This window comes from Tursiops truncatus, chromosome X, assembly GCF_011762595.2.
Source record: "Tursiops truncatus isolate mTurTru1 chromosome X, mTurTru1.mat.Y, whole genome shotgun sequence".
Lineage (NCBI taxonomy): Eukaryota > Metazoa > Chordata > Mammalia > Artiodactyla > Delphinidae > Tursiops > Tursiops truncatus.
Window position 1 is genome coordinate 110,429,811 of NC_047055.1, and position 262,013 is coordinate 110,691,823.

General features: G+C 41.0%; 2 protein-coding genes and 1 pseudogene across 2 annotated transcripts; 1 reads left to right on the plus strand and 2 right to left on the minus strand.

The window, feature by feature from the left end:
• Positions 1-17,627: 17,627 nt before the first annotated feature.
• Positions 17,628-35,660, minus strand: CBLL2 (Cbl proto-oncogene like 2). Its single transcript, XM_019927734.2, is given in 5 exon segments — positions 17,628-17,831; positions 17,833-17,880; positions 17,883-18,080; positions 18,083-18,163; positions 35,562-35,660. Coding segments are annotated over 5 exon segments (630 nt in total).
• Positions 35,661-36,373: 713 nt separating this feature from the next.
• PHEX (phosphate regulating endopeptidase X-linked) lies at positions 36,374-240,178 on the minus strand. The gene is made up of 23 exons (XM_019927702.3): positions 240,014-240,178; positions 238,713-238,937; positions 233,415-233,483; positions 225,955-226,116; positions 200,232-200,318; positions 196,615-196,841; positions 188,637-188,705; positions 185,776-185,892; positions 182,474-182,557; positions 181,084-181,229; positions 173,765-173,858; positions 171,481-171,609; positions 149,038-149,139; positions 109,056-109,133; positions 100,007-100,110; positions 90,245-90,303; positions 70,433-70,487; positions 57,403-57,470; positions 55,098-55,228; positions 47,992-48,057; positions 46,843-46,947; positions 42,710-42,786; positions 36,374-39,697 (listed from the first exon to the last, which is right to left on the minus strand). Exons 2-23 carry the CDS (start codon positions 238,828-238,830, stop codon positions 39,595-39,597), a joined length of 2,250 nt encoding a protein of 749 aa, XP_019783261.1. The 5' UTR covers positions 238,831-238,937; positions 240,014-240,178; the 3' UTR covers positions 36,374-39,594.
• LOC101319037 (small ribosomal subunit protein eS19 pseudogene) lies at positions 97,067-97,579 on the plus strand (annotated as a pseudogene).
• Positions 240,179-262,013: the final 21,835 nt, after the last annotated feature.

Here is a 262,013-nt window from a genome sequence, read left to right on the forward strand (position 1 = left end):
GAAAAAGACTCAGTCTTTGGAACATTAGCAAATCTATTTCTTAAAGAAAAAACAAAATAAAAAATAATGCAGGGCATAAAGTACAAGATATTCATATTTCAATAATTATAATCACAGACGAGCTAGTAAGAGCAGAGATTTTATCTTTTTCATCTTTGTATCTGTTGTGTATTATACTAGTGTCTTATCAGATATTTGTTGCGTCATTAATAAATAAATAAGTTCATCTGAAAGAGGAAGAAATGAAAGGAAGGAAAGAGGAACGGAGGGAGGAAGGAAGGAAGGTCTGTGTGAAAGCATCAGAGATGCTAAGGCAAGCAAAACTCTAAAAAAGGGAAAGCTGCAGAAAATTGAGCTGCTTTTTCCTGAGGGCAATTGGCAATTCTAGCCATAGGACAATAGGCTGAGAATACAGGCTCTTCCCAGAGAAACGACTTCTACTAAAAGGCAGAGAAACAGAGTTTTGATGGTCTAGGACCCCAGTGAGAAGGAAGGAACAGAGATCTGAGTTGTACACTTAACCAATTTTCCTCTCAAAATATCTGCTCAATTCTAAAGCTGCACAAGACAGGAGGCAAGAAGCTAAGCAGAAAGCCTCTAAAAAGCAAAGGCTTGCACTTAACAGTTTTTCTATGTGGAGGAGACTAAGAGCTTGGGATCAACAACAGTAGAAGCACCTCACAGAATACCTCAGGTTCTCAGTGAGAACCCCTGGGGGCTATACCTGAGGAGCATGAAGGAAACAACTGGTAGACACTTGAGAAAAAGCAACACAATCTTGAAGCCTCTTCTCTGATTAAATTAGGATAATCAGTCGCCGCCCCCACCCCCATCTGCATTGAAGAGAAAAAGATAAAACCTCTCTGGGGAAAAACAACATCATCCAGCCCCTCTAAAACTTTTCATACAGTATCTGACATTTAATCAAATACTATCAGAAGAGGCCCCAAATCAAGAGGAAAATGGATGATATTAATTGACACCCACAGATTATCCAGATTTACGAATTATCAAGCAAGAACTTTAAAATCCCTAAGATTAATAACTTCTAGAAAAATAGCAGAAAAGAGAGAGAATGGATGAAAAGATGGAAAATGTCATCAGAGAAATGGCATCTATAAAAAGGAATCAAATGAAAATCCTAAAACTTAAAAATACAGTATTTGAAACTAAGAACTAAACAATTGCATTTAGCAAGAGAAAAGACGGCAAAAAAGAGGATTCATAGATCAGAGGACAGGTCAATAGAAAACATACAGACTGAAGCACAGAGAGAAGAAAAGAATGGAAAACACTAAAAGGAATATAAGACACATATGGGAAAAGTAAAATACCTAACACACAGTTGCAGAGAAAAGGAAAGACAGAATGGGGCAGAAAAAATATTTGAAAAGGTAATGTCTGAGACTCTTCCCAACTGATGAAAAGCACCAACCCACAGATTCAAGAAGCTTCGTATACCCTAGACAAGATAAACACAAAGAAAACCAAAGCTAGGCACATAATAAAACTTGTAAAACTTGTAAAAATCAAAGATAAAGACAAAACTTTAAAATCAGAGGTTAAGGTAAAACATTAAGATCTATAGCTAGCTTCTCTAAAGAAGTGATGGAACCCAGAAGGCAATGGAAGTGACACTTTTAAAGTACTGAAAGAAAATAACTGCCAACCTAGAATTCTATATGCAGTAAAATATTCCTCAAAAAATGTAAGTGAAATAAAGATGTTCTTACAGCAAACACTGAGAGAATTCATCACCAGCAGGCCTGCAGTATAAGAAATACTAAAACCAGTTTTTCTGGAAGGAAGAAAATCATCTCAGAGAGAAACATGGAAATACAGAAAGGAGTGAAGAACAAAAACAAGGTAAACATGAAGGTAAATAAATGAGTACTAAATACGTAAAATAATCAAAAGATTTTCTTGTGGAGTTTAAAATATATGTATAATTATGTTGCATGACAATAATATCACAAAAGGCAGAAAGGGAAGAAATAAAGTTCAACTCGTCTAAGATCTAGCATTGTCAGGGAAGTGGAAAAAGTAAAAAGGTACATTAAACTAATAAATCAAAGCATGCCACAGTCTCTACAGAAACCATTAAATGAATAGCCAAAAGATATGTAACTAACAAGACAATCAAGGGGGGGAAATTGAGTAATAAAAAAATATTGATTACCCAAAGGAAGGTAAGAAAGGAGAGAAAAAGGATCACAAGAACAGGTAGATGAATTAGAAAACATATAGTAATATGGGAGAATATAAACTCAAATATATCAGTAATTGCATTAAATGTAATTGGTCTTAGTGGATTAAAAACTCAAATGCCAAGTATATGATGCCTATAAGAGAAACATTTTGAATATAAGGACACAAAGTTTAAAATTAAAATTATTTTTAAAAGATATACCATGCAAACGACAACCAAAAGAAAGTTAGTATTGCTATACTGATATCAGAAAAATAGATTTTAAGGCAAAAAGCAATATTTGAGATTAAGAAAGATATTTTCTAACAATAAAGGGTTTAATGACCAGGAAGATATCAAAAGTCTATAGCCATATGAACCCAATAACACAGCTTCAAAATATGGAAACTAAAAATTGACAGAACTAAAAGAAGTAGATAGATCCATAATCATATTAAGAGAATTAAATTTAATTGGCCATTTATGCAGTATAAAAATGAGACCTTCAAAAGTAATATTTTACTTAAAACATTTTCCCAGTCTGTTCTTTTTCTTTGACTCTATATATGTATTACTTATATTCTGTCCTTTTTAATAGCTGTATGCCAAATACTACTGCTTTAAACTGAAAAATTAAATAACAGAAATACATTTAAGTGTCATGATAAACACTAAGAAGTATGATGCAATCAACTCAAATCAAGTGGTAGAATGGGATGAGAAGGAAGTGTTCTAATTTTATCAATTCTCAAAATAAAAGATTAACAGATATTTTCTGAAAAAAGGGAGGGTTAAAAGCATTATGTGAAGTTATAATTATAAAGCTAGCCACCGAAACAAATATATAAACATTTCATTTCCAATTATCAGAATAGACTCACACACAAAAAAAACAAGAAATAAAACTGACCAAACAATAAAGGATTTTTTAAAGATATAAAAACAAGCAACTATGACCAAAAATAAGATGGATGGACTTCTGCTTCTGCTAATAACAGATCAGGTAATTTTTGGACACACTCTCCCACTAAGAACCACTAGAAAATTATAACAAAATATTTTTTTAATCTGCCCAAAGGCCTCACAATGTTAACAAGGTAGAGAAGTATTACCTGGACAGGATGCAGAGGAGAACGGATGCCCAGAGAAATGAACCCTGTGTGTAGAGTCTCTACTCCTGGGAATGTTTGATGGTCCTGGAGGGACAAGTGAGGGGCTGAGAGGTTAAGCAATAATTCAGTCAACCTGGTGGAGCTAAAGGAACAGACACTGGTGTCTGGGAGCCACCAAGAAAGTCTGGGGCAGGGGGAGGCATTGGTCATTCTTCCTTACTCTGGGTTGGATCTCCAAAGGTCTGTACCCTAAAATCAGTGTGACCAGAAAGTACATGGACTGCAACGGGAACTGCAGGTCATCTTCTAATCCCTGCAATCCCTGAAATTGGACAGAGGTGATCAAAATTGCTAGTGCCTCTGGGCATCTGGCAGAAACAAATGGGAATCCTCTCTGGAGGAAAATAGCATCATCTTGGGCTTCAAACTATTTCTACAAACAATTTTTCAAATACAATGTCTAAAATGCAAACAAAAGCAGACAGGCTGGAGACAAGACAACGTGAATTAAGAGCAGCAGGAAAAAAATACATAAAAATAGAATAACAAGGGAGGAGGTTAAGAGTTACGAGACAAACACTTTAAATAAACATGCTCACCAAATTCAAAGAGATGAAAAGCAACTGCAGCAGAGAAAAAGAAACTATACAAAAGAATCAAGGTCCTTCTCCCAGCATGAAAAATCTACATGTTAAATCCAAAAACGAGTGGACATTCTTTGTAGCACTGGTATATAAAATTTTTGATTCACTTATTTAACAGGCGTATATTGAGCTAGTTTTCTGTATAAGCCACCATTAGATGCTGAGGGAGATAGGAAGATAAATAAAACACTGGTACCCTGCTATCAAACGACTTTATAGCTCATGGCTGGATTTATTTATCATACATGTTATTCTATTCAAAATAGCACTGACTGGCAATGCCTTGAGGCTCTATTTTGTTTTTCTAAAGGCAAAGAAAAAGGAAAACGTTTTGATGCTTAAATGGTCTGGTCCTAAATATATTCTGTGGGGAAGTTTCTAAAGATGGATGGATGGGAGGCCATCATTACCGTGGTGTGTACGAGGGCTGATCACCTGAATCTGGAATGGCGAGAGATGTGCCACAATCATTCATTCCCCACAGCACAATGGCTTCCGTCTATGTATTATGATCACAAAGGACTTCATGTCAGCACCATCCTTCAGCCCATATAAGAAGCACAAGAAACTTGGTCCCATCTATATTTGAAACTGTATTGATTTGGGGGCTGCTGAAAGCAATATATTTCTTTTCAATTTCTTTAAAACAGGAAACTGCCCGGGCCTCCTGGAGAAAAAAACCTATTCTCAATGCCGAGAGGACACTTGAATTAAAGTGTAAGTTACTTAACTTCCATGATAAATATCCCTCATAGCAAATATGGCCTTGAAAAGTTTCCATTTGGAGCCTGGGAGGGAACAACGTCATTTCTTAAGTGTGAACTTCTCTAAGGCGGAGTCATGAACAAAGGGGATGAAAGCTGGTCTCTTAAAAGACGACACATCCTACAAATTCCCTTTATTAAAGGGCTAAGGAATGTTGAATATCCGTGTCCTCCTATACTGCTCTCCTGATCTATATTCCTGAATAACCGGGTGTCCCAAGGGTATAATTCAAGGTAACACCTCTTAGGTGGCCAGGTAGTTGTTGGGTGCGTTACTACAGACGCATTCCACTTCCAGGGTGAATCCATAACCATGGCTCCTAAATGTGTGCAATTATAATGATCTGGGTGATTGTGTGTGGTTCTAACGATACGTGCGAAGCCAAGCCAAAAGGTTATCCAAGATCATAACAAAACAACATAGTGTCCTAAAATAAAACACACATGAGCAAAAAATTGGTGGTTTTATACTTAGAATCACAATCCTTGCTACCGCCACCATACTTAAAACTGAGGGAAATATTGTTCTGGACGATTTCAATGGCTCAAGGTGCTGTTTCCCAGGTCTTTCCATTTTCATGTAAGGTGGTGACTAGAAATGTCAGGTGGGTCCTACCTAGTACACATTGTTCTCATAACAATATTGGGGGCAGTGGCTTTCAATTCAGGGTTTGTAAAGATTTTAAAAATTAAGTACTGAATTCACAATACAGGATAAACTCAGCTTGGTTAACAGTTAATCATATCCCATAAACAAGCAACTATAGCTATTGGGTGTGAATAGTCACAGAGAGGTTCAGAGGCATTCTGGTTTAACTACCAATCCTTTCTCACAAGGAAATGGATGAAAACACTTCCCATCTGCTTCTGCAATTCACTTCCTCTATCACCATGTTACTGGTGCATTGTCCACAAATACATTTCTGTACTGCCCAATGCTGGTCCACGTCAGACCGGTCCCACCCTTATGTCAGAGGTGATACATATTGCATTTGAAAACTATTCTCACTTTCCAAATAGTAACTTATCAAAGTTCAATATTTAAAATTCACAGCCTTCATCAAATACGTTTCTACTGCTTCGTTTCCATCGATATTTGCTAGTGCACAGATCTGTCCAAGTGAAAGACATGAAGGTTATAACTATTCTGCAGTATAAATGAGTTCTATAATACCCTCTGCCAAGTGCCTGCAAGACAAAGCATCCTACAGTTGTGTCTGCAGGGGTTCCGTAGACCTATCTTCAGGCGGGAAAAGAAAAAGACTTGGCAAGTTTGATCTAAAACCAGGTCTTGAGAAAAATTTTAAAAAGCATTTGTCAAACTAGGGCGCCTGCTGGCCGCTGGTGAGGAACTGTGACCCCCAAGGAGATGGGAGGAACCCCAGAGTGAACCGGTAGGACGTAGGGGGACCGAGGGGAGAGGAGAAGTGGAGGCCAGACAGGATCGGGGTCCCTGAGGCCGGGGAGATCAGGAGAGGCAGGTGGGAGGGGCCATGCAGGAGGAGCAGGAGAGGAGCAGAGGGTGATTGCCCCACCCACTCGGGCACAGGGAGCCTGCTGAGCTCCCAGGCTGGTCCCCTGCCCTCCAAGGGCCCCCCTTCCTCCCCCCCCACCGCCCGCAGTGGTCCTGGAGGCATGGGAGGGAGGCCCAGAAGATCAGGAGAGGCGGGCGGGAGCAGCCGACCCAGGCTCCAGACCGAGAGCAGGAGAGGAGAGGAGGGCAGTTGCCCCGCCCACTCGAGCCCAGGAAGCCTGCTAGGCTCCCAGGTGAGGTCCCCTGCCCTCTGAGACCAGGGCTGGGGGACACGCCTGGGCCCCATCTGTTCCTTGAGCCTAAGCCCCACCCACCCAAAGCCACAGGGCCTTTCCAGCCCTGTGGATCCTGAGCACTGTCCCCGCCCACCACCCAAACTTCGCCCTTGCTTAGGCCCCGCTCTCCACAGCCAAGGCCTCCCCTCCCCCATCACCCTTTTTTTATTTCTTTTCCCTCCTCTTTTTTACTATTGTGGTACTGATGTACCTTCCGGTTGTTGATTCAGCTATATTTTTATTTTTACATTCTTTCTAACATATCTGTTAGTTTCCTAGTCTAATTTTATTTTTTACTTTGTTATTGTCCTTTTTTTTTTTTTTTTTTTTTTTTTTTGCTGCCCGGGGTGAGGTGGAAGCTCCTGCAGTGGGAGCTCCGAAGTCCAAACCACTGGACTAACAGAGAACCTCAGACCCCAGGGAATATTCATCAGAGTGAAGTCTCACAGAGTTCCTCATCTCAGCACCAAGACCCAGCTTTACCCAAAAGCCTACAACAAACTCCAGTGTTGGAATCCTCAGGCCAAACGAGTAAAACAGGAACACAATGCCACTAATTAAAAGAAAAAATGAGACAGCAAAGAAATATGTCACAGATGAAGGAGCAAGGTAAAAACCTACAACACCAAATAAATGAAGAGGAAATAGGCAATCTACCTGAAAATGAATTCAGAGTAATGATAGTAAAGATGATCCAGACTCTCAAAATGGAAGCATGGATTGAGAAAATACAAGAAATGTTTAACAAACATCTAGAAGAACTAAAGAACAAACAGAGATGAACAACACAATAACTGAAATGAAAAATACACTAAAACCAATCAATAACAGAATAACGGAGGCAGAAGGACGAATAAGTGAGCTGGAAGACAAAGTGGTGGAAATAACTGCCGAGGAGCAGAATAAAGAGAAAAGAATGAAAAGAATTGAAGATCGTCTCAGAGACCTCTGGGAAAACACTAAATGCACCAACATTCGAATTATAGGGGTCCCAGAAGAAGAAGAGAAAAAGAAAGGGTCTGAGAAGATATTTGAAGAGATTATAGTGGAAAACTTCCCTAACATGGGAAAGGAAATAGTCACCCAAGTCCAGGAAGCACAGAGACTCCCATACAGTATAAACCGTAGGAAAAACACACCAAGACACATATTAATCAAACTAACAAAAAATAAATTCAAAGACAAATATTAAAAGCAGCAAGGGAAAAACAACAAATAACATACAAAGGAATCCACATAAGGTTATCAGCAGCTTTTTGAGTGTAAACTCTGCAGGCCAGAAGGGAGTGGTAGCATATACTTAAAATGATAAAAGAGAAAAACCTACAACCAAGATTACTCTACCCAGCAAGGATCTCATTCAGATTCGACAGAGAAACTAAAATCTTTACAGACAAGCAAAAGTTAAGAGAATTCAGCACCACCGAACCAGCTTTACAACAAATGCTAAAGGAGCTTCTCTAGGCAGGAAACACAAGAGAAGGAATAGAACTACAAAAACAAACCCAAAACAATTAAGAAAATGGTAATAGGAACATACATTTCGATAATAACCTTGAATATAAATGGATTAAATGCCCCAACCAAAAGACCCAGACTGGCTGAATGGATACAAAAACAAGACCCATATATATGCTGTCTACAAGAAACCCACTTCAGACCTAGCGACACATACAGACTGAAAGTGAAGGGATGGAAAAAGATATTCCATGCATATGGTAATCAAAAGAAAGCTGGAGTAGCAATACTCATATCAGATAAAATAGACTTTAGGGCTTCCCTGGTGGCGCAGTGGTTGAGAGTCTGCCTGCCGATGCAGGACACACGGGTTTGTGCCCCGGTCCGGGAAGATCCCACATGCCGCAGAGCGGCTGGGCCCGTGAGCCATGGCCGCTAAGCCCGGGCGTCCGGAGCCTGTGCTCCGCAACGGGAGAGGTCACAACAGTGAGAGGCCCATGTACCGGGAAAAAAAAAAAAAAAAAAAAGTAGAATCTACAGACCTTGGTAACCAATGAAATATGAGGAAGTGAGGGAGGAGTGTGGAGGACTAAAGGATGAGCGCTAGCGTTCTGGACTGGACGTTGAGTTGGCTAAGGGAACCATTCATCCAGAGAGGAAACACTCCACGAGGAGTCTGCTGGCTGGAGGTGATGATGTATTCGTGGGGATTGAGGTGCCTGGATTATATCCAAGGGAAGTCGGCCAGATAATAGTTGTGAACAGCTATGAGTTGCCAGTATATCAAAGCACAAAATGAAACAATGTTCAAATTAAATAAAGCTGTTTACTTTTAGACTTTTTAAAAATAACAAAAGTAGTTTTAGTTTATCACATTATCTGTGATAGGGACTTCCCTGGCGGTCCAGTAGTTAAGAATCCACCTTCCAATGCAGGGGACGCAGGTTCGATCCATGGTGGGGGAGCTAAGATCCCACGTGCTACAGGCTACAGAGCCCGCTCGCCACAACTAGAGAGCCCACAGGCTGCAACTACTGAGCCCATGTGCCACAACTAGAGAGAAGCCCGCGTACCGCAACTAAGACCCGATGCAGCCAAATAAATAAATAAATAAATAAATAAAATTATTTGTGTTAAAATACACCTAGTGATAATTATAGTGACTGAGGTAGGTGCTCTTTCTCAAAGCACCTGTTCTGGAGTTGGCTACTACTTTGCTCCTTCTTCTCTACAAATATACATGGACATGTGGAGATGTTCTATCTTTACCCTCAAGAGAGAACCAGGTTGGTGACTGCAGTGAAACATAGGCAAAGTGTGGAGTCAACTAGAGTTAATGTTTTCAATTTTAAGCAACCACACAGGTATATTACATTAAGAACCTAAGTAATTTATGTATATTGAGCCCTAACTAAAACATATCAAATGCTATTATATGTTAAAATGCAAATAAGTCATGTGGGTTTTAAAAGATAAAAACAAAGTTAACTCTAGCAAATTTAATTTAAATGATTAAGTAATAAAAGACAGAGATTATAGAAAAGGTGGAAACTTGAAAACTATTTTTTTTACAGAGTACCCTATAAATGCACATGCAATATACCAAAAAAAATCAGCTATAGAATTACAGATAATTTTTATTTTTATTTATCCTTTCCTATATTGTGTAACTATTAAATAATAAGCATGTATTGCTTTTTTAAACTAAAGCGTTAAAAATGTTAAGGCTATTTTCCCTAATAAAAAATAAAAGCATTTTAAAATACATTTTTAAGTATATTCTGAACTGAAAACCTAAGATCGTGCAGACATCTGTCCCTAAAACAGATGTTTGCCCAACTGCCTCCGTGCTGCCTAAAATGCAACCAAGTGGCATCCAAAGTGATGTCAGTCTTGGTGACAAACATCGGGCTTATGCAGAGCTGGGGGGCTAACAGCTTGCTCATATGTGACTGCAATATAACAGAGAGAGATGGGAAATTTGGCCTAAACAGGGAAAAGAAAGTTTTAGGACATCAATTTTAAAAAGCCATTTCAGATTGTTGGGAACCATGAAAGGATGGGGTTAAAAGGAGGAGTTTTCTCCAAGGTAGCCCATGCTAACTTGAGCCTCCTGAGATGCAAAGATAAAGAATATGCACCAGGGTGACTATGGCTCTGTATACTCCCTTAGGCTTTTTTTTTTTTTTTTTGTATACTCCCTGAATACAGATCTGTCGGCCATAGAGCAGAGAGAAATCATCAAAATAAGAGCAGGCCACCATAGCTCAGCTATTGCACAAATGGCTCCCATGACTTAGGAGATCCCAAGATACGAATTCAGAAGAGAAAATCTGGAATAAGGATTTATGCCGATAAGCACAAGACTTCACATATAGTCCTCAGTAATTTGATCACCAAGACTCTGGAAAACACCAGCTGCATATGTGATATCTGCTTAAGCTAAATCCTCCACAATGTGTCCAATGTTACTACACAGTTTATTGAAGGCTACTCATCCTTATAACTTGGATATTAATGAGAAAACTAGAAATGAATATGTGAAGATAAAACCTGAAATATTTAGTATATTAAATCCTTTCAAAGGTGAGCTCTCCCCATGTCTTAACATCAGATATTTGTAATTCATATTTTTTAAAATACCTTACATTAGAGCAAATTTTACTTGTAAAACTGGACAGTGTGGAATTCTCTGACCACAGGGGGAAAGTGAGGGCAAAAATGGCCAGTCTGAGTTAGCGATCACTGTGCAACAAAGCATCCCAAAACTCAGTGACTTAAAACAATAAGCATTTCTATTATCGCTCACAAAACTACAGGTAATCTGGGCAGTTCCTCTGGCCTCAGATGAGCCCCTGCATGGGTCTGCAGTCGGGTGTGGGTTGGGATGGTAGCTCCCACATGTTTTGAGGTTGGCTGACTTTAGGCTGGTCTAGTATGGCTTTGAATGGGAAATATGAGCTCTCCTCAGTGTGTTCTCTCATCTTCCAGCAAGGTTGGCCAAGTTTGTTCTCATGGTGACAGAGCTCTGAGAGAGAACAGAAGGACATAAGGTCTCTAGGCTCAGAAATGGCACATCGACACTTCTACCATATTCTATTGGCCAAAGTAAATACAAGCCCAGCCCATATTCAAGGGGGTGAGAAAATAGACCCCATCCCTTGGTAAGAGGAACTGTGAAGACTACAGGAAGGGGTGAAGAATTGATGCCAATTTTGCAATCAGTCTGACACGCATAAACCAAAAAGAAAATCCAAGTCAAATATTAGGGAAAAAGTTAAAACACAGCAAGTGATGGTCAATGAAGTAAGCAATCCATCTCTTTACTAATGCATGATGACCTGATGAAAAAAAAACACCACCAGTTTCATTCATCAGAGGAAAAAGGGTTCTGTATCTCTACTTTATCCCAGCCAAATAGGAACTCCATTTATATCACATTTTTACTAGGTCTGACCTTGAAAGATGCTTAAAATATAATTGAGTTCTTCCCATGGAAATGAAATATATCTATTGACTATTTTTTTAAAGAAAAAAATGTATTATTTTATTCAACATAACGTTGTTGGAATATGAGATGTGCCAAATACTGACACTTTGCAGAATGACTCAGATAAAACTTTGCCAGGAAAATTCCAATACCTGAGGCATTTTTTCCTAAATTATCCTATTAATTACCTACTTCTTCCCCTTCCTTAGTTTTAGAGACACAATCCAAGCAGGCTGTATTTTCCCATCTGTGGTTCCTGAGCCATTTGAAAATCAAGAATAGTTGGATCCAGAGTTAATAATAATAATAATAATAATCTAACAAACAGTATAGCCTGGGCACTGACCAATCAGAACACAGGCTGGCACAGGCTTCTGCTCTGCTGTGAGTCCTACCCCCTCCTCTCTGCTTGCAAGAAGGGATGAAAGATGCCTCCTACTTCACCTCCCAGGAGAGAGACACTTTAATGAGACCCTTGCAATGGCGACATATATGTTCTCTGGAGCATTAGGGACACTCTAGACTGTTGTCTGGGAAATCTAAGTTGCAGGAGACAAGCTGACTAACTTCTCTGACAGCCGAGGAAGAGGGAGCTGACAAGTTTGGGACTGGCCAGCACTGCCAAAGTTTATTAGGGAAAAGAATGTATTTCTCATGGGGCAGGCACTGCCCCTCGCTAGAGGGAGCTACTGCGGAGGTCCTCTTATGTCCTGTTCCAGAGGAGCACCTGGAGGGGTGAATACAACTCAGTGGAGGGAAGCTGTAGGAATTGCCAGATTCTCAGGGGCTGAAGAAGAAATAAGAAACTAACTGGAAAAGAGATGCATTCATCTTCATCAAGGGAACTACAGGGAGAGATCCAGAGCAATGAGAGCTATTCTTACCAACTACAAAAGTGCCTGTGAAAGAAAGAATCAATTCTTAAAACCTATAGTCAGGCCCAGAAAGCACTAACGCAGTTTCATATAGTACCAATCAAGTAAGATCCTTCCTACTACCCTCTCCTCCCCCAATCCCTTGCACTCCAACTCTGGAGGACCAAGACCTCTACTTAGTGAACTAGGGGAGAAGAAGTAAAAGCAAATGTGGATAAGAAGTTGACCACAACGTTCTCCCCCAACTGCTAGTTTTCCACCAGCCACAGCTGGGGAAGTGGGGAAAGGCCTCGTTCTTTAGTCAGTTCCAAAGTTTGACCATCACATTGGACTGGACATTTTAATTACTGACCACAGGGCTTTCTATCATCTAGGAGTATAGGCAAAAGTCATGAGAGGGCCCCAATTTTCACCTGGGACAAAATAAAATGTAAAAAGCAGGAGGGAATTCCCTGGTGGTCCATTAGTGAAGACTCCACACTTTCATTGCCAAGGGCATGGGTTCGAACCTCAGTGGGGGAACTAAGATCCCACGAGCCGTGCTGTGCGGCCAAAAAATAAAAAAGTGAAAATGAAAAAAAACAGCAGGAAACAAAAATTAAATTGTTTTACAATTACGTATCACTCTTTGTCTTCCTCTGATGGACCAGTACAAAAAGCCACCTCTCTTAAGTGACATCCTCATGGAGGAAACAAAAATAAGAAAGCAGTTCATTACATAATAATTAGTGACAGCACCATGAAGAAAAATAGAGCAGGGTGAGGAGATATGGAGAGATATTTGGGAGGCGGGGTGCTGCTGTCCACAGAGTAGCAAGGAAGGCATCTGAACAGAACATGAGTGAGAAAGCCAGCGTATGAAGATCTGCGGGAAGATGGTCTGGCAGAAAAAACAGTAAGTGCAAACTGCGGAAGCAGGAATGAGCCTGGTGGTCCGAGGATCAAAGAAAAGCCTGTGTGGCTAGAATAGAGGGAATGAGGCAAGAATGGTAAGTCATGAGTTTAGGAAATCCACCAGCAGTCTAATTGTATGCTGTCATGAAGAAGGAATTGGCCCTGAAGTGCAATGCGAAACTATCTGAGGGCCGAGTTCCGTCCTCCAATGGTTACCCTTGTTGCTGTGTGCAGAAAGGATGGTAGGCTGCCAAGAGAATGGAGACTAGTTGAGAGAACGGAGACTAGTGACCAGTGACTAAATTTGTCACGCAGCAACTTCCAAATCATCTAGCATATTTACTGAAAGGACATATTACTAAGCCCCATCCATTCCCCGAACCTACTGAACCAGAATCTTGGGGAAATAAGGTAAAGTCCGGTATTTTTAGCGGATTCTCCAAGAGATTCTCTCCTGCTGTCAGAATCAGGAATCGCTACCCTACATTACGCAGTGGCCATTTTATGAAAACCCACAAAAGAACTTTTGCTCAGTGTCTGGCTTAGGCTCTCTGAAATGTACATGTTTTGATCTTGCCTCTTTGCTTTAAACACATTTCATCCACCATTAACAACTGTGCAGCATTTTCCAGTTCAGTTTTTTTTTGGTTCCAACTTTAACTTGGGCTTGATTTTACTATTTATTCTACCTTCATTTCCCCTTTCCCTGATACTTATTTTTATTTTTTATAAATACTGTTTTTTGGTATTTATGCATCCATTTTATTGTTTTTAAGAATTAAACTGCCATTTCAGCAATCTTCAGAGTACTATAATGCACTGTACATACAGGTAATTTAGACTTGTGCCTATACCAGCTTCAAAGCCTTCTCTGATATACAGTGCAATTCACATCATTTTTTTCCTTAGAGAAAGAAACATTAATTTTGTTATCTTTCTACCCACCACAGTCACTCAAACAATAACTGATGAGTTCACACCTGATGCCACTTAAAATTTTTGTCTGCTACAACACATTCACCTGATCTGCTTTGCTGCATAACATATATTTCCTAAACCTAACTAAAAATAAATCATTTTTAAGTCTATCTCTTTTAACATGTGTGCATTTTATCATGATACTCATTTTTTTTGTCCAATATATTATTTAAGTGGTTTCATACTACATTCAACCGTAGTGAATTTCAATAAAAGCAGGAGAGCTCATCCAGCATAGACAGTTGAGAAGACTTTAGTGAATTTGACTATTTTCTTATTACAGGAAACAATCGTATTGTATCTTAAGAGAAATATTTTAACAGCTCCTAAAGTCGGGCAGAAAAGGGAATCAAGTTTGGACCCGTCCAAGTACCTACAATAATACGATAGAAGCATTCACCACCACCATCTCACACTACCTCAGTCTGTACTTCTAATAGCAAAGCTTTCTCACTAGAAGTATTAGCACTGGACTCTCAAATTGCCAGGTGTGAAAATCACTTACTTTTTTTTTTAAAGTGTTAATTATTTTAGGCTGGTCAAGGTTAAAATGGCCTCATATTATTTCTAATTTCAGCTCTAAGCTCAGAGAGAGATGTGTTTGCATCTGATCAACCAAAATGAGAATTTGTTTTGCTTATATCCAACAGAATAAAATGATAAATTAGCAATAAGTTTGTCCTTTTCCAAAAAGAAATATGTTCTAAATTTATATATTATAAACTATATAATAAATCATATCCACATAATACAAATTTCATATTTACATTATGCACCATTTAATGGAAGAAAAACTTCATGAGGGTTTATTCAAATGACGTATAATACACCAAGAATGTCAATTTATATGTATGAATTCTGTATAAAGTGTAAGCGGTCACCTTAGCAGAAACATAACAAGTCCCTATAATTCAAAAATTAATTCTAAAGACACCTTATAACGTGATGAAATTCATATAACTTAGTCATATTCATTCATATAATTTACTTTTCTCTTCTCTAATACAAAGTCATCTGGTAGTCTTCATTTAACTTCATGCTAAAACGTTCCAAGTTTAGAATCTTTACCAATAAAATAAACAGGCAAGAAATAATAGTTTTTTTAAATTTCAGGTTAGAGGGAAAACACGTATCACACAGTAATAAAACCCAAGCAAATGGCGAGCTGGTGACTATATGAATGCCTATCATTAAGATATTATTCAAATTCCTCCATGGCACTTAAACTGTAGTTTAAAACCCAATAAACAAGAAACCATAAGAACAGGACCAAACTCTACTATGAAATGAGGCATTATAATAAACTAAATATTTAGGGCTGAATAGACTTTAAGACAATGAACAGAGTAGCACACACTTCATCTAAATGACACCATTTAAACAGTGCTATAATATAATGTTACTTAAGACTAACCAGTGTGGTGCATTATGTGATTCCAAGCATTCTGAAAAAAAGTAGTAACAAGTAACAACATCCCCACCAGCTTGGAGCCTACAGAATCAATTACTTTGGCCATATCTTTCCAAATGATTTAGTAATGCCTTTTAACATTACAAACATAAATCTATCACAGTACTGGAATTCTGATGCATTTTGGTGCTTCTAGGGCTGCCTAAAAATGAGAAGGCATCCACGCGAAATTCATTATACAGTTATTAAACAATAGCACAAAATCTCAGTGCCTAAAAATGTGAAATAATTCTCTACCATTTAGCTGTCTGCCTTACACTATATTCTAGATTTTTACTTCCAGGATTTTTATTGCACTTTGGGAAATCAGAGGTAAAACATGGTTTTAAAAAAACAGTATGTCAAATCATTACACTGTACACCTTAAATTTATACAGTGCTATATGTCAATTATATCTCAATAAAACTGGAAGGAAAAAAACTGTGACTGTGCTTAAATTCAAATAAAAATAGCATTTTTACAACCATACTGAAATTTAATCCTTTTACACAGGTTAACAAAATATATCACAGAAAAAACCTAAACAAAAACAAAACTTTTGCAAGTGGAGCAATGCAAATTTATTTCAGGAACTCAAATTATAAAAGGTCACCTCTGAGTCAATTTACCACACTAAAGGAACAAAGTTGTTAAAATACAGATATGCTCCACTGAGCCATTTATCCACTCTATAGTATAAAACTTGAAATAAATCCTAAAGCCAAGGTTTAAAATCATTTTAAGAGTCAAGATCCTAAGTGTTTTGCTATCTCTGTAAGAGGTGCTCTTCCTTCCCAAAACACAGTTTAATTGAAAAGTTGACTATATTTAAGGTTTTTGTCCTCACCAGCTCTTCAGTTCAAAATACTATTATCAATGTGAATATGGTCTATATCTTGTCTGATCTGAGCAATGTGATCCAGAAAGTGGGGTTGGGGAAGGTGGACCCTGTGCTGGTGAAGGAGGTGAAAGTCCTTTCGACAGAGGTCACATACCAGGATTTGTTCCATCCCGTTGTATAAACGGAGGGCTCAGAATTTCTTGTTCTTCGGTGAACTGGGATAAAGAGTTAGGATTATGACGGTCAGAAGGGAATTCACTTACAGGTGGACCACCATTATGAGACAGAGGAGATTCCGGCAGAGAAGGATTTATATAGGGTGGCACCAGGGCAATAATACATCCAGGGGAAGAAGGTACTGGTGATGGATCAGAAGTCATGGGTGGAGGTGGCACTTGACTACAAACCAACTGAGGAGTACCTGAATCCTGGAGAGAATATGACATTGGATGGCTTACTGGTGGTGGAGTAGATGGGGGTAGTGAATGTGCCTCTGGAGGCATAATATAAGGGGGCAATACCACTGGCTGACTTTGATATTCAAGATGCTGGTGAGCCGGTGCTGGGGCAGGACGTGATAGTTCTTTGGCACCAGAATTTGAGTCACCCTGAATAGGGGTGATTACTAAATTGCTGTTTTCCCTTGTTGAAATACTAACGACTTCCTGATGGAGCAAAGGAGGTGGGGTGGCGACAATTCTGCTGGAAGAGCATAAAGATCCTTGCGTGGCTGGTTACTGCGCTTGTGTGATACACACTGCACAGGAGATGGTGACATAATGCTGCGCAACTCTGGTGGAATATGGCTCATATGGTCCTGGTCTAGCAGCATTTCAGGGATTTCAGTTGTTGGTGAAGCAATACGAGGGTGAACTTTTTTTTTTTTTTTTTTTTGTGGTACGCGGGCCTCTCACTGCCGCGGCCTCTCCCGCCGCGGAGCACAGGTGCCAGACGCGCAGGCTCAGCAGCCATGGCTCACAGGCCCAGCCGCCCCGCAGCACGCGGGATCCTCCCGGACCGGGGCACGAACCCGCGCCCCCTGAATCGGCAGGCGGACTCTCAACCACTGCGCCACCAGGGAAGCCCGAGGGTGAACTTTTTTAAGCGGAGCACAGTTAACAAGTTATTTAGCTCTCTTATGGTGGTAGTTGATACGAGCTTCTAACTCTCTTTGAGACAAATAAGTTTTCCTGCACTCTTGGCCAGCGCTACACATGAAGACAGAACCTCGTGTATGCTCCACAATTCGCAGCACAGGAATACTACAGCCTGGTCATATCTTACCTCCTTTTCTTTCATATAAATTAGCACAGTCATAGCAAAAAAGCATACTTGCACGGAATTATACGCCCATAGATTTTAAAAGGCAAATCACAAATTTGTCACAGAAATGAACTGGTAAATCAAACTTTTCACCTATGATGTTTATCTTAAAGTCCTCCCAAACGCATTTAGGAAATGTTTTCTTTCTTCCCAATAGCTCACTCCCTTTACAGTCATACCGCCCTCCTCCATTACGTTCAAATTCTTTTCCACCAGCAGGCGACCCATTCATAGTCCTTGGAATATGAGACACAGATTGCTTTTACTCACCTGCTTAGAAATGAGCTTTAAAGGAATTCGTCTTCGAACCTCAAGGCCACCGGATGATCCAGAGCTCTGAGCGCGTGGTGGCCCACAGTCAGCGTCAGCAGGATTCGTGTTTGGCTATTCGGCTAGGAGGGAACCCGGGCGCGGAAATCAGAGTCCGCATGCGCGGCACGAGCTTGCCCGAGCTTGCCCGAGCTTGCCCGAGATTCCCCGAGCCCAGGAGGCGAGAGTTAGGTCAGATTAGATCAGATCCCAACCCCGTCTCTGTAGCTTTGACTTCCGAGGGGTTTCTTCTCCTTTTCCCTACCCGACCTCACTACTCGGGTGAGGGAGTCAGACATAGTTTGGACAAGGGGGAAAGAGCTTCACTGTTGAGGTTGCTAAGGCTGCTCTTTATGTGCCATGAAAGTGGCCTTTAACTGTGGAAAAAGAGACTGATGGGAATGGGGAAGGGGAGCGCAGCAGCCGCCAAAAGAATACGTTCCCAGCTTATTAGAGCGCTGCCTTCTGGGGCAGCTTTATTTTTATCCCACTGCATTTTTGTAACCTGCCTTAAATTGCTCAGGTGCGTGTGTGTGTGTGTGTGTGTGTGTGTGTGTGTGTACATACATGTATGTAGTCAGGCATACACACACCTCTAAGATTTCGTCATGATATAATGAATGTAAAATCAACTTTGGAGGAAGGGAGCACTGTATGTATCTTATCAAGGAAAAATCATGTAAAAAGTAGTGAACATGGTAATCTGACAGTGCTAGACATTTGCTGTTCATGCTTAGAGAATGATTTTGGGTATTTAAGCCAAATTTCCCCAGGTCTCACCTTCCCGCAAGTAGAAACTGGACCAGAAAAATAGCAACAAACGGTATTTACTTGGCTCCACCCCACCCATAATTGTGGCTCCTCTGCACCTGACGGCGGGGGGAGGTCTCTCCCGAATGTGTACACATTCACCCTTTTGGCTATGTTGACCGTCAAGTCTCCCCAGAAAACACTAAACAAGAAACACTGATCAAAGTTTTTTAGACTTACTGCAACATAGGAGAATACTACCTTAACAGAGTCTAAATAGTGTCTCAGAAGAGGGATGGCAGGATATTAGGGGCTGGGCTGGGTGATTTTAGGGCAGGTCTTGCAAGGAGAATTACGCAGATTTTATAACATGACACCTAAAGACTGGCAGGCACAGGGAATTGAGAATATTGACATGAGTATTAATGGGAAATATGTTATTCTTGTTAAGTAAACTCTTTTTTTAACATCTTTATTGGAGTATAATTGCTTTACAATGGTGTGTTAGTTTCTGCTTTGTAAGAAAGTGAATCTGTTATACATATACATATGTTCCCATATCTCTTCCCTCTTGCATCTCCCTCCCTCCCACCCTCCCTATCCCACCCCTCTAGGTGGTCACAAAGCACCGAGCTGCTCTCCCTGTGCTATGCAGCTGCTTCCCACTAGCTATCTATTTTACGTTTGGTAGTGTATATATGTCCATGCCACACTCTCACTTTGTCCCAGCTTACCCTTCCCCCTCCCCATATCCTCAAGTCCATGCTCTAGTAGGTCTGTGTCTTTATTCCCATCTTACCCCTAGGTTCTTCATGACCTTTTTTTTTTTCCCTTAGATTCCATATATATGCGTTAGCATACGGTATTTGTTTTTCTCTTTCTGACTTACTTCACTCTGTATGACAGACTCTAGGTCCATCCACAGCCATAAAAAGAAACGAAAGTAAACTCTTTTGGTTGGCTCACAATGTTATCTTTCAGGAAAAAGTACTTCCTGCAACAAGTAGGTAAGTTTGCTTATTCCCAGAAGTTTTTAACATAACAGAAAACTATCCCCAGTTCAATTATCGTTTTACATGGTGACAGGGAACTATGTTGGTTTCCTTTTCCCTGGCTTGTTGGGGTGTTGCTTCTTGGCTACACCAATGGTGAAAATACAACAATGCCCAGATACCCACCAAAGGTACCAGTGCTCACTAATGCCCAAAGTTAGTGCTGCGCCAGCAAGGAAACAAGGAAACATTGAAGGTGCTGTGTAGTCTAAGAAGATAAATGGACTTCCTTGCCCTCTTTTCTTTCACTCTATTACATGGGCTACAAAGCACTTCAGATTAACACTTGCCAATGTGTTAAAGAGATTTTCCTGAAATTGCTGTTAGTTTTTACTTGCTCTTAATTATTACTCCCCTAGTAAGGACAGAGGCAGTGCTAGCTCATGGTAGCTAGTTTAAATTTGAATATACAATGCCACTCACCTCTGACACTCTCCCCTAGTTCTGGAAATGTTTCAGTATTCCAGCAATGCTGTCTTCTCTTAGGATTCATTCACTCCCAGGAGGCAACTTCATTCCTCATGCAAATAAATTTCTTATGGGCCCATCTCCTGGAGTCTCCTAACCTGCCTAAACTCTAAAGACAACACGCTTTATTCTCTCAAACTAAGCCTCCCATTACATGTTGATTTAAATTTTAGGTAATTTGAAATTTTGTTGGCTTTTAAAAAAAGCAGTACATTTTAATAAGTCAAAGTGGTTCTTATTTACTAAGCCATGGATGTTCTGCCCCTATTGTAAGCAATAAACCAAAATTCTAAGTAAAACCTAAAATTTAGAGCATGAAGGCATATGCAAATGTTCCTGTTTTACAATTACAATGACTTGTTTGCAGGCTCTTTAAGAAGGTTGTGTGTCGGGGTGTGGGTTAGTGGTATGCATATAATTCAAAAACAATAAATATAAAGGGGTAAAAGTCTGTCAAATAAAATATCCAAATCTTATTTTCCCTTCTTCCCTGGAACTAGTGTTCTTCTGTCTAAACTGTGACATTCTCATATGACAGAATGCTGTCCTTACACATAACCCTGGGTGAAAAAAAGCCAGCTCTCTTTCCTAGTTGGCTAAATTTACTTTTGTTGCTCATTAGGTCAACTTCAAAGTGATGAACGAAAGCAGCTCCTGGGTGGAGGTTGTCTAGAAGTTAACAGGACTCAAAAGCTGAGCTTAGAATTTATTTCTAAAATAATTTGAAGTTGACCTAATGAGCAACAACCCTCAGAAGTGGGTTCCGACAGCTCTGCTTGGAGTATTTGCTTGTTTATAGCTGAGAAGCCTGACCTGAATGCCCTTAATAAATATTTTTTGGTGAAATTGTTGATAAGATAAAGGGTATTGACCCTCCATTTATCCACATCAGATATGAGAAGCTAACTTTGCCACACTAGAAAAGCTGCCTTTACAAATTGATCCTTATTTAGTGCCCTTAAACAAAAAGTTAAATGGGCTTCCATTCAGCCACCTCCTTCAGGGCATAGAGACTCTGTCCTTCAATCTCACTGCTCTTAAAAGTTGCTAGACTTAAATTCGATTGACAAAAGAGAGATTCAGTGTCTGTCTGCCTGTAACAATGATTGGATATAAAAAGGTTTGAGTTTGGAGATTTAAGAGAAATTGGACCTTTTGAAATTGCTTGGATTCATGGAGTCTTGTTAGAATTCGGCTACCTCAAAAAAATCTAAATGAGGGTGACAACGAAGAATTATGGACTGCACAATGAAGAAGTATCAACGTGCACAATTAATGCTAGGAAACAGGTTGAGACATCTCCGCTTAAGCCACATGCCATCTGGCCCAGAAGCAGTCATTCTACCAGAATGACACCAAAGGTCAGCAGGGGCTCCTGGATTTCATTTCTCTTTTAAGGGAATCTGATCTGTCATTCCTCTGGCTCCTGTGGGCTTTAAATTCACATAATCAACATATCACTGCCAGAGACTTAGTAAGAGCTGAGGCAGTTTAAAGGTGAGTGGAGAATGATCATGTTCCCAAGCCAGATGCCTTCAGTTCTGCAAAGAAATAAAAAGTCCATCTCAGGTTCCAAAAAGTAAGGCAAACTGCCCTGTGTGAAAAAGACTTCAGCTCTTTTCCCATGTGTGCCGGTAGCTATATTTTACATCCTGGGAGGGCCAGCCATTTGCAAAAGTTTAGAGCAGTGTTTCTCAAAATGTGGTCCACAGACCCCTAGGGATTCCCAAGGCCCTTTCTGAGGGTCCTGGAGGTCAAAACTATTTCCATAATAATACTAAGATGTTATTTGCTTTTCCACTGTTTGACATTTGTCATGATGATGCAAAAGCAATGGGGGATAAAACTGCTGGCTTCTTAGCACGAAACAAGGCAGTGGTATCAAACTATCCTAGTAGTCACTGTATTTTTTACTGCCACACAGTAAAGAGAAAATGCTAGTTTCACTTAAGAATGTATGTGATGAAGCTCTAAAAAATATTAACTTTATTAAATCTCAACCCTTGAGTACACATCTTTTTCACATTTTGTGTGACAAAATGGAAAGAAAGTACACCGAAGTACTTTGGGGGCATACCAAAGTACAGTGGCTATCTCAAGGAAAAGATTTATGTCATCATCTGAGTTGGAAGGTAAACTATCGGCTTTTTTGTGTGGAACATTATTTTCATGTGAAAGAACAAGTGACAAACTATGACTATTCAAACTTGGGTATGTGGCGGACATTTTCTCAAAACTGAACAGACTTAGCCTGTCAATTCAAGAAAAACAACTGACAGTATTTGTTGCCAATTATAAAATTCAAGCTTTTGAATGAAAATTAGAATTTTGAAAATCTTGTATCTGCCACGATCCTGGCAGCTTCCCAGTACTAAAGACTTATCTGATGAGATCAGTGGTAATTAATAATGAATGTAATTTTTTGAAACTGTATAATGAAATGTGTCAACACTTGGAAGTTCTGCATAACTCAGTGAACCAATATTTTCCAAATGACCAATGGTTGATGTTACAAAATCATACATAATTAAAAGACCCATTTAAAATCAAGACAGGAGTAGATGTTAGTGTAACAGAGTATGAAAACTTCATGGCTGTTTCAGATTCCATATTGCAACTAACCTTTAAGAAACTACCATTTGTAGGGACTTCCCTGGTGGCACAGTAGTTAAGAATCCTCCTGCCAATGCAGGGGACACGGGTTCGAGCCCTGGTCCGGGAAGATCCCATATGCCGCAGAGCAACTACTACTGAGAGCCACAACTACTGAGTCTGCGCTCTAGAGCCTGCAAGCTACAACTACTGAAGCCCGCACACCTAGAGCCTGTGTTCCACAACAAGAGAAGCCACCGCAATGAGAAGCCCGCACACCACAATGAAGAGTAGCCCCCACTCGCCACAACTAGAGAAAGCCCGCGCACAGCAACGAAGACCCAATGCAACCAAGATAAATAAATAAATTTATAAAAAGAAAAGAAACTACCATTTGTTGAGTTTGGTTTCATTTCAAAGAATATTCACAATTATCTGAAAGGCTATTCTAATACTCCTCCCTTTTCCAACAATACATCTGTATGAACCTAGATTTTCTTCTTTAATTTCACCAAAACCAAATATCACAAAAATTGAACTCAGAAGCAGATGTAAGAATACAGCTGCCTTCTATTAAACTAGATATTAAAGAGATTTGTAAAAATTTAAAACAATGCCACTCTTCTCAGTGACTTTTTTTTCTTTTGGAAAATATATTTTTCATAAGAATGTATAATTTATATTAGTGTGTAATGGCTTATTATTATTTTTAAATAAAATAATAAATATTTTAAGTTTCTCGATATTCCACATAAACAAAGGCTCTTTGAGGTCCTCAATAATATTTAAGAGGGGAAGGGAGTCCTGAGAGTAAAATGTTTAAGAACTGCTTCTCTAGGTGATCTTTAATGCTCTTTCACCTTTCCTCTGAGAGACACTGCCTTCCCCACATTCACTCCCCCAAACTCAGTCCCATCCAAATCAAATTGCCCAGAAGGTCCCAGAACTTCCTCACCTTCAAAATTAACTGACGGTGACAAGGAGAAGGGAAAGAATGATCAGGATCACTTAAACTCGAGGCATTGTGCCATGCACCTAATATATGGTATCTCGTCTAATCCTCACAACAGCCCTGTGAGATAATAATGATGACGTAACCAAATAATGGGGCAGCAGGGCACAGGGGAGCCGATCTTACTGTTAGGGTCAGCAAAACCACATTTTCACTAAGAATCATCTATAGACCAAATAAATAAAAACATCTTACAAATACCACACTACTTATTTTCAAATACATGTGGGTGTTACTATACCCAAAATTCCATTGTAAAGCATCACCAAATGCACAAAAGCTTTGATCATTGTTTTTTTAAAAATTTCAATGAATCAGGACATCAATGTGGGAGATAAAAAATTTTTTGACAATGAAAAGGGAACAAAGTGATCCTCGCCTTTGAAAAATACTGAGAATCACTGCATTGTAGCACTATAACTACACTGAATCCACAGCAAAATCCCAACCTTCAGGACAATGCTAAGCTGTTTAGAGTGATATCCTTACCACTAAAAGCCCACTTTTGCCATCAAAGTATTTAAAACTCTAGACAGGGAAGTCAATACACACATATGAAAGGCCAGCTAACAGCCTGGTACCATACAGGGTTGGATGAGGGAAATGGACACGAAGTGCTATAAGAATTCTGGGGACGTAGAGAACTTCTGGCCAAGATGATCTTGGATGAACTAAGACTAGATCTGCATCCTTAAAGATAGAATTTAAATGGGCATAGAAGACAGTGACTAGGGAACCACATGGACAAAGACAGATGTGGAAAGCAGATGTGTTCAAGGGCAATATGCTTGACTCAATCGAGGGCTCACACACGGAAGAGATGGGAGATACAGTTGGGAAAGGGCGTTTAGGACCAAATGTTGAAGGGTCTGGATGGAATACTGAGGAGTATAAACTTATCCCTCGAGGCAATTCAAAATCATCAAATAAAGATATAAAAGAAAGGGAACAGAGCATAGTGTAGGTTGGCAAACTGGGACAGGAGTCAGACAGTCCTATGAGGAAGCAATTCACAGTTCAGGACTGAGGTTGTTCAGGTCTGAGTGGGAAATAGAGACCAAAAGAAACAAGTATGTGGGAGACGCCGAAAGGCCAGAGTTTGGCGACTAACTTAATGGGACTAACTGGCAATGGAGAGGAGGCAAAGGGAAATGACTCCAAGTTTTCAAGCCCAAAAGACTATCGCATGATCCAATTAGGAAGGAACCATTTGGCATGGACCACATCTGCTTCGTCAACATCCTCGTAAGTTTGGCCCTGGTCCACCAGAGGGTCTGAGGCCTATGTTTAGTGACATGGAGGAATTTTGTCTTGGTCTGAAAAGGTAATCAGAACAGTATCCTGAACTCACTACTGATCAATTCTTCAATCGTTTGGGAGATATCCTCCCCTCCCCACCCCATGACAGTTAAGACTTGAATTTTAAGGCTGCAGCTACCCATTCACTACCCCAGCCCACGTCCAGGCTGCTCCCCTCACTGAGCAATCCTGCTGGATTTTCCCTGGGTTTTTGGATCAGCAATACCTTTGGACTTGGCTTTGTTTTTTGAGGATGCTACCTCGGATTGGGGGCCTTGATTTTGTACTGACATCTGGGTTTTCTGATCCATGACTCAATTGTACTCCACAGCTGCGGGTAAGAGGCACCTGCCTTGACTTTCTCTGTTGCTCCCCCGGACTCTGTTTAACTCTACCTTTTCCCCATCGATTGGAGAGCAAGGTCAACTGGGCTTTTTGCATAGCAGGAGGTCCAGTTCTGAAAAGTGCTTGGCAATAGTGAAAAGGAAAGGGATCGAAGAAATAACAAGAAGGAGAAAGACAAGAAAAAGCTAAAGATGAACATTTTCAGTCTGGAGAAGGGGAAGGAGGTTGGCCTGATGATGAGCTAATTGTCTTCAGGTACAGAAAGGGCTCTCTCTGTTGGAGAAAGGAAGCCTGGCTGTCCTCCCATCCAGCCAAGGGCAGACCAAGGGCTTAGTTACAGCGCAGGGGATTTACAGAAGATAAAAACATTTCTTGGACAAATACAGAAATGGGTTTCAGAGGGGTTTTGTGTAATTACCTTTGCAGGAGATGGCTAAGAATAGCATAGCTCCTCTGGCAGCCGGAAGGTGAAGAGGTGTTATGTGGACAAGCAGAAGGTGAACTTGGGGCTTTTCTTGCCACCCCTTCCATAACTCTCCCTCTTCCTTTACTGCAGGAATAGAAATTTCTGCACTCTGTCAGGCACCCTTGGAAGAGCTCTGAACCTTTCTCCAGAGGAAAAGCACTTGGCCAATTCCTGATATTTTTAGAATAAAATCAGCAAGTAAAGCTGTTGTCCCAGTGGTCACCAGAGCACTGTAGTGGTGATGATTCCAAAAGCCATACAGGCAATTTCTGACGAAATGATATCAAAGGCAGACTAAAAATTGTTTCTTTAACCGAAGGGTTGCATGACTGGTTTTTAATTAGAATGGATTAATACAGTGTTCCCGTTTATAAAAACCAAAATTGAAAGGAAGGAATTGCAATGAGGTAATTAAAGTAAGGAAAATAGCCTCCAGATCCTCTCCCACCCAAATATTATGCTTAAAAAGACAGAGAAAATTAAATAAAACTTTGTTATTCTTTATATACCTAGATAATCTCTGTATCTAATATCTCAAGGGTATTACATAGTTGTATAAGTTCCTAGTGTGTATATATGTTTGTGTGTATATATACATGTGTACGTTTATTCATATGTGTATACATATTTTTGTACCTATATAATCATATAAACACATGCACAAATTGTTTTCTGTTTACAATAGTATATGACAATATATATAGATACCGCTTCTTTTCTATTTCCAGAAGGGCATTAACACAGGGCTTCTCAGATAAATTACCATTTCCCTTTCGACTGGCTTATTTGGCAAAATCAAGAAGTTTGTGTGCTAGTGCACAAGATGACCTACCTGATCCTCCACTGAAAAAATACGAAATGTTTCATTGAGCCTTCATTCTAAGAAGCAATGGTGAGTAGCTGGTAAGCTCTCTCTTCCTTGTCACGGCAACATCCTTTGACCTATGTAACTGTAGGAAGGTGTTAAAGGGGGAAAAAAGACAGGAAGAAGGCTGTATGTGTTTCACCATTTACTGAATGAAAGGTTTTACCTTTTTATGTATGTAGCACCACGCCTACATATCAACTCCAAACCCATCAATTTACCAAGTCCCGTCAGAACAATTCTGTCTCAAGAGCTCTCATATCTATCCCTACGTCTCCATCCCATGCCACCAGCATGTCATATCTCCCTTCGATTACTGCAGTGGCCTCGTAACTGGTCCCCCAGGCTTCAGTCTTATCCCTCTCCGAGTGTTCTCCACACCATCACCAGCTTACTCTTCATTAACCAGAAATCTATTTGTGTCAATGGTTTGATTTAAATTGTTCAGTGGCTCCCAGACGCCTACAGGATCAAGTCCAGACTCAGCAGCATAGTCCTTCAAGGCCTTTCTCCATCTGGCCTCTGCCAAACTATCTTGCCTAACACCAACCCCTCCTCAGCCACTCTTCAAGCTCCAGCTCTAATAAGCCATTTCCAGCCCCTCCCAACAGGTTTTTTCCCCCTCATCTTGTTTTCCAGAAGCCTGGCCTTTCTGCCTGGAACTCTCTGCTCTCTGTTAGCTCCCCTGGCTGTCTCCAATGGATGCTACAAAACTCAGGTCCAGCTTCATCTCTTCCAAGAGACCCCCACACCCAGTCTTGTCTCTTATGTATATTCCTATGACAACTGCAGGATTGCCCAAGAGTACCAGCAAAGCAAGAACTCAAAAAATGAGCAGAGAAAAGATTTTGGAAAGAATCTGATATTCATTATTTCCCTCAAAAAGCATCAAAGTAGTTATGGGGAAAAAAATCAGAACTTACATGGACTTCCTTGTATTTATTTTACTGTTATTTAAAACACTTTATAGTGAAATATACATATATAAAAGTGTACAAATGGTTAACGTAAATAGCTTCCAGATCAAGAAACCTAATATTACCAGTAGCTCAAGAGCCCCCTTGTGGGACCTTCCAGTCACTAACACTGAAAGGGCAACCATTCCCCTGACTTCTAATAGCACAGATTAGTTTTACATATTTTTGTTTCATATAAATAGAATCATAAAATTCAGCTTCTTTCATTCAATATCATGCTTGTGATAAACATATGTATGTAGCTGTAGTTTCACTGTTATTGTAGACTAATATTCAAGTATTTACTCTACTCTACTGTTGATGGGCATCTCAGTAGTTTCCAGTTTTGAACTACTACAAATTTTGGTGCTTCTATGAACATCTTCTACAATGTCTTCTGATTAACATATGTGTGAATTTCTGTTGGGTAAACATTAGGTTGAACAATATGAAATTGCCAATATTCAACCATTTTCGACCTACTAAGATGGCAACTTATTACTACCTAGAAGTGGAATTGCTGGGTCATCGGTTACACGCATATTTACCTTTAGAAGATTCTGGCCTAATAGTTTTCTACAGTGGCCATACCGATTTATAATCTCATCAGCATTATATGAGAGTTCTGTTTGTCTAAATCCATTTTTATTTTAGCCATTCTGCAGGGAGGGGTATACAAATGAGTCACATTATGGTTTCAATGATTAGTGAAGTTTAAGCACTTTTTCATATATTTGTTGGCAATTCAGATATCCTCTTCTGTGAACAAGTTCAAGTCATCTGACCAATTTCCTATTGAGTTGTCTGCCTTATTAATTTATTATTATTTAGATTTCACAGCTGAGGACATTGTAATTCTTTCATTGCTTAGCTCTAGAAATGTTTTTATCCAGTCCTATGCCCAAAGAACCCTGCATTCAACTCTGTTCTATGATATACTACACTGCTGAAATTGTTATTTACATATCTACTTTTCCTTATGAATTGTTAAGTAATTTTTAAATCACTAAATAATTAGCAGTTAGAGCTCTTATTCATCATTGTATTCCAAGCCCTAGAATAATATCTAGCAAGTGGTTCAATAAATATTTGTTCAGTTAACTGATATGCATTTAACATAGTATTCTTCCTAAATTTGTATTAACTATCTTTATACTCCTTTGTCTAAAGCTTATTCCAACAAGGCAAACCGTGTAAAGTAGAGCACTCTGCCCTTTCTCCACTACTTGACAAAAGAACACTATTGCTGTATGCCTGAAACACAACACTGTAAATCAACTATACTCCAATAAAAAATTTTTTAAATAAAATTTTTTAAAAGTTTCTAGCATTGAAAAAAAGAATACTAGTTGCAAAAGTACAAAACAATGATCAGAGCATAGAAATAGAACTTTTCTGTTTCAATTAATGACTAAAAATAATAAGCAATAAAAATCTCATATAATTGAAAAGAAAAAAACAAGATCTTAATAGCTTAAAGGGCAAAAGGCATTGATGTGCAAGTAATTTACATCAAGAGAAGTAAAAACCAAAAAGCTAATTACTAAAATTAAACAACCAGTCACACTTTTATATATTTAATAGATGAAAAGTATTAGTAAAGTTGAAATTAATAACATGTAGAACTTATCAGGTTTTACTAAATGTGGCACCTTCTTATACTGTTCTTCATTATGCTTGTTATTATAGTTTTTGGCTTACACATCTACTTCCTCCAGTATACCATAACTTTCTTATGGACAGGACCCTTTCCTGCTCCAGTTCCGTTGTAAAATGAAGTATGTACCCTCATATATACAACCGTGCTAAAAAGCAATTATGTCAGTATATTTCAAAAGCTTAAACATGCCCCCTTTGGTCAAGTAAATTCACTCTCAAGTATTTACTCTAAAGGAAACAATCAAGAGGAAAGAAAAAAACTCTACACATTAAGACACTTATCTCTGTATTGTTTACAATAGTTACAAATGAAATCAATAATAAACTTCTAACAATAAAGAAATGATTGAATAAAATGTCACAGAAACACTAAAGAATATTATGCTGCCATTAAAATGGAAGATTATTAAATACCATGGATGCATGCCAATACTATTAAATGAAAAAATATCATGCAAAATCATATAATGCTCTAAGATTATACCATATAATCGTGCATGGATCCAGGGAGCAACATAGAAAACGACAAATGAAAAAGAAATACTTGGAAAGTTTAAGGTTCCGGACCATAAAAGAGTTTCTTTTTTAAATGTCGTTACTGTGCATTCGTTCATTACCTCCCCAGCTACTCTCCTAGACACAGTCACTATGATCTCTCACCTGGATGAGTGCCACAGCCTCTGACTGGTCTTCCTACTTCTTCCCTTGTTCACCCACAGTCTACTCTCAACACAGCCAGAATCGTCCTGGAAATCAGGAGGCAGATCTTGTCACTTTTCCGCTCAAAAGTCTCCAATGTCTTCCCATCTCACAGAGTGAAAACAAGAATTCTTACAATGGTCTACATGACCGTCAACTATCGGAATGCCACTTTGCATTCTCACATGACCTTGTCCCACACTCTTCCTTGCCTCACTAGCCTCCTTGCTCTTCCTCAACATCCTAGGGACACTCCTACCTGAATACTGGAAAGTTTTATTTTATGCAGAAGCCAATCCTAGGTTTTTTTCCGTTATTTTAATAAAACAAGCATGCGTAAGCATTTGGTATTTCCCATTTCTCCTAAAGCCATATAACTTAGTCTTTGGACAATTCAGTTGGAAGGAATGTATCTCTGTCTACCTTCCAGAGTTGCCTGTGAATGCGTCTAGGAGAATGCTAGGGTGGATTTGTCATGAATGCTCCAGAAGAAATTTTTACTTATCAACAGGGGCCAAGAAAGATGAGGAGGGGAGGGAAAAGAACACTGGTAACTGTGGTTAGATCTAGGGAGGTGTAAGCTAGGTGAGGGGACGGACTCTAAAGTAAAGGGCCCGAACTTCAACAGGCTTATATGAAAGACACGCAAAACTATTTCAGGCAAAGCTGCAACGTCTCTGAGACTGAGAAGAGAGGAAAAAGCTTAGTAAATTGGAGAAACAAAAAGAAGACCTGTGTAACTAGGAAAAAATGCAACGGAGACATGGCAATGGAAAAGTGGAGAGCCAGGTTATGCAGGGCCTTTAGGTCAGGGTAAGTTGTTGGGATTTATTGTAACTGCAATGGAAAGATCACTGAAGGGTTTTAAAACATTGGAATGACAATTCTGTTATTATGATATTGCTTGTGAACTCTGGGGTTAAAGTCACCAAAGTCCTGGATTAATCAAAATCCAGTATGACAGCTAGCATTCTGCCTCATGTATTGTAGGCAGATCTTAAATGACAGTCGATTTTTCTTCTTATTCTATAGCAAATATTACTTCGTACATATCACCAACATACCTAGGTGAGGGAGTACCTTCGTTATTACTCGTGTTTGTAGTTTTAACATGCTGAATGCTTTAAGATGGTTTTTATTCAATGCTTACAATAAAATTGAGGCACTCAGCTTTCAGTTCCTAAAGAACCATTTATGCTTTAAAAGGCTTTTGATTGATTTCCTCCCAACAAGCTATGTGCACTAACTCAAACTCAATCTGCGCCGGAGCCTGTTGTGTGTGTGCAGATGAGAGTTGAAATGTGAATCTCCAAGGACTGTGCTTGGCCCTTGTTGATAAGTAAAAATTTCCTCTGGAGCTTTCGTAACAAATCCAACCTAGCATTCTCCTAGACACATTCCCAGGCAACTCTGGAAGGTGGACAGAGATACATTCCTTTCACCTCAAACGAATTCTCCGAAGACTAAGTTATATGGCTTTAGGAGAAATGGAAAATACCAAATGCTCATGCATGCTTGTTTTATTAAAATAACTAAGAAAAAATAGGATTGGCTTCTGCATAAAATGAAACCTCCAAATATTCAGCAGTTTAAAGGAAGCTTTAGACTCTTTAGTTACAGATATTGGTGGGTGAAGGCAATAATTCAGTAGAACTGTATCTATAGCAGCATTTCTTTTAAAAATAATAATTTTTTGGTACATTTTCCCTTTAGAAAACAAAACATAGACTTCCAGTTACTCAGATATGGATCTACTTTCCCTCTCACAAAAAGGATACTAAAAATATTAAAAAGGCCACATGGGCAAAAATAATAGACCCCCTACTAGAAGCAAGCTGAAGTGCCCTGCAGACTACCAGAAGGCCTCAGGCCTTGGAAGCTGTAGGTAACAGTGAATGTCAGTAGGCATGATGGGGTTACGAACAAGGTGATTGCTTTAAAGTCTTTAACTTTCACAGGCTCTCAACTACCCACAAGCAGAGTCACAAAGGTTTTCTCTGGAGAAAGTGACCTGGAGACAATCTGGTTTCAGAAGACCTGAACACAGAGGGCACAGGCAATCACAGGGCTGAACACAGGTAAACTGAGGGGGAGTCTACCAACTAAACTGAGACACCCCAGCCCAGAAATCTAGGACTTGGGGTCCCCACAGCTATATGTTTGCCTAAGGGAGCACACGGATAAAAATGGATTCAAATCTGGCCCTGTTGCTTGCTAGCTGAATAATCACGGGCAAGTTGTTCATCTCTCCAAGCCTTTGTTCCCTTACCTATAAGTGGGATAACTATAGGTGTCTGAATTATCCTAATGACTAAATTAGATAATATACATAAAACATCTAGTGGATGTCGGGCAGATGGTTCATGCTCACTAAATGGTAGCCAGCATTATCAGTGAAGAGCAGCTTCTGGAGAGCTTTCTGAAGGACTCAAGATGGAACTATCATCAGGTACAAACACCTGTAAACTGACTCCTTCACTTCTTTTCTAACAGATGACTACAGAACACAGCCTGAAATCTTCAATAATTCACAGGTCAAAAGCAGGTTTGGAACGTTGGTCCAACTGCCCAGTAGAGCATTAGAGAATGGGCTTTGAAATCAGACAAAAATGACTTTATTCCTGGCTCCTCCAATTACAAATGTGGTCTTGGCGAGTCACACAAGTATTCCACAGCTGTGAAGTGGAAACAGTAACAAGTATCTGCAAGGTTGTTGTGAGGACTAGCTACAAGGCATGCAAGACCCTAGTGGAGTGCCTACGACATGGTAGGTGTCAAGAAATGTTTGCTGTTTTCATCGTGATCATTTTTTAGGCAAAAAAACAATCATTTATAAATGCCTGGACAATCTTGGAATAAATTTTCTCTGGGTTATTTTCTTCATTCATCAAATGTCACTGGGGTTGGAGAGTCATGTGACCATTACCAGTATACAGATTCCACTGACTTCTATTCTAACTCAGTTTGGAAATAGATAGAGTTCAGTTCTAAATGGTAAACTGTACTGCTCTTTTCGCTTAGGACATATGCAGACATTTCAGCCTAACTGGCAGCATAAGTGATACCTAATATTTTAGGTAGCTTTTACATTGGGGATTTTAACTTAATCACTTAGTGCTTCTTCCTCTGTAAAGTGGCATCTCAAGCCAGCATTAATTCTAACAGTACTTTTGTGGCTTGTACATGGACACTCATCTTTGTTTCTTGGACTCTGAGCCTCGATTTTTCTTTTAAGTGGAGAAAGCATAAAACATGAATATAAAGAATAGCATTTCTCATCTCTAATCAATGGAGAAGTAAAAATAATTTTCTTTTTTTTTAAAGGTCTTTTTTTTTTCTTTTGGCTGCCCCACATGGCTTGTGGGACAGACTTTAGTTCCCCGACCAGGGATTGAAACCAGGCCCTCAGCACTGAGAGCGCAGAGTCCTAACCACTGGACTGCCAGGGAATTCCCATAATTTTCATATAAATCCTCTAAAAATCCTAGAAGACATAGCACATGTTATTTCATAAAAAATATTTTATTGGGCTTCCCTGGTGGTGCAGTCGTTGAGAGTCCGCCTACCAATGCAGGGGACGCGGGTTCGTGCCCCGGTCCGGGAAGATCCCACATGCCGCGGAGTGGCTGGGCCCGTGAGCCATGGCCGCTGAGGCTGCGTGTCCAGAGCCTGTGCTCCGCAACGGGAGAGGCCACAACAGTGAGGGGCCCGCGTACCGCAAAAAAAAAAAAAAAATTATTTCCCCTCTCAATGGGATATATTTTAAAAGCTTAGAACGTATTGTAAATCCATGGCATAGCCACATAATCTTATATTCAGTTACCTTCCTAATCGAGACAAGCAACAAAACAAAATATACATTCAAATGAAACATGCAGCTAAACCATTTATAAATAATTAAAGTTATAGATCAGGTTTTCTTTCACTGATCACAAATTATGGTAATGCTTTTGTGGTGCTCATTTCTGGGCTCACTTTGGTGTGTTTATTAAAGCACAGTATTGTCAGATCACAGGGAATATCTCATTTTCATTTTCATATTTCCAATTCTAAAGGGGATTAAATTATCCAATTAAACTGTTAATTAAAAAGACTCCTACAGAATAAACTCCAGGCTACCAGTGGCATTTAAAATTTTCATTGTGCTGTGCTCAAAAGCAATTTCCTAAATTCAGAAGAGCTCCAAGTTACTGGCCAGTATTTTACTTTAGAAGGTGTGGCTGGTATCGCTAGGTAATATCCAAACCCATTTCCTCTTCTTTCTGGGCACACAGCTGGACTATATATCCCAGCCTCCTCTGCAGTTAGGTTTGGCCATATGACTGAGTTCTAGCCAATGGAATATGAGCAGAAGTGACGCAGATAACTCCTTGGACTAGACCAAACCTTCCACTCAATATTTTCCATAACCTCTTCCCCTCCACCAGCTTCTTGTAGGTAAGCATGTATTCAATAGCATTGAAAATGGCAGAATCACAATATGGAAGGAACCTTGGTCCCTAAATCACCAACTGTAGGAGAGAAGCTCACTGATCATTAATACCCATTGTGTATGTAATGAAAACAATAAATTAACTTAAATTAGGTTAAACCATTGAGATGATCTGTTTCAACATCTAGTGCGATCTTAATTAACAAAGAAAGCAACTGAACTTGAGGGACATGCAAAAACCTTAAACCTAATTGGAAACATCAGACTCCTTCAAATATTGATCAGGTCCACTAAGATATATATCTAAAAACTGAGGCACACTGAATACCTCATAAAGTCTATCAAACAGACCATAGCAAGAGAGGTTCTAGACTTCTTGCCTCCATTACCCCAAAGCCTCTCCTTCCTGTCCATGCCTCAGAGATCACTCATAAACTCTGTCATTTCTATACATCCTTCCTTCTGCCACTACCCTACAGACAAAAATTCTTATTTCAAGGATCAGCTCAGAAACTGGAGTAGACTCTCTAAGAGGGGCACTAACAGGCCATACTCAAACACTTACTACTACCAGCTCCACAGTCTGTCTGATGTCTATCACCTGTACATGGACACCATGGCACACCTACTACAAACGAATACTTTTCCACATCTCAGAACATATCAGTGTCAGAAAGATGTTTAAAATAATCAACAGGGGACTCTACTTGCACTGCCAAACTAATCCCAAAATGCCCCCCAGAGAACTTAGTATGAATTCTATGATATGCCTCTGGATTTGTCTAGACCCAGGCAAAGCAGTCAGGCTTTCACTGTCCTGCACCACTCACTCGTTGTCCAAAGGTGGCCAGGAAATATAAACTCCAGGCACTTCCAGTTCTCTGGAAGTACATGGGGCACAGAGGCTCCAGTAGTATGAGGGCAGCCATCCTAGAGATCTACAGCCAATGAGGAAGAAAAGCACACAGAAGGTGAGGTTAGGTGCCTGGTAAAAGGGCTGGGATCTGGGCAGAGAGAACTCCGACAGCATCCACCGGAGGAGAATTGAATAATTCCTTCTCTGTGCACCAAACCACAACCTGATGTCCTTGCATTTCATCACACTTGTCATGAAATAGGGTGACTGTAGCAGTTTACGTATCTGTTTCCCATGTTAGACCAGACTGCATATGGTCTGCCTAAATACAGCTAGTTCAGTGATTTAAATATAATGGTGCTCAGTTACTGTGTACTGAATAAGTGACCATAAATCGACTTGATTGTTAAAGAAAGGTGATAGCACATAGAGATTCTTTGGTTCGACAGTAACTGTAATGTTCATTGTTACTTTTGCAAGACCAGCCGTACCATGGTTGATAATTTCCTCAGAAACCTCTCTTTTCCTCAATAGGAATATTATTGCACAAGCAATAAACCACATCTCTTATATTCTGGAAGAAAATACAATGACCACCTCGCAAATCTCTCATTGTCTACAGAGAAAGTTACTGCATTCAAATCCCACTTTCCTAAACCAAGAAACCTAGCCCTCTACAGTGCTTTGTGTACTTCTTAGGCAAATATTGTCTAAAACGGAACTGAGTATGTTAATCAATGTAACAGGTTTCAATATTATTTTTAAAAAGAGAGGAAACAATATCTTCAACTTTTTATTGTCCTTAAAATGATTGCTCACATTGTTTCACAAGTAGGGGAAGAAAATACAATGACCATTTAGATAAGAAATGCATAATCCAAGAACACCTTTCTTCAAACCAGTGGGGCACTGCCACTGGCAATGAGAATGTTGTTGCTTGAAATAATCATATATTCTTCCATAATTTAATATGCAACTGAGACATTATGTTAAAAATATCAAGGAAGAAGCCTATCAAATGCTAAGTGATTACAGAAATACTGATGGAATAAATGTATTCAGAAATAGGGTAATCTACGGGATGAAGGTTAACGCAAAGGTCAGCAGCCCAAAGAACAAAGGCTCTGCCTTTCCTGACTCTGGGATACTTGAGAAGCAATTTCAAACCTCTCCACTGCTCTGGCACAAGCACAACCTGTGTGGCAAGCCATAGTTCCTAGTTGCTTCTTACTGATGCTCCAAGGCTAAATGAGATAAAATTTATGTGCTGTGCTTTAAGCTCCACTGAGGAAAGGCACTGAATAAACTTAAGGATAATTTACGAATCCTGAGCTTGCAGTAATCACTTCCAAGTCCATCTCATAAAAGGAAAAAAAAAAATGGAAATAGGAGGCCAATGCTATGTGGTTGGTAAAAAGCTCAGGAAACTTTGCGCAATGATGATAAGCCCAAACAAGATCATTTTATATACATAAGACCCTTGACTAATCCAGGAGACTTTCCCAAAAAAACCTAATTCCTTCCATTGCCCAGACAATAGTTCACTGGCAGAGCATCTGGTATATGAATCAGAGAAGTTTGGTCTGGCAGTCCTAGTCTGAGATCCAATATCTAATTTCCTTTTAATTTAGCATAATTATTTTTGTAAAACTTTATGGCCCTACTCCAGTGGATGTGCTTGGCAAGGACTGCCAAAATCCTGTGTTCTCTTCAGAGTCACATTCTTAGGCCAGCTTCTCCCTACTTTTTCTCTCTCCCTTCCAGTTGCATTTTACCTTCCTCCCTCTACCACTTAATCAGTGTCTGATTCTTTTATGCTAATCTGTATTGAAGAGAAGGGACAATAAGAATGTACTCTGAAAATTTAAACATGAGCATGTATTTGGAAATTCAATCTACTAGAATATTGTTCCAGTTAGTAGTGATGATTTGGGCTTCTGTGAGTTTGTTGTAATAACAGCCATCCTATCTACAGCTTTCAGTATAGTTGAGTTACATCAGGTAAAGTTAGTCAGGACAAAGTAGCCACATCATTCAGAAACTGTGAGGGCCCCAACTGTTCACCAACCAGTTTTCCTAAACCATTAAGTGACTGAACGAGTCCCATTTCCAAACTCATAATTCTATGCTTTTATCAAACACTTTCTCTGACCTGCAGGAATGTGTTTATTTGGAATTTAAAAAGAGAACTCTAGAAGGAAAATGCTATTCATATAAGCCTTAAAAATCTCAGCTGATTTTAAATGTCCAGATACAGGAAAAAAACAAGGAGAATCTTCTAAGTCTAAACCAAATCAGAATGATTCCTCTGGAGAAAAGACACAGTAACTGCTTGTTTTCAAAATACAAAGTAAGGTCACATTAAGCCATGGTTAAGGAGGAAAAGGTAGCTGCTCTTCAGGAGTCTGTCTATTCAGAGAGCGGGAAGTCAAGGGGAAAATCACTCTCCTCTGACTAACGCAGTGGAATTGTTTTCCTCATGATGGTACCCCTGCATTTTTCTCCCTTCTTAAGTTCCCATGGTTACAAAAGGACATGGCACACACTTTTATATATATATATATATTTTTTTTTTTAAATGACAAATCCCAGGGATGTAAAGTGGCTTCCTCTGGTTAGCCTGAATTTGTCATTTTGCTTCCGAGATTTTCCTATTGGCCTACTTAACCTAGAACCACATGTACAAGGAATAATGTGAAGGGGGGATGGCTATTTTAAGAAACCGAAAATGCCAGGTAACCACTTTAAGGCCATTACAATTTTATCCTACACACACGCTGAACACACACTTGAAAAGTGTGAGAGCTTGAAAAGACAGAGCTCTGAGGATCAAAAACGTAATACTGCTCTTTCTTACAGACTCTTTAGAAGAAGACTTGAAGAGTAAAAATTATGTTTCTTTAGACTATGAAGGGAATTTTCAATTCAATCAACAGATTCTAAAATGTCTTTAATCAAGAAATTTTTCAAAAAGGTTCTTTAAAAGAGAGGTAACTTTAACTGAGCCACTTTGCGCCCTCCTCAGTGTGGGGTTTGTCCCTTTGCACTAAAGGAGAAGGAAAGCCATACATTCCTAAAGGGGAATCAGAAAATCATTTTCTCGATGCCTACTCATTTCAGAAACAGGAGAATGCACATATATGAGGATAACAAGACAATCAGGAACTGGACTGAAGAGAAGTATCCAGCAGATGACATAATCTCCAAGGTTTGGGCAGACTAGATCAAATTTTGGAGATGTCATTTCTTAGTGTCCCCACTGTTGCGTGACTAGGTGTTTTGGCTTCTTCTGGGACTTACAGATACAACCTTGTCTTTCTATTTGACGAACTCAAACCTTTACCAAGCAGCCTTTCTGCCAGCTTTGCTCATGCTGACTTGAACAGGGCAATAAGCTACACCAGATACAAGCTGTGAGGCACGTTTTCATGCCAACAGACTCCAAAGCTGAAGGCAAGAACTTCATCAAATATTTTAAAATGAGAATTCAACATATTTCTAATCTAACTACCTTAGAGTTAATCAACGCTATGTAATGACGATGTGTGAAATCTCACAGTGCGCTCCACAGTGCAGAAAGACCTCCCAGGTATCCTCGCACATGTCCACATCACTGAGGGTTGCAAGTGTAATAGGCTGAATTTTCTTCTGGATACGTTCTACTTAGGGCCCCTGCAAAGCTGTAGATTAATATGATATGGACCACTTAGCTGTGGCTTACACACTAAAATGGACAACAGCAACAATTCAGCAGACAGCATTTTAAAAAAAGCAGCCTAGGGACTTATTTTTGTTGGTTTGGTTTTCTATAGAAACATACTTGATTCGATTTTTTGCATTCCATTTTTTTAAGCCTTACAACTCTGAATAGATACTGTTTAGATCTAAGCAATACCCAAGTAATGAAGATGCATCAAAAATAAACAACCTCAGGGGAACATAGGCCTAAAGCAGTAGGTGATGAGCGCTGCACAACTCTCTCAGGATGGCATAAACCAACAGTCCAGCTACCAGAGTCGGCAGGAGTCCGTGCCTCTGTTCATCGTGGAATTGGATGGACAGTTAAAAGCCTTCTGGAATTCTTCAAAGTTGCTAACTGCACCATTGACCCTGAAAAAGATATGTCAAAGTCCATGTCATTTAATTCTTACAAATCAACAGGTTCTGGATAAAACTGTATCATTATATTGCTTGATATGATGTTGCATTCATTTAATCTGTTTACAGGGAGATAACTGAAGTCCAAAATGGTTAAGTAAATTTCCAAAGAAATTAACAGAGCCGAGACTAGAACCAGACAAATGCTATTAATCTTCCAAATATCTTCAAATTTCTATAAACTGTAGGATCTACAATTCCTATAAATTGTATATAGGGTCGTACATTCCTATAAATTCACAAATTCCTACAAACTAGAAGATTTACCAATACTTAGCTTTTCTAACTATTTTTTAATTTAGCTTTTTAAGGAAGATATAACTGATAGAGAGTATACGCATTTAAAATGTAAAGCTCATTTAGTTCACATGAATACACCCATGTTACTACCACCCAGATCAAGACATGGGATATTTCCAGCACCTAGAAGGCTCCCTTGTGTGCCCTAACAGTAGCACCTCCAAGCATAACTACTAGTCTGACCATAGATTAGTTCTGCCTGTTTTTTAACTTCACATGAGTGGACCACATAGTATGCACTCTTTTGCCTCTGACTTCTTTCATTCAGTATTATGTCTGTCAAGATTCATCCATGTTGTTGCTATCTTTAAATTACCTTTTTTTAAAAAAACATTTTATTTATTTGGCTGCTCAGGGTCTTAGTTACAGCACACGGGATCTTCACTGTTGCGTGCAGGATCTTTAGTTGTGGCATGCGGGATCTTTAGTTGTCGCACGCGAACTCTTAGCTGCAGCATGTGGGATCTAGTTCCCTGACCAGGGATCAAACCCGGGCCCCCTGCATTGGGAGCACAGAGTCTTAGCCACTGGACCACCAGGGAAGTCCCTAAATTATCTTTAAAGAACTGTTTCAATCTACAAAAACACTTTTTATAAACTCCTATTATGTTTGAAGGCTCATATTTACCTAGAATTTGGTTTATGCAACCGTAAACTAATGAACGGTGTCTAGCTGTTATTGATGAGTAATGCTTTACTGGAGTTAGCTCCAAAATCTGGTGTTCTTGCAAGTTCCCTGACTGCAGTAAAGACTGCGGATTCCTACTCAGCACTTTGATTCTAACTGCCTTTTGGAAGTGGTATTTCCATTGTGTGATTTCTGCTGCACTCAAAATCTACAGTTACCGCAGAGATCACTAACAAGCCAGGAAAAAACCTCCCCCCTCATCTATTTCTTACTCGACTGCATGTTCAAAAGGCTGACTAGAGACAGCATTCTCGGCCACTGACTGTTTCTTCCCTAATGACTTTGTTCCCTATGGGCATTTGAATGAATATAATGGCCTGTATCCCCGAATCCCCATAACCTCTTGTGTTTTAGCTGGGATGTATGGGGAGGGATGCAGGTTTCACAGTATGATTCACCCTGGGAAAGTGTTAAGGATAGAATTTAGCTGACAGTCAGTAAGTATACTCTGCAAATTATCAGCTAAAATCCAACATTACAGGCAACTAGTTAGTAAAAGGAAATTAGTTTTTAAAAACTTATCTGTTGAGTAATTAATCCACTGTGTGGTTTCATCTGCACCATTTGTCAGTGGAATCAAATTTTAGTCCATTAGAGACTGTCAGCATTCTTGACAGTTTAGCCCAGTGGGGGAGAATTTCTAACACAATGATTAGATTTTTATGCTATTGGGTAATTTATAGTCAATTTCTGAAGTATTTCTAAGGCAAGGCTTTGGGAATAAGACTTTAAAACAGGAGAAATTTTAGATGACTTTCCTGCAATATGCTAATGGATTCGTTTAAACTTTAAATATAAAGATATCCAGATGTAATATGTTCTAAGTAAAGAACAAATAAATACAAATTATTACGGTTTCTTGCATTTACTATTATAACTCTGTCCCCTACTATAGAAAATTTCCCTCAAACTATGCTAGAAACCTAGCATGGGTTAAGTAATATTAATCTTAATTTTATTTTTACTTAACATTTTATACATTCTGACAATTAAATAAGATTGTAATTCATAATTCTTTTCCCTTCATATATAAGCAATTGTTTCAAAATATGACTCAAACTAAAAGCCAAAATATAGAGCTTTTGCCTCCAGATATGAATTACAATAGCTAAATATCACTATATATCCTCCTTGGTGTTCAGAGCTATTCAGAAAGTGGGCACTTATTCATGTCTGTTGGTTGGCTGTATGAAAGAACAAGAGGCATTAAATAGGATATTCTACAACACAAATTAAACCAGAGCTCTAGGTGTTTTAAGCCACAGTGCATAAGATCTCATCCTTATCTAAGAAAAGAGACTTTTGGCCCATCTTTCTAAAAAGTAGGCAGTTGGATACATCAAACATGCCAGTTTACCGAGCACCTGTGGTGTGCTCAGGGCACCCATGGATTGCTGCCTTTCAAAAATTGGAAGATAATAAATGGGAATTAATACTAAAGCTATGATTTGGATTCTAAATTACCTTTGGAGTCTTATACAATCTCATAGATCTCTTGATACTAGAGGTGTGTACAAAAGCCTACTACTGAAATTTAGGTGAGAGAATGCTAACTAAACCAGCTTCCTACTAATTAAAGAAAAGATGCCTAGTTTCTGTTTGGCCAGATTTTTTTTGGGGGGCCGGGAAATGGAGCTATCACTGTTCACAATGCAGGCTTTGGTCAGATCACCTATTTTAGACCCCTGGGATGGCTGGGTAGGGGAGGAGATGGAGATGCGCAGTTAAAACCTAGTGTCACAAGGGCTTCCCTGGTGGTGCAGTGGTTGAGAGTCCGCCTGCCGATGCAGGGGACACGGGTTCGTGCCCCGGTCCGGGAAGATCCCACATGCCGCGGAGCGGCTGGGCCTGTGAGCCAAGGCCACTGAGCCTGTGCATCCAGAGCCTGTGCTCCGCAACAGGAGAGGCCACAACAATGAGAGGCCCATGTACCGCAAAAAAAAAAAAAAACTAGTGTCACCCATGTGCCTATTTACCTAAACTGAGGGGGGCTGTGAGCACCAACTTGGATTTGTTCTCGGGCAGCTTCTGGTCTGTAGGAATTGCACCTCACCTAGAAGAGAAAACATCCCGATAATTATGTTTCAATTACACATTTTCTACTGCCTTAACTGCTCCAAATTATACTGAAGAGTAATTTTAGACTCAACGGATGACAAGCAGTTTTAGTAGATCAGATAACACCTTCATCAGTAGTAACATCTATTATTCCAATTCCCAGAGTAGAAAGTTTTATCATTGTGAATACTTCCAGAATTTGAGTAAATTAAGAGAGGTTTCCAAACAAATGCTTTAAATCAAGAGAACAGCATATGTGTCCAGGAATCAACCAATGTGTTCATTCAGCTAACATGCTTGGAATAGCCCTTATCAAATTTAACCACATTCGTTTGAATCAATAAAGTGAATCAATCATCCATTATTGAATATGGTCATGAGAAGTAGGTATTTTGCACCCTGGGTGCTTTGTTTGCTTCATCCTAGTTCAGGCCTTGGATAGAAGGACACTGCTCCATCTCCTTTGAAGTTAGGCATGGCTATATGACTTGCTCTGACCAATGAAATGTGAGCAGAAGTGATATATGTCACTTCCTGGCAGAAGCTTTAAAAATCTGGCAGAAGTTTTAAGAGTATTAAGAACAATTTAAGATGCTACAATTAAGGGCCAGTGCACATTTCCTCGTATTTCTTCCCTACTCCTATGGTGACCACGGAAGCACATGTGGAGATAAAGTCTCCAAAACCCAGGTCCTTGAGTAGTAACTACGAGCAGAGCCCCAGTGCTGACCCATGCTGGACATGGAACATGGACAAGAAAAAAACCTTTCCTTGCACTGTCTGTTCATGTACCCTCACCTACTTAATCCTGATTTGAACTGTGTCTTGAAATATGATATAGCTTGACGTATGAATAGGACTAGGAAACATGAATATGATGGGGGGAATTCCAGGTGGAGGAGAAAATGGAAACAAAGACATATCTGAGAGAAGAAAAAGCAAGACAGTCAGCTTGGCTGGACTGTGTGGTGCATAGTGGGCAGCAATGGGAGACCAGGGGAGGGTGAGGATAGGGCCAGATTTCTGAAGTCCTGAGCAAGAGGCTACAGTGTTTAGACTATATTTAAACATTGGTTTTGAGCACAAAGGTGATAAAAAATATATATTTTTAAAAGATTTATCTGGCAGGGGTATTTTAAAAGATTTATCTGGCAGTAGTTTGAAGATTATTTATGGGCCCCAGGAAGGTTCCCAATGAATGTCTACTAAATAAGTAGCAATGAGAAGAGAGAGAAGAAGGATAAGAAGAATATCTGAGGAAAAACTGACGGGTCACAGAAACTACAGGGATATAGGAAGCAGCAAAGGTGATACAATGCTATTGCTTTATTGCTTTTGATGAAGATAAACCAACCGTCACTGTGGTTCTGAATTTGACTTTGAAGATGTTTTTGTAATGGGAGTACTTAACTTCCTCAGAAGCTAGCTAAGGTGAAGTTGTTTCTCACAATTTTACCTCACTTTTTCGTATGTTATTTCCTCTTACATTCTTACATTATTATGTAGTATTGTCTTTGCTTCATATATCATTTATGAGATTTCTAAAAACACATTTTTGTTCTTACTGTTTTCCTAGTATCTTCCCAGGAGAGAAAATAATTTTACTCCTTATAAGCAGACTTATTTCAATGTATAGAAGGTTGAAAATCTCCTCAATCCGCTAGTAGGAAAAGCTCCAAGATAAATTTCTCATTAGTAATATAAAATATCTTGTCATTTTTTTCTTAATCTCTTTAAAGTAAGTCATATATAGTTTGAAATTTTATTTGGAGACATTTCAAAACTATGACTGTAATGTTGACATCAGTTAATTTACTTCATCTACTAAGATGGACCTTAAGTTAGAAAGTAAGAACCTAAATAAGAACTGACAGACCTTGTACTTTGTCCTCTAGAGTAGAGGACAGCAAACATTTTCTGTAAAGGACAGATAATAAATATTTTAGGCTTTGCAGATCGTAAGTCTCTGTTTTAACTACTCAACTCTGCCACTGTAGCACAAAAACAGCCATAGACAATGTGTAAAGTATAGAGCATGGCTGTTTTCCAATAAAACATTATTTACAAAAATAGACAGCAGGCAACATATGGCTCACGGGTTCTAGTTTGCGAATCCCTGCTCTAGAAAGTTCTAACTATATCTGTGTTCTTATTTTAGATATCTGGCCCAGTACTGACCCAAAAGAAAGTCTCCTTAATTGAACTGTGTTAATCTCAGTGTTTTCAAGCAATTTAGCTAAAAATGTCAAGTGTCTTCAATATACCCAGCCTCTTTGCTGGATGCTATGGAGATAAATAAGAAGTGTATGAAGATGTACGAGCTATGAAGATAAAAGTAAAAGTCTTTTACATTTTGATAACAATTAAGTATTCAACTGCATGGTAATGAAGATAAATGCAAAGGAGTTGGAGATTTCTTTTTAACGAGAACTGGAGTCCTTGGGGAAGTTTGTGGAAGATGCGGAGGAGGTGGAACTTGACATGGATCCTGAAGGTAAAGATGGAACTGAATAATCTGAGGGGGAGAAGTACAAAGGGGGTCGTCACTTTGTAGAAGGAAAATCAAAAGCAAAACCACAGACACAATAATGAACAGAACATTGTGCGGTGGAAGTGAGGACACCTGCCGGCTAAGTGTGAGTCTGGTGGAGCTATGGGAATTTAGAGTTGGTTGGGTAGAGTTGGATAAGACTGAGGAGAACTTTGAAAGGTGTTCGGTCTCAATGTGGTGGGCACTTGGGAGCCACTGCAGTTCTTTCGGCAGGTCAGTAATGAAATAAAATGCTATTTCAGTGGCATGTAAGACAGACAGTGGTAGAAAGACGCCGAGGTCAGGAAAACATGCCATAAGGCTGTTGGGATAATCCAGAGTAGACGAGATCGAGGCTGACAGTCTATAGATGACGAAATAGGGTAATGGGGAGAAAGGGAGGCTGAATCTGAAGAGCAGTTAAAAGGATGAAACATCAGTTTTTGGGACACATGTCATAAAAATGAGGACAGGTAAATCAAATAAGACCTAAGAATCCAGGTTTCTTAACCAGGAAGACCCAAAGACTGAGGGTGAGGGTGTGTTGATAGAAGTGAGAAAACTAAAAAGGAAAGTCACTTTGTTGTTGACTCCACTTTTGCTGATGTCAGGTTGATAAATGATCATTTATTTAGTGTTGTCATGTCAGCTTTAAGAAATAAAGACCCCAGACAGATGAGAATTCTTTAGCCAGAGTCAACCGAAGAAGACGTGGAAATGAATGAGCTTACTGAGGAGTGAACGAAAAGAGGAACAGAAAGCTGTACTGATGAAAACTTTTGCCCAGTTTTGAGCATACAGATACAGATTTGCCCACTGTGAGGCCATGCATCAGAACCGTCATCAACCCACCCCAGACTTGTTTGAAAATGAGGCTACATATTGTGACATAAACCAGTGCAATAACCGAATAACAAAGAACAACTGGCACTTGGCTCACTGGCCAGATACTCGAACTCAGAATTGTACCTTATTTAGGGCACATCTTTCAATTTCTGCTCAGAGAGCCCATTAAACTCACAAAAGGGTGACATGACTCTCCTTGCCTTTGTTGTTGTTGTTTTCAGCTCTAGTTGTCTTCACATGTTCATCTGGCAGTTGGGAACATAGCCTTGAGGGTCCCCCACAGGTTGAGAGTGGTGGGGTATAGTCAGCAAATGAGGTGAAGGAGGAGAAATGCAGGAAACCACAGGGCCAAGAAAGCCAAAGAACAAGTCACTAGAAATGGTTACAAATAGTATCAAATACATTAAGAAGTCAGGATATACTAAAAATCAAGTGAGTTACCACAAGGCTGGTAACCCACTTGATAAAAAATACCAATAAACCTTGATTCAGTCAGTTAATTAATTATGTCCCATAGAACATAAAGGTGATATTTGTCCAGAAGATAAGCAGCAAGATAAGACTGCAGCTGAAATCAAAGTTATGCCATTAAACTTTAGTGCCAAACCTTTGATCTAGGGAGCAAACCAAAGCCCCGCATCTCATCTTTAATGCCCCTTCCTTGGTCTTACTCACTTGAGCATAACTCAGGAAGAAAAGCTGGCTGTTGGTGAATTCAATGCCGGGTAGGAGAGGCTCCTCAACCCCCTGCCTCTTGTCATTTATCCATTTCCTGTAAGCCTGGGGAGAGAAGTAGAAGAGATGATCTGCTGCAATAATGGCTTTTCTCTTTTCTCAGCCAGTGCAGAGATATTAAATATATCCTCCACCATGTGCAAAATGTAGCCTATCAAGTTTTCCTTTAAGAAAACAAACACCTGGAAATGCAAGTCAACGTTGTATTGCTTAACAGTGAAGCAGGTTCACCTGCAAAAAGACCTTTCACTCAATAGATACCAAAGCAGCTGGGCCAAAGTGGGCACATGTTAAATAATGCCCCCTTCCCCCAAAAAGCTTTTCTTTGTATTCCTACCAGGGAACAAACAAATCTAACACAATGGCAAGCCATATGGAAATAAATTTGGGGGCCAATCTATGGGCAATTTTTTTAAATTTTGCCAGGTAAGAGGGAAAACTATAATCTTCAATCATCATCATTTTATAAAATAAAGTATATTTTAACTAGAATAGAGGAAAGATATAACCTCAGAATAACAGCTTGGTCTTTACACTGAATGCATTTAGCTTTATGAATGTCTTTCTACATCATCCTCTTATCTTGCTGCTTATGTGTCTTGTTTAACCATGGACCAGTGGATGATGAAAACATTATTATGGACTCTTACCTGGCTCACTATATGAGAACCCCTAGCCTCTGACCGTAATTTAGAAGTTTGGTATTTTAAGCGAAAATTATAAGGAGGGCTACAGAGACTGTACTCAAGAAAACGCCTATGAACCTAGCCCTGAGATTTCTGTAGCATGTTTTAATATTACACTGAATGTACCTTCTGAAAACTATCCTTTAAATACATGATTCTTAATAACAAATATTACTTTTAGGGTGACTTTACTCCCCAAAAAGGAAAAAGAAAGAAATGCAGCCCTATTCATATAACAGAATGTAATAGAGTCAATGGGGAAATATAATTCAATTTACAGAAATTCACAGAATTTACAGAACTCTAACTCCTCAAGAAAATGTCTGTGGTGTAAATTGAGGTGCACCCGTATGGTATTTTATAGTTTAATTTTTAAAATCACAGCAAATGTTGCAGTGCGTACCCTAAAAGCTTGTCGCAGACCTCCATTATCGGCAATATTTTCTCCCAGGGTCCTCTTCCCCTTTACCTAACAAAAAGAAAAAAAGAGTGTTTGACAGCCAACTGTCATTCAGCAAGAGGCATAAATATGATAGCAAGAGAAAGTGCCATATTTTAAAGAGAAAATTGCATTCAATAAATCAGAGGTAGTCACAACATATTGTGAGATGGCAAACTGACCCCAGCAAGGCGCTCCTGAACGTAACTTCTGTTTTATCATGCTACACGTTTCTTTCTCACCCACCTCTCTATTCTCACCAATTTAGCCAGCTCCAATAAAATGTTAACATATTCTGAGTGACTCTGGTTAAGTGGGGAAAAAATATCAACGTACAGATTACTTTCTCTGATTAACTCACCTAATTTGAGTATTCTTTTCTGTGTGCTTTATGTTTCCAAATATCTACCATCCACACAGGAGCAAGGCTTTAAGACCAACCATTACCATTTTACCTTCAGCAAATTCCATGAAAAATTAAAAAGAGGATAGTTCTCATGGGGAACAAAAATCCAATAGAAGTAGTGCAGACCACAAGGTCAAGGTTTGCAATATGTATGACAACCGGCCAAGCACAGTGAAGAAATTCTACCAAACATTTGAAGATTGTTTCTAAAACCCTTAAATAGGCTAGGACAAAAAAATATTCTAAACCAAGATGGCCCACAAGCCAAAATCCAACCTCCTGCATGTTTTTCTACAGGCTGCAAGGTGAGCCTGGATTTAACATTTTTCAACAATTGGGGAGCAAATAGAAAGAAGGATAATATCTTGTTGCATGTGAAAATTATACAAAGTTCAAATTTCAGTGTCCATAATTCAAGTTTTATTGGAACACAGGCACATTCATTCAAATACGTATTGTCTGTGGCTGTTTCCTTCCTACAGTGGCAGAGTTGAGTAGGTGCAACAGAGACCTTACAACTCACAAAGCCTAAATTATTTACTACCTGGCCCTTTACGGAAAAAGTTTGCCAATCCCTGCATCAGAGACAAAATAATGCCCTATAATAATAAAGATGTCTATGTCATAAAAAAATTACTGTGAAAATATTACTTTATGTGGCAAAAGTGACATTTAAAATATGATTAAGGATCCTGAGCTGGAGACATTAGCCTACATTATCCAGTTGAGTTCAATGTAATTACAAGGGTCTGTACAAATAGAGGAAAAGGAAGTTAGGAGAGTGAGTGTGTCCGAGGGATGCAACGTGAGGAGACTTGACCAGTCACTGCTGGCCTTGAAGAGAAAGGGGCCAGGAGTCAAAGAATGTGGGCAGCCTCTAAAAGCTAGAAAAGGCAAGGAAAGAGATTCTCTCCTACAGCAGCTAGAAAGGAAAGCAGCCCTGGTGACACCTTGATGTTAGCTCACTGAGACCTCAGTCAGAAATACAGAACTGTAAAATAATAAATTTGTGTTGTTTCAAGTCACTAAGTTTGTGGTGATTTGTTATAGCAGCAACAGGAAACTAATACACATTGTTCTAAACTTTCAAGCCACAGATGCTACCAACTCTTTATTAAGCTAGCCCAATCCCCCAGGTATCAAACAATACCAATGAATAAAAACTAATCTTCAGAAAACATTAATGTCTGTAATCACCCAGGATCCTCCTAGCTTCAGTCCCCAAAAGTTAACACTCCTGCTTTACATACCTTCTTTCTTTTATTACACTCCTACGAGGTAAGTGCTATTATCACCATCCTTGCTTAACAAATGAGGAATCTAAAGCTGAGAGCGTGTCGCAGATGTCATTGGTGCTACACCAAATCCCCTTTTCTACCAGGACTGTGAACCCAGTCCTGTAACTGCTAGTGGCTCAGGAAGATTAAGCTTAGCTTAGGGGAATCCCCTCACCTTGAGCTTGCTGGGAGGTGATATCCCCACCTCTCAGTAACTGACTGATGTACAGTTAGAATAGCCCAGCCCCTTATCCTAGGTTGAACAATTCCTGTGATGCAATTCATGCTCCAGAATCCTCTATGGGATCAAACTGAGGCTAAACTTCTGAAACCAACAGGTCTTCCTTGCCACCTTACAGGTTTCTCCTGAAACTACTTCTGCAACGAACCTTTTTATCTAAGAAACCCCTATCTTGGGCTCTGCTTCTAATGGACCTGACCTAAGAGTGATTAACTGAACTGCCCATATTTCACAAGGATTCGAACCCAAGCAGTCTCTGTCCAGAGCCTTTGCTCCATAATGGTACCTTCTCAAGTCTTAACTCCTCTTGACTCTAGTGCTTCTGTTTATAAACACTCATGCTCAAATTTAATCTCCTTCCTTGTTCCCCTAAGCTTTTCTTTTAGAGGTTTGAGGACTAGCTTCACCCCTCAGGCCGCTCCCACTCTGGACCGCCTCAGTAGACCATATGGCCCTAGATTTTTTTTCAGTATTTTTTCTTTTTCATCATTTTTTTTTTTTTCGGTACACAGGCCTCTCACTGCCGTGGCCTCTCCCACCACGGAGCACAGGCTCCGGACGCGCAGGCCCAGCAGCCATGGCCCACGGGCCCAGCCGCTCCGCAGCACGCGGGATCCCCCCAGACCGGGGCACAAACCCGTGCCCCCTGCATCGGCAGGCGGACCCCCAACCACTGCGCCACCAGGGAAGCCCTCATCAGTATTTTTTTTAAAGTTGAGAATTATGTTTTTGTTTCTTTAATTTATTTTATCTTTGGCTGCATTGGGTCTTTGTAGCTGCATGCAGGCTTTTCTCTGGTTGCAGCGAGCGGGGGCTACTCTTCGTTGTGGTGCACGGGCTTCTCGTTGTGGTGGCTTCTCTTGTTGCAGAGCACGGGCTCTAGGCGCGCGGGCTTCAGTAGTTGTGGCACACAGGCTCAGTAGTTGTGGCTCGTGGGCTCTAGAGCGCAGGCTCGGTAGTTGTGGCACACGGGCTTAGTTGCTCCGCGGCATGTGGGATCTTCCTGGACCAGGGCTGGAATCCGTGTCCCCTGCATTGGCAGGCAGATTCTTAACCACTGTGCCACCAGGGAAGCCCCATGGCCCTAGGTTTGCCTCTCAGGACTCAACAGCTGCTAACAGCCCGTTTCTCTGATGCTCCATTGGAGCTCCCCCCAGTCCAACGCAAATAATGGTTCAGGTACAGAGGATTGGCCTCCACAAATGGAGCCAGAAAAATAAAGCATGGCCCTTTATATCCACAAAGGAAGCCACCCCCTCTCCTTGGGGAATGAGACTGAAGCTGTTTTCTGACGGTTGAATGGATTTATGCTGAGACAGGCATGCCCTTTCTATCGTCCTTGTTGCAAAGGTACACATTTGTCAGAATTCAGTTTCAGTATCTGACACTTTGGCCAAAATGGATGTTGTAGAATAGTCTCCACCCAATACATCACCCAGGTTTAAAATGAACTTCAAATAAGAGAACACGAGCATGATATGGGGGGAGCAGTAGTGATGTTGGAGTCATACAAATCTAAGCTCTAATGTAGATTCTACCATGGGTTTTAATCACTCTGAGCCTCAGTTTCCTCATATGTAAAACAGGCTAGTAATATGCACACCTCTCAGAACCAGTATGAGGATTAAATATGTTTCAATTAAGTGTAAAGTCTAACTCCCATGCCTGCATATAACAATCACCAGGAAATATGCATTCCCCTTCCTCCAAGAAAACTGCTCTTCTATTGTTTTTTGGTTTTTTAGCCCCTATTGTATTGTTCTCTCCTGGGATGGCATACCTATGAGTATGTCACAAAGTATTAGGAATATTAACTACAATTTATTGAGCACTTATTGCATAGCAGGCATCATGCCGGTGCTTTACATTATCTCAGTCATTTAATTCTTAAGACAAACTAACGAGTTCAAAAATAGCTGCCCATTTCACAGATGAAGACTCTGAGACACAGGAATGTTAAATAACTCGCCCAAGTTCAAAACAAACTTACAACGTGCAACTGGTTGAACCAAAATTTGGAGCTGTGTCTGACTCTAGAATCCCTCCCCTATGCTTTTTTTTTTTTTTAGAGGTACTTTGCTAGTTTCTGTAATCAAACCCATGCAGATAAGACCTTACAAACTTCATACAGTGTGTTACCCCTGTCCAAATGGAAAAATTATGTTTAATGTTTCTAGACCAATATGGCTGTTAATTTCTATACAATGCCAACCCAACACGGTACAACTGGGATACTTTCTCCAAAGTTGACAGCACAGATAAAGTTTCCAAATATTCAAATTATATATATGTCTGTATATACAGAGAGAGGTATAGATAGATAGATAGATTTATATAAAAGACCAATAGTAGTATATTATGCATCAGTAGCAGCAACAGCTTATCCAGGTTCTATGGTCATCTGAACAAAATTATAGAGACATCTAGCACATGCTATTAAAAACAAAAAGGCAAAAAACAAACCCCCAGAAAACAGCAATGTTCTGTTACTGTTGTGATACCTGGCACCATTTTTTTTATTAGCTTCTCAATCATCATCTGGGAAGAACCCTATGCTTTTCTTGAAGCAACATATATTCTAGATGGATTTTCACAATGTGATAACCCCTGAATTGAAAACAGATACACAGAAGCGCCCCTTTTAGGTCTTCCCATGACACAGTTGTAGATATTTTTAAAATATATGGGCAGAGAAATGGCTTTCCAGGACACTGATAAAGGAGCTAGAGATACTATTCAAGGATACAGAGTCTGCTTTCTCTTCCTGGATAAGGGATGGTCTTCCTGGTGCTGTATACGCTTTCAGAACCAGGAGAACCGGCTCAGTGTTCATAAACGTTCCCTTTAAAAGTGCACAGACTGTTATCTAAATTCTTCTGGAATGGTGAAATAAACCCCAGTATAATAGACTTGAGGCATAGTGAGGTTTCAGGTGCTTTCCCAGCCCAAGTTGTCAGGATGGAACACGTGCCTGACTAACAGACCAAGAGACTCTGGGGAAACTACGTGTAAATACACTGACCTACTCCAGTTCTGTGTGGTCCCCTGCTTCTCTTAGGTGTTGTGCCCTTGACTAGATGAATTAGGAGGACACAGTTTGCATGTGCGTTTTAGAGGAAGATCTTCATGCAGATCCATACCTATCAACAATTCTTCATTATTGGTCGCACTGTCAAACACAGTGAGAGAAATCTGTGTCTTGTAACTATGAAAGCAGGGACAGAAAATACAATGGAAAACTACAAGAAAAAATGAATAGTGGGGGAAGGGAATGAAAGATAACCTGATCAAACCAGCAAAATAAGAAAAGAAAAAAGAAGTAAAAACAATGTACAGGAGATAAACTATAAAATCGTATTTCAAAACCGAAAACAAATACCAAACAGATGGGAAGGCATACCACGTTCTTGAACAAGAAGACTATGACAAAAATGTCATTCCATACATTTAATGCGATTTAACTTAGAATCTCAATGGGATTCTCTTGGGGAGTGGGTGGAGAATGGGCAAAATGATCTTGGAGTGTATACAGAAGTATATTTGCCTGAGAATGGCCAAGTATATAAAAGAAGAACAGTGAGGCAGCGCTTGCATTGGCAGATACCAGAAAAATCCATAGAGCCATAGTAATAACACATTGGTATAGAAATCAACAAATAGATCAGTGGAATAGAATATAGAATCCAGAAATTTATCTCAGTATATATGAGATTCTAATATTTGACAAACATTCAATTAAGAAAAAAACGTCTTTTAGTCACTGATGCTGGATCAATTGACTATCCTCTTGGAAGAAGATAAAAGTGAACTCTCGTATTGAACTCCACAGCGAAATAAGTTTCACACGCTTCAATATTTAAATGTAAAATAACAAAACAGTAAAAACCTTCCCAGAAAAGCTAGGAGACTACACATATGATATAGAATGGAAATGCAGAAACAATTTTTTAAGAGAGATAGGTATCTTTGACTATATGGAAATATTTAAATTTCGTTTGTCAAAAGATACCATATACAAAGTACAATGCATGAGAAATATATTGAGGAGAAAATAGTATAATATGAATGACAAATAAAAATTTTAACATCTATAATATTTTGTAAGGTCTCATAAACTGACAAGTAAATAACTCAATACATAAATGCTCCTCCATCCATCACTGGTGGGAATATGAAATATTATAACTTCTTAATAACATTAGGAATCTATCCTCTACAGAAAAAAAGAATATATACCTAATAAGAGTATTTAGTGCAGCAGCATTTATTGTGGAGAAATAACTGGAGACACAGTGTAACCCTCAACAAGACATTAGTCATCTGTGTTAGAGTACATTCACACCGTGGACTTTCAGGCAGCCACTGAAAACAGTGAAGTAAAAGCACGTGCATGCACACACACGTGCGTGTGTATCTCTACATGAGCATGGGAAAAAGTATATCAGGATTATTGAGATGGATTACAGGTGGAGAAGATAAAAGTGATGAGAGGGAAAGGGGAAGGAGGTAGAGGTGAAGACAAAAAAGGAAAGGAACAACATTCCATACAGAAAAGCATGTATAAAATTACATTCGTGCCTTTATAGGAATGTATATATATATATAATAGAAAATCAGCATTTTAAAAGTCATTTCTTTTGTTCAAAATTCTTTATCTAAGAACTCTTAACCAATTCAGAGTCATTAATTCAAATGAGTGACGTTTTATCTCAGTGAATTAAACCTAAGCAGTAGTTTGGGAGGAAATCTTTTTAATGGTATACAGTGTAGATTTGTGAGAATTTTATTGTTTATCTTTGCTACAGCGTTTTCTGTACTAATCTGAATCTAGGAGAACAGACTAATGTTTAGGCCTGTGATTTTGAAACTTTAGCTTATATCAGAATCACCTGAGGGCTTATGAAAAGACAGACTGCCAGACCCCACGCTCCCACCCACCCCCCGCTCCCCACTCCCCACCCCCGAGATTCTCAGTCAGTAGGTCTGGATTAAGACTAAAGAATTTACATCCCTGACAAGTTCCCCAGGGAGGCTGATGTTGTTGGCCTGGGAACCGCACTTTGAGAACCGATGGTCTAAAGCAAGCTAGTGTCTTCGTGAGGAAGAAGGACTCACAAGATGCCCCCTTCGCCACAGCTGTACTCACGTGTAAGCCAGCTTTCTTCCAATAATAGTTGCTATACTGGCTAATCATGCACTTTGTTTTTTCCTTAAACTTTTCTTCTGAGTCAACAGACCACCAAGGGTCCAGGTTTCCATTTTTATCATATTTTCTACCTGGCAAAAAGCAAAGTTAAAAGATACTCGTATTATTTATGGAAACAAATTCATTTCTTCATCTTCCCTTTCCCTCACTTCAACAAGCCTTGAAAAGACAGTTCCAGCAGCAGGGAGCACTCCTGGAAGCAGTTCCTGCCTTCTCTCCAGTGTCACAGGTTAATTGTAAAAAGCAAGGAAAGGAGAAAGAGGTCTGAGGAAGTTCTTTCCTTCTAAGCAACAAAGAACACTTTAAGATTTATCAACTTATGGCATGTACCATTCTTGACCAATCTTAGATTCTTTGTTTTCACCTGCTCTGACCCAAAATATTCTCTAAATTATGAAATGAAATGGCTTTCAGAAAGCCCATGGAAGGAGTCAAAGCGCCACTACCAGTGAAATTCCAAACAAACAATCCATAGGAACAGCCTCGGTGAGTCACTCACACCCTGCGACCACAGCCCCTGACTCAGCTCTAAAGGATCGTGTTTCCTCCAAGTTGCCAGGAGCCAAGAGACACATAAAACCTCTGTTATGAATCATTCCACAGCCATCAGTGTAGATGGAAGGCCCATCTGTCCTGCTTTGACAAGGAAGGTTGCTGTAAAGAGAGAACTTGGAACAAGAATGGAAATCTCCAAAACATAACAGAAAAAAAGATTAGTTATACATGCTTTTTTGCTACAGGCTCACTCTTCATTTTCTCTACATCCCTCAAAAAAAAGTCTGGGTGTATCTGGACTATCTTCTACACTCAAGGTTACTATTGGTTTAAATTTAATTATGCAGAGAACTCTTCACTGGGCTTACAAGAAAGTCCCCTAAGCAAAGGTGTTAACTGAAACAATCCAAAGCTCTTCAGCAAGGCTGGATGCCACTACCACCAACCCCTGGTAGAGCACAGTGTCACTGTCCCCTACCCACTAACCAAGCGATCATTAAATAGTTACTGTGCAATGCACTGTTCTAAGTATTGGTTACAGAGTGAAATGCCATCTTTAGATTCCGTCCTTTGAGAGAGAATCCAAAAGGCTTCCAGAAGATTCTGAGGGAGAACTATACTTAAGTTTCCCAGGAAGAAAGGCCCAGAACCAAGAGACCACTACTGTCTTTTGTTTCTTAGCTAAGACTCTCCTCTCAGATAACCCAAACATGCAATTCAGAAAGTGTAGCTCTGGGGATTCAGATGACTACAAGGCAGCTACGTTTTAACAGGGAGGGGAGGCCAGGGGGCAAAAAACTTAGGTGATTAAGGAAAGGCTGGTGGGAGTACAAGAAGAATTATCCAGAAGCAGAGGAACCAAAAGGGTCTCTGGCCCTGGGGTAGGCATCCAGGAAAGGATGTTAGAGACATCACAGACATGGAAGAAAGAGGTCCCTCTATACAGTGTTGCCTTGGGCCAGGCAGTTCTTGAGTCTGCCCCGTAAACTGTGTGGATGTGGATGTGATCGCAATTTGCTGCTAATTCCTAAGTTTCGGAGATTTCATGTGGCTTTCCAATAAAACTCCAAAGTTAAAGGAGAAAGGAGTTCTGATTAAAAATGATGACTCCCAAAGGGCAATCATTTCTTTAGTTTATGCCATATTCTGCTCTTTCCTTTTGCTTAAATGTCATCAGGATACATAGCATACTCTATATTATTCATTATTAGGAAAGCATAGCCTTTCTAAAAAAATTCTGAATATATGACAGCATAGAGAAAAACAGAGATTAAGCATTGCATAATCCTTGAAATAGTATAAAGGAACTAGTCAGCCAAGCTCCAGAGTCCTAACTCGCTGAGGCCTAACTTGGCAGCACGTATAATCATCTTCAGAGCAGAGCTCACACCTCCAGGGAGAGCATCTCAAAATGGTGAATAAAGAAATAAAAGGAAGAGAAGCTACAAAATAATTCCTCTAACTACTGTGGCAGCTACAGCAACCCAGATCTGAATGCAAAGCTAATTTCCTTGAAATTACAAGGTCTTTTTTTTTTTCATTCTACCCCATCTCCAATGGGAACAATTATTTTTTTATTGCAAGCTATCACAGCAAGACATGGGGGAAAGTTTTCAATCAGCAATCATACTGCTTTGGATAATCTTCAATCTATGATGATACCACTATGCAAAGATAATAGCAACAATTAACATCCATATGGTCAACATGACCATAAAAGCATCAGCTTATACACTGAACCAGTACTTACCATTATTATCAAATCCATGTGTAAATTCATGTCCAACAATTACTCCTATAGCGCCATAACTCAGAGATCTACAGCATAAATGTATAATTGGGAGAAAATTATAAGCATGGACGTCAGAGCATAATCCTTCAATATTTTCTCAACAAAAAGCCAAGATAATCTGTTTACTAACCACACTCACAAAATTGTAAAAAAAAAAAAAAAAGTAAACACATCCTTCTCATTGAAATAGACAAAGAAAATATAATTTCTAACATTGTCATTATGAACATTTATGGGCCTTAGTTCCTACCCTGTGAAATTAGGGATGTGAAAGAGATGTTTTTTAAAGTCCCTTCCAGCCCTAAGGCTTCTATGGTTCTATATCTGCTCTAGCTGTAGTTTATATGTATAAACACCCAAAGCAGCAGCAGGGTTTGAAAAGATCCTGTCAGTAAACATACCGCTTATTTTTTATCTGAGAACCTGTTGAAAAATCACTATGGACTTAGAAGTTAAATTGTTTTCCAAACGGAGTCATGAAACAGGAAAAGAGCAGAGATTAAAAGGGATCACGCTGCTTTCAAAGGTAGTCATGTTCCTCTGCTTCTGTGACAGACAAATTCACAGCTGAACAGCAAAGACTGTGAAGCCTGAACCAGATCTGGAAAAGGCGTGATATTATTTCTCTTCACCCCTAAAGAACCACGTGGTAGGTCACCTACAAAGGTGACCGCCGACAATGCCACCCACCCTGAACGCATGTGCTCCTCCTCCCGCCAAGAGGAAATCTATTTCCTCCCCCCTTGAATCTGGATGAGCCTCGGGACCTGCTGTGGCCAACAGAATGCAGTGGAAGGGGCCGCGTGTGACTTCTGGGCTGAGGCCTTATAACTTCCATTTTTGTGCCTCCTTGGAAGTCAGCTGCAGTGTAAAGAAGTTGGGGTAATGAGCTGGAGAAAAAGAAGCCAAGCGAAGCAAGTGAGAGATGCCAAACGTCGAGAGACCTCTAAAGAAAGAGAGAGGCCCAGCCAGGCCCCAGCCGTTAGAGCCAGCCCAGCTGAGGCACCAGACACGTGAGCAAAATCATCTTAGATCCTATGGCCCCCATCGAGCTGTCTGTCCCAGCCAGTACTGCACAGAGCAGAAACAAGCTGTCTCGGCTGACTCCCGCCCAAATTGCAGAATCATGAGCGAACAGTGGTGGCGCTTTGTTACGGAGCAATAGGTAACTGAAAGAGAACATATAAATCATATATCAGGAAATCAATAGGGGGGCTTCCCTCTATGTGTGTCTGGGATCTTCTCTCTCAACTAAAAGTCCCCTGAAGGCCAAACCCTTATCTACTTGATTGCTGCTAAATTCTCTGTACCTAGTACACAGTAAGTAATAATGATTTAACTAATTGATTAATTAACTTTACCATTTCTTGCAAGTGACAGATCAATGTGTAACTTATTTTAGTCATTTAACGTGTGCATGAGGATTACAGACAACTTAAAATCCTTGTTATAAGGATTCTTCCTAAGATTTGTAATTATACTAAAAATATTTCACAGTTGGTTCCTGATGCAACATCAAAGTCACCCAGCAAATAGATAGGACCTATAAGTGGAAGGAACAAAAATTTTTGAAGCAACATGTTATTACAGGACATAATGATCCTTAACATGTTAATTGTTTGTCTCAACTATACCCAAGGAAGTGTTCTAAGATTTAATTTTTCCCTTTGGTGGCAGTTCCTTCCTTTGTTATTTCTCTCCTGCAAGGTAATTTGCATTTGAAAAAATGCTGTCCTACTATTTTTCCATCATTGCAAACCTTCATTAAAGAAGTAAGAGTAGGGCTTCCCTGGTGGTGCAGTGGTTGGGAGTCTGCCTGCCGATGCAGGGGACACGGGTTCGTGCCCTGGTCCAGGAGGGTCCCACATCCCACGTGCCACGGAGCGGCTGGGCCCGAGAGCCATGGCCGCTGGGCCTGCGCGTGCAGAGCCTTGCTCCGCAGGGGGAGAGGCCACAGCGGTGAGAGGCCCCCGTACCGCAAAATAAATAAATAAATAAAAGAGTAAAATTATGCATTTCAATCATAGATCTATCAGAGCAGTGTGGGGCAAACTTGTAATTTTACATAGTGCTAATTTTTGCAGCAGTAGCTATCACTATGCAGCCTGCAACATTTCATTTTTTCCAGGACTCTCAGCTGAGAATAGTACTCAGTCCTCTACAAGCCTCGGTCAATGCTGTTGACTGGACGAATTTAAGGGATGAACAATGGAAGCTTATAGCAACTGCTCTGCAATAAATGTCCCTTAAGAGGGACTGCTCCAACGAGCTTCCTATTTGCAAAGGGTAATAGAGAATTCAGAAAATGATTGAATCATTGCAAGTTCCAATTCTCAGTTACATAATCACAATCTTTTGGGCAAGAGCCAAAGAAAAAGTAATTTTAGATGACTAAGCCTGACAATGATAATGTTTCATAATACGAAATTCACATCTTCCGTTTTATCAATGGACGTTATTTAAATTAGCATGTGATAAAAATAAATAAATAAACTTGTATGCCTTTTAAAATGTGACTTGCTGGCCAGAAAAAAGAAGACTCCTGCAGAGAAAATCTAGCCTTCCAAAAATAAAATGCAGAAGATGACAATTTTTCCACCTACTCAGTTTCTCTTTTGTTCTTACTACCCGATGGGTTCAACATAAGCACAGGATTTGCTGTCAACAACAAAACCACCGTACTGCTGTCTGGAGCAACCATGAGCTCGTGCTGTCATCAAGTAGAGGCTACTCTATGCCTGAAGTGGAAATTCATAAAAATCTCAGAGTTACAAGCAGCTTTAAGGTCACTTAGTTCAATTCCTTAGCAAAGGTCTACAAAAACCCATTCAAATGGTCCTAAGACTTCTCCCCTTAGGCATGTCCAATGACCAGGAGCTCAACCCCTTCTGAGGTGGATCACTGACTCTTCGACTAGTTCCGAACAAAACAGTGCTCCTAATGTTGATCTGGAATCTCTCTTCTACCTATTGGTCTAGTGTAGTGGTCTAAGGTATTCTAAACACCCCTCTGGCCTCCCCAAATTTAGTAAATGATTCTGCTACCTTAACTTTCCTTAAAAAATGTGAAAACAGTTACGAGGTTACCCCTCAAGTGTTCTCTTCTCAAGTTCTTTCAACTCTTTTCTCTTCAGTCATGAATTCTTGACCAGCAGTTCCCAAAACACAGGAAAAAGGGGAGTTTAGGGACTTCTGGCAGGACTTCTTGGGAATTTCTATGCTGCTAAGTACTGCCATTCTCCAAAACAAAGGGAAGGGGAGGACAACTCACCTCTATTACTACTTCATGGAACACACACTTTGGGATATTTTGTCTTATGCCGTTTACAATCTTGATTCTTTCCTCTGGAAATAATTCAGCTTGTTTATGTCACCACAATTAGACCCAACACTCACCGGAGGGCTAAGCTGACCAGTGTGAGCAGAAAGAATAGCCACTCCTTGGTTCTGGAGGAAATCCATCTAGAACAGATGCATGTATGGGAACCCATCTCACTGGACTGTGATCTCCATCTCTCCAGCACCTCCACATTTCCAATGTTGAGTGCCCAAACGATGCTTAATAATTATTCATTGAATGGGCATGTTAATAGAGGATGAATGGCTTCAATGCAAACACAGAACACTTAGGAAAAAAATAAAAATCTCGGGAAGAGGGGAAGATGGCCGAAGAGTAAGACACGGAGATCACCTTCCTCCCCACAGATACACCAGAAATACATCTACACGTGGAACAACTCCTACAGAACACCTACTGAATGCTGGCAGAAGACCTCAGACCTCCCAAAAGGCAAGAAAGTCCCACGTACCTGGGTAGGGCAAAAGAAAAAAGACAAAACAGAGACAAAAGGATAGCGACAGGACCTGCACCAGCGGGAGAGAGCTGTGAAGGAGGAAAGGTTTCCACACACTAGTCTTCGCGGGCGGAGACTGCGGGGGGCAGAGGGGGTAAGATTCGGAGCCACGGAGGAGAGCACAGCAACAGGGGTGCGGAGGGCAAAGCGGAGAGATTCCCGCACAGAGGATCAGTGCCGACCGACACTCACCAGCCCGAGAGGCTTGTCTGCTCCCCCACCGGGGCAGGTGGGGCTGGGAGCTGAGGCTCGGGCTTCGGTCGGAGCACAGGGAGAGGACTGGGGTTGGCGGCGTGAACACAGCCTGCAAGGGGTTAGTGCGCCACGGCTAGCCGGGAGGGAGTCCGCGGAAAAGTCTGGACCTGCCAAAGAGGCAAGAGACTTTTTCTTCTCTCTTTGTTTCCTGGTGCGCGAGGAGAGGGGATTAAGAGCGCTGCTTAAAGGAGCTCCAGAGATGGGCGCGAGCCGCGGCTAAAAGCGCAGGCCCCAGAGACAGGCATGAGACACTAAGGCTGCTGCTGCCGCCACCAAGAAGCCTGTGTGCGAGCACAGGTCACTATCCACACCCCCCTTCTGGGGAGCCTGTGCAGCCCGCCACTGCCAGGGTCCCGGGATCCAGGGACAACTTCCCCAGGAGAACGCACGGCGCGCCTCAGGCTGGTGCAACGTCATGCCGGCCTCTGCCACCGCAGGCCCGCCCCACACTCCGTGCCCCTCCCTCCCCCCTGCCTGAGTGAGCCAGAGCCCCGGAATCACCGGCTCCTTTAACCCCATCCTGTCTGCCTGTCTGAGCGAAGAACAGACGCCCTCCTGCGACCTACACACAGAGGCGGGGCCAAATCCAAAGCTGAGCCCCTGGGAGCTGTTAGAACAAAGAAGAGAAAGGGAAATCTCTCCCAGCAGCCTCAGAAGCAGCGGATTAAAGCTCCACAATCAACTTGATGTACCTTGCATCTGTGGAATACGTGAATAGACAACGAATCATCCCAAATTAAGGAGGTGGACTTGGAGAGCAAGACTTATGATTTTTTTCCCCTTTTCCTCTTTTTGTGAGTGTGTATGTATACGCTTCTGTGTGAGATTTTGTCTGTATAGCTTTGCTTCCACCATTTGTCCAAGGGTTCTATCCGTCCTTTTTATAAAAAATTTTTTTTCTTAATAATTACTTTATATTTTAATAACTTTAGTTTATTTTACTTTATCTTCATTCTTCCCTTCCTTCCTTCCCTCCTTTAGACAACGAATCATCCCAAATTGAGGAGGTGGACTTTGAGAGCAAGATTTATGATTTTTTTTGTTTCTTTTAATTTTTTTAATAATTATTTTTTAACTTTAATAACTTTACTGTATTTTATCTTACTTTATTTTACTTTATCTTCTTTCTTTTTTTCCACTTTCACCAAGGGACAGATCATCCAAAATGAAAATAAATAAGGAAACACAAGCTTTAAAAGATACATTAAACAAGATGGACTTAATTGATATTTACAGGACATTCCATCGAAAAAGAACAGAATACACATTCTTCTTAAGTGCTCATGGAACATTATCCAGGATAGATCATATCTTGCATCACAAATCAAGCCTTGGTAAATTTAAGAAAACTGAAATCATATCAAGTATCTTTTCCGACCACAATGCTGTAGACTAGGTATCAATTACAGGAAAAAATCTGTTTAAAATACAAACATATGGAGGCTAAACAATACACTACTTAATAACCAAGAAATCACTGAAGAAATCAAAGAGGGAATCAAAAAATACCTAGGAACAAATGACAATGAAAACACAACAACCCAAAACCTATGGGATGCAGCAAAAGCAGTCCTAAGAGGGAAGTTTATAGCAATACAATCCTACCTTAAGAAACAGGAAACATCTCGAATAAAGAGCCTAACCTTACACCTAAAGCAATTAGAGAAAGAAGAACAAATATACCCCAAAGTTAGCAGAAGGAAAGAAATCATAAAAATCAGATCAGAAATAAATGAAAAAGAAATGAAGGAAATGATGGCAAAGATCAATAAAACTAAAAGATGGTTCTTTGAGAAGATAAACAAAATTGATAAACCATTAGCCAGACGCATCAAGAAAAAAAGGGAGAAGACTCAAATCAACAGAATTAGAAATGAAAAAGGAGAAGTAACAACTGACACTGCAGAAATACAAAAGATCATGAGAGATTACTACAAGCAACTCTATGCCAATAAAATGGACAACCTGGAAGAAATGGACAAATTCTTAGAAATGCACAACCTACCAAGACTGAGTCAGGAAGAAATAGAAAATATGAACAGACCAATCACAAGCACTGAAACTGAAACTGTGATTAAAATCTTCCAACAAACGGAAGCCCAGGACCAGATGGCTTCACAGGCGAATTCTATCAAACATTTAGAGAAGAGCTAACACCTGTCCTTCTCAAACTCTTCCAAAATATAGCAGAGGGAGGAACACTCCCAAACTCATTCTACGAGGCCACCATCACTCTGATACCAAAACCAGACAAGGATGTCACAAAGAAAGAAAACCACAGGCCAATATCACTGATGAACATAGATGCAAAAATCCTCAACAAAATACTAGCAAACAGAATCCAACAGCACATTAAAAGGATCATGCACCATAATCAAGTGGGGTTTTATTCCAGGAATGCAAGGATTCTTCAATATATGCAAATCAATCAACGTGATACACCATATTAACAAACTGAAGGAGAAAAACCATATGATCAGCTCAATAGATGCAGAGAAAGCTTTCGACAAAATTCAACACCCATTTATGATAAAAAGCCTCCAGAAAGTAGGCATAGAGGGAACTTTCCTCAACATAATAAAGGCCATATATGAGAAACCCACAGCCAACATTATCCTCAATGGTGAAAAACTGAAAGCATTTCCACTAAGATCATGAACAAGACAAGGTTGCCCACTCTCACCACTCTTATTCAACATAGTTTTGGAAGTTTTAGCCACAGTAATCAGAGAAGAAAAGGAAATAAAAGGAATCCAAATCGGAAAAGAAGAAATAAAGCTGTCACTGTTTGCAGATGACATGATACTATACATAGAGAATCCTAAAGATGCTACCAGAAAAGTACAAGAGCTAGTCAATGAATTTGGAAAAGTATGAGGATACAAAATTGATGCACAGAAATCTCTGGCATTCCTATACACTAATGATGAAAAATCTGAAAGTGAAATCAAGAAAACACTCCCATTTACCATCGCAACAAAAAGAATAAAACATCTAGGAATAAACCTACCTAAGGAGACAAAAGACCTGTATGCAGAAAATTATAAGACACTGATGAAAGAAATTAAAGATGACACAAATAGATGGAGAGATATACCATGTTCTTGGAATGGAAGAATCAACATTGTGAAAATGACTGTACTATCCTAAGCAATCTACAGATTCAGTGCAATCCCTATCAAACTACCACTGGCATTTTTCACAGAACTAGAACAAAAAATTTCACAGTTTGTATGGAAACACAAAAGACCCTGAATAGCCAAAGCAATCTTGAGAACGAAAAACGGAGCTGGAGGAATCAGGCTCCCTGACTTCAGACTATACAACAAAGCTACAGTATTCAAGACAGTATGGTACTGGCACAAAAACAGAAAGATAGATCAATGGAACAGGAAAGAAAGCCCAGAGATAAACCCACGCACATATGGTCACCTTATCTTTGATAAAGAAGGCAGGAATGTACAGTGGAGAAAGGACAGCCTCTTCAATAAGTGGTGCTGGGAAAACTGGACAGGTACATGTAAAAGTATGAGATTAGATCACTCCCTAACACCATACACGAAAATAAGCTCAAAATGGATTAAAGACCTAAATGTAAGGCCAGAAACTATCAAACTCTTAGAGGAAAACATAGGCAGAACACTCTATGACATAAATCACAGCAAGATCCTTTTTGACCCACCTCCTAGAGAATTGGAAATAAAAACAAAAAGAAACTAATGGGACCTAATGAAACTTCGAAGCTTTTGCACAGCAAACGAAACCATAAACAAGACCAAAAGACAACCCTCAGAATGGGAGAAAATATTTGCAAATGAAGCAACTGACAAAGGATTAATCTCCAAAATTTACAAGCAGCTCATGCAGCTCGATATCAAAAAACCAACAACCCAATCCAAAAATGGGCAGAAGACCTAAATAGACATTTCTCCAAAGAAGATATACAGACTGCCAACAAACACATGAAAGGATGCTCAACATCATTAATCATTAGAGAAATGCAAATCAAAACTACAATGAGATATCACCTCACACCAGTCAGAATGGCCATCATCAAAAATTCTAGAAACAATAAATGCTGGACAGGGTGTGGAGAAAAGGGAACACTCTTGCACTGCTGGTGGGAATGTGAATTGGTACAGCCACTATGGAGAACAGTATGGAGGTTCCTTAAAAAACTACAAATAGAACTACCACACAACCCAGCAATCCCACTACTGGGCATATACCCTGAGAAAACCATAATGCAAAAAGAGTCATGTACCAAAATGTTCATTGCAGCTCTATTTACAATAGCCCGGAGATGGAAACAACTTAAGTGTCCATCATCAGATGAATGGATAAAGAAGATGTGGCACAAATATACAATGGAATATTACTCAGCCATAAAAAGAAACAAAACTGAGCTATTTGTAATGAGGTGGATGGACCTAGAGTCTGTCATACAGAGTGAAGTCAGACAGAAAGAGAAAGACAAATACAGTATACTAACACATATATATGGAATTTATGAAAAAAAATGTCATGAAGAACCTAGGGGTAAGACAGGAATAAAGACACAGACCTACTAGAGAATGGACTTGAGGATATGGGGAGGGGGAAGGTTAAGCTGTGACGGAGCGAGAGAGTGGCATGGACATATATACACTACCAAATGTAAAACAGATAGCTGGTGGGAAGCGGCCGCATAGCACGGGGGGAACAGCTCCGTACTTTGTGACCGCCTGGAGGGGTGGGATGGGGAGGGTGGGAGGGAGGGGGATGCAGGAGGGAGGAGATATGGGAACGTGTGTGTGTGTGTGTGTGTGGCTGATTCACTTTGTTGTGGGGCAGAAACTGACACACCATTGTGTGGCAGTTATACTCCAATAAAGATGTAAAAAAAATAAAATAAAATAAAAATAAAAATCTCTCTCCCACTCAGCATAAGGTTGAACACTAACATTTCATAAGTCTCTATCATTTTGACTTTTGTATCAGAAAATTATCTCGTGGACCCAGTAAACAAATACATTGACCAATAAATTCAAAACCCAACCAGACTATGTCCAAGTGTTCAGGTATATAACCACAGAAGATCAGTTAAATTGCTAATGATAAGCAGGATCAAAGACTTCTAGGACTTTTTTAGTTTGAAGCAAGCTTAGCAAATATTTAGCCTAAACCCTTAATTTTATGGAAATATATATAAATTTCTAATCTTAACAACAGAAAAAATGGATTCCAAATACCTGAACACTGATGAAAACTATGCAGCTGAGACCTGGGATGATATTAATGGATTTGGTCAATACACACGGATAATTTTCATTTATGCTAATGATAGCGCTTCCCTATAGCAGGCTTTGTCGATGCCTGCTGCTGTCCCTGGGCACTCACCATTTTGAAGCACACCAATCTGACAGCTTCCAACTGCCAGCACCTGAAACTAGTCGCCCGAGGGCTTTCTCTGGCCACCAGAGCCCTCCAGGCCTATACTGGGCAATGCCAGGGAGTTAATACACCTGCTGGCAGTCCTCAATTAATGATGGAAAGTGAGTTGGATGACAAATACCCCAGCTCCTTTGCTCCTGAGATGGAATCATGCTGAAGCATATTCTACAGTTCCCCAGCAAAACTGAGCCCCAGTTGTCCACAGTAATAACTGGCTTAAAAAAAAAAAAAGTGGAGGAGAAGGCAGAAGAGGAGAGTCAGAAGGAGATGTGACTCAAGCAATGATATTGAAACTGTAATTAAAAATCTTCCAACAAACAAAAGTTCAGGGCCAGAGGGCTTCACAGGTGAACTCTATCAAACATTTAGAGAAGAGCTAACACTCATCCTTCTCAAACTCTCCAAAAAATTGCAAAGGAAGGAACACTCCCAAACTCACTCTATGAGGCCACCATCACCCTGATACCAAAACCAGACAAAGATACTACAAAAAAAGAAAATTACAGACCAATATCACTGATGAATATAGATGCAAAAATCCTCAACAGAATACTAGCAAACAGAATCCAACAACACATTAAAAGGATCATACACCATGATCAAGTGGGATTTATCACAGGGATGAAAGCATTCTTCAATACACACAAATCAGTGTGATACACCATATTAACAAATTGAAAAATAAAAACCATGTGATCATCTCAATAGATGCAGAAAAAGCTTTTGACGAAATTCAACACCCATTTATGATAAAAAAAAAAAAACTCTCCAGAAAGTGGGCATAGAGTGAACCTACCTCAACATAATAAAGTCCATATATGTCAAACCCACAGCAAACATCATTCTCAATGGTGAAAAACTGAAAGCATTTCCTCTAAGATCAGTAACAAGACAAGGATGTCCACTCTCGCCACTATTATTCAACATAGTTTTGGAAGTCCTCGCCACGGCAATCAGAGAAGAAAAAGGAATAAAAGGAATACAAATTGGAAAAGAAGTAAAACTGTCACTGTTTGCAAATGACATGATACTATACATAGAGAATCCTAAAGATGCCACCAGAAAACTACTAGAGCTAATCAATGAATTTGGTAAAGTTGCAGGATACAAAATTAATGCACAGAAATCTCTTGCATTCCTATACATTAATGATGAAAAGCCTAAAAGAGAAATTAAGGAAACACTCCCATTTACCATCGCAACAAAAAGAATAAAATACCTAGGAATAAACCTACCTAGGGAGACAAAAAACCTGTATGCAGAAAACTATAAGACACTGATGAAAGAAATTAAAGATGATACCAACAGATGGAGAGATATACCATGTTCTTGGATTGGAAGAATCAATATTGTGAAAATGACTATACTACCCAAAGCAATCTACAGATTCAATGCAATCCCTATCAAACTACCATTGGCATTTTTCACAGAACTAGAACAAAGAATTTCACAATTTGTATGGGAACACAAAAGACCCCGAATAGCCAAAGCAATCTTGAAATCTGGAGAAAGAAAAACGGAGCTGGAGGAATCAGGCTCCCTGACTTCAGACTATACTACAGAGCTACAGTAATGAAGACAGCATGATACTGGCACAGAAACAGAAATATAGATCAATGAAACAGGATAGAAAGCCCAGAGATAAACCCACACACCTATGGTTACCTAATCTATGACAAAGGAGGCAAGGATATATAATGGAGAAAAGACAGTCTCTTCAATAAGTGGTGCTGGGAAGACTGGACAGCTACATGTAAAAGAATGAAATTAGAACACTCCCTAACACCATACACAAAAATAAACTCAAAATGGGTTAAAGACCTAAATGTAAGATTGGACACTATAAAACTCTTAGAGGAAAACATAGGAAGAACACTCTTTGACATAAATCACAAAGATCTTTTTTGATCCACCTCCTAGAGTAATGGAAATAAAAACAAAAATCAACAAATGGGACCTAATGAAACTTAAAAGCTTTTGCAAAGCAAAGGAAACCATAAACAAGACCAAAAGACAACCCTCAGAATGGGAGAAAATATTTGCAAATGAAGCAACTGACAAAGGATTAATCTCCAAAATTTACAAGCAGCTCATGCAGCTCAGTATCAAAAAACAAACGACCCAATCCAAAAATGGGCAGAAGACCTAAATAGACATTTCTCCAAAGAAGATATACAGATTGCCAACAAACACATGAAAGAATGCTCAACATCATTAATCATTAGAGAAATGCAAATCAAAACTACAATGAGATATCATCTCATACCGATCAGAATGGCCATCATCAAAAAATCTACAAACAATAAATGCTGGAGAGGGTGTGGAGAAAAGGGAACCCTCTTGCACTGCTGGTGGGAATGTAAATTGATACAGCCACTACGGAGAACAGTACGGAGGTTCCTTAAAAAACTAAAAATAGAATTACCATATGACCCAGCAATCCCACTACTGGGCATATACCCGAGAAAACCATAATTCAAAAAGACACATGTACCCCAATGTTCAGTGCAGCACTATTTACAATAGCCATGTCATGGAAGCAACCTAAATGCCCGTCGACAGATGAACAGATAAAGAAGATGTGGTACATATATACAATGGAATATTACTCAGCCATAAAAAGGAACGAAATTCGGTCATTTGTAGAGACATGGATGGATCTAGAGACTGTCATACAGAGTGAAGTTAGTCAGAAAAGAGAAAAACAAATATCGTATATTAACACATATATGTGGAACCTAGAAAAATGGTACAGATGAACCGGTTTGCAGGGCAGAAATAGAGACACAGATGTAGAGAAGAAACGTATGGACACCAAGGGGGGAAAGTGGCCAGGGGGCAGTGGTGGTGTGATGAACTGGGAGATAGGGATTGACATATATACACTAATATATATAAAATGGATAACTAATAAGAACCTGCTGTATAAAAAAATAAATAAAATAAAATTCAAAAAAAAAAAAAGGAGGAGATGTGACTATGGATGAATGGTCAAAGAAATGCAACATTGCTCGTTTGGAAGATGGAGGAATCACACTTGGACCAGCCAAACCAGACTCTTTGCTATTCGAAAAGCAATTTTCTTTCCTTTTCTCACGTTGTTTCCTCCCTCTGGAATTGTATTGGACCCATCAACTCAAATCCTAAGAATCCTTCAAGGTCCACATTTTTCTAGTATGAGTCAATGTATAAGTGAACAAATGCATAAAAAATGAAAGCTACCTGTGTATAGGTTGGCTTTCCTACCTCGTCATACACCCTGGCAACAAGAATCAGAAAACAAATACCTAACATGGCAAGAGTGGGGCCGACCCATGCCAGGTTCTATGCCTTCTTTTTGCTCAACAACCACTAGCTTTGTTCCTTTGACTTTATATTCTATGCTCTGCCAAAACATCATATTCTTTGTTACTTGTCAGTAAGTGGTTTCTTTATTAGTTTACTTACCGAGGATATTCTGTTCCCCAAAAGAAAGGTTTCTGGAGCTCTCCTGCTGGAAATCCTGGGAGAAAGACAAACAAAATTGTAAGGGACATAGGGATTGATTTAATGATGAGTACCTGGTTCTAGCTTTGGCACTGAAGTTCCAAAGGCCCATCTTAAAGGTACTCCTCATGGAGCTGCGATCCCTCTAAGAGATCCAACTATCTCTAAGATGATATTAATTCAACTGAGTTTGAAATCAGTGCATTCCATCAGTTTCAAGGAAACTATTTCGCACGGATACACTATTGGCAGTGTCCAGGTTGCCGTGAACTGGGTTCCTTCATAAACAGCGCATGCAAGAGGCTTCCAGCTGTCTTGTGGCTTCCCCTGATACAGAAAGGGCCAGCTTCATGGGCACACAACCAATGCAGTCACACGGGGCCCCCGTGCAGAAGGACCCTGCAATGAAATTAATGCTCTGCTGTCACTGTATGAAATGCTTAATAAATTTATGTTTGAATGTGATTTTGGAAGTGGAGACCAAGGGGACAAGAAAGCATGCATGTGAGCAAAGCAGCCATGCAAAATATTCCTGTCCACGGTTCCTTTTATGCTCCATTTGCATGCAGCATCCAAGATGCTCCCTGGGAGCGCAGAACTCCAGTAGACCCACAGAATGTGTGAATTCAGCAAGACTCAAAACGAGTACAAGGCAAGCATATTACATCTAGGACTGAGTGTGTGGGAGCTCTGACAGCCCTCTTCGGGCTCTTTCTGTTGGAAGCAGAATTTTCTTTGATCACCAAAGGGCAGCAGTGGCATTCTAAGAAACATGAATGGCCAAGGAAGTCTGTCATACTCTTTCTTACTCCTGTATCAGTCAACCACCTATACCGAAATGATGACGTAGAAGGAAAGGGAAAGACAGGACAACCCATAGTTTCTTTTCCTTTCAGTCCTTTCTTACTCATCAGTAAGCCAAAGGTAGAGAGTGTTGGTAGAATGTACATGTATATAAGAAATGAAGTAAAACCAACTGAGTTAGTTTTATGCAGTGTTTCCACTGTTCTGGCAAGAAGAAAATACATACTCATGTACAAGCTAGAAAATATAAACTACAATTTCGTCAATTCTACATCTAAGTTAAAAGTTCTTTTATCTGGGGAGTTCCCTGGTGGCACAGTGGGTAAGACTCCATGCTCCCAATGCAGGGGGCCTGGATTCGATCCCTGGTCAGGGAACTAGATCCCACATGCATGCTGCAACTAAGAGTTCGCATGCCTCAACTAAGGAGGCTGCATGCCACAACTAAGGAGCCCACATGCTGCAACTAAGGAGCTGGCGAGCCACAACTAAGGAGCCCTCGAGCCGCAACTAAGGAGCCCACCTACCACAACTAAGACCCAGAGCAACCAAATAAATAAATAAATAAATATTGTTTAAAGAAAAGTTCTTATATCTGTATTTGTTTTGGCATTGCACAATATAAAGATGAATGGTAAAATTACGCTGATGATTTAAATTTTTAATTTTTCTTACAACTTACAATGGTATTAAATAGCAAATTAAAAATACTGTGACAAGTCTAGAGAAAGAAAGGCTGTAGAAGACAGGACAAAGCTATATATTTTAGCCCCTTTACAGCACTTTTTCCTGCTTTCTGAAAAAGAGGTCCCCATATTTTCATTTTGTACTAAGCCCCACAAATTATGTAGCTGGCCCTGGGTGCAGATGAGTGGGAGAAATGCCTTGTTTTGCTGTGCCATTGCAAGTCACCACTAAATTTTGTTCCCTGGGGTTGATCCTAGGAGCTGCACTTACAAGCCATCACAACTGGGAATGCAAAGAATAGTAACAAAGAAAATGACAGAGAGAGAGAGATACCTTCTGCAACATCCTTGCCTGCTCCAGAGCCACTGCTCAAAGCTGCTGGAGACTAAAAGCTCTTTTATAAGAGTTCAAATGTTTTATCTTCCCTCTCTCCTTCTCAACAATCTGTCTACCTCTCCTCCAAGACAGGACACTACGAGAAGTGAGGGTAGGAAAGCACATTCTTAATTTAGAAGTGAAATATTAATTCTATGTAATTCATATACATATATTATTTATATTTTTTTAATAATATCATAGTTTGAGATTTCAGCGTGCAAAAACCTAATTGTAAAACAGAGCTGGATCCAGCTAGTAGTCCTCTCTCTTCCTGCTGCTTTCACATAAAGGAAAATGCATCTGACTCTGGAGGGGCAATGTCATATTAATCTTCATAATTTCCACATTTTCTTAAATATCTTTGGCATCTTTATATCAATATTCCATCATCTTTTTGGTGATTACTTTTAGTAAGTCATTCTGACTTGGATATATATATGCAAATATATATTACATATATATGCAAATCACAGTTTTTATATGAAAATTCTGTCTCACATAATATATCATCAAAAAGCAATGATATTTCCCAATAAGAACAATGATCATAGACCAATGTGACTTAATTATTAAATCATTATGGCTTTCCTGCTTGGTAATGTGCCCAGTTGGAAGCATTTATGTTCATTGCCAACCCCTTTACAGGAAAACATCTGACACCTGCACGAGCCTCCTTTCTGCCGCTGTTGCTGTTAGAGGCCCCAGACTCGCAGACCGCAGCCATCACACTCCCCTGATCAGCTGTATCTTCGCAGCTTGTCAGGGCCATGGAACCCAACACTGATCAACAGAAGAATCTGATGCCCTTAGGACCATTTTGCTGAAGTGAATGGATTAACTGTTTAAGCTGCATTTTTGGAGATGTCAATTGGCAAGAGTGATAGATCAAATCCCAACAGGGCCAACTCAATATCTTATCTCATAAAGCGAATGAGCTCTATTTAGCAAAGGTAGAAGTGAAAAATAATTAAATAAATGGAAAGGGAATTCTTTTTCTTTTCCTCTCCCTTTTTAATAGGCTTTTCTTATCTTTTCTTGCATATCCATTTTATCTCCTCTTCTTCCCATTTCAGCACTGCCTCACCACCTATTTCACACTTTTCAAGCTCCTTTTTCTATCAGTATATTTATGGGAGACATTCCTCACCATGTAAGTGTGTGTGTGTATATATGTACGCATACATATGAACATGAGAGATAGGAGAGAGGGAAGGAGAGGGAGGAAAGAGAAATTTAACTATCGGACTGGCAAAAATTCATAAATTTAATAATACTGACCAGGGTGTAGGAAGCATGTTGGTGGGAATATAAATTCTTGCAAGCATTTTGGAAAGCAATTTAGTCATCTCTCAATGCTTTAAATGCCATTTAAAAAAATGAGTAACTGCAGGCTGATAAGGAAAAGGCTCTAACAGATATTATTAAGCAAAAAAATATTAAGTGTAAATACAGCATTCTGTCACGTATGAGTCCTTTTATGTGTACTACATGTGTAAATGTATGCATAGGTATATAGAGTCAGGTCTGCTATAACGCTTGTATTGAAAAGGTAAATTTGTTCCAACATGATTGAAGTAGCAGGGAAAAGACTGGAACGTAACTCCAATTTCACATTTTCTTATGTACAATTTTGTCCATGAGAAATGCTAGATGAAAGCAGAAAACTGCACCCAAATGAACTGAGCTGCTTAAGAGTACACAAAATGCACACATCCCAACATGGACCAGCTACCTCTGTCCCCCATGTGTTAGAAGCCCTACCCATCCACATCTGGTGTTAAAACTTTTCAGATAAACCTCCTTCCACCACTACACAGTAACTCACAAGCTGCAGGCCCTCCAATGCCAACTTCCCCAAGCAAACGTCAGGTCTTTTTTTTAAGGGAAAGCACCATATTTACTGTAGAGTTTATGTATTTACCCATTTAACACGTGTAAAACCGTGCTATAGTTTTTATTAGGCTCCTAGCTTTTGTTTTCACGTGTCACTGATAGTTTTTGATTGCTGTGCCCCAGCCCCATCTGTCCCATAAGCCTTGTGGCTTTTATTGCACAGTTTTGCATAGTGCAGTGATGTTTAGGACCACATGTCGCATTACAGCAGAACTGACTACGTATATACACATCTATGTGTATATGTACACATATATATTCCCACCAGCGGTTCTCAAATTTTGTCATGCATCAGAATCACCTGGAGGACTTACTGAAACACAGATTGCTGGGCCTCACCCTCAGAGCTTCTGAGTCAGTAGGTCCAGAGAGGTGGCTAGGAATTTGCATCACTAACAAGTTCCCCTGTGATGTGATGCTGATGGTTTGGGAACCACACTTCAAGAACCACGGCCCAGTCACTGGCTGTCATGCACTGTGGTGCTATGGCTAAATATGTTTATTGCTGCATTGCTGTAACTGAGGAAAGTGTGCAACAACCTAGATGTTCAACAGGAGGGGAATGAGTTAATGATGGTATAACCATATTATGGACTGCTGTGCGGCAAATGAAAAGAAAGAGGCAGGTCTCCATATTCTAGCGTGGGAAACTCTCGAACAAATGCTGTTAGAATAAAGCAAGGCATAGATATAGATATATAAATGCCATTTATATATTTAAGATAACTATCCTATCAGTTTGAGTATATGTATGAAAATTCACAGAAAAGGTCTGTAAAATACATACCAAAGTGGTCATAGTGGTTACTTACCTCTTGGAGCTAAATGGGATTTGGGGTGGTGGGTGGTTAAAGGGGCTTTGGACATAAATGTAATGTTTTAAATATTGATTAATCAAAGGTAATCAACTTGTATAATTAAAATGAACTCTTTTAGGGACTTCCCTAGTGGTCCAGTGGTTAAGAATCCGCCTTCCAATGCAGGGGACGCGGGTCTGATCCCTGGTCGGGAAACTAACATCCCACATGCCGCAGGACAACTAAGCCCGCGCGCCACAACTACCGAGCCCGTGCGCTCTGGAGGCCGTGAGCCGCAAGTAGAGAGAAGCCCGTGCGCCGCAACAAAGAAAGATCCCGCATGCCGCAACGAAGACCCAACACAGTCAAAAATAAATAAATAAATATTTAAGAAAATAAAATGAACTCTTTTAGAGATAACAGGTGTGTGTATTACAGAAATTTCTTCTAAAGGTTATTCCAAACAGTTTATAGTTAACTAAGCTTACATAGTAGTTTTTTGCTCATACATTTGTCAATACCAGCAAATTCCTATTTCAAGCAAAAATACAGACTGTGGTTAAATAATTCCAAACACTAACATTCTGACAAAAGAAAATATTGGTATCTATATGTTGTAACAACCTCACTCTTTGGTAGCAAAAAATTCTCTTTCTCAAATCTGTGTGTAGGAAAATCACAAGGCCTGCTTTAGGCTTTCTACTTGGGTCAGCCTTTTGTTTCTACTGGCATTTCTCATAACTCTATCAATGAATACTGACTAACCTAGTTGGAATCTTAGCAAAATGGTGACCATAGAGTGCTTTTGTTTAGGACACAACTGCCAAACAGCTGATCACATTCAGTGGGTCAGGTTCAACTAGTCGGTCTTTAAAGTCATAAAGTTATATCCTAACTGCAGCTGTATCTTTCCAGGAAAAGTTAAATGCCTCAGTGTGTCTGGGTTTCAGTGTCCATTTTACTAGTGTAAAATCACATTAATTAGGTTTTTTAGTAGAGGCGAATATAGAGGAAAAAAACAGAATTAGCCCATTGTCCCACAGCTCAGACCTAAGAAAACAAACATATAGCCTCAGGTATAGAGAGTTCAAACTGTATGGAGAGATGGGGAAAAAATTAATAATTTCCCTTTTTTCCCACCCCTCTCCCCCCAGCCCAGAACTTCCCACTACTATGTACAAAACTAGCTTCAGATATTTACTCAAATGTCACCTCCTTCTCATTAAGGCCTTCCCTAGTGCTTTTTAAAGGAGGAAAGTATTATTCTACCCCCCTTTCTTGCTTTATAGCTCATCATAGTACCACCATCTATGATACTCTAAATTTTACTTATCCTTTATAAAGTATTGTCTGTCTTTCCCCAACTGGAATGCAAGCTCCATAACAAAAGGACTTTTATTTTTACCATTCTCTCACTGCAATATCTCCAAAACAATGCCTGGCACGTGGTAATCACTCAATAAATATTTGTTGAGTGAATGGAATCTGCACTTTGTGAAACTCTAAACGGTGACTGGGGTTAAACATTACCTATAACTATGAGTGCGTGTTAGCCAAAGTCTAAAACATTACACGACACTATTAGTACTACCAATGTGCTACTCCTTGAAGTTGCCATATTCAATACCAGAAGGGGGCTATGTTCCATTATTCAAGTTCTGGTTTTCCTTTACCTTCTAGATTAGGTACTCTGTTGGTTCCATTCCCTTACAATCATGGCCGAGCTAGTGCGGTTTTGAAGTTTGCACATTTTTTTCAATAAACTCTTAATCAGAATGCAAATATTAACAAGATGAAAAGCTCTGTCTAGCTCCATGCAAATTCCATCACCCTATGTCCTCTTAGCCCTCCGTAACACCAAGGAATAAAAGTAGGATATTTTCCCTTTTATGGTTTTATGGCATATGCTACAAAGAGAAAATCACACAAAATACTGATTTAGATCAGAGTCCTTTGGTCCTAACAATACTGAATGAAGATAATCTCTTTTCCCTACACTCTTTGTATGCTTTCACATAACTGCCACATTAATTTTAAGTTCCATATCCATAAGTGTGTGGTTCAAGAAAGTTATCATGTGGCAAGTATTCTGAAAGCATTTTCTTCCAACGTTTTGTTACTTGTAAGTTTTGGGTTTTGTTTTTTATATATTGACACTTACAAATGGTGATTTGTAAGTGTCAACTGTAGTTGACAACTTTAAGACAACTGTAGTCAGACTGGAAACATGTTGTTTCCGTGTTTGGTCAGATTTAACAAGATGGGAGACCTCCAACTTTCAATACCAGTCTTCAAAACCCAGAGCACCTGCTTCTTCCCTTTCTCTCCATCAAACTTTTGAAAATTTACTAATATCCTCCATATCCAAGGGTGGAATTCAATCCTCAGTTGGTTGAACCTTCGGATGAAACCTTTAGATACGGAGGGCCAACTGTATGGTGCAAGGCAACTCAAATTCCATCTAAATTTGGGAGCAGTTCACTCAAATTCAGTCTCTCTTTTGACTCCTTTGAAGGAAGTAGCATTATTTGAATTTGTTCAGTTAGGATCTCTCCAGCGGCCTCAGGGGCAGAAGTGGCACAGCCAGGGGCCAATGACAAAGTAAATTCAGTCCAAAAGAAGTTGACAGCGGGGAGGTTCTAAAGGAGAATCCAATGGGCTTGAGAATGTGTAGGCCAATGTGCACACTCAACTGTTTAATTAAATCTGTTTCCATATTTGCTGTAGGTGCTTTCCCCAGAGAGGTACTTCGGTTTTCCATTGAGTGTGTATCACTATGGGTGTTTGTCATACTTTTATTGAGGGGCTGACTGTATCAATACATTGTATTATATTATTAGTCTTGTCAAATAACAGAATGTTTGGTCTTTTGCATGGATTTATTGGTGTATTAATGTGACTTTATTCTAGTACATGTCATGACAGTTATTTTCAAAAGCATTAAGTATATGCTTATATTACTGAACTAATCCATGTATCAATCTACATTCCAAGGCTTACTGCTGATGTACCATCTTAGCAACATTATTATACTTCCTGGTGAGATTCACCTGTAGTTAATTCTGCTGACTTGTTTATTTTATTTGTCCTGCCCAATAGCTCCAAGTTCTATAGTTCACTAAGTGAACATAGTTTATGACTCTAATTTTAGAGATGTTAATATATTTAAATACCATCATAAAAACTACTGGGAGGGCTTCCCTGTTGGCGCAGTGGTTAAGAATCCACCTGCCAATGCAGGGGACACGGGTTTGAGCCCTGGCCCGGGGAAGGTCCCATATGCCGCGGAGCAACTAAGCCCCTGCACCACAACTACTGAGCCTGAGCTCTAGAGCCCGCAAGCCACAGCTACTGAGCCCACGTGCCACAACTACTGAAGCCTGCTCACCCAGAGCCTGTGCTCTGCAACAAGAGAAGCCACTGCAATGAGAAGCCCGTGCACCACAACGAAGAGTAGCCCCCGCTCGCCGCAACTAGAGAAAGGCCGTGCACAGCAACGAAGACCCAACACAGCCAAAAATAAAATAAATAAATAAAATAAAATAAAATAAAAAATAAAAATAAAAAAAAAAACTACTGGGAGAAGTTTGGTTTGGTTATGATGATGCAACTTCCATAAATAACCAGTGACCACTAACATTTACTGAGCACCTATGATGTTCCAAGCCACTCAGGTAAGTTTTGAACATACAAATGTCCTCAAAGAACCTACAATCCAGTGAGGGGGAAAGGACATAACTAGAAAAAAAATTCCATTTTGCAAAATCTAAACAGGAAGGTGAACTGATACCAAAGCTCTCTAAAAGTGTATTTTTAATTGAAATGTCTTTTAAAGTCAGTAAAGAAATACTGGATACACGGGAGTAGACGCATAGGCGTGTTTTGGAAAAGGGGTTATCTGTACACGTGTGTATGCTAATGGGTAAAAAATTTGTAAGATCAGTAGGGACCAGAGCTTTCAACAGGCCCCCAGTTATTTCGGTGCATCTCCTAGTTGAGACCCACTGGCTTCAATCAGAATAAGGATTCTCAACCCCAACTGTACATTAGAATCCCTCGGGGAGGTTTTTAAAAATATACCCATGTCCAAGCCCCTGCCCCAGACCTATCAAGCCACAGTGTCTGGGATGGAGCCCTGAGCAGCAGTATGTTTTCAAAGTTCCCCAGATGATTCTAATATGCAAACAAGTTCAGAAACCTTGGTTTAGGAAAAATAACTGATGTATATAAATTAGCCCTCCTGTCTCATTCTCCTCTCTTCACTGCTCCTCAACACTGTGCTCATAACATATGACTAGATATTTTTATTATAATTTTGCAGACTATTCTTTCAAAACTGAAATTTTACACGGCTTATAAATTATGATTGTACAAAAGGACAAAAACAGTTTTAATTGCAACTGCTTTGGAAAATCCAGGATGAATGCTCACTCTAAGAGAGAATGAGTGTTACATCTTATTCAGGATTAGTTCTTATAATCAGATAAGCCAGATACCATTCTTCTAGAATCTAGGGGGCCATCAGTAGGGACATGGAAATTGCTGCAGTTACAAAGCACTTTTGGTTATGTTTTTTGCTGTAAAGGGATTTCATTGTCATCTCACTGCTAAGATTAATAGTGGCTTTTTTTTCAATTTGGCATCTTGCAGTAATTTGGTGAATGCCAACCCTCCCCTTTCCAGAAAATATCAAGTTCTAACAGCTGTGACTCATGTCAAGGGATCCAGCAAGATGCCCTAGCCATCTGCCGGCTTCCTGCAGGTAACCTCCTGCCACCAGATCTATCAGCCTAGAACTGACGAGCTGAAAGCAGCTTCTAAAATCTGCCCTCCGTCTTGAAATCTACTCTTCGGGCTCTTCTATTCTTTTCCTGCCAGAATTACCTCCAGGCTGCAACATAGAGAACCCCTTCTTCTTTACCAGCATAACCAACCATCCCTGTCTGCCCAGGCCTGAAGGGGCTCCTGGGATGTGGAGCTTTCAGTGCTAAAGTTGGGACAGTCCCAGGCAAACCAGGACAAGTTAGCCTCCTTACCTTTACCCAACCAAGTTTGACCTCTTTTGCATTTGAACTGCAATTTTATAGCTCAGCAGTTCTCGAATTTCAGCATCTAGTGGAGGTTTGATGGTTAAAATCTTCTTAAAACATAAATTGCTGGGCGCACCCCCAGAGTTTCTGATTTGGTAGGTCACGGATGGGACCAGGTAAAGCCCATTTATCACAGGTGATGCTGATCCAGGGGCCACACTTTGAGAACCACTATGCAGCTCAGTATCTCATACTCTACTCATGTACCAACAAGTCCTTTCACGCACACAATTGCTGTCCTAGGTATTCAAAACTGACACTAGAGGAAGTGATGTTCAGTCCAGGCCTGGGAAAACAGCAGATGCTCAACAAATGCCTGTGTGGGGTCACTGAGCCATATCTGGGGGTGAGATAATGGTCTCAAGAATGAAAATGTGACTAACATTTTCCCCTTATCAATTAGACCAAAAAAAGAAAAAGAAAAAGAAAAAAACTGAGTCTCTATTCATCTCCTCCAACAGTATCTTTACGATGCCTAACAGTATCTTTTACGATGGTAAAAGAAACCCATCTCATCTATTGTTAGTGAAAATATAAATTGGTACCACTTTTCTCAAGAGAAGTAGGATAATATATATTTTTAAATCCCTTAAATTGAGCATACCATTTGACTCAGCAATTCCTCCACATCTAGGAATCTACCCTAAAGAAGAGTCTCAGATTTGCACAAAGACTTAGCCGCAAAACTCATCACAGAGTTTTGGGGGTTTTTTTAACAATAGTGGAACAGCCTTAATGTCTTTCGGTAGGAAATTAAAGAAAGTAAGGTGCTTTTATATGGTGGAATACTCTGCATGGTAACTTAGAAGAATATGTGACAAATGAAAAAAATACTTGTTACAACTTTCAGTGGGAAAAAACAGTTTAACTGGACGAGTCCATAGTTAATTTCAATTTTTAAGTATGTAGATAAACATAAGTTTGAGAGAGATTCAACAAAATTATTAACTGTAGCTATTTTTAAATTATGATTAACTTTAAAAATATTTTTAGCTTATCTAAAATTTTCTAGATTTTCCACAGTAAATGTGAACTACTTTTGTATTAAGGGTCAAAGACAATTGATTTTTTTCAAGGGAGGACAAGTGAGACTGTGACCTTCAAGACCAATTAGTGAGACTGTTCCCTGACTCCCTGGCCATGGCTCCTTTCCAGCTTCCTGATGCTCTGCTCACTTGGGCTCACAGCCAGGTCGCTCCCAGTGTGTGTCCCACTCACCCCCCACCTCTTGAATCAAACTGACCCTGAAAGCCATTCTGTGCTTTCTGCTACCAGCCCTGCAGCGAACCTGCCCAGTCCTCTGCCTGGAAACAGCGTGCGTCCTGCCCCACGAGAGTGTTTTCACAAGTGCACAGCAGGTGGTAAATGCGTCCCTCCAGGCATCGGTCCTGGGACTCAACAGTTACAGGAATGCCATGAGACTGCAGGGCTTCCCACTGAAAGGCAGCTTGTCCCTCGGTGGCACTACCCAGAATGTCATTCTCAGCCGCCTCCTTGGTCGGGCCTTAGAGACATGGGGCTGTATTAGGGCATCCAGAGTCCTTGACTAGACCAGGACAAGAACATCTGAAAATAGTTGTAGCAGGTGTCCCACAACCTTGCCAAGTGCATCATGTGGCAATTCTGCAAACTATTTGAACTTTGCTCATGACTTAACTTCAACTCACTTAACAAATTTTTTTTAAATTTCAGAGTAAATTTTGTGAAGGACAACGTTTTGGGAGAGTAGCTCAAAATATTCTTGTTAAGGTAGCTTATGAAATCTCTCAAATAACGTCCCCACCCCATCGGAATCCAAGGATGGAAGGAGATCACGGGCATAGCCAAAGGGCTTGCAGAGAACAGCACTCTTAGAGACGGCAATAATCAACTGCTGCTTGATGCGACAGCCCTTTAAGACATGAAATCAGCATGACCTGGAGACCGCCTGACCTTCTGATCCTCATCCCCTGGCTGTCCCCACATCCCATAATATCTTGTTTCCATACCAAACAAACAATCCCCCACTACACGGGTGAGGGCAGAATATAATGATTACTCTAACATACAATTATACCATGCTTTCAACTTTTTCACAGTGTGTTCACATGTATCATTTCATGTAATTCTCACATTTCTTATCTGGCACTGAACAGTGTAGGCTGAAGACCTAGAGCACATAATCAGAGAAGCTGGGTTATACTCCCATCTCCGCAACTTACTAGTTGTGTGCTCTTTTGCACGTTACTTGGCCTCCCTGAGCTTCAGTTTCCTCTTCTGTAAAATGACCCATAGTATCAAGCTTATAGATAGACCTACTGAAGATTAGAGACAACATATGCTAAAGTATCCAGCACAATGCTTGGCACATTAATGGTTCTCAGTGAAGAATGGCTGCACAGCGCAATTATGCTCTCCATTTTATGGGAGTCCTTCAAAGCATCAGTGGAAAAGTTGGGAAACTACCTGTATTATCACTCCACAATTATTTGAGAACAATCTTTTGGGATTTAACTTACCCATTCCCTATTTCCCCTCACCGCTGCCACTGCCTAGGTTTAGACCCTCCCCATCCTTCTCTTGAACCACCTGCCAAACTCCTAGCTGGCATAGGGGGTCTCAATCTTTCCCGTCTCCAAGCCATGATCTTCCAAGCCATGATCTTTAAGACTAAGACCAAGGAACCAAAAATTAAGTTTCCTGCCTCTCAAAGAAAACTATACCAGTTCCCTATGGCCTGTTCCTCAGTATGGCTTACAAGGTCCTCATCTACTTCTGCTACATTTCACCTCGCGTCATGCCTTCTGCCCCATCCCCCGTCTACCACATGCAGTCTGTGCCCCAGCAACTGTGAGCATCTCACCACCCGTTCCTGCTCCATGCTCCGCGTGTGTTGCCTTTGCACCAGCCAGTACTTCTGCATGTCCCAACCTACCTACTTTGCCTACAGAATTTTTCTCCTTTCAAAGCCCACTCAAATGCCATTTTCACCGTGAAGCCAACCTTCACTCCCCTAGATAGTTAACACACTGCTCCGTGGCTCCCAGGATGCACTGCACAGCCTTCTGTTGCACACTCACCATGATGTCTTATAAATGACTGGTAACAAGTCTGTCTCTCCCTGCTTCTCAAAAGCAAGGAATCCTAACAGCTAAGATTTATTGACTACCTACTACAAACCAGTTTCTCTTCCAAGCATTTTGTATATATTATCACCTTGAATCTTCACGACAACCCTATAGGATAGTCACTACTATTATCTCCATTTTATAGATAATTAAACTGAGGCTTAAAGAAGTTAAGTAACGTGCCCAAGGTTGCAAGTTATCAGAGGCCAAGCCAGGGTTCAAAATCAAAGCCCACACTCTTAACCACTACACCATACCGTATTAAAAACCTAGCACTGAACTCAGTACCTGGAAAGTTGTAATGTCTGTATTACTTATCTCTTGCTATATAACAAAGGATCCCAAAACATAGTGGCTCAAAACAATAAACATTTACTATCTCACAGTTTCTCTGGGTCAAGAATTCGGAAGCAGCTTATTTGTGTGGTCTGTCTCAGGGTCTCTCAAGTGGTTGCTGTCAAGATGTCAGCGTGGGCTGCAATCACCTGAAGGCTTGGCTGGACTGGAGGATACGCCTCCAAGATGGCATGCGCACACAGTGCTGGTCATGGGCAGGAGGCCTCAGGTCCTTCACATGTGGCCCTCTCCACCAGCTCCCTGAGGGCCCTCACGACATGGTTGCTGGCTTCCCCCAGAGTGATCAATCCAAGACAGCAAGGCAGAAACCAGATGTCTTTTATGACCCAGCCTCAGAAGTCACACCCTGTCATTTCCACAGTATCCTATTACTTACAGAGGTCAGCCTTATCCAGTGTTGGAGAGACTACACAGGGGTGTGAACACACGGGAAGCGAGAATCACTGGGGGCTCTATAAATATTAAGTGAATAAGGCGAAAAAATTACTAAGAATTGCTCTGTCAGGATCTCTTCTAGATAATGAGAAGTCTGGATTAGGTGGCCACTTAAGTTTCCTTCCTTGTAGCTCCAAAACTATGGGAGATTATTTTCCAATTCTACTCAAATAGATTGTCAAGTGCATTCAGGGATTTAATTTCATTAAAGTCCAGTAGAGGCCACAGGTGAGTATTTGCTAACTTGGCTTCTACTTTATGGTTTTAGGCAGAGTCAGCAAAGTATGAGAAGTTCTACCAGTCTGAAACACAGTTATTTCCCTAACAGCAAAACAAATCTATGCTTGATTTCAGGATTAATTTTATAGTTAGATGCCAGCGTTAGCCCAGCCTCTGCACAAAGGCTTATCTTCCTTAGCAGAGTATCTGTGATTAAACTGAGGCAACTAAATCCCTTGTGTATAAGAGCAAAGATAATAAAAAATCATTGGTTTTAGCCCTTAGGCCTTGCTTGTTTTCAAGCCAAGGTTTTGTTTGCTTAAAATAATTCCTTGATATGATTTGAGACCTACGAAGATAAAAAACTAATATTGTTATAAGGCACTATGCAGATACACATTGATACTGAATACATGAAATGAATTTTATTCTAAAGACCAGTCTATATTAGCGGAAATGAAAACCAAATGTAAGCGGCTCTCCCCTCAGGCTCACCCTCCTGCCTCCCGTAAGACCACCTGATTAGATCCAAAGTACTTTGGAAGCTGGGTCAGAAACACGCTATGAGGGTCCCTAGATCCCATCCTCTCACAGTGCTCTACATCACAGATTGGCAAACTACAGCCATGTAAACAGTTTCACGGGAGCACAGCCGCACTCATTTGTTTATGAATTGTCTATGGCTGCAATGGCAAAGGTGAGAATTTGCAACAGAGACCATATGGCTTGCAAAGCCAAAAATATTTACTATCTGGCCCTTTATAGAGAACATTTGCCGATCCCTCGTCCACACCTCTGGCAGCTTGGCCTGAGGTGAACTGTCATAAGCCCAAATGTCTATGCATGCTACACGCTATTCTAAAAATCTTTAAGGGAGAATGGGGGTATTACTGTTTATGTTGAGGTGTTACATACATGCAGTAAAGGAACAAATTTTAATGGTAGAACACAGTGAGTGTTTTACACAAGTATCACCTGTGCAACCACCTCCCAGATCAAGGTAATGTTTCCTATGCCCCCTCTCAGTCAATACCCCCCAAAACAAAGGTAGCCATTATTTTAACTTTTATCACTTAGATCACAGATTTGTTTGCCTGTTCCTGAACTTCATACGAATGGAACCACGCAGTGTTTCACTCACCATTAAGTCAGCAGCATTCTTACACACTGCAGCATGGAGCACTTCGTTCTTTTCCCGTGCTGTGCAATATTCAATTGTATGAATACAGCACAATTTATTTGCCTACTCTTCTGTTGATGGAAATTAGGTTCTTTCCACACTTTTGCTGCTATGAACATTGTGTACATGTCTCCTGGTGGGCATCAGGATCCATCCATCTTATCAAGAGTGGAATTTCTGGGTGATAGGAGACATCAACAAACTGCCAAATACTTTTCCAAATGAGTCGTAATTGTTTAATGTACAAAAATATTGTTTTAATGTATAAAACCTTCTGAGAACAAAAGTTCAAAATACGCCCCTCCCACAATCTTCATATACACGCTGTGTATCCTGTGACAGACTGGCTATCCCAGGCATTAGTGGCGGGCGTGCCGGTCTTTGATATACAAAACGCTGACCTTGACAATATGCTGGCACTTTTCAAATTGATCTTGTTAAATCCTACCAAAAACTCTGTGGACTGGGTAACCTCAACATGTGACAGATGAGGACAAGAGGGGTCAGGAAGGAGAAACACCTTGACCAAGGTCATACAACTAAATCAGTGGCACTCAAGGTCTCCCATCGAGCTTATGTCTTCCTACTAAAAGCAGGAAGACCTGGGACTTCCCTGGAGGTCCAGCAGTTACGACTCCGCGCTTCCACTGCAAGGGGCACGGGTTCGATCCCTGGTCGGGGAACTAAGATCCTGCATGCCACGCAGCATGGCCAAATAAAATAAAATAAACGCAGGAGGACCAGCTTTGCATTTATCACAGGGTTAGGGAAGCACAAGCTTAGGCACCAATAACCTCAGCTCCTTGTTTTCCTGTTTAACCACCTTAGCAGGTCAAATATAATTAAATTCTGCAACAGCTCCTGAGTATAACTCCCCGTACAGCAGACTTAAATCATCATTATTTCACACTACACTCTGTGTCTGAAGACATTGCTACCCAGCTTGACAAGGGTAGAAAAATAAGAAGCTATAACCACCCTGCAAAAATCTAACATTGAAAGATCACCACAAATCTTAGGGTTTCACATATAGGCATGGATTTGCCAAAACAAACAAATAAACAAACAAAAACCCTACAGGTTTTTCTATTTTCTACTCAAGTCTCTACTGCATGCAGAAGCTGACTTAAATGGCATAAATCAGAAAATGATAATGTGAACTGAATGAAATTCTCATAAATCACGTTACTAAGTATAGTTACATCTTAGATGTGAAACCCAATTAAACAGATGGCCACATGCTGTCAGAATCAGCCCCTAATCAATAAAGATGTTCATTTTAGAAAATCACCTCCATTTTTCACTTCTTCAGTGAAGCAAAAAGGTGGTACTTGGGGGCTGGGGGGAGTCCCAGGAAACCCAGTGGGGAAATGTATAAGGAACTCCACCTGTCTTAATTTATAGTCCGGAAAATCAGAAAGGAGGGAGAAAAAAATGTCACCCACAGGATTCCTTGTCATCTTGCCTGGGAATGCAATTTACAATGAGAGCAAGCACTGGTCATTAGGAAAACAGAAACAGCTTGAATCTCTTAATTAAAATACTGCTTCAAATTGTTCATTCCAAACCCCCTCTGCTCATGAGCTTTAGAGAAACCACTGGGTTACCCTGAAATGGCTGCTCCCTCAGTAAACCTCTGATAAGATCAGCTCTCCCCAGAAAGAAACAGGCTGAGCAGGGGTGAATCCTGGAGGCAGGATTTAAACCCCCCAAGAGCAGTGAGTATTCACTGACATTGGATAGCCAGTGTGGAAGCACTGCTGAGGAGTCTACCTCAGTGCCTTGTTTAGCATAAGAACTGATCTATTACATTCACCAGATTGATGAAAATTTTGTCTACCAATGCCAAGAAGTGATGAAAATGAGAGCTGGTGAAAACACTTCTGTACTTTGGAACACTCACTCTGGAAAACATTTGGTGTCATCTGGTAAAGTTGAATATTTGCATACTCCACAAGCCAGTAATTCTACTCCTAGTATATGCCCCGAACACTTGTTTCAGGGGACATGTATGAGAATATTCAGAGCAACGTAGTTCATAACAGCAAAAACTGGGGGAAAGGGGAACGCTTAGGTCTGTGGAACAGATAAGTAATCTGGGGTACAGTCACACATGGAATGTTACAGAGCAGTGAAAATGAAAAACCTACTGCCACATGCTACCTGGATGAATCTTAAAAACATGTTGAATGAAAGCACAATTGCTTAAGATTGCATGCAATATAATACCATTTTTATTATGCTAAAAATAAGTAAAAATAAACAGTATATTGCTTAGGGATACATATGGTTTAAAATTTATTTTTCAAAATACAAGAAAATAATAAACACAAAAATCAGAATAGTGGTTACGTAACTGGTGAGGAGGAGGAAACTGAGGAGGAGCGCAGACAGAGGCACTGACATCAGGAACGTTCCAGTTCTTGGACAGGTGGTGGGTTCATAAACGTATATTTATTTTCTCATATGTTTTCTTATATACTTTGTAACTTTATGTGTTCTAGCATGTTATATATATAATCTTTTGCATGTACAAAGTAAACCATTTTCTTTGAAAATAGATAATTTAAATAATTTTCTATCACCCAGTAAGTTATTCCAATTGATATCGGTATAATTCGTGTTATATAAATATAACCTATATTATTATAAATAGTATTTATAAGTAATATCTAAAATATCATAATTTCCCATTAACGCAGATTACTTTTCAACTTAGAGCTATAGAAAAGCATCATGTTGTATATTTTAAATATATAAAATTTTTATTTGTCAATTATACCTCAATAAAGCTGGGGGGGTGGAGAAAGCAATGGTATTTTTATGATAATAATGCACTGCCAGCTAACTGTTTTCCTGTTCACTACTCTCCCAGACCAGTCCGGCAGAGGCTGCCGTTCTCCAAGGTGGCCACACGAGGGCGACTCTAAGAAGGTGTGCCTGCTGGGAGTGGGCTGTCCCCTCTGGCCAGGGAGTCCTGTCAGGATGAGGGCCAGCACAGAGGACCTACCACAAGTGGGTAGACAGGAAGCCTGACGAGAAGGTGTCATTCAAGCAAAGATTTGAAGGAAGTGGGAGCGCGAACCACTTGGATCACTTGGAGAAGTTTTCCAAGGCAAAGAGAACCCCGAGTACAAATGCCTGTAAGGAAGAGTGTCTCCTGCTCTAGGAACAGGAAGGAGGTGAGCATGGCTGGAACAGAGGGGAGATAAAGGCAGCATCATAAGAGGCCTCGGGGCCATTTCAAGTAATTTGGCTTTTATTCTGTGTGAGATGGGACGCTGATAACGGGTTCTGAGCAAAGGAGGGACATGAGATGACTGAAGGACATCTTAAAATGGCTGTGATATTATATTTAGAATAGACCAAAGGGGGATAAGTTCAGAAGCAGGGAGGCAAGCGAGGAGGCTATTACAGGGGTTCGGGGGGAGACGGTGAGGGCACAATCAAGGGGAGCAACTCCTTATAAATTCCATCTCCCGCGCTCAACAAACAGCTTAGAGACATGCTTAACACCATGAGATTAGAGGTGCTCACCACACGAGGGAGTGAAGGGGGGCACCGGAAGACGTGCAGCAGCAGCCCCCCTCCCACAGCAGGTCACTGGCAGCCTGCACTCGGGCTCTGTCATTCTCGTCAACGTCTTCAGGCTTTTACATGTGGATGTACCTCTAGACAATATATAGAACTGTTCTGCATGCTTTTGAACTCTATTTATATGATATCATACTCCACATATTTTTCCAAGTTTTTTTTTTCACACACACAACCTATTATTTGTGAACTTCATCCACGTTAATACATGTCGCTCTGGTCACTCATTGTTCGCCACTGTCTGGCATGCCCTTGTGTGAACATGACACATTTTGATTCATTCTCCTTTGGAGGGCCACATAGGTTATTCCCCTTTTGCTGCTATTATAAACAACACTGCTGTAACCATTCTCACATGGGCCTCCACATGTGCGACTTCTCTAGGGCACTGCTTCCCCAACTATGTTAGACTCACCTGGAGGGCTTAATAAAACAGTTTTCTGAGTCCCACGTCCAGGGTTTGTGAACAACAGGTCTAAGGTGAGGCCCAAGATTTTGCATTTCTAACAAGTTCCCCTGGGACTCTATTGCTAATAATCATGGGACCACACTTTGAGTAACAGCATTAGTGCACATGTCAAGAGCTCAAGTGACATTCACAGACACGCGTGCCCATAGTTGGCTTTTCTAGGTGTTGCCCAATTGTGCAGCAAAGTGGGTGGACCGATGTACATTTCCACCAGCAGTATGTGTCCCTGTCGCCAACATTTGGTGCTGTTAGATTTTTAATTTGTGCCAATCTGACCTTTAATAATTTTTAACTTATCATCTTAGTTATAATTATGTACCTAATACATGTAAATAAAAGAAACTCAAGACTTTACATCCTAGGATTAATTAGAGCACTTCAAAGCTTTTCTAACAGCCTCTAAATTCTCCCCAGCTACCTGACCGTTTTTCCCATCAATCCTAGTAATAAATAAAACAAAAATCAGTAAGACCACTATGAAAGAAAAGTGGAAGCTTGTTCCTTTTCATGGCCAACATCACTGCAGTTTTATTTACTGTAGCTGTTTTCTTTTTAACTTAATGGTTATATAAAGCTTTTTTAAAAAAACTTATAAGGTAATGAGGAAAATTGGACATATGGGTAGGGAAACAAACTTCCTTCACCAACATACCTGGTCACTGCTGGGAGGAAATAAAGAGTGCCCTACTCTTAAGTCACAGTCATGGAAAAGTTCCATCCATTTTGTAGCACATTAACAAGGAGACAAGGAACCAGTACTCACGGATCTGGTTGGTGGATGCGCTGTAGAAGGCATTGACAGTCGTTGGATTTGTAAACCACCTGTAGACAGAGAAACAACCACCACCAAGTGATCATCATTATCCAGGCAGGAGGGCAGTGAAACACATACAATGTGGCGGGATTTATTAGCAAATAACCAGGGAACAATGGGGAAGCTCGACACGCAGGGAAATTATCACCTCAGTTTAGGGTTATTGCTCTGCTCAATGAACAATCTCATCCTAAACTGAACATGCCTGGTTATTCACTGTTACTAACGTAATGTAAAAAAGCACCAGGGCTTCTGAAACAGCTTTAATGAAAAATTCTAGAATCTAAAGGGATCTCCCCACAGATGGAAACACAGCACCAAGCTGATGTTTGCCAGGCCCTGTTCAATGGGTCCATGGGACAGCTGAGTTTTCCATGCTGCATCACCTCTGACCTGTCCATTAAAGGTTTGAGATTGGTGACAACATAGAAGTCCATGTAAAGAGAGATAAAAAAGCACAACCATGGTACCTAGAGGGTCTGCCTGCTCCAGTAGAAAGTTTACTGATTTAAGCACCAAAAGATCTAATGGCTCATCCTGCCTCTATCACTAACTAGCCGGGTTGTGGTGGAAAAGTGGCCTATCTTCAGTTTCAGCTATAAAACTAAGCTATGGCATTAAGATATCTTGGGAGTACCTTCCAGCTATGAAGAGTCTACACTGCATTTTAAATGCACAGGAAGTGACTTAGATCAGACTCAGCAAATTTCTTCTGTAAACAGATGGTAAACATTTAGTCATTTCATGGACCAAGAGGAAAAATCAAGGACATTATATAGGTACTTCCATAGTGAGAGAAACTTTTCTATAAAATTTTATTGATGAAAGTCAAAATATAATAATCTAGTACAGGGCTTCCCTGGTGGCGCAGTGGTTAAGAATCCACCTGACGATGCAGGGGACACGGGTTCAAGCCCTGGTCCAGGAAGATCCCGCATGCCATGGAGCAAGTAAGCCCGTGCACCACAACTACTGAGCCTGCGCTCTAGAGCCTGCGAACCACAACTACTGAGCCCACGCGCCTAGAGCCCGTGCTCCGCAACAAGAGAAGCCACCGCAATGAGAAGCCCCAATACCACAACGAAGAGTAGCCCCTGCTTGCCACAACTAGAGAAAGCCTGCTCGCAGCAATGAAGACCCAACACAGCCAAAAATAAATAAATAAAATAAAGTTCCCTTTAAAAAAAAAAATCGAGTACAATTTTTGGTAATTCAGGCCTAGTAATGAGAAGAATGAAATTCCTTAGGGGCAGGAGAACGTTATGCTTTGAGGTTCAAAGTTAGTGCTTCCTACCATCAAATCAACCACAGACATTTATCTCTAAAGATCACTCTTAGCTCATGGGCTGTACAAAACCAGGCAGCAGGCAAGATTTAGCCCTCAAGCCATAGTTTGCTGACCCCTGACTTAGATGCCTGTGAGTTTCAGGCACTGCTGTTTATGATTAAAACCAAGCATTTGTCTTAAGCTAAACTGCTCAAAATAAACTTCTGTAAATCCTTTTCAGAACAATCATTTTACCAATTTATGTCTAATAGAATAATTGTGTCAGACTGATAATTTATGTCAGACTAACATGAAACTGGTAGGAAATCCAAGTGTGGATTCTAGTTGGTCCACCCATACCTTCTCCCCTTATAAAGAAGCCCATGACTGTCATCCTATTATTATCACTAGTAGTAGTAGCAGCAGCAGCTACCATTCACGGAGCACTTACCACGTCCTACGCACTTTCTAGTCATAGGTTTTCCCCATAGAAACTACAGGAATTATTAGCCTATCTCACAGGAGAGGACAATGAGACTTACAAGCATTATATGCTCGCACAAGGTCTAGTCTGTCTGACTTCAAACCAGTTCTCTTAAGCATTATATTATACTGGAGACATCACTGGAAATCAAAACAGAGTGCCTCCTCTTGTCAAAGCTGAAACCTGTACTCACTTCCATAAAATGTATATTCTTTTCCTTCAAATTTAGGATGAGTATTTCAATAAATCCTAATGTTTGACACACATTTACTGGCTGGCTTACTTTTCTGAGGAGAAAAGTACAGGGAAAGCACTTTTATTGCCCTAATGTCACTACCTGTAGTAGGTAATATTATGGCCCCCCCAAAAAACTGTCCATGACCTAATCCCTGGATCCTGTGAATATGTTACATTACATGGCAAAAAGGACTTTGCAGATGTAATTAAGGTCAAGAAGCTTAAAATAGAGCAATTATCCTAGATTATCCCAGGTTGGCCCAATCTAATCACATGAGTCCTTAAAAGTGGGGATCCTTCTCTGGCTGGAATCCTAGAGATGCAACAGGGGAGAAAGTCAGAAGAGATGCTGCAGAACGGGCAGTCAGAGAGATTCCAGGGGTGAGAAGGATTTGACATGCTGTGGCTGGCTGTGACATGCAGCTGCCACGTGCAAGGAGTGGGGAGAGAGTCCTCTAGGAGCTAAGAGTGGCTCCCAGCTGACAGCTAGCAAAGAAGTAGGAACCTCAGTTCTACGATGAGAATCGAAGAGGATTCTTCCCAGAGGCTCCTGCTAAGAGCCCAGCCAGCTGTCACCTTGACTTCAGCCTTCTGAAGACTGCAGCTGAGAGCCCAGCCAAGCCATCCCACATTTCTGACCTACAGAACGATGAGGGAATACATTCGTGTTGCTCTGAGCTGCCGATAAGGCTGTGGTGATTCATTACAGCAGCAACAGAAAACTAACACGCAAAGAACCCAGCATTTGTTATGTCTGCTCTCTGGGTCAAGAGGGGAGAATCCAGGTGCCTCTCAACATGGCTTCTAAATGACATTGGACTGAACCATAGTATGTACCAAAGATGATGTGTATTCCTAGAGCTCATCTCTTCTCTTCCCATCCCTCCCAACTCCCCTCCCTTTAGCAAAGAATAAACTTTCAAAACATTAGGCTAAGAGCCATATGTAGGAACAATGCTTCTAACTTCTGACGGACAAAGGCAGACAAAACAAAGAAATCAAACAACCAGATGGAGCCTGATGGGGCCTCTGAAGTTTCAGCGAGAATTCCTAAAACATCTTATACAAGATGCATGATCTCACCTTTCCTGACTTCTCAGAGCTCCTGCTGGCTCTAGGACATGTTTGGAGCCCTGATTATGCCCAGAGCTGATATTAAGTAGCTGCACTAACAGAGCCTACCAGTTGTGGATGCTATTATTTCTTCTAATTGGACAGTTCCCACACCAAGCCAGCCGTTAAATATCTTGTACATCTCCCTGATTATATCTGAGTTTATTATATATTTAGTTTTACTATTCTCTAACCTAAGCCTACCTGTGCTGGTTTTAATACGTGTTTGTAATTTTTTTTACACTCCTCCCATTAAGAAGTGGACTCTAAATTCCTCTCCCCTTGATTATGGGCTAGTCTTGGTGACTCACTTCTAAAGCATAAAATGCAGTGGAAATGACACCACGTGACTTCCAATGCTAGGCAATTAAAGGCAATACAAGTTCCCCCTGGTAAACTCATATTTACCCTCCCTCTTTCTTTTTCAGGAAACTTGCTCTTCAAAGTTTCTGGCTCAATCAGCATGCCACAAAGAAGCCCAGTACACATGGAGAGGCCTAGTGGGCCTTCCAGGCAGCAGCCAGCACCAACCACTAGACTAGGAGAGGAGGCCCCCCATGTGACTCCAGTCCCAGCCACGATCTGACTGAAACTACATGCAACGCCATGAGCAACAACCACCCAGCTGCGCCTAGTGACCACCAGAACCGCGAGAGAAAAATGAATAATTACTGTTGCTTTAATCCTCTAACTTTGGGGGTGGTTCATTATTACACAGCTCATTACAGCAAGAGATAACTGAAACACTGAAAAGCTGGCTGTCCACAGATTAAGTCCTACCCAACGGGTTGAATTTTCCCAGAAAAATGTTTTATTTGCCCAACACAATGGCTTTTAAAAGTACCGAACTGGAATTCCTTTAAATGAGGCATGCAATCACTAGAACTGGAATTCCTTTAAATAAGGCATGCAATCACTAGTTCTCTATGGTCTCCACCACTCCCTATCATTTACACTTGTCTAGGTCAACATCTGTTACCTGATTGGGCTGTGAAGGCATATGAGTTTGCGCAACTTACCTCCCAACAAGATTTTAAGTTCCTTATGGGCTAAGACTATTGTCCAAGTGGTATATGCTGAGCAAAAATTCATTAAATTGGGCTTCCCTGGCAGCGCAGTGGTTGAGAGTCCGCCTGCCGATGCAGGGGACACGGGTTCGTGCCCCGGTCCGGGAAGATCCCACATGCCGCAGAGCGGCTGGGCCCGTGAGCCGTGGCCGCTGAGCCTGCGCGCCCGGAGCCTGTGCTCCGCAACGGGAGAGGCCACAACAATGAGAGGCTGGCGTACCGCAAAAAAAAAAAAAAAAATTCATTAAATCTATTTAAATGAATGTATTGCTATGTATACATCTACTTAGATAAACAAAGAGTGTCATTCAAGTGCTTTAAATTCTTTTTATTATGTCTTTAGGGTGTTCCTGCAGTCTGTGTTTGGGAAAGGATTTAGTAGATAAGGTAGGAAGAGGTCTCATATAAATTTCAAAAACATATGGAGATGAAATTATACTGGACAATGGATACATAAAAAGAGTGTGATGATGAAATGCAATAATCTAAAGCAAAAGACACTGATACCCTGATTTCTTTGGACCATATAAAATAGATATACATCAGGCTAAAGTTTTACATTTTACCTATTAACTCTTAAAGATAGTCTAGGGGGTGGGCTTCCCTGGTGGTGCAGTGGTTGAGAGTCCGCCTGACGATGCAAGGGACACGGGAGAGGCCACAACAGTGAGAAGCCCGCGTACCGCAAAAAAAAAAAAAAAAAAGATAGTCTAGGGAATATGGAATGGAAAAACCGTAGAGTATTTATTGCTTTATTTCACACATCCTGTAGATTGTATCCATCCCATTCCATGCTGTAGATAATTCTGGGCAGGACCATAATTTGTATAGACATTTGATGTATTTTTACATATTTTTCAGAAGATAGAGAAAAAAATCCAGGCATGTTTGGTCACAGTAGAATGAGAGTGAGTTAATAGGGAGGCTGGCTTAAAATCATTTCTGTCAAAGAAAGAGGATCCTGAGGGAAAGAAATTACTTTTGACTCAAGCTGAGCAGTGAAGTAAATCCTCTATTTTTAAGCAAGCTGATGAAGTGACAATTCTGAGAACCAACCCCTAAATATGTACCTTCAGGGATGACTACCCAATTAATTTCATTCTTGCTGACATTTCCCATCGTGTTAGAAACTTCTTAATGCACATTAGTGCAGCTAAAATGGATTCCATGAGAATGAAACATAAAGGGTGTTTATCTCCTATACCCACAAAGAAGCAAAATGTTATTTCAGGGCTTTATGGAAATATAACCAGGATGTGCTGTTCAAAGTGAACTAGTGTAGTGGAGCTACTCCAGAATCATCCTCATTCGATTAACTCATGAATTTTCAGACCTAAAAGATGTCAATTAAAGTCGATGGGTATCATAAAGCTAAAATTCCCCACAGTGCCTGAAAAAGGACCCACCTGAAATTTCTTCTAAAAAAATGACTATCACATCACTTTACCATGCAAAAAGAATCTTAAATTTCCTAACATTGCTTTCCCTGATATAGACATATGGTCTGAGGAATTACTAGCATTGCACTGATTTTCATTCCAGGAGAACTCTTCCAGAAATATTAACCAATTTAATGTCCTTGTGAAAGAGGTATTTGTTTTCATTGACAGAGAAAAAAAAAAGACACAAGTCACACAGTTTGCTTAAGCCCACAGTCAGCCAGCACTTTTCCAAGGCATAAATATTAGAAATAGTCAAGGTCATTAGAATCTTACAGCCCATCAGTATTTTAGGATGATGTTAAAAATGACACATTTAGGAGCTTTTCAATTAGCAACCCAGGCCTTGCTACACACCCAAATGAATAATGACATTCTGAAATTAAAGAATTAACTTGGCAGCGTCTCCAAAATAGAAGAATCCCTGAGAAGACCCTGAAAGTTCACAAAAATACTGGTGCGAAGTTTGAATTTTTCACAAGTTGCAAAGAGAAGAGTTTGAACTTATCTGAAGTAGACCTGAAAGGGCAGGATGATTTACATACTACATGTAGATGCTCACTGAGATACTGGAAACTATCTGAAGTCATGAGATTTGAGAAGCTGGTTTTAGAACCCTAAATCTAAAATTTCTATTGAGTAATTTAGGCTTGGAATGAAACAGGCAAGATGGACTGAGAGATACTGTGACGAGAGGAGAACATCAAGGACAATGGGGCAGGTGGCTTCACATCAGCTCTCTGTCATTGCCAAAGAAGTTCTAAAGCCTTCTGCTTTCTTCCTTTGGGCTTTGGAGGGGAGTCACGGATAGGCCAGGGGAATGGCTCAGCTTTAGGCCTACTCCTTAAGGTCAAACACTTTTAACTTACTCCGTAGGCGCATATTGTAAGAAGATTTGAAGGGCAGAGGGCAGGATGGCTAGATGGGACCCATGGCTAAGAGGGAGAGGCGGTAATCACAGCTTAAGCCAAGGGAGGGTAAAGGGCCTAGAGTTTTTCTAGAGGCCAGAACAGAGGAGGGAGTTGGAAGAGGGAGTAACGAGAGACCCATAGGGCATAAAAAGAGCCAGCCAAAGATCTGGAGACCAGAATATCAGACAAGGTGAAAACGTGGGCCATGGAAAAAAAAAAGGGCCATGGAAGTCAGGCTTCCAGCTCTGACACTATGAAAAGGTCAACAAATCCTTTCCATAAAAGCCAAGTATACCTTTCCCCTGGCTGGCAGCTTGGAGGCCGCAGGACGCCTGGAGTTACTGTAAAAGACGGGAACCAGCGGGAGTTCGTCAGAGCTCTGGCAGCCTTCCTCAGAAAGTCCGGGAGCTGCAAGTTCCTGAATGGGTGACGCTGTCAAGCTGGCCAAGCACAAAGAGCTCGCTCCCTATGATGAGAACTGGTTCTACACACGAGCTGCCTGCACAGCACCTGTACCTCCAGGGCAGCGCTGGGGTTGGTTCCGTGACCAAGATCTATGCGGGGCGTCAGAGAAATGGTGTCATGCCCAGCCACTTCATCAGAGGCTCCAAGAGCGTGGCCCGTCGGGTCCTCCAAGCCCTGGAGGGGCTGAGAATGGTGGAAAAGGACCAAGATGGGGGCCACAAACTAACACCTCAGGGACAGAGAGATCTGGACAGAATCACTGGACAGGTGGCAGCTGCCAACAAGAAGCATTAGAACAAAAGATGTTGGGTTAATAAATTGCCTCATTTGAAAAAAAAAGTATAAAAATGGACAAAACTGTCAACAAACAACCATTTTAGGGCCCTGGGAATTGATCAAAGGCAAACAACACATTGAAAAATGTTTAATTTTGAAAAACTGCTACAACTTAAGAGGAAGTAGAACAGGAGTCTGTGGCCTTCTTGCCTGGGACTACTAGCCTCCCTCCCAGCTCAATCAGCAAGAACTTATTTTGTTAGGATAGGGCTGGCTGGAAAACCAGCAGCTTTGCTGCCGCAGGGAGTGGAGGTAAAAACTTGCAACTATGCCAGCCGGAAGTGATAAACCCGGTAGAAAACAAACGAGGACAACCCACAGCTTTGTGAGCCTGCAGTTACAGCTCCCATTGGGGAAAGTGACAGATCAGCCAGCAATTTAAAAGGGAGACAGTGGAACTGAAAGAGTCATAGAAGGATGAGATCAGCTCTCCACACATCCCTGGCTGACTGGGAAACTAGGCATGTGTACAGGGGAGACTCAAGAGAGCCCAGGAGAAAGTAAACTCCAACGGTGACTGGGAAGGGCTGGTGACTTTGATTGCACACCCAAGCCCCACGCAGATCAACTGGCAGAGGGCAGAAGCCCTACAGGTTCAAAGTGTCTGAGCACAAGCTCTGCCCTGATCCCTGGCTGAGGACTAAGCTATGCAGACTCAGGGACAACCTCCATGAAGTGAGGCTAAAAAATAAAAATGAGGATTTAAAAAATGAGTAGACATCTATGGCCACATACTGTAGCAGAGACAGATTCTACTGTGTTAGTCCAGGAAAGTTACTTTTTAAAAAGCCTCAGAAAAATAAATCAGAATCCACAGTTGCTACAATACATTATCCTAAATGTCATTTTCAACAATGACAAAAAATGATGCTGGAAGAAAAAGTGTAAAGAAAAGCGATCAATAAAAACTGACTCTGACTGAGCCCATATGTTGGATTTAACACACAAAGACTTGAAAGCAGCAACTGTAAATTAGTTCAAAGAATTAAAATAAACTGTATTCAAACAATTAATGGAAAATATGAGGACAATGACAACAAAGAGTCGTAACAAAGAAATAGAAACTATTTAAAAAAAAACAAATGGAACTTCAGGAGTTGAAAAGTGCAATAATCAAAATGAAAACTGTATTGATGAGTCGCCAGCAAATTTGAGAATACAGAAGAAAGAACTGGTGAATTTGAAGACGGATCAATAGAAATAATCCAATCCGGAGAAAAGAGAGAAAACAACCTTGGAGAATTGGGTCATATCAGAACAGAGTAATACCAGCAGGCAGAACAGAAAGTAATCTAAACCTGAGCTGAAGAATTTCTCAGTTGTAAGCCTCTTGTTCATTTTGTAAAATGGGGATAATAAATAGTACCTACACCTCACAGAATTGACTAGAGGATAAAATGAATTAAAATATGTAAGTCACTTCCTGGAACATTATAAACACATAATAATTTTTAGTTGCTATCATCATCATCATTCACACTTTGCTAGGGAAGAAAATCATGACTGGCCCTGACCCCAATAGTTCCTAGTGAAACTTCCCTACCTGTAGGAAAAGTTCCTACCGCTTGCTGAGAAGAGGGATATAAATCATAACTGCTACTGAAGGAAAATAATAGAGCTATCAGTTCTTTGACACGCATTACCTAACAAAGATCCTATAGTTACTTCATAATCACAGGCATACCTCAGAGATTGTAGGTTCAGTTCCTGACCACCATAATAAAGCAAATATCACAAATTTTTTGGCTTCCCAGGCATACAAAAGTTATGTTTATACTATATGGTAGTCTGTTAAGTGTGCAATGGCATTATATCTAAAAAAATGTATATACCTTAATTTTAAAATACTTTATCTCTAAAAAATTCTAACCATCATCTGACAACACAGTGTTGTCACAAACCTTCAATTTGTAAAAAACGCACTGTCTGCAAAGTTCAATACAGCCAAGTGCAATAAAATGAGGTATGCCTGTATACAATTACTTCTACATTTGTAATCATACTTTACTTTTTAAATATTTGGTTTTTAAGATATTCAAAAGTTTCTGCCTGAGTGTGAAATTCTAGAGAAATTTGCTTATATATATATTCATAACAAGATCTAGAAATGATTTGAACATTTGCATCTGAGTAAGCCTTCTTTTTATATGTGTTGATGCTAGGAGTAGGGCAGTCATAATTAGACTGAACAACTGATTCATGTAATATCAGAAATAAGAGTGCCAAAACGTAACACAAATTTTGCCAAACAAAAATAACTGGCAAGCCAGCTACTCTGACTTGAGGGGAATTACAAAGTTTGATCTAAAGAAACTCTACTTCCCACCAACATATTTATCTATTTCACTTTTTTTTTCTTTCTTTCTTTCTTTTTTTTATTTTTCTTACTCACTCTGTTTTTGGAACAGCTTTTCTCAGCCAGAAGAAATCAGTCTGTGCTAAATACTTGCGGGTTTGCAGGACGTTGCCGAAGTAGTCAGATTCTGAAAACTTGACCTGAATAAAACAAACCACGACCATCACTGTTCTAAGTGCAGATAAAAGATGGCTCTGAAAAAAAAGACTTCAGCGCACAAATGAGCGCGCAGCGGAGACGCTGCACTCCTCACATCATCTCTCAGCCATCACCGGTTAACCCAGTCTTCACAAAGCCATGAAATTTAATCTCGCCATGAAATTTAATCTCAGTGATTTTCTTTTAAAATAAAAAGCTCAAAAATCAATACGGTCGTTTCTGGATGACAGTAAAAAACGAGCAGCTGCAGTAATTTACAATGCATTTCATTTGCTTTATAACTGAAAAATCTACTTTAGCCTTTACAGAACATATTATCTTAGGTTTGAAATTTCTTCGCCCACATGAGTCCTTGATCTTTTCTAAAAATGTGTACTTTATTTATTTGTCACATAGGTTCTTCTAATAACATTCAGTTTATTCAGCTGAAACCTCGTTTAGTTCACAGATGATGATTTAGTCAAATGTTAAGATCTAATTTACTGTAATCAGTATTTGTTCATGAAGGAAAAAAAATGAAAGTGATTCAGACTTACTTTCTACCCTAAGCACAATGGAGTCACTAGAATAGTTTGATTATTAATTGAAATTTTCTATCAACGCTCAAAAAATGCTCTGGTCACTGAAGATTCATGAAATTACAGAGGCAAATCATAGATTATAGCTCGCATGGAAAAAAAGGAAGTTGATGGCTCACAACAATGTTGTCTATTAAAATAGGGAGAAATACATAATTGATTCTTGAGTTCCTTTTCTTTTTTTTGGAAGGAGAATGGCAGACAGTTTTAATTCTATAGGCACTCTATCTACAAAAGTAGCAATACTTAACCTAAACATTGTAAATAATATCCATGTAACAGTAAAAGCAGTGGTTTGTAGTGATCCCTAATGCTTTGGTTTTAAAATATATTACTGTGGCAAATAAAATTGAAAAAATACACATTTGAATGAGCAAATAACCGAGAGTAATCATTCTTATTAGCTGTAATATTTTTGTAAATTTAAGCCATGATACTCTTTTAAAAGCAAAAATTAAAATATGGCAAATGAAGGTATATGAGACCCACAGGCATCACACTATAGATATGAATGAATATACACAACTTGACAGTTACAGACTTGACAGCAGCCTATGTGTTGGCCAGTGTCTCGCTCAGGTTTATCTCTTCCCTAACATATCATGGGTACTCATTTTGTCTGCAGAGTAACTTTTGTTAATGACTCATCTTAGCAATCTTTCCAGGGGACCGGGCCAAAATATAAAGAGAAGAATAAAATAACTAATGGCACAGAGAGAAAGGCAGGAATGAAAGTATCAATTCCTGGCATCTTCGGTGTTCTCCTTGGCCAACAAGTTACAGAGATGAGACTTCAAACTGTCCCTCCCTCACTCCTCTTAGGGGAGGTGGCTGATGAATAAATCGTGGTATAATCACATAATGGAAAACCACACAGAAGTCTAAATAAATGGTCTGTATGTGTGAACATGAAAGAATCTCAAAAGCAATGCTGAGTAAATAAGACAAGTTGTAAGTATTAGAGAATTTAAAATTTTAAAACTTATAAAACAATACTATAAAAAAAAAAAAAACAATACTATATGCTGTTTATGGGCACATACCTATGTAGCAGAAGCATAAAGAAATGCATGGGAATGAGAAACACTGAATTCAAGAGAGCGTATCTAGGGAAGGAGACAGGCAGGGAAGAAGGACATTAGGTCAAGGAGGACTACACAAAGAATTTCCAATGTATCTGCTTTATTCATTTAAAATGTGTGTGTACATGTATACAGCTAATATGGCAATATGTTTAATACTTGTTAAAGCTAGAGGTGTTCAAAATACGATTTTACATACTTTTCTGATGTTTGAGATGCTCCATAATAAAAAGAAATCTTACAATCGATTGTATTTTAGGTAGATGTTTATACTCAGCCTCAGAAGAAAGAGAGTAAGCTCCTTGTTTTAAGAAGCAACCCTAACTAGCAATTCTAATGTGTTCCCGGATCACACAGTTTAAAGATGTGTCCAGTGTTCAACCTTTTTTCAGCTTTTGCTCCGAAGACAGCTCTGCCAGAACTTTCAGAATATGATTGTAACTGACAGAAAATTCAGATACGTTCTTGGGTTCAGAGCGTGCTCCAGAAAATGCTCCCAAAGGAATTTCCTTCAAAAATATAAACTTTTTTTAGACGCAGACGTAGAGAATGGACTTCAGGACACGGGGAGGGGTAAGTGTAAGCTGGGATGAAGTGAGAGAGTGGCATGGACATATATACACTACCAAATGTAAAATAGATAGCTAGTGGGAAGCAGCTGCATAGCACAGGGAGATCAGCTCGGCGCTTTGTGTCCACCTAGAGGGGTGGGATAGGGAGGGTGGGAGGGAGACGCAAGAGGGAGGGGATATGGGGATATCTGTATACCTATAGCTGATTCACTTCGTTATACAGCAGAAACTAACACACTATTGTAAAGCAATTATACTCCAATAAAGATGTTAAAAAATATATTAACTTTTTTGTACTATCAATGGGGTCAGTTGTTACTTCTAGAAGAGTCTGCTAATAGTGGTACTTTCCTGTTCTATTCGAAAACAAAAACTTGACATTCAGGTTGTTCTACAGACATTAAATGGAAAACCACCCAAAAATTTCCTAAAGAAGAAGAGTTCCAAGTCTAAAAATACTTTACATAAATATGGTCCTACCATAGCCATGAAAATGGTCATGGGGAGCAAAACTCAGAGGCAAGAGATTACAAATTTGCCAACATCTTACCTATGTTTAGAAGGATAAATTTTAAATTGTTTTAATTATTAAACTGAGCATATTTTCTGTTTCTTAGCCTGGTTCAGTTAATCTATTTCATTTATTTAATGGACATCACAGGTAACAGGGGACAATTTTTACTTTTTCCTGTAAGACAGGTTAAGTGTTTGGGAGTAAGAAAGGGCCAGACGCTGTTATTCCCATATGACAGATGGGAAACAGCGATGGAGAGATTATGGAACCTGGCCAAGTCACACAGTCCAAATCATTAGGCTCCTGCTTCAGTGTTATGTTCATTGGTCCTAATAAGAAAACTGGTGATTCAACAAAGAGAGTACAGGGAAGGAGGAGGAGAAGGTAAGAATTACGAGTGGGAGGAGAAGTAGTGATTAAATAAATCAGGGTACAGTTTACTTAATATCAGACAGCTGTTAAAATAACGGTAATGAAGGCTATGGAAGACAAGGACAAAACAATATGTTAGCTGTAAAGGTCAGTATACAAAATTATATATAAGCATCAATTACAGCTATACAAAAATAGATAAAATAATACACTAAAACAGAAGTACATACTATTATGTTCAAGTACCAACATTCAGGGACTTTTTCATTCCTTTTCTCTATTTTTCAAATTTTCCACCATGTGATAATACTTCGATAATTTCAAATATTTCAATAGGGCCTTGAGTGAGAAAAAACTATGAAACCTAGCAACCATCGGGGAAGTTCTGCTTGTTGTAGAGACAGCAACAAGAATGAATGTGCATGAATATTTTAGAACCACTTGTAATCTTCAAAAAAAAAATGTTTAAACTGTGAAAGCGACAATAATTGGCTCAGAAGTCTCTTGTCCTTTCAGTTACTGGTGAAAATCTAGGTCAAGTTGATAATGACTTTCAATCAATTCCACCTCCTGACTTTTCAATTGAGTGACCTTTGGGGAATTAATTGGGGCTCCCGTGTCATTTAGCTGTCCAGATCATAAAATTTAGGGGAATCTGACGTTCTCTTTGTGGAAATCCTATCCTAGATGCCTAGCACAAACACAACAGACTAAATGGAAGAATAAAGCTATTACCCTCCCCAAAGGTGAGGAACACATAATAAGGGCAGAACAAGGAAATGTGTTCAGCTTCTCTGTAGAACCAGTAAATACAACTTGATAAGATACTACATAAGCCAATAGGAAGTATAGATTCTAGAACACTTTTTAAGCTAAATCCATTTAAACATACTCAGTGATATATCCAAATACCTCTAAGAAAGATTTTATTTTAGGCACTCAAAGAACTCTGAATACTTAATGTAATCCAGATTTTAGAATTATGCTTTCCCTTATTTAAATAGCAAAGTCGGACTTCCCTGGTGGCACGGTGGTTGGGAGTCTGCCTGCCAGTGCGGGGGGCGGGGGGGTTCCGGGCCTGGTCCAGGAGGATCTCACGTGCGGAGATCCTCACGCGCGGAGATCCTCACGCGCGGAGGGGCTGAGCCCATGCGCCGCAACTACTGAGCCTGCGCTCTAGAGCGCGTGAGCCACAGCTACTGAAGGCCGCTCGCCTGGAGCTCGTGCTCCTTAACAAGTGATGCTGCCACGGCGAGAGGCCCACGCACCTCTAAGAACAGCCGCTGGCTACAACTGGAGGGGGGTCCTCGCGCAGCAGCGAAGACCCAACGCAGCCGAAAATTTTTTTAAAAAGTATTTAAATAAAATAAACATATAAATAGCAAAGTAATACACAAGATTGCTGTGTTTAGATGGCTTCGCCGTACGTAGTATGTAGTATACATATATACACACCTACATACGGGGTGGTGTTCAAAATGTTTAACAACCTAAGTACACAGAACACTGTGGAAGATACAGTTCCCACAGGCATTCACATAAGGGTGACTCTGAGGGAGCACCAACTAGCACACCAACCAGGAACCAGATGAAACCAGATGCCCTGCTGCCACCACCGGGGGTTAAGGGGAGGTCTTGGTCTGCTGCGGCCAGTGGAACACAAAGATGGGACTTCGTGTCCCATCTCCGTGTGCGGGAGTTACGGAGGACTGGCTAGAAGGCCAGTGGGCACCAGTGCACCTCCCTCCAGTGCCCACTCTTGCTCTCCATGGTCATGGGGGGTCAGAGATCACTTGAGAGAGCTGGCGGCAATGCTTCATTTTGTTTTTTTACCAAGTAGTACAGAATTATTTCAATATTTTAACAACTAGTTTTTCTGGAGCATTCCACCTAAATATCACCTCACTCTTGCATAGTGGCAGCAGCACTCTCTGTCATTTATGCACACAAAAAACATATACACACATAAACACACAAGTGTTCCACTAGCAAGAGCAGACCAAGACCCGCCCCAAAGAATATTATGGGGGTTCACATATTATATACATATCTCCATGCGCATATTTATGTTGATGTATGTATCACTCACCAGAAACATGGATCTTTTCTGAAAAATTACCCACATCCAATGCTCCTAAGTAAATGGAGGCCAGCTGTGATTCTGACTTTAGCTCCTACTGCAATTTTCCATTGGTTTTCACAATGAGTGACGTGCCTAATAGGGTCAAGTATTTACCTACTGTCTCTCAGATACATGCCCACCCTTTCACTCCGTTCTATAATATAATGCTAGGCTGTGAATCTGAAAACCATGTTTCCCAGGCTCCACTGCAGTCGGCTTCCTGCCAATAGGAGGCACTGGCGGAAATCCGCAGGTGGCGGGGGGGGGAAGGATGCTGTGTTTTTTCTCTTTCATTCCCTCTCTCTCCTCTTTCTTCTTCCGACTATGACTCTGGAAGAATCTTCAGCCCCTCTTCCACAGGCCCAGCTCTGCTCTGGAGTGGCAGTTCCTCATCTGCTCTCGAAAGCAATGGTACCACCACCTCCTCCCTTTTGTGTCCCTAGACACAGGGGTGGTAACTGCTTCCTAAAAAAGTTATTAATCTCTGGTTTACCTCGCCTTCCTGATTTTTGCCTTCCAACCTATTTCCTGTATTATATCTCCTCTCTTTGAAATACCTGATGCAGTGTGGTTTTCCTGGCTGATACAGAAATCTTCCCAAAATTGGTATCAACTCACTCTTGCATCTGTCTCCATCAAAGAACAGTGAAGGTACACCTTATAAGGTTTGTCTGAACATGGACTGATGCCTATCTTTTTAGGCTAGCTAACAGGCTTTCCTGCATGCTACTGGGGGCTCACATAAAGGGCACATCCTTTTTCTTGTTCTTTTCAAAGACTACAGAAAGACTGTTGTTCAGCAATATTTTACTGGGTATCTCACTTTACCCTGTCATCCTCAAAAGAGAAAAAAAAATTGTTTTCTAATTCTTTATATCTGCCTCTAAGTTCTTTTCCATTTTCTCCTATCTCCATAAGAGCCCAACTTGAGTTTTCAGCCTTTCCCTTGACCTTCATCTAATCCATTCTCCAATCTCTATCCTCTTTCCTTTTGTGTGTGTACCTGATGAATCACACCTTCACTTGCATCAAATAAAGTAAGCTGTTTTTCATTTGTAACAGCCTGTCATGCTCAGAGTTTGTATTACCAGAAATTTCTCATAAGCCCAACAGTAGTCCTTATCTACATATTCCTCAAGACTGAAAACACAGTCCCATTGTGTATCAGCAGTACTTTAGTCCTTTTGCTATTAACCTCGGTGACACTATTACTATCACATCAAGCATCCTTTACCTATTTTCCGGTTGGGTTTTATTCGTTTTCTCTATCAGTTTCTGATCATGAATGTATTTTTACTTCATGTATTTGGATTTTTTTCACTGTCTTTTTTAAACTGTTAGAAACTCTTGGGTGTAATTGTGTCTGCTTTGGCAATGAGTTGGGTGAAAGCTGTTTCTTCACAAAAGTACTTAAAAATTTTGGTATATAATGGCTTCAGTTCAGGCCCTGGAGACATGAGGAAATACACCTAACACTGCATCCTGTTTGGCGTCTGGTTTCTTTTCACAAAAGATACTACATTTATTGAATCATTAAATTTGGGGCATTCACTTTAAACAGCAGCAGACTGCCAACAAAACTTGATCAACTAAACACCATGAGTGAGCCCTGAATGCTATCTTATTTGATTAAGGCCTGAGACTGTTCCATCTGTATAGCCTCTTAAATCAATTTCAGGCACATGGATACTGTATGTGTTAATTCGTAATGACCTTTCCAAACCAAAATAATTTACTATCATAAGTGAAAAATTGAAGAAGCCATAACTAACACTTAACAGTGTGCTTACTCTGTGCCAGGGTCAGTTCTACATACTTTAAATATGTTAACTTATCTGATCCTCATAGCAGCCCTATAAGGGAGGGATTATTACTATCTCCATTTTGATATGAAGAAACTGAGGCACAGAGAGGTGGCATAACCTACCCTAGGTTGCACAGCTAGGAAATGGCAGAATGGGGATTTAATTCCAGACACTTTGATTCCAGGGTCCATGTTCATAACCACTACACCAAACTGCCTCTCAAATTCTCACCCACATTCTTCAAGTATCTGCCAATCACATGTAATTATCCAGGTTCTACCGTTGAGGTACTTTGTGCCCTGGTGATGCCCTTCTTAGCAGCAATAGTTCTCATACTGATAAAGTTATAGCTATCATTTATGGGGAGATGACTTATGTGCCACACATTATGCTAGGTGCTTTTACAGTTATATAATCTCATTTAATCTTCTCAAAAATACTAAGACTTGGTTATTATTATCTCCAGTATCCAGATAATCAAAGTGATGCTAACTGAGGTTAAATAACCTGCAGAAGATCAAACAACTAGCAAGTGGAAGAGACAGAATCACTTCTTCGTCACTTAACAGTATGACCTCCCTTCTCTTCCTCACCCCATCCCAACCAGCTCTGGGAAAGCAGTTCCCAGCCACTCTTCAACTCACTCCTCTGTTCCTCCAGCAGAGCTGCCTGACAAGAACCCTGCAAAACCCCTTCTCTGATTACAAGTAGAGCTTCCTGGGCCCAGATTTCAGTCCTGGCTCTGACGCTTGGCATGGCACTGAGGAAATCACCCAACTTCTTTGAGTCTCTATGTCCTTTTCCGCAGATGGGGATAAACACCATCTATTTCACAGGATCAGTGTGGGGCTTAAAAGATAATGTACATGAATGTGACAAATGTGTCAGTATCTTTAATTATCATGCTAATAGTGAGATTTTTCAGGATCAAAACAATGTGTAATGGGCTGTGTGAGCTTTGGGATACTGTGAAGCACAATTATTTTCCTCCACAGTAACTGGATCAATACTTTGGAAGGCTATATCTTGGAGCCCAACTGAGAAACTTTCTAATTAATGCTTTCGCTCACTTTTGAATAATCTTATAAAATTCCAATGTTCATCTATAAAGCTAGGATTGCTTACAGATATGCAACTTATTAAATCACAGTTTCAGGAAAGAGCTATACCTCAGAACCACTGTTATTTAAATGAATTCCAAAAAAACTACTTTTTCAAGAAAATCTAGTGAATGATAAAAACAGGGGTTTTTGTGAGGAAGAAAAGTTCTTTACCAGAACTATCTGTAGGAAGGAAAATAACAGTGGTTATGATTAGAAAGGCCTGTAATGAATGCGTCTACTGGAAAATATATGTCCCAAAATACTGGAATAAAAAAGAATGACTATTCCTCCATCAGTAACTTACTGCAAATATACAATCCAACTCACAATATAGAGTCATATGTATATGAACTTAGTTTGTCAAAACACTCAAAGTTTAATGAAGTTAACTTCCAACAGGCAAGATTTAATATGAATGAAGCACATAGAGACTGTTTAACAACAAACATCATACATTCACCATTAGAACATGCTCGCTAATTGTAAAATACTCAATTTGCTTAATTCTTTCCTTTATGATCAGTGTAGACCAAATCCAAGTCCATTTGCTTTATGGTACCCACTCAGCTACACATTCTTTCTGACACTTCCTTTATTTTGAATCTGCTCTAAATCTTGTGATATGCCTGGCATAATGAGGCTGATATCTAGCCAAGGAATGAATCAAAAGTTGGTGCTTTTTGGCACCACCAGATTTAACTGCCTGGACTTGGGTTAGCTGAAAGGCCGAGGCCAGTAAAACTTGCCCGAAAAAAAATACAGTAAATTTAGCACTTACTGCCTTGAGGTCTTCATTAACATGAGTATCATTCATTATAAATTCAGGATAGCCAACTTTTGCCAAAACAGCTCTTGCCTATAAAAAGGAAAAAGAAAAATGATGTCAGAGTTTCAGCACTTAAGTCATTAATAATCAAAGGACAGAGGAATGCAGCCTTCATCTGAAAACTCTGTTTACTGAATATCTACTATATGTAACCGACTGTGAAGGGCAAAAAAGAAAAAAAAAATCTAAGTTAGTCCCTGCCCTCAGCATACTAAAAGCACAGTGAATGTAGCAAATAAGTATATAATACAAGATAAATAAAGGTTCAGATATAGACAATATTGCCTATAAATAATTTTATTTATAGACAATATTGTTATCAAAGTCCATAGCAGAGATTATTTCCTCATGGGGAAAATGCTTAATGGAGAAGGTGACCAAACTGAGTCTTAGAGAATGGATGGGATTTCAAAATGCAGAGCTGAGAAGAAGGACAGACATTCCAGGAGAGCAAACAGCAGGGGCAAAGTCAGGGAGACGAAAAACAAAGAGCACGTCAGAGAGATGGTGAGTAGTTTCCCGTAGCTAGAGAAGAAAGCACAAGGGGTGGACACAGAAAACAATGCAAGAAAGCCAGCTTTGGCTACATCACAGGGATTCCTGAATGCCATGCGAAGAGTCTATATTTTGTTTTACAAACAAGAGAGAACTAAATATTTTTAGCAGAAATAAAATGAGATGAGTCACCCTCCAGCAAAATTATCTGTGCAACTCCGTGAATGATGGCCAGGATGCCGGAAAAATTGGAGGTAGGGAGTCCAGACTAATTTAAGATGCATCACAACCATCCTTTTGATAGACATACTACTTACTCCCTGTTTTACAGTTTATAGGGAATGGATAAAGGAAAAATAGGCACGTACAAGGAGCCTCCACAGCAGGGACTGGCAAACTATGGCCTATGAGCCAAATCTACTCTCTGCCCCGGCTGGACAGCCCAAATCTGCTTCTATAAATAAAGTTTCATTGGAAAACAGCCACGCCCACTCATTTACATGTAATCTATGGCTGCTTTTGCACTACAACGGCAGAGTTAAATAGTTGGGACAGAAACCCTTCGGCTCACAAAACCTCAAATATTTACTCTCTAGCACTTTAAAGAAAAAGTTTGCCAACCCTTGCTCTCAAGAAACTTTGTCTCTCTCCTCTCCCCAGATACAGGGTTTCACAAAAACAAAAGAACAGCTTACTCAAAGAGTAAGTACAGTGTCAGGCCTCTGCCCAGATCCCCTGGGATCCCTTTTATCACCTCAGCATATCCCTCCCCAGCATCTAAGTTCTTTTTCCTTTCTAATGGCCAGCACCTGAGACTGAAGGCCTGCCCTAGGGCTACTAGGACACCTTGCCTGCACTCAAAACAGTTTCCTCCTGGGAGTTTATCTGCCGTGGGCCCGCTTCTCCGCTGCCATCCCAGCAGCCCTCAGCCAATGACTGCCTGTAGCAGGAATACGCAAGTCCAGCTCCTTTGCTTCAATTCAGGACACAGTGTGAGGTATAATTTGCCCTCTGGAGTTCCCCACAGGATCAGGCTATCTGAGACTTCCCCTGAAATGGCACCCTGGTCCATCTCTCACCCTTCCCAGCCTGGCTTCCCTCATTCCCTTGCTGGTTTCTCCTGGGAGCACTTGCTGAATAAATCATAAAACACCTGCACACGAATCCTCATCTCCAGCTCCGCCTCCAGAAGTCCCAACATAAGACACCAGGCAACCCCAAACACATCGGTTTTATTCCAGCAAAGCAAAAACCAGTGACCTTTGTACACTGCTCTTAGCAATGAGTTTTTTCCTTCAGTCCTTTTCAATTTTCCTCACTCAAGAAATAAATAGAATAAGATAGTATGTTTTCCTTATCTGCCTTGAGATAATTCAGATATTAAGTATCAGCAGAAACTTGAAACTCAAGACTCAGAGAGGATTTTACAAGTGCCGCATGACACAGTCATAATGTTTTTTTTGTTTGTTTGTTTGTTTGTTTGCGGTACGCGGGCCTCTCACTGTTGTGGCCTCTCCCGTTGCGGAGCACAGGCTCCGGACGCGCAGGCTCAGAGGCCATGGCTCACGGGCCCAGCCGCTCCGCGGCATGTGGGATCCTCCCGGACCGGGGCACGAACCCGTGTACCCTGCATCAGCAGGCGGACTCTCAACCACTGCGCCACCAGGGAAGCCCCATAATGGGTTTTGCTGTTCCAGAGCCTCATATATAGCACAGATCAAATTTTGCCTTTAAAACCCTGTGAGTTACACTGAAAGTCTGATATGACCCCGAGAGCGGATAACCAGTGGTTACAACTCGCCCCCAACACCAAACAATACATCATATGTCTACAGGTTACCTCGTTCCAGATTGTTCTGTTACTTCCCTCGTAGTTAATTCCTCACTATACTTAGCTCGCCACAAGTCATATACATAATAACTATAACAAAGAGCTCCAGACAGTCTCAAAAAAAAGTAAGAAATACACAAGCTGAGTCATCCACAATTGTTTTCTGAACACTGGTCTTTCCGGAGCATGCTGGTGAATCATGGATTGTTTTTCAAACCTCACGCTCTGGGACCCCCACTGCACTACAGAGCTGCACAGAGTATATTACCTTCTGCACTGTATATGCAGGTCACTGAATCCTTTTTTATTATTTATTTAGCAACACCACGACTTGAAGAGAGCCAGAATGGTGATACAAAGAATCTCTATTCATCTAAGAACACAAAGGTAAATAATACTAGTAGCAACACTGCCAACATCTGAAAAGAATACTCTTCTTCCCCAAAAATGTGCTGTGTTGTTATGCCTCTATTCAAGCCCAAATGCTCCTTCTGCCAGACAGTCTGTTGTCACTTCCACATCATCCCACCCCACCCCGTTCTACATTCTTCCCTGAGAAGCCTCAGAACTACATCTCCCAAAACCCCATGGGACCTGACTGCAGGTTAGACTCTGTGAATGAGAAGCACTCATAGGAGACTGGAAAAGTAGAGGAGGAGACACTATTTATTCACTCGCTGCTGGTAGCTATGGGCAGGCACATGAGCATCTGCAGACAGCAGATAAAGAGCTTTGCCAGCAGCTTCCAAGCATTCTCCTGAGAAGAGACCTTTCGTGTGCGGGCAGCAGAGACCATTGGTAGGCTCTGCCCTCCACTCCCCAGCCCTCCTGATGATTGCATAAGCCTCCAAATCCCCATATTAAACATCTTTCTGCTTGACACACTTAGAATGGCACCCATTTTCCTGAATAAACTCTGATATACCCTTTAAAGCAAATAATGATCACATCACTTTTTAATATTTTCAGAATGGAAGAAATGAAGCACCAAAAGCTTGATGGCTTGTGAAGGGAAAAGCATTAGTGAAGCAGGCCTGAAATCAATTACTCCATGGGTTATAAGGACAAGAAGGAAAGGCAAGTTCCACTGCAAACACTGAGAGAACAGTGGGATAAATAAAAAGCAGACTGCATGTTATATCCCGCAAGAAATACTTCCCAGTCTGCTTATGGCTGATCAAAAACTCCAGAGTTTTCCATAACCAGTGCATGCATTTCTATCCCTTATTCACACAGACCTCCAGAAAGGGCTGCACATGACAACTGGACCTTCTTCCTCAATAAAGGAGGCTCAAATGATCTTCACTACCTGTGTGACCCTGAGCAAAGTACTTAACTTTTCTGAAGCAAATACTGCCTATTATATATGCAATATCCACATTCCTTTCCCTTGCTTACTATCAGACCCCAGTTCTTCTCAGGATGACAATGGACCCAACGAAAAACAGCTGCATCACCCAACTTCCTTTGCAGTTACAGTTGGCTACGGGATGAGATTTTGGCCAATGACATATAACCAAAAGTCCTTGTTGCACTCCCAGGAATATGTTTTAAAAGACGAGGCTGTTTTCAGCTGGCATGTGTCCTCTGCCTGCAGTCCACGGTTTCTCAACCTTAGCAATATTGACATTTGGGGCCAGGTAATTCTTACTGTGGGAGCTGTCCTGTAGACTGTAGGATGTTTAGAAGCATCTTTGGTTTCTACATACTAGATGCCACTAGCAACACCACCTCACAACTCGTGACAACCAAAAATGTCTTCAGACATTGCCAAATGTCCCCTAGGGGCAAAATTGCCTGCTGGGTAAGAACCACTGCTTTAGCCTTTCCTCTTCCTCCTTCCTGCAGTACTGATGCAATGGCAGAGATAGAGCAGCCATCTTGTAACCACAGGGTAACAAACAAGAGGAAGAAATTGACATGCTAAAAAGGGTGGAATGAAGAGCTGGGTGCCATCTGGAGCCCACCATATCAGGCATGAACTGCCTCCCTTCCCCCTCTATGACATGAGGAAAATAAACCCCTATTTGTCTGAGGCATTATATATAATGTTTTCTACTAGCTGTAGCTGAATGTAACCCTAACATGATCTTTTCATCAGATACAGCCTGAGGGGGAAAAAATAGTACCTATACTTCATTGGTTTGTCTGCAAGGATTCACAAAGACATTGCACACAAAGCACTTTTTTATGCCTTGGTCCAGAGTACATGATGAATAAATGTTGGCTGTAGATTATACAGAGAAAGTAGAAATATGACTTCTTCCAAGGATCTGGAGTAACACTGTTCTGTACCTATTTGGAGGGTCTTTTAGGGGAACCCAGGCCAGATTACATCCTTAACCAAATACCTGAACTCCCCTGGGGAATAATGTCACTCTTTTTAGTCACAGGTCAAGTAGTGAGAGAGGAAGGCTGTTGAAGCAACCCTGTGATCAATGGGGAGACAGATGTGCCCATGAGATGCTTGGAGCATGGAGGAAGATTTCCTGAGCAAAGCCAGACTCTAAGTATGAGCCAGGAGAATCCAGGCTATTCAAATCCCCCCGAAAGTCTGAGGACTCTTCTGAGGGCCACTATTTGCACACCTCAGAAAATGGACACAAGAAACACTATGAAAGCTGATCTTAGCCAAGATCAGAGCAAAGGTTGCCTTTAGCATTCACCATCTTGGTTTCTGTTTTCCCTTCCTTTCTCTTGCCTGTATCCATTCCTCCCAGTACCTAGCAGGCCCTGTGTGTTCATACCACTTGCTCTCTGATCATACCCAAAACTGGCCTTTCCTTGGCAATACACTGTGCCCCAAAGTCATCTCCCGCTTCGCTCCTCATCCATCAAAACTGTTATTCCCTCACGGCAGCTAATCTATTAGCTGTCATTGGGGCCTCAAACTAATTTATAAGATGTGAGTGACTAATAGCAATCTAATGTATTAACTCAGGAGAAATATCTGTATTTAAAAGAGTAGTTCATTAACCAAACGGATAAATCAAATTATAAGGGAGGTTTCTGTAGCTGTCAGAACCTTCTTTCTGATACTACTCAAATCAAGCTAATGGCCTATTCCACTTAATCCCCATTGTGTTCCCCACATGGAATACAGTGCCGGGCATATAGCAAGTGATCAATGCTCAATAAATATTGATTCATGTAATGAGTAATTTAGTTGATAAACCCATTCTGATCAATGTCAAGAATAGTATGAGAAAATATAAAAGGTTATAGTCTAACACATGACCAAGAACATCATTCAATGCTGCTCCCGTCAAGGCACATTTCCATATAAACTGATCTTACCAAAAGAGATAAAATGAGGGAAAAAAGAGAGAGACTTTCTGAGAACCTAGGGAACTTTCTGGAAAATGGAGCAATGTTTAAAATCCATTGGGACTGGGGCTTCCCCGGTGGTCCAGTGGTTAAGAATCCACGTTCCAATGCAGGGGACACGGGTTCGATCCCTGGTCAGGGAACTAAGATCCCACATGCTACAAGGCAACTAAGCCTGACAGCCGCACCTACCGAGCCTGTGCACTACAACCAGAGAGCCGACGGGCCTCAACTACAGAGGCAAAGCACTCTGGAGCCCGCAGGCCACAACTAGAGAGAAGCCCACGCACCGCAACAAAAAGATCCCACATGCCACAACTAAGATTCGACCCAGCCAAAAATAATAAATAAATAAATAATAAATAAATAAAATTTGTTTAAAAAATCCATTGGGACTGACTTTTTCTTTTCTTTGCTGTGTTAGGTCTTCACTGCTGCGCACGGGCTTTCTCGAGTTGCGGCAAGCGGGGGCTACTCTTCGTTGCGGTGTGCGGGCTTCTCATTGCGGTGGCTTCTCTTGCCATAGAGCACAGGCTCTAGGCGCCCGGGCTTCAGTAGTTGCAGCACACGGGCTCAGTAGTTGTGGCACGTGGGCCCTAGAGTGCATGGTTTTCAGCAGTTGTGGCGCACAAGTTCAGTAGTCGTGGCTCACGGGCTCTAGAGTGCAGGCTCAGTAGTTGTGACACACAGGCTTCGTTGCTCCACAGCACGTGGGATCTTCCCAGACCAGGTAGCAAACCCATGTCCCCTGCATTGGCAGGCAGATCCTTAACCACTGCACCGCCAGGGAAGTCCTGGGACTGACTCTTGACAGCAACCAAAACTGTATTTTTTAATATAAGCTATTTCAGTCAAACAACAAATACTTATTGAGAATGCTGTTGAGGCTCAGGACTCTCCTCAGTGCTAAAGAAATATAAAAATATATAAGACGATCCATGGCCTCACTGTATTTATATTAAAAGACTGAAGAAAAACATTCTATGACAACTTGCCATAATCGCTACTACAAAGTATGAGCAGTATATTAATTATCTGAACCTCTCTGTTTCTCAGTTTCCTCATCTGTAAAATGTGGATAAAATTACTTCTAATACCAATGCAGTGAAATAGAGAGTTGAAAGAAGTATTTGGATAACAAAGGAATTGGGAAAGGATAACTTGGATTACCTAGATCAGGGGTTAATAACCTTCTTCTGTAAAGGGCCAGATGGTAAATATTTTCAGCTTTGCAGGCCATATGGCCTCTGTCACAACTATTCAACTCTGCATTGTACCTGGGAGAGCAGCCATGGACACCACGTAAATGAATGGCTGTGGCTGTATGCCAATAAAACTTTATTTACAGACACTACTGAGATTTGAATCTCATATCACTTTTATGTAACATGATATATTCCTCTTCTTTTGACTTTTCAAAACAATTTTAAGAGGTAAAATCCTTGCTTAGCTTGGGGGCCATACAAAAACAGGCAGCATGCTAAATATGGCTCAAGAGCCACAGTTTCCTGGGCTGACACATAATTCACTGAGGGTAGGTCGTTCATTGAGTTGCCTCAATTAATGGCACAGGGTCTAGTACACAGTAAGTGCTCAACAGTGCTTGCTAAAGTGATCCACGCTGAACAGGGTGGGGTGTCTGCGTGTGTGTGCATGGCTTAGCTATTAAGTTTTATATTTGTTTTTATTTTGCTCTTTGCTATTACTAACATATACATGCAACAAATCTTAGTCACTTGGGGGTTTATTCCTTGCCCTAAAGTCTTAGGGCTAGAACTTTAAAAATCACAATTAATTTCTGTGGAGACAACAGACAGTTCATGAAGTAAAGATTATTTCTTTGAGAGAGAGAGAAAAACTATCACAAATGAACTAGAAAAACAAGGAACACTGAAAACTTAAAACACAACATGATTTAAACTCTCAAGTCACCCCTCCTTCCCAGAATTTTCCACAACGTACACTACAACTTGACAGCGCTCATGGGAAGAAAAGAACCAAACAGAATTCTGCTTTATTTGGCTGTGAGCACTGAAACAACATGGAATTTTTACACAGATGACCAAACTGATTTAAAGATTGGTTAGCTTGACTGCTTTATCCTAAATTTTCAAAGCCGCTTAATATTAAGCTGATCGGCAGAAATCAAGACAGAAAGCTCATTTGTTTTAATCCCCACTGACCTGGCTATTTAGGAGAGTCAGGAAAATTCTCAAATGTCTTGCATGTACTACATCAAAGGCATCACTTTAAACACTTATTTAAACAGCTTTGTGTTCCCTCTACATAGTTAAGTCGCTTAGCATATTTTTTCTCTTTTATTAATTTAACTAACTTAAGAAAAAAAATGGAACAATTGATGATCAACTGCCCTTTTACAAACAATTTATAGCACAACTTTCTTAACGTTTGCAACAGCTGTGAAAGCGTCAGTCAGGTTTCACCACCCCAAGGTCTCGTTTTCTCTCATGAGTTCTACAATAACTATTAAACATCAATCAAAATTCTGAGCTTTAAGCGTCGGAAGTTCAGGAGACTGTACATGAATTACACTATCCTTCAAAACAGTAGCAATTTCCATAATGCCAAGCAAATGATTGACTAGTGTAGATGTCCTGGCTGAAGATATTATCCTAAGCAGAGCTAATGGTATTAATGAAAATTAGGCTGGAGAACAGGCTTTAATATCCTTTGGGGCTTTCTGAATTCCACAAATAATAACAATGCAGTTATCTGACAAATCAAATTTCACCTTCTTGACAAGAATGGCAATGATTTATCATGAGTCTTCAAAAACTTTAATTCTGCAAATTGCTTTCGGGTGTAGTTCACAGGCTCATGCATCATGCTGCGGGGAGAACGCCCCCCATGAATCACAGAGCTTTTTAAGTGCAAGTCATAGTTCTGATTTTGCAAAAGGTGGAAGACAGGAATGCTCACATTTCAAGTCTTCCACCCTTAACCCTGCCTGAATAATGTCCCAGTGTAGCAGACAATCCCCATTTCTCTCCGATATGGACAACATTCTAAGAAGGTATGTTCCAAATTATAAAGCAGCTCCATCCATCCATCGTCTCCCTTGAAAATACCTACGCCAGGACTTCCCTGGTGGTGCAGTGGTTGGGAATCTGCCTGCCAATGCAGGGGACACAGGTTCGAGCCCTGGTCCGGGAGGATCCCACATGCCGCGGAGCAACTGAGCCTGTAAGTTACAACTACTGAGCCTGAACTCTAGAGCCCGCGAGCCACAGCTACTGAAGCCTGCATGCCTAGAGCCCGTGCTCCGCAACAAGAGAAGCCACCACAATGAGAAGCCCACGCACCGCAATGAAGAGTAGCCCCTGCTCGCCACAACTAGAGAAAGCCCACGCGCAGCAACGAAGACCCAATGCAGTCAAAAAATTAATTAATTAATTAAAAAAAATAAAATACCTACTCCATCTATCTTGAAGGTGGGCAGTTTTTCCAGTCCAAAAAAGGAAAGTACTCTGGTACAAGTAAATCATAATTTAGCCACACCGGCACTAAACAGTTTCCTGGTATCACTGTGATAGTCCTCTCACTTGGGTGAGCCCTGTACCCAACAGTTCTTTAAAAAAAGAACATTTGGGTTTTCTTTGAACATAGATGGAGCAGGGAGTAACAACAGACTTAAGAACCCAAAACCATCCTATGATTAATCCATAAAACAACACGTCTCCCTGATGGTAGGGGCAACATTACCTTAAAAATAGTGGCAACTCTCACGTATCCCCTTTGAAGCTGAACGGGAGAGTGTCAATGTCTTTTTATTACCTTCAATTACATGAGGTAAACTGCTCACAAAGTTTTCGCAAATAGAACAGCTGCTAGACCTGATTAAATGAATATCCTAAGCTTCCAATTAACCAAATCCATTTGTCCAGACATAGCCAAGATGATAAAAACCCAAGAGCCAGAACAATCCTATATTATAGTTAGGCTTTCAGATGAGCCAAAGTAAGTGGTATTTTTCTCTGCCCCACACGCAGGGCTCTACGTCATGGGTCAGCAAACAAAAGCCAACAGGCCAAAACAAGCCTACCACATATTTTTGTAAAAAACACTGTGTTTTGGAACATGGTGAAGGGGTCCAAAATATGTCACTGCAGCATAAGAATTATTTTGAGCTGAAGGCATTTGAGAATCAACAGATACAGGAAGAGGCCTTCTCTGCACTTCCCTTATCTGCCTAAAAGCAGGCCTTCCAAAAGAATTCCACTGTCATAAATCCCTGTTAAGGGAGGCTTCTCATACCAGGGGGAAAGAGTGACTCTTATCACCAGAGATGAGAAGTCAGCTCCAGGATGAGAAATTGCATACACAGACCTTACTAAATCAAACCTTACCTTCCATTAGTTTCCCCCACGTATTTCTCAGTCATATCCCACCATTTATTGTTCCTTGCAATCTGTGTTTAAAATAACCTACAAGGATATACTGCACAGCACAAGGAATATAGCTAATATTTTATAATAACTATAAATGGAGTATACTCTTTAAAATTTGTGAACCACTATGTTGTACACCTGAAAGTTATATAATACTGTGAATCAACTGTACCTCAATAAAAAAATAATAAAGTGTTTTTTAAAAAAACATGTCATATGAGGCCCAAATTCTCACTGCTTCTTTGAGCTACATTTTCTGTGAGCTCCCACCTACCTAATGGAATAAACATTATCTTTTCTCCTGCTAATCCACCTTCTGTCAGTTTAATTTGCAGACCCCCAAACACTGAACCTCAAAGGGTAGTAGAAGTTTTTCCTCTCCAACAATAGCCATGTTCATTTGTTTATGGATTGTCCATGGCCACTTTCACGCTACAGCTGCAGAGTTGAGTAGTTGCAAGAGAGACCATAGGGCCCCCAAAGCCTAAAATATTTACTATCTGTTTACTATCTGGCTCTTTGCAGAAAAATTATGCCAACACCTCTTCTACATAAGAAGGTCCCAAATTTTTCAAAACTAATAGTAAAGAAAGCAAGGGAAAAATAGGGACAAAGGTTAATCTTTTTGGACAGGTTCATCAGATATAAACATGTGATTAAACTTATAATAATGCTTCATGTTTTGTTGAGGTAAATACCTGAATTTTAAAACAGAGCGAGCATAAAAATATTAACCAGAAATGGGAATACCATGGAAAAATCAATGCACTTTTTGAGGAAAAGAAAAAATATATACAAATTACTAAAAACCATTTTCAAATGTCAAGATTCAAATGGTTTAGAAATGCACATTGAGCACCTAGTCCCTAACACCTAACATGTTCTCAGATAAACTTTATCAGCCACTTAATCCTCCTCCCAATTGTTAAATTACTTACTTAAACAGGAGGCAAGCTGGAGATTAACTTCAATAACACATCCTGTTCTCTCATCAACAGTCCACCTGAACCGGAATTGTCCTCATTTATTCCATTGAGGTTTACCTCTGACGTGAACGATTCTTTACCAGCCTGAAAAAACTTCAAACTACCTCCCTCATAACACAGGGGAAAGATCAAATAAGATATCTGCTGAATTATTAAATTAGGTAAATGTAAACTGTCACACAGTTTTCCTAAAAGAAGGATGCCATGGGGCCAATGCCCATATATAATGCTTGTTCCTTTGACACTGGACTCTTCTAGTTCAGGGATTCTCAAACCTCTATCCTTGAACCCACAGCATCAGCATCACTTGGGAGCTCGTTAAAATGCAGATTTGTGGATCCATCTTGGACCTACTAAGTCAAATGTGTCCAGGTTGCAACCTAGGAATCTGCATTGCAACAAACCTTACCTTAAGGCAGAGTTTCTCAACCTTGGTCCTACTGACATTTAGGCCAAATTATTCTCATTTGTGGGGGGTCTGTCCTGTGCACTGTGGGATGTTTAGCAGCATCCTTGACCTCTACCCACTACATGCCAGTCAACTCTCCCCCGTTCCCAGCTGTGACCAAAAATGTCTCCAGACCTTGCCAAATGTCCCCTGGGGGTACAATATCACCCTGGGTTAAGAACCACTGCTGCAGGGGATTCTCATGCATGCTCAGGTGTGAGACACAATCTGACCTAGACTGTGGTACTTGTCAAGGCATCATTGTATCCATATTACCCATTCCTAAGAAGGGGGCTCATCCAGTCCTTCAGTATTCCTTAGGCATTTCGTTAATGGTCACCACTATTATGCCATTAGGAGTATTTTATGGAGAAAACACTATGATCTTCTCTCCCATCAATTTTTTAATGTGCCTCAGGCAACTGCAGTTCAACCTAATTTCTGGTCAATGCCACCTAAATCCCAGGATGATAGAGGCAAAGAATTAACAACTGGAAAGAAAGTGCTTTTCAACTATAAGTCATGATAGAAATATACCCCAAGATCTCAGAGATATTTACATTAAAAGTTCTAATAACTTTTCTCTGAGTAGCTCGGTAAAATATATTTTTAAGTACTTTGAGGCATCTAAAAAGCCACGTTAATACAATTACAGTTCACTGAAAAATTAGCAATTTCAAAGTGCAATCCACTTTGAAAGCTAAAATCAGTCATAGCAGGGTAATATTCTATTTAATTATAAAGATTAATTCAACCTTCATTTATTTGTGCATGTGTTTGGTCTTTTCATTTTTCACACAACACCCGAGATTCAAATACCATCTGGTAGAATTGCCAAACAAGTTTCAGTAGCATCTATTAGAGTTGCAGATTTCATCTCAAAGTGTAATTGATAAAAGAACAAGGGGAGAGGGGGAAAAACGGAGGTAGAAGCAGTAGAGACTCAATTTAATCTCCAAAATATATAGGCAGCTCATGCAGCTCAATATCAAAAAAACAAACAACCCAATCCAAAAATGGGCAGAAGACCTAAGTAGGCATTTCTCCAAAGAAGATATACAGATTGCCAACAAACACATGAAAGGATGCTCAACATCACTAATCATTAGAGAAATGCAAATCAATACTACAATGAGGGGCTTCCCTGGTGGCGCAGTAGTTGAGAGTCCGCCTGCCGATGCAGGGGACACGGGTTCATGCCCCGGTCCGGGAAGATCCCACATGCCGCGGAGCGGCTGGGCCCGTGAGCCAAGCGCTGAGCCTGCGCATCCGGAGCCTGTGCTCTGCAACGGGAGAGGCCACAACAGTGAGAGGCCCGCGTACCGCAAAAAATAAACAACAACAACAACAACAAAACTACAATGAGGTATCACCCCACACCAGTCAGAATGGTCATCCTCAAAAAATCTACAAACAATAAATTCTGGACAGGGTGTGGAGAAAAGGGAACCCTCTTGCACTGTTGCTGGGAATGTAAATTGATACAGCCACTATGGAGAATAGTATGGAGGTTCCTTAAAAAACTAAAAATAGAACTACCATACGACCCAGCAATCCCACTACTGGGCATATACCCTGAGAAAACCATAATTCAAAAAGAGTCATGTACCACAATGTTCACTGCAGCTCTATTTACAATAGCCAGGACATGGAAGCAACCTAAGTGTCCGACATCAACACATGAATGGATAAAGAAGATGTGGCACATTTATACAATGGAATATTACTCAGCCATAAAAAGAAACGAAATTATTTGTAGTGAGGTAGATGGACCTAGAGACTGTCATACAGAGTGAAGTAAGTCAGAAAGAGAAAAACAAATGCCGTATACTAACACATATATATGGAATCTAAAAAAAAAAAAAGGTTCTGAAGAACCTAGGGGCAGGACAGGAATAAAGATGCAGACGTAGAGAAGGGACTTGAGGACACGGGGAAGTGGAAGGGGAAGCTAGGACGAAGTGAGAGAGTGGCATGGACATATATACACTACCAAATGTAAAATAGATAGCTAGTGGGAAGCAGCCGCATAGCACAGGGAGATCAGCTCGGTGCTGTGTGACCACCTAGAGGGGTGGGGTAGCGGGGGTGGAAGGGAGACGCAAGAGGGAGGAGATATGGGGATATATGTATATGTATAGCTGATTCACTTTGTTATACAGCAGAAACTAACACACCATTGTAAAGCAATTACACTCCAATAAAGACTTAAAAAAAATAAAATGAAAAAAAATAAAACACAAATGAGGTTTTCCACCAATCTGATGGAACTGTATTCCTCTCTCTACTTTGTTCCCTACCATGCCACCTGCACAAACAGTCCTAAATAACAAGTCCTGTCATCCCCAGTTACAGTATTTTCCGAAACAGCCAGGTGAAGATTTAAGCAGTGTTGTGTATAATAGTGTGAACTCTGATTATGAACTATGTCCACCATGTTTTTCAAAGGTATATGACATCTTCCTTAAAATGTGGCTTTAGTCACGTGGTGATTAAGTTGACCACTTTCTTCATCACAATATCTGTTCAATATTCAATCTTTCACCGAATGATTACTAACTGCCAAACAAGCACCACAGACTTGAAAATATCTTCTTAAAGTTCTTTGAGTTGTAACATACACAAAGTACACAAATAATAAGTGTACAAATCAAAGATTTGTTTTTAAACACACATACACACAAACCTGTGCTAGCAACTCTGAGACAAGATTTAAAATATTTCTAGTACACAGAAGGCTCCCTTGGGTGCCTTTCCAGTTAATAAGCTGTCCACCCTCAAGATAACCAGTATTCTGACCTCTATCTCCATAGCTTAGTTTTGCCTGCTCTTGAACTTCAAAAAAAAGTGTGTACTCTTGTGTGTCTGGCTTCTTTCATCTCAACATTACATCTGAGAAATTCATCTGTGTTTTGTGTGTAGCAAGAGTTGAGATACATAGTTTAATACACTGCACTCCTGTCCTCAAGGAGTTCACGGTCAGACACGTGGAGAATGGGAGGCAAAAACAAGACGTAGACAAGAAATGTGAGGACACCAAGGGGGAAAGCGGGGGGAGGGGGAATGAACTAGGAGACGGGGATTGACATATATACGCTAATATGTATAAAATAGATAACTAATAAAAACCTGCTGTATAAAAAAGAGGAGATCTCAGTGCTAAACACAATCAGCAGCAATAGAAATAACATTTTTAATAATAACAAATGTAATGTTGTTTGTTGAACTTTAACTATGGATCAGGTACTGGGCTAAGTGCTTCACTTCCTCATCAGATCCAAATTTATTTTACCTCAACGCTATCAGGTGAGTACAGATTATCCCCATTTCACAGCTGATGGATCTGAGCCTCAGAAAGGGGAAATAACTCTCCCCAAGTCCTACAGGCAATAAGGGCCAAAACCAGCTTTTTAACCCAGATTAATTTAGCCCTAATCTGACTTCAAAACGCCCATGTTTTTCCAACATACACCATCTTTTGAGAGATGAAAAGTAATATCCTATTATATAAATTATAAATCCAAATGAACTGATTAATGTGTAAAGACCACCTCTGCATCAGTAACCATGTTCAACATGCTAAGAAAAATAATATTTTTAGCTGTAAGAATACTTTTAAGAAGTTCTCCATCCTTCCCTAAAAATCATTCCATCGAGCTTTTAGTTCTGGACACCAGTGGGACTAAACTTTGAGAGCCCATAGCAGACCAAGGCTTAGCCAAGAGAGGAGATCAAAATGGAAAAGGAGAGACAAGAAAGTATTTCTATTCTGGAAATATGAGAACATCTATTTTTCAGACCAGTCAAGGTAATGAAGTAAATGAGACCTCACCGATAGGAGGAAAGTTCCAGGGAATGGGGCTCCATGAAGAGACGGTTAGCAACCTCATAGAGAAGATCCACTGGCAACTATCCTGAGAAATGTGTCTAGCCTGAGCACCCCTGGCCCAAGGATTTCTGGCCCGCATCCACCCACTTTGAAAGAGGAATAAGGTCTCTCCCTCAGGGATCTTAGCACAGTCATAAAGACAAATGAGAGCCAGTTTGAATCAATTAAGCTTAATCAGACTGGTTTTGAGGTTGCAAATGCAGGAACATACCAAAAGCAGCAGACCAGGAACCTTGTACCTTACCCCAGAAGCCCATGAGATGGAATATGGGCCTTATGAATGATGAGTTTTTGGTTCCAACTTTGGGTTCCCCAAAATTCTGGCAATTTGGTCGTGCATTATCTGCTTGTAAGCATATATCATCAGTAACATGTAACTTTCTGCTACCATAACAGCCATACATATGGTATGGCATATGCCACCGTTCATGGGTCCAGGTACCTTGCTGCTCTCTACCTCTCTGCCAGAGTACCAGCCTCCACCCGTTCAGACTAAACTCCAGAGGGTGAGTGGTGAGAGACAAATAAAGGAAATGCAGCCCAAAGCCACCTTCTGCCCTCACAGTTCAGACCTGGTTATTTATTCCGGGATGCCCATGGGCTACATTTTGGAACAAATCTTAGCTTTTTTTTTTTTTTTTTTGCTCTACTTCTGAAAAGGCAATCTAGGGAAGGAAATCAGAAAGGCCACCTATACTCAAGACAAAGCAATGAGCCATAGCCCAGGGACAACGTGGGCTGTTGGTAAACAGCAGCCTAAATGTCATCATCAATTATTCATCGTTCAACAAAGCCAATGAGTAACCTCTATATAAAACCACTTAATTCTTACTCAAACTTCAGCCCAACAAGAGAGGAAAGCAGCAAGGTGCTGGTCAAAAACTTGAGACTAGTTAAGTGCTAGACCATGTTGGCAAGCCATGGCCTGCAAGCCAAATTCCAGCTGCTGCCTGATTTTGTAAATAAAGTTTTACTGACACACAGTCATGCACATCTGTTCACATAATGTCTATGGCTGCATACATGGGACAAGAGTAGGTCTGAATAGCTGTGGCAGAGACCACATGGCCTGCAAAGCCCAAAATACTTACTATCTTGTCCTTTGAGTGAGAAATTTGCCAACTCCTGCTCTACACTCTCACTACTCAATGTGCGGTCCATGGTCCAGGTGCATCCATCTCACCTGGGGGCTTGCTAGAAATGCAGAATCTCAGGCTCTACTTCAAACTTAATAAGAATCTGCATTTTCACAAGGTCCCTGGGAGAGTGGTGTTCACATTCAAGTTTGAGCAGCAGTGCTCTAATAGGGCTCTGCTTCTCAAACGTGGCTGCTTACTGGAATTGCCTGAGGAGTTTTATTTCATTTTGTTTTGTTTTGTTTTGAACACTGATAGCCTGAGTCTGAGGTAACTCCAGTCTGAAAAGTTTGCAAGAGCTTCCAGCTCCTCCTCACATAGCTCTCATTCTCACTAGATGTTGACAGAAGACACTCAAACAAGCATCCAACAATTAGGGAGCGTTTGGGGAGTGGGAAGAGAAGAGCAGAAGGAAAGGATTTGCTCCTCTTCTACTCTGTCAAGTTTTCTCAAGTTGCTCTCTCCGACAAGCTCCTTTTTTGTGAATAATTGTTAATGGAAATCAGAAATTACTTAGGACAATTCATGGGGCCTCTTTAGAACACGACTTTATACAGATCTATACAAATCACTTTGCCAAACCTTAACTTTCATTTTCAAAAGCCTGGAAGAACAAGCCAAATTATTCCATACACGTGTAAATTCATTTTATAACTTAATATGAGAATTAAACAAAGGCTCTCTTCTGCAGCCCTAAAGGACACAACCTCAGTGCTGTCCTTCACTCTGCTCCACTTTGGGACAGGTCCATTCAGCTCATTAGTTTAATGCTTACAAACCCCTGCAAGGAGGCTCTTGTTAGCCTGCACAGTGACTTCAGCACTGGCAACACCAGAATATACCAAAGGCAGCAGATTTGTCCCCTTTACCTTAGGTCAGCAAGCATAGCCCTTTCCAATGCCGAGAGTCTTTGGCTATAAAGTACAGGAAATCAGAACCTCATGTACATCAATGAAGTTAAAACACTCCCTCACACCTTATATAAAAATAAACTCAAAATGGTTTAAAGACCTAAATACAAGACATGACACCATAAAACTCGTAGAAGAGAACATGGGCAAAACATTCTCTAATATAAATCACGCAAGTGTTTTCCTAGGTCAGTCTCCCAAGGCAAAAGAAATAAAAGCAAAAATACACAGTTGGGACCTAATCAAACTTAAAAGCTTTTGCACAGGAAACTATCAACAAAAGGACAATCTATGAATGGGGGAAAATATCTGCAAACAATGCAACTGACATGGGGCTAATATCCAAAATATACAAACAATTCATACAACTCAATATCAAAAAAAACAAGTACCCCAACGTTCATAGCAGCACTATTTACAATAGCCAAGACATGGAAGCAACCTAAATGTCCATCAACAGATGAATGTATAAAGAAGATGTGGTACATATATACAATGGAATATTACTCAGCCATAAAAAATGAAATAATGCCATTTGCAGCAACATGGATAAACTTAGAGATTATCATACAAAGTGAAGTCAGTCAGAGAAAGACAAATACCATATGATATTACTTATATGTGGCATCTAAAAAAATGATACAAATGAACTTACTTACAAAACAGAAATAAACTCATAGACAGCAAAAAAAAAACTTACGGTTATAAAGGGGGAAGGGGAAGGGGGATAAATTAGGAGTTTGGGGTTAACAGATACACACTATTATATATAAAATACATAAACAACAAGGATCTACTGTGTAGCACAGGGAACTATATTCAACATCTTGTAATAACCTATAATGGAAAAGAACCTGAAAAGGAATATATATATATATATATGTATATATATACTGTATACTATATATATATCTGAATCACTTTGCTGTATACCAGAAACATAACACTGTAAATCAACTATACTTCAATTAAAAAAACCCACAATGATATATGTATATGTATAGCTGATACATTTTGCTGTACAGTAGAAACTAACACAACATTGTAAAGCAACTATACTCTAATAAAAATTAAAATAAATTTAAAAAACAAAATAAATTTACTTACACAATTAAAAAAATGAGATATTACTACACACTATCCGAATGGCTGAAATAAAAAACAGTGATAATACCAAATACTGGTGAGGATGCAGAAAAAGTGCTTCATCAGACATAGCTGGTGGGAATGTAAAATGGCACAGCCACACTGGTAAGCAGTTTGGTAGTTTTTTTATAAAACAAAACATGCAAGTACCATCCGACCCAGCAATTACACTCTTGGGCATTTATTCTAAAGAAATGAAATTTTATATTCATACAAAAACCTCTACGTACATGAATGTTCTAACAGCTTTACTTATAACAGTCCCAAACTGGAAACTGCTCAGATGTCCTTCAACAGCTGAATGGTTTAAACAAACTGGCATGCATCCACTTCATGGGATACCACTCAACAATAAAAAGGAACAAATTACTAATACACGCCACAACCTGGGGATGGATCTCCTGAAAACTCTACCAAGAAAAAAAAGCTAATCCCAAAAGGATAAAGACAGTGTGATTCCTTTATGTAATATTTTGAAATAATAAACTTCAGAAATGGAGAACAGCTTAGTGATTCAGGGGTGGGGATGGGAGGTGGGTATAAAAGGGTAGCATAAGGTGCTGGAACTGTTTAGTGTCTTGACTATGGTGGTGGGTACATAAACCTACACGTGATAAAACTGTAAAATGCACACAGAGTAAAACTGGGGAAATGTGAAGATCTGTGGATTATATTAATGTCAATTTCCCAGTTAGGACTTACATGGTAGTTTTTCAAAATGTTACCATTGGAGGAAACTGGGTAAAATGTACATGGGATCTGTGTTATTTCTTACAACTGCTTGTGAATCTAAAATTATCTCAATAAAAAATTCAGATAAAAAAAGATGTGGTATACATATACAATGGAACATTATTCAGCCATAAAAAAGAATGAAACATTGCCATGTGCAGCAATATAGATGGACCTAGAGAATATCATACTAAGTGAAGTAAGACAGAGAAGGACAAATATATGATATCACTTACATGTGGAATCTAAAAATTAATACAAATGAATTTATTTACAAAACAGAAATAGACTCACAGCCATAGAAAACAAACTTATGGTTACCAAAGGGGAAAGGGGAAGGGGGAGGGATAAATTAGGAGTATGAGATTAACAGATACACACTACTATATATAAAATAGATAAACAACAAGTATTTACTGCATAGCACAGGGAATGATAATCAGTATCTTATAAAAACCTATAATGGGGCTTCCCTGGTGGCGCAGTGGTGGAGAGTCCGCCTGCCGATGCAGGGGACACGGGTTCGTGCCCCGGTCTGGGAAGATCCCACATGCCGCGGAGCGGCTGGGCCCGTGAGCCATGGCCGCTGAGCCTGCGCTTCCGGAGCCTGTGCTCCGCAATGGGAGAGACCACAACAGTGAGAGGCCCGCGTACTGCAAAAAAAAAAAAAAAAAAAAAAAAAAAACCTATAATGGAAAAGAATCTGGAAAGAAAAAAAATATGTATAACTGAATCACTCTGCTGTACACCTGAAACTAACACAATATTGTAAATCGGCTACACTTCAATTTTTTAAAAAAGTACAGGGAGTCAGTGTCAGGGGTGTCTATACTGAAAATTAAGTTTATTTACTAAGGCACTCAAATGTATGTAAAACTGGAAAAAAAATGATATGCCTACTAGGATGGGGTTGGGCCCCTTTTGACTTAGTCCAGTTCTGGGCCCTAACATGTAGTAGGTATTTCTTATACCTATGCAGGAAGATCTCACAGACTGAGGCTGAGTCCTTTCCCCATCACAGTTCAACAATAATTAGGTTTACTCAAATAGTTCTCTAAGTCAATGTATATACTGGTTTTGAGCTAAGAAAAAAAATAAGTCAATAATACAAAACAACTTAACCAATCTAACAGGAAAATGGGGAAAATTTAATGATACTCAGTGGTCAGGTGTTAAAGAGGGGGTAAAAATAGTTCAAAATTCTCAATTGTAAATAATGAAAAACTGAACACAGGTGAGAGAGGCAAAGGATACACACTGTAGGTAGGTAGTTTCCAAAGAAGGCTGCCAGCAATGCCTTCCCTCCCTGTGCGCTCACACGCTTCCACACGCTTCTTCACATCAAGAGATGTTGTCTTGGGGCTTCCCTGGTGGCGCAGCGGTTGGGAGTCCGCCTGCCGATGCAGGGGACATGGGTTCGTGCCCCGGTCCGGGAAGATCCCACATGCCGTGGAGTGGCTGGGCCCGTGAGCCATGGCCGCTGAGCCTGCGCGTCCAGAGCGTATGCTCCACAACGGGAGAGGCCACAACAGTGAGAGGCCCGCGTACCGCAAAAAAAAAAAAAAAAAAAAAAAAAAAAGAGATGGAGTCTTTCTCTTGTCCTCAAATATGGACTGGCCTTGTCCCTGGCTTTGACCAAAAGAATGTAACACATGAAACATTCTGGGGCTTCTAAGCCCAGACCTTAAGAAGGCTGGCGGCTTCTGCTGCCTCCCTCTTGGAGCCCTCAGCTCCCCTGTAAGAGTACCACATTACTCTTCTGGAGAAAGAAGCCACGTAAGGAACACTGAGGTGTCAGACACAAGCAAAGAGTCCACCTCAGATGTTCAGCCATAGCTGCCATCTGACTGCAAATGCCTGAGACACTCCAGACGAGACCAGCAGAAGAGTCACCCATCTGAGCCCCAACCAACCCAGAGAATCATGAGAAATAATAAAATACTTGCTGCTTTAAGGCAGCAGGTTTTGGGGTGGTTTGTTACACAGCAATAGATAACACAAATACAGACCACTGCAGTAGTTGAGTCATTCTCCCCGCACGAAGAAAATTAAAACCTGCTCTCTTCCCTCTGGCAATTGACAGATCCAGAACCAAAACAACACAAAACCCCAAAATCCTCTATGAGGAATCAATCCTTCCATAAAATCCATTTTTTTTTTTAAGGAATTTTGTTCATTTGAAATGCCAAGAATGATACTATTTAAAATCAAAATTAGGGAATTCCCTGGCGGTCCAGTGGTTAGGACTCCGTGCTTTCACTGCAGAGGGCTGAGTTTCAATCCCTGGTCGGGGAACTAAGATCCTGCAAACTGTGTGGCACAGCCAAAAAAAAAAAAAAAAAAAAATTTAAATAATAAATTAGTAAATTAAAATGTTTTAAAAAATCAAAATGAAATTTATTTTGCAAAGCTGTCAGCACCTCTATCAGAATACTTCGGTCGTGCCATTTCTTCCTAGCACTGCTTCCTCCAACTTTTCCAATTACCTTTACCTCTTTCCCAGCTTCTTTCACTCTTTCTTCTCTTGGTATCAGGTTGTTTCTCCAGCTCATAAGTGAGATTCTGTCAGAACTGGATTTGCTATCACGCCCTCAAGCCTGTCTTTACCCAGCTATGCTAGGGTCTAGGAAATGACAACTCAGAACACCAGGTTAAATACAATTTCTCTCTCTTCACCCATTTTCCACTATCTGCCTGTCCGGCCCTTGGGTTATTAATGGAACTGACATTCCCATATAACTGACTGAGCAGGCCCAGCAGCCAGATAAGAAGGGAGCCGCTGACAGCAGCAGACACAACCTCAGAGAGAGCAGATAAGCAGACACGTCGTGGCTATTAGTTTCATCTTGGGCCAAAGAGAAGAAGCATCACAAAATATACACAGAGAACTCAAACATCCCTAATGGACTCTTTTCCCATGAAATTAAAAATCAACATATCAAAACTGATCCTTCTTATCAAACCAAACTAAACATGTATTTGTAAGTGAATTCCTAACATACTCAATTTGGATTTGGACCAAAAAAGAATAAAGACAGGCATTAAACCTCTCCCCCCAATCCCATGAATAAAAGTAATAAATAGTCTCCATAATGTTTCAAAAGCAGCTCTCTCCCCTGGGCCTCTGGAATTTCACTCTGAGGCTAACATAGCATTTCCCAATTTCTTTCAAAGTCCTACAACCAACAAATCCCACAAGCCAAAATAATACTTAATATGCACTTAAACATTCAACACTTACACAGTACCACATTTAAACTATTACTGCTTGTTGATGTTGTTAAATTTTTTGAATATTTACTATTGCAAGTTTCATCTGTTAACATAGTTCCATTGTTCCACATTGTTCAAATTAGTCCTACTTCTTGATACTAGCATTAATTTTTTTAATGTATGGCATGGTCATACACTAGTTATATACTTCTTTATATTCTTGAGAATACAACACTGCAAAAATTTTCAAAAACCATAGAATATATTACATGTATGTCCACTGACATGAGCTAGTGCCCCTTACAAATGACAATTCACATAAACCTCTCACTCAAACTTCTGCAAATTTGCTTATTACTAAAACTCTGTATTTCAAGTTGGTAATGAGTCTCTCTCCTCTCCCCCTCCCACAACAACAACAACAACAAAAATCAATATATTGCTCATTGGGAGAAGAACTAATTAAGGCAATGATTTATAAACTGTTCAAAAGAGTCTGTGATTAAATTGAAGTCAAACATTAAAGAGGATAACTTGTTGTGCCAGGGAGCAAAGATACTGTCAGAAACTACAGTCATGTCAAAATTCCCTAACGGAAGAGCCTCAGGTTGGCCAATATGGGACAATTTGAGCTAAAAAATAATGATGATTGTAATGAATCTAAACAAATCAAATACATAAAATTCCCTGAGTTTATCATGATATTTAAAAGCCAAACTGCTTTGGTACCTTTGGAAGCACTAGGGCACCAACTCATTGTGAAAATCAATAAATAAAAGGACATTTATGCTGCCTTTCAGCAGTTTATATCAGTATAAGCTGTATGTCAGCGTAATCAAGTGGTTTATGAGAGAAGATCCTTTTTTATAGAAATATTCCAGCTAATATATGCAGAAAGAATGATAGAACTAGAAAATCACCCGTTGCAATCCCTAATGAACACATGTATCTATGCAATATATTATCAATGACCGCTTAAACGATTAAAACAGTAGTTTCCAACCCTGGCTGCATATTTCTATCTCCTGGGGAACTTTAAATACTGATGCCTGGGTCTCACCCCCAGAAAGTCTGATGTCATTGGTCTGGGGTGTGGCCTGAGCATTTGGATGTTTTAAGCTCCCTGGGGGTGATATGAAGGCACAGTCAAGAAAGAGGACCACGGCCTATGGTGAAAGGTTGATGGGTAAGTTAAAAAGGAAGGATCAATCTGAGAATACCTGAACCCACTAATCAACATTTTCGGTGGAAGTGGGACAACACAGCACCATGTGCCTCTTGGAGGGCTGCACAGGAAGCACACAGCACTGCCCATGACGTCTTTATGCCAAAAGAAAATTGAACCTGAATCTAATCAAACCTCTAGGCTGAACTACCAATATACGGAAAATGTGAGGGACAGAAGAACATGTTAAAAGACAACAATAGTATATCATCAGCCAACTCAGCAGTGCTGAAAACTCTACCAGACAAATGTCAGAATTTCTTCAACAAATAAATTTCATGGATAAAAGGGGAGGGGCACTCTTAAAACTTTTAAAGCCTTAAAAGACAGACCCATTAACTGCAATATGTACACCTTGTTTGGATACCAACTTGAACCAACTGTTTAAAAAAAATAAACAAACATTTCTGAGATAATTACAGAAAGCAGACAGAATACAGGTATTGCTGTTAATATTGATGGGTAAGTTATGGGTACTGTGGTTAGTTGTTTTTTTTTTTTTTATCCTTAACTGTTGAAGATACATAATGAAATGTTTATAGTAAAATGATATCTGACGGGACTTCCCTGGTGGTGCAGTGGTTAAGAATCCACCTGCCAATGCGGGGGACACGGGTTCGAGCCCTGGTCTGGGAAGATCCTACATGCCGTGGGGCAACGAAGCCCGTGTGCCACAACTACTGAGCCCGCGAGCCACAACTACTGAGCCTGCACACCTAGAGCCCGTGCTCCACAAAAGAGAAGCCACCACAAGAAGAAGCCTGCGCACCGCAACGAACAGTAGCCCCCGCTCGCTGCAACTATAGAAAGCCCACGTGCAGCAACGAAAACCCAATGCAGCCCAAAATAAACAAAATAAAATAAATTTATTAAAAAAATGATATCTGACATGAGCTTGAGAATTCTCAAGCATAAAAACAGGTGGGGTGGGGAAAAGATGAAATCAAAACAGCAAAGATTGCTCACTGGTGAGGCTGGGTAATAAGAACTTGTGGGTTTGTTACGTACACTTTTGTGTACATTTAAAATTTTCCATAACAACATGTTTTAAAATATTGAACAGAGTGGCCATCATCAAAAAATCTACAAACAATAAATGCTGGAGAGGGTGTGGAGAAAAGGGAACCCTCTTGCACTGTTGGTGGGAATGTACATTGATACAGCCGCTATGGAGAACAGTATGGAGGTTCCTTAAAAAACTGAAAATAGAACTATCATATGACCCAGCAATCCCACTACTGGGCATATACCCTGAGAAAACCATAATTCAAAAAGAGTCATGTACCACAATGTTCACGGCAGCTCTATTTACAATAGCCCGGAGATGGAAACAACCTAAGTGTCCATCATCGGATGAATGGATAAAGAAGATGTGGCACATATATACAATGGAATATTACTCAGCCATAAAAAGAAATGAAATTGAGTTATTTGTAGTGAGGTGGATGGGCGTAGAGTCTCTCATACAGAGTGAAGTAAGACAGAGAGAGAAAAACAAATGCCGTATGCTAACACATATATATGGAATCTAAAAATAAAAAATGGTCATGAAGAATCTAGGGACAGGATGGGAATAAAGACACAGACCTACTAGAGAATGGACTTGAGGACACGGGGAGGGGGAAGGGTAAGCTGGGACAAAGTGAGAGAGTGGCATGGACATATATACACTACCAAATGTAAAATAGATAGCTAGTGGGAAGCAGCCGCATAGCACAGGGAGATCAGCTCAGTGCTGTGTGACCACCTAGAGGGGTGGGGTAGGGAGGGTGGGAGGGAGGGAGACACAAAAGGGAAGAGATATGGGGATATATGTATATGTATAGCTGATTCACTTTGTTATAAAGCAGAAACTAACACACCATTGTAAAGCAATTATACTCCAACAAAGACGTTAAAAAAAACTGAACAGAGTGAACGTTAACAAAAGTCCATTTTGTACCTCCACCCCAAAGAAACTAATGTAATTGGCATCAGCTTTTCTCTCCCAATTTTAGGAGACTTTCATGCAGCATTACGTCATTTGGTGAGGATAAATAAGAGGAAACTTGGGGAAAATGAACATGTCATCTTACTAATACTGAGCATTTGCTCTTTGCTAGTCACTGGACATACATTACTTGTTTAAATCCTCCCACTCTGTGAAAACAGTAGTATATTTGTACTCATTTCATGGGTAAGGAAACTGAGGCCCCCCAAAATGTGCATCTTGCCTATGTGCTTGGTGGAGCCGTGATTCTTACTAAGGTCTGCCCAGTGGCCAAAGAAGGGAAGCTATGTTGGATTCTGAGCACACAAGAGTGAACCAGAGACCACAGCTCTTCCCTTACAGGGGTCAGTTCAATGCAGTAATCTGTATTTTGGGCGAACAGTTTTTTAGTTATAAATAAACACTATGATGCCATTTCAAAAGTTCAGAGAAGACAGGAAAGACCTCACTATCAGAAATTCTAAAATGGTTTGTTTTTCTCTTTCCAAGACTACAAGTGGGGAAATGGACTAAAAAGGATGAGAGGATGTATGTTACAACATGGATGAATCTAGAAGACGTCATGCCAAGTGAAAGAAGCCAGACACAAAAGGTCACATTTATATGAAATAGCCAGAATGGGTGAATTCTTGGACAGAAGGCAGATTGGTGGTTGCCTGAAGCTGGGGGAAGACAAATGAGGAGTGACTGCTTACTGGGTATGAAGTTTCCTTGTAGGATGATGACAATGCTCTGGAACTAGACAAAGGGGGTGTTTGCACAACACTGTAAAAGTAGTCAGTGCCACTGAATTGTACATTTTAAAATGCTTCATTTTATGTTATGTGAATTCTACCTCAACATAAAATGGAAAAAAGGAGGAGAAGCTAGGGGAGGAAAGAACTATGAAACAGAAATGGTAAAGATTTGAAAGCTTTTTGGAAGAAAGACTCAACAGGATTCGAGTGCTTCCAGTTGGCTGGGAAGTAAAATTGAGATTTCTGGTTTGGGAGTCTGAATAGCTGGCTATAACCCATGGAATAATGTAATCTCCACTGAGGATAACACAGGACCTTAGAAAGAATGGGAACCCAATGAATGTTCAATTCCCTCAAGTTCCCACTTTTTAAATAGAACAATAAATTAGAAAATCAAGGAATACTCTAAATATAGTGTAACTGTATCATATCAAGGCACTGCTAAATGTCTCATGATCTCCTTGCAGGCAAAATGGATAAATCGGATGACAGTTCCATGAAGTTGTTCAAAGTAGAATAACTGGACTAAAAATCCACTGGTTAGTGAATTGCTAGGCATCTAACAAAAGACCTGTCACAGGGCAGGTTCTCCATGAATGTCCTCAATAGATAACTCTGGAAGGAATCTCCAAAGGATGAGCCAATAGGGAGATTCCAGTTCTACTGTGTGAGCGTGCTCATTAATAACCCAGAAAAATAATTAAACCAAAAAGTGGATTTATCTGGGACTTCCCTGGAAGTCCAGTGATTAGGACTCGATGCTTTCACTGCCATGGCCCCAGGTTCATTCCGTGGTTGGGGAACTAAGATCCTGCAAGCTGTGCAGCATGGACAAAAAAAAAAGTGGACTTATCAAATTATGAATGATATAAAGGTGGAGATACTGAATGACAGACTTGAGATTTTTAAAGGTCTTTTGAGATGCCATTCTATGGAATTAGTCCTAAATTTTGGAGGAAAGCAGTATGCACAAGATGTTTATCATAGTAATATCAATAATAGCACAACCTAAATACCCAACTATGGAGAAATGATTAAGTAATCTCCTGTATAACCACTGGAAGACTACGCAATAACAGTGAAAATTCTTTTATAAAGACTATGTAATAGGGACTTCCCTTGTGGCACAGTGGTTAAGAATCTGCCTGCCAATGCAGGGGACACGGGTTTGAGCCCTGGTCCGGGAAGATCCCACATGCCGCGGAGCAACTAAGCCTGTGAGCCACAACTACTGAGCCTGAGCTCTAGAGCCCGCAAGCCACAACTACTGAGCCCGAGTGCCACAATTACTGAGCCCGCATGCCTAGAGCTGGTGCTCCACAACGAGAAGCCACCACAATGAGAAGCCTGCACACCACAATGAAGAGTAGCCCCCGCTCACCACAACTAGAGAAAGCCCGCGCACAGCAACAAAGATCTAATGCAGCCAAAAGTAAACAAATAAATAAATTTATTTTAAAAAAAAGATTATGTAGTAAGAGGAGAAATGTTTAAAATATAAAAGAGAAAAAAGAAGGAATCAAATTTATATATATAGGGTTATTCAAGCCTACGTATAGGGAAAAAAACAAAGTAATACATCAAAATGTTACCAGTGGTTATGTTTGGGTGATGGGACTAGTATTGATTTTTTTTCTTTCTACTTTTATACTCTACCTTGGAGATTTTCTTTAATGAGCATAGATTTTTGTAGCAAAACTAATAAACACACAGGAGACCCAGAAACATATACTTTTTTAAAATCAGAGCCATGACCAAAGCTAAATGGATTTTTAATAAGAATTAATGTGAAGTTCTGGGATGAGGGTTTAAACGAAACGCCAAGTTTACGACTGGAGCAACAGGGCTTACTGACAGTTCCTGTGGGATTAAAAAAAAGACCTAGAAATTAACTGACTGTAAATTCGTTATGAGCCAACAGTGACATGGCTGAGGAGAAAAGATAGCCATAATATAAACTTCGGATTTCTAAAATAATTTGTATGCAAAACAAAGGCAGTAATAATATTCCCATTGTGCTGTGTGAGTTGAACTATATCTAGAATACTGTGTTCAGCTTTGAACTTGAGCTTTAAAAAAAGATGTTGAAAACCTGGAGAGCAGCCAGCAGGATGAGGCATCAGAACCACAGCAGGAAAGAAGTGATTCCCACACTTTGGTGGCATGAGAATCACTCAGAGGGCTTATTAAAATGCAGATTCTTGGGTCTCCTCCCAGAGTTTCTAATTCTATAGATCTGGGATGGGGCCAAGAAGCTGCACTTTTAGCTAGTTCCTAGGTGATGTCGATGCTGCTGGTCTGAGGATCACACTTAGAGACCCACTGGCACTGTGGATAAAAGCACAGACTCTGAAACCACACTGCTAGGGATTAAGTCCCAGCTCTTCCACCTACTGACTGTGTGACCTTGAGCAAGCCTACTTGCCCTCTCTGTGCTACAGTTTTCTCATCTGTAAAATGAAACGATTTGACCAACCTCACACAGATATCATGGCATTGATGTAGTTAATATTTGTAAAGCATTTAGAACATCTAGCCTGGCATATAATGCTTGTTAATTTAATGAGGAACATTAGAGACGTTTTGTCTGAAATAGAAAAACATTTAAACATCTTCAAATACTGGAAGGACTTTTATGTGGAAGATATATTCTGCATAGTTCCTGGGGACAGACATGGAGTCAACGGGTGGAAGTGACCAAGAAGGAGCCTTTGGATCTGTAACAAGAAGGGCTTTTTATCAGCTGGAGCAACACTGGTGGGTGGCCTGGTTGGGTTCGGAGTGTCCCAGTACTCACTCAGGGCACTCCCCCGTGAGAGATGGTGAACAGGGATTCCTGTAAGGAATTCCTGTAAGGGGTGAGGGAAGTAGTCACTTAATAAACATCAGCTAGTTCAAGCAATACAACCTTGGTGTAAAGGAGCTTTCACCTCTAATAACCCGGAGCTCTCAAAGTGTTGGCCTCAGACCAAGAGCATCGCCAAGAACTTGTCAGATATGTAAATTCCCAGGCCCCAACTCAGAGCTACAGACTCAGAAACTCTGGGGGGTGAGGCCTGGCAATCTATGTTTTAACAAGCCCTCCAGATGGTGCCAATGCACCTCGAGTATGAGAACCAATGACCTACAACACTGCCCAAAACAACATTTCCTTGAGGCTCTATCTAGAACACCGAAACTTGATTAAAGTAACCTCACTCCAACAAGGTATCAGGTATAATATGCCTCTGATAACTATGTGCAGCAAACTGCTACTTACACCAAATATTTGCTTTGGTATTTAAAAGGTATATCACAAAGACAACACTGAATTTGTTTAAAACAAGAAAATCCAAACTCCACAGAGAAAAGCAAGGTACCCCCCCTCCCATCACCCTCTCAGGAGGGGCTGCCCTGCAGGGGTGGGGCGGGGATGATATATAAGGAGGACCGTGTTCTGACAAAAAGCATCAAAGCACCTAAAGGCTAAGGGGGACCTCAGAGACTGTGGTCTTACGTCATCTACCTTCCTAGCCCAGAGGAAAACACAATGACCCAGACACACAGAACCTCACTTAGCATCTCTCACCAGTCAGTGCGGACAAAGTCTCCCCTCCTGCACAGGACAAGAGTTTGGAAGAAACAGTTGAACACACTTGGAGAGCCTTTCTCACGCTCCAGGCGCTCTTCTAAATACTTGAAGTATATAACTCCTCATAACAAATCTCTGAGGTAGGTACTAATCTCATCATTTTACAGATGTGAAAACTGAGGGTCAGAAAGGTTAAGTAATTTCCAAAGGATCATACAGCTAATAAGTGGTAGACATTGGCTCTGAGTCTAGGCAGTCTTTCTCCAGAGTCTGTAAGCTTCTGTAACTGTACTTCCTGTTGGGGTCAGTGAGGGAGAGGAGATACAAGTGTGAAGGCCACTACCTTGGCCTGTCTGTGCATGTGAGAGAGACGGAGAGACACAGAGCCAGAGAGTGCCGGCAAGCTCAAGATGGCGGGAAGTGTAAGCAAGAGATGCAGAGGGAGTGGGGGGGGGAGCCTGAAAGATGGTTCACATGTTATTTTGTCAGTCCCTGTGTGTTCCTAGGTGAGCGCTGGCGTGGATGCAGGAACTGGGGTGACTGCATTCTTAAGCACCTACACAAACAGCCTTGAATCTGTCACAGGCAAGGGCAGGACACAGTTTGACACAAGCCCTTCCCTTTCTTTTCTTCTACAAAGCAATTTAAAAGGAATACATGAGACGAAGCAGAAGTGAAGGTACCAAGGGAAAGTGACAGCTGGATGCAAAGTTGTTGGGATTAATAAGTAAGGAAGAGCCAGCAGAAGCCATGCTCACAGGCTGCAGGGACAAGGGCTGTGACAAGGAAGAGCGAGGTGGCAGAGTGGGCCCCGCAAGCCAGGTGCCCTCACACAGGGTGCTTGGGCTCCTCTAGAACCCCAGGACCAGTCCGTGTCTCCATCACATTAAGACTTCTCCTCATCTTCTCAGAACCCGTGTCACTGCTGTGCTCTCCTAGCAGTGTGGAAACCCCTGCAGAAACGGGACTGCAACTGATCACCCCTGAACACGCAGCTCCTAGTCCAGTACCTGGCACGCTGTTGCTTCTGGAAAAGTCTGTGGAATTGAATTTGCTGAAGCGCTGCTAGCATCCAGATGCAGTGAAATGCATTGTCACCTTAAGGAGAGGAAGGACGGGAAAAGTCACACCCCAGAGGCTGTGTCCTAGTTGGGGAGCCCCCAGGTACAGATCCGAGACAAGGACTGGAGTGCAAGCACTTCATCTGGGACGTGAAAGAGACACCAAACACTGGTAGGGGACTGGGGAGGTGAGCAGAGAAAGACAGGCAGTCATCAAAGGGGATCTTATGGAGCCAGCTGTCAGTGTGAGCAACTAGCGCTTACCCCACTGGGGAAACTCCGGGAGCCTGGACAGAACACACTCGAGGGAGGAGGGGGCTAGGGCAACTCCCATCAATCACTGGGTTGTGCTCACTTCCCGGACCTTTGGGCCCTCTGGGCGAGTGGCCTAGCACGCGCCAGCGGGAAGAGAAAGCTGTTGGGGAAAATGCGGGTGCTGGCAGCTGAAGTCAGACAGGTGTGTAGTGAAATGGTGATGGCAAGGGCAGTCAGTGCCCCCTCAAGCGCACCGGGTCAGGGTGGTCCTGAAAATCTGCATCTCTAATGAGTCCCCAGGGAGGCGGCTGCTGCTGGTGGTCTAGAAGCACAGCCCGAGAACCACTGGGCTCAGATGTGGGCAGGACACCAACATGGTTGGTCCATGCTGGATACCTGGGGCAAATCCAACACCTAGGGCTGGGCAGAGCTTAAAGATAAAGGAAACCAGAATTACACCCCAAAATATGCCTCTTTGACATAAAAATTATTTTGAGCTGAAGACAACTGAGAAGCAGTGGATACAAGGAAAGCTCCTGCTCTCTCCCAATTTGCCTAAAAGGACATAAATTTTCAAAGCTGTCCCTCCTCCCCTCTCTATGAGGGAGGACAAAAGTGAATCACTGAGACAACTTTAGACCTTATAGGTCTGGAGACGGCAGCAGAGGAATCTACATAACAACTAACTAGCCTGTATCTACCACCAGTTTCCCATATATTTACATTCCCACCATCTGCCACTTTTGGAAGTCTAAAACTACTTTCCCTTTTTCTTCTTCTTTCTCTACAAATTTATTGCCCTTTGGTTTAGATGACATATAAGCCGGAGTTCTAAGCCACTTCTCTGAGTTACTCATTTCTCTGAGTTTCTCTCACATGTGTATGAGATATACCTGTTAGTGAACTTGTTTGCTTTTCTCTTGTTAATCTATCTTTTGTTACATGGACCCAAGTTAAGAACTTAGAAGGATGGAAGGAAAGGTTATTTTCCCTGCCCAACAGAGACAAAGCCGAAGAGGTGAGCTAAATTTCTGCTTGGCCCTCTGTAGGAAAACTCTTCCCACCTCACCCAAAGCATGTGCCTGGAGTCACATACTCAGGTGGATGGGACCATGAGACAGCCTTCTTGGGAACCCTCTGTACCTGCTATGGCTAAGGTTAAGGCCACTCACAGCATCCTGAGGATGCTGCCTTCCTAGGAGTTCCATCAGGGTCTTTTTCTCTAGGGGTGGCCTGGCAAACAAAGGTCACAGGGGCAAAGAGCACAAACAAATATTTTAGAAAGAATCCAGCTTTTGGCTACAGAATCGAATCCAGCTGGGCACCAGCCGAGTTCCTCCTGATCTGACACAGAGCTCATCAGCACAAGCCTGGTGCCCACCACCAGGGCAGCCAAAGGCAGTGCTGCATCCCTTCCTGCCAGGCCTCACAATCATTACGTAGTGTAGTGACCTTGAGACCCTCCTACTCTGTTCTGGAAAAGGCAAACCTTCTAGAAGATACCCCCCAAAATAGTTTGTATCACCTTACACTCATTCAACAGCTACAACAGCCAGGAAAAATTAACAGGCCTCCTGTCCTTTGCTGCTTGTTTATAATAAGAGAATATGCTTGCAGGGAACATAGAATCCTAAACAAAAATTGGTGCTTATTTGACCAGACTAAATTTCCAGTTCGAAACCTACACTGTTGGTTTCACAACACAAAACTACTCATGACCTCCTGAGAAATGAGAGGGGAAAGGCAGGGAGATAGAGATAACACATCTACCCTTCATTCACGGAAGCAGAGGCATCCTTGTTTATCTTTTACAGTAATCACCCTTAGCAAAGAGAACGACAAGGCCACATGCCCACGCTTCCATTCTGAGACTGGAGTAACCACCACAAAAGCCAGGGTGTTAGGCCTCAGCCCACTGCAGGCATCTGGACCCTCCCTGTTCAGGAGGCAGGTCACTAGGGGATGCTGAGGTCAATACCCTTCAGGAGGCACTGTAATTAGCTGCAGACCAGAGCCTGACTGTGAGAGAAAGGAAAGCTTCTTCCTCTCACAAATTGCAACATTCTTCCAGCTTTCCCAATGGGTTGCCAAGTGACTCAGCGCTGGCCCACTGTGGGCACTATTACTGATGAGAAATCTTCCGCCTGGGTGATATACTGGATACAACACATGCCCTAAGAACAGTGCCAAGTCATACCAGAAGAGCAGGCGAATTATTCACCTCCACTTCAAATGCAGGCAAATCCTGTCTTAATGCAGGGGCTACTCAGTATCAGAAAGACAAAGCCCTAAGATAGTCAGAGATTTCCATCTAAGATTCAAGAAATTATTAGGTAGAGCCTCTCCTTTCATGTTGACTATTAAAAGGCAATCAAATCAAGGACAGCCTAGAAAAAGGGCAAGAAAAAAATAATTTTTCGAAAACAACCCCATAGCAGAAAGCTGCATAAGAGCCTTCAGCTCTCTAGCCGTCTTTGTGAGTGCTATGAGCTCCACCCAGAGGTCATTTCCAGATCTCCATGTTCATTTAATTTGGAAAAAGAAAACCCACAGCTTCTGGGGTCCAGAGCCCGACTTGCTTTGGAGAACTGCCGGAAATTCATAGACAACATTCCCTCTTTATCACCTTTCATTAAAGGAACTGCTCTAAACGAAGCCACTGACAAAGGATTAATCTCCAAAATATACGAGTTGCTCATGCAGCTCAATATCAAAAAAACAAACAACCCAATCCAAAACTGGGCAGAAGACCTAAACAGACATTTCTCCAAAGAGGATATACAGATTGCCAACAAACACATGAAAGGATGCTCAACATCACTAATCATCAGAGAAATGCAAATCAAAACTACAATGGGGGACTTCCCTGGTGGCGCAGTGGTTAAGAATCCGCCTCCCAATGCAGGGGACACGGGTTTGAGTCCCGGTCCAGGAAGATCCCACATGCCGCGGAACAACTACGCCCGTGCGCCACAACTATTGAACCTGAGCCCTAGAGCCCACGTGCCACAACTACTGAAGCCCACGTGCCTAGAGCCCGTGCTCTGGAACGAGAGAAGCCACCGCAATGAGAGGCCCGTGCACCGCAATGAAGAGTAGCCCCCGCTCGTCGCAACCAGAGAAAGCCCACGCACAGCAACAAAGACCCAACACAGCCAAAAATAAATTAATTAGTTTTAAAAAAGAAAAAAAAGCTACAATGATGTATCACCTCACACCAGTCAGAATGGCCATCACCAAAACATCTACAAACAACAAATGCTGGAGAGGGTGTGGAGAAAAGGGAACCCTCCTACACTGTTGGTGGGAATGTAAATTGATACAGCCACTATGGAGAACAGTACGGAGGTTCCTTAGAAAACTAAAAATAGAACTACCATACGACCCAGCAATCCCACTACTGGGCATATACTCTGAGAAAACCATAATTCAAAAAGAGTCATGTACCACAATGTTCATGGCAGTTCTATTTACAATAGCCAGGACATGGAAGCAACCTAAGTGTCCATCAACAGATGAATGGATAAAGAAGATGTGGCATATACAATGGAATATTACTCAGCCATAAAAAGCAACGAAATTGAGTTATTTGTACTGAGGTGGATGGACCTAGAGTCTGTCATACAGAGTGAAATAAGTCAGAAAGAGAAAAACAAATACCGTATGCTAACACATATATATGGAATCTTAAAAAAAAATGGTTCTGAAGAACGTAGAGGCAGGACAGGAATAAAGATGGAGACATAGAGAATGGACTTGAGGACATGGGGAGGGGGAAGGGTAAGCTGGGATGAAGTGAGAGAGTGGCATGGACATATATGCACTACCAAACGTCAAACAGATAGCTAGTGGGAAGCAGCCGCACAGCACAGGGAGATCAGCTCGGTGCTCTGTGATCACCTAGAGGGGTGGGATAGGGAGGGTGGGAGGGAGACGCAAGAGGGAGGGGATATGGGGATATCTGTATACATATAGCTCATTCACTTTGCTATACAGCAGAAACTAACACAACAATGTAAAGCAATTATACTCCAATAAAGATGTTAAAGAATATTAAATTTAAAAAAAACAAAGGAACTGCTCTGAAGTCTGAAATTCAAGATATACTCAGGGAACCTGGTGACTTCCAGCAGGACAACTACCTTTGATATTTGCACCTGTCGAGGAACTAGTTTGAGTTCCTGGCAGGTTGAACTCAGCTCAAAGACAGTGGAGCGTTCAAAGAGTACTTTTAGAAGAAAAAGTGAGGGCTCTCCTTGAAAAAAAATATAAGACTCGAGAGTAACTCAGGGAGCAAAGAAGAATGTGTCTAATATTAGAAGGACTGGGAATAATCCTCCTTCAGGAAGGACCCATGGCTACTTGCCTAGAAGGCCCAACTGAAAAGCAACCACTCCCTTATGCAACCCAGAAGATCCCCCTAAGGCAATCACCAGCCATACTTTTCAAAAAACTGACTAGGGTCCTCAGAGCATTCCCCTGGTATCCATCCATTCATAACATGCACACTACTCACCACTCCACCCCACCCTCCACGCCGGTGGCCCTCAGTCCACAAGGGGTCAGGCTAGGATCAAGAGTCCCCAGTTTGCTGGGCTCTCAACTGCCCAGTGCAAGACTTGCTCTGTTCCAGATATCATAAGCTAGCCCAGCAAATAAATGAAGCGTTCAAACAACAACAACTGTATGTTGGTGCACCAAGTTTCATCTACCATCTATCATCACAGCCCGCATGCTCCTGCCTTCAACAGCTTGTGCCTTACATGACTTAAGACAGCTCTGACAGGTTCTCAAAGGGGAAAAAAATCAAACTTACCCTGTCTTCCTCCAACACCATGCCCCCACCCCCAACACTGCCACCCAAGTTCTTTCCTCACTATGAAACACTGAACAGTCTTTCCGTGTCTATTGACAAAAATATCTATGGCCATATTTATCCACCTCGGGAGTATTAAAGCTCTACAAAATATCTGTGCTAAACCTCTGCACATTCTCCATTAAACAAGGCTAAGCATTCCCAGAATGTTGACCTCTTTTCTTCTTTAATAGACTTTTTTAGAGCAGTTTTAGGGTCACAGCAAAATTGAGCAGAAAGTACAGAGTTCCTATATAATCCCGGCCCCCACGCATGCACAACCTCCCCCATTATCAACATCTCCCACCAGAGTGGGACATTTGTTACAATCTATGAACCTGCATTGACACACCATTATCACCCAGAGTCCATAGTTTACATTATGGTTCACTCTCGGTGCTGCACATTCTATAGGTTTGGACAAATGTATAATGATATGTATCCACCATTATGGTATCATACAGAGTATTTTCCCTGCTCTGAAAACCCTCTCCCTCTTTGTTCCTTGACCATAATGCAAAAAATGTTGTGCTCAGCATGACTCAGTATGACTCTAAGCAGAGGACTCGAAGCCTGCCTAAGGATAAGCACCACCAAGGAGACTTGTTAAAATCACAGATGTTCAGACTGCACCCTCAATCCACTAAATCAGACCTTGCTAGGGAGGAGCCCAGAAAGCTAGACACAGTCCAGGCACCCCAGGTGATTGCTATCATCAGTAAGTTTCAAAAATGCCTCTCTAAAGAAGAAATGCTCCTAAGTTCAGTCTCCCACCTGAAGAGCAGCATCCATTAAGAATGTAGAAGGCCACAGCAATCAGAGAAGGAAAAGAAATAAAAGGAATCCAAATCGGAAAAGAAGAAGTAAAACTGTCACTGTTTGCAGATGACATGATACTATACATAGAGAATCCTAAAGATGCTACCAGAAAACTACTAGGGCTAATCAATGAATTTGGTAAAGTAGCAGGATATAAAATTAATGCACATAAATCTCCTGCATTCCTATACACTAATGATGAAAAATCTGAAAGAGAAATTAAAGAAACACTCCCATTTACCATTGCAACAAAAAGAATAAAATGCCTAGGAATAAACCTTCCTAGGGAGACAAAAGACCTGTATGCAGAAAACTATAAAACACTGATGAAAGAAATTAAAGATGATACAAACAGATGGAGAGATATACCATGTTCTTGGATTGGAAGAATCAACATTGTGAAAATGATTATACTACCCAAAGCAATCTACAGATTCAATGCAATCTCTATCAAAGTACCAACGGCATTTTTCACAGAACTAGAACAAAAAATTTCACAATTTGTATTGAAACACAAAAGACCCTGAATGGCCAAAGCAATCTCGAGAAAGAAAAAGGGAGCTGGAAGAATCAGGCTCCCTGACTTCAGACTATACTACAAAGCTACAGTAATCAAGACAGTAAGGTACTGGCACAATAACAGAAATACAGATCAATGGAACAGGATAGAAAGCCCCGAAATAACGCCACACACATATGGTCACCTTATCTTTGATAAAGGAGGCAAGAATATACAATGCAGAAAACACAGCCTCTTCAATAAGCGGTTCTGGGAAAACTGGACAGCTACATGTAAAAGAATGAAATTAGAACACTCCCTAATGCCATACACAAAAATAAACTCAAAATGCGTTAAAGACCTAAATGTAAGGCCAGACACTATCAAACTCTTAGAGGAAAACATAGGAAGAACACTCTTTGACATAAATCACAAAGATCTTTTTTGATCCACCTCCTAGAGTAATGGAAATAAAAACAAAAATCAACAAATGGGACCTAATGAAACTTAAAAGCTTTTGCAAAGCAAAGGAAACCATAAACAAGACCAAAAGACAACCCTCAGAATGGGAGAAAATATTTGCAAATGAAGCAACTGACAAAGGATTAATCTCCAAAATATACAGGCAGCTCATGCAGCTCAGTATCAAAAAAAACAAACAACCCAATCCAAAAATGGGCAGAAGAACTAAACAGACATTTCTCCAAAGAAGATATACAGATTGCCAACAAACATATGAAAGGATGCTCAACATCACTAATCGTTAGAGAAATGCAAATCAAAACTACAATGAGATATCACCTCACACCAGTCAGAATGGCCAACATCAAAAAATCTACAAACAATAAATGCTGGAGAGGGTGTGGAGAAAAGGGAACCCTCTCTTGCACCGTTGGTGGGAATATAAATTGATACAGCCGCTATGGAGAACAGAATGGAGGTTCCTTAAAAAACTAAAAATAGAACTACCATACGACCCAGCAATCCCACTACTGGGCATATACCCTGAGAAAACAATAATTCAAAAAGACTCATGTACCACAATGTTCATTGCAGCTCTATTTACAATAGCCAGGACATGCAAGCAACCTAAGCGTCCATCGACAGACAAATGGAGAAAGAAGATGTGGCACATATATACAATGGAATATTACTCAGCCATAAAAAGAAACAAAATTGAGTTATTTGTAGTCAGGTGGATGGATCTAGAGACTGTCATACAGAGTGAAGTAAGTCAGAAAGAGAAAAACAAATACCATATACTAACACATATATATGGAATCTAAAAAAAAAAAAGGTTCTGAAGAACCTAGGGGCAGGACAGGAATAAAGACGCAGACGTAGAGAATGGACTTGACACGAGGAGGGGGAAGGGTAAGCTGGGACGAAGTGAGAGAGTGGCATGGACATATATACACTACCAAATGTAAAACAGAGAGCTAGTGGGAAGCAGCCACATAGCACAAGGAGATCAGCTCGGTGCTTTGTGACCACCTAGAGGGGTGGGATAGGGAGGGTGGGAGGGAGACGCAAGAGGGAGGAGATATGGGGATATATGTTTATGTATAGCTGATTCACTTTGTTATACAGCTGAAACTAACACACCACTGTAAAGCAATTATACGCCAATAAAGATGTTAAAAGAAAAAAAAAAAAAAGAATGTAGCAGGCGTTTCCCACCCATGCAAGCTCCAGCTCCATGAGAATACCTAGAACTCAAGATGGGTCCCATTCTTTACTTCTAAACAGCAAGGCTGCTAATACTTTTCTCACTTATCCCCTTATGTTGTTGCCAGAAAGGTTTACAAGGCCTAGCAAGTGTCCGCTTCTATTAGGAAATGTTTTTGTATTCCTACGCAATGGTCTACTATTGGTCTACAGTTTATAAACATGCTATTTGGATCATTTGCACAAAATGATGAGTTAGGAAGTAGGTCTGCTTGGTTACAGTAGAGGATTTGCCTGAGGACATTAGCACACATCGTGCACGGAGCAGGACACACAGCTAATATCGGTTTTTCTTCTTTGTGCCTTGAGGGCTCTTCTGCCAGCTGTTCCCCCTGGCTCCCCACTGCTCTGCATTCTGCCATAGCCACTGATGGTTTAATGGCAAAATTCGCTGGGCAGCAAGCCATGTGGCTCTTACAGACGGCAATTAGGAGAGAAGGAAAGGCTGAATTACAAGGTGTTTGAAAACGCAGTTTGAAAAAGTCAGATCTTATTTTCTCTTACCTCCTGGTAATAAAATCTCTGTATTCATCCCAAAACAGACAGCTAACTCTGGGGTCATTTGGAGTCAACAGCTCAGTCAATATAAAAATCCACTACACAGTCAATGGGGAGCATGAAAATCCATTAAAACCAGAAGTCATATTTTTTTCAGCAAAAGGAATCCTTACCTTTTCTTTGGCTTTCCTTTTCGTCCCTGCATCCATCCACTCATTTTCTTTCTCCAGCATGTCAATAAAGGCCCATCGAACACCCTCAATCAATTCCTCCATCTATAAGGAAATACCCAAAGAAGCAGGTCAAAACCAAGAAGCTTCAGACAAGCTTTTCTGGGCCACAATAAATAGTCCAATGCTAAACACAGTGTCAAAGAGGCTCCTTTAAGCTTGACTCCATGCTCTGGCAGCATTTCTTTGCCCAGGAAAATGCCTTTTCCCCCCATTACTAGAAGAAAACTAACCATTTCTTTCCTTGAGAACAGTGTGATGGCCCACTTGTAAAAGGATTACATGAGGAAAGGAATTCGCCATAGGTTATGACTAATAACTTACCTGTAGCTACTGTATTAGTGCACCCATATCAAGGTTGCAACTAATTTCAATAGGTTAATAAGGGCTTGAGAGAAAAAAGCAAAGGCATGTACTGTGTACTTCAGAAAGACATTGCAGAAGAAAGTGAGTGAACAGTTGAAAGAGATACTGTTAACAGAGAAACAGGCAGGGAGAGCCAGCACCCTAGACACTTCTCAATATGAATCACTTATGTCAAGACCCCAGTTCTCTCCAAATTAATGCCAGTGGTTAAACCAAATGCGTGGCTGTTCTCTGTCATCTTCGTACTCTCCTCTCTCCTCTCTGACAGCTCAGAAAAGTCGTATGCTATTTCAAGTCTAAAATGGTTAGGTCTCAAGGGGGCTGCTACAGAAACACGGTCTTCTGAAAGCCCTGTTTCAAAGTGTTCCAAGAGTGAGACCACACCTACAGTGATGATGTGTTTGCCCTGGCTTTTCTTCCAGCATCTGTGGGTCAGCAGAGAGGACTGGGGGAGAGAGATGCTAACACTTAACTTCAGCAGCCCGCATGGAGCAGTCTGGGGAGGTCCTGCTTGTCTATGGGTGAAAACCAATCGAAATTCCATTCTCCTATACAGATGCTTCATTTTTCCTAATAGGACACTCAAGAAAGCATATAATACTAGCTTTGGCACCAGAATGAAAATTTTCATTTGAAATTATGGAGGTGTAAATCCATTTTTAGCGTTAATTCTAGAAAGAAAGAAATTTAGATGTTTCCTTGGTTCTATAATGAATTGTCAGCACAAAGCTCAAAATAGTTCTTTTCTGTTTAATAAGTTTTCAGCTATGTTTTCAGTTCAATAACAGTTGTAAGGGAATAAGAGCTGGAAATCAGTGGGCTGGGTTCCATTGTATGTAAATAAGAACAAACAGCAGATGGAGGCGGGGGTACTTCACAGCTATTTCTTCCCAACTTAGTAAAAACATTAAGAGAAAAGAAACCTCAACTTGAGATTGGGGCGTGATAAAGACATGAAATGACAGAAGAGCAAAGGTCCCAGTTCACTGGTTCTCAACCTTGTCTGTACACTGGGGTCTCTGGTTGGGGGGTGGCGGGAGGAGCTTTAAACAATGCTGATGTCATTGTTGCAGAGTGAGGCCTGAGCACTGGGAGGTTGCAAAGCCCCTCCAGGTGATTCCAATGTGCAGCCAGGATGACGACTCACTGGTGTAGGGAAGCCACTTATTTTACAGATAAGGAAATTAGGAGTCAAGAGAGTCCATGACCAGGACTTTCCTGGCGATCCAGTGGCTAAGACTCTGCACTCCCAATGCAGGGGGCCTGGGTTCGACCCCTGGTCAGGGAACTAGATCCCACATGCCGCATCTAAGACTTCGCATGCAGCAACTAAGAGTTTGCATGCCGCAACTAAAGATTCCTCATGCTGCAACTAAAAGATTCCAAATGCCGCAACTAAAGATCCTGCATACCGCAACGAAGAACCCACACGCCACAACTAAGACCTGGCGCAGCCAAATAAATAAATAAATATTTTTGAAAAGACAGAGAGAGAGAAAGAGAGTCCATGATCTCTTCCAGCTCTTACAGCTGGGAAGGGTCAGAGCCAGGACCTGACCTCAGAGGTAAATGACAGTTGTGAGGTCAGAATGTCCAGGAGCAACAGAGGTGTCCCTCAGAAATCAGAGGAAAATGTCAGGAAAGTAGAAGAAAACAGAGAGAGATGCAGCAGTGACCATTTCAAACAGAAAACCCACAGGAGGGTGCTAAAACAACAAGGAAATCTTCAGGGCCTAGATCATTTGCCTCTGCAGTCACCAGCACCCCTAAGTCTTTATGACATCACTGTAGGGGAGCAAAATTTGCCACCCTAAAATATGTCTCTTTGGCATATCAATTGTTTTAAGCTGGTCATTTTCTGAGGAACAGCAGACATAGGAAGGGATCTGAAAACGAAATAGCAGTTGCCCTTTTGTAAGAAATATCTCCATTTGTAAGGGAAATTTCCATTTGAAGGGTGTCTCCCTCTCTGTACCTGGAAGAGGAGGATGACTAAATCTCCAGAAACTTCTATCAATGGAGAAGTCATCGACTTAAATCTTCATCACAATCACCGTCCTTTACTGCACTTTTCCTAGTATTGCCCCATAACTGACATCTTCTTTTGTCTTTAGCTGAAGATGGTATATAAGGTGAGGGCTTTGGCCGTTTTGGCAAGCTGCTTAGTTTTTCCTGGTCTCTCCCATGCATATATGCTACTTAACTTTGTTTGATTTTCTGCTGTCACTCTCTATCACATCAATTTAATTCTTATATCAGCCAGAAGAATTTAGAAGGGGAGAGGAATACTTCTTCCTCTCCAACATCATCACGCAGCAACACACAACACACATCAGCCAGCCTGTCACCTTCACTTAAAAAGAGAAACAGTAACTTCCCAAACTAGGGAGGGGCAACAGGGATGGAAAGAAATGGGTGCATTAATTTGCCAGAGATTCAGCGACTGAATCAATGGAACCAGGTGATTAATTTTGTGGGGAGGTGAGGAAAGGGTGGGAACAGTCAGATTAATTCCCAGGCTTCAGGCACAGGCAACCAGATGGATACTGCCACCATTTTCTTTTTTTTTTGCATTTTTAAAAATTGAGTTATAATTGACATATATTAGTTTCAGGTATACAACATAATGATTTGATATTTGTATATATTATGAAATGATCACAATAATAAGTCTAGTTAACACCCATCACCATGTTACCAAACACAAGTTCATATGCCCAACGCACAGTGAGGCCAAACAATCTGAAACATCGGAGTCTAGAGCAGAGAAAGGTTTATTGCAGGGCCAAGCAAGGAGAACGAGTGGTTCATGCTCAAACACCCTGAACTCCCCAGCAGTTTTCAGGGAGAAGTATTTATAGGCAAAATTTGGGGTGATGGCTGCAGGGTGTGTAACTTTCTTCTGATTGGCTGGTGGTGAGGTAACAGGGCGGTGCTCCAGGAATCCTATGCTCAGCCTGGAGTTACCATCCTCCCCCTGGGTGGGGGCCTTAGTTCTTGCAGAAGAACTCAGAGATATACGGCTATGTGTATCCCTTGAGGAGGAACCAGGACTCTGCTGCACTGTTGTCTCCTTATTCCTCCTCCTTTGTTTCTGCATTCCCTCCCTTCCCTGCTTAGCAACTGTTTGAAGCTGCCCTTGGGAACTCAGAGAAGGTCAAGGAGGCTGAAGCCTTTTTCCTGCGAATAAGAAACGCGGGACACGGAAAAGATTTGTACCAGGGAGGGCCCCGCAGAGTCTTGCTCCGTTTCAACCAAACATAGAGTATTTTTTTTTTCCCTTGAGATAAGAACTTTTAAGATCTACTCTCTTAGCAACTTTCAAATATACAATACAGTATTACAAATTATAGTCACCATTTTCTAAGACATAGAATGTTGGAAGACAAAGACAGGTGAAGACAAAGGCCAGACCTCACTGGGAAGTGGAGATATCAAGTCTGCACAACACAGTCGAGGAGTCTGTCTATGAAAGAGAGAAAGCAAAGACAGGGTACAAGTGGATATAGGGTTAAGAGAGGGTTCTGAGTTTGGGTTGTGTGCATTTGTTTGTTGCTGCTGCTGTTGTGGTAGTTGCCCATGTGAGAGGTTTACCTGTGTTTATGTACTGACGGACATTCAACAAGAAGGAAACGAAAAACCTGATTAAAAAATGAGCCAAAGACCTTGACAGACATCTCACTAAAGAAGACATACAGATGGCAAACAAACATAAGAAAAGATGTTTCACATCACATGTCATGAGGGAAATGCAAACTAAAACAATGAGATAGCACTACACACCTATTAGAATTGCCCAAATCCACAACACTGACAATACCAAGCACTGGAGAGGCTGTGGAGCAACAGGAACTCTCACTCACCGCTGGTGGGAATGCAAAATCGGAGAGCCAGTTTGGAAGACAGTTTGGTAGCTTTTTTACAAAACTAAACATACTTTCACCATACAATCCAGCAATCACATTCCCTGGTATTTACCCAAAGGAGATAGAAACTTATGTCCACCCAAAAGTCTGCACCCAGATGTTTATAGCGACTTTATTTATACTTACCAAATCTTGGAAGCAACTATGGTGTCCTTCAGTAGGTGACCAGCTAAACAAGCTGTGATACATCCAGACAATGGAATATTACTCAGTGCTAAAAAGAAATGAGCTAGCAAGCCATGAGGAGACATGGAGAAACCTTAAGTGCATATTACTAACTGAAAGAAACCAATCTGAAAAGGCTACATGCTGTATGATTCCAATGATACCACATCCAGAAAAGGCAAAACTATGGAGGCAATAAAAAGATCGGCGGTTGTGGGGTGGGGGTGGGGAGAGATAAGCAGGCAGAGCACAGAGAATTTTCAGGGCAGCGAAAATACTCTGTATGAGATTATAATGATACATTCATGTCATCATACACTTGTTCAAATGCACAGAATGTACAAGAGTGAACTCTAAGGTAAACTATATACCTTGGGTGATAATGATGTGTCAATGTAGGTTCACCTTCAGTTTAAAAAAAAAAAAGTGAGTGATGTTAATGAGAGAAACTATGCATGTGTCAGGGGCAGGAGTGTTAGGTAGCTAGTCAGACATGAGAGGGTCCTGCCCCATCCTGGACGGTTTGCCTTTCCCTCCCCTACCTGGACACTGGTGGTTGCAGCATGCCCAGAGATCCTCCCTCTCGTGGTCAAGGACCACTGCTAGGTTTCCAGCCGTACCAGGACCAAGCAAGACAAAACTGCCAGCACAGGTTGACGCAGGCGCACCAAGACCTACAAGGTGACTCGAGGTAACCCAGGGTTCATTACGCCTCACTTGTAATAACTTAGCATTGCGGCTTTTGCTTCCCCGCCCCACCCCATGGGTTCTGCTTGGGTGCTTATGGGTAAGTGCCTGCATACTAGCAGGAAAGTTATATAACCTAAAGCTGTCAATCAACTTGACAATCAAATGACATAGGACACACCCAACCCTGTCCCATTGCAGGGCTGCTCTGGTTTCCAGGTAGCCCACTCTCATCCTTTCTTGGGAGTGTACTTTCGCTCTGCTTAATAAAACTCTTGCTACTTAAAACTGCTCTATGCCTCCTGACTGAATTCTTTCCCTTGAGAAGGGCAAGAACCGAGGAAATCGCCATTCCACGAAATCTCTATACCCTCCTCTCAATTTTGTTGTTGAAGAAGAGACTATGCCATCTCAAAACACGTCTCTTTGGCTTAAGGATTATCTCGAACTGATTATTTTTAAGAAGGAGCACACAAAATAAGTGCTAAAAACCAAGAGGTTACCCTCTTGGAAGAAACATTTGCATTTATAAGAGAAACCTCTGCGTCTCCCTCTCTGTATCAGGAAGAGCAAGTTGACTAAATCTCTAGAAACTTTTATCGATGGAGAAGGCAAGGCATGAACTTAAGTCTGCATAACAAGCAGACCTTTGTTTACTGTGCTTTTCTCAATAACCTCCCTCAACTGTCCCCCCAGCCCTCACCCCACTCTCCAACATCTTCTTCTGTCTTCAGCTGGAGATGGTATTTAAGGCGATGGTTTGGGCCATTTTGGAAAGTTACTCAGTTTCCCTGGCTTGCTCTCATGTATGCAGGAGATATACATGTTATTAAACTTCTGTTTTTCTCCTGCTACTCTGTCCTTTTATGATAGGGAGGTCTCAGCCAAGAACCTAGAAGGATAGAGGAAAGATTTTTTTTCTTCCCCATGCTATAAACTTAAAACTGCTGTAAAAAAAAAAATTAAGTCCTTTTTAAAGGACTTACTGTGTGTAGGTTATATGCAAATACTACACCATTTTATATAAGGCAATCGAGCATCCGCAGATTGTGGTTAATCTGCAGGGAGTCCTGGAACCAATCGCCCACAGATACTGAGAGATGACTGTAATCATTTTCCTCTTTTCTTTCCCTGTGAGCCTCAGCTGGTCTCTGCCCTAGTCCTCTGAGACCACCACTCCCCTCCCAGGTCTCATCACAGGTTCTCAATTCTTTCTTTTTGACCACTCTACAGATTTAATATATAACAGTTTTTGTGAAATGGTGCTGAACTACCCCAGCAGACTTTAAGAACAAGGGAAATCTCTGAAGGTGATTAATGTCATTGGTTGGCATGTCAATGCAAATAAGAGAAATAATGATTTTAGTATGCTGGAACTAGGAAGATAAATCACTGAACACTTCTGATTTTTATCTTTAGACTACTCTACAGCATCACATAATAACAATGCCTTCAGTCAAGTCATGTTCCCTGAGGCAGCAGAAGCCTGACGTGATTTTTAAATAAGAAGACAGAAATATTATTTCTTCACCAAACCTTGACCTAATGCCCCAACCAGCCAGCATATAACATTAATAGAAATCACTTAAAGTAGAAGTCATAAGGTGAAGTTATCCATAGAAAATATTTATTTAGAGTTAAAAATCAAAATATGACATACAAAAATTAACTCAAATATTATTATGGTAAAATCTGCCACATTCAGAGTAAGAGCCCTCCATGTAAAGCAGCATTTTGTTAAGCCATCTACTTATCTCAGATTTTATGGACCCACACTGAGAAAATACAGTTTATTTGGTCAGTATATGGGCAGTTTTTAGTTCTTTCCCTCAACCAATGCTATTTAAAAGTGGGTTCCCCTTTTCATTCTTTGCACTCCAGGGTTTTGCCCACAGCATTCTACATCAGACACTGGTGAGTCACATACACATATGCATACATCTGGTACCCTTCAGGAAAGGTTTTTTTTTAATGAGATTCTCCTATCTTAGTGCATTAAAATTGTCTCACCTGCTCTTCTTTTGACCTCTCCTTATCCTCCCTCCCCTCACATGGACATAGGAACTTTGTGTTCTATATATATGGGTCAATATGGTTCTATTAATGCATTTAAAGGGACGTATGCTAATACCGCTTTGAGAAGACGTGAAACCAAGCAGGACCCTGCATGGCCTTCCTGGTGACAGACCCCCCCTCCGTGTCCCCCACTTCTTGTTTGGAAAAAAAGCTTTAGTCTCGCCGGCCTTCCCCTGAGTTCCAAAGAGCAAATTTAAGCAGTTAATAATTAGAGAAGTGACAGAACGCAGAAACAAAGTCAAAACAATCAAGCAAAAAGTTACGATAGCTTACACAATACTTCAGCCATAAAACAGAGTCAAAGGTCTCCTAGTTCCTCCTCAAGGGATACAGATAACAATCTGACACATATCTTTGAGTTGGTTTACAGAAACCAGAGCCCCACCAGATGGAAACTGCTGACCATAAGCATGCAGACCTCAGATTGGTTGGAACCAGAAGACTGATGCTTAAGATTCTCAAAACATCACCCTGTTACCTCACCAACAACCAATCAGAAGAATGTCCACAAGCTGATCACACACCTTGCAACCCTCACCCCTAATGTTGCATTTAAAAACCCTTGCCCAACCCTACTGTGAACTGCGTACGTGAGGGATCTAGGTTACGCGCTCCTTGTGAGAATCTAATGCCTGATGATCTGAAGTGGGGCTGAGGCAGTGATGCTAGTGCTGGGGAGTGGCTGCAAATACAGATTATCATTAGCAGAGAGGTTTGACTGCACAGAGACCATAATAAATCAACTGCTTGCAGACTCGTATCAAAACCCTACCAGTGAGTGGCAAGTGACAGTTAAGCTGCATCCTACAGAGGAGACTGGACAGAAGCAACACACTTCGGGTGTCACTGTCTCCCATCACTCCCAGATGGGACCATCTAGTTGCAGGAAAACAAGCTCAGGGCTCCCACTGATTCTGCATTAGGGTGAGCTGTATAACTAATTCATTATATATGACAATGTAATAATAACATAAATAAAGTGTACAATAAATGTAAAAAATAAATAAATAAATAAGTAAGTAAGTAAGTAAAATAAAAACGCTTGCCCAAAAGCCATCAAGGAGTATGGGTCTTTTGAGCTTTAGCTGCCCATTCTCCCTGCAAATAAATGCTGTACTTCCCTTCACCACAACCCAGTGTCTGTAGATTGACTTTACCACACATCGAGTTTGGCTCGATAACAAAAGGGGTCAGTTCACCCCACTGTCAGTTGTAGTTTCCTTCAAAGCTTTGTCTCTGGTGACAAAGAAATCCTACATGGCCAACTCAGATCGTACCTCATACCAATGAATCCCAAACACTTAAACCCACACTTTCAGTCCCTTCTCTGAGTTCCTATTAGGCTTATATTCAGAACAATATAGGTGTGTATTTAATTGCCATTTATATTTATTTGATCTCCCCAAGAAATCCATAAGCTTCGAAGACAGGAATCATGATTTAGATCAAATGAGATCATGGATATGTAAGGCAACTAAGAAGTGTTGAAGGGGAGCAGAATTTGCCACCCCAAAACATACCTCTTTGGCATGAGGATTATTTTAGATTTTAGGTTGATTATTTTTAAGGAACAGCAGATTAGAAAAAGCTCAGAAAACAGAGAAGTTACTCTTTTGTAAGAGACATTTACATTTACAGGAGAAACCTCCATTTGAGAGGGTGTCTCCCTCTCTGTACCAGGAAGATGTCATGACTAAATCTCTAGAAACTCTTATCAGTGGAGAAGTCAAAACTTACATCTGTATAACAACGTTACCCTTGTTTACCGTGCTTTGCCTGGTAACCTCCCATAACTGGCTTCCCTCCCCCGACAACGACATCTTTTGACTTTAGCTGGAGATGGTATTTAGGGTGATGACTTGGGCCATTTTGGCGAGTTACTCAGTTTTCCTGGGTCTCTCTCATGTATACAGGAGGTATACATGTTATTAAACCTCTCTCTTTCTCCTGTTAATCTGTCTTTTCATTACAGAGGGATCTTAGCCAAGAACCTAGGAGGTAAAAGGGAAAAATAATTTTTCTTCCTATGGTGTTCTGCAAATTTAAAGTTGTTAGTTTTATGATTTCATATCTCACCACTGTTAGTTTTATGATTTCACATCTTACATGATATGATTTTTCACATGGTATGATTTCATACGATACATGTAGCAGATGTTCAATAAATAGAAGTTGATTTATGTTTTTCAAAACCTCCAGGGGGTATCTAGCAAAGAAATGAAATTTAATCAAATATCTTTTATACATGCTAATGTATAACAGTTATTCCAGCAGTTATTCCAAATATAAACTTCAGTGGAACTCAAATGACTCAGTAAGTTAGCCCAGTCCATTCTGAGGTTGATGATGCCAACGTGGTACAGAACAGATGGCTAAGAATGGTTTAAAAATATTAATATATGTATATACATATATATTATATATGATAGAAATAGCTATAGGCTGATAGAATTCTTGAAGAAGAAAAACAATCTTCAAGGTGATTATATGCATTAATCTTAAAGTAATTTTAATGAAATTCTTAAATAAAAGCATAATGTTGAAGAGATTTTCCTCTCTAATATATTCAGAAATTATACGTAATATCTTAATAAAACATAAGATTAAAACGTCTCCAGTCTCCTCACTGGTCTAGAGCAAGACATGGTTCCTTAAATTATAACCACGTGACGAGTGAATGTGAAAAACAAAAATTATTATCAATAATTCATGCGGTTAACCTGGAAGAAATAGGCTACAATTTAAGGGAAGTTCCTAAAACTTTTCTTTCTGGCAACTGTCACTTCACTAGAAACACAGACATTAAATAAATCAATGCACTAATAAATGTTAACTATCCACTGACTCATTATTTATACTGTATTTATGAGAACAACTTTGATTTGGCTCCTGATAAAAATATAATAATGGCATTGAAATAAGAAGTAAAGAAGAGATCCATGTTAAGGTGGGAGAAGTGGTAAAGCCAGAAAAACTAAGGATAGTTAGGAAACCCTCAGTTTCTGGCAGCCAAGCAAGCTGGTATGATAAAACAAATCATACCAGTTTGTCAGGATTAACAAACTTGCGTAGCTATTTAAAATGTTGGCGAAAGAAAAAAATGTCAAGCTATTTGGGCCCCAGACATGCTACAAAGCATGTCAGTCTGGTGGGGCAGTTTACCATGTCCTCTTATCAAAAAGCATAAGGCTGGGGTGGAGGTAATAAGAGTAAAATCCTGTTTACTGGATATGAACAGAGAGACTGTGCTCTGATTTTCTAACTCATCTTTTTCTGTTTCCCACTTTCCTACTCTTCGAGGGAACGGATCAGAAACCAGAATAATATTTAGAAGTCAACCAGTCTCATAATGGTCTAGCTTTTGGCTGTGGGTAAACTCCCTCCAGCAAGGAATTCTCCCTGGTCACATCCAAAACTCGGCTCTGTTGGAGGGCCTAAGTGCTTTCTTTCAGCCAATGAATTTCCAGGACAGGGTCTCCGCAGCCCACAGGCCTGATCAGATCTGCTTGACAAGACTGTGGCCGATAATAAGTGGCAAAGGCAACAGTGTCCAATGTTATCCAAAGATAGAGACCACAAACAAGAAAGGCGGCCCAAATGTGTCACCATCGTGGCAGCACACTCAAGGACAAGGGCAAGAGTAGTGTCCACGCTTATTTCAAAAGAATTCCCAATGACCTTTCTGAATTACTTGTTTTGCTGGATGTCATTTTACCAAAGGTTGCTTAAAAACAGCTGTCAGGATTGGGGTCTTATGACATTTGCTGTAATAAGATTTAGCCCGTGGAGAGTTGTGAAACCTGGATCTGTTATAGAAATTATATTTGGCTCCTTGAGTAGTTGCATGAGACTCTCTTATGAGCCAGATTTAAGCATTAAACGATAGGGCTGGTTCTGGAATGTGGCTAGGGCACCAGCCATAAAAGCATCTTTATCCCAACTAAAAGCTACTACACTGGGCATATATGCAGGACTAGGAACAGCAATCCCCCAGGTGCCTGCCTCACACTCACTCTTTCGAAGAGAAATTAGCAAGAAGAGATCTCAATGCAGGAGAGTTGCCACAGTTCTTTGATAGATAGTATGCATTCTCTCTTCATGATTAATCTTAGGCATGGCACACAGTAGTAACAGTAGCTGACATTCACTGGGCACTCACTATGCACCAGGCATGTGCTAAGCCTTCTACGTGGATGATCTCACTCAGTCCTCGTCACAAAACAGCGAAGTAGGTACTGTTTGTATCCCTATCTATGATTCACTGCAACGATGGCTTTTAACTCTATACCCCCATTCCTGTATCCATGCTCTTTGCTGTGGGACCTTTCACTAAAAAGGCAGCGTCTATTTCCCTGCTCTGTCATTCTGGACTGGCCTTGTGGCTTGCTTTGGTGAACAGAATGCAGACATGACACTATGCCAGTCCTGAGCCTGGGCCTCAGGAAGCCTCACGTGTCTCCGCCTGCTCACTTGCACCTCTGCCATCGCTATGAGAACGTGCCCAGGCTAGAGGCTGAAGGAAGTACAATACTCGGAGTAGAGCCAAGTCATCCTGGCCACCTCTGCTGAAGCCAGCCTAGACCAGCCAACCCCCAGACATTAGACAAACCACGCGAAAATAAGCAGAGCTGCCCAGGGGAACCACCAACCCACTCCAGGTGCATCAACATCAACTGCTAATTGGTGAAGGCCACTGAAGTTTTGTGGCTGAGTGTTACACAGCATTACTATAGCAGCAAAACCTTGTGTACCATTCATAAACAGGAAGATAGAGAAACAAAGAGGTTAATTTGCCCCAAATGATAAGAACACAACTGGGCTATGAGATGCTAATGCAAGTTTTCAGAAAATCAGATGTAATTTCTTAATAAGGTCAATATTTTATAACTGCATTTTAAAAGCCCTTTAAAACTCACATCAGTTTGTTTTGCCTTAATTCAGACGGATCTTCTGCAAAGACCCAGAGAAACTGATTGATATAATAGCTGACACCATTGCCTAGGCAAACGGAAACAGGGACACTTGATAGCCAGACAGAATATCCTTTACTTTGCATGACTTGTGTTGAAGGGAGCTTTATCTTTATCAGTACAATGGCTATACTGAGAGCAACTCTTGTAACAGCATCTGTAAGGAACCAAGAACCCCTCGGTATAAAGGCATTGCTATGATGCATGACACTGACTTTCAAGTGACTTCTGCCACTAACGTTAGAGTTACATCTCATTTATTCAACCACTGAGAAAAACGGTGAGCAAGGGAATTGGAGAACTTGAATATTAATGGAAGTACATCAATTCAATTATCTTGGCTAACTAATGAGGTGAACTCCTAGTGCACGGAGGTTGCAAGTTCAAACTCCACCACTGCAATTGGACCCATGTGGGTACTTAAGTCTTCGGCACCAGCTGCAGCAGTATGGGATGGGAGGAGAAACCCGTTCTTGGGATAAGAATTACTACCAGAATTGCTCATCCAGAGCACTCAGAAAACTGGACGATACTCTAGGTCATCCATGGCATTACTTGGGGACATGAACGATGTCCTTACCATAAAGAGAAAAAGGAATCAGCTACTAGAGTACAGGAGAAATCAGTGAATTGTTTTACACAGTAAATAAAGCTTTAATTCTTCACTTAACAAAATCTCAATCTAAAGTATAATAAAAGATTCGTTCCTCTTTAACTAAATTAACCTTCTGCGTACAGAATGTTTTCATGTATAATAAGAGACCAGTGACTTTATCTTTGATTTGAGTGTTGACAAAAACTCTCTCGTTGACCAACCTTTAGCCAGGTTCATCTAAGCCCTGTGCCAGGCCCGCACAGCCCAGTTTTACCAAGAATCCCGGTAAGTCAGTTTAGAGAGAACCCCCTCCACACTTGATATCTGAGCACCCTCCATATCTGTCAGATTCCTCATCCCCCACCCTTGATATCTGTGCACCCTGGCCTGCCTTCAGAAAAAGTCCCCTGACCTTTGAACGTTTCCTCTTAGTCATTTTCCATCCACTGCCTCCTTCACCCTGCTCCTTGGCCAACCCCCAGCTGTCTCTGCCATGTTCACAGTTGAGCCCGATCTCTCTCACCTACTTGGAAAGTCTTGACATCCTTTGCAATACTCCTGAATAAAGTCTTCCTTATCTTTTTAACAAGTATCAGAATATTTATTTCTTTAATAGGGTTCACCCTACAACAAAAACAGATAATTTGAGAGAACAGCAATAAAATGCCTATTGGCAGAGCTGAGATATATGAATAAAGATAAGTAATTTGGGGAGAGTATCTATAATGAAATAAAATTATGTGGTTTAATAACTTAGCTCAGACAAAATGTTCAAATGGGAACTCCAATTTCCTTGAATTTTCTAGAAACTACAATTCAAAGCATAAAACGGAAAGATCCTTTTCTCCTTTGCATCAACACGATAGAAAATTTTTCTTTGACGTGTATGTTTACATTTCTGCCTTAGTAACCCAAAACAATGGTGAACATTTTAAAGACTGTTTTGATGAAGAAACCTTACAGAGCCTTAGGTCATCATTCCAAACATCAGGGATCACTCCTCAGAATGATATATGAAGGAAATACTGGAAACTGAGCTCAGTGTGTGGACTGAGCCAAAGATGAACCTCAAATGCTGCTCTTAGATGAAATCTCTGATAATCAGCTTGTTTCTTACTGTTTCCCTGTTTCTTCTGAAAATTCTATGAACACAAAAAAATGCAATGTCACCTGGTTAGACTCAAACTGATTAAGCTTTCACTCTATTTGTCTTTAAAATATTAGAATGCTACTAGAAGCAAAACCTATTCCAACTGTTCCCTACCTCTAAAATGCTAAGAAATAGGAAATATGTGCCTTTTATTTGTATAAGATCTTAATACATGAATAAGTAACTTCCTGATAAGGGTGAATCAATTATAGGACAAGCCACTAAGAAGTCTCTTCATTATGACTGGTCTCCTCATGCCAGTCATAAAAATGGTGAAGATTCAAGTGTTTTTCAGAGAGAAGCAAGGGAACAGAACACTGACTTAAAGCTAGAGTGTTTGGACTTGAACCCCACCTAAAGCATGTTCAGGCCGTGTGACCTCGGGGAATTTACTTAAACTCTTGGAGCCTCAGTGCCCTCATCTGGAAACATGAGGGCAATAATAGCAATTACAGGGCCACCGCGAGGACTAAATGAGTTAACGCATCGAAAGCTCTTATAGAATGCGTACCAGACATCCAAGTAAATATCAGTAAAAGTTAGCTACCTTATTATCATCATCAGATTTTTAAAACATTATATAGCCATCGTTGGGATCTTCGTGTGCCTACCGTGGACACTGATATCTATCTGGGGCATTTACTCATACGTTACAGATATAAATTATCATTAATAATTTAAAAATGGAAGAGAAAAACAAGTACCAACTTTAGACATCCCTCCCCACGTACACACATACCCCTAAATCTCTCTCCTGTCATTTAGGTCATGAGCCTACAGATCAGGGTTTGTCACAGTAGGATGAGAGCCATCATCTCTATTTACAGTGACAATACACCATGGATTCTCTGAGAGAGTTCTACTTTCATACCCTTCATATAACTTTCCACAAAAGCAACCTGTTAAATGATTAGCTAATATGCTGTGTTTTTAAACTATGCATGATCTTCTAACTAAGATTGCAAAACTTAAAAAGTTCTCTGACAGACACGGTCATGACTTTGGGTCTGAAAACTGGAGAGAAAATGTTAGTGTAAAAGCCACAAAATGGTATCCCAGGGACATATTCAGTTTGGCCTCCAAAGTATTGGCCAAGATTTAAAATGTAGGATATTTCACATACAAGTCCGTATTTCTGACTTCTCTCAAAAAACAAAAAACAGAAACCGAGCAACCCTCGGCAGGCATCCGGCATGAAAAGAGCCTGAGCTGAATCCTGAATATCACATCCATTCCTATTCATCACTACTGGGTCCCAGACACCGAGGCCCAGGGTCAGCTGTCACTCATCACTGCACCTGCCCTGGCTTTTGCTGACACCCAGCCAGCTTTACTCCTGTACGTTATTTAATGTTCCTCACTGGCTGTGAGGGTATTTGAGCTCGGAACCCCTGACTTTCGCCTTGACTCAGTCCTTTGCACCTTTCAGGCACTGAACATCCTTGACTTGCAGACTCCACACCAGCTGGTCCCTGAGCCAATGAGAACCAAGCCTCCAAGGTGCTTACCTCAGAGTACAGTCTAGAATTTGTTTCCTCCTCTAAGCTGGTATCCCAGAGAATCTGAAACATCCTCACCAAGTACTAGCTTGACTCCAACTCCCACCCCTGTTCCCAGGCCATGAATCTCGTGTGGGGTTGCTTGAGTCCTTCCCCTCTCAACATTAGAGCACTCGGAGAAACCCAGTTGGTCAGACACCAACAACTCCACCTTCTCAGGGACCTTCCTGGCTACTAGCACCCACTCACCCAGGGACTGAGCCCTGCCATGCTGAACTCCAGGCAGGGCTTGAACTCTTCAGTTCTTTAGACAGGCACTGTCCAATAGCCACACATGGCAACTGAACACTTGAAATGGGGTTAGTCCGAACTGAGATGTGCTATAAAAATATGCATGGGGTTTCAAAGACTGAGTGTTAAATAAGGCATACAAACTATTGCATTAATAATTTTACATTAATTACTTGTTGAAATGACAATATTTTGGATATATTTGGTTAAGCAAAATATATTATTAGAATTAATTTCACCTGTTTCCTTTTACTTTTTAAATAAGGCTAGTAGAAAATGTAAAATTACATACATGGCTCATACCGAGTTCTACTGGATAGTGCTACTTTAGGTAACAAAGACAACCACCGTCCAAAGAGTTCTGCAACTCCCTACTCTCACTCCACTGGCCTGTCCCTCTGATTCAAGTAAAGTCTGCAGCCAGTCCCACATGGATTAAGGCCCTGGCTCACTATCTGATAGGCACGAGATTGTTCCATGTGGCCTCTTTAGGTGGCTTTCTGTGGAAGGATTCTCCTTTTTCTACATGCTATTCTTCCCGTTTCTAATTAAATTTGTAAAACTCCCATTGTTATGTGTGAGTGAATAAATATGACTGTACATGAATGTGGCTGTGTGCACGTGCAGACTCGCATGTGGGAAGTCACAAGGAAATAGTAATGTAAAATTATGTGTTTTCCCCAATGAAAAAGGAAGAGAGGTATTTTGGGGGAGTGAGGGAGGATGCCTTCACCGCTACGAAGGAAACCCCAAAGTGAACTGCTCCTCCCACCCTCTCTATAACAAAGGGTGCCAACCAGAGGCAGTTGGGCCAACTTGCCATTAAGAGGCTGCAGAGGGCTTCCCTGGTGGCTCAGTGGTTAACAATCCACCTGCCAATGCAGGGGACATGGGTCTGAGCCCTGGTTTGGGAAGATCCCACATGCCGTGCAGCAATGAAGCCCGTGTGCCACAACTACTGAGCCTGCACTCTAGAGCCCACGAGCCACAACTACTGAGCCTGCGAGCCACAACTACTGAGCCCGCGTGCTACAACTACTGAAGCCCGCACACCTAGAGCCCGTGCTCCACAACAAGAGAAGCCACCCCAAGGAGAAGCCCACACATTGCATCGAAGAGTAGCGCCCGCTCGCTGCAACTAGAGAAAGCCTGCACACAGCAACGAAGACCCGACGCAGCCCCCCAAAATAAATTTATTAAAAAAAAAAGAGGCTGTAAAAACAGAAATACTGAGGAGAAGCACAAAGTCTCTTAGAGGAACGCAGGTATCAGTTTTCAAAGGAAAACTAAATAGCTCAGAGGAAAAAAACAACAACAAAAAAAGCAGAACTAAAAAGCAGCCTGAAGGCCCTCACACCCGGGTTTGGCACAGTCCACTTAAAGCAATTTGAATCGGGGAAATTTTCTATGATCTGAAAATTGAAGCGATTACTTGCACTAATGCAACAGGCTTTAGCAAACGATGTACTGCTGCCCTGAGTCAAATGCCTGCCCTGCTCACATGAATTGCCAGAGCTGTTTTTTGGTGGTAACTGCAAACACATGAATGATGCAAAGGCCTTGCTACTCCAAGTGTGGTCCCTAGACCAGCAGTGTCAGCACTGCTTGGGAGCTTGTTATGCAAATTCTTGGGTCCTACCCCAGACCCAGTTAAAATGCAGTGAGATTTTGCATTTTAACCACCAGATCGTTCAGTGATTCCTGTACACATTAAAGTTTGAGAAATACCTGAAGTTTAACCTTCTGACTGTATTCATTTGCTTAACAACTGTTTTTGAAAATAAAACAATGGCACCCACCCCTCTGAGTTAGTGTCTCTGGAATTTGTGTCATTGGGGATATTTTTGTTTTTCTCTTTGGATTGTAGCTAATAATAAAGAATGTTTTTCAAGTAAATCAGTGGTTCCAGGTGGTTCTTGGATGAGAGCCTTGTAACACGGCTATAAAAAGCCACATATTACTCTTATAAGTTTCCAACTTAAGTATTCCCTGAGGCAAATAGCTTCTGCTTAAGGGAGGCAAATAATTTTATGTAAAATAAATGAGTATCTGTGTACCTATCACACTACCTTCACGTCCCACGTACATCAAAATAAGGGGGGAAGTGCCAAAATCAACTTTACTTGTCACAACCTGACACATGAAAAAGGGACTTTCACACCAAAACTGAGACAAACAAATTAATCCACATACCTTTCGTATCACTTAAAATTCTTCTACTGCCAAAAAAAAAATCCTGCTATATAAAAACACCTCCATTACCCCTTAATTGTTTTTATATCCTTCCCAGGGCTTACAATGTTACCACTGTGATTATCTGATAAATTCTCAATCCATTTACTCCGACCAAGGAGTGAAAGAAAACACAATGGGAATACTCAGTATTTTGAAATAAGACATTAATTCTTCAGTGGAATTATTTACAAGAAGAGTACTTACAGGTTCAAATATAAAGTCTCGAACTTGGCATAAAATTCTCCAAAGTATCAAAAGACAGAAAAAAATCCAAGTAAATGTGCTTAGATGTATGGCATTCCGAAGCAAACATCAGCACATAATACATAGTTGTAATACATATCAACACATAATACCAACCAGTGGAATTATCATGGCTTAACAGACTTTTTTATTTCTTTGCCTTTAAATTCAATGTTTAATGACCACCTGCACCCAAGGTGCTTACATATTCATATCTGACTGACTACGATGGATTGTTATTAGCGAAGGGAAGCAAAATATACCATCCCCAAATATGCCCCTTTGGCATATTGATTATTTGGGGCTGATTATTTTTGAGAGGCTGCAGACATAGGAATTGTCCTGAAAACAGTAGAAATCACCCTTTTGTGAGAGAAATGAATGTTTATAAGGGTAAACTCCATTGTAAGGGTGTCTCCCTCTCTGTACCAAGAGGAGGAGCATGACTAAATCTCTAGAAACTCTTAGCAATGGAGACGGCAAGGACTTAAGTCTGCATCACAGCCATGCCCTTATTTACTGCATTTTGTCTGGTGCCCACAACTGGCTTCTCCCAGTGCTCAACATCTTCTTTCGTCTTTAGCTGGACTTGGAATTTAAGGTGGTAGCTTGGGCCATTTCTGGGAGTTACTCAGTTTTCCTGAGTAGAAGAGGTACACATGTTATTAAACTTATTTGGTTTTCTCCTATTAATCTTTTATTACAGGAGGGTCTCAGCCAGGAACCTAGAATAGTAGAGAAAAAAATTCTTTTTCCTCCCCTACATTAGTTAATCATACCTAGATATTGTGCTTCATGCCATTTGTAAAATATAATTCTTCACAAAGAAAATGTACATCAGAAAAAAAAAACCTAGCTAAATTGAAATTTCTATTTTAAAATAGACCCTCTCCTCCAGTGTAGCTGAAACACATGGAGAAGAACACAGCCAAAATGAGGAGACTTTTTAAAATTCATGACCTCCAACTTCACCTAGAGCAGCCATACTACATTTCCTCAGTTTACTCAGTCTCCCACTCCCCTGGACAACCATTTCACTCCTCCTCTCTCCTCCAACCTTCAGCCCCAACCTCTGTCCTAAACTCAAGACTCATACCCTACTACCTCCATGACATCTCCACCTGGAAGTCTGATAACATCTCAAATTCAACATGGCCGAAACTGAACTCCTGATCCTGCCTTCCAAACCTGATCCTCCCCACAGTATTCCTCTTCTCAGTTAACAGCACCTCCGTATTTCCATTTAATCAGACTCAGAGCTCTTACTCTCAGATCCCTCAACAGATCTGTCAGCAAACTGCGCTGGTTCTATCTTTCAGAATGTATTCAGAATGCAACCCCTTCTCACAGCTTCCACAGCTACCACCTGGTCCAAGCCACCATCATCTCTGGCCTGGTCCCTCTGATAGTCTCCTAATTGGCCTCCCTGCTTCCATTCTTGACCTGATACAATCTCTTCTCAACACAGCAGCCAGGGCGATCCTCTCAACATAAGTCACATCAGGCCTCTGCTAAAAAGCCTGCATTAGCTCCCCACTTGACTCAGAGTAAAAGCCAACATTCTTACAATGTTCTACAAGGATTATAAAATGCCACACCATCCCTGTTATTGCTCTGACCTCAGTGCCTACTTCTCTCACCCTCATTCACCCTGCTCCAGCCACGTGGACCTCCCTGCTCTTCCCTGACCACTCCAGGCACATCCCTGCCTCAGGGATTTTGCACTAACTGTTCCATCTGCTAAGAACACTCTTCCCCCAGATAGATGCCATATCTAATTCTCTCACCTCCTTCAAATCTTTGCCAAATGTCATCTTCACAATGAGGCTTTCCTTGATCATCCTATTTAATCCTACAATCCACCCCCACATATTCATACCTTCCAGCAATCCCGATTTGTCGTCTTTACCCTGATCTCATTCTTCTGTCTTCCAGAGTCTTTATCATCTTCTAATACACTTGTTAATGTATGCACTGTATTGATTTTTTTGTCTACCCTCACCAATAGAATGTCATCTCAATGAGGCCAGGGATCTTTGTTCTCTGTTGTATCCCAAGTGCCTAGAACAGTGTCTAGTATATAACAGATGTTCAACAAATATTTGTTGAGTAAATGAATGAAATTAAACCTCAGCTTTTATTAGTGGATTTATCTGGTTGGGCCATTAACACCACTACGACAATTACAAATAGCCACAGATCGTGGGTACATGGAAGTTGATTACAATGCTCTTTCTATATATATTTAGAAATTTACAAAATAAAAGGATTTCTTTTTAAGCTTATGAAAAAAATTGACAGTGTTTTCTGTGAAATAAATGTCACATCTCTAGTTTTTAGAAGACAGCATAAGGAAAGGGGGAAAAAAATCCCTGCATTTTGTTTGCTTCTAAGCCACTTAATAGTTGTTAAATATGAGAGGGTGTGGAGAAAAGGGAACCCTCCTACACTGTTGGTGGGAATGTAAATTAGTGCAGCCACTATGGAGAACAGTATGAAGGTTCCTTAAAAGACTAAAAATAGAACTACCATATGATCCAGCAATCCCACTCCTGGGCATATATCCAGAGAAAACTCTAATTCAAAAAGATACATGCAACCCAATGTTCATAATAGCACTATTTACAACAGTCAAGACATGGAAGCAACCCTAGTGTCCATCAATGAATGAATGAATAAAGAAGATGTGGTGTACACACACACACACACACACACACACACACACACACACACATATATACACATGATGGAATACTACTCAGACATAAAAAAGAATGAAATAATGCCATTTGCAGCAACATGGATGGACCTAGAGATTATCATACTAAGTGAACTAAGTCAGACAGAGAAAGACAAATACCATATGATATCACTTATATGTGGAATCCAAAAAAAATTATACAAATCAACTTATTTACAAAACAGAAATAGACTCACAGACATAGAAAACAAACTTATGTTTACCAAAGGGAAAAGGGGAGAGGGATAAATTAGGAGTTTAGGGATAAATTAGGGATAAATTAGAGGGATAAATTAGGAGTGTGTATATATTAGATACACACGAATATATATATAAAATAGATAAACAACAAGGTCCTACTGTATAGCACAGGGAATTATACTCAATATCTCGTAATAACCTATGATGGAAAAGAATCTGAAAAAGAATAGATATATATGTATGCATAACTGAATCACTCTGCTGTATACCCAAAACTAATACACTGTAAATCAACTATACTTCAATAAAAAAATTGTTTTCAACCCAATCAAAAAATGGGCAGAAGACCTAAATCGACATTTCTCCACAGATGGCCGATAGGCACATGAAAAGATGCTCAACATCACTAATTATTACATTATACTATATATATTATATATATAACTATTATACACATAACTGTATCACTTTGCTGTACACCGGAAACTAACACAACATTGTAAATCAACTATACTTCAATTTTTTTTTTTTTTTTTGCGGTACACGGGCCTCTCACTGTTGTGGCCTCTCCCGTTGCGGAGCACAGGCTCCGGACGCGCAGGCTCAGCGGCCATGACTCACGGGCCCAGCCGCTCCGCGGCACGTGGGACCTTCCCGGACCGGGGCACGAACCCGCGTCCCCTGCATCGGCAGGCGGACTCTCAACCACTGCGCCACCAGGGAAGCCCAACTATACTTCAATTTTTAAAAAAGTTGCTTATTTTGAAGAACAAAAAATAAATAAATAAAATTGGCAAAAAAAGAAGTTGTTAAATATATTACAAATCACTTCATCACTGGATCTCCAGCTTCCTCATCTGTAAAACAAAGAAATCTGACTAGAAATCTCTACCTTTTGTAATTACAATAGTTCAAACATCCAATCCTAAAATTATTTAGGTCCTCTTTTTTCCTAAGCATTGACCTAACACATTTAATCTCTACAGGAGAAATTCTGACTCTTAAAGGCATGATTTCATGCTGTTTTCTCATTTCTAAATTTTCTTAATTTTCATGATAACATTCTACATTTGAGTTTGAGTTTTCAATTAATATGGTACTGCAGGAATTCCTCTTTGAAGCAAAGCTGTTCTCTAGATTCGTCACTGGAAGAGCTAGAAGGCTGATATTGGCCTGCTGACCATATCCATGTCAGATCTGGTTAACCGCCCTTGTTTTTATCAGCTGGGGAGCAGCGCTTACCACCTCCTTCTTGTCTTCCTGGAAGTGTACATCCACAAACATTTTTCCAACAACATAAGGGAGCGTACTTTCAATAAAGTTGACACACTTGTCCCACTGAGGCAACAAAGTTGTGGTACCCTGGATTACCTGTGGGAGATAATTGATCCAGATTGAACTTCACTTGGATAAAACCAACGACTGAAAAAAAGTTCAAACAACCTGAAGGAAACTGTCTACAAAACACTGCAGGCCCCAACGCAAATACATGTGTCAGATAGTACACCAAAGGTAAAATCGGATGAAGAAAAATATTCTGCTTGTCCCATTATATTTAAAACTAAGTGAAAATATTTTAAGAGTGGATAATAATGTATTCCTCCTTTCCTTCCAATTCTCCCCATTAAACAAAGGATTTGGACAATAGCATAGCTTTTCTGCAGTTAACAGGGATGAGAGGGGATGCTGTCCAAGTGTCCAGATGGTAGTTAACATCTACTGAGAACTAAAGTTCTACCAAGAAAGGTCTAACATCAGTAGGTGATCAAAGCTCCTGCCCAGTGAGGGTTTCCTTGCTCTGGGAAGTACATTCACAAGACAGACCAGGAAAATATGCCCACCATGAACAACCCAGGAAGCATATTTACATTGTGCCATAACAGAACACACTGGTGACCAAGTAAAAAATAGATGTAAATGTTTTTCTCATCTGTCCCAATTAAACCATTTCAAGAAAACACTTACAAACAAGTAAGGAAGCTCCAAAGCAGGACTTGGAGGGCTCGAAGGTTTACTCTTGGGGGATGAAAGCAAAGAAATAAATATCGTTTAAATTGCCCTTGCAGGTTGGGAGTCTGGAGCACTCAAAATGCAAAGTGAAGGCAGACAGCAAGGGACGGAGGCTCTGAGAATGGTGGCTGGAGGCATCCCTTGAACGATGTTAGATCCAGGTTGTTGGTTCAGAGCAAATGGGATTAACAATGAAGTTCATCTATTCTTCCTCTACTTTCTGATAACACAACCACTCTCAGAGGTAAGGAATGAATGAATCTATTTTTAAAACTTCTAGAGAAAGAGATCCTACAATCTTCTTTGGCAATTCAGTATTACATTTAGCACTTTATGCTCAAGAAACATCCCGTCACACCTAACCTCAAATTTTCACAAACTACTTCTTACACCTCTCTATTCTCTTCACAGTGGGGGTAGAAAGCAGCTGGGTACCATCTTTTATGTGATCCATGGGAGTTAAAAACAGAGATACATATATATAATCTACCTTTTTTGTAACTTAACCCTTTGATATGACCTCAACATATATAGTTGTTTTATGATGTTCTCTATAAAGCTCAATACTCTAGTGACTTTAAGGGCCAAAATGTATCCAAAATAATTGTGCTACTACTCAAGAGTAATGACCCACTAAGAACTCTACTTATCACTTTCTCTAGTAACTAAAATGTCTGTTAAATGAAATTATAGCTTACAAAATTAGCCATTACTTAACTCCAAATTGAGATAAAATTAACTTAAAACATTTTTTAAAGTCACAAAATTCTTAAAATGTTAAAACAAAAAAAAGCCACAAAATCCTTAAGCCCTGTATTAGTAAGAGAATTACTCAGACAAAAGCCTCTGAAACAAAGAGTAACACCTATGTAAGTTAAGAGGAGAACAAGAGTGGGAGAGGAGCAAAGATCACAGAGCTGGGTGAGGAGGGGGAGAAGAAAAGTGTTTCAGGCAGTTGAGCCACTTCTCAGAGGAGACTAAACTTAGGCCTCTTTGGCCTAGTAGAATTCGGGTAAATTAAAAGACTGAAGATCAAGGTAGAGTTAAAGACAAAACTCTACCCCTAAATTAAAGATGAAACTTTACCATCTAATACTTATATCATGCATATTTTGAATATTCAGAATACTGAAAATGAAAGACAGTTACAAATATATCACTAAGAAATATTAAAATTATAATTACAATGACCCACTTAAAAACACTGGGGGAAAGGGGAATAAACTGATAAGAAGGGGAAAACGAAAACAACATGATGGTCCCAAGTATTGCCCTCAATATATAGCCTCATCAAAGAAGAGCTTGAGTGTACCTTACTGTATGTAAGGTTTACCTCAATAAAAAGAAATAAAGCCAAAAAAAATAGAGTTTGAGATGCAAAACTCCCTCTGTTTAAACAATTGAATTGTTTCATCCAATCCCTGAAGATGATTTTTATTGGATTGGTTAATATACAGACTGTTCCAGCAAGTGAAGTTATCCAGTGATGTAACATTGCAATCTTCTTAAAACGTACCCGTGAGAATTCCAGCCACCTATACTGAAAGCGCCTGCTTAGGTTTGGAATTCTGGAATAAACCATCCTCCACACCAAATAGTTGGCAACAGTCCTGTTAACAGAAAGAGAAGCACATTTGTTGTGTTGAATTTGATATGTGATGCTCTGCAGAACACCCTGGGAAAATCTGTTGGCAAAGCTCCATGGAGGGACCTCTTGCTCATACAAAACTGCAGAACTTTCACTTGAGAAATGACATAAGATGATACAGTGTCAATAAGCTCAACCAAAATTGGCTTGCTTTTCACCACCTAATACAGATAGATGATACGAAAATTCCAGCCCCAGGCCTCAGCGTGAACATTTTGCTTTCCCACTCTGGACATGGAGTCCACTGTTACCCAGCCTTTCATGTCTAGAAATTGTCAAGAACTTCCAATTATTAAGTGACTTGATAAAATGAAGATGAATTCTTACCTTTTGGAAACAAAATGCAATATATTGGCTAATACCAATTATCTAGATATGCACCCTGGTTGCAAACCTACTAGATGTGGGAGTTTGGGCAACTCACTTAAGCTTGCTGATTTTATCTTTGCCATACAATGAGAATGATCCCTACCTTATAGGGCTACTGTGAAGTTAAAATAAGTAACAAAATGTTTGACAGAGTAAATTCTAGTTTCCATTGCTGTTCACTTCCAAACATATGAACAACCCCATACACTCATGTAATGTCCATAATACATATTTTTTAAAATCCGTTACATTTTCTTAAGTGTTGCTGTTTTTCTATAAGCAAAACATGCCCTGACCTTAGAAGGATGTGTGATCTGAGTTAATTTCTAACTCAATAGTGATGATGAATTTTTAATGACCCATCCCCTCCCAGCTGTGCCGTTACCGTGGTGACCAATAACACACATTCCTGAGATGGCTCTGGGTCAGCCAGCCATGTGAGAGCAGTGTGACATGATGAAGGCAACTGGCCCGTCAAGAACAACCCACACTCTCATTTGCATGGCATCCTAACCCAGTGGACATGCACTCTTAGCAATTAAATTTATTTCAGCATACACACCCAAATATATGTATAGTCATTTTAATTTATATAGAGATATACTAATGGACTAACATATCAGGAATGTTTTTCACAAATATAGAAATAGACATTTTGAAAGATAAAATGAAATAAAGATATTTTCCAAAGTCCTTAGTTAATCCGTCAAACACTTTTAGTTAATTCTTCAAGACACATTATCCATACAGGATTAGGTTAATACAATGACAGTCAATGTAAATCAACATCTCATATGGTTGTCTTGACTATTTCAAAATATTTTGACCATATCCTTCCCAGATCTGGTTAGCACAGCATTGTTTTTTACCTTGTCAGCTGGCCAACCAAGATGGCGTAACTAGAGTGGGAGAAGGGCCACTTCTGCCATTTTTTTCCCATTCGCTTTGTGCTTATACTATTAGTAATAGCTTCAATTCCTGTTTCTCTACAAGAATTTTTTAAATCACTTGTCCATTTTGTGAGGATTAAACCAATAATAAAATTCATAAATCTACAGGTATATGTAAATGACCTGAGATTATTTTTAATATATGGAATAAAGACTAACCAGTGAAGGTAACACTGTCTTGCCTCATATGTGCCATGCAGATCAAATGAAGGGTCCATGGCCATCTATATAGCAAAACTCAATATAGCCTAGTTATTTTTTCAATGGAAAGAATAAAGATATATAGAAGTTCTAAAATTTTCTTCTCAGACCCAGTGGATCTTGTTGAGGTGTGCACACTTCCCCTCGGAGACCACCACTCTCATTAGCAAAATCTAGCCCTTGTCCATGCTCTTTTGAGGCACTATAATAAACATGTAGTTTTAGGTCATTCCTTTGGACGTTTTGAGTTCATATCCCTAATCCTGAGCAAGACAAGAAGTGCTCACTGAGCACCTACTGTTGTCCAAGTATCATCCCAGATGCCATGAGGAATGTAAAGAAATAGGAACTCATCACCTACATTCAAGAGAACTTAAGAGTGTAGGTGGGGGACAGGGAACTTCAGATTTCAGCTTGTTCACGAAAAATGGGTTTTTTAATTGAATGGGATACACGGTAAGTACATAAGGAACCCTTCTTTCATTCACTCATTCAGCACATCCTGAGCACCCGATATGTACTAATAGTTCTAGGTGCTGGGGAGATGGACAGCTGAGAAGGCTGTACCCCTGATCTCCTGGGTCTTTTAGCCAAGCAGGGAACCAGGCAAGCACAGAAATAATGATCTGTCAGACCCCAGCACCCAAAAGTGCATGCCAGACACTGGGCTGGGGAGAGTGCACACCTCAACCTGAGGGATGCGAGTAGGCCTCGGGAGAGGGACAGGGCTTGGGCTATGAAGGCTTCAGGGTGTGAAGCAGGAACATGAACTCTGGACAGGCTGAATAATGCAGGAATAGCTTCTGTGTTGGAGGGGATGCTGAGCAGGGCCATCACTCACAGAGCTATAGGCAGAAAGGCCAGCTACAGCAGGGAACACACAGGCTGCAATTAGGGTCCGAAATCTAGATTGTTAAAGGGGCAGAGCCCAACCCTAACACAAGGTCTGTATGTTCTTCAACCTTAAAATACTGCTTTTGTGGTATGAGAGCTGTGCTGGCTCCATAGGTAGAGATTCAAAGGAGGTCCATGGCCAGCAGATATGCTTACGTGAATTCAAAAGCTATTCCCTCAAGGGGTCTGTGATGAGCCAGATCAATTGGGGAAGTTGTTAGGATGTGGCCTAATGCTGGCGGTAAAAGAGGCAGCATGATGCAAGTATGTTGGGGTTTTAGATTTTTCGGCGTTTCCTGCTCCCTCAAAATCACACCGCTTAAGGCATCCCATATTATCTATAACTCCCACAGCATTGCTATAGGAGAGATGTTATTGTACGCATTTTACATAAAAGGAAACTTGACGCCTAGAACCATTAAGTAATGCCTCATGATCCCATAATCAGTCGGTCTCCAACTCAGTAGAATCACCTGGGGAGTTTTAAAAGTCCAGATGCCCAGGCCACACCAGACCAATTATAAATCAGTATCTCTAGGGTGAGACCCACCATAACTATTGTTTTTAAATCCCCCCCAGCTAAGTCCAATGTGCAACCAAGTTGGAGAATGGGTGTAATAAGCAGTGGAGGCTAGACCAGACCAAGGTGTATCTGACTCTTAAAGCCTCTGCGCTTTTCCCCATGCCACACAGTGAGGGATTAACACCTCTAGTTCCACAAAGATTTCCTGGCCAGTCACAGAGACCCCAAAACACTCCAACAACCACACTTCAAAGAAATCTGTGGGTATGAAGAAAGAACAGTGTGTGAGGCCTTCATAGGCAAGGCATGACCGAGACAATAGCACACAAAGACCTCTGAGAGCTAGAAGACGGAGTTGGGGAAGCTCGCACAGTGAGGCAATGGCGCTGATGAGCTGCTCCAGCGTGCTATAAATACACTGACAGAATGCTGGGGAGCACAGCCTTGGAGTGCTAATATTACCACGCCAGGAACAGATCTGACCATAATGACTGAATTACTGACACTTAATGCTCAGATGCATCAAAAAACAAAACAAAAATAAGACTCAGCAACAGTCCTTGAAAAATAACACATAATACCTTTTTTTTCAAAAAGCATTTTTAGCAGTATGGTAATTTCCCCAAATGGCAATAAATAAAGTAGAGGAAAGCAAAGCATCTCAGGAGAGAATCCACCACTAAGAGAGCAGCATGAAATCATTTCCCAAAGACTCTGACTAGGAAGATTTTTTTTTAACATTTTCCTGCCCCTTGTTTGCAATTAGTGACAGCTTACATTTGTATTGCATTTAAGAGATCATAAAGACCTTTTTTGATCATGACGATGCTATGGGGTGGTTATTATTATTGTTCCAATTTTCAGATAAATAAAACAAAGGTCAGAGGTCAAAGGACTTCTAAGTATGGGTCAATTCCAGGACTAACATTTGGGTCTTCAGATTCCACAGCTTGCATTTGCTCCTGAGTCAAACCACCTGAGGTAAGCCAAACAGGTACCTCTTGAAGGTTCTCAAAGCCAAAGAGACCTTCCTAAATCCTAGAGGCAGCCCAGAGGTATGCAGCTTCACCATCACCTGAGAACTTGTTAGAAAATTCCTGGACCTCCCCCAAGATCTACTGAATCAGAAACTGTTGCCTCTTTTTTTTTTTTTTTTTTGGGATGCACTGCACAGCATGTGGGATCTTAGTTCCCCGACCAGGGATCGAACCCATGCCCGCTGCAGTGGACGTGTGGAGTTTTAACCACTGGACCGCCAGGGAAGTCCAGAAACTGTTGCCTCAAAGGCAACATCCAAGTTAATGCTAGTCCCATCACCCAACATGCTCAACATCCCCCTTTTCTACTCTTCCCTACCTGGGAAATTCCTCCTTATCCTTTGGGGTTCTGCTCCTATGTCACCTCCTGCACAGTGGGCATTGGGCCATCTGGTTAACTTTTAGAAATTTTTAGGAAGTATCTTCTATGTGAGAAGTACCATGCTAGGCCTTGAAGTTACAAAAGCAATTACAGGAGTGCCCACCATCAGATGCTCACTGAGTCATGGAGGTGAGGGAGAGGAGCAAACCAGAAAATTAGGTAAGTTCTTTGATATTTTGCTCCTAGGCACGAAGCTAGACTATATTTCCCAGCTTCTCTTGCAGTTAAATGGGTCATGTGGCTGAGTTCTGGTCAATGGACTATGGCTTGAAGTGACGCATTCCACTTCTAGGCCTTCCCACAAAACCTCTTGTGCAATCCTCCACTCTCTTTCTCCATCCACTGGCTGAATGGAGAGGATTCCAAAAAGCCAGAGGAAGGCAGAACCACAAGATGGAAGGAGCCTGGGTTCCCAAGTCCCTACTTGGAGGAAAGCTGCCTTACAGGGACACCCATGTTGGACATTCCAGGAGCACAGAGCACATTTTCATTGTACAAGCCAGTAAGAGTTTAGAGGTGCTTATTACAGTGATTGGTATGTCCTGACTAATATAGTAACTAGGGAACCCAAGGGCACGTTTCCTTGACCACTCTTGTGCCACAACACAAGTGAGGATCAAAGATGATTAGCAGTCCAGAAACCTTACTGTGCCATGCAAATAAAGTGTTATCAAAATTCTCAAGAAGCATATAGTGTTTTGAAATCTCATAAACAAACACAGAATACAAGTTGTTTTTGAGGAACTGGTTGCTGAAGAGTAAACTATGTGACAGAGATTTGTTTTTTGTCTATTTAAAACTGAAGTTTCATAATATCTGCAGGTCATTTATGTTATGTACATAATGTCTGCAGTTCATTTTTCTATCTATATTTTCTTACACTATAGTTCACTATGTTTACATCTGTCTAAGTTATCATTTTGTCAAGAACCAGATTAATGTCTTCCTCCAATCATGGTCTTTCTTGGGCCCTTTGTCATGACAGGTCCTGCAATTCTAAAGTGTAATCACCACCAAAGAGATTATCTAATACAGTAAACCAAGGCCCAATCTATCCCCTGGTTGTAAATTATGCTTTTGTGGAAGTAAAATTAATACAATTTCCAAAAGTACCTACTAATTTACAACTGAAGATAACAGACACTAGAAGAAACCAACTCACTAGGTGCTGAAGGATGCACATACAGCATGGCAAACTCCATCTTTCAACAGAAATTACCTCCACCATTGAAAATGTGCTGAGTAACTCAATGGCATAGGAGTACAAAATCATTTGGGTCATATCTTATAGTATTACGGAGCTAGGAAGTACATATGAAAAAGTTTTCTAAAGCAGTGAGTCTCCCAAAAAACTAATCGTAAGATTCCTGGGATGCTTGTTAAAATACAGACTTCTGGGCCTCACCCCAGATCTACTGCATCAGCCTCTAAGGAGGAGGGCCCTTGGAATCTGTATTTTTACCAAGGGCCCAAGGTGATGCTGCTGGCATTACTGGTCCACAGACCACACTTGGAATAGCAAGGCTCTACCTCACAAAGAATCTGAAGTGAATTTATTATTTCTACTCTCCCTTTTCTGCATGTTTACTTTTTTGTATGCCTTCTTCAATGAACACATATTGTTTTTATCATAAGGAAACAGCATCTTAAAATGAACAGCTCTTCAAAAGTGTCTAAGTGTTTTCGTAGGTGGGGATGGATGCTAAATTTTATTCCTAGGACTTTTGCAGGTGCCTTTTTTCCAACACAACTCCTGGTAACATAGCCTTGTCTAAGTCCAAATAAGAAAGTATGATTTTTAATTATGGCCCGGCAATTAGCCTATTAAGCTGTCTTTGTCAACTATTTGACCTTCTTGCGCTTCATTTTCTGTAGTCAAATGTGAATGGCTTCATGAGGATGTAAAATTCTCTTTCCTGATCTAAAATATGACACAAGTGAACCCATCTATGAAACAGACTCACGACTGGTGGTTGCCAAGGGGAAGGAGGTTGGGGGAGGGCTGGAGGGGGAGGTTGGGGTCAGCAGATGTGAGCTTTTATATATGGAATGCATAAACAACAAGGGCCTACCGTACAGCACAGAGAACTATATTCAATATCCTGTGATAAACCATAATGGGAAAGAATATTAAAAATGTATATATATATATATATATATATATATATATATGTATAACTGAACCACTTTGCTGTACAGTAGTAATTAACACAACATTGTAAATCAACTATACTTCAATAAAAAAAATTCTCTTTCCTGGACATTTTTAGCATTTCCTTGTTTTGTAGTGCTAAAGGAACAAAGCAACAAATTCTAAAACATTCTTTAAGAAAAACCTGACAGTTCCTGAAGTTGTTTCATCAGTCCAATTTTTCTACAGTTCTCAGAGTGATCTTATGCCTTTTCAATACTGGTACTTTGGTTTATTGCCACAGAGTGACTTATTGACTTAAAAGAAACCAGAAAAAAACAGCAAAAGACCGAGAATGAACTGGGGAAAAACAAAGATGTTCATATAGAAAGCTCAGAAAATAACATCATTATATGACTAGTTCCCAAAACTAATAAACAATTTAGGCTTTCAGAGAGAAAATATGGAGAAAGACCAGAAATAAGGGGCAAAAACACTGCGTATTTGTTGTCATCATAGCAAATAAATTACACCAGATGATGGTTTCGGCCCATTTGTCACAAAGGGCACCATGACTTTCCCTAAGACTCTTTTGATGTAACTTTCTTTAAAAACAGTTTTCAAAGGACATGAGAGGGAAGACCTTATAATTTAAAAGGAAAAATAAAAGTCACAGTAAAATGCACAAAAAAGCTCTTACTTCTTCCTCTCAGAGCCTAATATCCTAAACAAATCCTTAAAGTACTGAGGGACACGGACCACCACATTCTCTGAGGGGCCGATGTCTTTCAGTTCGGGGTAGAGTCTGACATCAATGACCTTCTTGATGAAGCCCAGCCAGTCAAACTGAGGAGAGAGAGAAAAACAACATAGTGAGAGAACCCCTGGGGGGCAAGAATCAAGGAGAAAGGCAAATAGAGCCAGTTGAATGTAATCCATTGCTTGTGACTTCAGACCAAATAATTAAACATTCAACTGCTCAAATCTAGAAAATAAATTCCTGATCACTGCCACCCAGACCAGACCTACTGCCTGAATGGTAAATGGAAAGTGTGCTCTGTACCGTCTGCATATGCACCACACGTGCGCGCACACACGCCCCCAGTAATGCGCACACTCGCTCCCCTGGCCTCTCCAGCACTCTCCCTGCCTCCTCCACTCTCCCCCTCCCTCTCTTCCTTCCGTTCCCTTCTCTCCTAGGCTCTCCCTCCTTCCTTCTTGCACTCTCCCTCCCTCCTGCGCTAGCCCTCACCTCCCTTCTCCCTGCACTCTCCCCCACTCCCTACTCATTCACTCTCCTGTCCACACAGAGAGAGATGCCCCATTACATTTCTGCTCTTCCCTCTGGCATAGCCTTTCTTACACAGAGGGAAACAAGCAGCAACAAAAAGTAACATGTGTCCCCTCTTCACAGCATCACTATCTTGGCGTTCTTACCTGGCTACCCCAAAAGTCACCCCCAGTCTTCCCTTCTTTTCCTCCCTTGCCTGCCTCCACTATTGAAAAGGAAAACCAGTCACTCACTTGCCCAGCCTAGCCTGTAGGTGGGGATGGCCATGTGCCCCAATCCTACTTGATAAGAAATAAAGGGAAGACACCTGGAAAGGCTTTGGTTTTTCCTGGTAGAAGAGTTACACATGGGCCATACTGGTGCTTCCACCTTCTTCCTGCTCTGAAGGCAGATGTGACATATGCAGCTGTGGCAGCCACCTTACAACCTTGAGTCATCAAACATGAAGTCAAAAAGCCAACACACTAAGAAGAGTGGAGCGGAAAGAAAGAACTTGGATCTTTGATAACATTGTGCAACAGCTAAACCAACACCAACAGCCGCCTATGTCTAGACTTCTGTCATGTAAGAAAACGGGCTTGAAGTTTTTAAGCCACTCTTGGAAAAGTTTTCTATTCCCTATGGCAGAAAGCATCCTGACGCACAGACAAGGGATATTTTATGTGATGACTGACAAAGATGATGATGAGCAAGAAGACCAATGGCAGGTTTCACGAGGCAAAATTTTACACACAGGTGAAACAGAATCGCTTGTCAAATGACCAGTTAAGATACAATTTCCTGGATCATTTTCACCAACCTGGGGAATCATAGCACTCAGTTGGGAAATGTTCATTTTGTTGTACATGGCCTCACTGGTTCGGTTTTCATGTGGAATCATTATCTGTTGGAAAGAGACTTTGGTTATTTTTTTCAAATGAACCATTTCTTACTGCATGACTACTTTCTACATGTGCCAAAACATCTGCATAGTATCATAAACTTTTTCAAGATTTTGGTGTGGTGCCGAACCTGGGAGAGAAGAAAAAAAGATATCACTTCAGGCAAGATTAAGAAAATAAAAAGAAACTTTGCTGTCCTGCTCAGTGTGAAACACTGTCCTCGGTACAAAAATAACTACTCGAATCCCTCCCATCCCTATAACGCGGATGGACAAAACCTGTTACTGGCTCGGGCTTGACAGCCAAACTAAGGTTGAGCAATTGAGACAAACATCCCACCTTCACCTGTGGTGTCCAGGTAATGACCTCCATAGTTCATGGACTACAGGCCACCCCTTCATCCCTAGGGGAACATTCTCACTGAAGAGCACTAGACTATCTGGACACCACTGCCACCTGTGACCATTCTGTCAACAGCTCATTCCCTCACTTCCCCTCTTCCCTCTGGTTTCTCTGGCCTTGAGATTCCCCTGGCCCCAGTGCTAGGGGTAGGGGTTCAGTTATCACCCAGACATATTGCCAAGTCTGCATCTACAGCCCTGACTCTTCACACTCCTTCATTCCCAATACTTATGTTCTTGGCCATTTTGGCAACACCAAATCTAAGCTTCTAGCTTCTGCCATGTTTAGTCTGAGAAGAGCAACAACAATCATCTTCCTCAAGGGCCATCTTAATCACTCCCGTGGACAGGCAGTAGCTCCCCATGCCCCTGAGCACATCATGATTTTGCCTTAAGACCATCCATCATCTGATTCCCTTGCATTAAACTTGCCACCTTCCAACTCACACAGGACTCTCCTACCCTTGCACCCGTATCCATCAACACCACCCTCATGGTCTGAACCGTAATTCAACACTTTGCCTATGATTCGTTTTCTTTTTCAAGTCTTTCCAATTAAACTCCACTTGGGGGCTTCCCTAGTGGCGCACTGGTTAAGAATGCCAATGCAGGGGACACGGGTTCGAGCCCTGGTCCGGGAAGATCCCACATGCCACGGAGCAACTAAGCCTGTGTGCCACAACTACTGAGCCAGCGCTCTAGAGCCCACGAGCCACAACTACTGAGCCTGCACTCTAGAGCCCGTGAGCCACAACTACTGAGCCCACGAGCCACAACTACTGAAGCCCACATGTTGCATCCTCTGCAACAAGAGAAGCCACTGCAATGAGAAGCCCACGCACAACGAAGAGTAGTCCCCGCTCGCCTCAACTAGAGAAAGCCTGCGTGCAGCAATGAAGACCCAACACCGCCAAAAATAAATAAATAAATAAATTTTTTTTTAAAAAAAAGCAAACACAACTCCACTTGGCTCTAATCCCAAGGGCCACGCCATCAACAAGACCTCCCCTTATGCACACATCCCTAGCTGGGAATGGCTGAATGCACACTTCCATGGCTGTGTTTACAAGAACTTTTTTTTTTGGCGGGGGGGCTTGACTACGTTGTCCTGTCTCCCCAGCTTTAGAAGTTTCCCTAGGATGACATGCCCCACTAATTTTTGAAGGTGCCTAGTGACCTGAGATGTAAGAGACATATATAAGCATTGCCGGCTGGCCAAAAACCCACACACCATGGATTTGTCAAGACAAAATCATAGAAGGCTGAGTGGCAGACATCTACCCCTCTTTTCTAAATGCTTCGGTGTCCTCAGCTTCTCTCTCCTCACACTCCACAGGAGAGACTTCCTATAACTCACAAGCACTCTCCTGGCTCTATTGATTAATAAATCATTGCCTCAGAGAATGTTCACACTCCTCCTCCCTCTACTCAGTCTTGCAGGTCCAGGCTGCAGCCCTTTGACTTCAGAGCTGTTTTCAGCTCTCTGCCAGCTACTCTCCCACCCCATGGATTTGTCACTTCATTTAACCTCTTGATAATTCCCAGTCTTGCCTCAGCCCAGCTGTTTTTAGTTCCCTTTTTGGTCCAGATCGCTGGCTCAAGGCAAGGCCTTTCCCGCTGTATCAGAGCTTCGGTCCAAATTAGATTGCTGGGTCTCCTATTTGCCTGGGAAGGGAATCCAGATGGCCTCTAGACTGGTTCAGAGGCACAGTCTTTGACTCCAGAACATCTGCAGCAGTCTTTGCGCTCTTCAAAGGTGACATGCAGGGATGAACTTTTTGCTCTGCAACTAGGGGTCTACAGAAAGATACACAAGTACACCACGGCAGCCAAGAGGCCAATTCCTCCTGACCCCATCAGCCTACTCCTCACTTCAACACCCCACCGCACCTCGCCAAACACAAAACCAAGCAACACTTGGACTCCCATGCACTTCAGGATTTTTACCAACTTCTGTTATAGAAGACTACCAACCTATATGCAACCACTTCTTGACAAAAGTATCATTTTTTTCACTACAGTGTATCTCCACAAGCAAATTTCACCATATTTGTTCCCTCCGGTCCTGGGAATGTATAGAGATTTTATTCTTTGTTCTTCTAGAAAAGTTATTCTTTGAACAAAGCTAACCATTTAGGATCTCTGATTATTCTCCCTCAAGTTTGTTCTTGTACCTTTTTGCCTCCACCATGAGCCTGAAAAAATTTAAAAGGTGACTTACACAGAACACAGCATATGACACAATGACATTCATTAGAGTGGGGCAAGAAAAGAATGAAAACCAGGGGTAGGTACAAAGTAGCACTAGAAAGGAAGCTAATAAATGCTTACCAGCCTGCCCTATACACTTTCTACATCAAATTATGTGTCCAGTATGGGTGGATAGACTTCCCAAAGCCCCTATCTTAGATCAGATTGACTTCTGAGTAGGAATGGTGTAAAGAGTAGACTAGACTAAAAATAACGTTCCACTCAAGCCAAATCAATAACGATTTATCAAATATATATTCTTCAGTTGAGGCCAAACAGGAGTTCCTCTAGGAAAACATAGAGCCTCTCCCTGCTGCTATTCTTTGGCCACAGCTGAGCAGCATGTGGACACTGAATGGGCTTCAAGCAGAGAGGTAGAAGGAATGAAGAGCTCTTCTTTCTGTCACGGTTTTTCTTCCTGTTACTTCCCAGAGGGGGATGCTATAGGTTCTACCTTGAACCCAAAGAACAATGCCACAGAATGATTTTTTAAAATATATTTTCATTCAAGATATATTGCCTTTAAAATAAAGAGAAGAAAAAAAAACAGATTTTAGATTAAGATTTACCTCAGCTATCTTAATTTCCAACCTAAGCACCGACTTCATGTCATGCTCTGCTCGGGAGCTATTAGCTCCCAAAAGTACGGCAGTATCCACCATGAACTTGTAAAGGGCGTCCCGATACTGTAAGAGATAAAGAAGCAAGTGACCATGACATCAGCCTATTAGGAAGTATGTTTCAGGGACACGGAAGAGCAGAAACAGCAAGTGGAAATAAATGCCCTTCCTTTTCACTCTGTACTCGAAGTATGGTACAGGCATCATCCAATACCAACCACCCACCTTCCACCTTGGGACAAAGAAGAATGATGGCTACTTGGGTACTGTTTCCATGAGACAGAAATGTCTGGCCACCAAGGATCAAGAGAATTAGTTTGCTGGCAACTAGCGATATTATGGATACATGAAACATCTACAAATGAGCCCAGAACAGAAAGTTAAAGGTCAGACTCCTCTTTTCAGGCAAGTGACACTTTAATAAAATAATGGGAAAGAACTGTCGCTAAAAGCAGGAGGCATGATCCATGAAGACTAATGGGAACTGTGATTTATTCTCTTCCAGCTCAATTTACCCACCTCCACACTAAAAACAAAAGACCAGTGATCGAAGCCCTATGTCTTTTCAGTTTTGTATGGTTTTTACAGAGTTCTCCTCACTAGCCCAGGGAAGAAAGAAGGGAAAGAAGAGAAGAATGATGAAGAGAAACCTAGCAAATATAAAATTTCCTCCCTGCATGTTCATAAACCCATTTTCAGGCTATTCACATACTATTGGAGAGGGGGACCTTACTTTGTGGAAACTAAGGAATTTTGTTGGGGGGTCACCTCTCCTTCCAGATATATTTGTGAGAACTCAATACACTGGGTATTAAACTGTTTCACAGTTATGCTATGGGAATAAGATTTCCTAATGTAACCTTGATTTTGCATAGCAAATGATGTTTATGATCTCGAGACCTGCATGGTGCTTAGCATATAGCAGGCCCTTAATAATTATTTGTTGAATCAGTAAGCAAGATTCACAAATAGTCTTAGAAATGTTTTGCAAATCTCAGTTCAATTCCAAAAATATTTATTCAATCAATACATATGCACGATATCTTGCTAGGCCTTCTGTGCACATGGGAGGTACAGATGAAAAATTAAATAATACTTGAGTCTGGTTCTCAGTGTGACCCTGTGAGGGAGATAAACACATCATTACTAACTGTAATACTAGCAAGACCAAAATGAGGTCCTTAATAAAGCTGCTAAGTGCTTAGAAACTCAAGAACTGGAAAATTCCAGCCTCAAGAAACCGGGGACATAGCAGTTAAAGGAGACTGGTTCAGAAGCGCTGAGGAGTCCTCCTGTGAGGTGTGCAAGCTGCTTTGTTGGGGGAAGAATAAAAATAGGTGAGACAGGGCTTCCCTGGTGGCGCAGTGGTTGAGAGTCCGCCTGCCGATGCAGGGGACACGGGTTTGTGCCCCGGTCTGGGAAGATCCCACATGCCACGGAGCGGCTGGGCCCGTGAGCCATGGCCACTGAGCCTGCGCTTCCGGAGCCTGTGCTCCGCAACGGGAGAGGCCACAACAGTGAGAGGCCCGCATACCAAAAAAAAAAAAAAAAAAATAGGTGAGACAGCAAAGGTGGTTTGGGACCAGGTCATGAAGAGGCCTTGAACTCCCTCCCTCTACAGAATTTAGAGTCTAGCTTGTGAGCAAAAGCACTCTGGGAGCTGTACTTTGAGAAGAGAACTTGTCAAGTGGTGGTGCTAAGGAGGCAATGGAATGAGGGGAGGAGGGAACAGCTAAAAGGAGACTTAACAGGGGTCTGCCCTAGGGCAGTAAGGACAGAAAGGAGGGACTAGGTGGAAGAGATACTTTGAAGGCAGAGTCTACAGGACTGACTGGTTACAGGACAGGGATAAGATTTCAAGCATGGCTGCTTGTAGGGTGGTGACCCCAGCAGAAACAGAGGTTCCCCAGATTGGCAAAAGTTCATTCTGTCCACTTTCAAGAAGGAAAACTCGCCAACCTTCTTCCATGAGTGTCCTCAGCCAGAAAGGTGCCTAGGATCTCGGCTAGCTTCCTGCCCTCCAGAGCCTCCTAGATATAGGCTTTCCTATCAGCAAAGGAGCAGGCACTTCCACTGTGAGCCAGCACTTCCCTGTCGAAGTTCCTGCATTCTCAGGCTAGGCCAGAAACCCGAGCACTCCCTGGTCAAGGTTCCCCTGGGTCTGAGGCTCCTCTGGAAGCTCAACAGAGGTTCCAAAATGAATTGAAAGTGTTAGGAATGAACCAGCTCTAATCCAACCTCCAGGAAACTCCTAGGTCTCCAAGCCAACCCAAGAAGTCAGACCAGATTTATCCCATCTGGTTCTCATTAACCTTAAATTAACCTGGGGCACCAGTTAAAAAAAGATTCCTGGGCCTCACTTCAAGTCTACTAAATCGGACTTTCCATTGCTGAGGCCCAAGAATGGACATTTACTAGAAGCTTCCCAGGTGGTTCTTAGCAGTACAATTTGGGAACCACTGGTCGACTGGGTGTCCACGCCCATGCTGCTGCAATATACTGTGAGCTCTCTGCACTTCTGAGGAATGGCTGCAAGCTCATTCTTTGGTTACTCAATTTGGGTGTGCTGTCTTCCCAGCTTGATCATGAGGGCACTGAGCACAGGGACTCATACAGCCTTCATTTTCAGACTTCCAGAAAACAGGGAGTGTCATTTATCTGCCGAAATGAAAGGCCTTTGCTTCCTACATTGGGAATATGGTCATCAAACACCCACACTGCTCAATTCTAGTAAAGAGTTGGGAATGTGAGAACAATTTATGAACCCAAAAATGCCTGACAAGATACAGAGTTGAATGAGTAAAACTTACAGACTTGGCTTCTGTGCTATTATCAAGGTAGTCTTCCCTCACGGCTAGGGAGAGCGCTGCTTGGTCCAGCTGTTGAAACAAAAAACAAAGCATTTGCTTGCACTGTAAATTCTTAGGTACCATGTTATTAACAAGAGTCATGAGATCTGCATACCAGCCATATTTAGAGCATGTGTTACCGTTACAAAAACAATTCAATGCAATCAGAGCTACATGCAAGTAGGCACTTCAGCAATGACTGTTATACAGTATCAGAGACCTGCCCCTCCTCCCCTGATTCATGGTTTCTAATCCTTTTGAGTTTCTAACAATACTGAATAGCATCAAAGCTATAATATTTGAGTTGGAAAAGGTCTTAGAGATTATCTGACTTTCCCCCTTATTTGGTGGGTGGAGAAACGAAATCCAAAGAAGTCATGTGACTTCCCCAAGGTGACACAGTTGGGCAGAGCTCAGAGGAGAATCATTGTCTTCCATCACCAGATCCACTATTCTTCTCACTGCAGTATTTTGCAAAATGCCAATCCACATCAAGCTGATTAACCAGACTGTGCACCTCCCTCTCCCTAAAATACTGTATTGCACCATTTTGGGGGGGAAAGGAATCAATAATAATTTTGTTTTGAGAAATCTTTGCAAACTTTAGAACCCTCTCTGGAAAGTTTAAGATAGGTAATAAAAATACAAACAATAATCAGACAACTATAGATCTAGAATTATTATTATAGAAAAGTATAGCATAATTTCTTGAATTAAAACTTGCAGCACTGGGACTTTGCTGGTGGTCCAGTGGTAAAGAATTCGCCTTCCAATGCAGGGGACGTGGGTTCGATCCCTGGTCAGGGGACTAAGATCCCACATGCTGCGGGGCAGCTAAGCCCATGCACCACAACTACTGAGCTCGCACGCCTCAACGAGAGAGCCCGCGTGCTGCAAACTACAGAGCCCAAGTGCCCTGGAGCCTGAGCGCCACAACTAGAGAGAGAAAACCCGCATGCCACAACAAGAGAAGCCCTCACCACAACAAAAGATCCCGCATGCCGCAACAAAAGATCCCGCATGCCGCAACAAAGATCCTGCATGCCACAACTAAGACCTGATACAGCCAAAAAATTAAAGAAAATAAATATTTTTAAAAATTAAAAAAAACTTTCAGCACCTTAAAGGCGATCAAAGGGAAGAATACAGTCTTTTCAGAAAATGAGCTACAACAATCAGACATCCATCTGCCAAAAAAAATGAATCTCAACCCACACCTCACAACTTGTACAAAAATTAATTCAAAATGGATCATAGACCTACATGTAAAAACTAACACTATAAAACTTCTAGGAGAAAACAGGGGAAAATCTTTGACCTGGGGTTAGACAAAGAGTTCTTAGACACCAAAAGCAGATCCATAAAAGAAAAAATAAATTGGACTTCATCATCATTAAATATTTTTGCTCTGTGAAAGACATTGTTAAGAGAATGAAAAAGACAAGCTACAGACAGGGAGAAAAATTTGAAAATCACATATATGACAAAGGACTTGTATCCAGCATATATAAAGAGTCCTCACAACTCGATAAGAAAACAAACAACCCAATTTAAAACTGGACAAAAGATCTGAACAAACACTTCACCAAAAAAAAAATTCAAACGGAAAATAAATTAATGAAAAGATGCTGAACATCACTAGTCATTAGCAAAATGTAAACTAAACCCACAATGGAACACCACTGTACATGTACTAGGATGGCAAAAAAAACAAAAACAAAAAAAACTTATAATGCCAAGTGCTGGTGAGGATGTAGAAAAACTAGATCATTCACACACTGTTGTTGGGAATGCAACATGCCAGAGCCACTTTGGAAATTGGTTTGACGGTTTCTTGTAAAATTGAACATACACCTACATGTGACCGAGCAATCTCACTTCCTAGCTATTTACCCAAGAGAAATGAAACTTACGCTCATGCAAAAACCTGCATGTAACTTTATTCATTATTGCCCCAAACTAGAAACAACCCAAATGTTCTTCAACTGGCAAATGGATAAACTGTGATACACAATGGACTACTACTCACTCATAAAAAGGAATGAACTACTGATACATGCAACAGCATGGGCAAATTTTAATCACATTCCAAAAGAGGCAAAACTGTAGGGATGGAGAACAGGGTTTGGGGATGGGGAGAGTGGATGACTACAAAGGGGCAACACGAGGTAAATTTTGAGGGAGCGATGGGACTATTCTCTTTCCTATGGTGGTGATTACATGACTCCATGCATTTGTAAAAACTTACAGACTTGTGCTTCACAAAAAGTGAATTTTAAAAAAAGTGAATTTAACTGTATATAAATTTTTAAATAAAAAATGTTTACGTTCCAGAGCCTTCTCTAAATCTATGGTTGTTCTTTCTGTTTTCTTGAGTATCAGCAACTGCCCAAAAACTGAATAAAACTGAATGCAACAGCAGATTTTCTACCTTAAATCTTATTCACACATTTAAAAAGTTAAGTAAGTTGGGGGAAAAAGATGTTTTCATAACATCCATCTTGCCTGGGTGTATTGCTAAAAACCTCAAATTACTGTGTTCAATCTTCTTCGCTAATTGGCCCTAAACAACCAAATCACAAGCCAGCCTGGCTTCATCCTATTCCAATTCCCAATATACCACCATTTCTTCCAAAAATTAAGTAAGCCAGGAACATGAAACATAATATTATGATTAAGATGATTTGGGTTTCAACTAGATTTAGACCACTTGGAGAATTTTTTGAGCTTCAGTCTCAAAGGAAAGGAAACTGTGTAGACAATATCAAGAAAGCCAAAGCTTCCCTCTGATGAAATGAAGTTAAATCCACTTATTGTAAAAGTTTAGATGATTCAAGTGAAGTTACCAGACCTGTTTTAAACTTTCAGATTGCTACAGTTTCTAGGGAACATCTTAAATACAGCAAACAGATTGAATAAGGTCAGTCAACTAAATCTCATTAGAACCAGATAAACTCTTGAGGCAAAAGACTTTCTCAAGAGGCCAATATTAGGACACTATGTTGTCTGAGGTTTTTCAATCCTTGCATTTATAACTGATCTTAATATTGCAAGTAGAAAGTATAATATATATTTAGGAACTCTAACACATTGAACAGAAATACGAATTTTTTCTCTGACTGCAATACACCACAGGTTAGGAAACAAAACAGTAATACAAAAAGAAACATCTCACACAGTATGATGCAGGAAAAGGACAAAAAAGTTAGAAACAACTTCATTTCCAAGACAGTCTCTCCTTATCATCCTTACGGATTTTGCTAAGAGTCACACAAATGCAGGCACTGGGTGACAATCACTTCAAGTCACTGTTCTGGTAACATATACTGAGACAACCCTGGCATTCCGAACACTCTTTCAGGACCACGTATATTCAAAAGTCTTTTATTGTCCTTTAAATCCTCATTCTTGGTATCTCCTTACACAAAAAAAACGAAACACATGTAGTGAGATATGATGGGAGGCATTAATCTGTCATTTCCTGTATTTGTGTATTTCCTTTCTCCCATTTAAGTCTGTGGCAAATCCTGTGCCATCTTGCCACAGGGGAACTTTACAGAGGACCACTGTGTGGGTTTGAGCAACCCCTGCTTGCCAAACTGCATTTCTTGGCATGGGAATACATGTGCCCATTGGAAAGGCACCCAAAGGCACCGCCTGCTCACCTAGCAGTATGCCTACAGAGCTGTGCCTTCCCAAAGGAGTCATTTTTCTTATCCCCATGGGTTTGTGGGATTACAAAACCCAAGAACATTGAGGAAAATAGAATGTGATGGAAAAGGAAGTCTAAATACACTGAGCGAGAAGAATTTGGGGGTAAGAGAGAGTTCTCCCAGAGCAAAAACAGGATCTAGGCAGCCAAAGAAGTCAAAGTTTCTCACGAGCAGAAGGACTCATCAATGCCCCTAGAAATGGCAGGATTTGAGAGGGAGTTGGGAGGCCCAGGGCCCCAGCAGCGGAGAGGAACACTTGAAGTGGCTACATGGGCTGGGATGGCAGGTTTCTTTTCAGAAACACATAACAGATGATCAGAGGGTCTCCCAATACCCTAGGAGAAGGCTGAGAAATGGAGTAGCCGGGAAGTGGGAAAGGGCCTAGACTGGTTCAGTTTCCAACTAAAAGGTGGGGGTGGGACCTCAGAGTCAGACATGAGACTGACTGACTAAAGAAAATGGCTATTTCTCGCACATCTGAACTTGAGATCTGAGACACGTTTGGCACAGAAATTGAAGACAAACATTCCCCAAATGGTTCTGACCAGTTGCCTAGTCATGCTTTAAGAGAAAGGTACCTTTTGTCACGTGCTACTGTGTACCAGCATCTATCCTGTAAAATGTCACCAAATTCATCCTATTTAAATCTCACAGCAACAGTGAAAAGTAAATTCTAATTCACCCTTCATTCCACATGGGGACAATGAAACTGGGAGAAGTGAAACAATCTGCACACACATTCAGTGAGTAAGTCACAAAGCCAAACCACAAACCTCAATCTCTTTAACACCAAAGCATACTCTTTTCTCCACTATGGCAGTGGTTTTCAAACTATGTTCCACAAAACTTAGAAGGTACTTCAGGGGCTTCAAATATTCAGTTAGATTTTTTATAGTTTTAACTATTTCTAACAAAAGCAACACCCACAAATTCTACAACATTGGCAGCCACAGATACGCTAGTTTTTGTTATCAGGTTCACTGGGTTTTATGCAGATCTCAGAAGAGAGCTTTTCCTACCAATATCTAGACACATGCCTGAACTTCTAGCAGCTCTGTCATGATTAGAAAGACTATAGCTCTATTTTGTTAATTCAGGTGTGTGAATATCCACTCATATAAAATGGTACAAACAGGGACATAACTGAAGCAAATGCACACTGCACTCAAATGCCAGGCCATGCTCAAACACATCAGTTTGGAGGAAGCTGCCATCTTGGCAGAAGAGACCGGTAGTAAGCACATGAGTGCCTCCTTACATTTGGAAAGTGTTCTGTTATTGACAGTTCAGTGTTTCTAGGATCAGTTTAATCGAATATTAAGTGTGCAAGGCAAGCTGTTAAAAATTGATTGCCGTGATCCTCTATTCCCCGTGTTTCCTGTAAGCTGGTGTTAAAACTACGGGCTTGATTAGATCCAAGTTCATTTTTTTTTCCTTTTCTTTTTTTTTTTTAAGATGTTGGGGGTAGGAGTTTATTAATTATTTATTTTTGCTGTGTTGGGTCTTCGTTTCTGTGCAAGGGCTTTCTCTAGTTGTGGCAAAGCAGGGGCCCCTCTTCATCGTGGTGCGCGGACTCTCTTGCTGCGGAGCACAGGCTCCAGACGCGCAGGCTCAGTAGTTGTGGTTCACGGGCCTAGTTGCTCCGCGGCATGTGGGGTCCTCCCAGACCAGGGCTCGAACCCGTGTCCCCTGCATTAGCAGGCAGACTCTCAACCACTGCGCCACCAGGGAAGCCCAAGTGCTTATTTACAACTATGTACATACACACAGATGGTTGTTTTTGGTTGTTTTTTTTTTTTTTTGTGGTACGCGGGCCTCTCACTGTTGTGGCCTCTCCCGTTGCAGAGCACAGGCTCCGGACGTGCAGGCTCAGTGGCCATGGCTCACGGGCCCTTTTTCCTTTTCTTTTGGCATCATTGATAGCATATGCTTCCCACTGCATGGTATCAGGAGGCACACAAAATCTGGTTTTCCAACTGTTAGCAATGCTACCATTAATATCTGGGTTCATTTGATGTCAGTCTGGTCTCTCTATCCTGAATTTCTCCATCAACCATTCATCTAATAGCTTTAGCAGCTATTGGTGATAGTTACCTTAATTCTTTTTTTCATTAGGGATTTTAAAAAATGCTAACTTTTAAATTCTATTATTTCTCCTGTACTTTTAAAGCTGTGATTCTCCTATAAACAAGAATTTTCTCTCATTAGCTATTAGGTTACCCTGAAATCAGTCAAATCTAGTATGCTATAAATTAAAATAGATGTGTCAACCCAATGCACTTGTGATTCTTATTTGGAACCTGAATCAAAGACCAACTGTTTAATTTTTTTAAAGGACATGCTTGAGACAATCAGGAAAACTGAAAATTCGCCAGGTATTAGATGTTAACTATGGAATTACAATTACTTTTTTGGTTGTTGTAATAGTCCTTTCCATTAGATAAACACTGATGCATTTATCAGTGCAATGATATTATACCTTGGATTCTACACAATGTTCCAGCCTGCTCTCCAAAAGGAGGTGTATCAGATGAAACAAGAACAGCCAAAAGTTGCTGGCTGTTGAAGGTGGGTTGATGAGTACACGGGAGTTTGTAGTACTATTCTTTTTACTTTTATTTGTATTATTTTCCATAATAAAATGTTTAAATGAATTCAGTTCTTATACTATATCCAGAAATTGGTGAAAACTGAAGTGGTTACCATTTGCAATTAATTAACCTGTGTGGAAATCAAGATCTATCATGCAATAGAGTACATAAACTGAAGTTTGAAAGACAGTCTCCAACTTACTTCAAAACACCATTTAAGGTGTTTGGAAGGGATACCGTAATAGTTCTGAAATTAAGAATGAGAGTTTTAAAACCTGGTTTGTTTGTTTTTTTTAAGTGAGTAATCTATCAACATGGGACAGAGGTCAATTGGACCATCACCATGGTTGTAGAGCATTGAAGAGCATGTCTTAACCTGAGAGCATTAGAATATGTCTGTGTCATGTTGTTGTTCCATCACCCAGCACAGATATACAGCTGTCTCTGTAACTAAGAATTTCCTCTTGAGGAGATGGGAATTCTTTCAGTGACTAAAGATATTTTTATTGAGACTGCCATTGTCTAAAGTAGAGAGGGACAAACTACAGCCTGCAGTCCAGCCCACCATACAGCCACACCCATTTATGTACATATTGTCTACAGCTGCGTTACCAGGTATAACAGCAGAGTTGAGTAGTTGAGACAGAGATAATATTGCCCGCACAGCATAAAATATTTCCTATCTGGTCCTTTACAGAAAAAAATTTGCCAGCCCCTTGGTATAAATCAAAAAATAAACTCCAGGGTATAGATTTTTAAAAGTTGACTTATATCAGGAGAGGATAATACACTCTAAAGGATTTATATTTCTATGATTTAAATATCAATATATCATTAATATTTTCTGGTTTAACAAAGAACAGAATTGGGGGAAAAGATCAGCGGTTCAACAAAATTTTCATTACTAAAGTAACCACAGAAGCAAAAAAAAAAAAAAAAAAGAATCAAAAGACAAAACAATTTAAAAAGTGCTATTTGCATTCTTGCCAAGTTCTTTGACTGATCAATCTTCCACTGTTGGCAGTTTTCTGACAGTCTCCTGATTTTACCAATGTAATACTCCACCTCAGGGTATGTCCTCATGGCCCATTCCTTTATGGAAGAGATGTTTACTCTCCCAACAGAAAATGCAACCAAGCACTTAGAACAAGTTTTGCCTTATCTTTTGAAAGGAAGGACAAGAGATTCAAGACAACTTGACAATGAAATTTTAGGCATGTACACAAGATGTTAGTGAAGGAAAACAGTGAACCATAGCACATGTTCACTCCTTGGTCAGGGGAATGAGGGGAGAGGAAGAGCAGAGTTCAGAAAGTCTTTGCTCATCTCTCCACCAGAATTAAGGGGCCCTACACATGCTCAGGGTAGATATTCGAGAGCCAGATCACAGATCGCTTGAAACTCACTCACCAGCTTCTTGCAAGGCTGACAAAAACAGTGTGTTAATGATTTACAATCTGCAAATCTGGGGGGGGGGGGTGGGAGGTGGGTAGGGAATAGTCTAGATCCTAACGTTTAACAGAATTTGTAACCTTATCATTTCACTAAGGTGGTATGAGTCTCTTTCCTTGAGAAGGCAACCCAAAAAGGCTAACTTTGGACTAAACAAGCATGATGAAGGAGTCCTCACTATACCTTCAAGATGTGTTCGTTGGACACCTTGTCATCAGAGGACACATACAAACGAATGAACACAGAATTGCTGTATTGCCCACGAAACGTCGCAAGTGTCTGAAGAAGGCTGAACTTTCTCTCTGACCAAACCCCTTCAGGACCGATATTAGATTCAAGCACAGGCCAGCGGAAAGGTGAGTGCCGCAGGATATGTAACAATGGCTTGGCATCTGCTTTTTCGATCGCTTCTGAAAGGGAGCAAATATGAAGAGAGTTAGAAATGCAAACTGGATCACCGAACTAGAAAGCAAGTGTATCTTCTCAAGACAAAATTCCAGTAAGGTCCCAACCTAACTTTTTCGGGAGAGGTGCAGTGGACTGAGCATAATCACAGAAACAGAACTACCTATGATTCATACTTCAGTGTGACTGATTAAACCTGATGTTCTTGCCAGGAGAGCTGACTAGGGAACCTGCCCAATATTCCCAACAATAAAAGATGGGCTCACTATACTGACCCAAGCCAAGGAGCAATGTTAAGCTGAGAACACTCTGCAAAACTAAGGAACAACCCTAACTAAAGGAAACTGCTCAATAAAACTAATCACTCCCCAAAAAATGAATTACTGCTTCAGACTCTTTCATCATCTTTTAGCGCCCTCTTCTAGCTCACCAAATAATACCTCAAAACCTAAACAAGTTAACACACTTCTCAGAGGCACTGGCTTCTTCCTGCAATAGCCTTGAGAAAGTGTACCAGGTAAAATGTCAGGTGTCTTTTTTTTTTTTAATATTATTTATTTATTTATTTTTGGTTGTGTTGGGTCTTCGTTCCTGTGCGTGGGCTTTCTCTAGTTGCGGCGAGTGGGGGCCACTCTTCATCGCGATGCAGGGGCCTCTCACTGTCGCGGCCTCTCTTGTTGAGGAGCACAGGCTGCAGACACGCAGGCTCAGTAGTTGTGGCTCACGGGCCTAGCTGCTCCGCGGCGTGTGGGATCTTCCCAGACCAGGGCTCGTACCCGTGTCCCCTGCATCAGCAGGCAGATTCTCAACCACTGTGCCACCAGGGAAGCCCTCAGGTGACTATTTTAACTCCAATCAGACCCAAGATGCTGAGAGGGGCCTAAAGTGCTCAACAAAGATGGCTGTTAGCCTGATGGAGAAGCAGAAGGAGCCTGGCCCGGCTGGGAATCTGGATTACTCTAGGCCCCAGGAGGTTCCAAAGGACATAGGTCTGGTTTGAGAAGGAGTGTTACTATGTCCTTCTCAAACCAGACCTAGCCTCCAGATTCTGGTTTCTGTACCACATGCAATATGGTTTGCCCTTCTGACCCTACCCAAGTTTCCCATGGAGTAACTGATACCTGAAGAATCCAAGCCAACCACTGAAATAGAATTTTCTTAGTTTCTCCATCAAGCTAGCAACAAAACATTAAGACGGAGGTCAATCAAGAAAATATGGTACTGGCACAAAAAGAGAAATATAGATCAATGGAAGAGGATAGAAAGCCCAGAGATAAACCCACACACCTATAGTCAACTAATCTATGACAAAGGAGGTGAGGATATACAATGGAGAAAAGAGAGTCTCTTCAATAAGTGGTGCTGGGAAAACTGGAGAGCTACATGTAAAAGAATGAAATTAGAACACTCCCTAACACCATACACAAAAATAAACTCAAAATGGATTTCAGACCTAAATGTAAGACCGGACACTATAAAACTCTTAGAGGAAAACATAGGAAGAACACTCTTTGACATAAATCACAGCATGATCTTTTTTTTTTTTTTTTTTTTGCAGTACACGGTCCTCTCACCGTTGTGGCCTCTCCCGTTGTGGAGCACAGGCTCCAGACGCGCAGGCCCAGCAGCCATGGCTCACAGGCCTAGCCACTCCACAGCATGTGGGATCCTCCCGGACCGGGGCATGAACCCGTGTCCCCTGCATCGGCAGGTGGACTCTCAACCACTGTGCCACCAGGGAAGCCCCAGCAAGATCTTTTTTGACCCACCTCCTAGAATAATGGAAATAAAACCAAAAATAAACAAATGGGACCTAATGAAACTTAAAAACTTTTGCACAGCAAAAGAAACTATAAACAAGACAAAAAGACAACCCTCAGAATGGGAGAAAATATTTGCAAATGAATCAATGGACAAAGGATTAATCTCCAAAATATATCAACAGCTCATGCAGCTCAATATTAAAAAAACAAACAACACAATCAAAAACTGGGCAGAAGACCTAAATAGACATCTCTCCAAAGAAGACATACAGATGGCCAAGAAGCACATGAAAAGCTGCTCAACATCACTAATTATTAGAGAAATGCAAATGAAAACTACAATGAGGTATCACCTCACACTAGTTAGAATGGGCATCATCAGAAAATCTACAAACAACAAATGCTGGAGAGGGTGTGGAGAAAACAGAACCCTCTTGCACTGTTGGTAGGAATGTAAATTGATAGAGCCATTATGGAGAACAGTATGGAGGTTCCTTAAAAAACTAAAAACAGAATTACCATATGACCCAGCAATCCCACTACTGGGCATATACCCAGAGAAAACCATAATTCAACGAACCCCAATGTTCATTGCAGCACTATTTACAATAGCCAGGTCATGGAAGCAACCTAAATGCCCGTTGACAGACGAATGGATAAAGAAGATGTGGTACATATATACAATGGAACATTACTCAGCCATAAAAAGGAATGAAATTGGGTCATTTGTAGAGACATGGATGGACCTAGAGACTATCATACAGAGTGAAGTAGTTATCTATTTTATACATATATATGTCAATCCCAATCTCCCAATTCATCCCACCATCCCATATTATACTAATATGTATAAAATAGATAACTAATAAGAACCTGCTGTATTAAAAATAAAATAAAATTCCAAAAAAAAAAAAAGACAGGAGTAGCCAGGGACTTCTCTGGTGGTGCAGTGGTTAAGAATCTGCCTGCCAGGCTTCCCTGGTGGCGCAGTGGTTGAGAGTCCACCTGCCGATGCAGGGGACACAGGTTCGTGCCCCGGTCCAGGAAGATCCCACATGCCGCGGAGCAGCTAGGCCCGTGAGCCATGGCCGCTGAGCCTGCGCGTCTGGAGCCTGTGCTCTGCAAAGTGAGAGGCCCGTGTACTGCAAAAAAAAAAAGAATCTGCCTGCCAATGCAGGGGACACGGGTTCCAGCCCTGGTCCGGGAAGATCCCACATGCCGGAGAGCAACTAAGTCCATGCGCCACAACTACTGAGCCTGTGCTCTAGAGCCCACGAGCCACAACTGCTGAAGCCTGTGTGCCTAGAGCCCGTGCTCCGCAACAAGCGAAGCCACCGCAATGAGAAGCCCATGCACGGCAACGAAGAGTAGCCCCCGCTCACCGCAACTAGAGAAAGCCGGCGCAGCAACGAAGACCCAACGCAGCCAAAATTTAATTAATTAAATTTTTTTTAAAGGCAGGGGTAGTCAAAATCCAGTCTTGGAAAATAGCTCCTTTCTCTAAGCAACACCTTTAAATATTAGTAGAATTCTTAGTAGCTCTCTTTTTCCTTAAACAATATCTTTAAGCATTAATAGAACTCTGAAAAATAAGGGTGGTAAATTATTTTATTTATTTTCTTTATTACTCACTCTCATTCATGCAAGATGAATAAAGGATTTTGGCTTTCTGTATGGCTTCGATGTCCCGCCTTCTACTGATTGATTTCTCCAAAAGTGCTAGGAAGGTTAAAAAAGGATTCATTAGTATCCAGCCACAGGTGATGCTGAGTTGGAGGTCATTTGATAATCAGTCCCAGCCTCCAGAAAATTAAATGTAGAGACAGACAACCCTGGAAAAGATATGTCTATAAAAGATAGCAGAACCGATTCCAAGTTGCTTGAGGTTCAAATAACAAATATTTTTAACATCCTCTTCTCCAAGGTTCTCCTAATTCAAAGAAACCAAAAGTTCAATTTCCAACTGAGACTGGACCTTCTGCCAGGGTTAATGTTTTCTGCCACCTACACACAAAAAAACCCAGAATTCATTTTTTCAAGAACCAAAAATAAGTGAATTCTATTCCTCGTTTCTGCACTGAGTAATATTCTCAACGGAGGCAATTTCATCAGGGTCTGGTTTCTTAAGATTTCTTCACAGTCCAGCCGCTCAGGGAGGTCATCTGTAAGAAATTTCCCATTAGGAGTTTTATTCAATGTTGCATAAACATGCCGTGGACTCGGAAGACGTTGTTTAGACAGGAAATGGAGAAGCAAGAATGTAAAGCCTACCCAAATTGCCTGAAAACTTGCCCATTTACACATTCAAAGTCCTGGCCATTTAAAATGAGGCCATGTATATAAAATGGCTGCCAGCATGGACACAAGCCCACCTGGAGAATGATTTTCTGTTTATAAAATCACTGATGCTATTGTTTGAAGGTAGAAAACGACAGCTGTCACTATTTCATTAAATAAGGAACTAGGAAAGCCAAGACTCAATAAAAACTACCCTCCCCACAAAATAACACCTTGGATGTACCTGAGAATATCAATTTACCAACATGAAGCCAAGACAAAGAATTCCCACACAGCACCATGGCACTGCCTACAACGAGCTATGTCAAACTGCAGTTGTCAAGGAATTTGGTATTTATTTCTGAAACAACCTAGCAGCCTCCAAATGATGGTACAACAGATGCTCCTATAGTACTTTGAATAGCTTCAAGATACAATGTACAGTGCTAATCAAATTAGTAAATAACTACATATTCCCTAAAGCGGAATCTACTTCTAAACTACAAGTTCCACATTTCAAAAAAAAGGAACCCAGAGCTTCTGTCCAGTTTTCTATAAGCATCTGTACATCAAACAAGTACATATAACTAAGATAAACTAAATAAGTTGAGCTCGATGTGGACATTTTCAATTATTTCAACTTGTTTCTTTCTTGTGCATTACCACAGCAATAAAAGTGGGATAACTAGCCCCAAGGATAAAAGATGATTTCTTTTTTTAATAAACAGAATCTCTAAAATCATACCCACATATATTTCTATTCAAATCAGATAATGTGCCTTTCCACCATATTGCTTCCACAGTCATTGGACTGCTGGGGAGACACATTTGAAAGTAAGTAATCCAAATTCCATTTGGGGATGCACTGTTATTGTGATGCTATAAACACTCCACAGGCTGCAAACATGAACACCCTGGGGAACAAAAATAAGCTATGGAACAAAAGAACTCAAAATATTAAATATGTACCTGAGTGTGTACTCAAGGCGCTCTATGTATCACGAGAAGGGGAAAAGAGGACATGTATATGCTAAGTAGGGCAATCTCCAAACCCTAACGGTGCACAAATATCAATAATTCTTATGTGTCAAAATTCTGGCTTCTGTACCAGAATTTGACTTTTGAAACAAATTCAGCTAACACAGGTTCCTTATCATACCCTTTCCCTTCTCCTCTCCTTCTCTTCAAACCCAAGCAGGCAGGAGAACGTTGATATGCAGACAATGTTGTGACAATCAGTTGGCTGCATCCATTTTATGTATCTCTGTATTTCAACTAGTGGTAAGAAGTATAAAATCTAACCTGGAGAGTCATTAATGAGCAGAAAACAAAGCCTATCAAAGGCAATTACTCAGGTTATTACACTGTCCCTAAAGCACTGAGAAGGGCTCATGGGTCACCCATATAAGTGTATTCCCATGATAATCTGCATTGTTTCTTGGAAGATTTCTCAGTCTCCTCTCACCCCCATCCAGGTGTTCCTAACCATGTTACAACAGAGAAGGAAAACTCCAGTTCATAACCTATAGTACAACAAACCTCAGACTTTAAAATCAGTTTCAAAGTGCCTATGATCATCAAAATTTGATATATGTGTGTGTGTGCATACAGGGTAATTATTTCTTCTTCTCACTATGCTCAGATAAAATTGGTTTTGCCCCCCAAAAAGGCAAAATAATAGACAGGGTCAAGGGGGTGAGCTTTCAATCACAAAGACGTGGGTTCCAGTTGCAGCTTGCTGCTACTTTCTAGCTGGAACTTAAGGAAGTTACTTACTCTCCCTAAGCCCCAGTTTCTTCATTTGTAAATCTGGACAAATAATAGCACCTACCTTCCAGGGTTGTGGTGAGGATCAAATATTTTAATGCACAGAAAGTCCCTATCTCAGTGCCGCAATACGTGGTAAGTGATCGATCAATGGTGGCTTAAACAGGCTTCCAGGCTGAGTTAGCTCTACATGAAATTGTAAAGTAATCAAGCTTGTTTCTAGTGCTTTCTCCATAAATGTTTTTTCCTCCTCCCTTCTCAGGATATTGGTAGCCAAAAGGCCTTCTGCTAACCCAAGACATTGGCACTCCTTGTGCAGGACTCTTGCACAAACTGGACCTGCCCTAACAACCAAACAAAAGTCCATGCTCTCAACATTTCCTCTGTTTCCATCGTAGAGGCAACGCTCCAACAAGAGATAACGTCTGAAAATGCTTTGCCACATTCCTCATCCTAGACAACAAGGCCTTTTCTTTATGTACACTTTCTCAATGAAATTATAACATACCTACAGAAAAGTGCACCAATTATAAGTTGAAGGATTTTCACAGAGTAAACACACCCACATAACCAACATTATGACCAGAACCCCTGGAGCCCCTTATGCTCCCTTCCAGTCACTATCTCCAATCAAGACAACCAGCATCCTCTTTTGTGAAGTGCTTACTCAACTCTATTTCCCACATTTCTATTGGTAATCTTTTTTCTTATTAATTTATAGAAGCTCTTTATATATTCTACACACAAATCCTTTGTTGAATATTTGTATTGCAAAGTCTTCTTCCATTCCCCAGACTTCATTTCCTTAATGGTATCATGTAATGAACTGAAATTATTTTAATGTAGTCTAACGTGATCACTTTTTCCATCTTTGGTAAGCATATTTTGTGTGCTATTTAAGAAACCTTTGCCTACCCTGAGGTCATGAAGATAGTGCCTAATGTTCTCCTCTAGAATCTTTACTGTTTCACATTTGGGTCTACGGTCCACATAGATATTGGGTTTTGCCCATGCCTTTGTAACACAGGCTTGGCCTCACAGGGGACGAATCATGTGAGAATTTTAATAAAGAAGGTATTTTTGGTCATTGGGCCTCAAATATTATCACAAAAAATTACTTTTAGTGCATAAAATAGGCATTAACAATGGCTATTCTCCATTAGATTAAGTGCTCTCTGGGTCAGGGACTGAGTCACATTCACCTTTGAACACCCAGGGCTTAGCGCTTAGCATGGTTGGTATTCAATGTTTGCCGAGTTGAATTTCTGTCAAGGAAAGTCTGAGAGAGTTTTTCGCCCAAATGAAAAGGAAATGTGAGAAACTGGACTTATTTTGTTATTTCTTTTTATAATCAGCAATGTCCTAATTATACTAACATCCATTATCTCCTTTTCTCACATTGCAGTCCGCATATCATACAATGAGATCCAAGATTTCATCTGTTTTTGTGAATACCGGTTTTTAAGCTACGTAAGTCTCGTTTCACCAGTGGTCTCAGGTTGACCTTCCACTTCCCTGCTCTTCTATGGCGGGGGGGGGGGGGTACTTACTGGCATTCAATCTCCTTTAACCGCAGAAGCCAGACAGGACTATCAACTCTACTCCGTCCACATTCTCCTGCTCAGACAGGGCCTTTATTGAGAGCTCTGGAATAAGAAGAGGGAATTCCAAACAAAGAAAAACGATACTCCTAAGGACTTGGCAGTCCCCTGGTAAGTCAAGAGCTCACGACAGTCACATACAGCTCAGGCCAGTCATCTGGAGACTTTGCAATATTTAGGACTTTGCCAACTAATACTGTTTTCAAAAACTCCACACGCACAAAGTTTTAGGCCTGTGAGCAAACACCTACCAAGAACCTCGGTGTTAAGGTGACACCATTTAAACAAGATGGTCCCAGAGCATAAGGATTATTTCAAAACACGCTCCTCTGTGTTCTTTCTCCGGACCCTGTAATCCTTTTATGTGCCTGTTCTAAAGGGGATCCTCTGGCTACTTGCTAAGAGCTCGCTGGAGCTGTGTGCCTGATTTGCTTAATATTTAGAAACAGCAACTGCATTCTAAAGCCTTCAGTCAAATGTCATCAAGGTGAATTCTCAATTTCATGTAGATTATGCCAGCATTTCCTTTAGAAATCAGTGGGAGTGTCCTCTTAATTCTAGCGAGGGAGAGAGAGAGAGAGAGAGAGAGAGAGAGAGAGAGAGAGAGCATGAGAAATCAAACTTTGGAAAACCAAATCTACATTTTAAGGGAAGGTGTGCCCTTCCACACCTACATAAGAAACAGAATGTTCTCTAGACACATATTTCTTTAAACCTATCATATGATGGCCTGGTTTCTCCTTTGGTGGTACTTAAAAACCACCTTTGGCTGGTCCATGGTTGAATGTCGCCTCTAATCTTACTATTTTTAGTCTCTGTTGATTTTCCAGGCTACAGACTTCAATCTGGTTTCCAGCCTCCTCAGTTTATTTACCGTACTGAAAAATTTCATTTTTCTAACTTACACTTCATGGGTATTAAGTTCTAATGCAGTTAGATGTGGAGACTCTAAATCAGCTTGCAAAGCTCATTGTTATTCTCATTAAAAAATAAAATTCAAGTTAACTAAGTCATGGTCTGTGGATCCCATAACCCTCATGTTTTCACACGAATTGTGTGACACTCGACTTTGCAGTTCCTCAGCCCCATAGCCGGTCAAGCATGGGATTGACTGAGTCTGTCTGACACACTGAAAAGACAATAAGAGCTGATATTTCCCATTCTTCTGGAAAACTCCCACCCAAACATAGGTAGAGAAGCTGTCAGAATGCTTTTCTCTGTTCATTTTTTATGATCATCTCATAAATGATAATTGTTGGTTGGCATTAGCTTAAGAAAAAGGGGCAGAGATTATTTTAGGGGCATGAAAAACCTCGAACTCATCTATCTAAATCATGGGTTACCAAATAACATAAAAATATTCCCCTTTTAACACAAAAGACCTCTTTGTCCATAATGAAATCAATTTTATACAACTGCCAGACACTACAAAAGTCTCACAGAAGCTAACTCTTTTATTATGTGCACTTATAAGTGAATTTTTAAGGATTACACTTACCAGGGTCACACTTCAAAATAATTTAAATTTTAACATCACTCTTTGATAGCATAGCATTACAATGAATCTGCCAATATAATATTTTAACTCATAAAAATAGCTTTCCTATTTAGATAATTTGAATCTTAGCAGATAATTCAATGTAAGGCCTGTGCTGAACTTAGAGTCATTAAAATTCATCTTCAGTTTTTTTTTCCTACAGTACAAATCTTAATTACATTTTTCCTGCCTATTTCTACCATCTTAACATTACAAGAAAAGGCCATGTATTGTTACATACCCCCCGCAGTGGTCCTTCCTGAGCAGTCCTGAGCCATCCAAGGACCCTGGTGACAGCGTTCACTTATTAAGCACCTGTTCTGTGCCAGGTATATTGTACATGACCTCAATTAATCCCCCACCAACCCTAAGCAGCATGTATCATTAACCCTAGTCTACAGGCAAGAACTGTCATAATTTGTCCAAGGAAACTCAGCTAGTAAAAGTTAGAGCTTGGATTTGGACCCAGGTCCCTGACTCCTGCTCATCTGACCGTCAGGTACCCAGTAAAATTCTGCAAGTCACTTTCCTAAGTAAGAACAAGGCCCCCAGGTAGCTAACCCAGAGGCAGTCCTCATGGACTTTCTTGACAGAGCTCTCCACCATAACTGGAAGAAACGCCTTCTCCGGTTATATCAAGACTTGTTTTTGTAGTGGTGGAGTGACCCTGTGCTGAGCCATCTACCCCCTTTGCCCTGTAACCATATTTGTGACCAGTGACACACACTCCTGATGCTCCTAGTCATAGGTAGGAGGCCTGGTGAGGTTAGATCAAAACAAAATTAGCTGGGCCCGAAAGCTTCACTTCACATTATGTCCTAGTCTAAACCAGTGGTTTCCAAACTTGAGCATGCATCAGTATCATCAGAGGGGCTTCTTTTCGCTTTTGTTTTAATTGAGGTATAGTTGATTTACAATGTTCTGTTAGTTTCTGGTGTACAGCAAAGTGATTCAGTTATTCACATATATATTCTCTTTCATATTCTTTTCCATTATGGCTTATTACAGGATATTGAATATAGTTCCCTGTGCTATACATTTGGACCTAGTTGTTTATCTATTTTATATATGGTAGTTTGTTTCTGCTAATCCTAAACTAATTTATCCCTGCCCCCCCACCCCTTTCCCCTTTGGTAACCATACGTTTGTTTTCTAGGTCTGTGAGTCTGTTTCTGTTTCATAAATAAGTTCATTTGTGTCATATTTTAGATTTCACATATAAGTGATATTATATGGTATTTCTCTTTATCTTTCTGACTTACTTCACTTGGTATAACCTCTAGGTCCATCCATGTTGCTGCAAATGGCATTATTTCATTCTTTTTTATGGCTGAGTAGTATTCCATTGTGTATACATACCACATCTTCTTTATTCATTCATCTGTCAATGGACATTTAAGTTGTTTCCATGTCTTGGCTATTGTAAATAGTGCTAAGAACTTTGGGTGCATGTACCTTTTTCAAATTAGACTTTTCTCCAGATATATGCCCAGGAGTGGGACTGCTGGATCATATGGCAACTCTATTTTAGTTTTTGAAGGAGTCTCCACACTGTTTTCCATAGTGCCTGCACCAATTTACATTCCCATCAACAGTGTAGGAGGGTTCCCTTTCCTCCACAACAACTCCAGCATTTGTTATTTGTAGGCTTTTTGATGATGGCCATTCTGACTGGTGTGAGGTGGTACCTCATTATAGTTTTGACTTGCATTTCTCTAATAATTAGTGATGTTGAGCATCTTTTCATGTGCCTGTTGGCCATGTGTATGTCTTCTTTGGAGAAATGTCTATTTAGGTTTTCTGCCCATTTTTTTGATTGGATTTTTTTTTGTTATTGAGTTGTATGAGCTGTTTGTATATTTTGGAAATTAAGCCCTTGTTGGTCACATCATTTGCAAATATTTTCTCCCAGTAGGTTGTCTTTTTGTTTTGTTTACGGTTTCCTTTGCTGTGCAAAAGCTTATAAGTTTGATTAGGTTCCATTTGTTTACTTTTGTTTTTACTTCTATTGCCTTGGGAGACTGACCTAAGAAACATTGGTACGTTTATGTCAGAGAATATTCTGCCTATATTCTCTTCTAGGAGTTCTATGGTGTCATGCCTTATATTTAAGTCTTTAAGCCATTTTGAATTTACTTTTGTGTATGGTGAGAGGGTGTGTTCTAACTTCACCTTTCCAGCTTTCCCAACACCACTTGCTGAAGAGACTGTCTTTTCTCCATTGTATATTCTTGCCTCCTTTGTCGAAGACTGACTGTAGATGTATGGGTTTATTTCTGGGCTCTCTATTCTGTTCCATTGATCCATATGTCTGTTTTTGTGCCAATACCACGCTGTTTTAATTACTGTAGCTTTGTAGTATTGTTTGAAGTCTGGAAGGGTTATGCCTCTAGTTTTGTTCTTTTTCCTCAGGATTGCTTTGGCAAATCTGGGTCTTTTATGGTTCCATATACATTTTAGGATTATTTGTTCTAGTTCTGTGAAAAATGTCATGGGTAATTTGATAGGGATCATATTAAATGTGTAGATTGCTTTGAGTAGTGTGGCCATTTTAATAATATTAATTATTCCAACCCAAGAGCATGGGATAGCTTTCCATTTTTTTGAACCATCTTTAATTTCCTTTATCAATGTTTTATAGTCCTCAGCATAAGTATTTCACCTCCTTGATCAGGTTTATTCCTAAGTATTTTTTATGTGATTTTAAAAGGGATTTTTTTTTAACTTTCCCTTTCTGATATTTCAATGTTAGTGTAAAGAAATGTAACAGAAATGTAACAAATGTCAATCTTGTATCCTTCTACAAGATTGCTGAATTCATTTATCAGTTCTAGTAGTTTTTGTGTGGACTCTTTAGGGTTTTCTATATATAATATCATGTCATCTACATATGTTGACAATTTCACCTCTTCTCTTCCAATGTGGATACCTTTTATTCCTTTTTCTTCTCTGATGCTGTGACTAGGACTTCCAATACTATGTTGAATAGAAGTGGTAAGAGTGGGCATTCTTGTCTCGTTCCAGATTTTAGCAAGAAGGCTTTCAGCTTTTCACCATTGACTATTATGTTGGCTGTGGGTTTGTCAGAGGGGCTTGTTAAAACACAGAGTGGGGCTTCCCTGGTGGCGCAGCGGTTGAGAGCCCGCCTGCTGATGCAGGGGACACGGGTTCGTGCCCCGGTCCGGGAGGATCCCACGTGTCGCGGGGCAGCTGGGCCCGTGAGCCATGGCCGCTGAGCCTGCGCGTCCGGAGCCTGTGCTCCGCAACGGGAGAGGCCACAACAGTGAGAGGCCCGCATACCACAAAAAAAAAAAAAAAAAAAAAACCACAGAGTGTTGGGTCCTTCTGCCAGAGTGTCTGATTCAATAGCTCTGGGGTGGGGGCCAGAAGTTTGCATTTCAAACAAATTCCCAGGTAATGCTGATACTGCAGGTGGAGAAAAGTACTTTGAGAACCACTACTTTCAACCAACAGCACTCACCAGCCCTCCTTCCCCCAAAGCTTTACTAAGGTATAGTTGACAGTTATCAGCAGTCCTTCTTGATGCCTGTGACCCCAGGACATCACCAGCCCAGATTTCCTCCTCTCCCATTCCCCACCTGACCCAATGTCAGATCAGAAGCTTTACCCTTTCTTTGCTGGTTTCCTCACTCTGTAGCTCCATTTGAATTCAACATCAACATTTTTCAAGGAGAACGTTACTTTGTTTTGTCCTGGAAACACTCTCCTTGCACTGGCCCATTTAGGCCTTAGTCCTCAGTTCTGAAAAACCCGGCTTTGAAAAGTTCCTTTCTTAAAGATGAAATGCAATATGTGTTTGAGGTGAGAGTCGATTCACTGGTTTAAGAAAAAAAAATAATCAGCACTATGCCAGAAAGACTTCCAAATGAAAAAAACAACACAGGATAGCTATTTTCAACTCCTGCTTATACCACACCCTACAGAGAGGAAGAGTGGGATAAATATTGCATCCCTGAAATCCTAAAAAATCTGAGCTCCAGACTTCACGATTCCTCTCTCATCTATGACAGCGGCATCAAAACACTGTAAACATAGGTTTAAAAAGCCACTTCCCCAACTAACCCCTGTTTTCACTCCCACCTTCCATGAGGAGGTGAGAGCAGCAGAGGTTCTATTCTTGGCTATTCAAACCACAGTGTGTGGTCAAGGGCATCTGCCCCTCTAAAACTGGGTTTATGACAGTGAGGGGTTCAGAGCTGTGCTCTCTTTTCTTTCTCTGTCCAGAATCCTCTCCTGCAAAAAAAAAAAAAAAAAAAAAGGAAGCAATGGTATCCTTGGCACAAGCAGAGGACCCAAAAGGGCAAGAGGTCTGGTGGGACAGAAGTTAACTTCCGCACCCACTGGCTGTGGCTGAAGCTCCCCTAGCTGATTCTTCCAGGTGTCTGGGAGCGTTTCAAAAAAAAAGGGGGGCTACAGAGAAGACACAATGACCCTTCATGCTGAAAGGAGAAGAAAGGAGAGAAAAGGATACCCAATAATGCTTGAGGTTTTCTGTAACAAAGAAGACAAACTCTACCTTCATCTGGATCCCAAGCTAGAAAACAGAATAGCATGCTGGGGCCTTCAGAACTTATCTCCGTACATCAACTTCCTCCTCCAAGCCATGCAGCCAGCACGCTCTGGCAAAATACATCGCTCATCGGCACCCCCTGACATGACATTTACAAATGGCTTCCCGCTGCCCGAGGACAGAAGCTAAAATCTTTAAACAGCCTACAAGGCCTATGTGCTCTGGTCCCTCCTCTCTCTTCAGTTTTGTCTTGTGTCCCCATTCCCTTCCAACTCTGAGCTCCAATCACACTGGGCTTCTTGGGTTTCCTCAAAGGCACCAGCTGGACAGAGCCTCTGCTCATGCAGCTCTTTCCGCCTGGGTTAAATTTGGAGACATTTGAAATGCTAGACCCATAATCTGTGGGGGACAAATTATATGGCTGGATTGGTTTGGGCAACTCACATAATTTTCCTGACCTTCGCTTCCTCAGATGTAGGGCAAAGACAGAAATAAACAATGATGGCAACATCACAGAATTAGAATGAGGAACCATAGAGAAAACAAATGATTTGCTAAAGGAATAAAATTAGTAACAAGAAACGCTTGGGCCTTGGGGAAGTGAATTTATGAATTCAGAATAGACAGCAGGTAGGAGAAGCAGTTCAATTTGGAACTCAGTCTAAAAGGTCACTACAGGAAGTCTGGTTAGTGACACAGGCAAACTTGTGAGTGTACTAGCACATACTTGTGAGTGTGTGTTTCTCTCTCATAAATATAAGCTCCCATACCTATCTTAACTGTTGTTGAAAATAAAATTCCCCTCTCATTTTATAAATTAAAAGGTCCATGCATGTTTTAAAAAGTATCTCTCACTGTGCAAATATCAACACTGATGAGGCTTTCCAAACAAACATATCTTGTTTGTGACAAGTTATTATCCAACCAGCCTATAATTAATTTTCCCGTTATGGGTAGTGCCTTTTTACATGGAATGTTCTCTTGACACTTTAAAGCAAATAGTCCGTCATTACTAATTCATTAAGTATTCACACAGATGCTATTAATCACAATGAAGTAATGTGGTATTAATGGGTAGGTTATTAATCTGCAATTACATGCAGATTTCCTAATAAATTCAAGTTGCCCAAGTTTTTTGAGGAGAAAGGCAAGGGAAAACCAAATGAACAAATCTTTCAGAAAACAAATTAAGGGGAAGAAATACCTCTCCCTGTACCATAAGAGAGAACATATAAAATTTCTGTTTTCTTTTCATCTTAAGAAATCTTCGTTCGTACCCAATACAATGACATTTGCATTATACAGGTTTTCAACAAAATAATAATATAAATGAAGGAAAAACAAACCACCCATGCACCCTGGAGAGGAGCTGAATTTCTTTAATGGCATACCATGTTCTTAGATGTAGCAAAGCCTGGCTGCTCAACATGTGGTCCCTGGAACAGCAGTGTGGGCATCACCTAAGAACTTGCCAGAAATGCAGACTCTCATGTCCCTTCTCAGACCTACTGAAACAGAATCTGCATTTTAACAAGATTCCCAGGTGATCCATGTACACATTCAAGGTTGAGAAGAAGGGTATCAAAGTACAGTTTTGTACTTTGTACTCCAGCTGCAAAGTGGAGTAGAAGGAAGTGGGGGAATTTGGCTTACACACCATTGTACATGAAAGCCTAGGTGTGCTGAGGAGGGAACAGCAGGCAAATCTCATTGAAATTGTTCAGAAGTACATAAACAAGGTGGATGTGACAAGCAGCTGGGGAATCTGGATTATTAGGAATACAATTTACATACCATGTTTCATGAAATCTAAGAAGCACGTTTTTTTTTTTTCATCTTAACATCTCTGAAATTGGAATTCATCTTAAAGCTGTCAGCCAGGTACAGTCACAATGTAGATGCCATCGCCTACCCATGTGTGACCTTGATCTAGCAGTTCTTATTGTCAGCACTTCAAATGAGCTGGTTGCCGGGCTAGGAAATTATCGCTTAACTCATCTTCAGAAAGATTTCACTACAGTTTGGCTATGAAATGAAAACTTACTGTATATCCAAAAAGGCAGTCTTGGAGGAAAATCCCTGAGATGACTGGGAACACATTTTAAAGAAATGCTGAATCACTGCTGTTATTGATGGAAAGAGGAGAGTGTTTTGTGAGAAAACAGAAGTACTGATGGTTTGAAATCAAAAATACTGTGAGGAAGTTTTAGGAATACCTTAACCCATCTCTTCTGCTTGCGTTTTCCTTTTTAATTAATGCAAAAGACTAACGTGATAAAAATTAATGTCTAAGTGTAAAAAACTTTCAATGAACATAAAATAAAAATCCCAAGTGCTAAGAAACCACTGTGTAATAGCTTAGTCTTAGTTAGCATACATGAAATAGTGGTGCACCTTGCAGTTGACAGTCTTTTTGATTCATTGAAATATGGTATTAATTTAGTTGAGGCTATGAAAGACAGCAGTGTTTGTGTGTTCTCCTGCTTAATTTTAAGTCAAATAAATATAACCAACAAAACTGCAATAGCATCACCACCAAAGAAGACCCAGTATTTTTCCTCCTGGGAAATAATAAATGTGTCCAGAATATTCAAGCTGTGTTTCAATTTAAATAAAAGAAGGCGAGAGAAAAATTATTCCAAATGACTGCAAAAGCATTTTAAGGACAACTGAACCTCCGGTGAGATGAGACATTTTAGTTCCTGAATGCTGGGTCTCACATCCAGGTCTCAGGGGCAAGAATACAAGTCTGGCTGAGCGGGGAGGCAGGCGTGAGACCTCTGGCAAGGGCAGCTTCGTGGGCGTCCTGCCACAGCGTGGGCTATGCAGCCTTCAGACCTCAGCCAGAGCCACAACTGCCTTTCCTCACCCAGCACTTCCCACACAGTCCCCACTAGACACGTTTCATTCTGGCAACGACCTGCAGCTTTCAAACCCCAACTTCCTCTTCTCCACAGCTCAGAGATTCCAGACTGACACGAACACCTTTGACCTCAATTAAAATAACTGAATTTTAATGTCTTAATTTACTCGCACTGGTGTGTATCCAGAGCAGTGTGTAGTCAAGGGGGAAAAAAGAAATCTCTTTCCTTACATTATTCCAGGACTTGGTCAAAATGTTGGGAAATATAAATTGCGAGAAATTAATAAATTAGGGCATTGCCCAACAGTCTTTAATGTGCGCTAGCAAAGCATACTGCCAGAGTGGTTATTTTCAATGGTTCTCGTTTCAGAAAACTCACAGAACCTTCTCCAGTAGACAGTGGCTACAGTTCTCTACTTGGTTAGTTAGACTGGACATCACACTTGAGTAGGTTCTCAAACTTGGCCGCAGGTTAGAACCACCTGCAGGGGAAGGGTGGTTAAAAAACCAGAAGCCAGCCTGTACCACCCCAGACCAATTACATCAAAACCTCTGAGGATGGGACCCAGGCATCTGTGTCTTTCAAGCTCCCCTGTGATTTCAGTGTGCACCTGGGGTTGAGGAGCACTGGTCTAGAACTGCCCTGTCCAATTCAGAAACGGCTAGTCGCAAGGGGCTGTTGAGCACCTGAAATATAACTGGTCCACAAAGGACACATGTTGCAAGTGTAAGATGCGTAGTGGATTTCAAGGACTTAGTAGGCAAGAAAAAAACGTAAAATGTCTCACAAATAAGTTTTTTTATATTGATTCCATGAAATGACAATATTTTGGATATGCTGGGTTAGATAAAATACATAATTTCACCTGTTTCCTTTTTACTTTAATGTAGCTATTAGAAAATGTAAAATTACATGTGAGTTGCATCTGTGACTCATTACATTTCTTTTGGACATCACTGCTTTGGAAGATGCCTTTATAGGTCACTAGCTGTGTGAATATGAATGAATTGCTTAACCTCTCCAAGCCGCAATTTTCACAACTGTACAATGGGATAATACCACCTTCCTGGTTTTCAGGGGTTTTACCAGGTCAAAATAATCTGAATTCTAATCCTAGCTCCATCGCCTATTAGCTGTGTGATATTGGGCTGGTTATTGATTGTACTGCTCGGCTACTTCTATTTCCTCATTCCCAAAATGTAGATAAACCTTCCATCTTACAGGCTTGTTGGGAGTTCAGTTTAGAGAGTTCAACAAATGGTAACAAGGGTATTATTAAATAAGGTCACCTCTATTAAGTGCCTAGAATGTTAGGGCCTGCTCTGTGTGATCTACTCTTACGAATTTGGGGAGGGGGCGATCTGTTAAAGGCTCACTTCACAGTAATGAGAAGAAATACCCCCATTATTAGTAAATCAGGGGAGAAATGGGGATTTTTCCACATTGTAAAGATGCTCAACCCATCCACACCTTCAAGTTGCAGTTGAAAAGTTCTCAGAATTGAGGATGAGAGCACAGCTGAAATCATCTCATCAGGCAGTTTGGAAATGCGAGAATGAAATTTTCAACTCCGTTTGGCCATGCATTTGTGTGCAACCAACTTTTAAATTTTTCTGGTGCCTGAGTTTTGCCACTGACCAATTAGGAGTATAGTAAAGGTAAGTGATTGTCCCATTTCTCTAAGACACAGGTTTCAAGGCCCAGGAAATCTGAATCATCTGCTTCTGCTGTGAAATCTGGATGACCCTTGGAAGTTCCTGCAAAAATCCCATATTCTCAGCTCCGTTATTATCCCGGCTTCTGGCAACCAAAAGCAGGAACACGTGGGAACTTGTAGGAGCTTCAGGAATCGTTACCACCAAAGCTCACGTGGGTACGCCTCCGAACTGTTACCACCAAAGTCAGCTAGGATTTTTCTTCCCTTCCCAGTCATCCTCTTTCAGGAAGTGGCTTTTCAAAAATATGCAACTCTTTTGAACAACTACAAAGTAAAATACATTACACACACCAACCATGCAAAATAGGGCCTGGGTGTGGGCAGGTTGAGAAGTGTCACTGTAGGTATATATATATGTCTTTCTCAGGATGCAAATATCCTGTGTCATTAGTCATGCCAAAAACCTTATATTTAGTCAAAAGATCCCAAATTTAGTTGACAATCTTCTAAAGTAAAATGTTTCTATCTTCCTACAACATTCAAGCTAACTAGCAGGAAACTTTTCATAATGTATTGCAATATTTATACTACAAACAAGCCCCCTCATCTGTTTTTCCACTCCTTTTCTTCAGTCTAGTCCCATGCATAGCATTTCCAGGCTGTCACTCCACCTTTCAGAAACCTCAGCTTCCTTGCCCCAAGTCAAAACTCTCACAAATGGATTCTGACATCCTTCATCCGCCATCTCACTCCTGTCATCTCTCACCAACAGCGCTGCTCATTCCTTCCTTCCAACAGACCCAAGTTATACTGATTCGGTCTTCTCCTTGGAACCTCACTCCAGCACCTCCAGATTTACAGCCCCCCTCCACCCGCTGCCATTTCAAGTTCAAACAAGAGTCCCTGTCTTCAAGATCAGACAACAAGCGAGCTCTTTCATACACCAAATAATATGTACTTATGAATGAAGACACTACTTTGTATATTACTACTTTCAATCATTTGCACTGTTTATAAATATTTTTAACTACACTATGACAAAGGCTGTATCATCTCTAGTTGGGCACTGACCTTTAACTCCCTGCTTTCATAATAGGTATGTGGTAATAGACAGTAATTTCGTCGATAACTGTGTTTGTTCTGTGGCGTAGGTAATCCCGTAAAGCTTGCACTTAACCAGTTCAAAGCTTGGCACTGGCACAAATCTCCAAACACCTATCTCCAGTTTCATCTAATATCATTATAAACACCTATTAACTGTTGGTAATGTGCTCATTACCCAGGGATTCTAGACAGTGGACTGCTCAAATATTTGGGTATGAGTGGACCAGTGGGTCCATGTAATAGCTGTCTCCACTCAAAACACCTGAATTAGGATGCACTGAAAGGCTGAAGTGAAATAAAACTATACCTCTTGAGGCGTGCCCCAGCAATCTTTACACAGGCAGGGGTTCTTAATCTTTTTTGTGCCATACATCCCCTGGGCAGGCTCTTAAAACCTATGGGCTATTCTCAAAATATTATCTATAAGAACATAAGATAAGAAACATAGGTTTACAATGGAAACCGGTTATTTCAAAGCACAGTTAACAAAACAGTTGTTTTACTGTTTGACATCATGATATATGCACTACTTCATTAACTCATTAAATAAGATCTAGCGTCGAGTCTAGCCACTACTATGATTTTGAAGTGGTGATGTATGTACATAATATTTCAAGATACCTGCAACATCTGTATTAAGATTTTTAAAAAATGATGATTCCCATTGGTAACAAAGTCACAGCTAATAATACCAGAGTTTGTAGCCTACAGGCGTAATTAAAGAAAATGCTAAAGTTCCATCAAAGGTTAGTGAAAATAAAGATGCATTTTTTTTCCTATTCAAGTCCCTGAATTCTATCGACAGCTCTCTTGAGGGGACATGGGTCTAAGTTAAAGATCCCCTAGGGATGAGGAAAAGAAAAGAGAGAAGGAAAATTGGTATAAACAACAAGAACAACAACAAAAAATAATGGTATCTAAAGAAGATCTAGAGCAGCCTAAGATGACACTTCTTACTTTCACCAATTCCCCTTTCCTCTTCTCTCTTTCCCTACAGGAGAGATTTAAAACTCACATACACCAATGAGTATTTTGTCTGACAAGTTAGATTAGCAAGACCTTCCAGGGTTTCAGGTCATGACCAAGATCCGAAAAGTTTGGAATACACAAATATCCTAACCTATTGTTTTCACCCCTAGGTTTGCTTCTTTCAGGACCAGCTGCCTCGTTTACAGGAATGATGAGACTTTTGGGAAAAACTAGATCGCAATATTTTACTTTAATAATACTGTTAAATTTTCTTATCTATTAAAGTTCTACTTTTTATTTCATTAGGAAACTAGCATTTCTTAAGCATCTACTATGGGCCAAGTGCTTTTAAAATGTTCATTTAATCCTCATGAAATTAGCAGTAATAACAGATGCCACTTATCAAACCCTGTTAGAAGACTTTCGCTGCATCTCACTGAATTAATCCAACAGTATTGCCAGATGAGAAACTGAGACTCAGAAGGAAGTGGTTTGCCTATGGTCATATAGCCAATAAGTGGCAGAGTCCCAGTTTCTTTTCAGAGCCCAAACTTGGCCGCCATTCTGTGAGTTCTTATTTTCCTTGCTGTAACTTACACAAGATCACACCGCCAGGGAGTCTTGGAGACCCAAGAAGGGCTCTAGCCTGCTGCACTGTCCACTCCCCTGTCCTGCCTTCCTGAAACCTAGAACACAAATGAAGAACTGACGATACCCTTCCTCTCCTGTCAGGGGCAAGCTCTGGTTGCAACTCACGGCTCTTCTGGGACAGCATGCAGGGCCCCAGGCTCAGAAGGGGGGAGAAAGAGAAGACAAAGCTACCCCACCCCAGCCAGCCACATACAGAGGGCACGATCTTTTTCTTCAAAAAGTATTTTCTGAGCAATAACTATATGCCAGGCACTATGCTGGGTGCTGCTGGGTTACAGTGAAGCCCAAAATGGACAAGACTGTGGCTCTCAGAAAATTTACCACAGGGGGAAGGGGGAAGGGAGGGGAGCAAGCATAATGAGAAAAACAAGTAAGCAAGCATACAAATGAGATAATTTCAGATGGTTATAAGTACCACAGAGGACACTAATAGGGTAACAGGATAGAGGGGGACTGGAGATGGGAGTAGAGAACTATTTTTAATAAAGGTGTTCTCAGGCTTCCCTGGTAGCGCAGCAGTTAATAATCCACCTCCCAATGCAGGGGACACGGGTTCGAGCCCTGGTCCAGGAAGATCCCACATGCTGCTGAGCAACTGAGCCCGTGTGCCACAACTACTGAGCCTGCGCTCTAGAGCCCGCAAGCCACAACTACTGAAGCCACCCCAACGAGAAGCCCGCGCGCCACAATGAAGAGTAGCCCCCGCTCACCGCAACTAGAGAAAGCCCGTGCGCAGCAACGAAGACCCAACACAGCCAAAAATAAATAAAAATAAATAAATTTCTTTAAAAATTATTAAATAAAGGTGTTCTCTGATCTTTCTGTATCAGTGAAATAAATTTGAATTTATTCACAGATAGCTCACCTTTCTAATGGCCTATTCAGGCCTCTAGAGCAGCATTGTCTGACAGAAATATTATCTGAGCCAAATACATAATTGTTAATTTCCTTGTAGCTATATTTGAATAACTAAAATAAAACAGGTGAGATTATGTTTAATAATATATTTTATTTAACCCAATGTACCTTAAAAATATCATCATTTCCATAGGTAATTAATGAAATAAATCATCAATTTACTAGTGAGATATTTTACATGTTTTCTAAATGAAGTCTCTGAAATTTGGTGTGTATTTTACACTTACAGCACATCTCAATTCCAGCTAGCCATATTTCAAGTGCTCGAAAGCCACATGTGGCTAGTGGCTACAGTATTGAACAGTGTAGCTCTAGAGTCTTTTATTTATTTATTTATTTTGGCTGCACCTCGTGGCTTGTGGGATCTTAGTTCCCAGACCAGGGATCGAACCCAGTGCCAAGTCCTAACCACTGGACTGCCAGGGAATTCCCTCTAGAGTCTTGATTACAGTACCTATTGAAATATTTTGTGATGTGCAGATTTTTAATTTCCACATGGTAGTCTTGGGAGCCTCATTAACTTCTGCATCCTCCTATGCTTAACACAATACCTCTTGCTGGATGTGAATGAGGAAGTCTAAATTCTTATTGCTATTGGCAACAATCTTATGACCAAGCAGACTTAGAAAGCATGAGACAGTGGATGTCAGAGTAGAGACAAAGAAAGAAATGTGATCCTTAATGGGATGGTTCAGCTGCTAGATCAACCCTTACCTGAAGTCCACATGATTACTATATATTTTGGTTACACGAGCCAACAAATCTTCTTTATTGTTTAGGCCAGTCTGAGTTGATGTTTCTGTTACTTGTGACTAAAAGCAATTGGTGCCAGGAAAAAAGTAAAAGCTCAGAAAATAGTCCTGTGTTCACGGACTAACACAATCAAAATGCTGTGTATTTCAATCTATTTGAAGCGAGCACATTTCCCCCAAATTAAAGAGCATATAACTCAGAATGAATGTAATGAAAAGATCTGGTTCTTATCAAGCGTACCCAACTTATGTCTAGTATTAACCACTACAGAAGTTTTAAAAGCTACATTAAAGCCACAGGGGAAAAGATCGGATCATAAAATAAAAAGATTGGAACAGGGAGGAGTCAAAAAGTAAGACAAGGACATGCACTGGGGGTAGAAATGGATACACAAGAAGAAAACCTAAAATGTTGCATGTCGGAACTACCAGAACACAAGCTTTTACACATGGTGGCCGTTCTCATGGCCTCTGTACTTCCTTAAGCTATTTAGAAAGAGGTCTTGTCCTAAAGCTAAATGCACATTTTTCACAGAGCCTTCAGGAAGAAATTCATTTCTGTATTTGAAGTGAGTGTCTCCTAACAGGAAATGACTAAACTTTTTAAAATTGGACTTCTTTCCCCTTCCTCACATTTCACGCACCCACACTCCCATCCTACCCATGCTCAAATGGGGTACTGCAATTAGGAAAAATGGGAACAACAACAACAAAATTTCATTTCACATTCTAGAAGCCTGCGATAACAGGCCCAAATCTTTACCCAGCACCCCTCTGTGCACACAGGACCGATAACGGCGCATGTACAAACTGGCAATTTGCTGCTTCCTGTACAGCCACGTGGTCAGAAAAACAGGAGTCTGCTCTGAGTGGGCGCACTCAGTCCATATAGCAGATTCAGTGAGACTTACAGGGGCTGAGTTTTCACCAGGAATAAAAAGCACACCACGGTGGCTGGCTGCTCCTTAGCACTTCCTCACCACATCCCTGTTTTGTTTTTTCTAGTCTGACATCATTTGTTTCAAAGAGCTTAATGATGTCAAGGCTCAATCTGGTACATCATTATACCATGTTCACTGTATGAGGAAAATGACACAATTCACTATGTCTTCAACGATCTGAACTTTCTAATTATCAAATGACTTTACAGGAGCCGAACTGAAGTTTTCAGCTTTTTAATATCTGTAAAAGACGATTTGACTAGGATCACTAATAGGGAAAACAAGATTACAGGGGGGTTATTTAATTATGAGAATCATTTAAATCTCAGCCAGCAGGTATTTACAAATAAATAACCAATCTATGAATCACGATCATCTTTCTCTGCCCATTAATGCATAGACCCTACTTCATCTTATTGTTCTGCTGGTGCTGTCTGTGCTTAAACATAATAATATACTGCATTTCTTTATAAACTATTGGCAAAGATCGCTATTCCATAATAGAGATGAGCTGGCCCTACCCTGAGTCATCTGTCTTCTGTTTGACACAAGTGTTCTATCTCACTCATTGCCTCATGTTTCATAAATGCTCATTTGCAAAATTTTCATCTGTTCATTCATAAGCAGTGCATGCTGTGTCATCCTCATGGCCACTTGAAAACAAATTTGGGAGGTTTTGTAGGAGGGAAATTTTAAGACATTCAAACACATGACTACATTCAGCCTTTTTAAAAAAAAAACAAATTCTAATTCTTGGAGAGAACAAGAAATAATTTTATTTGCCAAGTAGAAATCTGAGTCTTATATGCCATTTAAAGAAAACATTCATGAAGCCAGGTTGCTGACTTCAATAGAGGGCAATTCTCCATCAGCCAGGTCTGTCAAATCCATTTTATTTCACAAATTGGACAGCCGTTTCTGTGTGTTCTCTATCAGCCATAGGAAAATGGTATTCTTTTGATTGGTCATATTACGTTTTATTTTTGGATGTTCTCTCTTTTTTATCAAGGGTGAGGAAAAATATCTAGACTGTATTCAATATTTTTGAAAGCACATGATATTTACAGAGGATAAGACCAGAATAAAATGTAAAGCATTTGACAGACACTACTTCGTGAGCCTTAGAACTATCTTTGAGACAAAATGGAGGAGCAAAGGACAAATATTAATTGAGGGCCTGCTACGTGCCAGGAACTAGACTGGGTAATTTATATAGGTCATGTCCTTTAGTCCTCACAAGTCCTATGAAATGGGTATTCTCATCTCCATTTGAAAGGTAAAAAAGCTGAGCTAGGTAAGCTAAGTAATTGACCAAAAGTGACACAGAGGAGAAACGAAAGGGAACCAGGATTCAGATCCAACTCTGTGGCATCAAAACTCAGGCTCTGAGTGGCTTACAGTGAGGAAAAAATTTGGAAACCACCTAAATGGCAACACATGAATTGATGAAACAAACTGTAGTATATCCACACAAAGCAGTCACGGCAGATGATGGTACAGATCTATTTTTATTGACCTGAAAACATGTTAACGTGTCAAGTAAAAATGACAGATTATAAAAATAGAATACATGATCCCTTGTGAGATATATATATAATTTTATATGTATATTTGCATTTAAAAAGTTATCACCAGGTATTGGGATCTGAAGTATGTTTCTCCTCGTTAGTCATTTATAGCTGATCTACAATGAGCTTGCATCACCTGGATGGTTAGACAGATAAGTAGACAGACTGAGAGAAACACAGATACATAGATAGATATAGAATAAAGACATACAGATAGAATTTAAAGACTAGTGTTTAATTCTTGGACTCACTTTTCCTCCCTTCCATCTTTCACTCTTCCCAGTCCCCCACCTCTATTTCCTGGGATCACTTCCCAAAACAAACAACTTGCATGCTAAATAAATAAATAAATGTCTGGTGTTTAAAAAATAACATTGTTAGCACCTCTGATATTTGAAAAGCTCTATTTATACACTTTAAGAATACCTAATTATCTGCAACATACTTGCAGAGTTCAGAAAGATATGTATCTATAAATCTGTGTATCAGTATCATCTACACATTTACGTATTTCTAATCTATACATTTATAGATAGAGAGAATGAAAGAATAGTATGATAAAGCCAATACAGTACAGCAAAACAATAACCATCAGGAAATCTGGGTAAAGGGTATATGGGAGTTTTTTGTGCTATTCCTTCAACTTTTAAGTCTGAATTACCTCAAAATTTAAAAGTTTAAAGAAAACATATTTTATATTTCAAGCACATACATCTGGAACAAGATGATACTAATTTAAAAAGAGACCCTACTCCACCATTTGCTCTCCTTCTTGGCACTTGTAGCAAGAGCCCTATGACTGATTTTTTAATTCATCCTTTACAGTGCTTGTCACAAAATAACTTGAGATTTATTTGTCTGTGTCTTTCCCAGAGCGTAGAAATATATGGGGAGCCTCCCATTTTGTTTCACAAGGCCAGCACAATCTTGATAACAGAATTTAACAAACCTAGCACACAAAAATCCATGGACCAATATGAATCATAAATACAGACACAAATATAACAAAATACTAGCTTACTCAATTCTTAAGCAATGTCTTAAAATAATAAACCATTCATAAGCAGGATTTATTTCAAGATTATAAGGTTAATTTAGCACGAGAAAATCTAGAGAAGTTAAAAGAGATACTCCATGTGAGTCTCTTGATAAACAGTGAAGAGATTTTTCCTGAGCAATACCTTTTTGCAAACTAGGAATAACAGAACACAATAAAAAAGATTAGAAAAAAAGAAAAAATATATTGGGGGGAATGCTAGAGGCATTACCACCCAAGTTAGGAATAAGAAAATTATACCAGGCTTCTCTGGTGGCACAGTGGTTAAGAGTCTGCCTGCCAATGCAGGGGACATGGGTTCGAGCCCTGGTCCGGGAAGATCCCACATGCTGCGGAGCAGCTAAGCCTGTGTGCCACAACTACCGAGCCTGCGCTCTAGAGCCCGCGAGCCACAACTACTGAGCCCACGTGCCACAGCTACTGAAGCCTGTGCGCCTAGAGCCCATGCTCTGCAACAAGAGAAGTCACTGAAATGAGAAGCCCGTGCACCGAAACAAAGAGTAGCCCCTGCACTCACTGCAACTAGAGAAAGCCTGCACACAGCAATGAAGACCCAATGCAGCCAAAAATAAATAAATAAAATAAATTAATTTTTTTAAAAAAAGAAAATTATACCCATTATCACTGCTATAATTCAACATTATTCTGAGAACCTAGTCAATATAGCAAAAGGAAAGGGAGAGACAAAAAGTACAATTATTTCTTAATTTTATGATTACCTATCAAAAAATCCCCCAAACCCACCAAATAGCTATCAATTAATAAAATAGTTCTACCTAGATCCAATATAGATATATCAAAGCTTTACAACAGGCATCAGGAGTTGGCAAACTTTTTCCATTAAGGTCAGAGAGTAAATATTTTAGGTTTTGCAGGTTATATGGGCTTTATGGGTCATATGGTCTCTATATGCAACTACTCAACTCTGCCTTTGTGGTGCAAAAGCAGCCATTGATAATGCATAAATGAATGGATGTGGCTGTCTTTCAAAAAAACTTTATTTACAAAAACAGGCAGTGGGCTGGATTTGGCCCACGGGCCACAGTTTGCTGACCCCTACTTTATACCACACAAAAAAAATGGGTGATTACGAAAAGTAACCATTTAAAACAGCAAGAAAATATATGAATACCTAAAAATAACTTTCTAAAGGGTGATTCTGATGTATGCAACAAAAATGAAACGGTGAATACTCTTTCAACACAACAATTTCATATCTGGGAATTTATCCTAAGGATACATTTAGATAAGGCCATAAAGATGTGTAAACTTAGGTATTATTATAGTGTTATTTATAATAAGGAAAGATATCTACTGACATAATCCATGTCTATGAGGAATACATTATGTGTTACAGCAGGTGACAGAGCAGCATGCGTAATATCAGCTATCTTTTATTTTTTTAAATATATGGCTGTGCATATGAGATTATGCATACGTACCCACACATGGAGAAAAACACCTGGAAAGCTATATATACCCAATTGCTTTATTAGCAGTTATTTCTAGGGGTGGATTTATGTGTGACTTTCTTTTTACTCTTTGCATGTTATTTGTGCTCCTTTTTACTTTCACGACTGAGCCTGGAAATAAATTTTTTTCATTTTTCAAAGTAGAAAAAAAAAACTTGTGCTGCTCTGAACAATTTACTCTTACTTCTATGAATTTTAGCCCATATACCATGTCCTCCTCAAACAAAGCCCACCGATACTGATTTTAGTTTTTACAATAAGACATTCCCAGAAATTCTTTAAATTATTATAACTGCTTCATGCCCTGAAGACAGAAATCTTTGGGCTATACCTAATATAAAAGGATCATCTATCTGGAAATATTGACTTTTTTTATCCTTCAGTGATATTTCTCCAATTGTGTGTGTGTACATGTGCACACATGCACACATCTCTCTGTCTAGGAAGAAAAGAAGCCAGAGAAGGGAAACAGGAAACAGGCAAGAATGGTAGGTAAAGGACCGACACGAGTTAATATCCTGCAGGAAAATAAGTCTCAGTAAATTCATTCTTCAAGGTCCTATTTACAGTTCCACGGAACAGGAATCTCACCTGTTGGGTTATGGAAAAACTCTGACATTCTTGCAAATTCTCATTTATAACTTATGAAGATTAAGTTTCAGCCTTCTAGTAGAAAATGTAAGTCCATATGATTTATATCTAGTTGTGAAATTTAAGCACATTTTTCCTTACAGTGACAATAGGTATCTAATTATTTTGCCAATGGTTTCAGATGTTGTAACATACATATAAGTTGATACGTATTTAATTTTCATTAAAATTAATGAACTTAATTCTTAAAATCTTGAGGAAAAGGATATGGAGAAGATAGAAAAATGATGATTCTCAAAAATTTTCAGAAATTCTTTCAGGTGTGTTACTGAATGCAAGTTACATGGCATAACTCAGTTATAAGAAAGCGAAAAAAATATATACTATTTTTGCCTTCTCAAAACACTCACCTTACCTGGCCTTGAAATCTCTGTACTTGCGTTCTGAAGTGTTTTTCTCCAACAACTCAGCATAAAAATTAGACCAATTGTGAGCAGAAGATGCTCTAGCAAAAGATATTTCCAACTTTTGAAGAGTATGTGTGCATTCACACATATATGAGTATGTGTGTGTGAACTTGTCATTGCTTGAGAGGCCATGGGGAAAGGACAGTCTCCCCAGAGCCAACTTAGAAGTTAACAGGAACAACATGACAAACACAAGGTCATCCAGAGTTCCCAAAAGTGATGTCAAAAGACAATGAAGTGTTAAGTACATTTTGTAAACCATGAAAATCCAGGACACAGTGAGCAAGTGATGAAGTTTGCTCTGAACATAACAGATGAATAAGTATACCAATATAACATGATTTTCATTAAGTATTCCTTTGCTCCCAACCTCAATCAAAGGCTATTTATCCTTCAGCAGCAGAACTTACTATTATCAAATGTGAATATAATGAACTACACTAGGCTTGCACTGAGATCTGAAAGATTAAAATTCCACAACTTTCCTTTCAATCTTCCACTTTAAAAAATCCTGGAAGTGAATTTAGTATAGTTAAAGAGTGAGCAGTCATGCCGCAAATCCAAAGCTATGTTTTTCTTGTCAAATACTGCTCTCTGTAAAGCACATCACCAAACCCCAGTAGAAACTTACCCTTCAACTTGAGGTCGACATTACGTCTCAGCCAAGGATAAATCCCATAGCTTGGCATATCTTCAGGAATTGGATTACTGTTTATCCAGCCATCACAAGCAAACCGGAAGAAATTATCACAGGGGTCCACAGACAGATTTACTTTACTCAAGATGGAAGCAGCTATTTAAAAAGAAAATCATAGGATTAATGACAAGCACTGAACATTGTGTACTGCTCTCTTCCAAATTAAACAATGATTTCATATCAACCAGTTCCCAAGCCTTGGCTTTTACACTTCCCCTCAAATGAAGCCCTGAACCAACTTCACTATATTAAACTATTACATCCAGAGCGAGTGGATAAAAGTTTTAGTCATATTATAGTTACTGGCTTTTGCAGGAGCACCCCTAACATCTGTGGGACCTGGAATAGGAATATAAATGGAGTATAAGGTAAATTGTTTGCCAGGACGCGCGTGACATTTCCTTCCATTCCTTTCATCCTTCTGCAAGGTGACTTTGCCACTCTTGCCACCAGGATCTATTTCCCCTGCCATGAATCTGGGCTGGCCTTGTGACTTGCTTTGACCAACAGAAAGTGGCAGAGTAACTTTTCATGAGTTTCAAAACTAGGCCTTAAGAGGCCTTTCACCTTCCACGTTAAATCCCTTTGGAGCCCTGAGACTGCCCTTTGAAGAATCTCCTGGAGGAGGTAAGGCCACGCGAAGAAGAACCAAGCCACCGCCAACCGCCAGATGTGTGACTGAAACTATCATGGACCTTCCAGGCCAGGCGACCCTCCAACTGAATGCAGCTGTATGAATGAGCCTAGGCAGTCTCAGCAGAGGAACCCCACCAAACCCAAGGCATCATAAGAAATATTAAATCACTCTTGTTTCAGGCCTTTAAGGTTTGGGGTGGTCTATTCCACAACGAAGGCTAACTGAAACAGAAGCCCACATGTAATACCTAAATGTTGACAATATCTATTTACAATACACCTTTATAAAGACCTGGAGAGCCAGGTATGGATCCTTGAGCCCCTTGACATTCAGGGCAGCTCTCAGAGGACTGAAGCCCTGGAAGAGACCCAAACAGGCCCTAAAAGGAGGCTTGGGGCCATCTTGCAGGGAATTCTGGGTTGAGGAGGGGAGAGGCATGGCCAGAGCAGAGCAAAGTGTAACATTCTAAATGAGGGGCCCAGGGCAGGGGCCCCTCTTGCCCAGGTCTAGGGGCAGAACTGGGTATTTGTATGAGTTAACAGAAAGACACGATAGACTGATCTGCCATCTTTTCCTCTTTCTTAAGGCCACACCCGATTATATATGGAAGATAGTCAATCGGTAGGAAGTTCGTTCATACTTAAATATGTATCCATGAGCTTTAAAAAAACGTCTTTCGTTACAAAATGAGAAGGTCCCAAAATTCCTAATATTGAACTCCAACTCCCTTCCAACTGCTGGCTACCACTCTAGCATAAAGATATGCACCAAATGATTTTTTTTTTTTTTAAAGGCGGCCAATATTTTAATGACCTGGGAAAGACGACAGCCTGGGTGATTTTCATAATTAATTACTGCCAGAATGCATTTATGTTTGAAGTAATGAAAACTCAATGAGTTTTCAGCTAAACTTGAATGACTTGCCAAAAAAATATAATCTGCATAAATTTAGATGCGCATATTACAGTTTGGTTATGTGTGTGGTTCCTCCAGGTTTAAAAGTAAGGCTACACATTTCTCTAGCCTACACTTTTTTTTTTAATTTATTTTATTGAAGTATAGTTGATTTACAATATTGCATTAATTTCTGCTGTACAGTAAAGTGATTCAATTCTAGCCTACACTTTCTATGAAAATTTCAAACAGCTTTTTGTCTTTGATGAAGTTAATAATATACAAACAACTTAATCTCTATAGAACTTCAAAATCCCCATCACGCTCAATCTTTCCACATCCAAAAAGAAAAAAATTGGTTTAGAATCTAAGGTTGATAAATTTTAAATTTACTTAATATTTTCATCTTTCAGAATTAATTAGGTTGCCTCCAATTACAATTTTACTTACTGTTACTATTTTATCATTAATATTTAATATGCAAATTTGCTAGGACACATAAAATCTTCATTTTAGTTTATATTTGTGGCTATCCTGGTTGTGCAGCCACAGAATGAATCTGCTATGGAACACCTCAGGAACACGGATCATACAAGTTTCAGTCCCACACAATATTCAGAGTCACATAGAGGAACCCTCACATACATTTTTATTCACATAAGCACGTTGTTTTCTGGCCACCTTCCCAAGCCTCCCCCTGCCCCCAACCCTCAAATGTATCCCATCTTCTCAGTATTCTTGCAGGAACCTAAACTGCAAGATCAGCTCTGACCTCAGCCCTGGTATAAAGTGGGGGAATACATCACTCACACTGAATTTGGAACTGAGCCCACTACGTGGAAAAACTCCAGCTTCAGCCTCTCAATTCAGCACTCACAATGCACAGCTGGGCACAGGGCTGCACTTTCTGCAAGGGAACTGTGACTTCAAATTGCAAGGGACCACAGCTGTCAAGACACCAAAACTCCTCTCCCCCTACTCAGCTCCATGGAGAAAAACCACAGAGTCTTGTTTTAATAAAAGAAATATGATAATGAAGGAAATCTGTGAAAGGCCAAGCTATGTATTCCCTCAAGTCATTGCATATAAGGTAAATTGTTATTCAATCTCCAGCTAGTGTTTATCTAGTAGAAGTGAAGACACCACTCCTTATACCACCCTGACTTTTTAAGTTTAATCAGGGTTGGGGGGGAGGGGGTAACAATAAAATCACTAATATTGAGCATTTCCTCTGTGCCAGGAACTATGCTAAGCCCTTTTCAGGCAGAATAGCCTCATCACAGACTCTAGAGCCAGACAACCTGGTTTTGAATGCCAACAACCCCATGCAATAACTATGTAACCTTAGGCAGGTTACTTAGCCTCTCTGTATCTTAGTTTCCTCATCTGTATAAAATGGGATAATAATAGCACCACATAGGATTTTCATGAGAATTAAATGAGAAAATATGTGTAAAGTGCTTAGAACAGTGTCAGGCACATAGCCAAATAAATACAGCTGCCAGATAAAATACACAATGCCTAGTGAAATTTGCATTTCAGATAAATGACTACTCTTATAGCGTAAGTACTACCAAATATTGCACGGGACATACTCGTAGCAAAAACAAAATTGTCGTATATCTGCAATTCAAATTTAACTGAGCATCCTGAATGAATGCATGTAGCTAAATCTGGCAACCATACATACAAATCTGCTATTACAATTCCACAAACACTTACTCGAAACTCTTGAGGCCAGATGTTTCAGAGCTCATAGATTCTAGAAAACTAATGCAACGCCTAAACCACAGATTATATAATACCTCCAGCAATGTCTGGAGCAGCACTCCTGCAGCAAGCACATTAATAATTCTATAGGGAATAAATGCATAGTCTCTTAAGTGGGATGAACAAAGTCTAAAACAGCCTCACATGAGTTAAGATCCAGTTTTGCCGTCACAGGAACTGAGCTCGGGTCCAGTCTTGCCAACTGAGCATTACAACGCTCTCTAGGTACAGGGTAAAGGACATGGCACTGTGGACCTGGATTACTAGTACTACCACCAACATTATTTTCTTCTAGTCTCACAACCAGTATGACAAATAAAAGTTCTTATTCCCATTTTACAGATGGTGAAACTGAGCTTAGGATAGTTTATGTATTTAGCCCATATCACATGGCCTGTACTTGGCCAGATAGATCATGCCTCACACTCATCAACCTCTCTGGCCTTATCCACTATCATTAGCACGCCCTTTCCTTGTTTCCTCGTTTCTTTGTATTCTTCCTCCACCTCTTATTCTGAAAGAGGGATTAGGATAGATGGAAGTAGAAGAGAAAAGGAAAGTCAAGAAGAGAAGCCATCTCGGAAAAGACTAGCACCTTCTCGCAAAAAGTCCAGAACGTCGCTCTCCCAAACTTCATCCTGCCAGCACACAGCGGCGCCCACGCAGCGCACAGCGGCACCCACGCAGCACGCACGCGGCGCCCACGCACCGCACAGCGGCGCCCACGCAGCACGCACGCGGCGCCCACGCACCGCCCACTGGGGCCCACGCAGCACGCACGCGGCGCCCACGCACCGCACAGCGGCGCCCACGCAGCACGCACGCGGCGCCCACGCACCGCACAGCGGCGCCCACGCAGCACGCACGGAGCGCCCACGCACCGCACAGCGGCGCCCACGCAGCACGCACGGAGCGCCCACGCACCGCACAGCGGCGCCCACGTAGCACGCACGCGGCGCCCACGTAGCACGCACGCGGCGCCCACGCAAACAGCAGCGCCCGCGCAGCACGCACGCAGTGCCCACGAAGCACGCACGCGGCGCCCACGCACCGCACAGCGGCGCCCACGCAGCACGCACGGAGCGCCCACGCACCGCACAGTGGCGCCCGCGCAGCACGCACGCAGCGCCCACGCAGCACGCACGGGGCGCCCACGCACCACACAGCGGCGCCCACGTTACAGTGAAGAGGACTGTAGCCCTGGTGAGCCTTTTGCTCCAGAAACAGCGGAAGTATCTTTTTAAATATTGGAAAGCCAGTCGCCAAGGTGAAAACTAAAAAGAGGGCAGCACGGGAAAACACTAGCTGGCAGGAGACGACATAATCAATGTCATTCTTCAAGCTTTACTTTTGCATTATTATGATTCGTAATAAAGAGACAAAACTCATGAAATAAGTGGCCCTCCGTACGAAAAGTTGACTTAGGGTTTCAATTTGAGTTTGAGTTCAAAATTTTTAATTTTACACATCTGCAAAAACTGTTCCACAGACGAAGCACAAGGTGATGACGTGAAGTCTAAAACCTGCCCTCTGATAGTCCCACCTGGTGCCCCACCTGACTCCAGGTCACCCTTGCTCCACTGGAGAAATCCCTAGGTCAGCTGCTCCGCTGGGAGCAGGAAAGGGCCTGGGAATTCCCACATCTTTCTCATCCGTTCTGGGACGAGATCAAAAAGCTGAAACAGTTGTCTAGTCCCTAGACTCTAGTAGGTCTAATGTTATGAAAAAAGAGCAAGACAGGACCAGGGTCCAAGAGAGTTTCCTGGCATGGCCTCTGGCACACAGGCACAGATGGAGAGGAGCCACACATGAACTTGAAGCCCAGCCCTGCTGCTAACTCAGGATGTGACCCGGAGCAAGTTATTTAGCACCTAGAAGCCTATATTTCCTCATGTGCAATTGGGCTGGGTGATAGCACCAACTTCATGGGGTTCTTATGAAGATTTTTATGAGATGGCACATGTAAGTCACTTAACATACTGCCCGGTTTAAAACATATATATATAGATAGATAGATCACTTAAGAATGGGACAAGGGACTTCCCTGGTGGCACAGTGGTTGAGATTCTGCACTCCCAGTGCAGGGGGCCCAGGTTCGATCCCTGGTCAGGGAACTAGATCCCACATGCATGCTGCAACTAAGGAGCCCATGTGCTGCAACTAAAGACCCAGCACAGCCCAGTAAATAAATATTTTTTTAAAAAAGAACTCTAAGAGAATAGACTGGTGGTTGCCAATGGGTAGGAGGGTGGGAGAGGGTAGGAATGCAAGTTTGGGATTAGCAGGTGCAAACTGGTACATATGGAATGGATGGACAACAAGGTCCTACTGTATAGCACAGAGAACTATATTCAATATTCTGTGATAAACCATAATACAAAAGAATAGGAAAAATAATGTATATATGTATAACTGAGTCACTTTGCTGTACAGCAGTAATTAACACAACATTGTAATTCAACTATACTTAAGTAAAAAAATAAATTTAGAAAAAAGAACTCTAATAACACAACTGTCTAACCTAGTACCTTTGTATAAGGCCTCAGAGTTTAAAAGCCCTTTCACCTAAGTCTTTTCCATCTCAATAAATGCCACCACCCAACCACCGCCAAAAATCTAAGTATCACTTTGATTCTCTGAATTTTCTTGCAGCCCACATCCAATCCTTTAGCAAGCTCTTTATCTCCTAAACCCTCTTGTCTCCCTTCCCATGTCTTGAATTCAAGACAGAATCACTTCTCACCTGGCTTGCCGAAATAACCACCTGCCTTAGCGACCTTCTTCCATTCTTGCCCTCTACAGTCTCTCCTCTGCCCCAAAAGGCTCCCCAGAGTCGAGCTCTCCACACAGAGATCTTTCTGAAGGCTAATAAGATCTTGTGTCTCTCTGAAATCCCTCCAGAGGCTTCTGAGCACACTTAGGAAAACCTCAAACTTGCTGGCACCTGGGTTCCCCACTGACCCTGATCACCTGCATCCTGCCCCTTACCCAGAGGCTCTTCCCATTCCTCAAGTCCCCCAAGCTCTTTCCTCTACGGGACCTTTGCCCCAGCTGTTCCCCCCACCTGGAAAGCCCTTTCCTCCATCTTCACACAGCACTCGTTTCTCATTATTCAAAGGGCCCCTTCAATGTCATTTCCTCAGACTTTGCAATCTAGCCATCCTGTCACTTGCCACCACATTATTCTATTTTTTTAAATTTTCTGCATAACATGTACCACCAGCTGATATTTTTCTTGTCCATTAATTGCCTTGGGTGTTTGTTGTCTTTCTTCCCTTACCTGGTCATTCGGCCTCACTGCTATATTCCTAGAACCTAACTCAGTGCCTGGAGTACAATAAATATTTGGTGCAATAATTCATTAATCTCTTCTCTTAAGGCCAAGAGGAAAGTGAAAGGACCATGTGCTTAACTTATCCCATCACTTTCCCCTTGGAAAACGCACACCAGTGTCCCTGGCCACTTAAAAATGGGAGTGGGGCTGGGATCCAGGTCCTGCAACTCTAGGCCCTAACACTGGTTTATGGAGGGCAAAACTGATAGATGTTGCAAAACTGAGGCAACTTTAACCGCTCGTCTTCACTTTGCGGTACCCACTGATACACAGCCTGTCACCTCAAGAAAAATTTGACTTGTAACGTGAAATAGAAGGACCCAAAGAGATTCCAGGTGACAGTGGAAGTATCGGTTTACAGAGGGTCCCTGCTTAGACGCAGACAGGCCAGACCCACTGACCAGAAGATACAGAAAGACTACTTGAGATAAATGGGAATCTGTATCCAGCTAAGGGGATATGAAGGTCAAGGTCTCCAGGTCTTAAGAGAGGCCATTCAGCCTTCCACACCCCTTCCTGATTTCCTTTATAATGATTTGGAATACTGCACAGCTGTTTCATTGCAAGGAAAAAAAACAGGAAACCTACATTCCACAACTTCACACCAAGTCTTGAAAGAAAACTTAACATTTCATCAGAATTGCAATTCATACCTGGTAAACCTCAAGCAAACAAAATACTAAAAATACCGCCTGTTTTCTCTTCCACTCACCAAGGTACCATAATCATAACTTGACACAGGATGGAAAACCGACTTACCAGCTTCGATGCATTCTGGCTTCAGGCAGTACTCCGGCTTAGCTTGGAGGCTTAAGAAACCTTGACTCACTGAGAAAACAGACCAAAATAAAGAAATGACTGGCTTGCAGCAGACCACCACCAAGTAACCCACCGTCAGGCACGTATGCGAGACATTTGCTGTCAGTTCATCCTTCCCTGTGTTGACACCGAATTCAAAACTCCACCTGGCTCAGTGTCACAGAACCAGACTCTGGTCACTAGCTAAGTAACCTTGGTGAGACTCTTGGCTGCTCTCAAACTTGGTTCTCTAGAACATAAGACAAGTGGGCACAAGCAGACCAGTGCTTCTTAGAGTGGGGGCCCCAGGGCAAGGGCAGCACCGCAACATCACCTGGGAGCTAATTAGAACTGCAAATGACCGAGCCACACCCAGACCTTCAGACTCAGAAACTCTTTGGGCGGGGCCCAGCCATCTGCGTTTTAACAAGGCCTCCAGGTGATTCTGATGCAGGCTCAAGTTTGAGAACCACTGGGTTAAATGATCTCTAAAGTCTCTTCTATCTCTGATTATCTGTGGTTTAAGTCTCATAATTTCACTTTTTGTTTACACCTACATTCTCATTTTAGTGATGGGAAAATTGAAACTTATAGACTGTGTCACTAGGACCAAATCCAGAGTGGAAGGAAAAAGCTAGCATAGGTGGCATTTAAAGTTCTGCGTCTTATCTAAACCACCCGTACAGACAGGGCCCATCAAAGGGGGGAGAGTAAAAATATATCCTATGTAACTCAGTCATCTATCAACAGAGTCATTATCTGCCTGCCCTGTACCCCACACACCCTCCTCCCATCAGGCCCAGCCAGACAGATGCATCTATCAGACAGATGCAGCTTGGTGGACCAAGCTTCCAACTACTTCCACCAAAACAAAACCAAACAAAAACCCTGTAAGACAGAAGTAGCTTTTCACCAATGGCTTAATTTCCCCCATCTGCCTGGTAACTTCATCTAAATGGATTTCTGCAGAAGTATAGAACGGTGCCCTATTTGTAAACTTCAGGTAGCACCTGGGCATTAGCAGATGTGAGTTTAGACTTTGAAAATATTTGTGGTAGCCAAGGAAATTGTGGAGAATTCATTATTGCTGTACTCTGTGAGCAGAAATAAGGAATCATTTGGAAATGTGACACTCATCCTCCAAACAGTCTTTTTACCTGTGTTACATTAGAGATTCAAGAAAGCTGTCTATGGAACAAACATCTCAGGCCTATTTTTTTGTTGTTTTTTGTTTGTGTGTTTTGCAGTACGCGGGCCTCTCACTGCTGTGGCCTCTCCCATTGCGGAGCACAGGCTCCGGACGCGCAGCCTCAGCGGCCATGGCTCACGGGCCCAGCCACTCCGTGGCATGTGGGATCTTCCCAGACCGGGGCACGAACCCGCGTCCCCTGCATCGAGCAGGCGGACTCCCAACCACTGCGCCACCAGGGAAGCCCTCTCAGGCCTATTTTTAAGAAAAGAAGTATCTTGTCGTAAAGTTATATTTTTGATTTCTTTAGAAAGCAAAAAAAATGTAAAAAAATATATGTGGAACATAAAGATTAGTATGGAATATTTCAGTATGCCTTGGTGGTAGAACCGTGGAGTAAATTTTCCCTTCAGTCTACTTCTATATGGTTACCAAATGTTCTTTAAGGAGCATGTGTCTTCTTTTTCAGTGGAAAAACAAACTTTATTGTAAATAATAATATTTTATGATTGTGGACAATACCTTCTTGATACTAGCCTTGTTTTATTTTAGAAAAAAGATAATAAAATAGTTAAAGACATTCCTTTCAAGATACAAACTTCCAGTTATAAAATAAATAGGTCATGGGGATGTAACATACAGCCTGGTGACTATGGTTAGTAATACTCCGTTGTATATTTCGAAGTTGATAAGAGAGTAGATCTTAAAAGTTCTCATCACAAGAAAAAAATACGTAACTGTGAGGTGATAGATGTTAACTAGACTTATCATGGTGATCATTTCTCAGTATATACAAGTATTGAATCATTATGTTGTACACCTGAAACCAATATAATAATGTTATATGTAAACTATATCTCATTTTTTAAAGTTTTAAGGAGTTATTTCTTTCATGGAAAATAATTATTGACCGAAAACCTCTAAGGAAGCAAAACTAAAATCAAATATCTTTACCTGATGATGAGTAAAAGAAAAGTTTAAGTTAAATTAATTAGGACACAGACAAACCCAGTCTCTGAAGGAAGAGCATCATTTCCATGGGGGGGTTATCTTAAGACCCTGTAAATTAAGAGGGGTCAACAAGCCCAGACAATGTGAAGGTTTAAGTGAATAAAACAGAGACAACAAAAAATTATTTCTAATATAAAAAATGAAAATGTTACTTTTTGCTGGTTAGGGGCTTTTTAAAAAACTTAAAGAGCGCTTTGGTTTCTCATTTTAGATTAGTCTATAAGCAGCAGAAATGACTTCAGAATGCAGTGACATCATCCACATGAGCATGAGAATGACCATAAAGTGGGGGTCAGCAAACTATGTCCTGTGGGCCAAGTCCAGTCCACTGCCTCTTTCTGAATGGTCTGTGAGCTAAGAATGTTTTTTACATTTTTTAATGGTTGGAAAAAATCATAAGAAGAATATTTCGTGGCATGTGAAAATGATCCGAAATTTAAATTTCAATGTCCAGAAATCAAGTTGTACTGGAATACAGCCATGCCCATTTGTGTACATATTGTTTATGGTTGCTTTCGTGCTACAACATAGTCGGGTAGCCACAACAGAGACAGCACATGGCCCAGAAAGCTGAAAAAATTGTACATATCAAATTTATATAATGTTATAAACCAATGTTACCTGAATAAAAAATAAATCTAAAAGAAAAAAATGAAATACAATCAAATAAACTGGGTATAGGCATATAAGGCCTTAAACCCTAGGGCTCTAAGTTTGCTGAAACCACCCCAAGGCCAGTGGCTATCACTCTTACTGTATAAAGACTAAGGTTTTAAAAAAGAGATTACCCCAGAGCCTAAAATACAAATAAGAGGGAAGGAGGAAGGCCAGAAATTGCAGACATGTGACTGAACTTGTATAGGCAGAAAAATATACCACAAAGTTTACCCGGAAGTGCCTTGAAGAGAAGACGACCTTAACCAAAATACTGTCATAAAGAGCACTGTCTGGCAGGTCCCAGGAGATTTTCAGACAAGGACTTTGCTAGGTGCAGGGTGGGGGTGGGTGGCAGAGCCTGTGGAACTAGGAAGTGAAAAGGGGAGGAGGGAAGGAAGGGAGTCAGAAATAGTGCAGAGACATTTGACAAAAATATCATTTATGTTTTCACTTGAGAGTGTGCATTTATTTAAAAGCAAATGTCTCTGAATGTATTCATCCGAAAGGACATGGTCACCTGAAGCAATACTTCTCAAACTTTAATTTGCAAATGAATCACCTGGGGATCTTGTGAAAATGCAGATTCTGAATCAGTAGGTCTGGGGTGGAGTTCAGGCTCCCAAGGGATGCTATAACGCTGCTGGTCCACAGACCGCACTGAGTAGTGAAGGCTGAGGGAGGCCACACCCTTACTCTCTAACACCATTACAGCTTCTCTAAAGATTCTAAGTGAGAGAGAGCCGTGTTATTGGGCACATTGGAAAGTTATTTTTTCTATCTTAGGCAGGCCTCCTTACCCATAATAGCATCGCCTGGCTTGATGAATTTTACTGTGTTCTAAAAACTTCAGAGCTGATCCCAAAGAATCATCTTCTCTCAAGGAACAAAGATTTGGAATTCCCCAGTGGCCTAGTGGTTAGGACTCCACACTTTCACAGCAGAGGGCCTGGGTTCGATCCTTGGTCGGGGAACTAAGATCAGTGTGGCCCCCCCCCAAAAAAAAAAAAAAAGATTTGCTGCCATCAAGAACATTCTGATAATATGCTACAGCCTCAGAATGTAATCATGAGAGGAATTTCAGAAAAGCTTCAAGCAGCAGTAACGGCATTAAAAAGAGCACGTATTTTTACCTAAACAATAATCATTTGGATTTTCAAGTTTGGGAATGTTTGCAGAACACAAATAGTCTCACTTTGTAGTCACTTCCCACATAGTACATACTCCCTTGACATGCCCGTATCATTTTTCCTCCAGTTTTGAATTTCAGGATAGGACACTTGCCTAAACCGCAAGCGCCGAGAAATCTCACACCAGTTTTCGAGAGCCTCAATTTCAGTCGCAGGAGTAGGAGGTTCAGCTGTACCAGAAAGCAATAAACCCATCTAATTTCCTAAATCTTCAGCCACAGAAAACATGGAAAGATGGTTTGCTCGTTTTAGCAGAGTTTTCAACCACACAACCCTAACTCTTTTAAAGTTTAATTACTGGTTTTCCCCTGCCAAGATAAACATGGCCTCCTGCATCCTGCATATGCCAAGGTATGTTCCCAGGCTTGCTACATTTCAAACTGCACCTAGACTCTCCTAAATATAGGGCTTGGTCCTACATAACTTTCAGGCTAATGAAATACTGTTTCATACTTGAGCCGTATGAAACAAATACAAAGGCAAAGAGTCAAAGATTCAAAATGCCTAAAATTTTAGAACATTCCTCTCCCCTTTCTATTTTGTTCTGTCTCGTAAGAATATGCTTTTAACATCACCCTCTGGGTACATCATTCTCACCAAAAGTCATTAAAATCAATGAATCACAATACCTTCCAAATCTTAGGAGGAAAACCTCTATTTCCTTCATATTAGTTTTTAAATCTAAGAGAAAGGCAGAGTTAAATTTTTTATTCCACCAGAGTCACTGGGTTAGAAAGGAATTGAAGAATATCATTAACGGTGCATTTTTAAAGACTGATTTGCACTTTGTGAGTTAAATTTCATGATTCATTCAGGCAAACACCGACAAAAATCAAATGGAAAGAAATTCCAACATGGTTTGATCACAATGTAAAGTCTTTCCTCACAAAATAAATCAAAGTATCTGACTATGAATTCATAAACACTCATTTTGCTGAATGTAATGCATAAAAAATGTTTGCCCGATGCAACCAAATCCTCTAGCCACTCGAATCCACTTTATACCCACTTCACATTCTGGACTATGCATTTGGTACTTGGGAGTTTTTATTTATTTACCCTCCTAAAGAAAAAGCTTCCTTTCATTTGCATATTTAATAGAAAGTAAGGATGCACCACCTACTAACACAAGCAAACAGCCCTCCACCTGCATCCTGACCAGGTTTGCCAGAATACAGCACAAGGAAGCCACTGCACTAGCCCAGTTCCACTTACCTAGGAAGAGGACCGTGCCCAGCACCAGGGTGCCACCAACGAACACGGCCAGGGCGATTCGAGTGCCTCTGTTGGTCGTCTTCCCACTCTCCATGCTGCTCCCTGTCTCTGCATCCATTGGGAGAGATGTAAGGGCCAGGCAAGAAGAAAGTCGCTTTTTGTGGCTTGGTGGCTGGTCTCAAGAGTCTGTTAGGCGTTGACATCCAAGGTTCTCATGCTCTTCTACTAATGGACAGGTTAAAAAAAAGCCCGTCAGGATATGTCCTCTCGCCACCCTTTCTCAAATACTTCTTCACAAATGAAATAAAAGAAACCCAAAAATATTGGTCGCCTTGGCTTTCCCCCTGACCAGACAAAACAAACAGTGGTTGCTTTATCTTGGTGCTCTCCCCCCAGCAAGAGGGTGCTGCCCCTCTCAACCGATCGTTTGGCAGGCTCTTCTCTCAGGCGTTCCGAGTGTATATGTTTTACTATGTTACTGAACAGATGTTTTAGCTATTTAAATGTATAGTCACTTGGGGAGGAAAAAACGATTGTCTTTATCAAAACTGGATTCTTGTCAAACTCCCCCAAACCATGATAAGTTAGGTGGCAAGGATTCTTCCGACCCACTTCAAGATCTCAAAGAATCACATACTTCTTTGGCAATAATCATTCTGCTTGCCTGAACTGTCTTCATCAAAGATATTCTTTCAGTGTGCGAGTCCCTTTTTAAAGCCTTCTAAGAGTTCCTGGGATATCCTGGAGCATTTTATTTTAGGAAGTTTGTGTATGACAGCATGTGCCAAAAATCAGAGTCGTAGCCCAGTGCAGTGCAAAGTAGTAATTAAGACACATACAGAGGCTGATGGTTTGGACTGGAACTTTTTTTAAGGAAGAAGGAAAAGCACTTCCTTTCCGTGGTGCTAAGAATTGTACAAAAGGCGAGTAAGTGTTCGAATTAAGCTTATTAGCCAGCACAAAAGATATGGCAAAAGGGTTTTTCCCTGCATGTTTTAATGAAAAGTGCACCCGTGTATTGTGTCCTCCAGCCCCACCATTGGTTAGTACGTTTTTGTGTTTTCATCAAGCCCCGGTCTCAGCAGATTCCCCAGGTTGAATTCAGAGGTGATCCGTCTCACTGGAAAGACTGGTTAATGACTGGGTCTTTGATTTCTTGGATTATATTGATACTAACAATTTAAATGATAAAAATCTGCTTTCTTCACGGGGCATCTGATATTTCAGTGTTATTAAAATGATATCGATTTTATGATCCAGTGATATAGATATCATTAATTCACAGCACAATTGCCACCTACCTGTTTTTGTTTTGCTGGAGGTCACAGGACAGTGGGAGTGGAGCTGGAGAATTCAGCTACATCTAGAAACCAGGAGAGCACTTTTCTCATGCAAAACTTCTGCCTTTGGCCGTGGGAGGCATCACACCAGGGCTCAGCAGACACCGAGGAGTCCAATGTAACACGGGCTCACGTTCACAGTCCTGTAACACACGCTACCTTACTTTCCGCTCATTTCATGTTGCCCCCAAACCAGAAAGAATAAGCCTTTGTCCAAATTATGACATCATGGTATGTTCCAATAACACATCCTAGCAGGCCTTTGGCTTCTAGGATGGGATCCTCCCAAGAGTTTTTGGACTTGACTCCATACTACTTCTTAGACTGTGAGCTCCATGAGGTCAGGAATCACATCCATCAAGTTCAGTGCTGCAGGCCATCATCCACAGTTCATGGTCCACAACAGTGAAGGGAGAAATAGGAGCAATGAAATTACACAAGTTAGCCTCAGCCACTTACGCTTAAAAAGCAATTTCAGGAATCTCAGATGCTAGTGTCTGGGGGTCTTTCAGCCTCCTAATTCCTTCTAAATGCTCAGATGATAATGATACTTCACACGGGTAGAGCACTTTCATATCCCATTTTAACCTCATGGTAAACCTATATACTTGCTAGCAAAGGTATTTTTATCTCTGTTTTGCTCCTAAGAAAACTGAGGCCCAAGGACTGGCCTCAGGTGACACAGGAAAAGCAGGAAATGGAATAGCAAGGGGGATCACTGCCATACGCTGTGCACAGGGGAGAGGACATCCACATAAGCATGACACCAGGACCCACTTCTTCCCTCTTTCCTTCTTCAAATCTCCTCACACCTTTCCAGGTCCAGACTAACATGCAGTGGTGATCGTGGGTTGCTGGCTGGAAACCTTGGACTGGCAGTTTCCCCAGAGACGAGGGCAGTTGGGACTTACCCTGAAGCACACCTATCCATCACTTAACCTTGTGAATTTATTTTTGAACACTCAACTGCTAAGTGAAAAGCCTTTAAACCAAAAAATACTTCCATTAGTTGTAACAGGAAAATTAGGATGCATTCCATCCCAGACAAAGATATGCAAGTGCAGATAGAAAAATGTATTAATTGAACAATGAAAATAAGTCTATTTCAAAATGTCAAAAATACAGTATGTTCACCTAATGTAATGAAGGTTTGTTTTAACTCACCAAAGGACTGAGGAAGACTTGAGAGTGGGTGGGGATTGGTAGAAGAAAGGGTGCAGGTGAATCATTCACCGTCAAGTGCATTCCTCATCCTGTGCCATTTTCTGCATTAATTTTTCAACCTTTTCAGAGATGACGATTATTTTGTGCTCAAACTGCACTTAAAAATAAAGTTGCAACACAGAAAAAACCCTTTAGAGCAAAATAAAGAAGTTCAAAGCACAGAGAATTAGAGTGCTCACAAGAGACAAAAGCAGGGATCTGCAAACTAGGGCACGTGGCCCACTGGCTGTTTTTGTAAATAAAGTTTTATTGGAACAAAGTCATGCCCATTTGTTAATGTATCATCTATGATTGCTTCCATGCTACAAAGTCAAAGTTGAGTAGTTTTATGACACAGATAGTATGTGAAGCTTAGAATATTTACTCTCTGGCCCTTTCCAGAAAAGTTTACCAGTCCCTGGACTAATGAGCAACAAAAGATGCTGCCTCTTCAGACCACCCCCACGGCACACATACACAAAGCAAAATGGTCATCCACACTTGACCTGCTTCTCAAAATCGTTCCATTTGATATTCTCTAAATACAAGCTATTGCGTCAAGGAAATTGGTCGATGTGTCTTTGCCTGAAACTGTGCTACTGAAACTACAGCATATTACTTAGTGTGTTTTGAAGTGAAAAGTCATTGTTCTGGTACAAAAAGGGGTGGGCATTGTCAAAAAACTTTTATAATTTCTCAATAGCTGTAAAAATGAGTTAAATTTAAAGTCACTATGCAGGTAAGTCTGTTAATAGTCTGGTCTGCATCCACCCGTTTCAATTAAGAAGCTCCAGGGCTATCAGGAGCCTTAACTGAAATCAATGAATGAATCAACAGAAGTTTCTTGAGCTTTTCTCAGGCGCATGGTCCTGTGCAAGGCCTGTGAGGGAAGATGAAGAAGCCATGCCAGAGATTCCAGACTGGGAAACGGGTCTTGGGCAGGAAAACATCCAAAAGCCTTGGCAACTTAGTTACAGAACACTAAAGGTCACTAAATGTCCAAAGAAATAGAAATCTCTGGGTGGTAGACTTGGGAAGACTTCCAGAAGGAGGACCAGCAAGAATGGACAGCTTGAGGAATAAAAGGAACACTTCCAGATAGGCCAAACCCCACCCCAAGAGGGGACTTGCTTGGGCATTTACGTCTCTTCCTGCAGGACTCACAGGTGAGATTGTTTATCCACAGATAAGTGATTCCTGCAATCTCAGCCCAACTCCAGTGGCCGGGAGGACAACTGAAAACGAGTCTATGCTAAACATCAGTGCATCTGGTCATTACTTGGATGTTTGGGGTCTTCTGTTTCTGTCAGTAAAATCCCATGTGGGCCACAATTTCAGTGAGAAGGAAGGAAATGATTCAAATCCTGAAAAATGTACTCATCCATCCCCTGGAAGGAGGAGGGAGGGAGTGAAGGGAAAAGAGGGAGAGAGAAGCTAAATGCTGAAAACTCAGAGCTGGGAGCTGTGGCAGGGCTCTGTTATTCGTTGGCAGGTCCATCAGATTAGGGAAGGTTCAAGTCCCAGGCCTTGCACTAAAGGGACTCATTACTTACATTATATCTGATTTTTTTTTTATCTGATATTTTTAAACATCTTTCTTAGCTAGGTGTTCTGTGTCCTTTTGCAGATGAGGAAACTCAAGTTTGGAGCTAGTAAGTGATTTGCCCAAGGTCACATAGCAGGTATTTGTCTTAAGGCCTGAGGGGTTTCAAATTCCAACCTCTTTTCTCTGTGCCTTGTTTCTTGATAAATTTGTTTATCTATCTCAGGTAATTAGCAGAGGTAGGTATAGCATAACAAAAAGACACTTGAGCTGAGGAAAAGCAATGATAAACTATGCTTCCTCTAATTCTCTTGTTAAAAAGATTAATTATCACATTTTATTTCCTTAACAGGAACAGCAGCCATAACTTAACATGGGGGAAAAATTTTTTTTTGAACTGGGGAACAAAAATAGCAATACATAAAATATCTCCCGGTTTCCTGCTGCTCGTAACTGAGCATTAGGAAAGATACATAAACTTGAAAGGTATCTATCCATGAACTGTACTTGTTTACTTCTGAGCCTAAAGGGGACTTTTATTCCCTGATTTTCTCACCTCCTGGACCATACAGCTACTACTTCTTCAGTATGACCTTCTTTTATGCATATTAGCATCAGTCCTTATGGCAGTTCTATGATATAGGAATCTTTTCACGGGTTTTAAAGATAGGGACATTGGGGCTTCCCTGGTATCATCGCAGTGGTTGAGAGTCCGCCTGCCGATGCAGGGGACACGGGTTCGTGCCCCGGTCCGGGAGGATCCCACATGCCGCGGAGCGGCTGGGCCCGTGAGCCGTGGCCGCTGAGCCTGCGCGTCCAGAGCCTGTGCTCCGCAACGGGAGAGGCCACAACAGTGAGAGGCCCGCATACCGCAAAAACAAAAGATAAGGACACTGAAGCTGGCAGAGGATAAGTAATATTCCCAGGGTCACCTGATGGGTAAATGACAGAGCCCAGCTGGAACTCAAACCTATCTGGCTCCTGTTTTGAGAGGTACCCGGGATTTTTTCTAAACACGTATGATAAGATGACGGACATGGAGACAGGCTTCAAAAGAAGAGTGTTATTCACAGTTTTCAAGAGGAAGTGGCATGCCATGTCACAGATGGCTGCAAGAGGAAGCACCAGGGTTGGTCAGATGGCAGAAGGGGTGAGGGGAAAGTCTGAGCAAAAGCCTTTATTGTGGTTTTCAAGGGAAGAAATGGGCGAGGCAGGGTAAGCAACTGAGCAGGTTTAGAACTGGAATAATTTCAGCAGGCTCTGGTCTATAGGACTGGGCTCTAGTTGTCCAGTACCCGGCCCTGGGGTGATTAGGGCAGGGGGACAGTGTCCTGGATACTGCACAAGCCTGATGAAAGGAGGCAGGTGGGGGCATGAACTTGGGATTGGTTGGTTTGCATTTCAGAGGCATGGTAGAAGGCAAGTCATTCACTATGTTTAGGAATTAGCTAACCCTTGGAGGGGCAGTCCCTCCCTGGGTCTGAAAGGAGTCACGATGTCAAAAAATCATAAAATATAGAAAATAAAAAAATGATCAACAGCTACAAAACCCATGAGATTTTTCCCAAAGCACTCTACTGCATAACACTTCTATTAAAATGTAATAACTATTCATCCAACTAGTGCTTACATACTACATCCTCAAATTGACCAGACCCACTCTGACCCCTCAGTTAGACTACTAACCTATGGAAGTTTGAACGTGTCTTTGATTAATTACAGCCAACTGCTCAAGCACGGCTTACTCAGATGTTTATGAAGGCAAGAGGCATATAGAGAAGCGATTCTCAAATGTGAATGCTCAGGCACCAGAATCTTCTAGAGGGCTGGTTAAAATGCAGACTGCTGGGCTCTGTCCCTAGGGTGTCTGATCCAGTAGGTCTAGGATGGTTGGAAATCGGCATTTCTAACAAGTTCCCAGGAGATGCTAATACCATTGGTCGGAGGACCACGTTTTGAGAACCACTGGCTTAGAGAAACCACTGAATCTCTTTACAATGTATCAATAGTAAGGTAAACTCAAGAACTAACAAAACTAAACATTAAACTTAGGTATTGAAACCAAGGATGACATTCAAAATATTTAACAACCAGTATGGCATGGCGCTGACCAGGGGGCTGGGGCCAGTCTCAGCAGCCCCTGCTGTGGCAGGCTGTTATGACTCTGTTAACAATTGTGAGGTGCAGCACAGCGTGCCGGAGGGCGATCCTGGTTCAACAAAAGACCACAAGAGGAAGTACACAGCACACCTCGAGGGGCCACACTGGGGTGTGCACCTCTCTTAGGGTCCTCGGGTAGAGTGCTTTGGGGTTCCTGAGTAAGGCCAGATTGATCAATTCAAACCAAAAAGAGCAGGGTTGTGGTGAGCTCCACAGGGGTCTTATCTAAGAAGCACACAAGGGGGCCGGCCCTGGGAGGCACGGAGACTGTTAATCACAAGGGCTGCTGGGGAAGTCATATCAGGAACTTCCCTTCAATGCAGGGGACACAGGTTCGAGCCCTGGTCCGGGAAGATCCCACATGCCACGGAGGAACTAAGCCCGTGCACCACAACTACTGAGCCCATGTGCCACAACTACTGAAGCCTGCACGCCTAGAGCCCGTGCTCTGCAACAAGAGAAGCCACCGCAATGAGAAGCCCACGCAACGCAATGAAGAGTAGCCCCCACTCGCCGCAACTAGAGAAAGCCCGTGCACAGCAACGAAGACCAACGCAGCCAAAAATAAATAAAAATAAAATAAATTTATAAAAAAAAAATCACCCAAGAAAAAAAGTGGACCAAAGACTTGAACAGACACTTCAAAAGGAGCTTATCCAAGGGACCAATAAACATATGAAAAGGGGCTCAACTTCATTAGTCATTAAGGAAATGCAAATGAAAACCACAACAATGTCCCTCTTTTCTGGTCTCTTCTCTTCACCACAAACCCTCGCGGTTCTCCAATCCTAGTTGGTTGTGTTCCCATTGGTAGTAAGAACAGCCAGGTGAGAACATACACCTGTCTGCTTCCTCTCATCTCTGAGCTGCTTGAGGGCTGGGATCATGGTCTGGACAGCTTTTCACCTCTGGAACCGGAGGGAGAAGGCATTTAACATTGTAGGTTGAATGCAACTGAAATCCCAATGATATGTATAACTGATTCACTTTGTTATACAGCAGAAAGTAACACACCATTGTAAAGCAATTATACTCCAATAAAGATGTAAAAAAAAAAACAATGTGAAGCAATTATACTCCAATAAAGATGTTAAAAAAAAATCCCAATGAAATGGCAGAAGCTCGAGATTCAGAATGTGATTCTGCAGCCAGATGAAGAGAAAGGACTAGAGAGGAGAAAGAACAGAGTCTTTCTCTGAAGTTACTAGACGTAATCAAGGACAAAGAGGGAAATCATTTCTTCCAAGACACTGGCTGACGCGTCTTGTTCACATCTCCTCTGCCATAACTCACCGTCAGATTCCTTAATGTCAAGTGCTCTCTGGGTGCAGCGAGCCTGGTTTTTATCAAATGAAGACATATCCCTGTTCTTTAGAATCTTCTGCCAATAGAATTCTCAATGGAAAGGAAAAAAAAAAAGATGGGTGCACATTAAATAGGGTATCTTCTACAAATGGAGGAAGGGAACTAAGGTAAGATTTTGACATTTTAACTGATTATTGTCAGTTCTGTAATGCATTTGAAAGTTTTTTACTCTAAAAAGAGCTCGTTTGACACAATATAATATTTGCCATTATTCTTCCAAACATAATGAGTACTCACTATCTGTATTTTTAAAAAATTATAATACAGTTCCTCAAGCTCATTTCTACATTGTGAGACAAGAGTACAAATGCAGGTCCATCCACATAGCATTTAAAGCTGGAAATCAGCTACAAACTGTTAAATCAAGTACATTCTGTCCTCCTAACTTGTAAATATACCTCTTACCCACCTGGAAAGCCACGATCCAATTCAAAATTCACAGACTCTGTGAAGTTCCATGCAAAAACATGTTGGCATCCCCTTTTCTCTGCTCACGCCCCCCCCACCACCACCACCAGCAGCCCCCCGGGCGCAGGCAGAATCTTCCATCATCCATCAGGCTGTGGGATGATAAACTGAGGAGACCCCCACGGGCCCCGGAAATGGGCACTAAGCAGTCTGGACAGGACATTTCATGTCTCGGGGATACAAACTGTGTTCTAGAAGGGGACAGAGGCACAGCCCCTTGGCACTTCGGACCCATCCCTGGTGGTGAGGGGCACAGCTGGAGGAGAGCCAGAGTGAAGCCCTCTTGAAACCAGCACCCAGGACACGTCCCCTCTTGACCAGTTCTCAGGGCAAAAGTGTAGTCCTTATCACACAGCTTACAATTTAAACCCTTTCACATCCAACCTACCCAAATAGATTTAAACTACAAGAATTTAAACTACAAGAATTTTTTTAAACTACAAGATTTAGTTTAAAAAAATAGATTTAAACTACAAGAATTTTTTTTAAAGAAGAGAAATATAGACCTCAGGTATTGGGAATGATCTACCAACTGCAACTGAGGGCCTCGACAGTGAAAGCCAAAAGGAAAAGACCCCAGTTAGGCGTTCTTAAATAATTTATGCAAGTTTATTTGTTTAAGGAGACGATGTTTTCCAACGTGTCGAATTCCAGGAACATTTTATTGTGTCAGTATTGTATAAAATTCATCAGGTGATACATGAATTTCAAAAATGTAATACATTATACCAACAGGAAAGATAATTTGTCTTCCTAAGGAGGTGATAAATACGACATTACACAATAGACTGCCTCGTTGATATTATTAGCCATGAATTCCATTTGGAATTTACTGCTCATCTCAAAGGCTTAGCATTATTTAACTGTAATAACTCCCAGTCATAACCACTCAGACGATCGATTCTGTTTAATCACTGATGTTACTGTAATGGTGAAAAGGCTGCATTATTTTTGTTTGAAGCTAGCACACCAAGTCCCGTGGTATAATTAAGAACAACTGTTTACTTTTTCTTAAATTCAACACCCCTCACCCCCACCTCAAAAGCTAGACATTAAAGTGCTAAATATAATGATCTCGGTAAACCAAATTGCTATGTTCCTGGCAGCCCTTCCCTCCTGTTTCCCTTAAACATTTCTGTCTGAAATGATGATGAATAAAAAAAGAAAAAAAAAAGAAACCTGGGAAATACACAGCTATCCCTTCACTGTATCATCCACCTAACCATCAGAGTTTCCGTTCCAGTGCTGAAAAGCACTCCCTCCCTCCTTCCTCTGTCCCGTTCTGGCCATTTTAGATTGTTACTTGCGTTGTTTCAAATGTCCACGGGGCACACAATGCAGGATCACGAAACACCAGCCCGTTATTTTATGTCTGTGAGTCAGTCTCCCCAAGTAGATTGGGGAACATTTTTGAGGGCCTTCAATCATCTCGGTTTGCTCGGTACCCCACCAGGGCCTGACCCATGGAAGTACCCATGTTACTGAATAAACAAACGATCACCTTGTTGCCCTCATGAACTACACAGTATTGAGTGTTATTCTGGCATAAAGAATATCACAATCAGTTCCCCATAGAAGTGAATTAACCCAGTGCATTACCACTATAGAGTTTCGAATCTAAAAATTAGAAAGTCTAGATATAAGAGGATCCTGGATGATTTTATTCAAATCCCACCAGGTAAGGAACGACATACAGAGAACTCCCAGAACTTAGTGGCAAAGACAAGACTGACGAGGCATGCCCCTGTGAAATCTTTTTTAAGATGCACTTTGTTTTAGTTACATTTTATAATCATCAGGAGACTAGCTTTGGCTATGCTTTGAGAAACTGTACAACACTGCATTTAATCCAAGGTTATTTTTCAGAGGCGAAATTGAAAAGACACCAGATCCTGGAAATGCTTAGGAGGGAATCATTCTGAAGGGCATTGCTATAAGTGGTCAACACAATATGGCAGCTGATGCCTTTCATCTCCTCTTTTAAATGTGTTTCAACACTGTGAGCAGCCTCCGATCACTTTTGGGAATAGACGGGTTATAAAGTATGAATAAAGACAGATAAGGACTTCCCTGGTGGTGCAGTGGTTAAGAATCCGCCTGCCATTGCAGGGGACATGGGTTCGAGCCCTGGTCCGGGAAGATCCCACATGCCGCGGAGCAACTAAGCCCGTGCACCACAACTACTGAGCCTGTGCTCTAGAGCCCGTGAGCCACAACTACTGAAGCCTGTGCGCTTAGAGGCTGTGCTCCACAACAAGAGAAGCCACCGCAATGAGAAGCCCGCGCACTGCAATGAAGAGTAGCCCCCGCTCGCTGCAACTTGAGAAAGCCCGCGTGCAGGAACGAAGACCAAAGGCAGCCATAAATAAATAAAATTAAAAAAAAAAAGACAGATAACCACGTGGATTTTGTTGCTTAGCTAAGCACAATTTTGTGATCATCACCAACCAAGTCATGTTTCTTTTTTAAAGTGGTGCATGGGGCCTGGCTTAACACATTTACTAGCATTTGAATTGTTCCCAAGATACAGCTTCTTTTTGGTAGATTTCATATGCTGAAGTGTTCTGTCCACCAACTTAATAATCTCAGGCATAACTACGACATTTGATCAAATGTTTTATTCAGAGCACCTTCGGTAATCTGTTATAATGCAATTATTTAGCCTATAACCGATCCCACGTAACTTAGCTGTTCATTTAAATGTTTAATGTTTAAAAATAAATTGTATAGTGGGCCATGGTAAAAAAGTTTCATCTAGACTGTGCTCAACATATTTTTCTTTTTGTAATATTCTAGAAAGAAATACAATCCATTGGCATTCTGTGGCCATCTGCATATCTTTTAAAAGTACATTTCTGGCATAGCCCCACCAACTATCACTTTCTCAGAAGTGTTGGACACAGAAACAGGCCCATGAATAAATGAGTAACTTAATGTAGGACAACAAATGCATTTCAAGTCACTGGGGAATGAATGGACAATTTAATCAAGGGTATTGGGATAAGTAGTGATCACAATGGAAAAAAATATCCGCACAATTCATAGCATACCAAAACCACAAAACAAAAACAAAAAACCTTCCTCACATGCTACCAAAAAATGGGGTGGGGAATGCCAGCTAAATGAAAGACCTAATTATGAAAAGCAAAAGATTAAAATACTGGGAAAAAAAGAAATATATATATATATATATATATATATATATATATATATATATATGATAAAATCAGACTAGGTAGGGAAAGGTTTCTTAAAAAAACACAATAAACAGAAACCATAAAGGAAACAGACTGACAAATTTTGACCACATTCAAATAAAAAACTCATGTGCATCAGAAAATACCATAAGAAATGAAAAGACCAAGCATAGCCAAAGCTAGTCTCCTGATGATTATAAAATGTAATTAAAACAAAGAGCATCGTAAAAAGATTTGACAAGGGAAGATTGGGAGTAGATACTTGTAACAATATAAGCAACACAGGATTATCATCCTGAAGATGTAAACACAATAGATCAATAAGAAAGTAAAAACCCAATAGCCAATGGGCAGAAGATAGGCATTTTTCCAAAGAAGAATATTGGCTGGCCAATTAACTTATAAAAATGTGCCCAACCCCACTCAAAATCAGGTGATGAAAATTTAAACCACAATAAGTTACCATTTCACACCTCCAGACTGGCAAAAACTTAAAGTCTAACAATGCCAAGTGTTGGCAATGGAGCAACTTCAATTCTCATGCCCTGATCATAAGTGTGTAAATTGTTACCCCAGTTTGGAAAGCAATTTGGCAACATCTACTAAAGTTGAAGCCTGGAGAAGCAAACGTGGGAACGTTCCATCACCTGATTTCTTTTAAAAGCAGCAGTAGCTTAACATAGCAGGCAGTTTGGTTGCATTAGTATAAACTCTGATTTTGAATTTACAAATGAAATTTTCAAAAATTTCATTTTTGAAAGCTGATACTTGCTGGTAATTAATAAAAACTAACATTTGAGCACTTAGTCTGTGCCAGGCACCACTCTAAGCATGAATTCTTTCATTTGATCCTCATAATGATCCAGAAGAAGGTTGCTATAGGTTGAATATTTACGTGTCCCCCAAGTTCGTATGTCGGAATCCTAACCCCCAATGAGATGGTATTAGGAGGCGAGGCCCTTGGGAGGTGACTAGGTCACGAGGGTAAAGCCCTCATGAATAGGATTAGTGCCCTTATAAAAGAGACTCCAGACAACTCCCTTGCCCCATCTACCATGTGAGGGCACAGAACAAAGACAGCCATCAATACGGAAGAGGGTCTTCACGAGATGCCAAATCTGCTAGCACAACATCTTGGATTTCCCACATTCTAGAAGTGTGAGAAATAAATTTCTGTTATTTATAAGCCACCCAGTCTATGGTATTATTATAGCAGCACAAACGGAATAAGACAAAGGAGCCATTATTATCCCTATTTTACAGATGCACAGAGGGCCAAGGCCCCAGAGCCAGGATGTGGGAGAGCCAGGATATGAATCCAGTGGTCTGGGCCCACTTTGACATCCTGCATCCCATGAGTAAATAGTATTTTCAGGAGTCGACATGGCTTGTCCTGAATGTGATGAGTAAATTGTAACATCACTAAGTATGTGTAAAGCACTACTGACTTTACGTCTGGAAAATTAGGATGATTTCTCAAGTCAGTCTTGATACTACTACAAAAGCAAGGAGTGGAGAGAAGGAAGAATGCTTGTAACTCTTGACTTCCATGTCCAAGAAGCAAATACAATTCAGTCTTCTGTTTCAGGCTTCCGGATTACCAGGAAAATATGTTCTCCAAATGGCACCCTTCCTAAGTTTCCAGAACAACGTTCCTTCCAGGAAGGCACAGACTTTGACATCTCATACCAGTGTAGGATGTCTGTGAAATTCACAGTATTATTTTATTTATGAGGTACCTGTTAGTGCTTTTGGTTATTTGCTTCAAAGGCTTTAGTATCTCTTTGCTAATAGGAGGTCTTCTCTTGACTGCTTCATTCAAAGTGCCATACAGGGCTATAAGATTCATCTCCACACATTTGTCAGGGTCAAGGTGGATAATCTGTGCTATCTCTCAATGAGACATTTTCTTCTTTCCTTAAACACCATGAATTCTGAACAGGAGACGTAAAGCACTCCTTGGGTTTTACATTAAATTCTGAAGTCAAATGTGGTAGATTAAATTATTGTTCTCAATTCCTCACTCTCCTGTCATCTATATCCTGGCCACAGCTTCTTGGTTGACAGAGCATACTTCCTTGCCTCTCAGCCTTGGGCTTGGCCATGCAATGTGCTTTGACCAATGGGACAGTGACAGACACGGCACAGAGAGAGGCTGAAAATATGCCTGCATCATGGTGCTTGCCCTCCTGCACTCCCATCTTTCACCAGAAGAACATGTCTCAGGTAGCCACTGGTCCAAGGAGGAGAGACATGTGGAGCAGACCTCGACCCAACTTAACAGCTGAGAGCAGAGCCCAACAGAGCCCAGCCTGGATCAGATGAACCCCAGCCAACCACAGATGGGTGAGAGAGAAATCAACACTTGCTGCTATAAGCTGTTGAAATCTCAAGTTTGCTTGTTATGCAGTATTACTGCAATAAAAGCTGACTAGTACATAAACCCTCCTCCTTCTGCCATCTATTTTGAAGACCATCTGTATTACTTTCCCAGGGCTAATGTAACAAAGTACCACAAACTGGGTGACATAAACAACAGAAATGTATTGTCTCACAGTTCTAGAGGCCAGAAGTCAGAAATCAAGGTGTCTCATTGGTGCAGCCACTATAGAAAATGGTATGGAGGTTCCTCAAAAAACTAAAAATAGAGCTGCCATATGATCCAGCATTCCCACTCCTGGGCATATATCCAGACAAAACTATAATTCAAAAAGATACACACACCCCTATGTTCATAGCAGCACTATTTATAATAGCTAAGACATGGAAACAACCTAAATGTCCATCGACAGATGAATGGATAAAAAGATGTGGAATATATACATATGGAATACTACTCATCCATAAAAAATGCCATTTGCAGCAACGTAGATGGACCTAGAGATTATCATACTAAGTGAAGTAAGTCAGAAAGAGAAAAATACCATATGATATCACTTATATGTGGAATCTAAAATACGACACAAATCAACATATCTACAAAACAGAAACAGACTCACAGACATAAAGATCAGATTTGTGGTTGCCAAGGGGGAGGAGGATGGGGGAGGGAAGGAACGGGAATTTTGGGTTAGCAAATGCAAACTGTTATATATAGGATGGATAAACAACAAGGTCCTACTATATAGCAAAGACGATCTTTAGTACCCTATGGTAAACCATAATGGAAAGAATATTAAAAAAAATAATACATTTATGTATAACTGAGTCACTGCTGTACAGCAGAAATTAGCACAACATTGTAAATCAACTATATTTCAATGAAATTTACAAAAATAGAAATCACGGTGTCGGAAATAACAAATGTTGGTGAGGATGCGGAGAAGGGAACCCTTGTACAGTGTTGGTGGGAATGTAAATTTGTGCAGCCACTGTGGAAAACAGTATACAGGTTCCTCAAAAAACTGAAAATAGAATTACCATATGACCCAGCAATTCCACTCCTGGGTATATATCCGAAAAAAATAAAAACACTAATTCAAAAAGATACATGTACCCCAATATTCATAGCAGCATTATTTACAATTGCCAAGATATGGAAGCAACCTGTGTCCATAAACAGATAAATCAAAAAGAAGATGTGGTGTATATATGTACACAATGGAATATTACTGAGCCACAAGAAGGAAATTTTGCCATTTGCAGCAACATGGATGGACTTGGGAGGGCTTTATGCTAAGTGAAGTAAGTCAGAGAGACAAATACTGTATGATATCACTTATATCTGGAATCTAAAAAATAAAACAAACTAGTGGATATAATAAAAAAGAAACAAACAACAAATGAATGTATATAACAAGACAGAAACTGAGTCATAGATATGGAGAACAAACTAGTGGTTACCAGTGGGGAGAGGGAAGAGGGAGGGGCAAGATAGGGGGAGGGGAGTAAGAGGTACAAACTGTTAGGTATAAAATAAGATATAAGGATATATTGTACAACATGGTGAATATAGCCAATATAATAACTATAAATGGAGTACAACCTTTAAAAATTGTGAATCACTATATTGTACACCTGTAACATATAAGATTGTACAGCAACCATACTTCAAATAAAAAAGAAGAAAGAAAAGAAATCAAGGTGTTGGCAGCCCTCAGAAGGAATCGGTTCCATGCTTTTCTCCTTAGGCATTCCTTGGCTTGTAGAATGGTATTCTGCCTGTGTTTTCACATCATACGTGTTTCTTGGTCCAAATTTCCCCTTTTTATAAGGATACCAGTCATTGGATAAGGGGCCACCCTAATGACCTCATCTTAACTCGATCATCTTCAAAGACCCTATTTATTTCCAAATAAGGTCACATTCACAGGTACTGGACGTTAGGACTTCAACATCTTTTGGGGGGACACAACTCTGCCCATAACACCATCCCAGATAACTTTCTGGTGGGGGAGAAATAAGACTGGAAGGGCCTGATGGCCTTTTGGTTAATGGAAAATCTAAGAGTTTATCTTTTTATAGAGCTGTAGAAGAGAAAAAGGGTACAGCTGACCCTTGAACAATACCTTTCAACTGCACGGGCCCACTTGTATGTAGAGTTTTTCAGTGGTAAATACAATACTACACCGGAGTTGGTTGTATCTGAGGATGCAGAACTGCAGATACTGAGGGCTGACTGTAAGTCATACTTGGATTTTCAACTGTGTGCGGGGTCAGCGCCCCTAGCCCCCGCTTTATCAAGGGTCAACTGTATTAGGTTTTGCTGTCTTCTTGTAAATGTTTGGTGCTTTATAAAGCACTTGCAGTAAATCACCTCCATCCATACTCATCCCTTACCTGAAACACGTGTGCTTTCCTTATAGCCTTCACCTTAGTTAGTCTACACTTACTCCTTCATGCTTCTATTTCCAGCAGCCCTCACAGTGCCCTGTTGCTTTTGAGCTGGTGTTTTCTGCTCATTTTTCTTTGCTGCTTAAGAGGGTGCCCACATGTTCTTTCCTCTACACATTGCCCTGAATATATCCCAAACATTGTGTTCTAGGACTCCCTCCACGGAGGCTGCGGCAAAAGTGGCCAATAAGTGCTCCTGAAAGCTGTTCTAGTACAACGTCAGGACTGAATCGTGTAACCTCTAATCCTTCCCCTTATTCTTCGTTGTATTTTGAATAAACTTGGAAAAGACCCAAGAACGAATTAAAATTTGTTCTGGTTTTACCCTCCACAGAAATAAACAAATTTACCTAAACCCATGAAATCAAAGCATAATCCAGGCTTCAGTAACTTGTATGTTTAGCTGAATAAAAAGTATAATCCCTCATCCTTGTGTTTAGAAACTTCTAGCTGTCAGGGCAATGTCTGCACACTGAACAGGGTCTCCACATCCTTTCAAACTGCAGGGAGAACTTGAAAATATCTGCACTGATCATTGCTTCAAAGTCTCCACTAATTGGCCTCCATCCACCACCAGTTTTGTAATTTTTCAAATGCTGAGGGTGTAGATGCCCTTTGGTGAGTACTCGGAGGTTAAACTTGAGCCCCAGATTAATGGTTTATCCAATTGCCTTTTTAACACTGTCCATGAGAACATTCCTAACCCTTGGAAGTCAAACAGGAACTCATTTTAGCAATTACCGTGGCAACATCTATTGCTTTGGAGGCCACCTGTAACAACGCTGGTATTTAAAATATTTTGATTCAGCAGTGATTCATGCAACAGCCTTCTGTGAGTTTTTCTGCAAGGCCACCCACCTGATTTTCCACTTACCGGTGCACCAGGTCAGTACCACTCAGAGTGTGGTCCACAGACCAGCAGCATCAGCTGATGACTGTGAGAAATGCAGGCTCCCAGGCCCTGCCCCAGACCTCCAGAACCAGACTGTGTTTTAAGGAGATCCTCGGGTATTCATTTGCAGTCAAGTTTGTGAAGTACTGCCCTCATTTTTCTATTCCTGTTTCTAAATAGCAGGGCAACTACAGTTCCAGCTGAAACTTTTTAAGTCCTCAATCAGTTTTCTTGTAAAACTAATTGAATAGGTTTTTTTTTTTTTTGGCCGTGCAGCTTGCGGGATCTTAGTTCCCTGACCAGGGATCAAACCCGTACCCCCTGTAATGGAAGCACGGAGTCCTAACCACAGGACCTCCAGGGATTTCCCTGAATAGCTTTTTTAAAAAAATAATAAATTTATTTATTTATTTTTGGCTGCGTTGGGTCTTTGTTGCTGCGCACGGGCTTTCTCTAGTTGCGTTGAGAGGGGGCCACTCTTCGCTGCGGTGCGCGGGCTTCTCAACACGGTGGCTCCTCTTGTGGAGCATGGGCTCTAGGCACGTGGGCTTCAGTAGTTGTGGCACTCAGGCCACAGTAGTTGTGGCTCACGGGCTCTAGAGCGCAGGCTCTGTAGTTGTGATGCACGGGTTTAGCTGCTCCACGGCACGTGGGAGCTTCCCGGACCAGGGCTCAAACCCGTGTCTCCTGCATTGGCAGGCGGATTCTTAACCACTGGGCCACCTGGGAAGTCCCTGAATAGCTTTTTAATGTGACCCTATTTTCAAAGTAAAAAGAAGAGTTCAGTCCTACTCTCGCTCTCCATTCTTCTCTTCTGCCACATACGTAGGGAAAGAAAAAAACAAATCAAAGCCCTCACGCCCTGCAGTGTATTAGCAGCTCAGGAAGAAACATCTAACGGCAAAGAAACAGTGGGGTATTTGAAGCAAGATCTTTGCCGGGGGCCTTCTGTCCCTAAGCCAAATGGGAGCCCCAAGAACCCGAGTGCGGACCCAGAGCCCAGTGGTGCGCCCTCCTCTGAGTCTTGCTGGTATCTGCATTTAGCTCCACCGCAGCAGACATCCTGGGCAGAGAGCCGCTCCCCTAGGTCTTTGTGATCTCCTGCGGGAGCCCTCACAGGTACATTTTCTTTTTTGTGTAGCAGTCAGAAAGCCTGAAAGACATAATTTAGTCACTAGAACTTCTGCTGCCTCACGAACATCACATTTTTACCGTCTCCTGTGCTACATCTTAAAAGCAGCACATACTTATTTGGGTGCTAGACAGGCCCCTTAAGCCTGGTTCCTCTTAGGTTTCTGATTCTGCGTCCAAAAATTTTGCTGTCACATCCCTCAGGCAGACAGGAGACCAACTGTGTCAACAGAATTCCTTTTTTTTTCTTAATGTTTAACGTTTTACTTGGAAATAATTTCAAACTTAGAGGAAAGTTACAATTAGAACTCGAGTTAATACAGATACAATACTTTATCAAAACTACCATTCTTATACCAATTTGTCAATTGATGCAATTTTACAGGATTTTTCCTCCAATACGGTATCCAGTGTCGGGTCAAATAATGCATTTATTTGCCTTGTCTCTTTAGCCTCCTTTAATCTGGAAACCTTTTCTCTTTTTTTTTTTTTTTTTGCGGTACGCGGGCCTCTCACTGTTGTGGCCTCTCCCGTTGCAGAGCACAGGCTCCGGACGCACAGGCTCAGCGGCCATGGCTCACGGGCCCAGCCGCTCCGCGGCATGTGGGATCTTCCCGGACCGGGGCACGAACCCGTGTCCCCTGCATCGGCAGGCGGACTCTCAACCACTGTGCCACCAGGGAAGCCCCCTTTTCTCTTTTTTGACATTGATACTTTTAAAGAATACAGGCCTTTTGAAAATAGAACATTTCTCATTTGGGATCTAATGTTTCCTAGAGGCTAGACTCAGGTACCTGTTGCCAGACCAGAGACCGATGCTTGTGCTGAGAAGCCTCCTTGTGGACTCTCCTTGGGTTGGTTCGTTACCCTCTTTTCCCTAATTTGACTAACCTGTGTTGTGTGCTAATTGTGTACAATAAACCAAGTGATTCGTGAATTGAAAAAAAAAAAGATCAGCTTCAGGTAATGCATTCTTAGCCTAATGCTGCATAGGTGATGACAGACCCTTCTCACAACACTGGAAGCATAGGATGTCCACCTGACCCTTGTTGATTTTGATCACCCAGCCAAGGTGTTGTTCAGTTTCTCCACGAGGAAGTTATTTTCTCTAGCAATGCGTGGTAAGCTGAATAATCACCCCCTGTGGATGTCAACATCCTAAACCAAGAAACTTATATGTTACCTTATATCGCAAAAGGGACTTTGCAGCTGTAGTTGAGCTTCAACTGGGGAAGAGTATCGTGGATCATGCGGATGGGCCCAATGTAATTCCAGTAGGGCCTTACAACAGGGATGAAGCAGGAGTCGGAAAGAGGAGGTAATGTGACAACGGAAGCAGAGATTTGAAGGTGCTGTGCTGCTGACTTTGAGACTGAAGGACCCAAAAGCCAGAGAACGCAGGTGGCCTCTAGAAACTAGAAAAGGCAGGAAACGGATTCTCCCCTAGAGCCTCCAGAGGGAACCAGCCCTGCCAGTGCCCAGATCTGAGCCCTGTAAGACTCATTTCAGACTTCTGACCTGAAACATTTGTGTTATTTCAAGGAACTAAGTTCTCAGTAGTTTGTTCAAGTGGTAATAGGAAACTGATACACAACGCATAAGCAATCTGTGGGAGACACCTTAAAGCCACATAAATATGCTCCTTGTCAAAATTTTCCCGCAGATTTGACATCAGGGGATGATTCTTGCCTAATTCAGTCTTCATTATGATGATTACACAATGCTGTTTCAACTCCAGCACTCCCTCCCCCTTAACTAGCTGACACCCAGCTTTCTATAGTGTCTCATCTATATTTGTGTCCTCCACTTACTTGTATATTTTCCATATACCCTAATGACTTCCAGTTTTTTTCTGATGGTTTATAATTTATCATTCTGCTTAATTATTTTAAGGCACAAACACTTCTGGATTTATGCAGTGGGAGCCAAGGGTCAGGCTCAAACTAAGCGCAAGTGGCCAGGATCAGGGTCTCGTGGCCTTGCTGCCTGGTTTCCACCGAAACCCGAGCAACAGTCCACTGTAGGCTGACCCAGACCAAAGTGGAGGCCTGGAGTAAGAATTTCATCCAATGGGTAGGGAGCCACCAAGGGCAGAGACATTCAAGGGTGATAAATGGTGGAGCTCAAACAAACAGGAAAGGAAGACTCACAGCAATGGCTGACACCCAAACGGCCACAGATCCTACACGCCGCTCTGGTTTTCTAGTCTGAGTGCTTGCTCTACACCTTTCTGAGTTTCTACTCCTCTTCAGTCTTTGGGGGCACCAAGAAGGAACCCAAAAGACACAAGCCCTGGTGAAAGGACCCTTCACCAACACAGCGCTTTCACCCGTACTGAGACTGCACCTTTATCATCACGGGCTGCTTTTCTTCTTGAACATGCCCAACCCTGTGTCAACTTCTTCACACCAGCCTTTTCTTGTACATTCCACTTGGAAAATGCAATTCTAAGAGTTCCCTTTTACTCTGCACCTTAACTTCATGCACAAAACATTAGACAAGCTGAGCAAGAGGTAGCCGGTGATGGCATTGGAGTTTATATTCTAGCCGTCTGTCAACTGCCCCCACCATGCTTCAGTTAAATGCCTCCAGCCCTTACCTGGCAGAGTCAGAAACCACACTCAGGCGTGTTCTTTCCCACCAGGACTCACCTCCTGTTCAGACATTAAACACTTAAATGTATGTGGACAATAGATAAGGGATGAAGACTGTTGAATAAGACTGAGGAGAAAAAACGGAATCACTGAGCGTGAAGGGACCACGCAATGAACGCAAAGGATATGTTGACAGAAGCTCCCCCTTAGCCCTGGGAGGAAGGACAGAGGGGTAATTTCATGCATCAAATTTAACTCAGACAACTGAAAGCAGGCAAAGGCAGAGTTGTCTAGAAAGTAGAGGACATGGAATGTCGTCCAAGGAGCATTTCCATCTCTCTGAAACGAACTTAGAGCTGTCAGAATCACTTACTGAGAACCTAAGTCACCAACATAATCATCAACCGATACGTAAGACTATTTTAGCCCTAAAACAAGAAAAAAGGATTACCTAATAGGCAGAACCAGGAATGATCTCTAACAAGTCAACTCCAGTGTCAAAGCCCGTATTTACAGAGAACTGCCCCTTGCCCATCTTTACAATCTTGGGCTTCCATCTCTAGGCCCCATGGGGTGGGGAAACCCCCCCAGTCCTCTCTCTGGATATTGGAGGGCTATCAAAACAGATCTGGCTTGTTAAGCTTACTTTACCCGGGAGAACCCCTGACTCATTTATTCCGTTACGTTCCCTGCAAAGTTGCCCAAAGAGGGACCCATTCATCTGAAAGGAATCACTCATTGAAATGACCACCATTTGACTGGTCATTGCCGCGAGATGTGGTCTGAGTTAATGAACCGTCACTGGGACCCCTAGATACAGGAGATAAGTATACCTGTCCAGTCACATTTATCACCTGATTTCCCAGGGAAATCACATCCAAGAGTATTCAAATAGCCTTCCAAAAGCACTGGGCTGTTTCTTCCCATGTCCTACTTCTCATTTTTGAAATAATGAGTAAAGCAGAAATCAGTGGAATGACTGCACTAGGTAATTGAGATTTTAAATGGTTCTGGCCGAGGAGAACTCATCTGCCAGTATTGATTTGACGTTGTGACAGCAGGGTGAAGGGACCCAGCTACCCTTCCCCACCACCTAAATACAATGAAACAGTGGAAGCAAAAACTGTGGGTCAGGGGTTCTTAACCTGGCATCTATGGACGGAATTCTTTGTGGCTCTGAACTTGGATGGGAAAACCTTTCTATCTTTATTTTCACTAACGTCTAACTGAAATCTAGCATGTCCTTTAAGCATGAGCATAGGTCACAATCCATGTTAGCATGGACAGTACCTATGACTTTGTCAACAACAGAAGTCAGATGCATTCTTAGCACCTTTCAGTTGCTGCAGATTTTCTACTTATGCTCATTATGCTTCAAAATTACAATATTTGACCCACAACTAGATCCAGCTATGTAACAAGTTATTAAAGCACAAATATTAAATCAGACGTCTTTGAAAAACATTGTAACCTGTCTCCTTGTAATCATATCTACTTTATGTATTAGAAAACATGCTTCTGAGGAGGGGCTCACAGGTTTCACCAAGTACCCAGAGTTCACGGTACCAAAAAGGTTGAGAAAGAACCCCTGATGTGAGCTTTCCGACAGCAAATTCAGAAGGCTGGAACCTAAATTCAGACTGCTACTAGCCACAGGACCCTTGGGCATATTTCAAATTTTGACTGTTGGCCTACTCAGTGATAATCATCATTCACAAAGCTATTTTATTTTGTTGTTTTTGTGGTACGCGGGCCTCTCACTGCTGTGGCCTCTCCCGCTGCAGAGCACAGGCTCCGGACGCGCAGGCTCAGCGGCCATGGCTCACGGGACCAGCCGCTCCGCGGCATGTGGGATCTTCCCGGACCGGGGCACGAACCCGTGTCCCCTGCATCGGCAGGCGGACTCTCAACCACTGCGCCACCAGGGAAGCCCCCACAAAGGTATTTTAAAAGCAAGAGAGGGCTTCCCTGGTGGCGCAGTGGTTGAGAATCCGCCTGCCGATGCAGGGGACACGGGTTCGAGCCCGGGTCCGGAAAGATCCCACATGCCGCGGAGCAACTGGGCCCGTGAGCCACAACTACTGAGCCTGCGCATCTGGAGCCTGTGCTCCGCAACGGGAGAGGCCGCGACAGTGAGAGGCCCGCGCACCGCAATGAAGAGTGGCCCCGGCTTGCCGCAACCAGAGAAAGCCCTCGCGCAGAAACGAAGACCCAATGCAGCCAAATAAATAAATAAATAAATAAAGCAAGAGAATGTAAAGGAAAGTTGTGTATTAACCCAAAGCACAGCACCATAAAAGATTATGTGGTACAAAGACACTCAGCAACAGGGTGATACAGAAGGTTGTTAAGTGTTATTTCAAGGCCACGTACAGCTCAAATCAAATAATGCTGCCAAGCTGGCCTCGAGAACAGTGCTACTCACAGTGCTGTTCCAAGACTGGGTAAGGAGCGTGCCCTGCGGTGGAGACCAACATAATGCTTCGTTCACTGACGAAGTCTTGCTGGGAACAAAAAACTTCAGCTGAAGCAAACAAAACAATGTGCTTAGAACACAAAGAGCTGGTTGAAGCAC

Coding starts and splice junctions, on each gene's coding strand:
- PHEX (XM_019927702.3), bottom strand. CDS start 238,830: ATGGATGCAGAGACAGGGAGCAGCATGGAGAGTGGGAAGACGACCAAC. Junction 55,229..57,402: donor ACATGGATTTGATAATAATG/GTAAGTACTGGT, acceptor GCTTTTTGCCAG/GTAGAAAATATGATAAAAAT. Junction 46,948..47,991: donor GTCTGCGACAAGCTTTTAGG/GTACGCACTGCA, acceptor TTCTCTCCCCAG/GCTTACAGGAAATGGATAAA.